This window comes from Ochlerotatus camptorhynchus, unplaced genomic scaffold, assembly GCF_037179485.1.
Source record: "Ochlerotatus camptorhynchus isolate MF236.1 unplaced genomic scaffold, CSIRO-AGI_Acam_v1.1 ptg000222l, whole genome shotgun sequence".
Classification (NCBI taxonomy): domain Eukaryota; kingdom Metazoa; phylum Arthropoda; class Insecta; order Diptera; family Culicidae; genus Ochlerotatus; species Ochlerotatus camptorhynchus.
Window position 1 is genome coordinate 3875475 of NW_027040712.1, and position 288358 is coordinate 4163832.

The 288358-nt window shown below is 39.4% G+C and overlaps 11 protein-coding genes across 26 annotated transcripts; 4 read left to right on the plus strand and 7 right to left on the minus strand.

Annotated features, from left to right (window-relative positions):
* Positions 1-26554: 26554 nt before the first annotated feature.
* LOC135703855 (uncharacterized) lies at positions 26555-54073 on the minus strand. 6 transcript variants are annotated; one of them, XM_065225203.1, is made up of 10 exons: positions 53215-54073; positions 43852-44364; positions 43607-43782; positions 43290-43536; positions 40890-41356; positions 40146-40820; positions 39925-40069; positions 31509-31619; positions 30587-31343; positions 26555-27272 (listed from the first exon to the last, which is right to left on the minus strand). In XM_065225203.1, the coding sequence occupies exons 1-10, from the start codon at positions 53450-53452 to the stop codon at positions 27206-27208; spliced, it is 3396 nt and encodes a 1131-aa protein (XP_065081275.1). In that variant the 5' UTR covers positions 53453-54073; the 3' UTR covers positions 26555-27205. The 6 variants fall into 6 exon arrangements, with proteins under 6 accessions (XP_065081275.1, XP_065081273.1, XP_065081272.1 ...); XM_065225201.1 differs by having other exon boundaries at positions 40890-41434; XM_065225200.1 differs by having other exon boundaries at positions 30587-31619.
* A 3594-nt stretch (positions 54074-57667) lies between these two features.
* LOC135703867 (ATP-sensitive inward rectifier potassium channel 12-like) lies at positions 57668-74566 on the plus strand. Its single transcript, XM_065225219.1, has 6 exons — positions 57668-57764; positions 59418-59627; positions 59920-60119; positions 60722-60966; positions 73342-74316; positions 74391-74566. The coding sequence occupies exons 1-6, from the start codon at positions 57754-57756 to the stop codon at positions 74505-74507; spliced, it is 1758 nt and encodes a 585-aa protein (XP_065081291.1). The 5' UTR covers positions 57668-57753; the 3' UTR covers positions 74508-74566.
* Positions 74567-74568: 2 nt separating this feature from the next.
* Positions 74569-76806, minus strand: Grip71. Its single transcript, XM_065225217.1, has 3 exons — positions 76478-76806; positions 76111-76405; positions 74569-76043 (listed from the first exon to the last, which is right to left on the minus strand). The coding sequence occupies exons 1-3, from the start codon at positions 76668-76670 to the stop codon at positions 74630-74632; spliced, it is 1902 nt and encodes a 633-aa protein (XP_065081289.1). The 5' UTR covers positions 76671-76806; the 3' UTR covers positions 74569-74629.
* Positions 76807-84080: 7274 nt separating this feature from the next.
* Klp31E (kinesin-like protein 31E) lies at positions 84081-208115 on the minus strand. Of its 10 annotated transcripts, none has more exons than XM_065225187.1 (16): positions 207096-208115; positions 178801-179006; positions 130317-130455; positions 112569-112652; positions 112200-112436; positions 111653-112118; positions 111390-111592; positions 104982-106909; positions 104321-104444; positions 104079-104254; positions 102028-102171; positions 100633-100777; positions 100460-100565; positions 95481-95664; positions 94775-95416; positions 93758-94534 (listed from the first exon to the last, which is right to left on the minus strand). In XM_065225187.1, the coding sequence occupies exons 2-16, from the start codon at positions 178842-178844 to the stop codon at positions 94417-94419; spliced, it is 4740 nt and encodes a 1579-aa protein (XP_065081259.1). In that variant the 5' UTR covers positions 178845-179006; positions 207096-208115; the 3' UTR covers positions 93758-94416. The 10 variants fall into 10 exon arrangements, with proteins under 10 accessions (XP_065081257.1, XP_065081259.1, XP_065081254.1 ...); XM_065225182.1 differs by having other exon boundaries at positions 104079-104471; positions 207096-207424; positions 207921-208114; XM_065225181.1 differs by having other exon boundaries at positions 104079-104471; positions 207096-207451; positions 207921-208114.
* Positions 208116-211473: 3358 nt separating this feature from the next.
* On the plus strand, positions 211474-213297 carry grsm (granny smith). Its single transcript, XM_065225144.1, has 2 exons — positions 211474-212166; positions 212229-213297. Exons 1-2 carry the CDS (start codon positions 211534-211536, stop codon positions 213156-213158), a joined length of 1563 nt encoding a protein of 520 aa, XP_065081216.1. The 5' UTR covers positions 211474-211533; the 3' UTR covers positions 213159-213297.
* Positions 213298-213407: 110 nt separating this feature from the next.
* Ankrd49 lies at positions 213408-214226 on the minus strand. Its single transcript, XM_065225145.1, has 2 exons — positions 214002-214226; positions 213408-213945 (listed from the first exon to the last, which is right to left on the minus strand). The coding sequence occupies exons 1-2, from the start codon at positions 214183-214185 to the stop codon at positions 213434-213436; spliced, it is 696 nt and encodes a 231-aa protein (XP_065081217.1). The 5' UTR covers positions 214186-214226; the 3' UTR covers positions 213408-213433.
* A 16177-nt stretch (positions 214227-230403) lies between these two features.
* Positions 230404-237850, minus strand: RpII215 (RNA polymerase II subunit RpII215). Its single transcript, XM_065225175.1, has 6 exons — positions 237674-237850; positions 237292-237591; positions 234844-236993; positions 231437-234783; positions 230710-231364; positions 230404-230526 (listed from the first exon to the last, which is right to left on the minus strand). Exons 2-4 carry the CDS (start codon positions 237458-237460, stop codon positions 231439-231441), a joined length of 5664 nt encoding a protein of 1887 aa, XP_065081247.1. The 5' UTR covers positions 237461-237591; positions 237674-237850; the 3' UTR covers positions 230404-230526; positions 230710-231364; positions 231437-231438.
* A 6835-nt stretch (positions 237851-244685) lies between these two features.
* On the plus strand, positions 244686-246823 carry LOC135703876 (uncharacterized). Its single transcript, XM_065225236.1, has 4 exons — positions 244686-244848; positions 244992-245306; positions 245367-245764; positions 245835-246823. Exons 1-4 carry the CDS (start codon positions 244830-244832, stop codon positions 246492-246494), a joined length of 1392 nt encoding a protein of 463 aa, XP_065081308.1. The 5' UTR covers positions 244686-244829; the 3' UTR covers positions 246495-246823.
* A 7796-nt stretch (positions 246824-254619) lies between these two features.
* LOC135703856 (protein shuttle craft-like) lies at positions 254620-259075 on the minus strand. Its single transcript, XM_065225204.1, has 4 exons — positions 258955-259075; positions 256052-258621; positions 255092-255440; positions 254620-255013 (listed from the first exon to the last, which is right to left on the minus strand). Exons 2-4 carry the CDS (start codon positions 258502-258504, stop codon positions 254903-254905), a joined length of 2913 nt encoding a protein of 970 aa, XP_065081276.1. The 5' UTR covers positions 258505-258621; positions 258955-259075; the 3' UTR covers positions 254620-254902.
* Positions 259076-268200: 9125 nt separating this feature from the next.
* bwa (alkaline ceramidase) lies at positions 268201-274628 on the plus strand. Of its 2 annotated transcripts, none has more exons than XM_065225146.1 (6): positions 268201-268459; positions 268536-268587; positions 268672-268806; positions 273255-273511; positions 273572-273709; positions 273771-274628. In XM_065225146.1, the coding sequence occupies exons 1-6, from the start codon at positions 268419-268421 to the stop codon at positions 274084-274086; spliced, it is 939 nt and encodes a 312-aa protein (XP_065081218.1). In that variant the 5' UTR covers positions 268201-268418; the 3' UTR covers positions 274087-274628. The 2 variants fall into 2 exon arrangements, with proteins under 2 accessions (XP_065081218.1, XP_065081219.1); XM_065225147.1 differs by having other exon boundaries at positions 268427-268459; positions 268663-268806; positions 273771-274626.
* A 2557-nt stretch (positions 274629-277185) lies between these two features.
* purple (6-pyruvoyl tetrahydrobiopterin synthase purple) lies at positions 277186-278086 on the minus strand. The gene is made up of 5 exons (XM_065225148.1): positions 278012-278086; positions 277862-277939; positions 277717-277796; positions 277485-277630; positions 277186-277420 (listed from the first exon to the last, which is right to left on the minus strand). The coding sequence occupies exons 2-5, from the start codon at positions 277924-277926 to the stop codon at positions 277199-277201; spliced, it is 513 nt and encodes a 170-aa protein (XP_065081220.1). The 5' UTR covers positions 277927-277939; positions 278012-278086; the 3' UTR covers positions 277186-277198.
* Between the last annotated feature and the right edge of the window lie 10272 nt (positions 278087-288358).

The following is a 288358-nucleotide window of genomic DNA, read 5'->3' on the forward strand; positions in this document are numbered from 1 at the left end:
GCCCCGCCCCATTCATATAATTCCGAAGGAAATCCTGTGAGGGGTGAATTGACAGGGTGTCTACTACCTGGAAAAACCTGGAAAACCGGGATTTTACAGGGAATTTTATTTTTTCTGGAAAAACCTGGAATATTCAGGGAATTTTGGTTCCACTCAGGGAATTTTCCAATTATCACTTCATTCGTAATTCAAAAGAAGTTTTTCGTTCAGTTTCTCGAAACGTTTCTTAAGGACACTAGCATCTGACAGCTAAGACAACGTGTGCGAACAAGACAAGTTCATTCAGAGAGTCTTGTCACGCTCGCTCTTCGCTGATTTGTATGTGGAGGATCAAAAGCGTCGTAAAAAGGAAACAGCCGAAAAAGAAAGACTGGCAACCGTCAAAAGAAAGCATACGAAGCATGTATTGTATAAGAATAAGCATGCCAGACAGCAGGTCTGAGACCCAACATAGAATTTTTTTTTTTGAGCTTCAGAGAGGGTCGGAGATCTACTGAGAAATTTGTTGAGCTTCAGGGTAGTTCGTAGATCTTGAGAACAGAACTACAAACAAATTAAAAGTTATTAACAGAAATTTATAAAAAACAAAATCACAAGAGAGGTCGTAGATCTTCAGATAAATGTTCAAAGAAATTTTCAAAACTTCAAGCAAGCAAAAATAATTTCAAATCAATTTGTAAAACCATAAGATAAATTTTACAAATCTTCAGGGAAATTCGCATAACTTCAGACAAGTCCAAGAATCTACAGTGAAATATAAAATATTTCACAGAAGTCTGGAGATCCTCGAAACATAATTCAACATCACAAAAGTTCGTAGATCTTCAGAACAAAGCTACAGAACTTTGAAAAAAATCACAGGACTTCTGAACAAATCACAAGAATCTCAGAAATGTTAATGGATCTTCAGTAAAAATTGCAGAACTTCAGGGATTTTACAAAATAAATATTTACACGATTTCAGGAAAATTTGTAGATCTTGAGAGAGACAAATATTTTCTGATAAATTTTGACAACTTAAGGTAATCTTCAAGGAAATTTTCAAATCTTCAGGGTAACCCTAGAGGAATTTACAAAACATCAGAGAAGTTTGCAGATCTACTGAGAAATTTATGGAGCCTCAAGTTTTTTTTTTGTAGATCTTGGGAATAGAGCTACGGAGCTTAAGACAGCTTTACAGAACTTTAAAGATATTTGCAGGAATTTGACGGAAAGTTTCACAGTTTCACACAATTCGTAGATCTTAAGAGCCGAAATACAGTACTTCAGAAAACATTACAGAATTTGAAATAAATTTTAGGAACTTTAGAAAAGTTCAGAGGGTAGGTCGTAAATCTACTCAAAAATTAGCAGATGTTTAAATAAATTTTCAGAATTTTACTGCGGTTCTTGGATTTTGAAAGACATTCACAGAACATCAGGTAAGTTCGCTGATCTTTAGAGATATTTGCACAGCTTCAGAAAAATTAGAAAAACTTCAGAATACTTCCTAAAACTTCCGGAAAGTTTAAAAATTTCTAGATAAACTTTTAATTCTTTAGAAAATTGTATAGATGTTCAGAGATATTTGCAGATATTTTTGATTCATGAAAATCTGCAGAGAAAATTACAGAACTTTCGAGAAGTTTGTAGATTATTAGAAATGTTGTGAACATCAGAGATAATTGTTGATCTTCAAGGATCTTAAATCTTCAGGGATTCAGGAACTTTGTAGGTTTTTAGGAAAATTTGCTGAACTTCTGAAGAACACACAAAACTTCAAAGAAATCTGTAAAACTACTGAGACATTTGCAGATTGTCAGGAAAGATTGTTGATTTTTAAGGAAATTTTACCGGAGAACAGAAACAAAACTTCAGGGACGTTAGAAGGTTTGAAGACCTTGCAGAATTGAGTTGTTAACAGAAATTTTCAGAACTCAAGGAACCATGTATATCTAGTGAGAACTTTTCCCACTAGATTGTCTAAAGTTGGTATCGACATCCTGGCGAAGTTTTGAAATCCATTTTCATCTTCATATCGCAGCTCTTGATGGACAAGATGAGCCAAATCCCTGCCGGTGTTCCTCCTGAGCAACCATTTCCTACTCCACAAAGTTTACCTTCTCTTTCTCATTTTATTTAAAATAATAAAAGCAAATACGTCTGCCGAAACTAGAGCAATTTTCCGGTAATTCATAATGGAAGTATTTACTTTTGATTCGTGATACAGTTTTGTTTTGAAATTTAAATTGACAGTTCTTTCGACATGTGCAAGCAGTGTGAACACCAGCAAACAGGGGGGTTCGATAAAATAATAATGTGTATAATTTGTATGCACCTGGAAAAACCTGGAAAACTCAGAGAATTTGATTCCTTGGATTGAGCAGACACCCTGATTGAATACACTTTGATACCAAAATGCACAAAACTTAAAAATTCATAAATAACAAAAAAAATCAAAATACACCTTTTAAAGTCGGGTAGATGAATCGAAAATACTCGAGTTGACAGTCCCTTGGATTCTCTTCATCAACTTTCTCTTTGAAATAAATACCGTAAAACGGGGTATCTTTGATAATGGGGGTAACTTTGATAGTATAATATAAAGAATAAATTTACTCGCTGTGCTTTTTCCAAATGAGAAACATTGGTTTCATATTGTAGCTTAGGGTATTTCCTTTGATATCGTATATAGTTTTTACATAGCATGTGTTACATATTTTACCAAAATATTAAAAACCCATTTTCGTGTTTTTCGCCTTTTTGAAAAAGTGCTCAAACCATCACTTACGAATGTATTTCCGATACAGCCATCACAAATTCAATGTTGTATTCTTATTACTTATGAAGATTTCTGATTATATACTCATTCAAAGTTTCATATTTAAAGGACTAAATTGTTTGAGTGTCACTCTTTTTTTTTTCTACATTCATCGAGCATTATCAAAGTAACCCCAAATCAAAATACTGAAGTTCGATCTTAAAACTAAAAAAAATAGTGTAAATGCTTAATTTTTCGTTCATCATATTACTAACGAATTAACTCTTGGATCCTCAGTACTTGTTTTAAAACTATAAAATTTGAAAAACATTTATTGCTGTAAAAATATTTAGAATATACTTAAAAAAAACTATCAATGTTACTCCGTTTCACGGTACTACAAATTTGATACGCTTACAAATAAGAAAACGGAAAGAGTTAAGATAATTGATGATTGATCAATTAAAAGAACTAAATATTCACATTTGTTCCGTCCACTAGCGGTCCTACGTCAAGCTTCCGTTCGTGCCCCTAGGCACAGACCCTTATACTTTTTTGACCGGAGGTATGATCCTGTTGTTGGAAGGATATTCTCATTTATCCCGTGGATGCACGTGGGCGATGTTGCCCACGGATTCACCTAAATAATTTTTGGCCCTTCATACAATGGCAGCTTGAGTACCTAGGAAAAAACTGCTCGAATATCAATAGAGGTTTACCCAGTCTATTTGTTTACTCCTAGACTGAGTAAAATTGGATGGATTTTCCTCATATTTGGAAAAGCCAGGAAAATTAGAATCTTTTTAAGGTAATCCATCGACTCAATTTTGAGTCGGTATGAACGTCCTTCACTTGTAACAAAAATAAAAAAAAAAGTCATAACATTATGCTTCCATAATGCAACCCAGATGAATTACAAATTTATGTCACGATTAACTACTTCCCCGACCAGTTCGCTATATCGGGAGCTAGACTTTCAAACTTTTGAAAAGAAAAATTGACGATGAAGAATCCCCACGGAACATCATTAAAAGTCTATGCATGCATGTAGATGAGAAGTGAATAATCCGGTGCTCTGTAACGCAAAATATGGATTTATATCTTTAGTATGGAACATATGGGTATGGATTATGATGTGTGAAACATTATCTTTATTATGATTTAGGTATTGAAAACACACATGTGGTACCGTACATAAGGTAGAACTTTTATCTTGTGAAATATATCCTTGTTCACGTTCATCGTAGTGTAGAGCAGGGGACAAATGCACCCCGGGCAAAATGCCCGGTTTGGTTTTTCATAACTATTCCACTTTTAATTCTGGGATGTGTTGTGACGAAATGCTTGTTTAAGTACTATAATAACATTATGGATTGTCAAATTTATTTATTAAAAACGGGAATGCTATGAAGAATCGAATCGGTGTGCATTTAGGACTGTTTTTCCCTGCATAGTCAGAGATCATACACTGTCGCATCTTTGAATAGAGACAGTCTATTTATATAATGTCTGATCTGTTATCTATGGAAATCGGTACGTTAGTAAAAAAAATCGTATGGATATTATCGTTTGACCTTATTTATTAAGATACAGATATATTCATATTATCAACTAAGTATCATCTCTTTATCGAGAATATGCAACCGATACGTCAAGTATATCGGCATGGTAAAATGTGTATTGTGCTAGGTATTCTTGTGATCCTGATGAATATATAAAGTGAGATGGCTTGTTCCGATTCATCAATTTCGAATTCCGGAGCAACATATGTGTACCATGAACCGCGGAACCATATTAAACCTTGTATTCTGGTTCGGAGCTACTCACGTTTATTACCCTGCCCATGCTTTCAGGTACAGGAGCGTAGTGACGAGCAAGTAAAACAAGTTGAACACTTTTCTTTAGCTTCTTCCAGATGTCTCTAAGAAATTTTTTTTTTTAATTCTTTATTAAAGAGATTTTTAGCCTTAGGCTAGTTCATCTCTAAGAAAAAATATTAATGAAGGTTCTAAAAGAAGCTATAGGTATACTTTAATTGTATCGCATGCCCGTCGCTACGCTTCTCTAAGTAAAAATCGCGGGTAGGGATTCAGCGGCCATTTCCCCCATGCCAATTAATTCAATACAATTTCCATTTACATTTTTTCCATCGTCTTACATCAAGCTCGGATGATTTGATTGCTATGCTTATCAAGTAGTAATATACCAGCTAGAAACACTAGTGCTACACTTTATGATCAGGAAAAAAAACCCCGGTGGGTGGAAATTGGAAACTAATATCCCTCTCGGCGTGCGTCAGATACACAATCATTTAATGTCTCGCCATACGCTTTTCTTGCCCTGCTCCCTCCAGAGTGTCCCTTCCACGTGAAATGACGATGCCTTTCCTTCTGATTCACAGCACAAATAGACTTTCCTGTTCGCAGATGGGATACACTGTAAAACGTTTCTTGAAGAGGCTTCGAGTAGATCTTGGAGCAGACACACTATTGACGGTAAGTGTTTACATACAACTATTTGCTATCTCCCTCTATCGAACTATGTATACACTTGACTTGGAAGTGCTTAGCAGTTATTTTCCAACTGCTTCCGTTGCGATGTTATTGGGAAACTACACTACTCGCCTTCCATTGATGGTCCCGGGAAACGATCGTTTATGTAACATGAAATTTATCTCAATTTTTCCAATTATGAAATCGGAGGAAGGAGTACGACCGATGGTTTGAGTGGGAGTGCATGTTTCACTACATAGGCAAACGTTTGGTTTTTACTTGCTATGTGGCGACCGTTGGAAGAGGCAAATCTAAAGTAGCATGAGGGAAATGTAAGAGCTTCCTAATCTCGTTGGCCTTTGTAATAGCAAGTAATGTAAGCTACGCAATTTGCTAATCACAAGGGATGACGTTAAATTTGTCTCCCTTAACGTAGCTCTCCGACCAAAGGATTATAGCAAATTTATAAAAAGTGTTGATACCTGGTTATCAAGATTTGATAACTGTATCATTGTGATTGAATAAACAGCCAACATCACAAAAATTATAACAAAAGAATACTTCTGGGATATCACAAAAATAAGTGATTTAGTTATCATTGAAAACATCTTGATAAAAAATCGTGTAATATATGCCATTTTTTTCAATAATTTCCAAATTATTTTATAGATTTGGTATTAAATCCTTACGCTGATAACTGAAATAAGATTGGCAGTGTTTTTTGTCATGTTTATAATATTTGAAGTTTTGAACTAACCTTGCATCATTGCATCATTTCATATTCTTTCATGATACCAACTGATAACAAAATTAGTCGAGATTGGTAACAAAATGAGTTATGCGATAACAACTGAAAACAAAATGATATCTGGAATAACAAGACTTGTTTTCAAAATGATATCAGATTGTTAATTTACTTTGCTCGGGTCTCGCTCGAGTTCGTGTTCTCGCAGTAAAACATCAGTAAAGTGTATGGGAATGAACTGTTTAAACTGATTTCACCGTAAATTAACAACTATTTTAAGATAAAAGCTGCAACTCTGTCTAATCTAATCTAATACAAACGCGCCAGTACGAGAAAGCATCCTGGAAAATGATTAGGTTAGATGAGGTCTAATCATTTTTCTTGACTAATTGATGTTTACAGCATATCTGAGATATGATATAAACATCAATACGGCCAGGCCTACTGCGTTGTATTTGCCGCAAAGATGATTCTTGGAAATGAATGGGAAAATTTCTTGATTCTACAGGGGTAGAAGAATGCGTGGACATCCAAGAAACACATCTTAGTCCTTGTTACTTTTTATGCCTTGTTGATAGTGACAAGACTCGGCTTTGTCTACCGAGGATGATCTTGAAACAAGGAAAAAAAATGAGCTAGTTGTCTTCATCTATGTGATTCCTAATCTTCTATTCGTTGTTCCCTAGTTCCAGACTACTTCAAACTAGGGGAACAGGATTTTTCAGTAATCCAAGGAACACATCTTAGTCCTTGTTACTTTGTATGCCTTTTTGATAGTGACAAGACTCGGCTTTGTCTACCGAGGGTGTTTTTTTTTTTTTTCTTTGGTTTGTTTTTTTCGTCGATCTTGTTTTCCGTGCTGAGCACCAATGCTACCGACGTGCCACAGCTCCCACACCTGGACCCTACCTATCGACCCATCAACTCATGAACCGGGGACCAACGGCTTTACTTCCCATCCGAAGGACGGCGTGATCAGAGATGTTATGCCTCAGAACATCCCGGCGGCGCCGACTGGGATTGAACCCAGGCCTGCTGGGGTGAGAGGTAATCACGCTTACCACTACACCACCGGCACCGTTTACCGAGGGTGATCTTGAAACAAGGAAAAAAAATAAGTTTGTTGTCTTCATCTATGTGATTCCTAATCGCCAATTCGTTGTTCCCTAGTTTGAAGTGGTTAAGACTAGGGTTCTGATGCATGGTCATTATTGGTGTCATACCTTAATTTTGTTGCTAAGGAATCCAATTTTGACTGACCAGGGGCGCGCCTTTAGAGGGTGTTTCAACACTCCGAAGGGTATAAATAGCGGGACCTTTCAATTAGAGTCGGATCCTTGCGATAAATGCAAGAATGACAACTGTAAAAAAATCGAATACTTCATCATTTCTCAATAGTGATGGAGTAGTACGACATGCACTAAACTAAGGACAAGGGATATACCGTTCCGATTCAAATTTCGGACGATTCAAATTTCGGACACTTTCATTTTTAATTAAATATTACATCCAGTTAGAAACAAAGTAATAATGTTAGATGATCGTGGAGGGCACTAGTCAAAAAAATTTAAAATTTACAAGACATGTGGATCATATTCGACCGAGATAATCAACTTTTAAAAGTGTCCGAAATTCGAGTTTAAGTGTCCGAAATTTGAATCGGCACGGTACTACAATAGATCAATTTACTGGTCGCAGTAGTGTTTGGTCCCGAACAGAGGAAAAAAAATGCGTGGACATAACGTACCAAACGCTCCGAGTTACTATGTGTAGTTGTGTGATTGTGTGTAATGTGTAAATATTTGTACAATATTGAAGAATCATAAAATAATGCAATGGAAGGATCTTACCGAATTTTTTCCTATGTTGGTAATGATTCTTTTGCGCTCAAAAGTTTCATTGGATGCATCCGCTTCTTGTTTATCATGGGGTTTGGGATACAGTTCCTTGTCATTTCTCGTGGTTATGTTTAGTGATGTGATGGAGATCATTTCTTTCACTAGAAACTACTACTCCTGGCTGATCCGCCAGCCTTGCATCGAGCTGGAACCGCTAGCAAGCAAATCAATTGCCTCCTCGCTGGAATCCTTCGTTGTGAGTGGTTCCGATAGATACGCGCCCATTGCAGGCAGCAGCACTTTGCAGGAGAAAATTTGCACGTTCGATTTTAAGCTACTTCCACTGGATATCACCGTCACCGACTTATTTTGTAACATCCGGCTTCCGGATCGTTATGCACTTGTAACTAAACCCAAACGGAGGAGGAGATTCAACAGCGTACATTAGAAAATTCAGCGGAGATCTGCTTTTTCGCAACGTTTCACGGCGGCGGCGAAGGAAGAAAAAACCCGGTTTGTTCACTCGCGGTAATCTTAAAAACTCTTTCGATCCTATTTTTTTTAAATAACCAAACACAGCACTGATAAACACACGCGAAATTATTGAAAAAGTTTTCAGGTGTCCAAAAGGCACTAAATTTTCAATAAACATCTCGGAAAATAAAGCAGCAGCAAATTCAAAACACGTCAATTTCAATGCACGGCCTACCTCGATCCTAAGATAAAAGCTGCAACTCTGTGTACTTGAACTTAAGATTACTGGTTGTAATTATTGGAAATAATTGAATTTATCTTTTCCCCCAATGCTGAATTCAAACGATGCCTACCAAGGGAACAGCGACATCCTCCGAGGCGTAGTGGTTAACGTTCATAACTCTCACGTCAACGCCACGAGTTCAAATCTTATCGCCAGAGAAGTTACGAATGACCCAAGAGCAGTGCTGATAAATTCATTTCTTCTACATTTAAATTATAGATACCATAGATTCCATAGATAAGCGGAGACACAAAAAATTGTTTTGGCAACCGTGAAAAATAAGTAATCTTACTGGCATCCGTGAAAAATGTTCATGTCATCATAGAGCTGCTCGTTGTGCAGTTTTGTTTTGTTTCGTGCGGAAAAGTTCAAAATGAAGTGCAAAGCAAATCTTTGCAACAATGGTTTGCTTTATCTTTTCTTCTTCCGTTGTCCGCGAAATAAATCGGAATGTGGAGTCTGGAAAGCGTTTTGTGCTCATAATATTACAATACTTCTCCCTCAAACAACACCATGATGACGTCATGCTCGTTTGGCTACACTAACTGACAGTTCGTTTGGCTACATTATACTTTGCCTCCGCTTATCTATGGAATCTATAGTATCTATAATTTAAATAAGCTGAAAAAAAAGGTAACATTGAAAGATAAAACAGCTACCTGTATGAATTTGAATGGTGACATAACATTTTCTTGATCACATGTGCACATGTCAGCAACCGCTGAGTTTCGAAATCAACTTTTGTTTTTGTTCCCTCAAAGATGCGTATTCTTAATCGCCTGTGCTGTTGTCATATCAATGTTCATAATCATCTTGGTGGGGATGATTTTGAGTATCAAATGCAAAATGATTAGTTTCATTTTAATTTTACACAAATGCAGTATTCACTCGGCTGTCGACATAAGCAGCCCACTATCGATGTGTGTCACGTGATCGTCTGTTTACTCAGCAGCAACCATTGTGTGGTCCTCCTCATTGTTCTTCATCAGCAGTTCCTTCGGTCGATGCGTCGTTGACTGGAAACTCAAGCGTTGATGAATATCAACTAACGCGTATTTGTCGATGGATAATGTCATGAACTCATTTGTTCATATCACTCGTACTTTGACGGTGAAAATGTTAAAAAAAAAACGCAATTCACCTACATTGGGAAGAAGCAATAGTCAGTGCGTGTGAGGGTAAATTAGAAAACCAGACACTGCCCAAGAGCAACTGTAATAAAAAATTATGATCCCGATCAAAAGTGTAGGGTCCACTCAAAAACATATGCAAAAGTTTTTTGTTCATATGTTTGCCATTTTACGTCCAATTTGTATTCTAAATAGCTCATTTGAATGGTATTACTTACTTCATATGTAATTGGCTAAATATATATTTTCAAATTTAGTATACTAAAACTTCACCTAAAGTTAAAACATTTTCCGAAATTCATACTGAATAATCATGCCTGATTTTCTCAGAATTGGGTTGGCCAAATTTTGAAATGAAAGTGGTTGGTAGTAGAACCATAGAGGTAACTCTAATACCCCGTTCACATTACAGCCTATATCACGTAATAAAGGCTGTCTTGCAATGAGCACTCATACATAGGATTTCCAGTGAAAACTAGATGTATGAGTGTTCATTGCAAGACATCGTATATCACGTGATATACGCTGTAATGTGAACGTGGTATAAGACTAGAAGGTCCCAAAATAATGTCCTCAACTTTTTGGCTCTCTTCGGTCCCAAGCTAATCGATTCTCCCCTCGAAACATAGGAAAATCCACTAACCCCTCATTTTATCTGTCAAACTTTCATAGCGAATCAAAACAAACATTGTGTAGTACTAGAATTTCGACTAGAATGGGGTACGTTAATCGTTTGCTTGGGACCAATAAGCTAGTCAAGTAGTGAGCCAATTTAAAATCGTTAGTTTCGTATTTATTGTTGGTAGAAGCCTTATTCTAACCCATCGAGCAACTCTGGTGGAAAATTTAGATAATATTTTAAATCAATAAAATAGTTATTCAAGTCATCGATCATAAGCTTGGGGTTACCCCACAGTATGGTGTGTCGCCCTGCGCTTTTGTCAGAGAGCGTATAGGCGAAGACAACATATCAAGAAGACTGGCAATTCTTCAATTTTCTCGTACGACCGCTACGAGACAGGTACAATCGCGTCATCTGCCGCTCAAAGGTAAATACCTCGAACGAATTTGATAGCAAAGATTACATCCTCAGAATAAAGGTTTGTGTATTTTCTAATGTTTCTATGCGTTGCTTCCACCTTCGCTCAAGTGCAGCGCTACTGTATCTGTCGCATGGATTATGGCAAAGTTGCCAGTCTTCTTGATATGATGTCTTGATAAAAAAAATATATCATAGACAAATGGTAAGTTCCAAGTTCGCTGTTGTCGTCGTCGTAGTCGCCGTTGGCAGTACCATTCGTATGTTTGAATTGAACCATAAACCGCAGACACTATATGAATTATCACGTAGCTCTGTTGTTTATTACATACCAAGTGGAAACTTAAACATATTGTGTCGTGGAGTGTTGTGGGTTTGAGAGACCCTAAAGGGATCGTTTTTGCTTACGGAACATAATATAAACAACTAAATTCAATGATTTAGAATGAGAAAGTGGAATTGCCAACTCCCTGCTGTTAACATTTCGTGAATTGAAGGTGGGCTCTTCTCCCCACTCATTGGGACATGCTCTCGTATGATGGCTTGTTCTGTATTGGGTTAAAACATTTTTATCATTCGAAGGAGATTCTTCTAGCTCCCGTGGATCATGCGTAAGTGTATGTACTTACGGGTCCACTCTCCGTTCTTGGCTCTTCATACAATAGAAAATTGAATACAACAAGGTATCATACCTGATCAAGTCACACCAGGTGGACAGTCCACTGACTGTCTAATGGCTGTGCCCTGCAACAATGAGTGGTATCTTTTACATACATACATACATAAGGCACGCTTTTCAGATTGGTACACGAAATGTTCCTATTTTGTTCGTTAAATTTCTTAATTGTTTCTCTATTTTCACTATTTGTAATGTACATCAAAAAATTGCTGGATAAATTTTCTGTCGAATGCCTTATTGTATGACATATTTCCCATAAATGGTTTTGAGAAATATGCGTTTGAAAACTGCCCCATTTTTGTTACATTCCTCATTGTCGAGCTAAAGCTTAAATGATGTTGATGTTTGAATAGCGTCCTATTAGAAAACAAATGTCTGCAATTCGACTAAACTTCCAATGAAAGTTTAGTGTTAAACTTAATGAAGAATTACGGAGTTGAACAAAAAAACAGATGTCCAGATAAAGATTTTCATAATTCATAATCTCTCAGACATAAAAAAAAAATCAAATTCTAGGGAATTGCGATTCTTACTTCATTAAGGAAATGTTCAGCCAGAAGCAGATTTATCTCTCACTATCGGAGCTTTATTTATTTTCAGAATTGTAGGTACAAATCACTGAAAAAAATCAAGATTGTATTTTCCTTTCCTTTATTTAACGTCGGTCTCTGTTCCGCAATCTAGTGCCAATCACCGACGGACATCGATTGCCATCCATTGACGGCAATCGAATGTGCAGGAAGGCAGCTTCCACACCTGCGTAGGATATCGCACCCATTTAACACACATACACATGGGCCGGGACCAACGGCTTTACTTCCCTTCCGAAGGAAGACGTGACCAGAGATTTTTATGCCTCAGAAAAATCCCACCGACCTCGGCTGGGATTTAACCCAGACCCATCGGGGTGTTAGAAAGCAGTCACGCTTACCACTACACCACCGGCGCCGGCAAATCAAGATTGTAGGATTTCGAGATTTTTACAATAGATAAATTCTTAAGAAAACAAACTTTAGTAATTTTTCAAGATTCTTAACTTTAAACAAACTCTTTCTGAACTATGTATGAACCCAATGGAGATTTACATAAATCCTCACTGAGACCATAATCATGAAATTATGCAGATTTTTGTCAGTCAGGTACAGATTAAACATATCTTTTGCGATGAAAATACAGATTGCAATTCGAAAAAAAAAAGATGGCATCACTGCGAACATGTTCAGTCGTGTTCAGCATGCCATCGAAACAGGAAGAACTGTGCGCGGATTGTACAATTCTTTCAAGTGAACGAAGATCGTAGAAAAAAGTACACGCTGGACTATTTTAAGAGGGAAAATGTTCCGGTATCCACCGTACACCGTATCCTGGCATCCATGGAAGTAACCTGAATGAGAGGTAGCGACCGTCCAACGAAGATAACGAAGTTACACATCTGCAAGACTCTAAGGAAGGAGGGAATAGTGTGTAGAAAGAAAACCAGATCCCCAGAGTACACTGACGGGCAAACAAAAATCGAGAAATCCCAATGCCGCTGGATGATCCGGAAGTACGGAGGAAATCCAAAATATAACATAAGTGTCAAAAGACCGGCCATGTTCCAATATCATGACTAAGCTGCGCCGCACGGCGGACCACGGACCGTATGCCAATATTCACTAAGATCAGTTTGAAGACATAAGTTAATCCTTTGTATGAAATAAATCAGTTTGTACTAAACTTCACTAGTGTTTTTTTTTCCTGACCCATTCTATTCATTCCACTAAAAAACACGTTATACTATTTTCATGACAGAGAAGCTTTCGCGGTTTGTGATATGTGATATTGTGCATACGACTGAAAATCAAAACATTTCTCTAGCATCACTGGACTTCCTATATCGCTAATGTTAAATTTGATGGACGTCGCATGCAGCGTTGCCAGATTACCGATTTGAGATTTTATACCGATTTTTTAAAATAATCAAAATTATTATGGCCTGCCCGCGCTAGAATTTTGAAGGAAATGATCGTGAGAGATTTGTATCTTTTTGAATATCTCAAATTTTTTTAGCCTTCAGAATCCTAAAAAAATCATCTTTAAAAACTTGTGCCCTTGTTTAAAAATGTCTTATGCTTGATACTCTTTCGAATAATTTTTCCATTTCCTCACCGTTTTTATCTACCCATGGCTCGAGAAGCAATCGATCAATTAATTTCATGAAAATTGCAGAAATTTTAAAGGAGTTCCGAGATACTCAGACAATTTCCAAAAATTTTAGAAATTTCGTAACCTTCAAAAAAGTCCAGAGACATTCAAAGATGATTTGAGATATTCTGGTAGCCTCATTATAGTTAGGGAAGTTCCGAGTACTTGAAGTAGTTGGATGATCAGAGGACTTCAAAACAGCCCCATTTTCTTCAGGAAAATTACAAGAACTTTTAAGAATGCCGCGAAATTATGGAATATTCCTAAGTGCATTTTAGGAATATTTCGAAAACTTCAGAAAATTTGCTGAATCATTAGAACATCCCCCAGAATTCTATTTCTTCCGTAATTATGTTTGACTGTTCCGTAAGCGCTCTGGCTTCCGACTTGCTCTAGAAGTTTCTTCCAATCTACCTTAGGAAGTTTTTGCCAGCGTCTCCAGAAAGTTTCTTCTGTCTTCTCCAGGAAGTTCAATTAAACTTCTACCAGAAGTTTCTTTCGTCTTCTTCTGGAAGTTTGTCCATAAACCATAGGTTTTTTCGACTACTATTGGAAGGTTTTTCCTAGCTTCTTCTGGCTTCCCCTGGAAATAGCACCTCAGGAATTTACTTCTGATTTCAAAAACTTTGGTGGCTTCCGGTGGCAAACCATTGTTTTTTTCCAATAGTTTCTTTAAATTTTCGCCTCAATTCTTGTCTTGGAAGTTTCCCGGATGATTTTTGACTTATCTAAGAAATTTCCTTAAACTTCGTCAAGAAGAGCTTCTTTCTTCTTTCTCTGTATGTTTTTTCAGCTTCCTTCAGAAGCTAATTCAAACATTTCCCGGAGTTTTCTTCCGAAAATTTCCGGTCAAAGTCGAAAAGTTAAAATTTTCGCTTTCAAAAACGTCAAAAAATAAAATGAATTAGAATAGTAAATACCAATAAATACCGATTTTTTAAAACCTTTGATACCGATAAGTTTTCAAACAATCTGGCAACGTTGGTCGCGTGTCCCACACGTACGTTCCGATTTGGTGGGCACGCAACAATATTGGAGTTATTTCCCCCAAACCGGTCGGCTTATTAACGTACATACGCTAATTACTCGGATCTGAAAGTTTACTTTGATCTTAGCGGAAGCATTCGCATCTTGATTCCGAGCCTAGACATATTTTAATTACTTCTTGATTGATTTCTTTTTGATGGATTATGCAAGAAATTGTCAAAACTCATTTTACGTAAACGACCACTATAACTTCCATTTATTGCTGCATACCGTAGTTAAAAATAGCCTCGAAATCCGAGTAGGTGTTCAACCTGATAGCTGTCTGACATCGCATATCTATGGATTACATTTCCAATTATACCGAAAAATGGACTTACATGCAATGAAGTTATCGATTCAAAAGAAACAAACCGAACACCATCCAGGCCGTCACCGACAGTTGCTGGTCTCCTTCTCTGATCGAACATTGAACCAAAAATATGCTTCTTTTTTATTTCGGAACAATTCGCAAAAAGGGACGAACGAGGAGTGTAACGCGTCATTCATGTGAGGATGTAATATCCAATCGAGGCTCGCTCGATTCAAGGGTGTCGAATTGGATTCAACCGATACCAGCCCACATAAAAATACACTTTCCTCGATATTACTTTCACTTACGAGCATCACGAAAGTAAATAGGGTGATTAACTACTTCGTCTATTTCTTTAACTATTATCGTCAGGGGAAAAGTAAATCCGTGCTCGCACAATTTTAGTAAAACGATACGATGCCGTGAAACATGATGCATTCTTATGCACAAAATGAGCATATAATATGTTATTAGCCACCCTGAAATACGTGAAATACTAGGAAACGGAATTGACGAAGACGTCATTTCCCCTATAGCAGGCACAACACGAGCAAATATATGCAAAAGCTTAGGCTTTTTCAAAGCGCCACCAATGTAGAGTGCACCAGGCAGAATAAGGATTTTTAACAACGCAAATTAAAGCATTTTTCATTGAACATCTTGCCAATTTCCATTGGTAATTGTCTTATTTTACCCCAGACAAACAGACGTAACACTTCATTGTGTATCTTCGTTAACGCATTTAACGGTTGATTTAAATATTAGCAGTTCCGCGAACTACTCGCCGCAGCGCTGGCATCGGATCACTTTGACGTTTCAGTACATTCTATAGAACTTTTATGCAATATTGTTTGCGAGTTAGCGAGCAAGCTTGTTTTCCGCGATAAACCAGAGAGATGTCGTTACTGAGATACTATGTTTTCAAGAAAAACGTTTTCAAAGAGTTACGTCTGTTTGTCTGTGATTTTACTATTTTGCACAGATCTGAACTGATATGAAGTTCAACTAGGGGAAATGCAGGTAATGTCGGCCTAAGTGTCCCTAATTTGGGCCCATACATAAATTCAGCAATCAACTAAATTTTCAATAGCAACCAAAAATATCCATTAGAAACGTCCCAATAACGCGTTCATCTAGATACAATTGATAAATAGCAGACGTTTAGCGATGGGTCCAAATTAGGGACATGTAGGCCGACATTACCTACATTTCCCCTATATGCACAAACAAGAAATTCGAAAGATCATAACCACTACACTGATAAAACAACAAAGATGTTATTCATGTGATTTCACACATAAAATAAATATGTATACACCCGACGGACAAGGTGAAGTGCAAAATGGAGACCCAACTGATGCGTGAAAGTTGTAATCATAGATTTGGGTTTGTCAGAGGAGCTATTGCTCATTTTAATGGTGAATATGAAGAAAATTATAAAAAAAATAATGTAATGTAATGCGATCTGTATTTTTAAGGAAACAGCTGTACGGAGCTGTTACAACAGGAGGCAAGACAGGAGATGAAAGACAGCTTCATCCACGATAGCGATAAGGTCCGCATTTGATTGTTGTTGCTTGGACGAATTGTAATCGATGATCCAGTGCTACATTAATAGAAAGGAGTAAGCTGTGTGATCAGCGCCATTATCAGAACAAGGTACAGCTTCCAAAACAGGGCCAACGAAAACAGTAGCTATTATCCTAATGGTTAACTGTTATTTAAAGAGCATCCAGTACGCTTCCCTAATAAAATTTGTATGGTTATTTTGCTTAACGAACTGTTCAGAATATCATCCAAACCATTTTTGAAAAAGTTCAATCATTTGGGTTATCGTTCGGGTTTGGTATTTTTTATTAGGGTTCTTCCTCGAAGCTCGTGAATAAATTGACATAAATAAAATATTTGGTGTTTTTGATTGGATTGGATTTAGCTCGAGTATAATGTATAGAAAATATCTTGCGGGCATTTGAAAATAATATATGCAAACAATATAAGACATGAATCGACAAATGGAATTCATCTGTCTGATAAATTGATTCAGCTGAGATGCTCAAAAACTTAATCTACAGTTGAAAAATTCGATTCTATTGATTTCTGTTGAGAAAAATGGAAAATTAGAAAAGTTCCTTACACTGAGAAAATTGTTCATATTTCGCTTATGTGTCACACACATACATTTTTGCAATGTGATTCCGCAAATGAAATGTATGTGTAAGACACATACTTGTTTTCATTCGACCTGCAATAACTATTATGTGTGTTCACATAAACATTAGAGAGAGTCTAATATAAGAGAGGAGCGGACTGGCTGGTTTTGGGCAAAACGAACTGTCAAAGCCAGAGCCAATCGAGCAGCGCCTATCTTGATTGCACTGGCAGTGTTGCTAGAAATCAACTAGGCATAGGTTGCCAAGGCAGTTTGTTTTGAACCCGCTCCTCTCTTATACTAGACCCTCTCTAATAAACATTATAGCTAGTGACCAGGGGGTAAGTCACTCTGTCACCTTGTGCCTGTGTTGATTGTGTTTCTTGTGTGTTTTTGGGTGTCGGAAAGTGTTTCTGCGTGTTTCTGCATGTCGACCTAGTTGTCAAAACGTTGAGCGGAAATTAATGATCACTGGCAACCATTACATCCACATTTGTTTTCAAACAGAATTCTTTTTTTTTTGCTCTCGCCGATAATTTACCAATTTAAAAATGCACCGCGTAAGCGAAGAATCCCAGTAAAAAGCACACGTCGACGTAAACAACTTACAAGAATTCAAATTCTTATACCTGATCGTCATCCGCATCACCTATCCAAAAGAGTGTGCTGTATATGTCCGAGTCCGATCTCAAAAAGTACTCTCTCAGCAGTCAATTTCTCATGCTTGAGATCCAGGCTCAAACCAGTAAAGCCTATAGTCGCTATATTCATACAGAAAAGAGCACATCAGCTATTGCGAACAAAACTTCGGAAACTCTTTTCTTCTGACTCAAGGCTCGCCTACGCAAACTAACACCATCTTTGGGTTGAGGAAAGTTTCCTCTATTCGATGGTGCCGGTAATTTGCGTTCGATTGGCGAGGAAATAATAATCAACGTTTTGTTTATAAAAGTTGATAGTACCTTTTCAATTGTTGGTCTACAATATATTGAATTCGTTCCGCTTTTTGATAGATCGAAATTCTATCCACCAGACTATGAATATAGCGACTATAGTAAAGCCCTCTCGAATCCATCCCAAACGAATTCCAGTCGCAATCAAGCCCTGATAACCAAGCCGAGCAAGCAATCTCTCAATCGGCCCGTAACGTGGGTAGATCACCTTTTCGTGGTACGTTAAGATCTACCACCGATTCCTAGTCCTAACTACTTCAAACTAGGGGTCCTTGTTACTTTTTATGCTTTGTTGATAGTGACAAGACTCGGCTTTGTCCACCGAGGATGATCTTGAAATAAGGAAAAAATTAGTTAGTTAGTCTTCATCTATGTGATTCTTATCTTCTATTCGTTGTTCCCTAGTTTGAAGTGGTTAAGACCTGTTAAGACTAGGGTTGTGATGCATGGTCATTATCGATGTCTTTCCTTATTTTTTTGCTAAGGAATCCAATTTTGACTGACAAAGGGCGCGCCTTTGGAGGGTGTTCCAACACTCCGAAGAGAGGGGACACCCCTCACCATCCCTCTCCAAAGGGGGAGTTTGGTAAAGAGAGATGAAAAAACCGATTTGTACCTTCCTTAAAAGTTGTCCTAGCTCGCTATTCTAATATCTATATACAATCTTCACACTGCCGTACTCTAACGGAACTATCAACTCTATGCTTTCATCTACTCCATCTATCGTATAAAAATTACCACTACAGTTTGTTATTTGAAATTAGCATCTTCAACTATACACTAATAAAATTCCACACATTTTTATTGACGAATTTCCATGTGAAATTCCACATGATTTTCATATGACCACACATAAACAGAATCCACCCAGAAGCACACATGAAATTTATGAGTCAAATGAATAGTATGTGTGGTTACACATGGCTTTTATGTGTACACATACTACCCAAGTAACATCTAACGTTTTATGAAGTACTACAAGGCTTCTATAAAACAACATTCATAAAACCCTGGTCAAGATAGCTTTGCCTTTATTACATCCACCAAAACCTCGTTAAGACTAGAATCTGTCTAGTTGGCCCACCCTGAAGAAGGTTCTAAAGAGTGTATTAACGAGACATTTCAAGAATTACTTGCTGCAAAAAGGTTATATGACAAATGCATTGAGAACCATTTGAAATCCTTATTAAAAGTACAATAAAAGCCATTCGGCATCAGTACTTCTGCCATTTGCCTTTGATGCTTGCTAAGCGCACTAAATAGGGATACATAAATATCGTCCGATCTTGCTCAAATTCATTGTTCAAAAATGAATTTGTCAAAAAAAACTCTTAAATTTCCTAATCATTAAAGTGAAAGAATTACTAAAATGATCGAAACTCATATTGTGGTTTATTTTTAGGTGACAGATTAAATCTAATGTGAAATGTGCTTAGGAAGATCGAAAAAAATAAGTCCGCCTTCGGAAAACGTTGATTTCACTAATTATTTTTAATTTAGAAAACAAAATATAGTTATTTGTTAAGTTAATCATTGCTCCCAGCCAAGACAATTTGATGCTTTTCGTGATATCTATTACTGCTCATTGATGAATTGATGAGGATAAAGTTATTTTAAAAGAAAAACATCTTGAAAAACGAAGATTGTAAAAAAGCAAATGGAATAATAACAATATGGTGATACCATTTGTGAAAAAGCTGTTTTGCTTTCATGAAATCGCTAACAAATGCAAAACATTTTAATGCGGCTTTTATGAAGATAATTTGCACACTGAATTGTTTTTACCTGAATCCATTTTGCTTGATCCTATTCCGTTGAGTTTTATGACGGCATTAATGGTGGCAAAGTTGCCTGGAAAAAGTTAAACGTCAAAATTTGTTTATCTTTCGATAGTTTTGTTGTGTGATCATTGCAACGACGTTCTACTCCAGCGTTGGATCAACCAGTTGCGTGACATCCTTGGTAAGGGCGATTCATCTATTGGAAGCAGTTACTCAGGAAGTGAATCTACGTAACTTGGAACAGGTGGAAGCTCAATCGTCCCCGAAAAGTTTTCCTTCTTCTGGATGATGCGATGAAGTTTATGTGCGCTTGCTCGGGATTTTTTGAACAGTTAACCCTTTCGCCGAATGAAATCCTTGTTATGTCAGACAGCTTCTGAGGTTTACGGTCAGTAGTTTTCCGCAGTCCCAGTTTGGCACTGATGCTATTCGGATCATCATCGCAACGTTATTTCTGGAGAAGGCTGCTATCTACAATATGCTGTGTATTCCCATCAAGTTTAAGCGTCATAATTGTCGGCTTCCAATGCTTCGTAAACTGCATTCAATTTGCTCCTCTCAGTCGGCTGCTCTGTTGTTGTTGACCGATTTTGTCGGAGCTGCGGGCCTCCCAGAAAGTTCTGGAATTGGATTCCTTTTCTCTTCCGTCGACAGCATTGCTAGAATTATTACTCGAATACCCTTTGACATTTCCTTGTAATTCTGCGTTCGTTTTGGCTTTTCTCTGTCTCTAGGCGGATCCATCTTTTTAGTTTTATTTGTAAACATTAGCAGGTTTTGTGATACACTTCATTGACACCAAAACGCATCAATATATGCTTTTTGATCCCGTTTGAAACCGAACGGTTTTATGTTTGCTTTTATAATGATAAAACACCTTTAATGAGTATTTGGCCTTGACATCAATAAAACAAATACCAATCAGTTTTATGATTGATTTACTGAACAGTTTTATAAAGGGATAGAGTACTGCATTAAATTCATTTTTAAAACCAGACACTTTCTGATTTTCTTGTCAGGCTTTAAAACGTTTTTAAAACAGCATAAAGTTGAACAACTAATCAAGAATGTTTTGCACTCTAGGATCCTTGAGTCAATTCGTTAGAAATATATTTAACGGAAATTAAAGCATTGGCACTATTTTTTTAGCTTTGTGTCCGAACATCAGTATTTTGATTTGGGGTTACTTTGATAATGCTCGATGAATGTAGAAGTAAATGCATGAAACTCAAATAACTTAGTTCTTGAGTATGAAACTTTGAATGACTATATAATCAGAAAACATCATAAGCAATAAGAATACAACATTGAATTTGTAATGGCTATATAGGAAATATATTTCATAAGTGATGGTTTGAGTGCTTTATTATCGATTAGCTTGAGACCGAAGATAGTAGCAGAGCTGAGCCAAAAAGTTGAGCACGTTTTTTCGGGACCTACTAGCATAGAGGTAACTCTAAGACTAGTAGGTCCCGAAGAAACGTGCTCAACTTTTTGGCTCAGCTCTGGTACTATCTTCGGTCCCAAGCTAATCGATTCACCCCTCGAAACATAGGAAAATCCACTAACCCCTCATTTTAACTGTCAAACTTTCATAGCGAATCAAAACAAACATTGTGTAGTACTAGAATTTTGACTAGAATGGGGTTCGTTAATCGATTTGCTTGGGACCAATAGGCTAGTCAAGTAGTAAGCCAATTTAAAATCGTAAATTTCCACCGTACCACAAAAGTTCGTTGTTTGTCTGCGTCTATACTTTTATCTCCTTATCTATAATATAAAATGTCCACATTAAATCTGATATTTGACGTTAAGCATCTCCAACTATCATTGGCGTAGCTAGACAATTTATCTGAAGGGGGCCTAGCCGAATTCTGAAGGGGGCCTGGCCCCCCTGGCACCCCCATTAGCTACGCCAATGCCAACTATGTAGGTTTATGTGTCATACTGGAGTCGCTTTTTACGCGGTTTTTTTTTCACGGTTCTTGTTACGCGGAATTCGGAATTTACGCGGTTTTTTACGCGGATTTACGCGATTTATCGTTATACACTGTAGTCGGCGTTTTTTTACACGGTTTCGGTGGACTTCGGAATTTAGTGTAGTTTATTGTATTGTAGTCCGATATTTTTTTTATAAAATAGATATTTTAGAGTATTTAGAGTAAATACCTACTTCCACTCACCCTTATTCATGTTTTCGAACAAATCGGACATGCCAAAAAAAGTGTATGACGTATTAGATTCGTTCGAAAGCTGTAATAAGTTTGCTTAGGTATGCTACACAAGATGAAACCAATTCCCTTCAAGTCCTGTAAGGTTGATCCAGTTTCGTCAGTGAGCACAGGAGTTATTGAATGTTAATACATGTTTGCGTTTTATTCACCGCGCATTTCAGAAGACATGGTGATAGCCGCAACACGCAAACTAAAGCTCTCATTCGCCGCGGACCTGACGGCATTCCGTCATCAGTTCTAAAACGTTGTGTAGCCAATCTCTGCCTTCCACTTGCGAGGCTATTCAATCTCTCGGCACAGCAATGTGAGTTCCCCTGCCGCTGGAAACTTTCTTATCTGTTCCCAGTGTACAAAAAAGGAGATAAACGGAATGTCATAAATTATCGTGGAATCACCTCCCTGTGTACCTGCACAAAACTGTTCGAGATTATCATAAATGGTGCTCTGTTCGCACGCTGCAAAAATTATATCGATACAGAACAACACGGTTTCTACCCGAAACGCTCCGTGTCCACGAACCTGGTGCAGTTCACTTCTAACTGTCTGCGATACATGGATTCAGGATGGCAAGTCGATGCTGCGTACTGCTGGGATCTCCAGAGTATGTTAGGTATTTTTGCTGACTGGTGCTCAAGAAATTTGTTGAGTCTAAGCATAGAAAAATGTAACATTATTTCCTATCACCGAAAACTCGGACCAATCATGTTTGACTATGTTCTCTACGGACGCTGTCTTGCTCGTGTAGAGCACATAAAGGATCTCGACGTTACCTTGGACTGCAAACTCACTTTCAGAATCCACTATAATGACATCATCTCCAGAGCTAATCGACAATTGGGCTTTATTTTCAAAATTTCGTCTGCAATTTCCGCTATGCCTCAGGTCACTTTACTGCTCACTTGTGCGATCCTTATTGGAGTCAAGTTCAGTTGTTTGGTGCCCTTTCCATGCTAGCTGGATCACTAGAATTGAATCCGTTCAACGCAAGTTTGTGAGATATGCTCTTCGTTTCCTCAACTGGCCCCACCGTACGAGGAGCGTTGCCGTCTCCTGGGAATCGAGCCATTAGATGTGAGACGGACGGTCGCTGGAAAGCTGCTTACGAGTGACATTGACTGTCCAACACTGCAGTCACAACTAAATATGTATGCCCCTGAGAGGTCTCTTCGTCAACGCGACTTTCTGTTTTTGGAACCACCGAGCCGGAATTATACACAACACGAGCCAATTCGAGCAATCAGCCGACAATTCAACAACTTCTTTATATGTTTGACTTCAATGTATCAGCTGACGTGTTTCGTCATCGGCTACTTAGCCTTTTTCGTACCGTTGACCGCAACTGTTTAATTTAAGTTTTATTCATTTAGACAATAATTGTCAGTTGAATTTTTCAATAAACAATAAACAATAAACCTCCAGTGTCAGTGTGAGCTGGCTGGCTTGAAATCCGGCAGGAAATCGCCGAAGAGGCAGACCCAGGGGCTCATGGCGGCAGAGCATTAACAAGGAGAGCAAAGAAGGTTAAGTAGAAAGAAAGCAAAAAAATTGCTCATGATGAGAATATTTCACTTTGGAACCACTGAGCAGCGATGCTGCATTGCCAGATTTTTTAACACGGAAATAGTTGGGGGTTGTTTACCATAGCCGGTCGAACTCCAGACGAATCTAGAACCGTACTACCGTTCATACTGGCGACATCGCTCTGATGAGACAACGACCCCTCTAACCTCGGGAAAGCCGCGAGCATTCGGCCCAACTCCTACTAGACGTAGAAATACAGGTATAACTCGGTATAACGTAACTATCACTTTTGACTTCTATCGTCAATATCTCCCTAATAACAATTATATCATACAAATGAATATTACCAATAGATGGGGGATTATCTCATCTGTCCGATGGTGTTATTACTTTGCTTGTTTGAATGATCGTTTGCGAGAAATCGGTGATGGAAGTCAAAAGTGACAGTTTGTAGCATGGTCACTTTTATGTAAATATAATTTAACTAATTTAAGGATTGCCACTTATTTATTTGAATTTATATTCTGTTTTTCCATCTATTTTTAAATTCCATTAATAATTATCGTTCACGTTATTTATTAATTATTTATATTCATTACATAATAACTACATGTTCACTTAAATTAAATTGAAATCACCATTACAAATGAAACGAATTGTAAATCCGCATAAAAACGAAACGCTTGCATACAAGCTGCCTTCCAAAATTCATTTGATCCGCCACTGGAAACGTTCACTGGTTTGCGAGACTCGTCGTAAAGTCCGAGGTTCGAATCCGAACATTCTCTCTCGTAAAAAAATCAATCAAACCAGAAATAGAATGAAGCGAGACAGTTTAATCAAACAGTACGAGCGAGAAAGAGATAGAGTGTTCAATCGGCTCGAGATCGTAGTTGATGAGATTTGTCGTTTGAAAAGGTCGTTAATTACTTCGGTAATTGACGTACTTCCGGCCACGAAGACTATGATCACGATTTGATCTGAGGGTTTTCGGAACGTCCACTCGTCCATTTTGACCTGGACCGTGGAAGAGGCGAGAGTGCGTGAAATAGTTTTCTTGTGTCGCGGTGTGTTTTAATTGGTACCTATAAAAAATGTGAGAAGTCTAGTGATCGAATTTAATGTTACTTTTTGTTTCCTTCGTGTAGCCTTAAGTTCAGCAGTTAGGTCAAAGTTGACGTGCGGTCAATTTTTGTGTGTGCATACGTAGAGAAAAGGTAATTCGTGGATAATTGATTTGTATGGAAATTTTATTGTTAACGCGTCGAACAGCCGTTCGACGGCTTTTTATGTAGGATTCGCTTCTAGCGATATACGGCCGAAGCTCGGCACACCGCATCTCGAGATAAAGCGCGACTCTCGACCTCACGATTCTGCGTCAAAAGTCCCGGCTTGAGGGGAAAGCCGGAAGGAAACAAACCGTTTCGGCAGAGCGGCCATTTTGCCATTTCCGCCACGTGTAAAACATCGACGTCCCAACGTCGTCTACAGCGCCAATTCATATTTCGGCGCGATTTCAGTACCAGCTTCGAGACCATCCATCGACTGGGAATTTCCGCAACATCATCGCCAATCGCCGCATTTCGGGTGATAGCCACAATACCGCCGCAAACCAGCCGGTATCTGCTTTGCGGACCAATTCATCAGGCAGCTATTTCGGTACCGTGAGTAAACCCAACAATTAACACACACACCACGAAGAAGAGCTCGATGAGAAAAACTAGCTAGCGATCACTAGATCAAAATTCGCACACAGTAGGGAACAAGAGAGGAAGAAACACGAGTAATGAAAACCTAGGTTATACAATTAAATAAACTTACATAAATGTTTTATAGTAGTTTACCCCAATAAATGTTTTTCCGTTAAATGTTAAAGTTTCCCATGTAACTTATTTTTTGGTTTCGAGAATTCTCACATTTCGCGTCGTTCTACTTTTTGTGTTAATGTTCTTGTTCGCCAGGTTAGACTGCCTGGGAAATCAGTCTCTCCACTCACGTGTCTCGATCGGCGGGGATCTTTGAATAAGTGAGTTCCTCCGGTGATGATACCGGTGAGTGTTGTTTTCGTGAGTAGGTAGAACGACCGGTAGCATCAACTATTCTCTCGTTGCGATTGTGGCGACCTCTTTGTGTAGAGAATCTCGATCCATCGTGTTGTTTGCGTCTTCTGTTCCGTTCTGAAATTAAATTTTTGGTTCTGATTGAACAAACCCGCCCTGAGGTCGGGTTTCTAGCCGGGCAAACAAGACTCGACGGACGGTCCTCCTTGGAGGTGGCGCTTAAGCCGTCCGTTTATCGAGCCAGGGAACGATCCAGAAGACGGAAAACCGTTAGCCGCATTTTGCGCGCTACAAGTTACCTCATATCGAGGTAAACCTTCAATAGAATTTAGTATAAAACAATGAACACTGAATTATCGGCTCCATAAAGCTAACGCGATTGAGAGTTCCAAATAAACGAACTTTGTTAGCTCAAGAAACTAGATAGAGCTGGAATTAGGGCGTAGCAGCTTTTCTAAACGATGACTTCTATCGATGATTTCTAGGAATTCAAGGCACGCCCACGCAAACTAACATAATCATCGGGTAGGGGAAGTCTTCTTCTACCCGATGACGATGTTGATTTGCGTTGGTCAGCCTTGACTTTCTAGAAATCATTGTAAAAAGTTATTGTTTACAAAAGCTATTACGACCTAATTCTATCTAAGTTAATTTTTTGAACTAATTTTTGAGCTAATAACTTGTTACAAAAAAACCTTATGGTATCAAAATAAACGAGGGGGTCCCAACATTGTTCGTGTATAACAATCTAGCAATGCGGCATCGCTACCACTGAGGAGCGCTTAGGATATTTAAGTTCAGTAAGTATATAAAGGATACGCTTGAACAGATATTGTCACAATACAAACACTGAATCGAAACACAATTAATTTATTATTATCATTATTAAACATTTTATGATCAGAGTACCATACTATCTGCTAAATATAGATTTGAAAAGTTATGAAACATTCAGTACAACTGCTGTGTGCAAAATCAGGAAAACAAACGTAGGAGTAAAATATTTCCAAAGCACAGTGCTGAAATCTGGACGATGTTGCTATCTTAATCTAATGATGGACTTTGCTTCTATTCTATTTATGATAAACTGCTAACAGTTGTCTTGTTTTATTATTTCAAATTGTATCTATCTTTATTCCATTTTTTCAATTATATAATGCATCAACTCAATTTACTCAGGACGTTCAAAACCAACTATGCCTCAAAGGTGCGCTCTATTGCTAGATAGTCATGTTGCTAGTTTGAAACACATGCACACTTTCTGTGTAGTACAGAACACTAGTATAAATACTTATATTTACAGTTAAACTTCTTACTTCCGGTCGCCCTTTACGACAATCTTCTAGTAAACTCTGGCTTTGAATGCATCTTACAGATCATATGTTGTCCAATATTAAGTGCTAAAAGTTATTTGTCAACAAATGGCTATTGAATTCAACATTTAAAAAAGAAAAAACTTTTGTTGGTTTGCGTTTCAAACGGGTCCTGTCCGTTCGGCTTCGGTTTATACAGTAGGTAATTAAAAAGTTAAGTATAGGGCAGGTTTCTTAAACTTCCTTCGACAGCCCTAGCGGGGAGCGAACCGGTTAATGAGCTCAAGTATATCTCCACCGTTTTGTATGAACGAGTCTAACCTAGTGAATGGTAGTCAATAATAGTGAGAGAAAAACGTTAGTTGCAATGTTACACCACTAATTTCCTCTGCGGGTCCCTTAAACTCCTATGTTTTCTGATAGTTTGACTATACCCTAAACATGCTTACTGTAAACCTGCTGTTGAGCTCACCACATGCACACATACATATTTACAACTACGATGAAGATTTCAACCGTACCCTCGGGACTCAATTGTTTCATGCTTCTTTTTTTTTGTTTTCGAGGTTTTTGCTCTATTTCTAACCTACACTGACTTTGTTGACTGTGAAATTAGATTTTTCTTTTCGCTCTATTTGGGTGGAATACTACGGATAAAAAAGAAAGAACATAAGAAAACACCACTCTCATACTTGCCCAATCATTCTACTGCCGAAGGTTTTCTTCTTGTTTGCTATTAGCTACGACCCAAACTGGGACTTTACGCCAGTTATCAGCTTTAGCAATTTCACAATTAACTTTTATAAGCCAGGGAAATAAAAAAAAAATTAAAAAAATAATTGATTGCCTTTTGTGGCCATTTTGAAAAACGGCTTAATAATGCGGATTTCAACATTTTGCACGGTGAGATATGCTTCTATTTCTTAATTAAAGTTTTTTTTTTCGACGATTCTACGGGTGATAAAAACTCAAGGGCTACTCAATACACGTATTATATCAAGTATTTAAAAAAAATAAAAATATTTGATGAAAGTGGTTCATACACTCAAATTAATTAAAAATACTTCATTCGAAAAATATACCTAAGTGTTTTAAAACTTAGCAAAATTTTGAAATATGCATCATCATGCCTTTTTTCAAGATGGCCGGTTTTAGAGGCCTATTGCATCAACCGCAATCGAATCCACCCCCTCCAGAATGGTTTTGCTTTATAGTCGCTCAGACTAGGCTAAGGGAGGCTCCATAGAGTTGGTTGGAAATGCTATCTAACATGAAGCTTTAGTGTGATAATGTATTAGCTAGAGAATGGTCTTAGAAGACGGTAGGTAGATAGTTCTTCATACATACTACATACTTCAAATCTCCGCGTACGTCGTACGGGTTAGGCAAAACGTGTGCGTTTGACTTGCACTGTCGCATTAATGGCCTTTCGCTCATTTCCAACTTCTATTCAATTTACATACTACCGTACTCTAACGGAACTATCTACCTACCCTCTTCTAAGACCATTCTCTAGCTAATACATTATAACACTAAAGCTTCATGTTAGATAGCATTTCCAATCAACTCTATGGAATATTTCCAGATAAAAATGGAAAGACATTCCAAACGACGAAATATTCCAGGATTCCGAATATTGAAAAAAAAACCAAGATGCCTAATTTCATTTGTTTTAGATCTCAGACGTCGATACTCCTGAAAAGCAAAATTTCGTAAGTTACAAAAAAAGGAAGACAATGCTGGAGGCAGCTGGTTTCAATTCCCGATCCAGTCAAGGAATTTTTCTGGTCGACAATTTTCTCGACTTCCCTGGGCATGATTGTACTTGCCACACAATAATATTAATGCAAAAATTATACAGGCTATGAAAGCTCTCGATTACCAGCGGTGGAAGTGCTCAAAGAACACTATGTTGAGAGTCGGCGTAAGGTCCCAGTGGGGACGTAATAAAGCCTAGAGAAGAATGAAAAGTTGTAAAAATCTCAAACTTGGAATAGTTTTCGGGATCTCAGCCTTGAAAAAATACTAAAATCCTGGATTTAGAACAGAATCATTATCCAGAAAAAGTTTCTAAACCTAAGAAAGATGAGAAAATATTCACTCCTTTTTTTTAGCTTATACCGAAGGCGGCATATCCACAAGACTGGCAACTCTGCCAGAATCCAAGGACAAGTGTTATAGCGTCGCGCTTTAGCAAAGGTAGAACAAATACTTGAACCTCACTTTGTGATGTTAGCATCTTTGTTTTCGAAATTGTCAGGAGCTTTTACCTATGAGCGATATATGGCGACAATATATCTGACACTTTGACCGTTGATCGTTGATATTTACGTTAGCTTTATATAATGAGTGTTCGAAACATCGATCTGCTATGATACGACGTGTCCATTTCTATCTCAGTGGAAATAAAAAAAATGTCCCAAAAATGCAGCTGTTAGTGCAAAATGTTATGTCCAATATACTGTGGAAACATCACCAGAAGCTTACTGAAAGATTAACAGTTAGTTACCAAAAACGTTTTCACACGCAATTCAAACAACAGTTTTCCACGAAAACATAAGTTTTGCTTTATGGAGCCCAAAAATCGCCTGTTTTTCTTGGAGAATTTTGCAACCATCATCATTGTAATAGTTCTCACTTCGAAATGCAGGTGGCGCAAAAGTTTCACTGCAAGACCAGTTACCGAAAAAAACATATCATACGGGGCGATTCAAATATGATGTCCACACTTGAGGAGGGGAACGGGGTCCTAGAATTTGTGACAGTATGTGACGCAAGGATGGGGGGAGGGGGATGAAAATTCGAAAAACTTATGCATGTCATATTTGAATCGCCCTAAAACACTTACACACGAACGATAAGACCGACTCAAAATTGAGTTCAATTCAATTCAATTTAGCAAAAAGTGAATTTGTTCACAAAGTGAGTAAAATTTGTCTCATTTTTCCCAAAAAAAAATGTGCTTGAATATGCGGAAAATTGACGACAATTTTACTCAGTCTAGGAGTACACTAGTAGACTGATTGAAACCCCTCTCGATTTTCCTCATTATAGAGAAGTTTTTCCCGAGTTTTTACTTAGCAAATCCACGTTTTGAGTCGGTTGCATCGACGGTGCAAACCATAAACCATCTCGCAATTTAACTGCTCAAAGGTAAAACCTGCGACCGAATTTCAAAGCAAAGATACCAACCTCAAAAGAAGAGGCTTGTATGTCTGCTAATTTGTCTTTCCGGTAGTTGAACATTTACACAAGCGAAGCGCTAGTTTAATTTTCCCTTGTATTCCCCGGCAGATTAACTAGTCTTCTAACTGGACTAATAAGCATGTTTTCACTTATTAAAAAGTGCGAATTAAGTGCGAGTTTCCGTCCGATCGTCTTGCTGTCTTCGGTGCACTTATTCCTTATGATGCAAGCAATAAGTGCTCCGAAGAAACCAAATCGATTTGACGGAAAATTGCACTAAAATAACACTATTTTTTTTTGCATTTTTGGGGCAGTGCAGCTTCAGATGCAATCAGTAATATATTGTCATCACTATTTCCTTCAAATTCATCTGCACAGAACTTAACCATACACACATTCGCTACGGCACGCACACAATAAAAACGAAAGGAAAAATAAAAGAAATTTACCAATTTCCACCCCTATTGTTGTTGTTGTTGTTGTTGTTATGATGACCACCGCCGTGAAACTTGTTGATTCCACCGCGGAAATTACCTCGGCCACCACCTCCTCCTCCACCACCACGGAAGTAGGGTGATCCATGCCTAGGTCCACCTCCACCACCCCCTCGGCCACCCCAGTTGTTGTTGTTCCTAAAGTTGTTCATTTTGTTATTGTTGAACGGTGATCCCCCGAACGGTGGCCTATTAGGTGGGTGGAACTGATTTCCAAGCGGACCACCCATCGGTCCCATACCCTGTTGTTGCTGTTGCTGTTGCTGCTGCTGTTGCTGTTGCTGTTGATTGTTCCACATATGAGGTGGCATTCCCGACTGTTGCGGTTGACTAAGATTGTTCAACCCCGCCGCTAAATTGGGAAATTCTCCGAAGGGATCTAAATCGACTAAGCTGGGCAAACCTGTCCCAAAGTTGTTAAATTGTGGCGGAGGAATATCCCACTGCTTTCTCTGTTGTTGCTGGTGCTGTTGTTGTTGTTGCGCTTGAAACGGAAACGACGGAGGATACTCCGGATCAGGCAGTAACGGTGGTCGATGCTGTTGTTGTTGCTGTTGCTGCAGGTGCTGAATCACCAATGGTGGTGGGTTTACATTCTCCTCCTGAATTGGCGGCACTGGAGGAGCCATCGGAATCAACATGTCTTCGTCGTCTTCCCCTTCAAACGGTTCGTACGGTTCCGTCGAGTCTTCCAAGGGATCTTCGTGGGGCGCTGAAAGAGAATTTTCCGTCGTATCTTTTGAACCACCAGTACCAATATCGGTTGGTTGTTTAGCAGAAGAGACTATTTTGTTATTGCCCGCCACCGGAAGCACCGAAGATAGAGTCGTTGACAGAGGGGAAGAAGTAGACTTATCGGCAGAAGCGCTGCTCTTACCTGACGTCGATTCCGTAGGATGCTCTGGGACGTACTCTTCGTCGGATAGGTCCATGTCGATGCTTTCGGTGTTGTCGGTTGGCCGCTCCGGGCCGGATTGATCGGCGGCGTCTGAAAGACGAGGAAGAATGGTGAAATCAATTGAGGGTCTGCGCGGTGCAATAAAAGAAATTCTTATTGTCTTAAGCCTACTACAAGGTATTTGTGGACGACACTGTCTCCATACTCCAAAAGATAGGTTTTCGGGGATTTGTGTACTCCAGGGTTTCCGTCAGGTCCTGGAATTTCGGAAGTTTCTGAAGTCTGGAAAGCTCTCGGAGAATCTGGATTACACAGAGTGCCACAAATTCCTAGTGGGTAATCACAGTTTCCGGAGAAATGAGACTGAGCTTTGGATGAATGTTAAAGTTGTGACCGTTGTGAAGTTTCTAGAGTTTTGAGAGCTCTGGCAATTTCGTGAAAATTCCACACATTGCAAAAGTGCATGAAGCTTGTTCAATATCCAGCAGTTTTTAAAGTTCTGAAACTTGTGAAATTCCTGAAAATGAGTTAATTCTCGCGGTTAGGAAGAAAATTAATTAAAAATTTACTAAAATTGCGATCAAATTTTGTCGAATTTTTGATGAATTTTTCATTTGAAATAAATTCGTTACAAAATCATTCTGTGAAGTTAAGTTTTATTTTAAATTTATGTCGCCTACAAAATATTGAAGGGGCAAAAAATTCTGCTTTATGTTTTTTCTGCCTTTCGACCGCGGCCCAAAAATTTCCCAGAAATCGCAAGAGATTATCAAATTTATTTTAGACAAATTCTGAAACAAACTCTGTGAAAGGAAATGATTTTATAGAAAATTCATGAGAACTATAAAAAATCGTGAAAAAAGTTCTATGTTAATTCCCAACTTAGACAAATTTAGCTGTTTTTGTAATGACTTATTTAACTTAGGCATCAGCTCAATCGCATTCGGTTTTATTCCGAAAAAAAATGAGAAATAGCTATTCCAGGGTGGCCATAGGCTCTTTTCATGCACCATTTACATCATAATGGCGATGTTCAAAACTCGAAACAATGTACATTTATTGCACAACTTGCAAATTTCCATCGGGAGTGGTCTTATTTTTCGATTATCTACAGATCTGAACTGATTTTCAGCTGAAATAACCACACATTAAAAATCCGGAAGATCATATCCGCTGGGAAAATTTTATAAATTTTAATTTTTCTCATCAAAAATATAAGGAAGCACCAGCCGGATCACTACACCGAAAATAGTTTCCATCGGAAACGCACATGATTTTCATCCATAATCAAAATTAATGGAATTCATCTAAATTTCACATAACATTTATGCGATCACATTAATTTTAAATGATTTTTCATATGAATTTCATGGACCTTATGTGATTCATGTGATATTGTGGTGGGATTTGCTGCTATGTGATCACAGGAACGCTATGTGAAAATCACATGGATTTCATCCATTAGATATGTGATAAATTTTTTGAGTGTACAAACCCGATAGGATGTTTCTACACGCTAACCTGAAAGTACCCATTAAATGAGTATCTTGTACTCATTTTTTTAAATTATTCCGAACTGTCAAAAAATGGGTATTTTAAAAAATCCAAAAGCGGGTACTTTTTCCCCATTTTTAAAAATATCCCCTGCAATTAAAATGGTTAAAAATATGCATTTAATTAATGTCAAAACAGCTATGTTGATGTTCACACATTCGTGAATTTTGCGTGCGTCGACCTGCAAATCGGTAAAAATTTGATTCGAATTAACAGATTCGTTCCAGCAGGTGTCGATTGAGGTAAACAAGTTAATTTGAAAATAATTTTGCGGCTGGGAGTTAAATTATTACTTTTTTTACTTTCAGGGAAAGCAGGATTCCTGGTCACGATCTGGTACCGACTGTTACGAGGTAAGGATAAAAAGGGCAACTAAGAAGAACATTAAGCCGTTCTAAAAACATGTACCGTTTCAGGTTAGTGAAGATCTTCGAAAAAGTAAATGAAGTTCACATGCGGAAGGGCCGAACCTGCCCGAAGAGCAGCATCCCTCGCGGACCGATCCCACCAGTGAACTGAACTGAATATTGGCGTTGACGGCACCGTCAAAAAATTCTTTCTTCTAGCAATAGTACGATGGCCGCCATGTTTCAAGCACAGTCTGATGTTTGCTTATAGATTTTACCAGAAGGACACTATGCCTCGATTGGTCAACGATTATGATATGTGCTTACGTGCAATGAAGTGTAATTATTGTTTTGATTTCATTGTTTAAGGATTTCAATTGATTTGATCACAGGCTACCTCGCCAACCCCCCCCCCCCCCCCCCCATGAAGCAAAAACCAAATCAATAAAATGGGTACTTTTTACTCATGTACAGAAAAAGAAAGATAGATAAAAAATAACCCTTTTCTGGCTTATTTCTACTCATAAAATTGCAAATTATTGACTACTAAAAATAAATAGTATAGTTAGAAATGTTAATGAGATTTTTTATATCTGTCAAAATATTAATAACCGTCTGAAATTATAAAACTAGAAAAAGGCTACTTATAATTATAAATAAATTAATGTAAATGAATTAAATTACCGTCCAATATTTGTAGCAAGCTGCTGCGAAATTTTGAATTTTTGAGGTGTTCTTCCACCACGTTTGGTGACGCCATATTGACTTTTTTGCGTACCTGAAAATCACGTAAATCTCGTTTCACGGAAATATCGAATCCCCAAACACACAAACACAAATACAGTAAACTGTACTTTGACTATATGTTTTAGTATTACTTCTACGTGAAGTCAACGATTTACATAGTTGAAGATGCTAATTTCAAATAACAGACTGTAGTGGTAATTTTTATACGATAGATGGAGTAGATGAAAGCATAGAGTTGATAGTTCCGTTAGAGTACGGCAGTGTGAAGATTGCATATAGATATTAGGATAGCGAGCTAGAACAACTTTTAAGGAAGGTACAAATCGGTTTTTTCATCTCTCTTTACCAAACTCCCCCTTTGGAGAGGGATGGTGAGGGGTGTCCCCCCCCCCCCCACCGCCACCACTGGCAAAAAGAGATGAAAACCGACCCGCTCAAGTACCAACTGTGTGTTTGAAACAGTTCTACCGATTTTTACCGCACTTCAGTTGTTATTTGAAGGAAGGCATCCAGTCGTAGGTTTGGAAATTGCAACTATTGTTTACCCCTACCACGATATGTGCTCCTGTCATCGTCGACTTGACGATCTCGAGGGGACACGGGTGGGGTAGGTGCTGCTACTGTACCTTTCGGCCATTGACAGTAATTGATGGTATGCTCCCATCCAGAGTTATGTACTTTGACTATATGTTTTAGTATTACTTCTACGTGAAGTCAACGATTTACATAGTTGAAGATGCTAATTTCAAATAACAGACTGTAGTGGTAATTTTTATACGATAGATCTATCGTATAAAAATTACCACTACAGTCTGTTATTTGAAATTAGCATCTTCAACTACAGTAAACTGATTTACGTGAATATACGGTCGATTTCACCAACATTTTTAGTGGAAATGACGTGTAATGCTTACTAACTTCACGTAACATTTGAAATTTTTTAAATATAGATCAGTTACGTGATATTTCACGTAAATCGGACGTGAGGATTTTTTAGAGTGTAGGTGATTATGAGAGGAAACGTCAATCAAACCGTTTGTTTACATCAAAATTATATTTTTTACATCTCAAATTAATGCATATTTGTATGCATATCGTGCATATTTCCATCGGAAGGGGTCTTATTTTATTATTTTTTACATATTTGAACATATGTACAGCTCAAATAACCACACATTTAAAATCCGGAATATCATAACCGCTGGGGCAGTTGAATCTTCACTTTTCTTAACAAAAAATATGTGGAAGCACCAGCCGGATCACTGCAAAATTGATACAGAAAACAAAATATTCCATGTGGATGATGGTTTCAAGCACCTGCGATGGATAAATTAATCAGAAAAGGTAAAAATATTTTCCTCTTCCTATTGGGAGATTGCCGTAAAAGCTCAACGCAGATGTCGCATGATGATGATAATGTTGACAGACTGCATATGAATTTCGTGAAAATTAGCGTTAAATTTTAATTTTCATCCAGCCTGTGTAAAATCTTTCCAATATAACATTCGAATTGAAGAAGAAAAAGTTTTTACGAACAGACTGATGTGCATCTTTGACTTTTCCAGATGAACTTTCATAAGATATATTCATTTCAGTTCGCGGCTCCATCAATGCTGCATCGTAAATATGATGTAAACAGAAGTAAATTGCTCAATTACTCAAAATAAAGATGATTTGTCATCTTGCTATCACTTTGAAAACCATCTAGCACCATTTTATAGTAAGGTACGTGTTGAGTAAAGCAAGTTCCGTTGCGTTTTACGTCGAAAAATGTTGATTATCAATATGTTTGCTTAGAAAAGGCCAAAATGAACATTTATTGAATATTGGCGTCCTATACAGCCAATTCTCCATTACCACCAGCATGATACAACCTTTCCTAAGTAAATTCACTTAATTTCCACTTTCATCTTATACCCTGGACAGACTATGGCTTATTATCATGTAGTATAGGCTGTCTTGCAATGAGCAATCATACATTGGATTTCCAGTGAAAACAAGATGTATGAGTGTTCATTGCAAGACAGCCTATATTACATGATATAAGTCATAGTCTGTCCGGGGTATTAGTGGAAATCGCACATATTCACCATTTTCTGAAAAATGCAGCTGCGCAGGAGGTAGCCTCTCGCAGTGGGTGCAAACTTGTTATGCATTATTTTCCATGAAAACATCTCCGAATTATACCGAAATAATAACAATTAGTTTTCAAACACGTTTTCTTACACGATTCAAGCAAAAGTTTCTACGGGAAATTATTAGTTTTTCTTTATGCACCGATTTGCCCCAAAAATCGTCTGTTTTACTTGGAAAATTTGGAAACTATCCTCCTTCTAGTAGTTCTCACTTCGAAATGTAGGAGGCGAAAGCTTGAAAAAGTTTCACTGCTAGACGCCAATGCTGCCGTTCTACGCATAACTGTCCCATGTTCTATGCAATCCTTAAGCACCGTGGGATTCCTATGCGTATAACGTAAATCCCTACAGTAAAAGTATGGACGTCTGTCAAAAGTTGTTCCAAACGAACCGTCAAAACGCTCGATTGGAACAGCTTTTTTTTCAGTTTTGTGGTGACAGTCGTCCATACTTTTACTGTAGGGCTTTAGTATAACGGCAGTATACGCCTTTTTAATGCACCACCAACGTAGAGTGCGCCACGCGAGTTCGAGAAGAAACGTCAACCAAACCGTTTGTTTACATCAGAATAACAATTTTTCACAACGCAAATTAAAGCATTTTTCATTCAAGATCTTGCCAATTTCTATCGGTAATTGTCTTATTGTACGATTTTCCACAAATCTGAACTGATTTGCATCTTAACTATTCACACACAAGAAATCCGGAAAATCATAAGCACTAAGGCACTTTTCTAATTTTCCATTTTTCTTAACAAAAATATTCCTGAAAACCAGCAGGATCTTTTCAAAAACGTTAGTGAATTAATTTTTTCAACTGTAGATTAAGTTTTGCAGCATCTCAGATGAATTAATTTATCAGGAAAAGTAAAAAAGTGTTCCGCTTCCTATGTCTCAAGGCAAAAATTTCTGCTCACAACACTCTTTTTGACGTTCTCCTATTCACCACCAGAGGTTGAATCGATCGTTAAGTTCCCATTAAAAAGGCCTATGCTTCATGGCGAAAATTTCAGCCCTCATCACTCTTTTGATGGTTCCCCTATGGAGTTTTTTAAATCGTCATTATGATGTAAACAAATGGATTGAATCACATTTCCTCTCAAAAATCGGCTAGCACACTCTACATTGATGGTGCGTGAAAAGAGCCTATTGCATTGAGGAATACCCTGGTTTTTTCCGGTTTAAAGGAAACACTTGAATATGGTGTAACCACAGACAAACAGAAATAACACTCGCAAGTTGTTCATCGAACAAGCATTTAACGGACAATTTAAAAGAATCGTAGTTGGTAGTACCACCACCTGTTACGCGCCTAGTAAATTCCCTTGCGTTTGACTCAACAGATGGCGGTAATGTTTTAGTAACGATGTTTTACAGTGAGAAATATTCAATTATGTTATGTCTGATTGTCTGTGGTGTAACAGTAACAATCAGCGGCGCCGGTGGTGTAGTGGTAAGCGTGATTGCCTCTCACCCCAGCAGGCCTGGGTTCAATCCCAGTCGGCGCCGTCGGGATGTTCTGAGGCATAACATCTCTGATCACGGGTAAAGCCGTTGGTCCCCGGTTCATGAGTTGATGGGTCGATAGGTAGGGTCCAGGTGTGGGAGCTGCCTTCCTGGCGTCGATAGCATTGGGCAGGATAGTTCTATAAATTTCCCGGAAGGAATTCCTAAAGGGGTATGTAAAAAATTTCTAAGGTTGTTATGGACAAAAATTTCCAGAAGGAATTACAAGGTGATTCTGGGCAATCCTGAAAGACATCTTGCGGTAGTTCTTATTATATTGGTAATGCACTGTTCTGTCCGGCAAAACAATCCCATTATAATAGGAAATCAACGGCATAACAACTCATTTGGGGTTTTCAGTACCGAACACTTTTTGGCGAGTACCGGTATTTCGGTACCAAGAGATTCAGTAATACCGAAAATAGTTTTCATGTAGCTTCCATTGAAAACGCACATGATTTTCATCCATAATCAAAATTAATGGAATTCATCTGAATTTCACATAACATTCATGCGATCGAATTAATTTTATATGATTTTTCATATGAATTTCATCGTCCTCATAATATTCATATGATTTTGTGGTGGGATTTGCAGCTATGTGATCACAGGAAAGCTATGTGAAATTCACATGGATTCCATTTATTAGATATGTGATAAATTTTTTGAGTGAGTTAAATATCGATTCCAAAGGGATTTTATGAAAATAAATGGATATCGAAAATAAACCATTTATTTTAAGCAGTTCGGCCTGGTGTAGTGTTTCACATCTATTCCTCGGTCACTACACAGAAAAAAAAGTTGTTGAATATTACATCAAAACTGCTGCAACCAGGTCAATCCATCGGTTGTGTAATATCACATTGTACGATGTACATTATTTTACCGTACTTAATTGTTTGATCTTTTCAATTCTTCAATTTCAAAGTATTCAAAGCTGGTTGATTCACGATGTTTTATAAAATGTTTCAAGCTTGGTTTTTCACGACGTTTTAAAAAATATTTTAAAATGATTACTTGTTGACAGTACTACAAAAAATGCTTAAAAATATAATGCTTATTATTCAATATTTAAATTTGCTTTATCATTTTTCAAATGATCAGTACCGAAAACACCGGTATTTTCTCATTCCAGTAGCGGTATTTCGGCATTTCGGTACCAGAAAATCACCCGGTTTTAACGGTTATACCGGTACCGATACTACCGGTTCCACAACCCTAGACCCCATTATATGTGAGTCTGATTGGTAAACTACCTCAGGACAGAAAGAGTTGTGAGACGCTGAAATGCCTGAAACTAAGGAATTTTTTTTCTATCATTGACTAAGGAAATTAAGTCGATAAGCGATCCTAGGAAAAGTACAAGTCAGTTTGTATACACAGGTGGAGCAAAGTTCTTTAAAACAGAGGACAAAAGTACAAATAGTTAACAAGTTAACAAAATTCGATTAAAACATATTTTAAAAATGGCAATCAAATTCCCGCTTATTTCCCGCTTGGTTTCGATTTCCGGTTAATTCCCGGTTCTCCCGGTTTTCCCGGTTGAATGGCCATCCTGCTGTTCGGAATTTGCCGGTCACCATGCAAATTGGAAAAAATAAACTTAGGCAGTATGACAGAAACTTCAATTTCGGTTAAATTACGCATGTGACCTAGACACCTTCGGCCTAATGGTGTTCAGCATGTAAACATCTGCTGTCAAAAAAAAAAATGCGCATCCTCTCCCCTATTTCAAATCAGGCCTAGGCCGTTGGGAGCAATCAAGAATTGATAATCAATACTCGATATTTATCACTGTAAAACATCGTCGCTAAAACACTACCGTCCTCTGTTGTGTACATTGTGATGGGTAGTACGCTCAACAGATGGCGGTAGTGCGTAAACGTCAAATGCAGACTATGCACGCCACAGTTGTCGGTACTACCAACTAAGATACATTTCAATTGACCATTAAATGCGTGTTCGATGAACAAATTGTGAGTGATATGTCTGTGTGTCTATGGTAAAGGCGTTAGCGCCATTAGGGTCACTAAAACATCCGAGATTTCTAACATTCGGGGTAATTTAGGACAGCCACTGTTCCAAATCAGGAGTTATAGCCACTTACCATTGCTTGCCTGCGCCGTCCGTTTGGGGGTCGATGCAGTTACATCCATCATCGAGGGCGACGGCGATAGCGATGACTCAGTTTGATTGCTCATCAGCACCGTGGGCGGTTTACTCAGATCGAAGTTTTCCCGCTCAAAGTTTTGCTAGTGGAAGAGAGCGAAAAGAAAATTCAAAATTTACATTCACCGATTTCTGCAAGAACACTCGTGATGATCCTACCAGAAAATCGTCAATTTCCAGCAATGAGGTAGGAGTCTGCAATAGCTGAAGTGCATCCTCGCCAGCCTTGGATTCGTCCGTTGATTCTCCTTCTACTCCTCCGAAGTGCGTTTTCTGCATCGACTGTATCCGCATATCGAGATCTTTCGGTTCGCTAGTGCTGCTAGTGGTAGTAGTAGTAGCTATGCTTGTGTTGCTACTGCTGGTTGTCGCCGGCATAGGTGGCGGTACAATAAGATTTAGATTGGTATGCCTCAGATCGACATCGCCGCTGCCAGTGCCCCACGAGTACGAGTTGTCCGTTGTAACTGGAGAAACAGGTGCCGGAGTTGGCTTTCCTTTCGAATTTGAATTATTCTGCTGGTCGCCCGTCAGTAATATAACATCGTCATCGTCGTCGTCATCAATGTCCTCGAGATCATCTAAGCCCGATTTACTGAGCAATGGCCCAGGCGAACCAGTCAGCGAAATAAGATTACGGTGATCGACGTCCATCAATCGTCCTTTGTCCTTTATAAAGGCAGGAATTGGCATGTTAGGAAGCTGTCGGTGATCTACGTCTTGTAGTGGACCTTCCTCACTGACACCGTCAATGTATTCAATAACGTTCGAGTTACCTTTTCTCTCGTAGTGGGGAGGTGACACTGGCGTGTCGAGACTTTGGAAGGAGGAATCCTGCAAACCATAATTATTAATAAAGTTAAGTAACACGACATTGAATCGAAAAAAAAAACCTAAACTTACATGAGGTCCATCCCAAGTCATCGACATGTCCCACGTCGAGTTATAGTCATCGGAGCGATCCAGATTAACCGGCTGAGGGGGTGGAAGCAGCGGCCTTCGAGGGCCTCCTGGTTGAGATCTTCCCGCGGGGTAATCCGACAACATTGGCTGATTGTACTGTGGTCCTGCACCGTAATTCCGTCCCATGCCCATGTTATGGCGATTGTTCTGGCGTGGACCAAGTCCCGGAAGTCCATAATCGGGACCACCGCTTACCACACCCGACGGAACACCGTAACTGTTGAGACTGGCCGTATAATCGGGACCGTTTCCACCATTTCCGTACTCCTCCAGCGATGAACTACTACTGTGCTGTGATGGAACGTACGGACCAGAACCAGCGGAATTATGTGATGGAGGAGGTTGCTGTCCTCCACCGGGTCCTCCTCCACCACGACCAGCGCCATAATGCTGGTTACTGGGCGTATCTGGGAAAAACGTTTTTAGAAAATCATTTACTCCCTCCGATTCTTCCTTTCTGGAGTTAATCACTTGTATTGGTTGCACTGCGGGCGATAATACACACACAGAACACAACGTCAGTAAACGTACGGATGAAGATAAGAATAGTGTTAGTAAATACAGTTACAGACCTACTCGATTAATGTGCGAACAACTCTTTTCTTTTTTGCGAGCAACTTAATTTTGCGCGTTTACAGTCTTTAGGATTTTTTGGTGGATAAGTGTCTAAAGAGAATGTCTGGGCGGGATCAAAGGGTTTCAAGAAGCTGTTCTTGCAACTCCTATTGAGAACCTAGGACCTGAGGACTTCCCCCATAAATTAGCTAGCTTTTCCCAAAGATCCGAGCTTCCATCAGAGATTGCCTCCACGCCTGAGTAAAAGGATTTCCTGGATTTTTCAGAGTTCTTTGAACAACCTTTTTGACGAACGAAGCGTTTCTGACCTTCCAAGATGATACTCCCTAAGCTTAAATTGAAAGTATCCTAAACACTTAACACTTCTCTCCTTGGAATTTAGTTATGTAGTACCAGCTTCATAAAAATTCTGGTGGCTCCTTAAAAAGCGCAGGATAACCTTTTAAGTACACACTAAGATTCTTCTACCGGGGTCAGTAGTGGGTTTTCAAACAGCTTTTTCAGTCATTAAACCGAAAATAACCGTCACACTTAATTTTATGAACAATATTTACATATTATATATTTTATCATCCAATACACTGGCAAAAGAACACATTCTGTATAAACTTTGAGACAGTTTTCGATTTCTAATTTTTTTACAAAGTTTACTGAATTTTTCAACCGTTCAAAAACTCAGTTAAAAATTATCGACAGGAAGGCCGTGATTTTGTTTGTAACTTGTTTGACGACTCCAAACCTCTACAACGTAAAAAATATGAGAAAAAACGTTTTGGTCTTTTTTTAAAAATGGTTCCACTAAGCAGCGCTGCCGTTGAATAGAAAATTTGCAAAAGAACAGGATCAAATTAAGCTTCGCCGATGGAAGTGCGAAACTCACTTAACAAGGCGTGAAATTTGCCATTTCGTAAAAGCACTGGATATGAATCCCGTTCAGATGAAAGCAACTTACTTATTTCGGAGGGGAAAGCACTTTTCATTAGTTTCAAGTCAGAAGAATCATTTGACGTATAACACGGAAGATTTTTTAGGTAAATCCTATGTGAGGAATTAAGTTCAATATGTGCGAGTGATCTGACCGCGATCTAGCGTTGGTGCTGGAAAAATATGGAAATGTTAAGCGTGTCATTCAGGAGAAATTCCTTGCGGAGTTGCGCTTCGACAAGTGCACAGGTGTACGAAGTGTGTATATGGACGTTTAAAAAGAAGATTCCTCGCTTCATTTTCTCAATCGGAAGGAGTATATTATGTTATGCCGAGATCAAGAATATCTTATGCAAGATGGAATGGCACCGGGTGAATTCCTGTCCCAAGCTGAATGCCTGGAAGCAACTAGAAAAGGAACAAAAGAACGAAGGACAAAACAGACAAAACAAATACCATTCATGAAATCGCATTAGTGTCCGAGATTTATTCCATTGAAAATTTGAAGTGACAGTGAAAGTCAGTTCTGAAGATGCTGTAACGTATAACCCTAACGAAAAAAAAACAGTCATCAACCTGTCTTCGAATTCAGATACCCTTTCCCAGTGGTAGATGTCCTGAGCATTCTGAGGTTTTCTGCACCTATAATTTTGGGTTAGGTTGAACCGGAAGGTTATCTGAATTTATCCCAGCAAGGTCAATGGATTTATTCTAAATATTCCCGGAAGCTCTCTCAAAGAAAAAGGGCCCCCGAACTACCCCAGAAAGATTCTCCGCACAATTACCTACCCGCACAAAAAGAGTTGAGTATATCGCAAAACGCTCGTAACTCAGTCCTACCTGCATTCGTCGTCGGAGAATCCCTTCGGAAGTCGTTGATATCGAACGGCAAATTTCCATCCATATAGCTGTTCATCATTCCGTTTACATTGAAAAAGTTTTGATCTTCGGGCAGCTGGAGGTCCATGTCCGGTTCCGGAGAAGGTGCATTGATGTCTGGCGAAGGCATCGGACTCGGCAATGTAGTTGTCAATTCGTCCAACTTTTTCTTCATGCTTTTCAGTCGATTGCCGAAGTTCCGATACGCCTGTGGGCAAAACAAGAACAACATTGCCAATTTCAATGTTAATAAAACACTATTCCAAAATTCTACTTACATTCACCACCACTTTCACCTCCCCACGTTGATTGTGGTAGAACGTATCAGCTTGTTCCAGTAAGGTCAACAGCAGTTTCCTCGATTTGATCTCCGTTTTCAAACTGTGCACATAGCTTTGGTAATGAACCAGATTCTCCTCAATCTCATGTTCGACGTCCTCCACTCTCTTACGTTCTGCAAGGGAGATTTCAAAGCCATTAATTCTAAACAATCATTCAAATATCAAAACAACCTAATCCTTACCTTTCCCTTTGATGGAATTCTTCACCATCTCAACATCGACCAGCGGTGTTTTGTTCAGACTCTTGAAAGTCGTGTCCGTGTCGGTTTCGTTCTTGACACAATCCTTAATGGTGGAAACCAGCGACGCTGCCTGAAAGTCGTCAACATCCACCGTAACGGTAACGTGTTTGGCCTGTTCCGCCAGTCTGCTGGGACCGCTAGCCAGTGTAACCGGTTGCGAGGCATTGCTAGACGAGGATGTCACACTCGTTGAGGAGTCACTCTTCTTCGCCGATGTTGTGGCGCTCAGCAAACCGTTCAGATCGGCCAAAAACTCATCGTTGTAGATTTCACGCTGTTCCCAGATCTTGAAGATTCGAAGGATTTTGTGCTTTACCTTCTCGTCGCGAACCAATGTCGTCGCCTTCTGGAGATACGTTCCCCAGCTGTCGACATACTCGTAGTTCTTCCGTTTACTGTACTGAATGACATCGTTCGCCAGGTAGAACAGCGTCAGTCGGTTTTCCACTTTCACTGCGAAAGGTGAAGAATTAGGACAACGTTAAAAGTAAAAAGCGAGTGGTTTGAGCAGTATTGGGCAAGTCCTAGGTTTTTCGAATGATTTGAAAAACTTTCATAGACCGACCCACCAATATTTAAAAGGTGTATTGTGAGGGAAAAATTACCTTAAATTAGTAATGAGTGTAATAGAGTCCCGGAGTAAATCTTAAAATTTTCCCGGTCGTTCGTATTCAGCAAGAAACGAAAGTATTCAGAAAATTTGGGATTTAAGAAAACGACCACGATTGGTTTCGACATATGTTTCGAGTCTTAGACTACGACATATTTTCGAGATTTGTGAATTATAAAAACCTTCGTTATCCTAGATTTAGAGAGAAAAAAAGGTAAGAGGTTGTATCCAAGACATGACCGTTGATTTGACGTAAGATTACGAAAGGTAGTTTTGATGTCACAGCAGAAGTATAGTAAATATTAATTTGATTTCTGAACTCGTTATCAGTGAAAAAGTTCGATAGGTAGAAATTCGGAAGCAATTTGAGAGTTTTGTTTTTGAGGTGCTCTGTCGATGTCCATGTAGTACAAGCCAATCCTGGACGATATATCTTGAATACAAGCTCTTGCTCTTTAGTTAACTCTTTTATCAGTCATTTGTGGTCCTGAAAAGGACCGATGGGGTGGAAGCTTGGAAGCCAGTTTAGAACAATGCTGAGGAATTTTTTCTCGATGTTCTTGGACATGGTAGCGGTGCGGAAATGAAATATGTATTAGGGAAAATACATCAATCACAGAATCTGAGCATACCGGACGGTACCTACGTTTATGTTTTTGATGCAAATTTTGAACCCCTTATATTAAGAGAATTCGACAAGATTTTTTTTTTGCATAATTCTCATAATAGGAGGGGCTTTACAATTTGCTTCAAAAGGCATAAAGGTAGGTACCGTCTGGCATGCTCAGTGTTTGGTATCAGTATTCGGCGACTGTGTTAGGGGAAACCATTTTTCCTATCACGGAAACGCCTCGTTTTCTGATAACAAATTACGCATCGCCGTTCACAATGCGCTCGGAATTTTTAGCTTATTCAATAGATATAAAAAATAAAGTAAAATAAATAGATAAAAAAAATTGATAGGAGGAATTTCTTGCTAATTTTTTTGCAATCGAGTCCTGGAGAAAACCTTACGAAGTGTTTCTGGTTAGTGGAGATGGTCATGTGGTATTCGGTCATTGCGAGAATTTTTATGAACAACTTCAATACTTGACGCATTTGACCACAACGTAGCACGTTAAATGAAAATAAGCTCTTAAATAACAATAATTTATGATGATCCTGAAAAGGACTGTTTTGTCGTGATGGTTGAGTAATGCTGAGCTTTTAGGGTGTTCAAAACAGATGAGGCTGGTGAGCTGTATGTTGTTCGAACGAGGGTGACACGCTTGGCATAGATGGACCATAGCAACTCACGAAGATTCAGTAGCGGTGAGGCTTCTTCCTCCTTCTTCGATGAATGGACGCTCATGTGAGCTGCAGCTCGCTGCTTGCGGGCAGCCTTTCGTTATGTACAATGTTTAATGCCACGCGCCGAAAGCACTGCTGCCGCTACTGACGACCGACCGGACACCACCACACACGGTTATCGAACAAGGACCGTTCAGTGAGACCGGATGGAATCCGATATTGAAATCTGTGTTAGGGAAAGCGTTGTTTGCAGGCAATCGGTGATAATTTTGATCACTATTGCAACAGTTGGTCATTTGTGTAATTTTCAATAGTAACCTATTGAAAATTAATAAAGTATTCAATTTAGCAGCTTCGTAACTAAATGTCTAATCGATTGATTTGTTTAGAATTAAAATCAATTCGCTTCGCTTCAGTTATATGTGGTCAAAACCTAACCACTTTTCGTAACGCGGTCAATTTTGGTTTTTCGAAATTACACCCCCAATATGTTGCCGAAAGACGTAATCCAACGTAAAAAAAAAACAATCTGGAATTGAGAAAATACTCAAAATGAAAAAAAAAATCAAGATCTTAGATTTCACCTTGAAAAAATTTCAAGGCTTTGAAGCTATAAATAACTTTTAGTGATTTAATAATTGAAAGATTTTTTATTTCTGCCGAGAATACCTATGGAAATGCAGTGGCGTCCCGTAACCTCACTTTTTACCTGTTCAACAACTGTGAAAACGTTATTTAGGGTCATGTTATCATTCCAATCAGTTTCAAAGGACACAGGGTCTTCTAGTTTGACTGATTTGTATCCATTTGAACCAATATTGTTTTGTTTGTTTACGTTTTGAGAGTTGTTGAACAGGTAGACTTAGGTTAGGGCGACGCCACTGTGGAAATGTAGGGTAAATTTAAAGGGATTGTGGTGATTTATTGTTTAAGAAAACACAGTAACCATTGCTTTATCCGATGGATGAACAGACGTTCTACACAAAGATCCACATGTGAAAAGGGCATACAAGCTTTTTGTAAACAAACCTTTGTAGGCCCTTTTCTCGCCAACCGAGGGTCGCCCACGCAAACCGACAACATCATCGGGAAGGCGGAAAGTTTCCTCTACCCGTTGATGTTGATGGTTTGCGTTGGTAGCATATGGGTGACGACCGGAGGGTATAAGAAGGTTTGTTTACAAAAAGCTTGTATGCCATTTTCTCATGTTGTTCTTAGAAATACTCAGAGGGAGAGATGGGCGGAGAGAATGTTTTAAGCCAAATGAACTGTCAAAATCTGAGCCAATCGAACATTACCATTAGATTTTGTCCGAGGATTTCTTATTCTTATTAGATTAAATTTAAGAGTATATATTGCAATCGAACAGAAATTCAATAACCTTTGTGTTTCATGTGCTTCTCAAATTCAACTAGTTTTTGAAATCAAAAACAATATTCTAACTCTATTGATTAATTGATCTTAGTTGGTTAATTAATGGCACCAAGAAATGTGCAAAATATTCCGATTATTTTTTGCACGTAAATCGAATCAAAAATAAATCATGTGAAATGCTGGCTTCTAGCAAGGGTTGCAAGATAATTTAGGTAGAAATCCCCGCTTCCGAATAGTATTTTGTTTTCTCCGCTTATCTCTCCCACTGAGTATTTCTAGTTGTTCTTATGTTAAGAACGTCCGTTCATACCAAGGGGGAGGACGGCTTTAATGCGAGTGGCTCTTTAGCTGAGAGTTACTCAGAGTAACTCTGATTTGCTCTAATCTGCATCGGAAAAAAATAAAGAACAAGGCATATATCGCGTATCATTTGAAAAGTGCCTATGATACCATTCTATAGCACCGCTTGATAGCTACCAATCGTGTAGGAATGTTCTGCATTACCGGTAAAAATCATTATAAATAACTTGATTTTCAAAACGGCCGATCAAAGAAATTTTTCGAATCATTTACGCTAAAGGGTGATACGGTCAAAATTTGGTCAAGGGAAAACGCGTGTAAATCGGTGAAATCGTTTAGTCTAGTCTAGTCTACACATACACAGCCAGTACTTGAAAGAATCCTGGAAAATGATACATCTATCATTTTTCTTGTCATTATTAATGCCTGCTGCACATCAAGGATGTGAAACAAACAATAAAGCGGCCAGGCCTACTGTGTAGCGTTTAGTTAATTTTTGTGGAAGTGAATGTTTACCATGTCTACTTAATAAGTATAGGCAGTGGTTAACATTTAATCCACAGGTAATCAAAGAGCGGGGACATACCGTACCAACCGCTCCGTATGCAGGATTTGAAAATGGGCTATATAAATCGTTGGGAGTGACAGAGCTAAGAAAGTTAATGTACACTCCTTGGTTGTCCGATCTCCTGGGATGGAACACAGGTATTTACCCCTTGTGTTCGAGCGTACAGTCCTCCCTCCGTACAAGCGTGGACGGCACCGCCAACCCACTGCCATCCCTCAATCGATCCAGCCGACCTCAGTCGAAGGACAACAGAGAGCGGTGTGCGGACGTAACCTATACGGAGGGAATGCTGTATTCGCCTAGGTTATAGCGCCCTTGCTCGCTACCATTTTCTTCTAGCGGTTGGGACCTGAGCACTAACTCTTGTCCTAGCCCTATATGGCATATGGTTATAGCGCCATTACTCGCTTTCTGAAAAGAGAAGAAGGGAAGGGAAGGAGAGGAAAAGGACTTGGGAAAAGGAAATGCGGAATTCCTTTCCGCATTAGTATTTGTCCATCAACTTAGCAATTTTGTTCTGTATATAAAAATTATATTCTCCATCTAAACTTTTGTCGGATGCAAGATACTGTTACAAAATACAGCATAGCATTGCTATGTAGCTGATAAACCATGGTTTCTATTTTCTTCGAAAACACTCTCACTTGAACAAAAGCCAACTGACACATAACACACATCAACAACACCACACATATTTTCTCGACCTCTCATAACAAACTCTTCGGCACAAATCTTCATGTTTTTTGAATGATTTACGGAAAACTTTTGGAGACGTGGTGAAGCATTAAGTGCTTCGTGGAGTACTGTCTGTAATACCTTCACAAACTTGAACTTTCCTTTAGTATGCCCTGTAGTAGCACTTTTTTCACAGCTCAGATCCTCCACATTTCTGGCCTGCCAGATTCTCTCAAAAGCTCCTATCAGTGATCGATGTTAGCATTAGCATTAGCATCGAACAAGTTGCACAATATGGTAGGTGGTACAGCTCCTATCAGTGATCAATGTTGTCCAAAAACACCGCAGGCAAAACACCACACAAGCACCAGTCATAAACTTTATCAATTTATAAACACCACCGCGAAAAATCTTCATTTTCAAAAAAATCACACAACCGAAAAAAAAATTCACACCGGATAACACGCAGAAAATCAAAAGAAATTCGTGACAGCACAAGTAACTCAACTGTTTCGCGTGTAAATCGGTGAAATCGTTTATTTAAAAAGTCAAATTAAATTTCTTTTTCAAGTTCAATTAGTATAAAATTCAGGAAAAATATTCAGTTAGGCTTCCGCTTTTCCAAATCCGAATTGCCGGGCCTTACGCTTGACCCCTGCAATCAGATTTTGTACAGCCACCTTGTCCACCTTTTTCGCCGCAGAAAGCCAGTTTGCCTTGAACTGCTGCTCGCCCTTAGCAGTTTTTTTGGTCTTCTTTAGGTTCCGCTTGACAATAGCCCAGTATTTCTCAATTGGGCGGAGCTCTGGCGTGTTGGGAGGGTTCTTGTCCTTGGGAACCACCTGCACGTTGTTGGCGGCGTACCACTCCATGGCCTTTTTACCGTAATGGCAAGATGCCAAATCCGGCCAAAACAGTACGGAACAACCGTGTTTCTTCAGGAAAGGCAGCAGACGTTTATTCAAACACTCTTTCACGTAAATTTCTTGGTTGACAGTCCCGGAAGCTATGAAAATGCTGCTTTTCAAGCCACAGGTACAGATGGCTTGCCAAACCAGATATTTCTTTGCGAACTTTGACAGTTTCATGTGCTTGAAAACATCTGCTACCTTTCCCCTTCCTTTTGCCGTATAAAACTCCTGTCCCGGAAGCTGCTTGTAGTCGGCTTTGACGTAGGTTTCGTCGTCCATTACCACGCAGTCAAACTTCGTCAGCATCGTCGTGTACAGCCTCCGGGATCGCGCTTTGGCCGTCGTATTTTGTTTATCATCGCGATTTGGAGTCACTACCTTCTTGTAAGTCGATAGTCCGGCTCGTTTTTTGGCTCGATGCACGGTTGTAGACGATACACCCAGCTTATTTGCGGCATCTCGGAGAGAGAGGTTAGGGTTTCGCTTGAAACTACCGGCAACTCTCTTTGTCGTCTCAGCGGCTTCCGGTTTTCGATTTCCCCCCGATCCAGACTTCCTGGATGTCGACAAACGTTCCCCAAACACTTTAATTACATTTGTAACGGTTGATTTGGCAACTTTTAGCGATTTTGCCAACTTTGCGTGCGAGTAGCTCGGATTTTCGCGATGCGCGAGCAAAATTTTGATACGCTGCTCTTCTTGCTTGGACGGCATTTTGACAACTGAAGAGTGAATTCCAAAATCAAAATAGGAGCAACATTCTACACACACACACCTTCAAAATGAGGGGTGTTCAGGTTTTTTAAATGCAAAATTGAAAGAAATACGTCAAGTTGATATTGACAAAATTTTGACCGTATCACTCTTTAAAACGGCAAACCATGTATTATGTGGGTGTTGTGTGCTGAGATACAGATATTATGTAGGAATAAAAATATACACATTATTTACAATCCATTTTCTGGTTTGTTTATGTTTTGGTTGTAGTCACTTTTCAATATTACGCGAGATAGGAATTATTAATCATTTTAGGCCGAGAAAACGGCAGAGATTATTTACAACCCATTTTCTGGTTTGTTTACATTTGACTTGTAGGTCCTTTTCAAATGTGAAATATTCATCGAAACTGCCGTTAAAAATCTGACATTTTCAGGGATCCATCTGAGTTTCGGACCAGCCAGGAATTTGATGTGGAAGCATATATCATCTGCTTTTCAATGCTCTTTATATCTTCGCCGAATAGTTTAAGAGCATTAATTGCAGTCAGCTCTTGAAAGTTAATGATGTTTTGAAGATGCAGAGCTATACCAACAATCAATACGAAACTAACGATTTTAAATTGGCTCACTACTTGACTAGCCTATTGGTCCCAAGCAAATCGATTAACGTACTCCATTATAGTCGAAATTCTAGTACTACACTATGTTTGTTTTGATTCGCTATGAAAGTTTGACAGATAAAATGAGGGGTTCGTGGATTTTCCTATGTTTCGAGGGGTGAATCGATTAGCCTAGGACCGAAGATAGTACCAGAGCTGAGCCAAAAAGTTAAGCTCATTTCTTCGAGACCTTCTGGTCTTAGAGTTACCTTTATGGTTAAAACATAGAGGTAACTCTAAGACTAGGCTCAACTTTTTGGCTCAGCTCTGGTACTATTTTCGGTCCCAAGCTAATCGATGAACCCACCATCAGCACCATCGGGTAGGGCAAGACGTCCCCTACCCGATGGTTATGTTGGTTTGCCTGGGCGTGCCAAGAGTTCCTAGAAATCATCGAGAGAAGTCATTGTTTACAAAGGCTGTTACGCCCTAATTCCAGCTCTGTCTAGAATAGTGAAATAGAAGTCTTCTACTGCTGTTCATCACTTTCAAAACAAACGAGGTTAAATATCTAGCTGAACATTTCAAAAAGTGTTAAACGAACCTTAAACTCGATTTTTTGTCAAGAAATATATAAGACGTTTTGCAAAAATGCACTAGCAATGAGAGAAAGGTTCGCTCAGAGAGCAAGAGAGTTTCTCAGAGTACCTCTAGATGGCTCTACATTTTTCACTGTCCCCTCCCCCCTTGGTTCATCCATCGGATAAAGCAATGGTTACTGTGTTTTCTTAAACAGTACCATATGGAACTTGAACATCAAATGGACAGGTGAGCGTTCATAAGGGCCTAATTGCAATGATCGATTCTCGTCGTCTTTCACTTTTGTTAATTACTCGCTTGGATTAACATTTCTCGGTGCGTATGCTATTGATTTTGATAACCGATACAACCTGTTACAGCACTGTATTGGACCAATTCTTGAAAATTGCTTCCCTTAGTTGCAGCAATTTTAAGAGAGAATCGATGAAGAGTATTGAATATCACAGTCAGGCCCTTATGCATGCTCACTCGGCAATGTTGTTCAGATAAACAAGATTTTTTGAATGGAGACAGTTCAGTTCAAAATTATCTCACCACACGGCGCTTCAAAATTTTAATCTAAACATTGAGTCTGTAGAACTTCAATATCTGAACTCCAGGCACTATAGAAAGTCTGCTAATACAACTTATGCCCCACATGATTTTTTATAAGATCCCATGAAGCTTTACGAACTCGTATACTAAATCAGAACATGAGCTCTACGAAAATTCACCGGTACAACGAACAATACCTGATCAAGTCTACACAATTTCGAAATCTAAACTACAGGAACTTTAAAGAACCTAAGATATTTTGCTAATACAAATTATGTTCCACATGATGTGATGAGGTCCCACGAAACTAATAAATTGTATAAATACTTTAAAGATCAAGATATACCAGGATGATTTGGAGAACCATAAATAGTTTTTCATTTCAACCATGACCATCTCCCATATAATGGGGCTTCCCAAAGCGCAGAAGGTTTAAAAATTCAGTCGGGACATCGAATTAACCTTGCTTAAATAGTCAAGGTATTGTCATTGTTAGTGTAATGTTTACCCTACCTGAAGGTGGTATTAGGCTGCGTGGAAGTGCTGCTAACGAAAAATTTTCAAATAAGCTTCAAAAAGTGTTGTATCTTAGCTAGTGTTTACTAAAAAAAGTAGAAATGAGGACGGGTAAACTGAATTGAAAACCCGAAAGATTAGTGAAGTCAATGCTCTAATGTTGTTTTAAAAGTTCTTTCACGTTGATCAGTTTGTCTATCATTAAGAATTCAAAGGCAAGCAAATTATGTTCCATCGCAAACCTATAACACTGAATCTTTTTCTTAATCTTATATTTAATATATTTCGTTGTAGATAACTGGGCTAGTGGAGTAGCTATCAGAAATACTGAAGCCGCGAGTGAGGTGAGGTGACCCGCTGTCACTAGTGAGGTGACAATAGTCACCGCGAGTGAGGTGACTCTCCATTTGATTTGCACGGAGAGTCACCTCACTCGCGGTGACTTTTGTCACCTCACTAGTGATAGCGAGTTACCTCACGGCGCAGAATAAGGGAGACTGTGTTGCTTTCATATGTTCACCTCTTCAGATGTCCACAACCCTAAAAGAAGATTCGCTCATAACAAACTCTACCTTTTCCCCAGCATTTCCGGCGAAAATAATCTTACCTTGCTTCAGCACATTTAGCCAGCTAATCACGATCTTTTTATGGTGAGCCCTTCTTTGTAGACACCACGCCGAAAGCTGCTGTATGCTATCCTGGGTATCCTTAAGCTCCTTCAGCTTCTGTTCGAATGCGGGTACATCAAATTCTCCCGCTACTGCTGCTATGCCAACCCCTCCTCCTCCTCCGCCTACTCCACCAGCTGCTGTTGCAGTCACTGACAGTGTTGTTGTTTTTGACATTGTTCTTCTCTTTATGTCAATGGCGATCCGTTCCGATACAGGTTCTCAAATTGCACTCATTGTATCTGTCTTCCGCGGAATATTCTCAGCTAGCTGACCATCGATAGGCAACCCACACGGCTTATTCTTCCAAGGGAACACTATTTTTTCAAGGCCAATCAAAGCGGGAAACTTGCACAACACTCTTGGCACTGGAAATGTAAACAAAACGTACTTGGCACTTTTAGCTTCCACTACCACGGTTGATCCACTTTCGGCAGGTCATTTACATCCCGAAATCGGTACTTTTCCACTTTAGGCAGTCAAAATGAGATAAGTAACGCGGCAAATGAGTCCGAAACACACGCACGCACACTTCCCGTAGCAGCCTCCGATCAGAGAAAACGAAAACAAATCACCCCGCTATGCTTCCGCTGCCAAGCACTGTCTTACCAAACACACCGAGAAAAACTGCGTTCTGGCGGTTCCTGGCAAACACCGGCCACGATGTACTGTGTAGCACTGATAAGAACCAGAATTGAACTTCCCGATGCTAACCGGTAAATTTATTTTGATAAAATGCGGAATCTTTTTAACCCGAAACAAATTTTGTCAGAAATTTAGATGCCTCCGTGAAGAGAATACGAGCTGTCAAAATTGTTAGTTACTGCAAAAACTACAATAAAGCGAAGATGGCGCTGTGACTCCAAATTTCTTGCAGTGTGTGCGTCAGACTCATGCCCATGTGGCGTTGCTGTGTAGACGCGAAAATTATGCCGACTGGGTTGGCGTACACGCGTAGCGCGAAGTTGAGACGGTACGACGGTACGAGCACGTGATTTGCGGCTTGCGCCCACTTTTTAAAATAATATCGTAAAGCGTACTTTCCTTGAAAACCAAAAAATAAAGAGTTGGTTGGAAATGCTAACATGAAGCTTTAGTGTGATAATTTATTAGCTAGAGAATGATCTTTAGAAGAGCGTAGGTGGATAGTTCCGTTAGAGTACGGCAGTATGAAAATTGAATAGAAGTTGAAAATGAGCGAAGGGCCATTAATGCGACAGTATAGTTACCTTTGTTGACGCCTAACATATATGAAGTCAAACGCACATCTTTTGCCTAACCCGTACGATGTACGCGGAGACTTGAAGTATGCGTTGATGGTACAGCACGGAACAACCATCCTACAGCTTTCTCTCAGAGATGACCAAGTTGGTCATGGCGAGAGGAGCAACACAATTCTTCGATACAATCGATGTAAATATTTACAATATTTGACAAATCTCAGGTAATCATGACAGCAGTTGGTCTCTTTTCTTCATTCATATTGTTTTCAATAATCAAACGTCATGATTACCTGGGTTGTGTCAAAAAAGGTAAATGTTTACGTTGTTTGTACCAAAGAATAGTTGGGTAAAGAAGAATTGCATTATAACACACCATCGACTGGAAATGCTCTCGCAACGTGGGGCTTTAGCTAGTGATGAAACGTCGCTAGAACTATTCCACAGCCGCAGTCAGGAGGACGCACATCTTTTGCCTGTAGACTTGAAGACATACTTCAAGTCTCCGCGTATATCGTACGGGTTAGGCAAAAGATGTGCGTTTGACTTTATACTATCGCATTTATGGCCCTTCGCTCATTTTCAACTTCTATTTAATTTTCATACTGCCGTACTCTAACGGAACTATCCACTTACCCTCTTCTAAAGATCATTCTCTAGCTAATAAATTATCACACTAAAGCTTCGTGTTAGCATTTCCAACCAACTCTGAAAATCGCTAACTTCGCGTATGAAGTAACATAAAAACACTTTGAATGCAAAAAACAAAGCAAAACTAATAGGATAAGTGCGCCAGTTATGGTCCTAGTGCTCCAGTTTCGACGAATTACTGGTACTCAAAATGACAACCATAAGCCATATGGCCACTAAATAATCTGTTCTGGATATTCCGAATTATGATTTCACATGGTCAAATCTGATATCTTTAATAACAATATCAAGTGACATATTAAATCATATCTGCTCGGAAAAATATTACCAATGACAATCAAAACAATAACCATGAAACCATATGGTTACCGAAGAACCGGTTCCAGATATTCCGGATCATGGTTCAACATGGTCAAATTTGATATCTCTCATAACCATATCAAATCATATCTACTTGACGAAATATGTTAAACGACGTTTTGCATGTCGACATTCATAGAGCCTTATGGTCGCCGTCTACTCGACGAAATACGACAAACACACTTAAATTTTTTCGCCGAAATTCCAACAGCCGAGCAGTTCTGCAAATTATTTTGCTGAGACTCAGTAAAACAATTGGGTTCTTTAAGGGTATTGAGGTAAATGCATATTCGTAATCTGAATTAAAAATGGAACCCAAAATTTCATCAATTTTGGTACACTGGAACTATTTTAAATAAGTACGATTACATTTGCAAAAATCACCTTATTAGCGCTCCTCGGTGTCATTTTGTATGGGAGCGAGCTGTCAGTTTGTTAGTTTTGTGTCAAACAGTGATGTTATTATTTGCTTTATCGTAATCGGCTGTTGGAGATTTTACCAAGCTAGATTAAGTGTGAATGGCTCTCAAAACGACAATCAGAGCCATAAGGACACAGTAGAACCGGTTCTGGATATTCCGGATCATGGTTCCACGCGAGGGCGGCGACTCCATGTATACGATGTTGGAAAAATTGTATTTTGCTGTAGTAAGCTGCGCGCACGCTGAGAAGAAAGAAGATTGATGACGATTCTGAAGATTTCTTGCAAAAAGATGATGCGCGAGTAGATGCGAGAAAATGAAAGAATTTTTTTTTTTCGAAGATTGGTTCGCTAGAGTGAGATATGTTGAGCATCTAGAATTGAGATTTAGATGTGTCGCCCCCTCGGTTCCACGTGATAAAATTTGATATGACCAATTTCACACAAAACGACATCCATAGAGCCATATGACCTCCGTAGTAATAGCAACAATCAATACGAAACTAACGATTTTAAATTGGCTCACTACTTGACTAGCCTATTGGTCCCAAGCAAATCGATTAACGTACCACATTCTAGTATGAATTCCAGTACTATACTATGTTTGTTTTCATTTGCTATGAAAGTTTGACAGATAAAATGAGGGGTGCGTGGATTTTCCCATGTTTCGAGGGGTGCATCGATTAGCTTGGGACCGAAGAGAGTACCAAAAGTTGAGCACGTTTCTTCGGGACCTACTAGTCTTAGAGTTACCTCTATGGTACTACCGTGTGTACTCCATTTTCACTCTTTAACTTCGTCCACTTGAGAGATGGAAAATAGACGACTTGGACAAAGTTCCGTAAAATGACTTCATCTTCAATGTTTCCATAGATAATCATCAATTTCAACAAGACATAAAAAAATATCTTAGTGGATACCAACTGGACACCACTGCAATAAAGTATTTAGAATTGAAAGAAAAAACATTCTAGAAGACATCACAATGCTACAATCAATAGTTTCGTCGCAAATGATCATGTCCTTCTTTTTTTTTTGTCCCACTGTGATGTAGTAAAAAACGTCGACCGTTTCCGCCCCTGGCTTCGTAGGGTTCAAATGGTTCCAAAACGGCTGTTGATCAGTCTTCTTAAATGGGAACTGGTTAAAACGTGACTTTGTACACATCAGTTGAAGCTTGAATTGAAATTTCAATTTTCAAATGTCAGTTAAACAGGATCAAGGTTCGAACTGCGAATTAGCTCGAATTTTCACGGGTTGGAACTGATATGCAACTGAATCAAAAACAATTTCGTCATGTGTTATCTGTGAACCCATTTTTTGATTCGCTGTCACAATGTCTCTATATTTAATTCTCACCCGTGCGATTGCTCTGAAGTTGATATGCCATATGGCAAAAATCGATTGTTTTCAAAAAAATGCAGTGATTGGAGACTTTATGAATAAACTCAAATGAAAGCAAAAATACTACGATTTCCATATAACAAATGCAAATATAGGCAAACTGACCAATGGCCGTGGAATGCCGCGTCAACCTGTCGTCGTCGATAGCAATACCTCTCACATGTGCGAATCCTTAGCAGTGTGTTTCTAATCTTATCGCATGCGGAAGATAGCGGCTATCGACCAAAAAAAAAAAACTGAAGAGTAGGTACTCCGATAAGCCGACCAAGCAACATACAAAAAACCAAAACACCCATATGAACAATTGTCGAAAAATCGAATTTACAAATCAGTAAGTTACAGATATTCGAAACAAGTGGATCGCTAGTGATGTTTAGCCCGGTGCTTTTGCGTTTGGAAAAGTTTAAAAAGCATCGTTAGTCATGAGTTTAGAGTAAGTAGTGATTCGAGTTGTATGCTTAGCATAGAGATTGAATAATACTGGAGTGAAACGCGTGAAGCGAGCAAACACTTAATACTGCTTTAAGTGATTATGGAATAACGGCAAAACATACTGTGTAAATTTTCCGTTACTCATCAACGACGTAAATGTGAGGGATTGTCTGTGATACATGGAACAGTGGAAGCTTGAGCACTGGATAGATAATAACTAAACTACAGATTAATGCATAGATAAACAAACGTGATGCCTAATTGTGTATCGATAATTTGAGTCAATATTTTTGTTAAATTATGAAGAAATAGTGCCAAACAGTGCAGCAGAAAGGATTATTTTTGGAATCATATCGATTCCTTTCCTGGTTCAACGTCCTTCGTTTCGTTTCTCGATCGTCCTACCCTAACTAGAGCTTGATGCATTTGGTGACACCACATAGCTCGCTAGGCCTCTCTCCGTCTTTTACCTGGGGAGATTCGACGCAAATACCGTTTTTAAAGGATTGTTGTCCAGCATTCTCGCTATGTGTTCCGCCCATTATTGTACCGTTCCAGCTTTTGTAAGTTTATGTATACTGGGCTCGCGATAGAGTTGCACTTGTGTTTAGCAATTTGAAATTTTCAATTTTAAAGAGAGAGAGAAGGATTAGTAATTTCCATTTAATTCCACTACCTTATTTGCTTATCCTTGAGAGAAACGCGTATTTCGTCTACAATGTTCAGACTTCTTCAGTGTGTGTCTTGTACTAATAGTTTATTAATATTACTATGTTACCTGATTTATAACGAATATACGTTGTATACAAGTACCCCAAATACAACGTATAGTTCGTCTAATTTTACATTGCAAATGCTGTCAGGTAACACAGTAGTCTTGTACTAATAAGTTGAAAGACTGTTGAGAAATGGCGGTGTGTAGATGGCACCACCCACCGCGCAAATCTGGGATTCCTGTATTATTTTCTTACAGCAAAGGCAAAAAGCAAGTACGGGAAAACACCTTTTCTTTGTCTACAGAATCAATATTAGGATACCGTAAAACGGGGTCAAATTGAGTAGCGAAGTTTAATTGACTCCATTATTTTTGTTAAGATATACCACATATTTTTTTATGTTGAATGATGTAAAAATAGGATTCATACTTCTTACGCTCTGAAACAATACAAATATTACACTTGAAGCTAAACATATGATAAACATCAGTGATCAATTGGACCCCGTTTCACGGTACCTAAAAATTCAAGTGCAAACCACAGATACTTAATTACCATGCGGTACAAGTACCAACAAATTCTTATCAGTTGTTTGCAAATATGACCATCTCGCAGATAACCATTCCCTTATTCTTGATCCAATTTTGGCAGTACACACGCGGAGCAAAACCGATTGTTCATATTTTTGAATGGGAATGAACGATTAGCATGTAAAAAGTATTCGATTCGGAAACTTCGGGAGACCCCATTTTCCACCACTACAGAAGTATACCATAGATTAAGGTGACATACGTCTATGCCTGATAAAAAAAATGCGACAGACAAGTGCGTTTAAGTTTTAACGATCCCGTTTATGGTTGTAAATACCGAAAATTATCTTTAATTGTACATACAACCGAGTAACGACACTAAACACCGTCCACTTCGGTCTGTTTCAGCACTCTCGATACCAATTCCGGCAGCCCATACTCCCATGGAAAGCACTGGCGTCGACTGGAACAGTTCCCTGGTGAGCTGCAGGGTCGCCTGGCTCGACCGTTAAGCATCGTAAACTACAATCGGCAGGAGTCGTTCGACGTATTCAATGCACCCGGCAGTCCCTATCACATCCGCAAGCCCATTCCAGCATTAGAGAAAAGTAGACTGTGGTGAGTAATACCTAATCGCTGATAACGATGCACTTAGCGTAGTTGCCTTAAGTTCTTAGTCATGCTATGCGCGGAAATCACGGTTCGCACCGTCCGCACATGTGATTGATAGATGAAGTAATGAAGCGCGCGTACGCTCTACTTCAACGGTTTATCACTCAGTGCGCTCGTCGGTCGGTGTATATTAATTGATTGCCTGCGGCTATGTCGTTGATTGTTGGTAGACAGCATAAGCTGTTGGTCAATACTGTTTGTAGTTCTGATAGCACATAATATATTCCCCTCTCGACAGGGTAGAACATCAACGAAAACATCAACAACGCCAGCATGACGATGACGAATGGAAGAGCAGCCAAGAGTCTGGATTGAATTTGAACCGAGGCGGACTCAGTGACGACGATGACGATGATAATCGCCATGGAAGAAGTCAAAAACGAGTGCGGCAACATCATGGTTCTAATCAAAGCGTCAACGAGAGCCGCCTTTATGAAGGTATGTGACGTCAGATATCTGACAGACGTTTCCTGCTACATTCACACTCCCACGCATCCAAGCTGGATAAACGGTCACTTTTTCGGTACAGACGTCATGCCACACTAATTGGACATTTATCACATATTATCGTTTTGGTTCTCTCCGTTCCCGTCATGGTCAGTTTATTCCTGCAAAATCATCTCCGAACAAGATCTGATAGCATAGATGTGATAACGCACTCGCACATGAAAATAAAAACCAGAGAACATTAAGACAATAACTAAAGCCCCCTTATTAAGATACCTACCTACAAACGATGAAAGTAGAATCATACAAACGTTAGGGATGTTTATCGGACTTAAAGCAAACAAACGACCCATTGTGCGGTTTATTATTTGAACATCTAGTGATCTAGCTCGATAAATAAGGAACGATGAGAAGAAGGGATGGTATGCGATAAGATATAAGCCACACGATAATCAAATAAGGCAAGACGCAGTCGTTCGTCAAGTGCCGTTCCGTGTGGCTATTATCGCATCAGACTCAGGGAATCTGGTACAAATTGATTGGTGATCTTTGTGACTGCAGTGTGACCTGTTTTTCATTTCCTTTCTTCCCAGACCCGGAAGATCGCATCCACCATCATCAGCTCCAGCAGCAGGAGCAATCGAATTTTCCCATCATTCTACAGAGTGTTCGAAGGATGAAACATTTGCGCCAGAGGCTCCGGCGGTTTCCCGAACATCACGGAACACGTGCCATCCGATCGTCACGCGTTATCAACAAAGCTGGCGAAAGAAATGTGCAGTTCCTAAATCTGCCGCAAAAGTCGGTTCGGTTCGTGAAGGACCTGGTCACAACGTTGGTAAGTTTTGGTAGTGTGAAGGATACAAATAAGTTTTATATATAATTCCACTTCTTCATGCCGGTTTAGTAAGTTCCTGGTGTACTTTTGAGCATCTACATATGTAGGCTGGTCTACAGATTGCAGAATGGATCACGGCATTTTCATGTTGTTACTGTTCAACAACCCTTATATATTATAAAGGGTCACCCACATTAGATGCTTTTGCGTTGCGTTGAAGTAAATTTGACAGTTAGACAATATATTCAGCTTTCACTTTGCCGCAACGCGTCAGATCTGGATCTAATGTGCGTGGGCCTAAATGTGGGTGGCCCTTAAGTGCGACGAAATGTGCGGAAACGCTAAAAAATGTGCACTTTTAAGTTAAATCATGTTGGTGTCTTCGGCGGCACTTATTGCTTGGATCGTAAGGAGTAAGTGCACAGAAGACACCAAGACGATGTAACGTAAAAGCGTAAAAGCACACTTTTATTAGAGGCTGTTCATAAACTACGTAGACAGAGTTTAGGGGGGGTTGGCAATTGTCCACAGCCCATACAAATTTAAAAAAAATGGTATGGCCAATTGTCTACGCAGGGGGGGTCAAGAATTAAAAAAAAAAAGTCTACGTAGTTAATGAACAGCCCCTTAGCGATTCCCAGCGTGGTTACAGACATGATGTAAAAAGAGGATGCATTCTTCTTACGCTCTGAAACAATAAAATGATTGCACTTGAAGAAATATATTTCAGAAATATCAGTGATCAAATACCGTGTGGTACCCGTTCACAGCTCAGTTTAGTGTAAAATCAAGTTCACATCGTTGAAGATGCTAATTTCAAATAACAGACTGTAGTGGTAATTTTTATACGATAGATGGAGTAGATGAAAGCATAGAGTTGATAGTTCCGTTAGAGTACGGCAGTGTGAAGATTGTATATAGATATTAGAAAAGCGAGCTAAGGACAACTTTTAAGGAAGGTACAAATCGGTTTTTTCATCTCTCTTTACCAAACTCCCCCTTTGGAGAGGGATGGTGAGGGGTGCCCCCCCCCCCGCCACCACTGGCAAAAAGAGATGAAAACCGACCCGCTCAAGTACCAACTGTGTGTTTGAAACAGTTCTACCGATTTTTTACCGCACTTCAGTTGTTATTTGAAGGAAGGCATCCAGTCGTAGGTTTTGGAAATTGCAACTATTGTTTACCCCTACCACGATATGTGCTCCTGTCATCGTCGACTTGAGGATCTCGAGGGGACACAAATAACAACTGAAGTGCGGTAAAAAATCGGTAGAACTGTTTCAAACACACAGTTGGTACTTGAGCGGGTCGGTTTTCATCTCTTTTTGCCAGTGGTGGCGGGGGGGGGGGACACCCCTCACCATCCCTCTCCAAAGGGGGAGTTTGGTAAAGAGAGATGAAAAAACCGATTTGTACCTTCCTTAAAAGTTGTCCTTAGCTCGCTTTTCTAATATCTATATACAATCTTCACACTGCCGTACTCTAACGGAACTATCAACTCTATGCTTTCATCTACTCCATCTATCGTATAAAAATTACCACTACAGTCTGTTATTTGAAATTAGCATCTTCAACTACGTAAATCGTTGACTTCACGTAGAAGTAATACTAAAAAAAAACATATAGTCAAAGTTCACATCATTAGTAAAATTACTTTTCATAAATATATTGAACTTATTTGTCCACTATTTAGTTTGAAGTTCATTATCATAAGATTGTGCGTAAAATCGAAGACATCATATCAAGAACTCAAGAAGACTGGCAGCCCCGTAACGTGGGTAGATCATCTTTTCGTGGTACGTTACGGGATGTAAAATCTACCACCGATTCCTAGTCCTGACTACTTAAAACTAGGGTAACATGATTTTTCAGTAATCCAAGGAACACATCTTAGTCCTTGTTAGTTTTTATGCCTTGTTGATAGTGACAAGACTCGGCTTTGTCCACCGAGGATGATCTTGAAACAAGGAAAAAATGAGTTAGTCTTCATCTATGTGATTCCTAATCTTCTATTCGTTGTTCCCTAGGTTTGAAGTGGTTAAGATAAGGGTTCTGATGCATGGTCATTATCGGTGTCATTCCTTAATTTTGTTGCTAAGGAATCCAATTTTGACTGACAAAGGGGCGCGCCTTTGGAGGGTGTTTCAACACTCCGAAGGGTATAAAGAGCTTGACCTTTCAATTAGAGTCGGATCCTTGCGATAAATGCGAGAATGACAACTGTAAACTGTAAAAATCGAACACTTCATCATTTCTCAATAGTGATCAAGGAATCAAAAATATCTCCAAATGACAAAATGACAAGTGATCAACGAACCAAATGATATCGCTATGTCAGAAGTGGAAAGGAATAATGATATAATCTTCTTCATTCTTTTTCATGACAAGCAGCCCGTGCGACACAGCTCACTCAGGGCGGTAGAAAGAAACGAGCAAATTGTTGGCAAGCTTCTTCACGAAGCAAAGTCGAAAATGATAACACACGTGTATAGGTGTTAATGGGATTTTTTTTGTTATATCTTTTCTCGATTCAGATCAAGCCTTGTCCTCATCCGTGTATATTGCAACAAAGCAGGCAAGCAATATATCATTATCCTTCTACCACTGCGATCGAGCTGTGTTGCAGTGAGAGTTTGTCGTGGTAGTCGTAGCAAGCGTTTTGTCTGTATCGTTGGCTGCTTTATGTGTTTGGATTCGCTGATAGTGATGGAGTAATACCAACAATCAATACGAAACTAACGATTTTAAATTAGCTCACTACTTGACTAGCCTATTGGTCCCAAACAAACGATTAATGTATCCCATTCTAGTCAAAATTCTAGTATTACGCAATGTTTGTTTTGATTCGCTATGAAAGTTTGGCAGATAAAATGAGGGGTTATTGATTTTTCCTATGTTTCGAGGGGTGAATCGATTATATTGGGACCGAAGAGAGTACCAGAGCTGAGCCAAAAAGTTGAGCACGTTATTTCGGGACCTTCTAGTCTTAGAGTTACCTCTATGGTAATACCATAGAGGTAACTCTAAGACTAGAAGGTCCCGAAGAAACGTGCTCAACTTTTTGGCTCAGCTCTTGTACTATCTTCGGTCCCAAGCTAATCGATTCACCCCTCGAAACATAGGAAAATCCACTAACCCCTTATTTTATCTGTCAAACTTTCATAGCGAATCAAAACAAACATTGTGTAGTACTAGAATTTTGACTAGAATGGGGTTCGTTAATCGATTTGCTTGGGACCAATAGGCTAGTCAAGTAGTGAGCCAATTTAAAATCGTTAGTTTCGAATTGATTGTTGGTAATACGACATGCACTAAACTAAGGACACGGGATATACTACAATAGATCAAATTACTGGTCGCAGTGGTGTTAGGTCCCGAACAGAGGAAAAAAAAGAAAGAAGACTAGCTACTTTGCCAGAATGAAAGCGACAGATACAGTACCGCTGCGCTTGAGTGAAGGTGGAAGAATGCAAGAAAAATGAGCCAATACACAAACCTTTCTTCTGAGGATGTTATCTTTAGTACGAAGGGTGCGGCACATCTAAATCTCGGTTTTAAATTGTTGAAAAATCTCACACTAGCGAATTAATCTACAAAAAATCTATTTTCATCGCTTGCATCTAAACCCATCTACTCGCTTCGTTCTCCACCTTTTTGCAGGAAATCTTCAAAATCACAATCAATCGTGTTTCTATCTATTAAGCGCGATTGCATCTCACAACAGCAAAGCAAAAAAATCCTGCATCTTAGATAGAGTCGCCCCCTCGCTTTGGTATTAAAATCGTTCGAAGCATTTACCTTTGAGCGGCAGATGACGCAATTGTACCTGTCTCATAACTTTCGTATGAGAAATTGGAAGAGTTAACAGTCTTCTTGATAAGATGAATTCGGCAAAATATAAAGCATAAAAAAAGCTGTTAACATTGATTTTGAGATATATTTGTGCATGAAACCAGGGGTCTCGTAGTGGAAATATTTACTTTTTCAATTGTCTATCTCTTCTGGCCATTTAACACATTATATGGTTAATTTGTTTATTTGTTTATTTGTTATGTTTGCATCAACAGACTAGAAATAGTCCCAATGATGTGTTGTAAAAAAAAGTACAGATTATACAGACTACATATACTACAGTTACTAACGAAAATAACAAGGAAAGCATTGTCAAGTTACGAAAAATGTATAAGTCTAATATTTTACACTTAGCTGTTGGGCGTCAAGCGCCTTCCTTGCTATAACCCCTCTCGTGTATGCTTTACTAACTACAGTTCCCCCATTGACTATGATCTCTCCATGAAACAGGCTATTCAAGGAGTTCCAGATCAACTTCGACCTATCTCAATTCCCCGCATTTTTGCTGAAAAGTACCAACAAGTCAATTGCAATAGAAGATTTTTCACTGATGGATCACGCATTGATGGATCCACTGGCTTCGGCGTCTTCAATGAATACTCAACCGCCTTTCGGAAACTTCAGGAACCTTGTTCCGTTTATGTTGCTGAGCTAGCAGCAATCAACTTCGCATTGGGGATGATTTCCAACATGCCCGCAGACCATTACTTCATCTTCTCGGATAGTCTCAGTTCGATTGAGGCTATTCGGTCGATGAAACAAGGTAGGCACTCATCTTATTTCCTTTCAAAGGTAAGGGAGCAGATGAGTTTGCTGGTCGAAAGATCATATATGATTACCTTTGTATGGGTCCCCTCACATTGCTCAATCCCAGGCAATGAGAAGGCAGACTCTCTCGCAAAGGTGGGCGCACAACAAGGCGAGATTTATGATAGAAGAATTTCACATGATGAATTTTTCCCATTAGTACGTCAGAGTTCTCTTTTAAGTTGGCAAAACGATTGGACAAATAATTCTCTTGGGCGGTGGTTACATTCCATTATTCCAAATGTTTCTTCGAGAGCGTGGTTCAAAGGTCTGGATGTAAGTCGGGGATTCATTCGAGTGATGTCAAGACTTATGTCCAACCACTACTCGCTAGACGCACATCTCTATAGAATAAACCTCGTTAACAGCAATATATGTAGGTGCAGAACCGGTTATGATGACATCGATCACGCAGTTTGGTATTGCCCGGGTAATGACGCCTCCAGAGCACGACTATTGGATACCCTAGTGGCCCGAGGTAGACAACCCTTCCGTGAAGTAAGAGATGTATTGGGAACACGTGATCTTCCCTACATGCAAGCGATCTACGAATTCCTTTGTTTGTCTGATGTTAGAGTTTGATGTGACTATCCCCTCCTTTCCAAACAATTTCCCGCCATTGTGTCCCAGTCTTATTATCCTCCTGTTCCTGTGCTACTTGCCCCTGCCCAGCCAGGATTTGGTCAACCGTCCGAGAGTAGTATCTGAAGGAGGCTTCAGAAACCAGTTTCCTACCTAGATCCTTCCAATTGAAATTGTTACCTATTAACCTCGAGCCCGCCACGAGTAATTGGTACCCAATACTAACTTAGAAATACTGCCAGTTAAAATGTAAATCAAACATTACTGATTTTGGCTCCGCAAAGTGTCACACACGACTGAGCCTAGTAAATAAACGATCTAATTAAAAAAAAGTAGAAGGGTCTGTGCCTAGGGGCACAAACGGAAGCTTGACGTAGGACCGCTAGTCGACGGAATAAATGTGAAGAGCATTAAGTTCTTTTAATTGATCAAAATTTGATTTAATATCTATTATCTCAACTCTTTCCGGTTTTGAATTGTAGGCGATCCAAATTTGTAGTAATCTTTTTCAAAAAGAAAGTTGATTACGAGAATCAACAGGGTGGCCAGTGAATTTTCATTTTGAAAATCCCGGTTTTTTCCCGGTTTTCCCGGTTCAAATCTTAAAAATTCCCGGTTGTTAATATGCAACAAAAAAAAACAAAATTTACTGATAGGATAAAAAAAATGTGATTTAAGAAGATTCCCAAGATTCTGGAGCTTTGAAATTTGTATAGAGTCTGAAACTAGAACTTTTCTTAAAAATTTGTGATTAATAACATGCTTCGTGATGCAAGATTTGGAGAAACAATAATCAAAATGTGAAATTTTGAATTTTTTTCAAGATCACAGATTTATAAAAAAAAAAACATCATACTTATGAGTCGTGGAGTCATAATTGTCACGCTCTGAGACTTGGAAGCATTTTAAGGGTAATAACAAATTACATAGCAATCTGTAGAATCTGGCGGACAAACCCTGGAATTTTTAGTAAAATTTAAAAGAATTCAAAGTGTTGATTAAAAACAAATATTGAGAAGGATTCCCACACAGTTTTCGAAGGAGAAGAGCAGATTTCCAGAATTATTCTTACATGAAATCCATAGAAATTGTTAGATGAATTTGGAAGGATTTCTTTGGAGAAGAATGCAAGTTCTTAATTAAACTGTTAGGTAATTTTAGTAGATTTAAAAAAGAATTGTGAAAATAAAAATAAAACATTGCAGAAAATTCCTACGTGGTTCTGATGAGATTTGTATGGGCATCGTGAGGAACATGACAGATGAATTTTAAGAAGAATTCCAAGAGAATTATGATCGGAATTCAACAAGAAACAGAGTTCTTAAAATGTTCTGGCAATAATTTCAACCCTAGTGCGAATGATTCATCACGTAACCCAAACAAAATTGATTCCAAAAAATTTGCTGATAATTAGAAAGAAATTCTTTAAAATACTCCAAGGCGAGTCTAAAACTCATTTTGGGAACTTTTTCAACAATTTAAAAAAAAAATGAGCGTTGAATGGAGGTCCAGAGGTGAACGGCCACCACACGGCACACCCAACCAGTGGAAACTAACGATTTTAAATTGGCTCACTACTTGACTAGCCTACTGGTCCGAAGCAAAATCGTTTAAAGTACCCCATTCTAGTCGAACTTCTAGTACTACACTATGTTTGTTTTGATTCGCTATGAAAGTATGACAGATAAAATGAGGGGTTCCTGAATTTTCCTATATGTTTCGAGGGGTGCATCGATTAGCCTGGGACCGAAGAGAATACCAGATGTGAGCCAAAAAGTTGAGCACGTTTCTTCGGAACCTTCTGGTCTTAGAGTTACCTCTATTTTACACCCCTGCTCAAATTGACGCCGTTTTACGGTATCTAAAAAAATAAGTGCAAACCACATAGGGGAACTGGGTGTAAGACGAACACCCTAAGATTTTGGTTGTTTTTATCGTTCTTGAGTACAACATTTTGCCAGAAATATCAGTATTCTGTAGGTTAAAGGTATGCTTTAAGAAATTACCCGTTACAAAATTCTCTCGAGCTCTTTCGGCGAATGCCAAGTTCTTGGTATGCGAACTGTAGCCATCTATAATCAAATGAGCGGGATGATCCACAGACGGGTGGACATTTTCCAAGAAGTGCTCAAACCAGTCTATGAAAATGTCAGCGTTCATGTATCCAGATGGATTACAAGAGAATTTGGTTCCATCTGTCGCTTCTTTCTTGAACGATTCGTACATCCGTACATATTTTTTGCTGAATTTCCAGCAAAATAAAATGCCGAGCTGCTCGGTGGTGCCCATCTCGGCAAAAAAATCTAAGTGTGAGCAAATATAACACCAGTCGCAGACATACATAGTTTTTCACTGAGATCCAGCAAAATAAAATGCTGAGCTACTCGGTGGTGCCCATCTCGGCAAAAAAAAACCAAGTGTGTGGAGGCATAGTTCCCCTATCCGATAGAATTAGTGACATACATGGATAGACTTTGAATTAGAAAGAAGACATTGTTTACGTCTGCGACATTAGCCCTTATGAACGTTCAGTGTCGAACTGTGATGTTGAGAAGGATTCCGTCAGAGATCGATGAGGAATGTGGGTGCTTCTCTTGGTTGGATACTTGTACGGAAGAATCATGAAATTGAGCATAATTCGGTTGGGAGGCTGAGGTGGTTGCAAGAGCAAATGAGTTTTGGTTGATGGCTGGATGGCTGGATATCGGGAGTACTGAGATGATGTCCGGATCTTGCGAGGGAGGTTGTTGGGTGGAAGCGGTATAGGAGTCTTTATAAAATGTGTATGGTTATTTTGCTTAATGACGCGCTCAGGGTATCATCCAAACCATTTATGGAATTATTCTGTCATTTGGGTTATCGTTCTGATATGGTATTTTTTCCCTAGGAAGGAGGGCCGAGTTAGGCTTCTCCTTCTACTGCTGATAGGTTGCCAACCGGGGAATGGCATGCTTCTGATATTCAAACAGAGAATGAGAACGGTGGTCATGAACCAGAGACAGAGGAGGGAGGGGACGAGTATGCAAGCCGGATTCCTTTTGGAGTGCAAAGAGGTCGGATTGGCTGACATGACTTGAGGTGGATTCTAGTCCTATCTTTGATGAGTTCTTCCAGATGTTGAAAATCAATTTACGGAACTGAGAAGTGCATCTGCCGGATCCTTTTCCTGTATCTGGTCCACTACCACTGCTTAGGGTGCAATTTTGCATCAACTGATGATTACTTTACTGTACGGGCAGGTGAGGGTGGTTGTTGTTGTTGTTGCTCCAAGGAACGTGGCCTAAAATTTCAGCTCGATTTGCGATTTACTTTGTCCATGAGATTGAACGAATGCGAAAACCGAACGGGAGAGTACCTTGTAGGCGGCGCTCAGCAGTGTGATCGAGCGGTAGTTGCAGCAATCCAACTTAGTGCAGTGCTTCCCTAGCCAGTGCTTCACCACCGTATTTTAATAGCTCACTTAGAAGTTGATCTACACCAGCTGCTTTGTTGTTTTTCAGTCGATCAATCTCCTCCTCAACTTCTTGAAGATCAGGGGCCGGTTGCCTGTCATCTTTTGCGCGTGCTCCCAGGTCTGTTGCCGTGGCACCATCAATATAGCCAGAAACCACCATCAATATAACGCTATAACGTGTTATAACTCTGAAGCCTGAACGTACTATATCAATCCACATTCAATCTCGTGCGGGGTGGCAGCATTTTCGCCCATGCTGCATTCTTCTCTTCTACTGACAGTTTGCATTCGCCGTCAAACCAGTCATTTCATCGGTCCGTGATCTCAGTACTCAGTGCCGCTACAGCAGTACTACCTATGGCAGAACGGATGTCCCTGCAGCCATCTTCAAGAGTAACTGCGCCAAGCTGGTCTTCCGTAGGTACCTAACAAACATTGCATGCTGGCAAAAATATGCTTCTTCAGCTAAACAATTGCTTATTCAGCGATTATTCATCTCAAATTGTTTGTTGGGTAGTGCAGTTTCCAGCTGCTGCACGTTATCTTGGCGAACTCCGGCGTCCTGTAATTGCTCAATGTTTGGTTGCGGCGTTCGACTTCGACGGGAGTTATGCACCGTCGAGAGTTTTGAGCGCATGCATACTGCAACTAAGTAGTGGTCCGCGGACGTTGATAATGTCTGAGAAGAATTTCCCGTCGATTAGAACGTGGTTGATTTGGTATTCTGTGTGTTGGTCAGTCTACAGCCTCTGCGGCAGCATATCAGCAAGTCAAACGCGCACTTTTTTGCCTTTACATTTGAAGAAATACTTCAAGTATCGTCATGCATTAATGTATGAGATAGGTGAAGAAGTGTGCATGTGACTAGTACGGTCGCATTAATTGCCAGCTGAATTATCAATCTATCCTCTTTAGACCTTTCTCTAGCTAATAAATTATCACACTTCAAAACTTCATGTTTATATTAGTATAGCATTTCCAACCAACTCTGAAAATCGTAGACTTCACCTATGAAGTAACAAAAAACACTTTGAATATAACTAGGGGAAATGACGGCTTCGGCATGACAGACTATTTTCGGCAACCCAAATTGAAACACTATTTTCACTGGATTTTCTTACGAAAACACTTCGCTGAATGCATGCAAACGATTCTTTATGCTTTCAGCTTCAATTTGACTATATTTTTACCACTGAGAAAAAGCAATCTAGCAAGGTTTTCTTGAAATGCAACACACGCACTACAAATTGTAGCTGATTTCGAGTTGCCGATAATAGAACAGCAGATTTACATGCAGTTCAAATGGAACGGTTGCCGAAGAAAAACTGGTTGCCGACAATACTCGCTCTCACTAGAGAAGATTGGAGCTTTGTAAAAGCGTTTCAAAACAGTTTTTGACAATTCTTTCGACTGAAATTGTTAGAGCAGCTGGCAGCAAAAGATTGTAAACAAACCAATACTGCATATGTGTGCGTTCCATAGAGAAAAAGGCTATAGAAAGAAGGTCGCTGCTTTGGTTGCCGAGAATACGTAAATTCCCCTATGTGATATAACTTACTCTGTTGATAGGCCACTAAAACCCGCCATCTTGTCATTCGGCATGTTTCTCATGCATGTAGGTACTATGTACAGGTACGCGTGTTGTGTTTATTGAGATGCGTAATTTATCGTTGCATACTTTTAGGCTATTATCTGGAATGCGGAGATAACACCAGCTCAAACGATAAATTACGTACCTGTACCTGCACTCCTGTGCAAGGATATTAAAAATTCATGTGTATTTTTTTCATTGAATCAAATTTGCGCACAAAAAATTCAATTACAGGTATACCTCTACTAGTTCGTGACTTCCATAGCTAGGTATAGCTACACGACTATTTGAGTTCAGTTTACTCATAATCGCAACAAGTGCAGGGACTCAGCGATGAGTAAATTTGACGAAAATTTTACTCAGTCTAGGAGTAGTACTAATAGACTGAGAGAATCCAATATTTACTATTCTCATATTTTCCTGGAAAAACCTGGAAAAACATGAGGTAAATTTAGTCATCGCTGAGTTCCTGCACTTTTTGTGATTTATGAGTAAACTGAACGTTACGTTAAGTTACGTTTTATCGAGGTATGACTGTAGCTATTTTCAACATAACTATTTCAGTGTCAACATTTCATTAGAGTGAAACTGATTTTGTGTACAATAAATTCAACAGACGGTTTAACGCAAATAAAAGCTCACTCCTGAAAATTAATTATGCCAGCTAGTTGAGGAAATATGTCTCTATCTGATGGTGTCGTTACTTTGCATTTGTGAGCTTTTATTCACGAGAAATCGACGGCTAAAGCCATTGTTTACAAAAGCAATTTAGCCCTTTTGAAAAGTTGGCACCGATTTGTTGAGGCCCAAGCGAAATGACAGCGGAAAAGTCCGGTCTGAGTAAGCCTATTTGTCGGATTGGAAACTGGTTAGACGTCATTTGTGACAACTATCAAACTTTCCGATTCCGATCCGCTTCCGCCCACATTGCGGTTGGGCCTTTACTCTATGTGGGATATAAGGCGCCACGCGGAATGTGGAAAGCATAACCATCAGGCGCGAGCCTTCGAATTCAATAGAGGAAGAACATTGATAAAATGTAAATGTATGCTTCCTTGCAACGAAATCAGTTTTCATTATGTCCTTTTTGCCCCGGAGTATGTATTTGTAAAACAGGTCTGTTGGTCTTTTTTAATTCTACCAATTGAAACAATAATTACGTAATTTTCGCTAAGCATTCCATAAAAGTAAAACTTGTTTTGCTTGTTTTCCTATTCTAAAAGGACAGTTATGCGTTTTACCTTACCTTACCTTACCAGTTCTACAATTTATTGATTCTTTAATTTTCAAAAATGTATCGGTTTTTAAACATCATCTGAAAGAGCTTCGTTTTCTGAGCACATACACTTTCATCTCGATTTTTAAATCAATATTTAAAGCAAAATAATAACTTCACTGTTTGACACTAAACTAACAAACTGACAGCTCGCTCCCATGCAAAGTGCCACCGAGGGGCCTAAAGGTGATGATTGTTATCGTACTTATTTAAAATAGTTCCAGAGTACCAAAATTGATGAAATTTTGGATTTGGGTTCTATTTTTAATGCAGATTACGAATATGCATTTACCTCAATACCCAAAGAACCCAATTGCCGAGACTCAGCTAACAAATAACATTTTGCTGAGACATCAGCTAACATACAGATATTTTGCAGAGATATCATCAAAAGTAAATGCCGAGGTAATCGGCTGTTGGAGATTTTACCGAGCTAGATTAAGTGTGTTGCACTTAAATTTTGTCGGTGATTAAATCGTGTCACTTTATGGATTAAATGGGGATCTTCCTTAAGATGGGCATTTTATCCTCTTTTCCCTATCTCATTTCTAGGTGCGCCTGATTTTAACCACGTTGTTCACTAATTTTCAGCTCCAGATCATCATTTACTGGTCAAAGTAGCTCGGCAAATGATTTTTCACCTTTAAAAACGACTATCAGTGTGTCACCCTTCTTTTTTCCCCCCGTTGACTTTGTTTCCCTCAAATGCCTTGCTTTGCGATGCTGGCCGACCTACGTCACTGTATTTCATTCAAACATGTTGTTGAGTTAGCCTTACTGGAAACTAATTGATCTACCATTTTTCATTTCTAGGTGGAGGAACAGTGGCGCTACACGCTGACCGCCTTCACGTTGAGCTTCTTCGGTAGTTGGATTCTGTTCGCCATCCTCTGGTATCTGGTAGCGTACGCGCACGGTGACCTAGACTTTGACCCAGAGACCGGGGAACGGCTTGGTGATGGTGCGCAACCCTGTGTCGACGGGGCAACAACATTCGCTGGATTTTTGCTGTTCAGCATTGAAACCCAGGTATCTACCGGATATGGTGCCAAAGTTCCCACGGAAGAATGCGCCGAAGCATTATTTCTGTTGATAGTACAAATTATAGTTGGCTTGGTGATAGACGCCTCCATGGTGGGTATTGTTTATGCCAAGATGGTCCGGCCACCGAAAAAGATCTCAGATATGAAATTTAGCAAGAAGGCTGTCATATGTCAACGGGATGGCAAGTTATGCTTCGTTTTTCGATTGTGCGACGTACAGCAGCAACATGGCATCGAAACCAAAGTTAAAGCAGTCATGCTGGAGCAACGCCGATCACTGGAAGGAGAGGTGATCGAAAAGAACGAATCCTACATGAACCTGGAAAATGACGGTCGCATACTGCTCATGTGGCCGGTAACGATTTGTCACCTTATAGACCACGAGAGTCCACTGTTCGACGTCTCGGCAAAAGATCTGCTGGAAAAAAAGTTTGAAATTATCATAACACTTACCGGTGGCACAAAGACAACCGGACAGGTTACGGAAGCGAGAACTTCGTACCTGCCCGGAGAGATCTGGTGGGGCCATCGGTTTCAGAATATTATTCTGTACGATAGAGCCCACGAGCATTACGTGGCGCACAATGAGCATGTGGATGCGATCGAACAGGTGGATACTCCGCTGTGCAGTGCTCGAAGGCTGGAGGAGGTGTTCCAAGAGGTGACACAATTTATGGAGCATGATCGTGAGAGAGAATTCGATGGGGTCGAGAGCAAGTCCGAACAGGCCGGACAGCAAGATGAGGTTGGACGTGAAACGCTTTCATGCGATATGAATAGAGTTAATTTATGGTGCATTATTTTTTCTTTTCTTCACAGGACAGCGATTCTGATGGGGGCCTTCAAATGGAACAGCTGAAGGAATCTTGCCAGTTGCCCAAGGATGAAAACAACTCGAATCAACCAAAGCGTGTAGAAATTCCGGTTAAAAATTAAATATAATAATGAAGTTTCTCATATTTGCTATATAATAATAAATAGTATTTAACTTAAAACTCATTCTCGCTTCATGATCAGTATTCAATAGATAGCTCAATTAAACATAAAAACGCTTACCATCACTTTTTGGCTCCCCTCTGTTCCATCTCGGCTAATCGCCGCTTCAGCTCTTCATTCTCTCTCTGTAGTCGCATAAACTGTTGCGTAAAATCATCATTCGACAGCAGCAAACCAAACCCGGTTTGAGTAACTTCGTCGATTTTCTCCAACCTCTTTTGCGATTCTTGCCACAGATTGAACGAGCCCATCCAGATCTGACTGCGCGTAGCCATGGCCGTGTATTTTCGATCTACCTGATTCTGATAGAAGTGTTCTTTTATCTCTTCTCGCAACTCCTGGCGCAGGTTGGATATTTCCAGCTTCAGCTCTCGGAATGCATTCTGTACAGTTTCGGGCATTTCTTCATCGTTGATACTGCTGGTGGTTGTCTTGGTAGTAGTCACAGATTCCACTCCAGTGGCCTGATTTTCTTTGTCTTCAGTATCAACAGAGCGCCGCAGTGATGACCTCGTCGTACCTGCACTACCGGGTCTTTGAGATTCTACATTCGAATCAGTTTGAATTTCCTGCAAGGCACGGCTATTGTCCATGTCCGGTTCCTCTCGGATGTTCTCAAGATTGATTGCAGACTTTTGGGTTCGATCGACAGTCGATTGTTTCTTGATGCCAGCGGTTCGCTTTATTAGGCGATTAACATTGACATAACTTTCATCTGCCTGGCCCTGCGCCTCGTCCATCTGATCTGGGTCGGAATTATGGTCAGATATATCATCCAAATAACCCATCAGATTATTGCCGGCCATGTTGAGACTTCCACGAGATTCGGTACTCAATCGAGAAGAGGTACTCAGTCTCCCCATCTGAACCTCCATCGAGTCTCGTCTCTGTAGAAACATATCAATATCACCCATGAAACTATCCTGATCTGGTTTGTTTGGAACGGGCGAATCACTGGCCAGCGCCGTTGTCGCCGCGGAACTAGCCATTAGCGTCTCCTCTGTAGTTTTTGCAATCTGTGTCGGATCGAAACTCACTCGATTTCTTTCCTCTACATTGGATTTCAGAATAAACGAAACGCTGTTCACTATGCTCTCGTGAATTTTGGCAACCTTCAACGGTTCCGCTAGATTCCTTATGTCGTAACCGTAAATGTGTCCTTTCAGGTTACCCACCGCAAAATACCCACCACATTGGGAAACGTCCAGCGATTCGAATGGGTAGTTAGCAGAGATTTGCGTTGCTGGCAACTTTTTACGTGTGTCGAATATGTTGATAATATTATCGTAACCCACGGAATAAATAAGGTCCCCATTGGTGTCGGTCATTGCAATATCCCGGCAGGGTGCGCTATGAGCTTCCGTTTGATTAAAGACAATTTTCTTGGTCTGAGTATCGTAAAGCATGACGGAACCATTATAGGAGGCAACCGACAGCAGAAACCGTTTCGTCGGATGAAAACGAACCTTGGTTGTGCTGCAAGAACGCAAATTAAGGGATTCATAAAATTATACAGTTCGAACAGGTTAAAAAAGGTACTCACTGCTTATCGAACGTCATCGTTGCCATCCGGTTATTGGTCTTCGTTCCGTAAAGATTCACGGAGCCACTTTCGTAGACGGCCGCCAGGAATTCGTCCGTGGAACTGAAATCCATAAATGTGACCCCATTGGTGAGACGGTCCGCGTCGAACCGCTTTGTGTTTGACAATTTCTTGTAGTTGATCAAGCGGATCGCCCCGGACGTCAAACCCACGGCTATTTCCTCGCAATCCTTTTTTGGACAGGCCACGCAATACAGGTTGTCCATTGTGAATTTCTTTACTTGGGCGATCGTTGCTGTTTCCGAAGGAATAAATCAATCCAAGTTTTATCAGGTATCTATTCTAACAATTCCAGCAAGTTCCTTACATTTTCCATCGACGTCCCTGATACGCAGCATTTCGACGCCCCAGTTTTTATTGGCCCGGAGGAACAGCTTTGAACCGGGGAAAAAATGGCAAACGCTTCCATTGTTGTTGACATGGGCGCTGGCCACCAGTGGTTCCAAAGCCGGGAACGAATTTAGCCGGGTGTCCTTGGCGCAGGATATTATTTCGTACATTTTACGTCGTCTGCTTCACGGCTTTACGGAGATGTAACGCACATAAAATTGTCTTCGTTTGCACTAACAATGGACACTAAATAAGGGATTAATTTTCACAGGATTTTGAGAAGTTTAGCAGCTACCGGTTTTTGAGTTAAGCGGCGGTTTGCCGTTTTGGAGCATTTTGATTTTTGTTTGACATTCCTCTCCCGCGTGAGAGACTTCGAGAACGCCGAGATAACGTGAGAGCGAGAGAGAAATCTCGCGTCACTTTTCAAATAGACCAATGTAACATATCCACCATTTTGAGAAAATCGAAGTTGAAGTTCGACAGATTATTATTTTAACTGTTTAAAAACTATACATTTTGCAATACTATTTTTAATGTAGTCAGTGTCTAATAACGTTGAAAATTCAGAAGAAACGGTAAAATCACAATTTTACTTTGAATTTCATGCTACAACATAGAAAAAACCACATAGGACGTTTTGACAAGTCGAGTTGTACATCGGACATGTTACATTGGACGATTTTTCTCAATGACATAATCAATGAGTGTTACATTGGACGTTTTGTCTACATGATACTAGATTCCCTTTCACAGATTTCAGAGTATAGTACCTAACTTTAGATTGGCCCCGCCTTTGGAAAATGAGCACCAATCATGTTAGGCAGTCCGAATGACCGAAGTAACAATCATGTACCCATCATTTCAAACTGTACATTGGACAATTTTTTATCAATGATTATCTTAAATAAATGAAAGTAAATTTGGATGGATGTTTTTGTATACCATACAATGATAGAAGAGCAATAGTTTGTATCGCTTAACTCAATTTGTTTACATTTGTTACATTGGTCTATTTGAAAAGTGACGCATTTAATGCAGATGTAAACACCGCACCTCGGTGGCGGATTTAATATAGAATCGGATGGCAACAAAATATTAAGGTGAAGCATCAAGAGCAAATTTTCATTACGTCGAATGTAACAAAGGTAAACAAAGTCGAGCTATCAGTGTCAATCGATTCTCCTGCTATTGATCAGTTCACGAAGATTTGCCGCACTCTTCTCTCACCCGTAAGTTTTGACAGTTTTGGGTGGTTTGTTTTGGCTCCCATTCGTTGCTATCTCTTTTACTCAGAAGCAAAATGATAGGGAGCAAAAAGTGAGGTTAGGGACCGTGCACTGATCTATTACACTATATACACGGTGTTTCGAAAAACCCCATTAATGGGTATAAAAATACCCATTTCCGCTAAAAGTGCCCCTCCTCATTTAATGGGTAAACTATGGTTTACTCATAAATGGGTGGTCTGTCAATAAATGGGTGTTTTTTCACCCATTTTCTTATATTGTGTTTACCGTAAAATGGGTGAAAAAATACCCATTTTTACAAATGGAGGATGCAAGCGCTCGTTGATGTAAAAATGTTTTAAAACATTGAAAATAAATGCAGGTGTTCCGCTCAAATTTTTCACGAAACATTATAATACAAATTATCCATTGTATTGACTTATCCGTAAGCCTCTCCAACGTTTTGGATTCTAATATTTTCCGGAGATCGTTGCTGCGGACAGTAACTGTTTGCATCGTGATTGCATTCCCAATGACGGAAATGAGACGATAAAATTTCGAAGTGTTTTTTCACCCATTAATGGGTAAAAAATATAGCCATTATTCAACCGTGAACTGATTCTTTAAATGGGTATTTTTTCACCCATTTTATGATTTCAAAATTCCCCCATTTTTTGACAGCTGCATACATGGTTTGAAAATGGGTATTTTTTTACCCATTAATGGGTTTTCACGAAACACTGTCCGAATATAGGATCAAATCCCATTTTTAAATTTATTTACCAGTCAAATTGCTTTTTGACGTAATCACCTTCCGATCAAAATAGTTTTCGATGTTACTTAAGGCATCCGATTTTTATGGAGAAGCCGTTTGACTAAAGTAACAGCGCTGAGAAACCCGTGAAAAGTGTACGTTCGTCGTTTCGCTTTCTCATTATTAAAGTGAATAAATCGAACTGTTTGTTGCTATAGATGATTATAAGATGATTTCGGTGGTCCTAAAATGATGAATGGGCTGCACGTAAGGAGACGTAATTGATAATTCTCCCGAATATCCTGGTAAATACACTTTGACTTAAGTAACAATAGGGGCCACCAAACGACGTATAATAACTTTTGACTCAAAAAACAGTATTTTTTAGCATGAAAGCTAACGATTTGCATTTGTATGATTAAAACCCTGCTAAATATGTTAAACATTGCTATCACTATGCGATTATATGTGTTTACTTGGAAATAGGAATAACTTTTCGGTCATCAAAACAAAACTTTATTTTTCTCGGATTGGTGCGAATTTTACTTACGGCATAATGAAAATTTGATCTTGATATATTAGTACTCGTCGATAGTTTACAATTTATACCCCGTTCACATTACAGCGTATATCACGTGATATTCGCTGTCTTGCAATGAGCTCTCATACATCTAGTTTTCACTGGAAATCCAATGTATGAGTGCTAATTGCAAGGCATATACACAGCAAAAAAAGTTGTTGAATATTACATCGAAACTGCTGCAACCAGGTCAATCCATCGGTTGTGTAATATCACATTGTACGATGTACATCGATTTTGTGAACAAAATTACATCCATTGATGTAATATTGTATCTGCTTTTCTGCTATTACATCATTATTTCATACGTCAGCTTGAATTACGTTGATCGATATTACATTTTTTTTTGCTGTGTATATTACGTGATATAGGCTGTAATGTGAACGGGGTATTACACCCCGTTCACATTACAGCGTATATCACGTGATATACGCTGTCTTGCAATGAGCACTCATACATCTAGTTTTCACTGGAAATCCTTTGTATGAATGCTCATTGCAAGACAGCCTATATTACGTGATATAGACTGTAATGTGAACGGGATATAAAGCATTCTTCATTGAACATCTTGCCAATTTCCATCAGTAATTGTCTTATTTTACGATTTTCCACACATCTGAACTGATTTGCACCTAAATTATTCACACACAAGCAATCCCGGATGATCATAACCACTAAGGCGCTAAGGAACTATTGGAATTTTGCATTTTTCTCAACAAAAATATTCCTGAACACTAGCAAAATTCTTGCAAAAATGACACAGAATTAAATTTTTCAACTATTGATCAAGTTTTCGAGCATCTCAGATGAATCAATTCAGGCATAACATTTGATAACGGCACAAAAGCATTTGCAAACAAACTTTCTAAGACCCTTTACACGCGAACCAAAGTACGCCCACGCAAACCAATACGACTTTCGGAAAGGTGATAGTTTCCCCTATCCGATGATGTTGTTGGTTTGCTTCACTGTTGTTGGTTCACTTCACTGTTAACTCTTAACTCTTTTGAGGGGTCTCCAATTAACCACCAGATGCTGAAATGATCGCTTATAGTACGTTCAGACTACAGAGTTATAACATGTTATAGCTGTGAACCATTTGCCGAGTTAAATTTAACTCGTGGTTAAAAGTGACATTTCGAAAGTTATTCTTGATGTTCAAAAATCCCTGTGCTGTCGATCGACCGGTTTTCGAGAAGAACTCAGCCACGGTTGTCAACATTTAACTTCTTGTCTGTCAGAAATATCCACGCTCGGATAGCAGGGTTAATCAATAACTTTCCCTCTGTCAAATTTTAACCAAAAGTTAAAATAATCCACCAAATGGTTCAGAGCCTAAGCAATGTCAAAATTAAAATAAATCTCAAAATTTCGTTTTCTATGTTTTTTTATTTTTTCAAAGGGGGGATGTTTCTCAGAGTCTTAGACTATGTTAATCATCGATCGAGTTTCCACTTGCTGCAATTACGGCCTCCACACACTTTCGGAATGCACGGCAGGTTCTAATAATGTAGTCTGGATCCATTTCTCTCCAGGTACGGGTCAATGTTTGTCTGAGGCTTGCTGTACTCGGGAGGCATTTAGAACAGCCATTGGCCTTCATGACGCGCCATATTGAGTAATCCAGCGGATTAAGATCGGGGCTGGATGGCGGCCACATATCCTTCGCCCAGAACCAGCCCGGTGGCAGGCTCGTAGGCAACATTGTATACGGTGACAGCGGGCCCAGGACAGCAAAACAAACGATTTGGGCCCCGGACATGCTGCCTACTGTCAAACATAGCTGTTAGTATAGGCCTTGTCACCGGCCTGCCCAGAACGGAAGATGTTCCTGCAACCACTTCTGAGTGCGGTACGAGGTGTGGCACGAAGCCCCATCTTGTTGAAATACATCATTTGGCTTCGGGCCGTACTGATCTTTGATCCACGGAAGAACATACCGTCCCGATGTAGACCTCCGTGTTGACCTTGTCGCTTTTTGGAATGAACACCGGGTCCATTTTTTTTGCCATCGGAAGCCACCAATCCAAACACCATAACGCTAATAGGATGCTTGGTCAGATACACGTTCTTATGCTCGTCGGCCACGTCTTTTACGACGGTAAACATGCTCTTGTCGGTGAACAGGATCACCGGATTTTTTTTCGCTTAAGGAAGTTCAAGATTTTCTTGCATCGTTCGACTCGTAGCTCCCGGATGCGGTTGGTAATCATGTGATTTTTTTTTTCCGTGCCCTCGACTTCGCCCCGCAATCTTCCTTTACGATCTTCCGTGCCGTAAAGTCACTGATCCCGTGTTCCTTTGCCATTTTCCTTATTGAATGCACTGGATTCACCAGATCCCGAATCTTCCTTTTGATAGCAGCGATAACCCTCGGAACCCGAGCTGACCTCGGGCGACCTGTGGCCATCTTCGCGGATAGTTGTCCTTTCTTTTCTCGGTCTAAGACCCTTTTGACGGTCCACCGGGACACTCCTACGGCGATTGAAATGTCTTTTTGCGACATTTGCGCGTGGGACAAATCACGAATACGCTGCCACTTCGTCATAGTGCAACTGTCAAACTAATAGCGAATTTGTTTATTATCCAGGTTGGAACCAGTTTCAACCTGCGCGAGCCCGAGCTTATTGTCAGTGCGAACCTCAACCCGAGCCAAGTTACAAAAACAAACGTTCACACTAACGTTTGACAGACAACCAGCAGACCCAATCTTGATACCCGATCCAGGTTGGAACTTAATCAAAAACAAATTCGCTATAAGTAAATCATTTTCTTTTATACACAGCCTACTACGGTATGAGCTATAGGTTACGTGCATGCAAAGAAAACCAAGGCATTGTATGCACAGGTGAAACGGGAACCTTATTTGTACGATGGTGCAAACATTATCACGCATACGGTACAGTAGCGCCAAAAGCATGCTGGGTGGGTTCAAAACTTGACTGATAAAAAAACTCAGTCGAACAATCCAACTGACAAAGCTAGATGTCTCTCTCTGAAAGTTGACTTGTTCTTTAAAACATAATATGTTGTTTGTCTGATAAAAGCTATTTAACAGAAAATATTCGAAAAACATTTCACTTCCTTAGAGTTGACTTCTTTTTATATCTGACCAGATAAATTTTATCCAACAGAAATACTCAATAGTTATTTCTCTCTATTGAAGTTGAATTTGTTTTCAGTCGATCTTGTTTTCCGTAATGAGTACCAATACTACCGACGCCAAGGAGGCAGCTCTCAAACCTGGACCCTACATATCGGCCCTTCAACTCATAGACCGAGGACCAACGGGATGAATCGATTATTTCACCCAGTAAGGTTCAAGACACAGTCAATCAATTGGGATTCTTCTTGTTTTTGAAATCTTCTTCAATCATCATCATTAATATACACATACATTCACACACAAGCCATCCGAAAATTTAAAGCAAGTATTTCATGATTTTACATCGTATATTTTCTGGGTAAAACACTATCACTGCATTTACTTACTTGTGTTCTTCGTAGCATTCCACAATTTCACGTAATCGTATACACTAAATTTATTAAAACTGGAAGTCAAATCTCTTGGTGAACAAAACAAAACACCAAGAAAATCACTTCGTTTCCACTTCTTTGCTAGCGAACGTAGAAGAATCATTGAATCGAGCGTTGCCAGATGTATTACCTCTAGCATTGAATATAATTTTTTTTAAACATGCCAAAACGAAGTTTAACCCAATAACTTAGATGAGTGGATGTTTTTAATGGCGAATAAATATCAAAAACTGAATGAATAAAAATAAAAGGTCCTTTTTTGGAACTTAAACGTTCCAATTACAAAGGTAAACAAAGATTGAATTAAACACAAACAGGGGAGATGGCAGCATTGCATGTAGCATGTTATTTGCTTTCCCGCTCAGGGGTGTAAACGAAATGTCATACACCTTAGTTTGGCATTGTGAATGTTTTGTCTACGACATTCTTATACACGTGCATGTGTGACGTCACATTTGCTGTTGTATTGATAAGTAAAAGAATAAAAGAGACGGCAGATTTTGCTCACCATACCAGTTGATATATACGATTCATTGACTGTTTTGGCACGGCGACGCACGCTACCAACGAATTTTACCAATACTTTTAGAAAGTGATGATTTAGGATTACAAGAAGAAGAAGCAAAAGAAAATCGAGTGATGGTTAGTTGCCTCTTAAGAATTAAAGACGACCGAAACATATTACCTACATGCTGGCTGGTTTTGTAGCTCGGTTACAGGCAACGATGCCAGATTTACAGACTTGTGTACACGATAAAGGTGGACACTATCTTTTTTTTTAAATTACAATTTTTTCTAATCTCTTTAGATATGAAGCTACAATTAATGCAATAACTAGTTAATATATGTAACTAATATTAACTAGTTATTGCATTAATTGTAGCTTCACGAAATACTTCATTTGATATTTTTTGGATAAAATTAAAAAAAGGGTGACCACTTTTTCGTGTACAGAAGTCTGTATATATGGCATCGTTGGTTAGGGGTTGTTCATAAACTACGTAGACAGTTTTTTTGAAATTCTTGACCCCCCCCCCTCCCCCTGCGTAGACAATTTTCCATACAAATGTTTTTAAATTTGTATGGGCCGTGGATAATTGTCAACCCCCCCCTCCCCCTAAACTGTCTACGTAGTTTATGAACAGCCCCTTACAGGTTAGGGGCCGTCCAGATGCAGATACCACGTGGATAGAAGGATTGTGCTACAATACCCCGAATGTCAGCTCTCCGAGCACCATCATCATGAATGTGCAAAAAAGAGCGGCAAACAAAAGGAGGCAGAATCTCATTCGGGATGATGAAGTGTGAGGAAGTGATATTCGGGGTAATGTAGCACAACCGTACACGGAAGGGGATGGTGGAGGTGTTTGGTTCTAAAATATCATAAAAACACGTAGTACGTTGTCAGCTCCTCGATGCAGATCTGACTATAGCTACGACTCAGGGATATTTCGGACTAAAATTCAACATACAACCAAACTATATTGAGCGAGCCTTATATTTGTGGCATAGGTATGTCCTAAACTATATTATTCATTCCAACTCTGGCTTATAATTGAAGTTAGCTGTTACAACACACGTTATAGTATTACCCATTCTCACAGATGATTATTTTCTCGATACCGTAAAACCTGTTATAACATCAGATTCATTCATTAACGGAGTCGTTACATTGTAAACTCTTGTTCATTTTTGTTTGTAAAGATATGCCTAGAGGTTAGGAATAGTAGTAATGAAGAAAAAAACTAATTAAACCGCACATTTTTATTTCCTAACGTGAAATATAAACATCAAATTAATACGATCAGAGATTCAGTAGAATACTTTCGGAAAAGTATTAGGATGTTTTTTCTTTATTTTTTTAACAAACACTGTAAGTACATAATCATCATTGGGCAGTAGCTTTTAGCGAGAGAAAAAAGCTCATTAAAATACTGATTAAAACAAAAACAAAATAATGCTAACTAATGATTGCAAAAATTATGAATAAATGATGCGTGATAAAAAACAATATACATATACTTTTGCAATCTCTCTTACACCTACATCACAACCAATCGATTTTGGGCCTGTTATTCGTTTAATTAGATAAGATCCTACTCGTACTGACTGTAGACGGGAGGGGAGCCGTTAGGAAAATTAGTGCATAAAACAAATTATAGAGTGCGTGAGTGTAAAGTAAAATACTGAACGGACTGTCTTTTCTGGTTGGTTGGTGGAAGATTTGATTCTGTTCAATTTGTTCCTATATAGAGAGTTTCTAAACATCGTGAGGCTTTTGTTCATATCTGACTCTTTTACTGTCGGGTTGAAGGCAAGTTTTGTCTCCTTTTAGAGATGCTTCCGACGCGTCACGTCGCAGCAGAGTGGGCAGGAGACAATCGACCGATTAAAGCTATCTGATTGCAATCATATTATTGTTGTAACGCCCGATGGAAGTCGATTGAAACCCTGTTTGCTAAAAAAAACTGTATTCGAACATTATATAATGTCTTTTCAGTCTCCTACACAGCTAATAAGTCTATCTAATTGGCGCACGGATTTTTCTGTTTTTTATTTTATTTGGAGATTCGAGGCTTTCTGCTACGCAGAAGGCATCTTCAAATGTGGAGGAAGATTCAACTACCTCCTACTATTAACCCTGCTTAGTATACCTAGGTAGTTATGATTTAGACTTCGGTAGAGTCTACTGTTACGTATCGACGTGGACGAGGTTGGTGAGTTGAACGAGTGGGAAGAAAGGTTGGACGTTTTCCCACCGTACGTTGACGACGAGGACGGTGCCACCGTCGTTGCGGTTGCCGATGTGGACATCGGTCTCCTCTTATCTATAGCAGGTTCTCCTCCGGTTGGACCAGCCCCACCGGAGACGGAAGTCGACGCTGAATGAATGTTTCGCATGCTGTAGTTGAAGTACATTCGATCCAGCATCGCTTCCGTACTCTGGCGTCATCTGTTCTCGGCGCTCAATCGCCGGATGGTGGACGAGACACGCCACACGCGCACCTTACCGTCACTGTTGGGGCACAATGGAAATATGCGTAGGCAGCAGCAATAATTTGAATTCGAATACGGTCGCAACAGAATACAGAAACAGTGCAGGTAGGAGTGATAATGCGTTGAAAAAAGAAAAAAAGAAAAGAAAAGCAACATATTAAAACTTTGGCCAGGACAAGATGGCTTTGAACGAAAAGGTTCGATGATTTTAATGTCACTAAGCTGCAAATTTACGCACGACTAGTGTTGTGATAAAGCTAATGTGGGTGAGAAATCAGTATTAAGATGACGGAAGTGTAAACGCAGAGGAAAATAATGGCATAATTAAAAAAGATAAAGATGTTTTATAGAAACTGATTGAAACAACACTGGGTTAAAACATGTCCGTACAACTAAACCAGTTTTCAAAAGTCGTTATTTTTGCCAATAACAGACAAATTTCTTTGAAACAAATTAACTGTACGGACGATAGTTTTACAATATTGAATGTGAGAAGTGCAGATAGACATGTTTCAGAAAAAAACGAAGATTTTGAAATGTGTGGCAATGTAGAAACGGTCCTGGTATAGGCACACGAAGAGTTTGCTTTTTACAATTGGAATAAGATGATGATCAATGAGTAACCAGGATACCATAAGATGTTCAGAACATGAAGATGACAACAAACTATCACACATGAAACTTACATCTTCGAACAAGAAAAAAGATATTCCTACCATTACACATTGTATAAGTCAACAGCAGCACGATGTGCTGGCACCATGACTGCCCCTGCTACAATTGGCGTGGCTTAACGGACAGAAAAAGAACACTACAAATTCTAATAACCAAACTACGAACATCATCCATATGGTAAGCTTAGCCCATAACCTTGTAGAAAACAAAACAAAAATAGAAAATAAGTAGGGAAATTCAACAAACAAAGCGAACAACAACAAAATCTCATAATGAAAACAAGCTACTGCCAATGGATGATATGAGAGAAAGAAAAAAAAAACCTACTGCCATCAATTGTGGATCTCTATGTCGCATCTGTTCTAATAACTTCCTCCGTTTGGTTTGCTCGTCGAGAATGGCTCAAACGACGTGGATTTTAATCACGATCGATGAACCCTGCTTTCCCTGCTATGTTTAATTTTAATCTACCCTGTACGCAATTTTCAATAGGCAAAGGTGTTCAGATTCAGTCCTTACATCGAAATGGTCCTGTTCAGTTCAGTTCAGTTCAATTCGGTTCAGTTCATCTAGGCTCTGCGAAGGTGTGGATTTGGAACTACAGTAATGATCCGATTATGTCAGCAAAATCGGGTCATTACTGCATTAAGGTTTAGGGTGTTTAGCGCTTACAAAAAAAATCTAATAATAAAAGTATTTTTTTTCCTTGATTTGTTTTCCGTCGATCTTGTTTTCCGTGCTGAGCAACAATGCTACCGCCAGGGAGGCAGCTCCTACACGTGGACCCTACCTATCGATCCATCAACTCATGAACCGGGGACCAACGCGGCTTTACTTCCCTTCCGAAGGAAGGCTTGATCAGAGATGTATGTTATGCCTCAGAACATCCCGGTGGCGCCGACTGGGATTGAACCCAGGTCTGCTGGAGTGAGAGGTAATCACGCTTACCACTACACCTCTGGCGCCGCTATTGATAAAAGTAGCTTTAGAAAGGTTCTACTTCAATTACTGGATTGTTACGAGAATTCGGGCGAATCAAAACCGCGTAGGTCGATCGAAATTTGACTCAGGTCCAGACGAAAGCAAGCAATAGCCATAGCCCATAGCAATAGCAAAGCAAACCTATCATATAGAATTGTGTACTCGACCGAACGTGTACGGCAAACACAGTAAAGGAGCCTTCTGAAGGGTGGCCGTAGAGGTGGGCAAAACAGCTCATCTGGCTGAGCGGATCAGACCCGTCCAGCTCACTAAGGGGAGCCGATTATTTTGATCAACTCATCAGCTCACATTGACCTTATAGAAATTTTGACACAAATTCAAATTTGGATAAGAAATAAGTTGTTTTGGTGAACCTAAACCAATAGAGCTATACTGCTGCTATAATATCGTAAAAGTAGTCTAAACCAATATATCCGTAGCTTACAACATGGCTCAAATTTTCTATTGAAAACGCCACTTACGCAACAACCACCGCGTAAAGCAAAATGCGCGCAAAATGTGCCAACAACATATCAGTAAAAGCAAAAACATTATATGCGAGAGAGCTACCCTAATAAAAATTGTATGGTTAATTTGCTTAACGACGTGTTCTGGGTATCATCCAAACCATTTGTGGAATAGTTCAATGATTTGGGTTATCGTTCGTTTATGGTTATTTTTTATTAGGGTACACCTATAGCACATGCGATGATATATACGATTGACATCGCTTTTTCACATGCTACGCAATCCAGTCTACATACAGATGTGATTGCGGATGTTAATTTTCCAGCAGAATTACTCTCACTGTTCTTGGCTTCAGCTCCAGGGGGCTTATTACGGATGTCACTTCACGGTGAAAACTTGTCACTTGTCGTCACGGTGAAGTGATTCCCATTTGATTTGTACGGCAATCACGGCTCTTATTATGAGTATCACTTCCTTATCACCGTGTAGATCATCAGCTCAGATCCGAATCAGGAGCTGAATCGTGAAGAATCAAGAGAAATACAGATTCGATTAGCTGGACGGATCCGAGAGCTGTCATCCTAAACAGCTCCCAGTGATTCATTCCGGTCGATGATTCGGATCCGGAGCTGAGTTGTGAGGTTTAATATCAAGCCGATTTGTCGAGAAAAACCATTAAAACTATGTAAACATATGCAAAACTAAATGAACATTGTTTCGATTATTAGAAGTTATTAGATTGGAATTAGAAAGCTTCACGGTATTTGCGTTTGTGCGGATCTTCCGCGCCTCATGAGAATGATGGGAGGAGAGTTGCGAGGACATATGGTGGAGGAATAACATCAGCATTAAGAGCCGGGTAAGTAAATGCATTGAAAAATATTGCTGATTGCATCTGAAACTGGACTGTCCCAAAAATGCAAAAAGTGTGATAAAAGTGCACGTTTCCGTCAAATCGTTTTGATGTCTTCGGAGCACTTATTGCTTGCATTGTAAGGAATAAGTGCACCGAAGACACCAAGACGATTAGACGTAAACTTGCAGTTTTATCACACTTTTTAATAAGTGAAAACGCGCTTATTAGTCCATTTTGGTGTGAAATGCGCAATACCAGTAGAAATTAAACATCGTGTAACACAAGTACATATGTCTCTCTCTCCCATACAGCCACTTGGAAGTTTGCGTTTACCGTTGATGCCATCGATCAGTTGGTTTACGCAGTGACTGTTCAATGCGTAAGTGTAGTAATGATTCCTTTTTTGAAAAGCTCCGCTAGAAGTGACGGATTGAATGGTTTAGACTTGTGACATCAGCGAGCTGATGAGCTGCGGTTCCTAAAAAATGAACCGCGGGTCATCAGCTCACTTTAGTGAATCGGATCTTTAGAACAGCTCGGGAGCGGATCGCCCATCTCTAAGTGGCCAGTGAATTTTCATTTTGAAATTCCCGGATTTCCCGGATCATGTCTTAAAAATTTCCCGGTTTTTAATATTCAACAAAAAACGAAATTGAAAACATTTTTTAAAACGTGACTAACTGGCAATTTTTGGAAGCTATTTGTGGAAAAAAGCAAAACTACATGAAGAATTTTTTTAAAGCTGAATGTATAATTCAACTCTATGAGTAAATTAATTTAGTCAATATGTTTTCAAAATCCAATAATTTATTGTGTAACAGAGTTACGGATTAGGGTGACTAGGCCAAATACTATCTGGTTGAATGGGTCATAAAGAATGAGAGATTGAATAAAACAAATATTTTAGAAAAATGAAGTTAATAAAAATAAGATTTAGAGAAAATTGTGTAGAGTCTTGACATTTTTGAGTCTTGAGAATTTGTGACTAATAACAATCTTCGTGATCCTAGATCTAGAAAAAAAATAACTAATTCGAGAATTTTTTAAAAATTTCTAAGATCACAAATTTAAAAAAAAAAATCATAATTATGGGTCCTGGAGCCATAATAGTCAACACTTTGAGACTTGGAAGAATTGTAAGGGTTATAATAAATTATAGATCAATTTAAAGAACCTGAGGACAAACCCTGTAATTTTAAAGAAATTGGGGTTTTGATCTAATTTCCGTCCTACTAAGCACAACCCGCGCTTTACCTCCTTTTTTTAACGGGTTTGAACAAAAAATTGAAAATTTCTCTAACAGATAACACCTAAATTGATTCACCTTTCCATACGTACGGTTGGATTTGATAAAGAGTCACAAATGGTTGAGATATTGTTTAAAATCTAATACTGCTTCTTGATTCTAAATTCGTTCTACGAGTTTCAATTCCGTCTTAACGCATTGAAACGCCATTAGATTTTCTTTGTACTACGGATAAACGTATAAAAGGAGATTAGCTAGGAGCGCTTCTTTTGTTTTGAAAACAATAAGCGTAAATATTCATACAATGCGCTCTAATAGGATTTATGTTGTAGTAATGAACTAACGCGTCGGAACAAACCTATTATTGATTTGTGCACGGTGAAATCATTGATATTATTGATCGTTTCTGATCGATAGAACGGAAATGGGCGATTACGACGAAGTAGCGCTCTACCCTACCGAGGAAGATTCCTACCTTATGTTGGAAGCAGAAGTTCTAAGCAGAATTCCAAAAAAATTCTGAGATGAAGTCCTAAGAAATTGTTGGATGAATTTGGAGGGATTTGTGTGGAGAAGAAAGGAGGTTCTAACTTAAATTCTTAGGTCATTTCTGAAGGCTTCAAACGGAGTTTTGTAGAAAACTTCAAGTGGAATTCTTACGTCATTATGGGGAGAATTGTATGGGGATCGTGAGGAAACTGACAGATGAATTTTAAGGAGAATTCTAAGAGAATTATGATGAAAATTCAACCAGAAACAGAATTTTAATAGTGTTCTGGAAATTATTTTGAAGGAAGATTCATAAGAGAAGTCCAATGGAACTGATTTAAAAAAAATAACTGTAAATTCAAAAAAATGCTCCAAGGGGTCTCTGAAGAAAATTACGAAAGAGTTTTGACTAGAGTTGAAAGACAATTTCAAAGTAATCAAATTCTCAGAATAGGTTCCACGGATTACAATTAAATTCTTAAGAGGGGTCTTAAGGAAATTCCAAAGAGAATTCAAAGAGTATTACGAGGAGAGTTTTTTTGTTAGTTTAAAGAATAATTCCATGATAATTAAAAGCAGCTAGATAAGTTAATTCTGAAATTCATATAATTTTAATTGTGAATGAAATTGCATGGTTATTTTGCTTTTGAATTGAAAACAAAAATTAAAGCCCCGAAAATGTTTTGTTTAGTTTCGGTTTATTCAAGTACTTTTTCCGAAGTCTAGCTTCTTCAATATTTTCTTTTGAGGCCCATGCACGTTACATCTATATTCGGAATAGGACGACAAATCAATTTGAAATATTGCTGAGTGATTATCCATAAAAAAAAATAAGACGGGAAACTGATGGAAATTATGCAGCAAACAGAACAAGTCATTCTTTTGGTAAATACTCGTTATGTATTATTGGTTTATTCATAAATTCTGGTGTAAACATTTGTTCGTAAACTTCAAATTCTCTCTTGGAAATGTCTGAACTTTAAAATTCTCTGTAGGACACTTAAATCTTAAAATTCATCCTCCGATTCCCTTCGAATTTCAAACTCTTTCTAAGAATTCACTGGATCTTTTGTTTTTTGTTTAAATTTGCTTGAGATTCTCTTGAGAGTTCCCATGCAATTCACTTCAGATTCTCGACCAACAATTGAAAAGGGCCTAATAGTTTTTATGAGCAAAACTTGTAATCCCCCTTCCCACCGAGAATTGTCTTCTAATTTTGCTCAGAAATATCCTGGAGTTCTCCTCTTATTTTTTCTCAATGCCTGCATGGAATTCTCATTAAAATTCTCTAGAAATTCCACTCGAAATGCGCTTGGAATTATCCTAGGAATTTCCTAATAGATCTTCGCAGAATTATTCTGGAATTGTACCCTCAACATTCGCTTCCCTTATTTTTCAAGAATCTTATCTCGTAGAGATTTTCCCTAGAAAATATTCTCTGAAATACATTGGTGTTATCTAAGAATTCATTCCAAAAAAATTAAAAAAAAAAATCTAAAATTTTTTCAATAGTTCTCCAAAGTGACTGCATCCTGAAAATCTAGTCCAGTCCAAGGGTCTTGAAATCTTATTGTTTTCGAAGAGAGGACGAGGTATATTTTTTCAGATTTGTCATCTTTCGGTTTTTCCCGGTGACTTCAAATTCCCGGTTTTTTCAATTCACTGGTAATTTTACATATGAAACACTTGTTTTTAATCCCATTGTTTTTTTTTGCTTTGAGCACATTATGAGACCCAGCTCCGCAAGAAAATTATTCCGAATAATACATTTCATCAAAAGCTAATTCGCGGGCGGATTCTTCCAGTGGGAAATCGTAAAAACAGCACTTTAACCTCCTAAAACTTAACCTAGAAGCTAGTTTCACGAGCTAACCAGGTTTCTAAAGACCTAGAATACTCAATAAAGCTACTCTATGCTTGTCTACGTATATTTGAATCATTATTCAATCATAAAAGTGCTACTTCAAGCAATATCCTAAATTCTCATTTAGTTAGTTCTCTGACCTAATCAAGCTGTTAACAACACAATAAGGAACAATAACTAGAAGTCTTCCAACAAAATCTGCTCTCAAAGCTTGGTTTAGACAAGGCAAGTCAATTGATCAACTCAGTTGAAACCATGCCATTCAACTGACTTGATCAACTCACTCGAATTGAAAAAAGTTAAACCAGGCTCAACTCCTTAACCAATTGAATTCAATTGAGTTGATCAATGACTTGCCTTGTCTAAGCCCAGCTTAACTCTTTATCATTCTTGCATGTACTCAAAGGCACTCCAATACGCTCAAGGGATTGGTTTTTGTTGGACACAGGTGAATCGAGCAGACGCACCAATCTACTCGAAGGGGAAATTTTATCAGACGCAATTAGGTGTTAGCAGCTTGAATTTTGCAATAACTAACAGAGTCTAGCGTCTACGGAAAGGGATTTTATCTCAGTTCAATTCAAGAATGTGACAACACCCAGTGGGAGCTGAATTTATAATAGACTCAAAATCAACGAAATACCCTTTTATTTGAGTAACGTCTACACAACTTACAAAAATGCAACATCAAGCAATGAACAACGACAAGTTCGCAGCTCTATTTTAAAATTTGAAATGAAAAACCATCCTCTACACCGAGTAATTAAGTGGTTTGAAACTAGCGAAGAAATATTTCCCTGAATTTGAATTATTAGATTCCATGTTTTTCCAGGTAGTCGACATCCTGATACATTATTTTTTTTTAAATACCAGTGTAAATTGTATCTTCTTATTCGTGCTCCGGAATGTTGCAACTATGAGAGTTAGATACAAACAAATTGGAACCGATTGCTCTTAAATCGGTTCAGACATCTCAGAGAAAAGTAGTAGCACAGTTCGATAGCAAAATTTATTTTTTTTGTTCATATCACCGGAGCCGGATAAAATTAAAGGAGGAGTCTGATACAAACAAAATAATGGCTACACTCAAATCGATTCAGCCATCTCCAAGATAAGTGAGTACGTTTCACAGTGTGATTCTGATATTTTCCCTCATGTGTTCAGTAAAATTCTATGAATAATAACAGGTGTTTGATATGAACAAAATGAAACAGGTTGCACTTAGCCTGTTCAGCCATCTCGGGGAAAGGTGAGTGTACATACTGTACACTTATACAAACATTTTATGATCTCGTTGAGCTGAGGCCTTAGATCTAAAACGTTTTTTTAAAGTAAAATTATAGCCTTTCGATACACGAACCAAAAAATACGTAAGGCTTACAATATTTGTTTTGTCTCGCCCTTTTCTAATTCTTAAACAAAATATTTTTTTTTAATTTAAAATTTATTCTGCTTCAATCACAGTAGCAATAAATTGTCAAACTGTTAATAATAAATTGTTTAATCAAACTGTTGTAATTTTTACGTCATGAACGAATTCCAATAAATTTACCAATTTTTGGTATCAGCATTATACCAAATTCGTTGGTGGTACGAGCTCCAAACTGATTTTAAGAAGAAAATCCACCAGCATCTGTCAATGTAAATTAGATACACTGACAAAATTCACCATGTTAGCGCTCCGCAGCGGTTTTTAATCGTTTAAGTTCCAGACTACTGGAAGTATATTTCAATTTGGAAAACATTCTTAATCGGATGAAATACCTTTGCTATGACGACACAAGATAAAAGAAAGTGTGCGCAAATCACTGTTTCCAGTTCCGTTCTTCAAACCCACACCTTATACGAGCCCGCTACAAGTCATTTCTCTTTCCTCCTCTTTACCGTACTTCATAAGAATTAAAATCACACAAATTCAACTGACTAGAACAAAAATGGTTAAACATCAAGGAAAAACAACCACACAAATTCTTAAAAGTCGTAAGTTACGTTTGCAAGCTCCTACTCAGACGCTAATCCCTCACAGGGTCGACATTTATTTCGTTATTTCGTATAGTTAATGATTCTTAAAAGTCTACCTCCGCTACAAGAAGAAAGCCACATTGTTAGCTGAAGCTGGCATTTAACTTTGTTAAGATGGTAACAGTTTTGGTGTTTTCAATAGCTTTTGCTCTTCGTTTCATTCCGCCTGATTTAGTTTCATTAGTAAATATGCCTATGCTCATTTGTTAGTGTATTGTTTAGCGTTTTAGTTTGCTGCCACCCGTGTGAATACCAACACCACCACCACCACCAGAACCAGCTCCCAACGATTCCAGCTCATTACTAGCGAAACGCCAAATTCGTACTCCACCGGTACTAGAAGTTTACGTAAAGTGTAGGAAAAAGAAAAAGAAAAAAGACGAACGATAACAAAGGAAATTCCGTTGTCCATATTCGGTAAATGCAACTATAACAGGGGATGAGAATATTAAGCAACCGAAATGGCCAACGAGAATCCGAATGTTTTCTAGTGATCGTGAGTAAACCAGAACCGGCAGTGGAACTAATGCTCCTAGAAACGGTGTGCTAAAGGGTTATAAGCAATCGTATACTCACTTGGATGCCGTGAAGACCCGGTTGTCACTGGTGACGATGTCGTTAATTGACTGGTCAGTCTTCATCTCGGCTAGACTATCACAATTTTTAACATTCCATAGGCGAATAACGCCACCACGACAGCTAGACAGCAGAATGTCCCCATAGATGGCCATTCCGGAGACCCAGCCTTTGTGGGCATTGTTGAGCGACTGTTTGAGTTCTCCGTTGCGCAGGTCCCACCTTTTGATGCCGGAGTCTCTACTCCCGGAAAACAGCTCGGCGTCGACTCCGGTAGCATCTTTTGCCACCGCAAGGGCCTGCACTCCATCGTAGTGTGGTGGTTCCAGATTGAGCAACGGCGGGACATTTCCACCGAGCGCATTGACCTCAAACACCTTGACGTAGTGATCCTTGGAGCCCGTTGCCACGAGATCAGTATTGTTGGGACCCTCCCAGGCGGTAAGACACATGACAGCCGCCTGATGACCACCGGAGAGCCTCCCGAGGCAAGAAAATGTCCGTAGATCCCAGATGCGGACCTTATCCGATGCAGCGGTGTACAGCTTGCCCGAAGCTCCGAGTTTCAACGCAGTAATTGAACACTCGCCCGGGATTAGGTCCGATAGTGATGCATTTGCCGGAAGAACCGATCCCGAGGAACTGGAAAATTGGACACACGTTGTCATTTAACATGTTTAGAATATCAGTAAAAGCAGTCACTTACCATAAGGTTATAATTGGCCTGATGTTGCTATCCCTGAGGTCCCAAACTTTTACGAATGCTCCCGACGCGGAGAAAAGTAAATTGTTGGTCGGATCACACTCGACAGCTGCAACCGGTCCCAAATGGCCTGTTAAGCAGTGAGGCGTCTGGCCACTGCGAAGATCCCACACTTTAACAGTGCGATCTACGGATGGATGGAAACAGGTTGTGTTTTAGTTTATTAGCGCACTCGTTGTAGAATAGTTGGCAAACAACTTTTATATGACTTGGTTCAGTCGCACAATAAAGATGCTATCACTTTCTGCGGTAGAAGTGAGCTACTTTGGATATATGGGTGATCGCGCACGGGCAGGACCTTTTCCTACGTTGTACAGTTGCACAAACAATGGGTGATGGAGGCTCTGGTACTATATAGCTAGGGGTAGACGGGACAAGACGGCCTCCCTAAGATTGACAGTACAAGGTGTCTACTCATTTAGCTAAATACAATTCCCTGAGTTTTCCAGGTTTTGCCAGGACTTCAACGGAAATTTTCCAGTTTATGCGAAACTTTTTTTTTAAATACCTACGTTAATAAATATGCAATTTTGGTTTAAACGTTTAATAAAGTGTCACGAACGTGTTTACTTAACTTAAGTGCCATAAACAGAATTATAATCAAAACTGTTAAAAGTAGATTTTTTTTTATATTCAAAGACACGTTCTTTAAAGTATATTCTTGGCAGAATTAGGAAATTGTGTCATGCATGTAAGAATCAGGGCTCTACATTTTCGAAGCTCCAAAATGAACTCGAGTTCTGCATCTTTCATGCAACGTTTGATGATTAACGCATCATTTCTATAACGCTTACCTAGACTAAAGGCCCACGCACATTAGATCCGGATCGGACGCGTTGCGGCAAAGTGACAGCTAAATGTATTGTCTAACTGTCAAATTTACGCCAACGTAACGCAAACGGATCTAATGTGGGTGGTCCTTAACAGCACGAAACGAAAATGAAAAGGAAACACGCTTAGGCCGTTCGCAACGCTGAGTTTAAAAATTGTTTCAAATTACTCGACAGACAGTTCTAAAATTTGAAACCGTCAAAAATAAAACTTCAACACGATCAACGCAACGTACAGTTTTAAACGGTGTTTGCCATTCATCCCTACATCGAAAATATTTTTCATGCAGCTTCCATTAGAAACGTATTAGTTTTTTGAGTATAGATATGTATGCGTGTCTGTTTAAGTATAAAATATCTAAACTAAGTGAGTACCGAGCAAGCTCCGAACGCTGCGCAAAACAACAGAAGAAAACAGCTAATTAGCAGAGTGCCACCAAAATAAATGCGATAGTCTATGTTGGCAAGTTGATTAATTTTGGTTTCCTCCCTAAATATTCTAAGATTCTAAGATTTCGCGTCCGTATCGACTAAATTCCAAAAACTACTATTTGTTTATTTGTTTATCCACACACTAAGATTTTGTTTCCGTGTTCGGTAAATTTGACCGAAATCAGAACAGCTGAACGTTCGGTAAAACTTATTTGACCTTCATTTTAAAGGGTATTAAATTTGGAAATAATATCAAAACATGTTCAACCTTGTTTAAATGAAAAAAAAAAATCGATTAACGTACCCCATTCTAGTATATATTCCAGTACTACACTATGTTTGTTTTGCTTCACTATGAAAGTTTGACAGATAAAATGAGGGGTTCGTGGATTTTCCTATGTTTAGAGGGGTGCATCGATTAGCTTGGGACCGATGATAGTACCAGAGCTGATCCAAAAAGTTGAACTCGTTTCTTCGGCACCTTCTGGTCTTAGAGTTACCCCTATGATTGAATTGCATAAATTTTACCGAAAAGGTCAGCTGTTCAGATTTCGGTAAAAATTACCGAAGTCGGCGATAATTTCTAAGTGTGCAGCGCTCAGCATAGTCGTCTCGGCCCTGAGTGTAGATGTAGGTCGGGGGTCTTTCAACCAGCTATTACTGGCAAGTATACTGACGATTCAGCCTCTCCTTTGCCTGATACTGTTTGAACTTCTAGCTGTGTTTCCGGTTCTGCGGCCTCCGCACTAGCACCATCATGTCTATGCATCCGTTCTGCCAACTGCCAGCAGGTTTATGCCACCACCTGCTTTTCCTCGGATCCGGGACACCCTAAAACAGGCACTGAGGAATCTTCCGAACCTCCCGACCCAGCGCGCTTGCTGCAAACATCCGCCATCTTCATAGTCGCGGTCCTGTATGTATGATTGCAATTCCGAGATTTCGGTACCTGATGTTCTTTCGATTTCCAGCTCCCGTGATTGCTCTTCGAATGGTCTCCGGATCTATTACCAAAACGTGCGTGGGCAGAGGACTAAAATTGACTCGTTTTTCCTGGCTGTTAGAGAGGCCGAATATGATTTGATTATGCTGACGAAAACGTGGCTGGACATACGAATTTACTCATCGCAACTTTTCGGGTCACTTTATTCCGTCTTCAGAACTGACCGGTCTCCCCTAAACAGTCAAAAATCACGCTGTGGCGGAGTCCTGATTGCAGTATCAACGAGACTAGCCAGCTACGTACACAGATAAAAATTCTGAATTTTAATTGTGATGTAAACATTCATTCACGTTAACTTAAATTTAATTTCACACAACCGAGCAACTTGTAAACAATGTTGTTTACAAAGATGGGCTTTTGTATACAATATTTGCTACATTGCATAAATTGTGCTAGAACTTTACATGATATATAATGTAAACTTATATGATATATGACGCTCCATTTGTGTGCATCATATTGAACAGAAATTTACACTACTTTTCGAACTGTGTAAGTACGTCACCCATTTCCAGTCAACTGGAACAGCTATGGATTGTCGTAGAACTTCCACAAAGCAAGCTTAGTGTAGGCGCAATCTACCTGCCCCCCCTACCACAAAAACGACTGCACGATCATCCGTAAGCATGTGGAATCGTTAGGCTCGATTTCTTCTCAATTAAGTCCCTGCTCTCCCGCTTTCGTATTTGGCGACTACAATCAAGCTGGTTTGCAGTGGCGCTTTACAGACAGTGGCACACCGGTTGCTTGCTTTTTTGGACAGTTTTAACTTTTACGGGTTCACACAAGCGAATACTTTTCCGAACCGAAATGGAAGTTTGCTAGATCTTGTCCTGGCAAATGATTCGGCATTACCGGGCACTTCTGTTTCCTTGCCGGTCGAGCCACTGATCTACCTTCTCCGATTGTTTTTACGCAGTCATCTGAGTGCTACTCTTTGGACTTTCGCAAAAGCCTCCATGGTCTAACCCACACAGATAAAAATTCTGAATTTTAATTGTGATGTAAACATTCATTCACTTAAACTTGAATTTCATTTCACGTAATCGAGCAACTTGTAAACAATGTTGTTTACAAAGATAGGCTTTTGTATACAATATTTGCTACATTGCATGAAATGTGTCAGAACTTTACATGATATATAATGTAAACTTATATGATATGTGACGCTCCATTTATGTGCATCATATTGAACAGAAATTTACATTCCTTTTCGAACTGTGCACGCGTGCTAAAACGTCAACTTTCTGCTGCCCTCCGAAAGCATTGTAACTCTCGCTTGCCGTACTACAAACGACTGTTCAATTTTGCGAGTCGTAGTTATTGAAATTACAATCGTTTTCTCTATAATCGACACTTGAGCGAACCTTCACACGAATCCGAAAAGTTTTTGGTCGTTTGTCAACTCCAAACGGAAGGAATCCGGGTTGCCTTGTTCCATGTTTCTCGGGAATGACTCGGCTAATAGCGAAAGAGAAAAATGCGACTTGTTTGCTCGTCATTTCCAGCAAGTGTTCCTGTTGGGATGCCACGTGATGTGTTTAGTTTCGATATTCCGCGCATTTCAGAAGACATGGTGATAGCCGCAACACGCAAACTGAAGCTCTCGTTCGCTGCCGTTGTCCCATCAAAACGTTGTGTAGCCAATATCTGCCTTCCATTTGCGAGGCTATTCAATCTCTCGGCACATCAATGTGTTCCCCTGACTCTGGAAACTTTCTGTATCCAGTCTACAAAAAAGGAGATAAACGGAATGTCGCAAATTACCGTGGAATCACGTCCCTGTGTGCCTGCTCAAAACTGTTCGAGATTATCATAAATGATGCTCTGTTCGCGTGTTGCAACAATTATTTCCATACAGAACAACACGGCTTTTACCCGAAGCGCTCCGTGTCCACGAGCCTGGTGTAGTTTACTTCTAACTATTTGCGATGCATGGATTCAGGATGGCAAGTCGATGCTGCGTATATGGGTCTAAAAGCCGCATTTGACACGGTGGACCATAATATCTTGCTTGCCAAGCTGCCCATCTCGGCAAAAAATCTAAGTGTGTAGGACCGCTACTGTTTTCGATCTTTTTAAACGACGTCGCCTTTCTGATACCATCTGGATGCCGCGTTTTCTATGCAGTCGATACGAAAATCTACAAAATTATTAAAAGTCTCTCGGACTGTTGGGATCTCCAGAATATGTTAGGTATTTTTGTGGAGCTCAAGAAATTTTTAAGCATCGACAAATGTAACATTATTTCCTATCACCGAAAAATCGAAATCATGTTTGACTATGTACTCTACGGACGCTGTCTTGCTCGTGTAGAGCACATAAAGGATCTCGGCGTTACCTTGGACTGCAGACTCACTTTCAGAATCCACTACAATGACATCATCTCCAGAGCTAATCGACAATATGGGCTATATTTTCTAAATTGCCGACGAGTTCCGTGACCCGCTATGCCTCAGATCACTCTACTGCTCGGTTGTGCGATCCTTATTAGAGTCAACTTTAGTTGTTTGGTGCCCTTTCCATGCTAGCTGGATCACTAGAATTGGATCCGTTCAACGCAAGTTTGTGAGATATGCTCTTCGACAGACAGTATAGTACTTTACTAAGCGACTGATAATATCACTTTTTTTTTCAATTTGAATGTATATACTTACCAGCGGCAGCGGTGAAGAGTGTCTGGTTGGACACCTTGATCGAAAGAACGGAATTGCTATGCCCTTCAACAATGTGAGTGCAGATAAGTGGAGAACCAGCCTTCAACTGCAATTATAGAAATCATTCAAATTTCAATCGATCCACACTCGTTTGAAAACCAAGCAAATCTTACCTTTCCTGCATACTCTTTGATGTGACCACCCGGTGAAGGATCCTGCGTACCAGCGCCAAGACGTGAAAACACATCACCGGTGTCCTCCCGTGATGTTCCCCGGCGGTAAACCGGTGGCGAGGTGGGAATTTCATTGGCATCCTCCCTGGTGTCGTTGGTGTTCGGTTGTGGTAGGTAGGCAAGGGGCATCGCGTGCACGTCACCGCAAGGGAGGGGTTGGTTAGCGATTTATCAAGCGAGCATTCAGCAGCGTGCACATGTGGGTGGTTGTTTTGTTGGGTGTAAGTGTTTGGTCGTGACGGCAGTGGTGTTAGTTGCGGCGGGAGACACACCCATTCACACGCACGCACATATAAAAGTACACAAAGGATTAAGATGATGGATCCGGAATTAGTATTTTTTAAATAGGTACAATAAAACGCTACATATCCGGTTAAGTTGGACTTTTTTTTTTTAAATAAATATAAAATAGACAGCCATCGTGTGTTGGAAAAAGCTGTACTACAGGTTTAATATGTGCTCATGACCAAAGACAACATATCACGAAGACTGGTAACTCTGCCAGAATCGAAGAGACACATACAGTAGCGCTGAACTTGAGCAACGCGGAGCTACATGATAAAACAAGGAGGAATTGCGCAAATCACTATTTTGAGGTTGGCATCGTTGCTATCAAATTCGTAAAGTATGTTAAATTTTGAACGATAGATGGTGAGATTGATCTGATATGTTGTCTTCGATAAGACGGTGGTATATAAGTTCAGTATTCTTGTGGTTCGGTACTCTTCAGCAACATTCAAGTTAGTAAGCTTTGATAGCAGAAAAAACACACAGGTTTAATAATATTAAACACGAAACGAGTTGCTCAAGATGTCAAAAACATAAAGCCTTGAAAAATGAGAAAATGTTGTTATGCATTTAGAAATAATTTTCCATTTAAATTTTAGCTGTTCTTCTTTTTATCAAATGATACATGGTTTTACAATTCATTGTATAAGTTATTAGTAAAGTACGATAACTATTAATCGTATGTGAAAACATTATTATATGTATATGTACATTTCGTCACTTTTAAAATTATTATTGAAATGTATTTTTCACTTTGATTTGCGCTGACGGGTAGATGTTAAAGAGCACTACTACAAAAAAAGTTTAGTCTACGGAAGTCGACGACCAATAAAAACTGCTGAGCTTTTAAACTGATGTTCGCTTATCACACCACTGGAAAAATTCACACAAAGGGTAATTACGAACCTAGAAAATGCTTTGATTCTAAACTACTTAAACCTGCCTCTTTTCGAAATTCATTAACCAATTCGACTTCAAGCTACTCAGAAATCGAGCGCTTGCTGCTACAATCTAACAACCATACCCAGTGAGGGGTACCATACTTACATTCCCGGTGACGCTTTGCTGGGGACCGGCCGCCTGGAGATCCGAGGTGATGGCGGTGCTACATTCGGTTCGAACGACTTTCGGGCCAACAGGGGCGACGCGGTGCTATTTTGACGCGATATGTTTGGCACTGGTTGAAGTCCTCTGATTGGATTGTTGTTGTTATTATTGGCAATGATGGAAAAGGGTGGGTTTGATTAGTATAAAAATGCATGCGAAAATATGGAAAACATTGGATCAGTTTGTTGAAAGTATGTTCATAAATCTTTTATTTACTACATTTTCTAAACATTGGAAACAATTTCAGCAATAACAACCATTAGAGTTAACAAGTAATAATCTATACACGAACTAAAGAAATGCAGTTGAACCTAATCGCACGGAAAGTTTTCTGTAAAATATGAGAAACAGAAAAAAATAAAAGTTTTGAATCTGTAGACAAAAGTGAACCATTGATAGCAAACAAAAGTAATAAAAAAAAAACAAACACACACAAAGTGCACAAATTAGGTACAGAATTCGGTAGTAGATGATGATTTGTATGCGACAGATGACTACAGTGTACAATCACTGGTTATGATCGATGGAAATTTTACTTCAATAGCACTGGTTTCCACCCCTAAAATATATCAAGAAAGCAAATTTGAGATCATCATTGCTTTTCTGTGATGATCCAAAGCATTGTCATGTTTATGTCAACTTTCGAAGTTACTTGAACCATTCCTGGAATCCTACTCTCTTTTTCTAGAAATATGTTGTACCCATTTTTGCGTGTTTTGATTTAAACCCTTTTTTTAGAATGAACTGTGGAATTGACAGCAAAAGCGGCTATCGACAAACGCAGAGGAATGGAAAAACAAGGAACTTCAAAAAAGCTTGAAGGATTGCAAAGGGAAGCCCAAAAGTCTTCTAGAACAGTTCCAGGTGAATAATTATGCGAAGTTCCATGAAATTTTCAAAGGGAAAATTGAAATCGACTCGCCAGTTGGCGTGGAAAACCCCCAAGAAAGTTCTCCAGGATTCAGCGTGTGTGTAAAAGTCTTTTGAACTTCTCCATAGAGTCTTTTCCCTTATTTGCTGTCCTGTATTGTCAGATCCCTAACAATTAATGAAAGAGTTTTCATGAAAATTTAAATAGCAAGTTAAAAGAGTTCTAGCTTAAATTTACGTCCGGAGGATGTTCTCAGAACACAACAAAGAAGTGGAAGTTTAAAGGGCCACCGGAAATGTCTCCTGAAAGTTTTTTTTTTTGTTGTCAATTTCCGCGTTATTCGTGACATGTCCGAGGATGAGATTTGAGCTCGTGACTATTGGCGTGAGAAGTATGGATGTTAACCACTACACCGGGCCATCTCCTTGAAGTTTTCTGAACTTCCTTTTCTGCTCTTACTTAGAAAATTTCCACACCATTCATAAACATCCGCTAGAAGTCTCAAACAAACAAGTAAGTTGATGGCGTGTTGTTTAAACTTCTATTCTAGCTAGCCGTCTATTTTCTTACGGTTAATATCACACACGCTCATTCATTGCAGCCCGAGGTTATCAATCAGTGGCTTAAAAAAACGCAGTCATCAATCACGACGGAAAACACACGAAACACTAATACGACATTTACTCAGCAACGTTTGTCCTCGACCACCAGCATGGAGGATGGTAGCAACTGTTCACCGATGGCGGCCAAGCTTTTTTCCACCATACGTTTGAACTCGAGAAAAGGTTGAATCGGCAAAAGATGACATATGTGGTCGACAGTGTCCAGCAGGCGGAGCAGAATTTTTCTAGAAGATACACGGAGTAGGGTAGGATTTAGGGGATTTGTGAGAAGTTACCGCTTCCGAGAACGTATTTTTGCGAGCAACCAAGTGATTCGCTGAAAGCGTTCCATGCAGTGTTACGCGGATCGACAGCCCTAGTTTCGCAGAAATATTACAAATAGTGAAAGAGAAAAGAAAATCAATTACTCATGAACACACTTTCAACACGCTTCAAAACGGCTTGTACTTTTAGAGAAGGGGTTAGGCAGCTTTAAAGGTGGTTCTGGCAATACTTACTTCAAGGAACCCGGTGCGCTGGGAGCTCGTGATAGCGGAACGAAACTACGGCCTGCTACCGATGTGCTGCTGTTCGTCACAACCGGGATATGTGATGGCGCTTCGCTAGACGAGGCAGCGGTATAGGATCGGGTCATGCCCGTCATACCGCCACCGATGAAGCCCCCATTCTCATCCTGCGGAGAATGTATCATCGTGTCATCGTCATCTGCCGAATCCTCAAGATAAATACAAATACCCACTTTCTCAAGCTTGCTGTTGGCGGTCGGGGAACCGGATACGTCCGGTCCAACACCGGATCCGCCATACGGCAGTGAGTCCTGACCGGCAGTGGTCGTGAGCCTTCGTCTTAGCTTGGAGGAGTTTCTGTAGGTGACAATGCTATCGTTATCGCTGTTTTGTTTTTAATGAAACGAAAAGAAGGAACAGTAGAAATCCAACATTGTCGCGAGGGACAGAGTTTGGTGAGGAATATCGGGAATGGGGAATCATTTGGATGGACCGAGGAAAATTGGAAGAGAAGAAAAGTAAAACTTAACAAAGTAATAAATAGCCAAATTGATTTTGGTAGCAATTTTGATTAACACAATATTGTATGGGAGAGGATGATTTTGGTTAACATAACATGGAAACATCGGTTAGGAATCATTGGAGATGATGGCTTCGTAAAGGTAGTTCTTTCTACGGATTCTCTTACTGACTTGCATGTTTCTTCGGCTAAAGGACGGAAATGGTACTTGATTAGTTAGGTTGGGTTGGTTATTCGATGCAAGCTATACGGTACAAATGAGGATGTAAGTAGGTAGTCGACTTGAGCAAGTCAGGTGTGTGTAGGTAGAATGTTCTGCCACGTTGAGTCAGCACCTGAAAACATGAAACGTACATAAACTCAAAGCTACTCACAATTCCGTGCTGCTACTGGGCGATGGGCTTCTGGTGACAGAATTGATCACGTAAGGATGACTTTCAGTGGTCTCCGCGGTGTCTTCGTAAACAGCAGATGAGACTCCATTCGAAAGGACAGCTGCGTGTAGCATGGTGTTCACCACATTCGAGTGGTGGGACTGGCCAGAACTGAAGCTAGTATCCGACAATGTTGCTGCTGGAGTTCGTGCGAGAATATGCTGCAGCAGTTGCTGTTGGATGCTGCTGTCCTGTTGAACTTCGTTCAACAAAGCTTCGCGTTCCTTCAGTCGTGTTTGTGTTAGAGCTGCTTCACAAACTTGCACAACAGACGTTCCACACAACTTTTCCAGGATAAATTTAGCTTCTTCGACAGAACGTATATTCTCGAGGATAGTCTGCATCTGTTGATGCTCGGAGGCCGACTCTTTGCCCTCTTCTAGTTCCATAATGGAATGCTGAATCTGGGTAATGTTCTCCTGAATGTAGTTCATATTGGCCATTATGGTGTCTTCCTCAGAAATTAATTCTGCCGTATATGAATGAACCTTTTTGGAGCGGATATTGACCAGATCACGGCTCAGTCCATCCCGTTCCTGCAATAATCGTTCCAACTCTCGTTCCAGTTCCAGCACCGCCTGTCTGCTTCTCGCTGCTCTAGCAATAGTCCTTTGAAGCGAGTCCCACTTGGCTTTGAGATTCTTCGTATTCTGAGCGGCGACGGACTTTTTCACAGGGAACCTTCCTGCCGCCTTCATGCTCATCATACCACGCTGAGTCTTTCGCAAGTTTGAAACTTCTTCAGTTTTCCTCTTCAAAACTTGATCCTTCGCCGCTCCCTGAGCTTGGAGTGATTTGATCATGTTCACATGTTTCCTGCTTTCCTTCCTCAGTTGCGCTATTTCCCGAGTCCTTCTACTCTCCATTTCTTTGTGCCTGTTGTTTTCCTCGTGAATCTTCTTCATCAACCGTATCTTAATCTGCTTCAACTCGCTCAACTCTCCGCGCAGCGCCTTCAACTGAGCATCCTGCGCTTGTAGTTCTCTCTGTTGTCTCATGTGCTCTCTTTGTGCCACTTGCAGTTTCTTCAGTTCCTTTTGCATCTCTGATAGCTTTCGTTCGTACTCTTCCTTCACCTTTCTTATTCTATCATTTTGTGCGCTTCCAACTACAACTCCCGACCCACTCATATTAGCTAGCACTTGATCACGCTCCTTCTGCGTGTTGACAATTTTCGCATTCAACACATTCAGCTTGTCCTCATACTGCTGTCGCATAACGTGCATCCGCTGTTGCGACAATTCCAACTGCTCAATCAGTTTTGATTTTATCTCTATATCCGAACTTATGTCATTGATCTCCGCCTGTAACTCTCCTGCCTTATCATCCGATTCCGTATCCGAATCACTATCCGATCCATCCTCCAAACTTTGATTGCTGCTGTCGTTCTCCAATCCAGGCAGTGATCGAGACATCAACAGCTCCCTATCTTTCTCCAACTCACGCTTCGCCATGTTGATAACCGTTTCCGTCGAGTCTTCAATGAAGGAATAGTTACTCTTCAGCCCAAGCTTCGACGGACTGGCCTGCACTTTCTTCATCTGCTGGAACATCTGCTCAGATTCGATCAATTTCGCCTTCAGTTTCTCAATTTCACTAATGTAGCCAGCAACTAACTGTTGTATGGCATTCTCGCTGCCAGCACCATCCTCTCCCTGGTCGCCACTCCCCCCGGTACTGCCCGAGGACCAGCCAAATAGGGCCTGCTGTGCCTGAAGTGTGGCGTTCTTGTCCGTCAAGGTGTTGATGGTTTCCTGCATTGCTTTCAGTCGCTGCTGTAGGCGCTTGTTGTCCTGCAGCAGCATTGCATTTTCCAGGAAGGTGTCCGAGATGGCAGCATTACCCTCGGCGTCCACGCTGCGTTTGCCCTGTGTGAGAGAAATGATAAGCACGTTAGTGTTCCCGTTCTTATGTAACTACACGTTCACGTTCCACCATTAGAACGAACGAAGCCTAAAACTACGGACTTTGATCATGGAAAAGGTGAACACAACATCAAGTCAGTTTGTCCCATCATGCAAAGTAATCGCATAGCAGTCCCATCCTTAAATTAAATCGTCCAGAGGTGAAGTTACAGCTCTGCTTTTCGAGTTGCTATATTGTTCACTGATATAACTGATATAACATGCAAGTTTCAATGCAACTGATTTTAACTTGAAAAAAATATTAATAAATTTACTATGATTTTTCAAATATTTACATGGGGATCGGACTTCGTAACTTTGACTTCCATTTTCTCAATGCCTACTTTTTCCATATGGGACTGATATGGGATAATAGGCAGTAATCTCCATTGGTAAAACCCGTTGAATGCCATTGTCCAATGAATATGAGTATCGCTTTGAAAAGTCCAATGGGTTATCAAGACCTCTTATGTTTGCAAAGCCCCAAAATATACTGAGCAACTTAGTCAAGGAATATTTGCACGGTTACTCACTAGGCCTTATGCAATTGAGTTGAATCATTAAACCTAATTATAAATGTGGGATTTACAAAATTTTCATTATTCTGAGGCTTCGACATTTGTAAGGAGCATTACCCGAGCAAAGTCGGTTAACAAAATGAAAGCAAATCGATATTAAAGTGTGCAGTTCCTATCATAATGAAAACTCATTTTGATTTCAAATGTTGCGACATAAGTCTGATATCATATTGTGCTTTCATTATGCAGTCAAGACGTTTTAAATGAAAGCAACTTAACTTGAAGTTCTGCTGTTTACGTCTTGTTTAAAATTTAATTGAAATTCATCTGTCGTTGAACTAATGATTATCGTTTATCTGATTTGTTTAACACATTTAAGGTCATTCGTGACTAGCCCGCGTTGAGATTGGAGCCTAAGTCTTTCAGCTTGAGAAACATGAATGGTAACCATTTACTCTAGGCCCGTATTCAGTTAAACATTATGAATGCAAAATCAATAATCAAATTGATTTCATTGAAAGCAGGATTAGTTTTCCGTTTGCTTCAACAGTGTAAAATTTTGCTCTCATTTTTGCTGTGTTAACCAAAATGAGATCAACTGGAGTATTCAAAATAAGTTACATCATAACAGCAAATTTTGATTTCAATTTGATCTTCAGCTTTGCTCGGGTAGGCTATGCTTTTTATTTTCATAGATTTGTGATTTGGAAAAATCTTCAAGATCGTAGATTTATAAAAAAAAATCGATGTTTATGTGACTGGGAACTAGGCAAAAAGGTCACCCTAACGATAGTGCGTGGTTATATGCGATTCATATTTATAAGAGTTTGTGCACCGAATCGTAAGTTTATAACATTGTCTTCATGTATCAACATTGAAACTCATTGAAAATCATATAATTTTTTTTAAATGTCATGTCATACCTGCTCTAAAAAATGCTACGGGGTAGAGTGCCACTCTTATGGGGCATAAAGGCCATACGTATAAAATGAAGTGAAACAGATTAATGTTTTTTTTTTATAAACAACAACTTACTATTCTTAAGCATGCATGTAACAGCTTTTATTGTGTGTTCCATTAATATATTTACTTAACGGATATTTTTATAAAAAAACATATATTCCATGTGCCTCAAAGAATAAAAATTGAAACTAATTTCTATACTATTTTATACAGTTTGTTTCGCAAAATTTCAAGAAAACAATTTATATCGGAAACATAAATACCCAGTTGTGCTAATTTCTGTACATGTCATACATACATTTTGAACACTTTTATACATAAATGTAGGGGTGGCAAGAGTGCCCCATATAAAGTTTATTTTTAGGATTATAATTTTAGATAAATTAAAGAAAATATTTAATTATTTATTGTTATTAATAGTTCAATCAACCATCAATATTGACGTCCCAAGTAACATTTAACGTTTTATGAAGTACTACAAGGCTTCTATAAAACAACATTCATAAAACCCTGGTCAAGATAGATTTGCCTTTATTACATCCACCAAAACCTCGTTAAGACTAGAATCTGTCTAGTTGGCCCACCCTGAAGAAGGTTCTAAAGAGTGTATTAACGAGACATTTCAAGAATTACTTGCTGCAAAAAGGTTATATGACAAATGTATTGAGAACCATTTGAAATCCTTATTAAAAGTACAATAAAAGCCATTCGGCATCAGTACTTCTGCCATTTGCCTTTGATGCTTGCTAAACGCACTAAATAGGGATACATAAATATCGTCCGATCTTGCTCAAATTCATTGTTCAAAAATGAATTTGTCAAAAAAAAAACTCATAAATTTCCTAATCATTAAGTGAAAGAATTACTAAAATGATCGAAACTCATATTGTGGTTTATTTTTAGGTGACAGATTAAATCTAATGTGAAATGTGCTTAGGAAGATCGAAAAAAATAAGTCCGCCTTCGGAAAACGTTGATTTCACTAATTATTTTTAATTTAGAAAACAAAATATAGTTATTTGTTAAGTTAATCATTGCTCCCAGCCCAGACAATTTGATGCTTTTCGTGATATCTATTACTGCTCATTGATGAATTGATGAGAATAAAGTTATTTTAAAAGAAAAACATCTTGAAAAACGAAGATTGTAAAAAAGCAAATGGAATAATAACAATATGGCGATACCCTTTGTGAAAAAGCTGTTTTGCTTTCATGAAATCGCTAACAAATGCAAAACATTTTAATGCTGCTTTTATGAAGATAATTTGCACACTGAATTGTTTTTATCTGAATCCATTTTGCTTGATCCTATTCCGTTGAGTTTTATGACGGCATTAATGGTGGCAAAGTTGCCTGGAAAAAGTTAAACGTTAAAATTTGTTTATCTTTCGATAGTTTTGCTGTGTGATCATTGCAACGACGTTCTACTCCAGCGTTGGATCAACCAGTTGCGTTACATTCTTGGTAAGGGCGATTCATCTATTGGAAGCAGTTACTCAGGAAGTGAATCTACGTAACTTGGAACAGCTGGAAGCTCAATCGTCCCCGAAAAGTTTTCCTTCTTCTGGATGATGCGATGAAGTTTATGTGCGCTTGCTCGGAATTTTTGGAACAGTTAACCCTTTCGCCGAATGAAATCGTTGTTATGTCAGACAGCTTCTGAAGTTTACGGTCAGCAGTTTTCCGCAGTCCCAGTTTGGCACTGCTGCTATTCGGATCATCATCGCAACGTTATTTAAAGCAGCATAAAGTTGAACTACTAATCAAGAATGTTTTGCACTTTTAAATGCTGTATTTAAACTGAAAAGATTGCTTATAGCCGTTATAAAACCACAATAAATCAGAGTGAAAGCCAAAAGGCTGTTAAATTGTTATTTGGAGTCTCCATACCTTATTTTATGATACTTTATTCTTATACAAAAATAACTTTTAAATACTTCAACACAAAATCATTGATTGCATTTTTTTAAAGAACTTTCTAGAATGCTTCATAAGAATACCAAGCATAGATTGATGGTGAGATAGCATTAAAATTTCTTCATTTTCAAAATATATTGTGGGAGGCACTCATGCCCAGAGTGACCTTCTTGCCCCTAGTTCTCCTACATAAAATTATAATATTTATTGATTGAGTTTGGCCTTTCCGGAACAGATTTGGACCATGTTGTAGATATAAATATATCAATGAAATAACGATTTAATCAAAACAGTTCCTTCTATTGATCTTCAAAATAGTAATGCGTTGCCAAGATATATGAATCAGTACACATTTGGAGATTTCATTGAAATGTTGATGCCGAAATCTTTAAATAATTCCAAGAGTGCAACAACAACAGCATTGAGACTAAAGTTTCAAAAATTCAAGATTATAAGTTTAGAAAGTTTTCCTTGCTTTGACTGTACAAGTTTACAAAAGTTGTGAACGACAAGTAGTAGTGTTTAATTTTTCCATACATTGCAATCATGTATTAAGAATTAAGATTCTGGAAATTGAAATATACAGCACAGCCGCAGAATTTAGTTTTAAATTTTGGGCTAAAAGTTTGGTTTAAGAAATTTAAGATCTTTGATTTGAACTTTTAAAACCATTCAATTAGTCCTGTTATCAATTATGGACTGATGATTACGACCTTGAAAAATCTTTGGTACTATTGAATGATTCGGCGAAGAAATCGAGTACCACTGCTTCTACTTTCTTCACGAATAAGCAGATTCGTCACGTAACATCCAAACATTTTGCCTTTGATTAAATCGACGCTTACGTCAAGTACATGTCACCCCACCTAAATGCCTATTAAATTAATCATTCTCAAATTCCTGACACTTCATCGGTCAACAGACAGCCGACGTCAATCAAAATCCCTCCGTCTTATTCACACAACACAAACCGAAGGAGACCCGGCAAAAAACGTGAACAAAAAGTAAAACCGCAAAACATTTACCCAGCCAACCAGTCAGACTAACCTGCTTGTACTCGACCAGCTCCAGCTGCAGGGCAGCGATTTCACGCCTCAGCTGTGAGATCGTACGCGAACTCTGGTCTTGATTGATTTGTACTTTGTTTTTGATGTTGCGCGCCCGGTTGGCGTACTTGAGCGTATTGAGCGTCTCCATGAAGTCGCGATCGCTCGGTGACACACAGGCAATCATGATCGTTTGGCTATTTCCTGAAATTGTGGCATTCAATGAGAGAAAATAGATCCGTTTTCAATTGCCATTCCACTTACCACCCAGCGAATCCTGCAGCAGTCGGGTCAGCTTCGAGTCCCGATAGGGGACGTGTGAAACCTTCTTCGATTTATCACCGAGCGCCGATATCACGTTGCCAAGTGCCAGCAGACCGCAGTTGATTGAGATTCCTTCTCGGGCTCGTTCACCTGTTGCGCCGGTTCGTTTGAGCCGCTCCGAACCGGCCAGATCCACAAAGTGGAACTTGGATGTGAGTGTTTCCAAATCCCCTTCCGGGTTGCCACTTTCTTCGGCACTCATCACCCGCTGCCGTCGAATAAGGATTGTGAAGAGAGCATGACTGCGGGACGATTGTTCATTCATCTGGGTGGAAGCCGTCGTGCGTGCCAGGGCACCCTGCTGCAGGCAACGTAAGGCATCTTGCGGTCCGGTGAGGGACTGTATAGTCGCCCCAGCCACCGATATACCACCGCTGGCATCTTCATGAATTTTGAACAGGCGACCCTGAAGAAAGTTGCATGTTACATGGATTAATTTTCAACATAATTTTACCAGGCATCTTATTCTATTCATCACGACACATACCTTACTGTAGGGATCGAGCAGGTCGATAATTTCCTCGTTGTACAGTTCCATAAACTGCGCTGCAACGCTGAACTGCAACGATCCCAGATACACTCCGTCCTCATCGTAGGGGTTCTCTTGCAGCTGGGTGATACCCTCGAAGAGATGCCGAACTGCACGTGGGATTATGCCTTCTTGCATTTCCGGAATGTCACGCTCGAAGCCGGTTCCCATTGTGTAGGTTTTTCCTGAACCAGTCTGTCGAAGAACGAATGATACATTTGTCAATAAATTTTCCTTACCGTGCGCCGATCGATTCGAGCAAAATGTGGGGCGCACCGCCAGTGGAACACACGAATGCAAGTTTAATAATAAATCATTCCGGCTTACCTGTCCGTAGGCTAGCACCGTTGCATTGTAACCTTTCAGCGAGCCTTCGACCAATTTCTCGACACAGTTGGCATACACGGAAACCTGAGTAGTGAAAAAAGATAAGCAAAAAACAACAAATTAATCCGATATGCTAATCGCGTACAGCAGACGGGTTGCACAAGCTTTCCTCCGCTAGTCAGTAGCTAAAACGTTTTAAGACATTCGGGATGTGTTGGGGCGTTCTGAAGGACTGCTTGCTGCAGTTGTTGGGTGTAAAGAATACGAAAAAGCAGCTACCGGTTTGAGAAGAACACGAGAAACAGTTCATTTCAATTAGGCTAGACACAGCAGCTGCGGATTATGCTTTCATGATTAATTAACTCGAATTAGGTGCATGCTGCGACAGATATGGAGCAATAAGTGGAACCTGGAACACGAAAACTGAAGACCCGTTTTCTCGTTGGCTCTGGTGTGTTTATCAATCATGTGGAGTTTACCATGTAACTCATTCACTGTGGTGCATAGGCCAACGTGAAAGATTAGTTCCAAGTAAACGAATTGAAGAATTAAGTATAGCTTATTGTATTTGAGCTTCAGATAGCCTAGTCAGTTAAGCTGGGCAGGCCAGTGCATTTAAAAATTTAAATTCCAGGTTTTCCCCGGTTTAAGGTGCAGCTTCGTGGAGAGCACTGAGATTTTCGAACGATCGTAAACATCAACCATTTCAATTAAAATGTAGGGTAATGCCAACGATTACCGAAAAATCACTTCTAATCATGGTATAACAAAGGAATATATAACAGCTGATTTTAACAATAGATGCCGCTAATAAGAAATAGTTAAAATATTATATAGCTTCCCCTGCCCTAATTCTGAAACAACGTAAATTTTTGGATTTTTGGGAAAATATTCGTCTAATAGCAATTTTAAAAGTTTCATATATACAATAAATTTTTTAAGTCCGAAAGCCACTAGGCTACTGCGCAGAATGTTGGAAAGTTTTAAATTGAGCTTTTAAAATCTTGTAAGTTAAAAATGCTCATGATTTTGGGACAAATAAAATTTTTAAAAATTCTGTGGATTGTTGAAAATGAGATTGGATGAGAGTTCTAAACGCATTCTAGCGATGATTCTAGAAAAAATCTGTGAAGAATTTCACGAGAATTCGCTAAAAAATTCAAGACCATTTTATGAAAGTTGTTGGGATAATTAAAGGTGTATTCTAAGGAAGCTTTGAAGAGAATTAGCAGCATTCTAGGGTATTCAAAGTCAAATTTGAAGAAATTTCAGGGAGCGTTTCTAAGAAGTAGGGGAAATGGCTCTAATGTTGGCCTATGGATCTAAGATTGGGCCCATCGCTAAAAAACTGCTATTTATCAATTTTATCTAGATGAACGCGTCATTGGGACGACAATATTAGATACTTTTGGTCGCTATTGAAAATTTAGTCGATTGCTGGATGTATGTATGGGCCCAAATTAGGGCCATTTAGGCCGACATTACAGGTTGATCACGAAAAAATCCGGACACGAAAATCTTGTCGGGGTTTAAAAATGCGGTTTATTTTTCTTTGTTCTTTAGTAGGTATTATGCTTATTGTAAGACCATTGTTTCAGTTTTCCTTCTTAACACTGATAAACAGACGTAACACTTCATTGTGTATCCTCGTTCACGCATTTAACGGTTGATTTGAATATTATCATTTCCGCGAACTACTCGCAGCAGCGGATCGCTTTGACGTTTCTATACATTATATAGAACTTTTATGCAATATTGTTTGCGAGTTAGCGAGCAAGCTTGTTTTCCGCGAGAAGCCCGAGAGATGTCGTTACTAAGGTCCTATGTTTTGCGATACTATGTTTTCAAGAAAAAACTTTTTCAAAGAGTTTGTCTGTGTTCTTAACATACGTCATTGCTCGAACTTTTCTTCGTACACAGCCCATCATCTTTTGCACGAGCCCTGTAGCCAATGTTTGGCTTCCAAATTCCATTTCCGCTTGAAATCCTTTAGGTCAATTACAGTTCCACCATTTTTTCTTCAGTATGTGCTTCATAATTGACCAGTATTCCTCAATTAAAGGGTGATACGGTCAAAATTTGGTCAATATCAACTTGATGTATTTCTTTCAATTTTGCATTTAAAAAACCTGAACACCCCTCATTTTGAAGGTGTGTGTGTGTAGAATGTTGCTCCTATTTTGATTTTGGAATTCACTCTTCAGTTGTCAAAATGCCGTCCAAGCAAGAAGAGCAGCGTATCAAAATTTTGCTCGCGCATCGCGAAAATTCGAGCTACTCGCACGCAAAGTTGGCAAAATCGCTAAAAGTTGCCAAATCAACCGTTACAAATGTAATTAAAGTGTTTGGGGAACGTTTGTCGACAGCCAGGAAGTCTGGATCGTGGGGAAATCGAAAACCGGAAGCCGCTGAGACGACAAAGAGAGTTGCCGGTAGTTTCAAGCGAAACCCTAACCTCTCTCTCCGAGATGCCGCAAATAAGCTGGGTGTATCGTCTACAACCGTGCATCGAGCCAAAAAACGAGCCGGACTATCGACTTACAAGAAGGTAGTGACTCCAAATCACGATGATAAACAAAATACGACGGCCAAAGCGCGATCCCGAAGGCTGTACACGACGATGCTGACAAAGTTTGACTGCGTGGTAATGGACGACGAAACCTACGTCAAAGCCGACTACAAGCAGCTTCCGGGACAGGAGTTTTATACGGCAAAAGGAAGGGGAAAGGTAGCAGATGTTTTCAAGCACATGAAACTGTCAAAGTTCGCAAAGAAATATCTGGTTTGGAAAGCCATCTGTACCTGTGGCTTGAAAAGCAGCATTTTCATAGCTTCCGGGACTGTCAACCAAGAAATTTACGTGAAAGAGTGTTTGAATAAACGTCTGCTGCCTTTCCTGAAGAAACACGGTTGTTCCGTACTGTTTTTGCCGGATTTGGCATCTTGCCATTACGGTAAAAAGGCCATGGAGTGGTACGCCGCCAACAACGTGCAGGTGGTTCCCAAGGACAAGAACCCTCCCAAGCAGCTCTGCCCAATTGAGAAATACTGGGCTATTGTCAAGCGGAACCTAAAGAAGACCAAAAAAACTGCTAAGGGCGAGCAGCAGTTCAAGGCAAACTGGCTTTCTGCGGCGAAGAAGGTGGACAAGGTGGCTGTACAAAATCTGATGGCAGGGGTCAAGCGTAAGGCCCGGCAATTCGGATTTGGAAAAGCGGAAGCCTAACTGAATATTTTTCCTGAATTTTATACTAATTGAACTTGAAAAAGAAATTTAATTTGATTTTTTAAATAAACGATTTCACCGATTTACACGCGTTTTCCCTTGACCAAATTTTGACCGTATCACCCTTTAGTCTTAGTTCTCGAATATTGGCTAGATTCACCTCCCTCTGGGAACCACTGTGACGCCATTTTGGCTGTACCACTGTTTGGTGGAGTTTGAGTAGTGGCAGCTTGCCAAGTCCAGCCAGAATAGGCAATCATCCTCATGCTGCTCCAAAAAAGGCAGTAGTCTCTTCCGTGGGCACGGTAAATTTGCTGGTTCATGGTCCCAGAAGTATCCAAAGTTTTGCTTTTCAGCCCCGAACTGCAGATTGCTTGCCAGATAAGGAACTTTTTGTGGAATTTCGACTTCTTTTTGATTTTACATTCTTCCGGTCAACCGAGGTATTCCAGGAATTTGATTGAAAAATGCCAGGAGCGGATAGACCGACATTTTCATTTCGAGCGTGCAGGATCGAATCGCGATGTGCTCCGGTGAAGCCATGATGTAAACAAATGAACTTATCATGACAACCAATGCCTACTGTAATTCTATACGCTCTTAGCATGAATCAGTGAAATTAGAAAAAAAAAAATATTCAAAAATACCTTAATGGCAGCGTTTTTAATGTGTCCGGATTTGTTCGTGTGTAATCAGATGTAATTCTCTAAATGTTAATCAATCAATCAGAGTGAATTAGGTATGAGGGCTGAGTTCCTATATAATGCCGATAATAATTCCAAGCGAATCGAATTCTAATGCTCAAGATTCCTGAGAATTATGAGTTGAATGTCTTGGAATTTCTGGGAGCATTCCAAAGAAATTCTCAGGAGAATACAAAGCCAATTCTGAATAGCAATCCAGGAGTATTGTGGAGAGAGTTTCAAGGGATTTCAGATAAGATTTTCAGAATTTCAAGCATTGCAAGGGGCAAGAAAACTTAATTACTGGGTGGCCACTCGATTTGAGACAATAATTTTCCGGTTTTTCCCGGGGCCCAACCATATATTTTCCGGTTTCATATAAATAACTAAATATGGTAATAAACGAATACCGGGGATGATGCCACTGAAGAAAAAAATACAGTACACTCAGGTCTTTTTTTACACGAGGGATACGTACCGTGTAAAAAAACCGTGTAAAAAAAACCTACGAGGTTTTGATTTTTCACATGTTTAAATGTTTTTTTTTTTTTTAAATCGGATTTTGATGCCATTTGTAATTATAGTATGCTATGGTCCATGTAGACATATTTTAAAAATTTCTGTATTTACACCAAAAATTGTGATTTTTTTTAATTGTATGCCATTCGATTACCTATAGCTTGGAACGGACAATGGGATTGGAATCAAGTCGATAGGTTGTATCGTTGTCGAGAAATCGTTAAAAACGTACCGTGTAAATCGCGAAAAACCGTGTAAAAATAACCGTGTAAAAAAAACCGTTTAAAAAAAGACTTCAGTGTATTTTATTTTCAATGCTGTTCCCACCCACCAGAACTCTACTGAGAACTCAACATAAATTTTCCGAATTTTCAATATGTATTAGGTTTCAAGATCGCAACAAATTGTCAAATTATGCTCCATAATTTAGACAAATTTATGGAGTCTAAAAGTCTCAGAATTTTGAAATGTATCTAAGTTAAGGGCAAATTATTGGAAGGACACTACGTCGAATTCATAGATTGAGTTTGGAAATTATTTTAGAAAACAATGAAATCTACAATGAGATCTATAAACATTGAATATTGCGTATATAAAGGGTGTCCACGATGAAATTGCCACACACAAAATTGATTCGCAAAATTCGAGTTTTCATCCGATTGCCATCAAATTTTCAGGGATTGAGAAATAACTATTAAACTTCATTTTACCATTTTACTCGTATTTTATTTACAGTCCATACGCAAATGCCCGCACCTTGGCCTTAACCCCGGCCATAAGATTCTGCACAACCTGTGAATCAACCGTTTTTTGCATGTAAACCCATACTTTCTTCAGTTCCTCTACTGTCTTCACTACCTTAGGTCGTTTAAGAAGGTGCTGCTTCATAATCGCCCAGTACTTCTCGATGGGGCGGAGCTCCGGAGTGTTGGGTTGAACATTTTTGGCACGAAATTGACCTTATTTTCCGCATACCACTTCAGCACGTCCTTGGAGTAGTGGCATGAGGCCAAATCCGGCCAGAAGATTGTTGGGACGTTGTGGGTCTTCAGGAGAGGAAGCAGCCGCTTCTGGAGGCACTCTTTTATGTACACCTGTCCGTTCATCGTGTCCTGGGTCACGAAAGGTGCACTCCGCTTCCCGCACGTGCAGATGGCTTGCCAAACCAGGAATTTCTTCGCAAATTTGGACATCCTCTGAGTGCGGACATGCTCCGGAACGCTGAACTTATCCTTGGCCGTGAAAAACAGGTTGCCGGGGATCTGTTTGAAGTCGGCCTTCACATATGTTTCGTCGTCCATGATGCAGCATTCAACTTTCGTCAGCATGTTGAGGTACAACTTCCTGGCACGGGTTTTGACGGACTTGTTCTGCTTCTCGTCGCGATTAGGGGCCTTTTGTACATTGAACGTTCGAAGCCCAGCCTTAGTTTTGGCCTTCTGGACAAAACTTCGGCTTAGGTGCAGCTTCTTAGCCACATCCCTAACGGAGGCGTTCGGATTTCGGTTGAAGGCCCCAACTACGCGGTTGTGATTTTTGGTGTTGTACGGAATACTTTTTCCTTCACTTCTGGGCTTCCAATCGGTGGTCAACCGTTCCTCGAACCGCTTAATCACTCGCGACACCGTGGAATTCGTGATTCCCAACGTTTTAGCGATGGAACGATGCGAGAGATCCTTGTTCTCGTGATGAATGCGCAAGATTTTATCACGCACGAACTGTTCTTTCGACTCCATTTCCGCGAGTTTTGATCACAGGACTTTAAAACTTGCAGGATGTAAATAATGCACTATGAACTAAATCCACCCAAATTTTCATTAAATTCTACCCAACGGTTAAAAAGTTAGAGCAATTTCATAGTGTGGCAATTTCATCGTGGACACCCTTTATATCAGATTGAAAAGCATAGCTCTGATGAAAATTACAAATGAGGTTTGAGGATAGCCAGGAAATCTAGGGATACTACTAAAGGAACTCTGGGGAGAATTCCTTTGGAATTTAACTAGAAGTTATTTTGAGAAGTATTTCATGCAAATAGTAAGGGGAAGTTAAGTTAAGTTTTAGGGCAGTTCTGAAGTGACTATTTTGGGGGTTATCATTATAAATCCAGGAACCTCTAAAGCAAATTGAAATGAATTTCAAGGAGCATTATAAGTGAATTCGGAGCTTCTTTCCAACCTTACCTTTGACCAATCAATAAATCAATAATATAGAAATGTTGAGGAGAGCTGCGTGGATATATGGAAATAATTCCATAGTAATCTAATTCTTCAAATAGCTCGAAAAATCGCTGCTGGATTTCACGCTAGTTTGAAGATAGTTTCAAGAGAATTCCTAAAAGAGTGTATTAGAATTTTGAGGGAATTTCAAGGGGTTTCCGGGAGAGTTTCCAATGAAACTATGAGTAGTGCTTCAAGAGAAGGAGAGTTTCAACATTTTGGGAGAGTACATCTCCCAATTCCAAATGGTATATCGAGAAATTTCCGAGGAGATCCCAAATGAATTCTAAAGAAAATTATGGAGAGAAATTAAACAATTTCTCGAGAGAATTATTAAGAATATGAAGATAAACTAAGAGTAAATTTCAAGAGTATTCCTAAAAAAGTGTTCTGAACAGAATTCCAAGACTGTTATGGTGAAAAAGTCTAGGGAATACCTGACAGAATCATAAGGCTGTTGATGAAATTCTGAAAGTAAAGTATTTCTGAAGACTTTTTGGAATGATCCTAAGCAAATTCTTTACAAATTTGCAAAGATAACCAGGGAAGAGTTCAGAGAGAAAATCTTTTAAGGTTCCAATCAAATTCCCGATTCGGGGCCTGAAAACATCATTAAATATTTCTAAAGATCGACGAAAATATTTAAGTGATTTCCAAAACTAATACATGTAAAACATAGAGCTTTTTGTGTTGAACAATGTTTGTTCTGCGGATATTTTTGTTTTAATGTCTAAGAAACGAAAATTTGAAATATCAAATCTTATTTTGATATATTCAGCCAAGGTGTCCCACCCCCTGGGCTATTGTGAGGAATCCAGAAAGTAGCTCTTGTTTTCGATTCCCAGTTCAACTTGTTCAGTGGCCACCCTGTATAAAGAACCCGTGAGGTACATACCGTGGACCTCCGGTAATCTGATTGCTTTTTAATTTGAACCCTGCTAATCTGCACGCAAACTAAAAATTGCTCAAAATAATGTCATTTTAGAACGGAGAAAAGCTTAATGGAACAATGCGAAACGGAACGCAGAATCAAAACAAAACGGCAAATCTAGACTAACATTTGAAAGGGGCGTAAGAGCCAAAATGTAAACAAACCATATTTTGCCACATATAGAGAGAATAGTTCACAAACTACTCGATAAACACGAAAATGTAGAAGAAAATATCACTTCAAATCATCAAAAACGTTTCTTCTTACATGGCGTATTTCCAACTTTCAACTCTATGATGCATCTGGTTGTTACGCCTTGCACCAGAACTACGAATTATATCATTTTAATATGCCAAACGTATTGAGTCTGTAGTATCTAGTCACGCCCGATTCATTTGAAATGCATCCGATTGATAGTTCACGTGTAAACAACGAACAAAAAGAAGACCAAAAAATCTCCGGGCGTAATTCCACTCTCACAAAATTTGCGAACGAAGAACCAAGGCGGAACAACAAACAAAATATCCCGAGGGTGTACTTCCACGGCGTATCACCAGTGTTGGCAGTTCAAAGGGTGGATGATCCGGGGGGCAACAACATGTATGAAATTATCAGGGCGTATGATGTTTTCTTCTCGATTTCACGACAAAGAAAACTTTTTTTGAGTTTTTAGTGATGCATGATGATAGATTACACTATTAACTATATGTCAAGCTTATAAAATCATCCAGAAAATTGAAAGTCGTGAAATAGGATTAATTTTTAGGTCATCAAAATTCAGAAGCGATTTTCTCGATATGGTCATTTTGGAATTACGCCCTTTTCAAATGTTAGTCTAGAAATAATGTTACCAGAAACTCCCTTTTCTGATGATAATAGAGCTACTAGAAGTTCATACTAACGGGTCCACGGTATCATCATATGACAATTTTTTTGTTTTTTTTTTTTGTTATTATAGTCATTTTAACGCTCTTGGGTTATTCGTAAATTTTATGGGAAGTTCCTTGTGTTAAGAATGTAAATGGAATGTTCAAATTCTGTAGCTTACATTTGATGCATTTAAAAAGTAGGAGTTTGATTGGATCGGACAGGTCTATTAAATCTATCAACCAGTCAAAGAACCCTCATCATACTTCCGAGTGCACCGAAAAACGCCGGAATGGAGCAAAAACCTCACTGCAGTAGACCAAACAGAAAAGTAGGCAAACATTGCATTTTTTAGTCGTCCAAACCAAAACAAAAAAACAACGTGGACCTCCGACCACATGCAATCATGCAAATAGCACATAATATACCAACCAGCACTAGAAATATGCCACATCTAAATATAGCGATCCAGAGCTCAGGAAACAAAACAAGAAACATAAATACCGGTCGGCTAGAGAAGTAGTTCTTCGACTCATGCGGGATGTGCCTCTTGTATACACTAATCCCTATGAAGCATGGACTGGAAGCATACATATTTATTACGCCATTTCCGTGTTCCTCCCTACCCAACCCCACGCGTTCTCTCAACGATAAGACCGAACAACATTAGCAGCACAACTTCGGAAAGTAGGAGTATTACCGCAAACCCTGTATAGTTGGTGAACGGAGAACTGTTTCGGCCTAGGCCTGGACCTAGCATGAACATCCGTTAGTTTACCTCTTCGTGTTTTTCGCTACACCTCAAGCTCATCACATAATATGACTGGCATAAAGTGGCAGCCGTGTGGCGGCGTGGCCATTTGTATATACGAAAACCTTATGAATGATGAAGGCCTTTGTAGGGGGTCCACGAATTCACCGCATCGCGCCCATTAATGGATTCGATAATTTCTCCCAAACAACAAAGCTACCAACACTTCAAAAAGCTTCATGAGTCATTATGGCAATCTTCACAGGCGCATACAAAACGTGTATGCGGTGATAATGGGCGACGTGACACGCGAAACGTGATGAGGATTGGCAAGAAACTACAGTAAGAGGGATTAAAAAAAACTGAGCGTTTCTTCATTTCGTAACAACAAAAGACACACGGCGCTATGTCCTACTACAACCAGCAGAAAAGGTGAAGTCGTGCTCGTTGTTTAGCATGTGTTTTTGTTGAGTCCAGCAGGTTCGCGATTCTTCTGTCTGTATACAAAACAGTAAAACAAAACCATAAGACGATACCGCATCCTTGCTCGAAACGATATAGATATATGTACATTAGGGTGGGTCAATTTAACAACCACCTGCTCCCCACCGCCCTTTCGATCTGTAATGAGGACGACTGTGTTGAATTTGAACATATTTGCTTACGAACTGGACTGGTTACGAACTGGACCAACTGAATTGTCGTTTCCGATACATTTTCCCATTTTTATATTGTGTGGCAGGCACAAATATACGTTATGCCCAAAGTCAAGAATAATTCCAACCTGAAAGATGTTCTAGACTAGACCGCGAATCTAACCCACCACCTCCGGCTTGATAACACCGTGCCTTTACTGACTAGGCTATCTGAGTCCCGACTCTGGACTCAACAAACACACATTCCCGATACAAACTTCGCAAAGTTCTCCCTCAAATCCAGATCGTAACAAAATTCGTTCAAATTTGGCACCGTTGTTGGGGACCTCACTACAGATCGAAAGAGCAGTGGGAAGCAGAGGTTGTGAGCCGCCATATAAACTTGACCCACCCTAATGTAATGCCTGATACAATTGAAAGCATGAATGGAAAAAGGAACTGCGAAAATTTATGGTTTTACGGTTAATGCATACGGAAGTCAATGTTCTAGCCTCAGACTGTATTCTAGCTGTACATTGACCCTTTCGTTTTATTTGAATCGCTTCATATTATAGGGTGGGTGAATAAGTAGCGGAGGAACCAAGACAATTTATTTCTTGAAAAATAAACAAACGATATGCATAAACTTTTCAATCGTCAATCAATTGTCAATTGGGCTAGAAATTACATTGTAATTTTACATTTTTCGAAAACTCATCCCCCATTAATAGGAACAGCTCCAGTAATTGTGGTAGTTGCTAATGTTGGTTCCTATAATCGTGGAACGCATTGGTTTCTAATTTTTCTACAAAACTGACACGCTCCATAGAGGAAGAAAATAACGAAGATCACGACACTTTGCAGAACGAAACAAATTCGGAACATGGATCAGGGGTAAATAATTTTGATAATAGTTTTATGAATGCCAGGTTACCATCAACTTCTTCACCTAATCTTCAGACCAGTACAGAAATTGTGGTATATTGCCAAAATGTTAACCGCATGAGAAGCGCCGGTAAAATGAATGAAATTAACAAAAATATATTAAGTTCTACTTACTCTGTCATAATGGCTAATGAAACAAGTTTGGGATGATAGTGTGAGAAGTGAAGAAGTTTTTGGTAACAATTATAACGTTTATAGAGACGACCGCAATTTTCAATGGTCTGGAAAAAAAATCGGGAGGTGGAGTATTAATACCTATTTCGACCAAATTGAATTCAGAAATCATTATGGCTACTAAATTTAAAGAATTCGAACATGTATGGGTAAAAACGCAAGTAGCAGATGAAACTCATGTCTTTGCTTCGGTATACTTTCCTCCAAACAATGCTCATAAAGACACGTATGATAAGTTTTTTGGAAAAGCTGAAGAAATTTTGTGTAGTTTACCCCCTGAAGTAAAAGTACATATATATGGGGACCAACGCAATGTTGACTTTATTTCTGATATGGACAATGAAAGCATCTTACTTCCAGTCGTTGGGGAAAATGAAACACTTCATTTCATTTTTGACAAAATTGCAAATTTAGGACTTAATCAAATTAACCATGTGAAAAATCAACAAAATTGTTATTTAGACCTTTTATTAACAAATACTTATGAAGATTTCTGTGTGACTGAATCGTTAAGTCCCATATGAAGAAATGAAATGTTTCACACAGCAATAGAATATTCTTTATTCGTTCACATAAATGAAAGAACCAACGACTGCGAAATTGATGAAATCTTTGATTACAATTCAGCAAATTATGATAACATTAGAAATATATTGAACATTGTCGATTGGCAAGCAATATTAAGAACTGCAGGAAATGTTGAATGTGCAGTTGACGTATTCTACAATGTGTTGCTTGAAATAATACTTGAAGAAGTGCCAACTAAAAGAAGAAGACGTCAGAGTCATGCAAAACAACCAGTTTGGTACAACAGGGAACTGAAAAATTTAAAAAATCGAAAGCAAAAAGCGCACAAATTTTATAAAAAATATAATAGTGAAGAAACTTTGGCATACTATTTAGACATTTGCGATCAATTAAATTTAGCCGTGAATATGGCATTTGAGGAGTACAATTTAAAAACTGAACTTGAAATAAAATCTTGTCCTAGGAAATTCTTCAATTATGTGAAAACCAAATTAAAATCTGATAATTTTCCATCAAAGATGCATTTGGACGATAGGGTAGGTGAGAACTCGGATGATATATGCAATTTGTTTGCAAATTTCTTCCAAGAAATCTATACTACGTTTTCAGAAGAGGACCGTGACCGTGAATATTTTGAATCTTATCCAGAATTTTCAAGTGACATCAGCGTAAGACAAATCAAGGTTCATGATATCTTAAAGGGTTTAAACAATTTAGATGCATCTAAAGGTCCTGGCCCTGACGGTGTTCCGCCAGTTTTTATGAAAGCTTTAGCAACTGAACTTACTGCTCCATTATTTTGGATTTTCAATATGTCACTGGAATCCGGAAACTTCCCTAAAATATGGAAAAGCTCGTTTTTAGTGCCTATCTTTAAATCGGGTAAAAAATCCGACATACGTAATTATCGTGGTATAGCTATAATCTCTTGCATTCCGAAACTTTTCGAGGCGATTGTGAATGAAAAACTCTTTCTTCAAATTAAAAACAGAATAACTACTATGCAACATGGCTTCTTTAAAGGCCGTTCAACAACTAATTGCTCGAATTGAATTTGCTTGAATTTGCTCGAATAAGTTAATTATTCCTTGAATGCATTGTATAACGGAAACCATGTAGAAGTGTTGTATACAGATTTCAGCAAAGCGTTTGATCAAATTGACATACCCATGCTTCTTTTTAAACTTCAAAAAATGGGAATTCATTACGCACTCCTCAAGTGGCTTGAATCATATTTAACTGACCGCCATCAAATAGTAAAATACAAAGCAAAGATATTAAATCCCGTTGATGTCACTTCAGGAGCTCCTCAAGGCTCCCATTTAGGACCATTTTTATTTATTCTCTTCGTCAATGACATATCTTTCATTATTAAGAAATTGAAAGTTTTAATCTATGCTGACGACATTAAACTTTTTTTGGAAATAAAAGATGCCAAAGACATCATCACATTCAATGAGGAAATACAGATATTCCATACTTGGTGCCAAAAAAGCCTGCTACAATTAAATATAAAAAAATGTAACTCAATTACCATTAGTAGAAAACGAACCCTACCCGATATAACAATCACTTTAGGAAACCAGATCGTAGAAAAGTGTGATAGAGTCAGGGATCTAGGTGTTATTTTGGACTCAAAACATACTTTCACCGATCATTATAACACAATTATTAACAGAGCTAACAACATGCTTGGTTTCATAAAACGTTTCTGTTATAACTTTCACGATCCGTATACGATAAAAACATTATACATTGCTTATGTAAGATCGATATTAGAATATTGCAGCATAGTTTGGTCTCCTTTTTCAATCACACACGAAGAAAGAATAGAGTCCATTCAAAAGCAGTTTCTATTGTATGCACTCCGAAAGTTAGGTTGGACTGTATTTCCTCTGCCATCTTACACAGCTCGGTGTATGCTCATAAATATCCAAACATTAAAAGAGCGTCGTGAATTTGCTATGATTTCTTTCGTACACGATATCGTATCGCATCGCATTGATTCTATAGAACTATTGTCATCCTTAAATGTATATACACCATCTAGGCATTTACGAAATAGAAATATATTTGATACAAACCGTCATCGTACGAATTATGCCAAATTTGGACCCTTGAACCAAATGATGGATACATATAATAAGCACTGCGATAACATTGACTTTACAATGACAAAAACCAAATTAAAGCAATATTTTAATTCCTCGCATAACGTCAGCTAGAAGTAATGTTTAAACTTGTTCTCAAGACATATTATAAAAAAATATAAACAAAGTCAAATTGTAAACATAGCTCTTAAGACAACAATTGTAATGGGTTCCACTATTATAGGAACACTTCCGCAACTATAGATGCAAAGGAATCAACATCTTAAGGAAAATCCGTAATTCCATAATATTTGGGCTAATTTCAAGATTCAAGATACATACTACAAGTAGTCGAAATACGTATCTGTCATGGATACCAACATTAATTAAGTGTAATTAAATGTAAGATAACCTTTTCTGTTGTTTTATTTAAATGTTAACCAATCAATCATTAAAAATTAAGTATGAGGGCAGAGCTCCTAGGGAATACCTATAATAATTCCAAGATAATCGAATTCTAACGTAGAAGATTGTTTCAAGGTAGATCCTAGGAGAATTCTCAAGAGTTATAAGGGCACTCCAAGGAAATTCTGGGAGGATCGCAAAGACAGTAGAGAGTCCATAAGGATTTCAGAGAAGAATTTCAAGAGAAAAGTTGGAAGGGAATTCCATAGAGAATTCCAGAGAAATTCTAAGGACAATTAAGGAAACTTTGAGGATAATTTCAATAGAATTTTGAAGAGAACTCTAAAGGAGTTTTGAAAAAAATGTCATGGAATTCGGAGGTGATTTTCAGAAATGTGATGAATTTCTAGATCATTCTAATGAGAATTTCAAGACATTTATGATGTGAATTTCAAGGAAATTCTGAGGTTAATTTCAACGAAATTATGCGAAAAATATAAGCAAATTCTCACAAGAATGATTGAAAATACGAATATAATGGTAGAGAAAATTAAAGAGGAAAATCCTATAGTGAGAATCCCGAAACTGTTGTGGAGAAAATTTCAAAGGAACACAGGAGATAATCATAAGATTATTGACGACACATATATCACAGAAATTGATAAAGTGTCACTAATAAATAATAATATTAAAATATTGAAGATATTTTGAGATGATGTTAATGAAAATCTAGAGAAAATTCCAAATTATATGCTGTGAATAAATTATCTAGTTAATTCAGATATTGAACATGTTTCAAGATCTTACATACAAACTAAGTTTATTTTACCGAAATCTGTAAAGTTTTACCGAAACCTCAACAGCTGAACGTTCGGTAAACAGTTCGGTGATTTTTCACAATTTGCCTGTGATTTTTCACAGATATTCGGTGAAAAATTACAGGAAATCTGCGAAAAATCACCGAACTATTTACCGAACGTTCAGCTGTTGAGATTTCAGATAATCTTAGTGTGTAGAAATTAAATTTAGGTATGAATTCAAGATTAATGTACACTCAATACGGAGCTGGCGCGATTTTTTATTTCGCTTCTATGTTTGATCGTTTGTTCTCAAATTGCAACCAAATTTAATGCAATTGGTTTCTAAAAATCTCAAAATAATTAATGAAAAATATGGTGGTATTAAAAATGAACCACCCATCCTGCATAGGGGGCAAAATCTAAAAAATGAAAATAGTGTTAAATCAGAATTGAGCGAGATTCAAAAAGATTTTGAAATCTCATGATTTTACAATTTTACACGTACAATTTCAAGATCACTCTTATTCTTTTTAGAACGAATTGAATGTATGGCACTTCACAGTATCCAGGGTTAATTTTCTTTTTAATGGACCCTTTTCCCTTAGTGGACCACTTACGGATTATAAGTGTAGCAAAAAAAATATGTAATTTACCGGTAAATGCCATCGGAAGACATCTTTTACAAATCATCTGCAACGGATTCATGGAGAATATTGGTCAAATACCGTTTAAAACATGGAGAAAATAGATGACAATAATGTTAAGTACAACAGGAGCTGTAAAAAAATAATGTAATAAAACATGAGGCACCTGAATAAAAGCTCAAATCTTATGTAGGGGAAATGACGGCTTCGGCATGACAGACTATTTTCGGCAACCCAAATTGAAACACTATTTTCACTGGATTTTCTTACGAAAACACTTCGCTGAATGCATGCAAACGATTCTTTATGCTTTCAGCTTCAATTTGACTATATTTTTACCACTGAGAAAAAGCAATCTAGCAAGGTTTTCTTGAAATGCAACACACGCACTACAAATTGTAGCTGATTTCGAGTTGCCGATAATAGAACAGCAGATTTACATGCAGTTCAAATGGAACGGTTGCCGAAGAAAAACTGGTTGCCGACAATACTTGCTCTCACTAGAGAAGATTGGAGCTTTGTAAAAGCGTTTCAAAACAGTTTTTGACAATTCTTTCGACTGAAATTGTTAGAGCAGCTGGCAGCAAAAGATTGTAAACAAACCAATACTGCATATGTGTGCGTTCCTTAGAGAAAAAGGCTATAGAAAGAAGGTCGCTGCTCAGGTTGCCGAGAATACGTAAATTCCCCTATGTGAATTTATTTTTGACAGTTCATTATAGGATTTAAGCAATCCTATAATGGACCCCGCGTGATTTTCCTTGGTAAAATAAAGTAATTTATTTATTTTACATATCAGTCACACAAAGTAAAGGATAAACTTGCACCTTATTGAAAAGCATATCCGGAACAATAATTAAAAGGTCATGAATATAGTGAAAATGCCTAACACAGCTACTAGGGGATCCATAATAGACCAAGTAACCCTATTCTACAAGCTTTGGAACTGTTTGGTTAGCACCCTAATGACATTTTAGAAGAAACTTTGCCTATGTTCTGAAGAAACCGATTCTACTAATCACAAAGAGTAAAATCAATCAAACCAGCGAATTGCAAAAAATCATTTTATTATGCTCCAAAAATTCACAATTACTACGCATTACCATTTTCCTCGGTTACCGAGATGACTGATTTGTCCGATTTGCTTGATTTACTCTGAGCAGCACCACTTTCTCCACTTTCCTCACTGTCACGCTTCTCCAGCGGCCCGACATTACTGATCCGTATCGATGGTCTCAGCATCGTGCTCAATCTCGTCAGTTGAGATTCAGCTGCCTTTTCGTGCTCGAATGCTAGAAAGTAGTCCTGACCAACAATCTTGGAAATGGGTGTATTCATGTCGATCCGTCCGTCCTGATCTTGCTTCATCAAATATTGAATAAACGGACAGGAACTGGAATCCGTTCCGTAGAAGTACTCCATTCCTTGACCTGTTGTGTAGCGGGTCGTCTTCTGTTCCAACCTTAGATTGCTGATCTTGGTCTTGATTTCCCTTAATGCCTGCTTCACCGGTTGCAGTCGATCCTGGTGGAGCATCAACGCCCGGGCAACCGGATCTTGCGGGTACAGATCACTCAAAGTTTCCTGTTTGACTTCGGTCTGCGTCTCAATTTCCGTTACCACAGGCTTCGGTGCCTTCTTATACCGTAGCGTCGTCTTGACCATTTTCCGCTCGTTTCCAACATTAATTGGAATGTTGAACGTCGACACCATCGCCTGCATGTTGGGATCCTCCTGAAGACTCAATTCCTCTCGAGGAAGCATTTTCGAAATCACCGGTAGACTCATTTGTGCCGTCTGGGGAGCCGGAAGAATGGAAGAGGATACAGCCTGAGGAGTGGATGGAAGTGGCTTGCGCAGCTTCACGATCGCTTGGAGCGGAATCTTGATTTCGTTTACATCGCGATCAATTTGGAAAACGGACCGCTTCAGGTCCACCTGGCAGTTACGATCCGTTCCTATAATTTTGGCGTACGCTTTCAGCTGAATTTCGATGGTGGCCATTTTCGTTAGATGGGAAACAAACGTTATACGTTCAATGCGTGACAGGAAACAATCAAGGCTTGCTATTTTAACGAGCACAGACGCAGCCTTCAGAGCCCACGAACGACAATTTAGCTACTTTATACCCTGGACAGACTATGGCTTATATCATGTAATATAAGCTGTCTTGCAATGAGCACTCATACATCTAGTTTTCACTGGAAATCCTATGTATGAGTGCTCATTGCAAGACAGCCTATATTACATGATATAAGCCATAGTCTGTCCAGGGTATTAGGGTCGATTTGTCCCTCTCTACTAAATACCATCGCATACGAATTTACATACCTGAGTCGCGCTCACATCAAATACATAATCGAAGGTGAAGGCCTTATCGGACCCGAGGTAGAGCTGAGGTTCACCGGGTGTGACTTGGGTGCACACCCGGCACATATCTATCAGCTCGCGTGGTATCTGTGGGCGGATTCTGCAAGATAAAAGTGAAAGAAGAAAATGCATGTGAAATAGATTGCAACATTTACATATGGTGCGCAGTAGTAGCAAACCTAGTTAGGACCAATCGATTATTATGTATAGAAAGGAAAACAAAAAGTAACAGTTAATTATAGTTCGGCATTCATGTTCGCTTCCTGCTTCAGGGCACAACTTTTGCAGTCGTTGGTGGTCGCAACAAATTTGCATCTAGGCATACTTGTCGAGTGTAGACAGAGTGTCGCTAAATATGATGCCGTTCACCGCTCTTTGCTATCTGTCGGTTGATGTGGTAGTTGCTGCATTTATACATACATGCTCGCTCTGGTCGACATTTATTAAGACGACTTAATTACTTCGCAAATCTCAAGCATCTCGGTAAGTTTCTCATTTTTCAGGATATTAATTTCCCCTATGTTCCCGCAATTTGTTTATGAAGCTTCACTTAAATTTTCAGCATTTCCTTTTTATCCTCAGAACTTTTGTAATGTTCCTACAATTGTTGTGAAGTTAATGTAACTTCACTGAAGATCACTAACCTTTCTAAAGCTAATTGCAAACTTACAAAAACAGCATTTAATTATTTTTTTCCCTTAATTTTGGCACTATAAAAATTTTCAATATCTTAGGCTTGTACATGGAATATAGTTCAAGACATTGAATATTTTGAGATCTTAGACTTACTAAAATAAAGTAAGTGTTATGCTTCAACATTTCAGTGCCAACATTTCAAAGGGGCGTAATTGCTTTTGTAAACAAAGGCTTTAGCCGTCGATTTCTCGCAAATAAAAGCTCACTCCTCCAAATTAACAATGCTAGCTGGAAGAGGAAACATTCATCTACCTATTGGTGCAATCAATTTTCATGAGTGAGCTTTTATTTGCGAGAAATCGAGGACTAAAACCATTGTTTACAAATGCAATTACGCCCCTTTGAAATGTTGGCACTGATTTAATTAATTTGATTGAACAGTTGCTTCTTTGGTACTGATTGTCATATTTTACAACGTTTGCGTTAATTTCTGTTGTTCTTGTTTTACCAATAAAAAACATATTTTTAACGCATTTTTTAAAAATAGGTTTCTTATTATAAACCTGCAAATTATCCGTTAAAGTTCTGGAAATACCAGGAAAACTCAAGAAATTTTATTTAGCCAAGTAGACACCCTGTAGATTGAGAAAGACGATTAAACGTCAAAAAGCTCTATATAGACGCACAACACCGTCGAATTGTTCGAAAATTAGAACAAAGTGTACACACAGAGATTATTTTACTGGGGTCAGTAATTTTTTACTGGGTTTTCAAACAGCTGAAAAAGTCAGTAAACTGAAAATAACGGTCACACGTAATGCAACGAACAATTTTAACATATTTTATTTTTATCATCAAATAAATGTAATAAGAATATAGTCTGTATAAATTTCAAGAAAAAATCACTTTTATACAATTTTTTACAATTTTTTTAAGTTTACTGACTTTTTCAGCTGTTCAAAAACCCAGTAAAAAATTACCGAACAGGGAGGCCGTGATTTTGTGTGTAGGCATCGATACGCCTTTTTAATAGAAACTAAATGATCGATTCAGCCTCTGGTGATGAATAGGAAAACGTCAAAAAGAGTGTTGTGAGCAGAAATTTCTACCGTGAGACAGGAAACGGAACACTTTTTTACTTTTCCTGATAAATTGATTTATTAGAGATGCTCGAAAACTTGATTTACAGTTGAAAAATTTAATTCTGTAACGTTTTTGCAAAGATCCTGCTGGTGTTCAGGAATATTTTTGTTGAGAAAAATGGAAAATTAGAAAAGTGCCTTAGTGGTTATGATCTTCCGGATTTCTTGTGTGTGAATAGTTGAGGTACAAATCAGTTCAAATCTGTGAAAAATCGTACAATAAGACAATTACCGATGGAAGTTGGCAAGATATTGAAATAAAAATGCTTTAATTTGCGTTGTGAAAAATAGTTATTCTGATGTCAACAAACGGTTTGGTTGACGTTTCTTTTCGAACTCGCGTGGTGCACTCTACGTTGGTGCTGCATTAAAAAGGCCTATTGGACTATGAGATCACACACTGCAAGAAGAATGATCAATCTTGAAATAAATCCATACAATTTTTGAGCGTTTGGACAACTAGAACCAAAGTTAGAGTGATATTTGAGAACTTCAATATTCTTCCATAACATCCCCCTTTGAAGTTTACATTTGCGCTTTCTCTAAACCTTCATCAATCTTAACCATTTTTTGCACAAGCTTATCTTTTGGGGTTATGAATCAAACTGGAGGGTGTCCTATGAGATTGAAAAAAAAAAACATTTTCAAAATGAAGCAACTCTGAGCTGTCTATTTAGAACAAGCGTTCATTGTAGGGGAGATTTTTCATTGTTATCATTTCATTGTAATCTATGAGGGTCAGGTTGACCATGTATCGACAACCCGATACAACACAGTCCGCAGTTATCGCACCCTTTTGTGTTAACATATTGACGACAAGGATTTCTTATCAGTTGCGTTATCAAACACCTAACAGACCTGATGCGCCGCCATATCTGATGGTCAACATTGATTTCGTAAAGCTTCCGTTATCGGACGGAAATTAGTGGAAACATTCATACAGAAAAAATGTTTTGCGAAACCGCAGTGACTTGCCTACTTGTCTAGGTATGCGTCACCCAAAGCGTCCATCCATTTGAGGAAGTCCGTTCAACCATGAATGCTGCAATGTATTGGCCCCGTGAAATAGAAAAAGTTTTCAATTTTGGTAAGCCATCCGAGGCTCGATCACCTTTCCAATTGCGTTGTTTGAAAGTGGAAAAATAGCGCGAAAAAAAAGCACATGGGAACTAATTTGTATGCATCGTCGGCTCTGCAATCTACAATAATGGGGTGCCTTTTCCTCGGTCTCAAATTGGTCCGGAGTTTGGCCGTAAAAAAAAAACTAATCCAGTGCAACAGCACTGTAGATAGAGCGCAACGCCGATGTATAATAAATTTGATCCATCGTATAAACCATAAACACGTAATTGGATACATTTGCTTCCACGTTCTCCTCGATCAACACCAGCGGCATACCCTGGTTGCCAGCCAGATGGAAGGAGGAAGGGAAAGTGTTTGAACCACTATGGTCACCTGTTACTGTGAGTGCCGACCGCCCCTGTGTAGTTGCTGTTTGCTTCGTCTTCTGGTTTGTTTGATCGGTGGTTGGCTGCCAATTAGCGATTAATTAATTCATGTATAACAATGTAGTGTATGGTCACGTGAGGCAAGCTGTGCAGAGTGAAGAAAGTGAGGCCATCGAATGCAGAAATACTGATGTGAGGAGAGGACTGGTAATCGGTTGTCCCAAATTTACCGGAAAATTGATTCACTGTTGGTCGACAAGCCAAATACAAAAAAAAAGTGGACTGAAGTAGGATTTGATCGAGTTGTTAAAAATATACATTTTTCTATTGTGTTTTCTGGACAACAATTTACTGAAAATCCTTTTAATCTTCCGATTTAATAACATGGTTCACGGAAGCGTTTGAGATCTGGCTAGTTGCTACAAAGCTTCACATTTTTTTCCGACACGCAAACGACGATCTAGTTAATGTATGAAGTAAGTTAAAACCTTCACCAGCCATTATTGTAGTCAGAGAAAGTGGAGGAGATGAAAGGTATCGATCGCCCGTTCCAGGAAACATCCCAGACAACCAGAATGTACGTATATTCAAAGTTGTTTCTGTGATATTCAAACATATATACAAACAAACAAATCGTATAGAATGCAAAAAAGGGCCTATACCTACAAAAGTGGAGGCCATATACGTGCAACTTTTAATTTCTTTTAAAACGAGTTTATTTGAAATTATATACGATTAAATCTGTAATAACAAATTTAATTTGATCGATGTAATCCGATTTAATTTGTGATACAGTACGATGAAAAAAAGATTCGTCGTATATAAGTCGGAAATTTGCATTCTATACGATTTAACTTAAACATAATGCGATGTATGTCATACTTCTATGCGATGTTGACTTAAACTGTAGTTATTTACGATACTTTCTGTACATTGTTATACGACTTCTGGTTGTCTGGGATGTCCCTCATTTTTTAAACATTTTCCCGCCCAACTGATTGAGACATTTCCTGATATTATTATGGGTTCTGAAGGTCCAGAAGTATTCTCACTGTTTCAGGAGAGTTTCAAAAGCTTTAAAAAAATCCCCGGAGTAAATACCCCGTCCGAAAGTTGAACATCTATCCCAAGTAGCAATTTTGGTTTTATGAGGGTTCTGTAGACCACAATTTAGACTTGTAGAATGCTTTAAAACCTTCATCAAACTTACAATGTTACTTAGGAAGCGCATTACATATTATATCATCAGGATTTAGGACCCACATTGTACTAGGAATCTCGATTTATGATGTTCCGGAAATTCTTAAACTTTTAGAATCGATGATACTCCCACAGTTCACGATGTTTTTGATATTTTAAAAGAACTTCCAAGAATTTCTGCAATTCAAAAAAAATCAGTAGATCTAAGAGTGCTCGGCGTATCGAGAGATTTTTTAGATTAGCGTTTGATTTCAGAATATCCGGAACGGCGAGAATCCGATGTCTACTGGAAATTTTCAAATTCTATGAGCTCCAAGAATTCATGGAATATGCAGTACCATTCAGAACTTTAGGAACACCTTCCGTAATTCCGAATATCATCGGAACTGTGAGAACACTCAAAACATTCGTAACTCCAAGAACCATTTGAACTCCAGAAAGAACAGTAAATTTCGGTGCATCTGGAGCATATAGAAATCCTGGACCTTTTCCAAAAATGCAGAAATAGCCGGAGCTTTTGGATGTTGAGGAACCCCTTGTGCTCATATTACGTTATTATATATGTTTGCCTAAACCTTACAATACTTCAAGAACTTGATACACTTAAAGCTTCTAAAACATACACGACTAAAATAATACCCACTGTTGAGTCGTTAGATTTCCACTCCAGCCGATAGAGCTTATCTTAAAAGAAAATTTCCCTAAGTCTAGTGATTGATGTGTAATTTCCGTTATCTAATGTTTAGCGTTATGCCTGTGCAACCACTGTGCGGTGTCAATTGTCTTTTTATAGAACCCTTAAAAAACCTTAAAACTTGTACGACAACAAGCTCCTGGGACATTACGAACTGCAAGCGCTCCAATAAATATTGGTACAATACGATTCCAAGTACTGTAGAACTCTCTTTAACCTTAATAACAGCAAGATATCTCAGAACTATTGGATCTTTTGAAACTACTGCTACTCTTAGAACTTATGAAAACTTCGATCTACGAGAACAATCAAAACATCGCAAAACTCTGAAAACTCCAAAAGCATCTCGATCTCTTGCAGCCTCTGGAAATTCTTAAAATTTGTGTTACTGTACGAGTAAAACTGTAGAACTCCCGGTACATCGAAAACTGCATCTAGAAACTTATGAAACTCCAGTCACCCTTTGAACTACTGAGAACGCTAAGAAATTCCACTACTCAATTTCCAAAACTTTTACAAAACCGAAGGACGTCTACAAAAACTGTTAAACTTTCTCAATATTATCCATTCCAAGAACTCACAGAAATTGAAAACTTTTTGGAACTTTTGCAAATCTTGTGGTCACCAAGAAATACTGATACCTTACGACTACAAAAAAAATAGACGACTGTTTGAAAAAGATAGCTAATTTGCGGGTTGTGCTTAGTATGACGGAAATTAGCTCTTAACTCTATTCTGAAAACTTTTAAAGCTTCCTGTAGAACTTCTGGAAATTTAAAAACTTCCAGAAAACTCATAAATTTTGAACATTACTATCTCCAGAAACCCGTGGAACTCCTGGTAGCTCCAAGAAATTCTGATACTCTGAGAACATTCAAAACACCCAACAACCTTAGGAACTTTAAACTTGTCAGGAACTCAAACAACTTTTTGAAACTCCAAAGAATTCCGTTGCTCTGAAAATTTTCAAAACTTGCGCAACTAGTAGAACTGTTAATCTGCTCTTGGAAACTCCGGCGTTCCTGAAAACTTTCCAAAGTCCCAAATGCCGTAAGAACTCTAATAACTTCAAGAGCACCTCAAATTCCAGTAGCCAAAAAAAAAAAACTCCTGTAAACTTCACGAAATTCTGGTACTCTGAGAACTTTAAGAACATCTAGAAACCTTTGGAACAATATGACCGCAAGCTGAACCGGAAGGTGTTGAGAACCTTCAGAGCAAACCCTGGACTATCAGATAATGAAATAGCACAAAAATACGCTGCTGCTCCCAGTACCGTTCGAACAATTCGTTTGCGAGCAGGATATCGTTCTTATCGAGCCAGCAAGCAACCAAACAGAACTGCCGAAAATAAGTTCGTTTTTCAGAAAGATGTTGTAAGGCGATTAAAAAAAAGGCACGTTTTACAAATATTTCTGAACAAGCTGGTTTTAAAATCATTGATAACTCTACATTAATCGACTCTTGCAATTGTAACGTATTTCGGAGCTTTCTTCTTATTTGGCTTTAATACGTCCCTACTGGGTCCTCCCTTAGCTCAGTCGGTAAAGGCGCAGCAAAGCAAAACCATACTGGAGGTGGCTGGATTCGATTCCCGGTCCGCTCTAGGAATTTTTCGGGTTGGAAAATGTCTCGACTTCTCTGGGCATAGAGTATGATTGTACTTGCCACACAAATAATACTAATGCAAAAATGGTAAGGCATCGAAAGCTCTCAATTAATAAATGTGGAAGTGCATCTAGAGACTAAGTTGAGAGCATAAGACTAAGTTGAGAGCACACAATAAGCTAATATGCGATAAGCAATAAGCTTGAAATGCGAAGAAGAAGAATAAGAACAACGTCCCTACTGAGACTTTACGCCGGCACTCAACTTGGTGTTCTTTGATCGATAAAGTCGATAAATTTGTCAACCCGAAAAATTCCTAGACCGGACCGGGAATCGAACCTAACCGAATCTTGCTTAATATATTTAATGTCTCGCAAATAGGCGTCATAAATTGACACTCCCTAGGTCATTCATAACCTATCCGGGATCAGATTTGAACTCGTTACTTTCATATTGTGAGAGGCGGATTACTGGAATCTCCACATTAGTCTTCTTCCGCTTGAACCACTCCGTAACGAAGTGCTCGTATTAATTGTATCAGTCTCAGCGTTAAGTGTAAACTGCTATTGCAAGTAATCAAACCAATGCGCGACGGAAAAGCAAACATATTAAATGCTTCTCCTAAACCGGGCGTCCTTGACCAATTACCAACGCATAGCGACGCGGTGATCGGTGGTGACGACAACCGACCACATTTCGACCAAACCAGACAAACTTCACCACTGCCCCAGTGATCCAATGCGATTGAGTAGGTGCCAGCCACAACGTACCGCAGCACCACTGGCTCGTAACCACTATTAAAAAGTCAGTCGAGATGAACTCGGTGGTCGTGATGCCATGTCACCTCCCGCGAACCCGTCTCAAGCCGTGCACAGAAAGGTTTGTTTTCGTAAAGCAAATCGTCAAATTTATTAGTTTTTTATAGAACTACTCTGGGGTGAGCTGAATTTCGGATGAAACAACTCTAACGCTAGGTAGGTACGCGCGGCCTATTATTAAACGAAGCGTACCATACAACTTTATGAATGACGGAGACCAATTGTCGAATCGAAAACCGTGGGTAGCATTCAACGTCACTCTCATGAATCGGCTTTCGATTGCTGCTGCTGCTGCTGGTGCTGTTGATGCTGATCTTGGAGTTTACATTTTATGGAATAATAAACTTGCCAACACGGGCAAAAAGCTCCATGTAGCGTGGGAAGGTAAATGGAACGCTTTCGGTTCATGTGGCCGTAAAAGCGTAAAAGCGATATCCCCAAGGTGAATGGGATGCACTTTTTGGGCCTGTCTCTCCCACTTCCGATGGATTTCTGATTATCGCTCTATGCTGGCGCAAGCTACGGTCGTTATATAATCCGCATGAAATGCTAATCAGTGTCAAGTGCTATAGCACTTGCTTGCCAAAATTGAATCTTCGGCGTGATGCAGCCAAATTTAAACCCATGACACTTGCAGTTTTATACAAGGCGTTGAACTGTGTCTTCTTTTGATCGTAACCGCCTTCGCCTGAAGTTTCAATTGATCAGTCAACCAAAACGAGTGCTGCATCGACTTTAAGTGTACCATCATCATCATCATCATCATCATTATCATCGAGCAATGCTCTGATAATTTCGCAAATGATCGATAAATTTGAACCAACCATATTCACGTACAACAGCATCGTACCTAAACCCACAACATCGACGGCATGTGGCCAACGATGGTATTGCAATTATCTTCGCCGAAGAGGAAATCGAGTCCATAAAACAAAATTGAAAGAGGAAACCACCACCCGGTTTGGGTAGTTACCGGCCACCAAAACAGTCGCTTTATACTGGAGCAAACGGAAAACACGTATTGATTCACTTAGATCAACGCCTTCTTAGCAATTAAGCACTACAGATGATTATTATTTAGGAAATCATTCAAGTTTGAAGTGCTTTTTTACGTTAGAAAAATGTCATTTGTTAAAGTTAATGGATACTATTTAGATGGTGATCAAGACACAGGCTTTTCAATATATTAAAGCAGCGATTTTTCAATGAACTAATGGTTATTTGACGCACGACTCCCTAAAGCTAATGGAACCAACCATAGAGCTACAAATCCACTCGAAAACCGCAGCTCCAAGTAGATGTAAGACAGTTTTTATTAATGTTCAACACATTTGTTTTAACCAATTCCGTCAGGATTTCCATGCATCCAATCCAATTAGTACTCTTAAATTATCTTCCGGTATTATGGGAAACTTTTAGAATCTCCACCGGCTTTTTATGAGTAAATAAAAATTTGATTATAAGTCCAAGAATTCATAACTTTAAAAATCAAAGTTTGAAAATGGTGGAAGTTTGCAATCGGAAATACCAATGCAAAGAAGATTGGGCAAATCCGGTCCTGTGATGTACACGAATGACATATATCTCATTTGAAAGGTCTCATTAAGACAAGAAAAAGTTGGTATGGGTTCAAAATTGTTTATCGCGGGAGAAAAAAGTTATCCCGTATATTCTAAATGAATTTGAGCAGTTTTAGTTTTTTTTCCATGAATATTGAAAAAAAAAACAGATGTCTCACATGTCAGTCTAACAATCTAGAAACGCTTTTAAAACTAAAGTAATATGAATAAATCAACGTTTTAAAATAATGTGAAAAAATAAAGACAACCTGTTTTATCTACTGGAGTCAGTAAACTGATTAAAAACATTATTTTTTAACATTTTTTTAAAGCTTTATTAGTGATAATTTTAGAACTCAGGTAGTTCATCTCGTGACATTATGTTAACATACGTTAAAAGAGCATACTTATGAAATGTTATTTTGTTGGATGTTGTTTGAATTAATTATGAATCTCGTAGGCTGGTCAAATCATTTGTGGATATTGGTTGATTTAAAGCAATCATATATAGCATTTATTAGAATCAGTAGGACGTCAAATATCGAGGAAGTTTAGTGTTTATTAAAAAACATCAATGGTAGTTCTTCACAAGATTTTTCAGCTGCAAAAGAAGAAAAAGCATAACGACAAATGGTTTATTTTATTTTGATGTAAGAAGGTGAAGCATAGTATTGTAATTCACAGATATTTGAAAAATGATAATAAATATTTTAGTTTGCAATTACATTATCTAAAAATTGAGCTGGAATCTTGCGGATCTGGGCAACATCCTAGGGTTCTTTTTCCAGAAATGCATGAGCAATAATAATTACCTATTGCCTCTCTACCCACCTAGTCTCGACCAACAAGGATGTAACTATAGTATTTTCGTGATCCAGCATATTGAGAATAAATCCTGGATCGTGGAATTCTGGTAGATCCCCAGACATTCGCAAAAAAGTTACTCGCTGCCTGTTCAAATTGTTGTTTATGACGTATTCAGACAATCGATTGGGCAGGTTGATTCTGTCATTAATGATACCTAGAAAGTCCGAACAGTTACAAAGTAGGCAAACATGATTTCTGTGTTACGCGGGAAATCTATTGAATTTATTCTTAGCGAATGCGCAACAAAGTATCTGCAGAACAAAAGATAGTTGACATTTCTCTTATGAATTTGATTACATGGAAAAAATGTAACACAATAAACCGAGATGTTAACAAATTCCTGCAATCAAAATGGAGCTGGCAATAAATCTGAGTGAATTTGGTTTAGATAGGATACACTACTCGAGCTCCGTCGAATCGTTACCTGAACTGATAGCAAATCAGAAAAAAAAAGAGCGAGATCAACAAATGAGAGAATAATTATATAATAGAGACCATAGAGTGAAAATTATTTTCATATAGGTCGTTGTTCCTTTATTCAAAGCATCGAACAATGGTGTATGATAATGGTAAGCATATACGGGAATATAAGGTCTATTTTCCGGTGCTATTGGATCCTTGTTATTAAATTGTTTATAGAATTCTCTAACAATCATCAATTCCGATACTTTTATTCAACACTCATTATTTAGCTACTCATACTTATGTACTTGTTACATTCCGTTGATAAGTAGCGTTAATTTGACTTAGTAGGCGCTAAAGCCAGATATCTTTATTGAGTACCCCGAGAGACCCAATTAAAGAAATTACTGGTGTAAGGCTGCTCGTGTTTACCTACAAGCGTGTGTGAGATCAGCGAGCTTGTAACTCGGAGCCACGGAGCATTTGAAAACCACCGCTCTAAGGGAGTGCCGGGATGAAAAAGGCTACAGGTGACAATTTGACATTTGTTTAGAGGTTAGACTGTTATATATTTTTTTAAGATTCATGCCTCTTAAAAATTTTCATGGTTTACAAAAACACAGGATTGGTATTTTTCATCCATCTGAGACTGAATAAAATGCTTAATCCATACGATTTTTTTAAAAAACTTAAAGATTCCAGATTTAGCCCTGAACTGGGAAGAACGTTCAGGGCTCTATCAATTTAAGGAATATGTTAGAGAATTCTGCCAAGAGCTCAGATCGAATATTGGGTAAATTTAGAAACAGTTCAAGTATTTATTCTAAAGAAATTTTGTGAAAAAATTGGAAAGATTCTAAGGGAGTTCTGGTCAGTATTCCAAGATAATTTTGAGATAAAGGCCTGACAAATTCTGAAATGAATTCCAAGGAATTGCTGGGGAGGCAAGAGGAAATTTTTTAATTGAATTCCTAGGTGATTTTAAGAAGAATCGTATGGAAATCATGGGGTGAATAGAAGATGAATTTTATGGATAATTCCAAGACAATTCTCATGATAATTCAAAGAGATTTTTTTTAATGAGCGAGTTGCACAAATTCGTAGGTGGTTCAAGTCCTAGACCATTGTTTGAGAGTATTTCCACCTCGTTACCGTATTGACCGAGATATGGGATTGATCTCGGCCTCTTACATAGAAGAAGTACTATCTCCAACAATCGAGAACTGTCCTGGCCACGTCCTTGCACAACTGCTGGGGATGGGAAGGATTTTTAGTTGGACTCTTACTTAAGAGACATACAGTGAACTCTACAACCTCTCATAATTGTCACAGGAGTTTATTAGTGGGGAGGTTGAAGCCATAGGATACGTTCGATAAACGTTGCTGGCAGATTTATGATAGCAATGGGCGGAAGCGAACCAGCCTCAGGCTGAAAGCCTCCCTAATAAAGAAAACTTAACTTAACAATGGGGATAGAATAAGGCATAGTCAAAAATTATAAGGAAGGGGACGGACCTGTTATTCAACTTCCGACCTTTTGTTCAGTAAACATAAACGAAAACCACTAAGCTACCGAGCCCGCCTATAATTCAAAGAGGATTATACGTAATTTAAATGGTGTTCTGAGGATAATTTCAAGGGAAGCTGATGAAGATTTTGAAAAGAACTTCAAGGAAATTCCATTAAAATAAATTATCAAACAAATCATAATCTGAGGATAGTAAAAAAAATGGAAGAGAAAAAAAATATTGGGAAATTTTTATGAAAATTCAGAAGAAAGTTCCAAGGGATTTCTAAGGAAATTTCGGAATGATTTATTAAAAGCGAAGAGTTTATAATAAAAAAATGCGAAGTTGTCTAATTCTCAAAATAGTTACAAAGAAATTTCAAGGATTCTAAGGAAATTATTAGGAAGATTTCAACGGTATTTCAATACCAATGGGTTTTTCTGATAACTTTAAGGAGAATAATTCTATTATAATTCTGAATAGTTCATAGAGCAGTTCCAGGCAAAGTAGCGAAGAAAAAATTGAGTTTTTATTTCGATTTGTATAAAACTTAGTGTAATTGTTTGCTATGGGCAATGATTCACATTTTTGTCTAAATTCGGCCATTTTGGATCTTGTAAAAAATTTGACATCTGAGACAAATTTTGCAGATAAAAATAATGCCTTCTGCGAAAAATAAATAAAGAATGTTTTCAATTTATTTTAAGTGAACATCTAAAAAATAAGTCATGAACCCAAACATCTCAAAAAGTCCAATTTTTTAAACTGTTTTAATTAAAAAAAAAATGCAAAAATTTGGAATGCTTAAAATTATAGACAGTTTTTTATCCTTGAATTGTTTTCCTTCCTATTTACGTCACAATGTAGACTTTTTATAAATAACAGGGTGTCGACTCAAAGTCGAAAAAAAAAATTCCCTGACTTTCCAGTCGGTTTTCAGAAAAATTCCAGCCCACAAAACTTCGTTATTTTAACCTAAGAAGCTACTACGTGATGTGCTTTATAAAACCGTAGTGCAAATTAAGGTAAGTTTAAAATGAGCAGCAGGGTAAGCTTTCGAAAATATCAAGAATAGCATACTCATGGCACGTACAACAGAACTTGATACTAATACAATTTTTACAGAACATATGACCGACTACCTACGAAGGATGTGAATAGGCCTAGGGCTATAAATACATATTATAATATAATAATGAATAACTACTGCTCACAACTAGGCTCACTATTCATTACTAAAGGGTGTCCACGATGAAATTGCCACACTATGAAATTGCTCTAACTTTTTAACCGTTGGGTAGAATTTAATGAAAATTGGGGTGGATTTAGTTCATAGTGCATTATTTACATCCTGCAAGTTTTAAAGTCCTGTGATCAAAACTCGCGGAAATGGAGTCGAAAGAACAGCTCGTGCGTGATAAAATCTTGCGCATTCATCACGAGAACAAGGATCTCTCGCATCGTTCCATCCCTAAAACGTTGGGAATCGCGAATTCCACGGTGTCGCGAGTGATTAAGCGGTTCGAGGAACGGTTGACCACCGATCGGAAGCCCAGAAGTGAAGGAAAAAGTATTCCGTACAACACCAAAAATCACAACCGCGTAGTTGGGGCCTTCAACCGAAATCCGAACGCCTCCGTTAGGGATGTGGCTAAGAAGCTGCACCTAAGCCGAAGTTTTGTCCAGAAGGCCAAAACTAAGGCTGGGCTTCGAACGTTCAAGGTACAAAAGGCCCCTAATCGCGACGAGAAGCAGAACAAGTCCGCCAAAACCCGTGCCAGGAAGTTGTACCTCAACATGCTGACGAAAGTTGAATGCTGCATCATGGACGACGAAACATATGTGAAGGCCGACTTCAAACAGATCCCCGGCAACCTGTTTTTCACGGCCAAGGATAAGTTCAGCGTTCCAGAGCATGTCCGCACTCAGAAGATGTCCAAATTTGCGAAGAAATTCCTGGTTTGGCAAGCCATCTGCACGTGCGGGAAGCGGAGTGCACCTTTCGTGACTCAGGACACGATGAACGGACAGGTGTACATAAAAGAGTGCCTCCAGAAGCGGCTGCTTCCTCTCCTGAAGGCCCACAACGTCCCAACAATCTTCTGGCCGGATTTGGCCTCAATGCGGACAATAAGGTCAATTTCGTGCCGAAAATGTTCAACCCTCCCAACACTCTGGAGCTCCGCCCCATCGAGAAGTACTGGGCGATTATGAAGCAGCACCTTCTTAAACGACCTAAGGTAGTGAAGACAGTCGAGGAACTGAAGAAAGTATGGGTTTACATGCAAAAAACGGTTGATTCACAGGTTGTGCAGAATCTTATGGCCGGGGTTAAGGCCAAGGTGCGGGCATTTGCGTATGGACTGTAAATAAAATACGAGTAAAATGGTAAAATGAAGTTTCATAGTTATTTCTCAATCCCTGAAAATTTGATGGCAATCGGATGAAAACTCGAATTTTGCGAATCAATTTTGTGTGTGGCAATTTCATCGTGGACACCCTTTAAGTAATAAAAGGAATATTTAATCAATGTCACCAAGCTCTCAATTTGTGTTCATAATTTTACAGCCAAAGAAAAATCAACCCGTAGACGATCCTTTCTCTTAACATATAAATTATTGTAAAATAACAGAGCAGTGATTATTCTTGCTTTGGCAACCGAACCTGAGGATGCACTGCTCATGCATTAGTCAGTTTCGTACTCTCTGGAACTCCATATGACAACCGTAGACATGGCAAAATAATTTATGTTTAATTATCATTAACATTTTATTCTCTCAGTGAGTTCACATTACAACGAGAAATTGCAAGTTGAATATGTGTTTATTTTCGGATAACTTTTAAAAATGTTTATCATTTGAGCAGAACAATTTTCTCCTGCAAACTCTCGGCTTCTTTTTGAGCATCTTGAGCTCTCGGAATCGAGAGCTTTTTTCATACGACGATCCTTGTCTACATGGAAAGCGAATGCGATTTTTCGAACTCGCTGAATAAGTTCATTCAAAATTTGTAAGTTTTCCAACCCGCCTGCATGACTAACACCATCTGACGTCGCGCTACGACTGAAGGCCCAAACGCAATGTGGGCGGAAGCGGAATGGAAACGGCAAGTTTGACAATTGTCACAAATGACATCAAGATGCCTAACCGCAGTCGATTTGATTCTAACTTGTTTTCAATCCGACAAATAGGCTTACTCAGATCGGGCTTTTCCGCTACCACTGCCGTTCCGCTGTCATTGCGCTTGGGCCTTGACTCTTCCCTCATGTTTCCAAAAAGATATTCTGCATTTACCGAAAAACCTCTCTCTGCATTGGCGTTGCCATGCGATAAGCACCAAATCATTTTCATAACCAACAATAGTTCTGAATACGCCGACCAATAACCGGTGCCAAAAAACGTCCAGTCGTTCCTTTTTGCGATCATATTGATCAAATGTGCATTTACCTGTGCAATATTGTTCAAATGATCAATATTAATGAACCTTTCCATAATGCCTCTAACCATTTGAGACATAGCGTTGCACAAAAAGGCACCATAGGGTTGTCCGTCAACTGATTTGAAGAAAGCTAGCTTAATACCACGTTCAGACTACAGAGTTATAACATGTTATAACGGTTGTCAAATAATTGCAACACAGAAACCACCATCAAGATAGTACTATTAGTCATCAGCAGCCAGTCATTCAAACAGTTTTTAACATCTTGGTAGGAAGCTGACGTTGGTTCGATTTTGTCTTTCAGGACGCCTTGAATAAATTTTCGTATTTGCGGAGTAATTTTGATTGCCCTCTGAACAGCAGTACTATTTTCCAACCATCGGTGACCGCAAAACTTTAGCGGGAATATGGTAGATCCAGAATACATCGTGATAAACGCTCGTTTTGCTGGTACATCTTTGAAGATATTGTTGATACCACGCAAACATTTGACAACATCCAAACTGATACTGCGAGCACTATCCTTGAATGCATTATGCAAAATATACAGCCCACAGCTTCCCAGATCTATCAGCTTCTCGCCACCTTTTTGTACCTCTAGCTTCAATTCATATTGGGCCCATCCATGGACACTTGCAGCAACTTGTTCGAAGAGATACCGGCAAGGGCGTCCATAAACGCAGCGAGTAAATCTGATGCCCGGGATCTTCCCAAAAACTTTGACGTCATGGACTGATAAAATTTTAAAGATTGTTTTTATGTGTCCCACACATGATTTTTTGCAATGTGATCAACATTATTTTTTTTCCTGACCTACACTAAAATTCCCTGACTTTCCAGATCATAAATAGAATTCCCTGACATTCCCTGACTTTCCAGGTTTTTACAGGTAGTCGACACGCTGGATAAGTAAAAAAAGACTGCATTATCTCTATTTTGACAAATTAAAGTTGAAACTTTATTGATTTTTTTCATTAATTTTCCATTAAGATTACAACTATTTCAAAAAAGTAGGAAACCTACATGAAAATGAACAAACTCTAAAGAAGAAGTAACTTCATTGAAAGGCATTAACTTCAGCATCAGAAATTCATGCTCATTTCAGTAAAAACATTATCTTTGAAACATCAAGCAATTTCAGTAATTAAACCTTTCATCAAAGATTATACAAAACAACATAGAACAAATTAATCCAAAATTTCAGACTCAAATAATGCTCTTCCTGAACAGCGAACATCGAGTATGTTTGAACACACCATTGCCACTTCCGATTCCATCTGTGATTGTTCATTCGTGATTCAATTGAGCTGCTCTACAATCCGCATTTTTATGTTTGTTTTTCTTCGTGCGCCTCGTTGTTGACTCTAATGGATGGAAATTGAATTCGTGCGCATCGATTCATTCAAACTAAGAATCGTGCAGTTCAATTGATCTGTACGGATGGATGTTGAACGAGAATATCATGCTCTCGATTCGATTAAGTGACTGAACAGTGGTCATGACCTTCATAGGTAGGAATAAAAGAGATGTTATCATTTCAATTTTGTCGATAATATGATCTACTCGAATTGAAAGAGCTTTTGTGGTTCGTTGACAATGAAACAGATTTGAGATGCATCGTACCTGGAATTAAAGGGTGTCCACGATGAAATTGCCACACTATGAAATTGCTCTAACTTTTTAACCGTTGGGGAGAATTTAATGAAAATTTGGGTGGATTTAGTTCATAGTGCATTATTCACATCCTGCAAGTTTTAAAGTCCTGTGATCAAAACTCGCGGAAATGGAGTCGAAAGAACAGCTCGTGCGTGATAAAATCTTGCGCATTCATCACGAGAACAAGGATCTCTCGCATCGTTCCATCGCTAAAACGTTGGGAATCGCGAATTCCACGGTGTCGCGAGTGAATCAGCGGTTCGAGGAACGGTTGACCACCGATCGGAAGCCCAGAAGTGAAGGAAAAAGTATTCCGTACAACACCAAAAATCACAACCGCGTAGTTGGGGCCTTCAACCGAAATCCGAACGCCTCCGTTAGGGATGTGGCTAAGAAGCTGCACCTAAGCCGAAGTTTTGTCCAGAAGGCCAAAACTAAGGCTGGGTTTCGAACGTTCAAGGTACAAAAGGCCCCTAATCGCGACGAGAAGCAGAACAAGTCTGCCAAAACCCGTGCCAGGAAGTTGTACCTCAACATGCTGACGAAAGTTGAATGCTGCATCATGGACGACGAAACATATGTGAAGGCCGACTTCAAACAGATCCCCGGCAACCTGTTTTTCACGGCCAAGGATAAGTTCAGCGTTCCGGAGCATGTCCGCATTCAGAAGATGTCCAAATTTGCGAAGAAATTCCTGGTTTGGCAAGCCATCTGCACGTGCGGGAAGCGGAGTGCACCTTTCGTGACCCAGGACACGATGAACGGACAGGTGTACATAAAAGAGTGCCTCCAGAAGCGGCTGCTTCCTCTCCTGAAGGCCCACAACGTCCCAACAATCTTCTGGCCGGAATTGGCCTCATGCCACTACTCCAAGGACGTGCTGAAGTGGTATGCGGACAATAAGGTCAATTTCGTGCCGAAAATGTTCAACCCTCCCAACACTCCGGAGCTCCGCCCCATCGAGAAGTACTGGGTACAGCACCTTCTTAAACGACCTAAGGTAGTGAAGACAGTCGAGGAACTGAAGAAAGTATGGGTTTACATGCAAAAAACGGTTGATTCACAGGTTGTGCAGAATCTTATGGCCGGGGTTAAGGCCAAGGTGCGGGCATTTGCGTATGGACTGTAAATAAAATACGAGTAAAATGGTAAAATGAAGTTTAATAGTTATTTCTCAATCCCTGAAAATTTGATGGCAATCGGATGAAAACTCGAATTTTGCGAATCAATTTTGTGTGTGGCAATTTCATCGTGGACACCCTTTAGAGAACAGAAAAGGTGTACCATTAGTCGTCATCAATTAATTTGCAAACTCGAAATAATTTTAATAAATTTTAAAGCACAACCTTCAAACAAGTAAGCCTTACTAAGGCTATTTATACGTAGAGATTAATTCAATTTCATTATAATGGCTATAAAACTTCCCTCTTAACGCAGCGCTGCAGCGGTTGATATCAATAGCTCGTCATTTTATCGGAATATGTTAATTCAATGGTGTCATTACCAAAGCCTCATTCAAGCAAACTTTCGCATCCCCTGAGAAACGTGATAACCATACCAATTTCCAAAAGAATTCCAAATCGAAGCTTTTACGCTATCTTCCACCGGTCATCGGCTTATATGGTCGACGCACAATTTCCATCCAAAACCGAACATCTCGCCGAAAAAGAAGGTTTGATTCGGGCCCGACCGCGCGTGCCTCACACCACAGTCAGCCGATTGAAACTAAAAGTAACTTGATCTACCCGTTAGACGATTAAATTCTGCGGTTAAACCGAACCGAAACGGACGACGGATTGAACTACGTAACGTTGCTTTGTTTAAACGCACGTCTTTCGCATCGCTCGAAATGACGCGACGGCAGTGAAAGGAAGGAAGTTCGTGTTTCCAAATAAAGAACGGCGACGTTTCGGTGGCTCAGGAGACCATCACGTCGTCGGACGTAGATGGTCATGCATGACGCGTCGGTTGTTGTTCCTTTCCTAAATGATTCCGCTGATTTTTTTCATGATGTCGATTATAAAAACAATCATCTGAACGATTTGAGAAGCGCTTTCGGAACAGAACTTGAAGAACATAATTTTCCACCTAATAAATCGCTCGCCTGTTGCGTAACGGAAAGATCGTAACGTATCTCCGGTTCGGGTTATCCATCAACTGGCGCGCGGTGGCTGATAGAAAGCAACAAGCATAATCGTGGCGAAGCAGAGGAAAATGCTGGAGAACTGATGAACTATTCAATTTTGAGTAGACAGACAGATGCTTACGACTTTAAGTTGATTTTTTTTTGTTCGACTTTCACTGTTTCACTTTTTGCTCTTTTTGCTTTCGTTGAAAAATGTGTTTTGATTGCAAGTGAGATTTGCGCAACTGATGTAATGTTATATACGATAAAAGTACAGGGCCTCCCATTAGCCTAGTCAGGAAAAGGCACAGCACTTGGAGGCAGCAGGTTCGATTCCCGCTCCGGTTGAGGACATTTTCGGATTGAATGGTCCGCTCTACTCAGGGCTGCCGAGTTTACAGACATGTTCTCAATAAATTATCGAGACAAATCTAGAAAATTCAGAGGATCAACAGCTGTGTCGGATACTACACATTAATTGAACTCCAAATTACATGCTTATAAAGTTCCTTGAATGTCTTGATTATCTATGATAAAATTTGATTAGAACATGACAAGTTACCCAAAGATAAGGTCAAAGAAACCTCATCTGCTACGTCAAGTTGCGTTTTCAAGGACACATACCTCATCATTCAAAACCAGTGCAATTAAATTATTGCCTCTTACCTCTCTTATTGTAAAGACCCTGAAGCTTCTTGTGGTAATTATAGTCAATTTAGGCGATCTTGAGGCATCTATGTTAACAGAGGTTGTTATGGCTCTAATGTTGACCTATGGATCTGATTGGGCACATCGGTAAAAAATCTGCTATTTTTAAATTTTTCGTAGTAATGAGTCATCTGGTTAATACAAATGGATATTTTTGGATGCTAGTGAAACATTGTCAAACAATACTTTCCATAGAGATGTAGCCCAACATTAGGGACACTTAGGCCGACGTTAGGGACATTAACGCTATATATACCTGTTAACTTAAAACATTTTTTACCTATTCCGTTAGCGTTATCGTTACGGAGCCGGTAATTCATTGTTCATGGTTTGTAACAAAATTCACCTAATTCTGTGTCTAGTAGGAGTTGGGCCGAACACTCACGGCTTACCTGAGGTTAGAGGGGTACATTGTCAAAAGATCAGGAAAGGAGCTTGAGGGTGGGGTTTCGTTATCTCATCAGAGCGTGGTCGCCAGTATGAGCGGTTTTGCAGTTTTAAGTTCCTCTGGAATTTGACCTACTATGATGACCAGTGGGCCACGATCAGACTCATAGAGAGGGGAGGACAAGAAAAACAAACAAAAACTAATAAAGAAAAACTAAAAACAAAGGAATTTAATTCTTATATTTGACATTTGCTGAAACACATAAATCGACTGCATACAGCAGATATCGCATAGGGTTGTCTTCCTTGGGACACGAGGGTATTAAAAAGTCGCTCTCTGGCGAGGTTTCTTAAAATTTTTATAACTGTCAACAAGCTATGGGCGAGAGTTCGATGTGGTAGATCTTACATCCCGTAACGTACCACGGAAAGGTGATCTACCTACGCTAAGGAGCTAATTTTTTTTTATTTAGTTCGTTTATTTGAAAGGCTCAATCTCGTTAGTTTTATTGAGCCAATAATGTATTGTTCATTGTTTGAAACAAAATTCACTTAATTGTATGCATAATAGGAGTTGAGCCGAATATTAGCGGCTTACCCGAGGTTAGAGGGGTACATTATAGAAGGATAGGATCAGGGAACTTGGGGGTGAAGTTTCGTTGTCTCATCAGAGCGTTGTCACCAGTATGAACGGTAGTGCGGTTCTAGATTCGTCTGGAGTTCGACCGGGTATGGTGGTATGGTCCTTTTCATTTCGTTATAATTGCTTATCTTTTGACAGATTACGCGTATTTCGTGCACTACTTGTAGACTTCCTCAGTGTCAGATAATTGACATTCAGAGAATCGGAGTCTCGCACCTATAAAACACAACCATTTGTGAGTAACACTAAACGCAGACCAAACTATAATATGATTTGAGTGCAATCAGTACATTCAGACATGTTCTATGAAGGCGCTAATTAGTGAAATTCCTCTTATCGCTTACCTTGGATTTGTGTATCAACTGTGCTTCAATCAATAGATTCTAGATGTAATTAAACCTTTTCGGGTTTAATCTAACCGCCAGCTATTGTGTAAATGCAATAAATGTTCGTTGTGTGTTCGTATCAACCTTGTAGTAATGATGCTACATCCATTTTCAGCGCCAAATACCGACTCAGCTTCCCTGTGTCATTTTTGCGTGACTCATTGCTTTAGGAAGCCTTTTTTTTGCTATTTAATGAGATCTTAGTCGACCACTCTTTATGATACATGTTTTGTAAACACGTGCCGTAAAATGCTATTCCTTGCGCACAACCTGTATCGATGACGCTGGAATACATACATTTCGATTCATTATGTATTCATCGACTGCTAGTCGGACAGATGGTTTGCCCGCGCCCTACTTGCACTTGATTATCCGGAGTCCAGTGTTTTGAATGTCAAGGTTGTCTTTTCACGGGCAGCCAGCCAACGAAAAGAACGTGGAACAATATTTACATCAGCCCGTTCGGTTCAACGGTGTTGTCACGTATCGATCGATAAATACCTGTATGTTACGATTATCGATTGTAATATATTGCATAGAAGGCGAATAAAACAAGATAAGCAGATTCTTGGACAGCTGTTTGAGTTAAACTTCGCCATGCACTTTCCGCTAAAAAATCTGTTAACACGACCTGAGCTGGAATGTTGCTACTACCTTATATGCGTCGAGGAGTGCAGCCCATACCGATACACATACAAATAAACGAACGCGAGAACAAGTTTTATGCATTTTGCATTCAAGCAACAAAAACACCGTTGGTTGAGATGTAAGCTGCCAAACTGAACGGGATCTTTATGTGTTTTCCTCTTCTTGTACAGCTTTGTGAGATACGTGAGGAATCATCAACAATAAGGTAATTATAATCACGTCATAAGACTGTAAACTTGCACGGATTACAGTCCGTCCGTCCATATAAGTAAGCTACCTGTTTTGCATTTGCATCAAGTCACGCGAACAGTTGCAAAGCGAGAGAACACTGATAGTGGATCATACCTTAGTCAGTCATGTTAAGAAACATCCAATGGAAAATTCCACATCAAATTACGATAATTATTATTCAGCCACTTTCTGATGGAAAATAAATTGTGGCTAGTTGGAATTTCAAATCTAACGACTCCGCCCAAATTAATGGAACTGAACCGAATCATGAAGCAAGCTGTCGATTCTCGCACATTCTACTTTCTTCGTCCGTCGAGTTTCGATGAGCGTATACTAACCACCGTACTGGAACCTCTCCCACGCTGTGAGTGTGTAATAATTTCATGGATTAATTATAGCCACATTATAATGTTTCACAGTGGCGCCCCGAATGATGCAGGCACAGTTTCGGTGGATAATTTCCCACATTTATTACCGTCCAACCTCACAACCTGCGATGACGACGACGACGACGACTGTTGGAGAAAACAGTTAGGTCGCCGACGGGGATGACACGAATTATTCAATTTAAGGTTTGATGTAGTAACCCACTGAACTCGATGTTGCTCAAATTGAAATGCTCGATCATTGTGGCATTTTTTTTTTATAGACAACTGAGACCAGCAATGCGAAGTGACCATTAACACTTGTTTCTTTGGAACTTTATGGGTAGCTTTCCCAAAATTTAGATCAAGAAGCAGATAAGTTAGTTATCTTTATTTCGATCTTGCTCAACAGGTGGGGAAACAATTATATATAATAATTACGTTGTTGAAACGCTCGCCATTCGTTGTCAGACAAAAGGCACTTACTTTGGTCAAACAGCTGATGCTTCACGTCATCAAATTTATGAGGACAAATATTGATCTTGTATTATATTAGATTCCAGACACCATATTTCAAATTTCAAATAAAAATACTTTCATGATGCTGCCTTCTAAGTTCTAGGTGTGTGTGCTGGTAAGGATTAGGTGCAGCCAGGGGTTGAAACTGTTGACGTTTTTTACTACACTCGCTTCGTTGTCGTGCGCGGCAGTCTGTTTGTATTTGTACACACATGCTCTACCGTCATCTCTCCTGCACAACACAAACGGTAGAACAACATTCGAGCAAAAAGAAAATTATCAAATAACTATCATATCAAGACCAACAATTGAAATGACCTCAACTCCATTTTGTAAACAAACCAAGGCCATTTTCTCGCGAATCGAAACCTACATTCGCAAACCTAAACCACAATCGGGTAGAGGAGAATTTTCCCTACCTGTTCATTATGTTGGTTTCCCTTGGCGGACTTCGGTTATTTACAAAGTTTTGAAAGGATGGAGGTTCCAGAATGCAGCCCTCCTAGTTTCGGAGTTGGGGATTCCAGAAGAGTAACCTATCTAATTACAGAGTTTTTGTTTTACAGAGTTAAGTATGGAGTTATATGTAGGACGTAGTCTTGGTTCATTGCAGTGGTTCGGTAAACGGGTCTCTATTTTGATAACTCCAAACCCTATTTAATATTTTTCTTACACTTTGCGGATGATTGTGAAGCTTTGGACGTGATCAGGTCTGCAACCTTTCAGGTAAAAAAATGTGCAGCTTAAATCGGATCCTTACTGTATAAGAAGTAAGTTCAACAAGAAACTCAATGCATCTTGCAAGGGCTTTATGCCGCAAGCCAAAATGTGTCGGGATAAGGATGGAGATATGTTTACGGATAAACGTGAGCTGATCGAAAGATGGCAGCAGCACTACGATGGGAAGGATAGTATCAGAGCGGAACTTATTAAAATGATCCCGGATACTTGTCTTCACACCGAATGAACGCGTGATATCAATGTTTGCACCCATTATTCTCAAAAACAAAAGAAGTGCTCCGATCGAATCAATTTTTATCTTAATCCGATAGGCCGAAGTGAATTTAATGGCATTTCAATGCGTAGGACGAGTTTGGGGTCAAGAAGTAGTGTTCTATTTTTAACAATATCTCAACAATTTATTACTCTTTATACGGAAAGGTAAATAAATTTAGAAGGCATCTGCTGTAAAAACATTCATATTATTAAAAAAAAATCCGATCGAAAAATAGTGGCAAAGGGCGGGTTGTGCTTAGTAGGCCAGAAATAAGTTCTATGCCCGATATACAAAAAGAGGAACAAGTTAGAATGTGAGAACTACCGAGTGATCATTATTCCAAACGCAATCTACAAAGTGCTTTCTCTGTAGCCGCTGGCAAGCCGGTTTTGTGGACGTATGATCGACAACAGAATAAATCTTATCCTTCCTAATGCATTACGAAAAAGTTACACATTGTGCATTAGCGGGTCAAAAAAGACCCAAACTGCAACTCGCTCCCAAAAATCCGATTCTTGATCTAAATGAAAGATGAAGATTCCTCGAATGGCACCCTGCTTAGGATTTCTCCAATTTGGCCATTTAGACTTCCTGGTACCGGTTTCTATAGAGCACAAAAGGACACTTCCAAAACCTCATATACTGACTGGTACCATCCGACGGCTCGAAATTTATGATTTCTCACCCAGAAGTAAATAGACATCATGCCATGGACCGTAAGATGAATCAGGCAATATCCGGATACCCAGCAATGGTTCCAGTAGGGCTCAAAACGGACATTTCCTAAACCTCATGTACTGGTATGGCCTGTTTTTTACCGGTTCTATGATGCTGTTGTTGGAAGGAGATTCTAATTTACAGGGCTGTTACAAGATTTTCTGAATTTGATCCGCGAAATCCGCGATTTTTAAAAAGATATCCGCGGCTTCAAATACTAATCCACGACACAGAAAAAAACTGTTTTCATTACCTAAAAATACCATTTGTATACTACTACATGGCATTTCAACCTTATTGCTTATAGCATATTAGATTTTCGCCTGCTCTAAAGTTAGTGTTCTTTGAAGAACTTTCACATTTTAATTGAGAGCTTTCTATGCCTGTACCATCCTATGCCCAAGGAAGTAGAGAAATTTTCCAACCCGAAAAATTAATAGACCGGACGGGAAACGAACTCAGTCGTCTCCAGCATGGACTTGCTTTGTAGCTGAGCCTTTACCGACTCAGCTAAAGGAGAATCGTTTATACCCTTTGAAAAAAAATTAAAAATTTCAATGTATCATCTTCAGTTATTTATGTATAGTATAAATTCTAATTTAACATAATAAAACACCCTTACACTATGAGATTCTATTGAATAATACCGGCATAGATTTGATGAAAAATTAATGCATTTTCATATTGAATGCAAATTTTCTTGAAAATTAACCTTTGCGTCTCTGACGTATTTTGCTGTCCTAAATGTTGTAGTTAATTTGACTCTAGTTTTCTCAATTTTTTACCGATTTAAACCAAACACCCTGCACATAATCATGAAATTACCAGAGTTTCATAAGTCACACTTGTTGGTCACATCACGGTTCTGTATTTACACGGATATTCCTTGGGGTCTGTCCAATGGTGAGTCATTTTCATGATTTTTTTTTTCTTATATGAACCTAGCACTTTTTCGTTGTCAAATCATAACCGAATCGTATATATGTGACTTTGTGTATCATGCACGATTACTATTACTATGTATACCGGAAATTATAGGTTTTCCAAATCGTCCAGGACATCAGTTGTTTTGGACTGTAATAATGTCTGTAGTATCGAAAAATGTCCAATCAGATTCAAATTTTCTAAGTGGAACTTGCATGATCTATTATGAACCTATTCAAGGTTCTTCAAATCGTTGTGGAGTTCAGATAATTTGATCTACTAGATCAACCGAGATTGGGACAATGTCTTTAATATCGAAATATTTCCAGACAGATGCACAGTGTCTGTGTGGATGCATGAACTATTGCCATGTATACCAGATGTTTTAAGTTCTGCAAATCGTTCTGGAGTTCAGATGATTTATTCTATTAGATCAACCATGACTGGGATAAAGTCTGTAGTATCGAAATATATCCAAACAGATTCATAGTGCATATATGGATAATGTTTAATTATTTCCACGTATACCAGACGATCTAGATTCTCTAAATCGTCCTGCAGTTCAGATGATTTGTTTTACTAGATCAAAAAAGACTGGGATAATATTGATAGTATTGAAATATCGATTTGGAAATCTTAGCACATTTGGCATACACGGAAATAGGTTGGCATGATCCACATAGACACTGCAAATTTGTGTGGGAATATTTCGATACTACAGACCAGAGGTGGCAACAGTACATTTTTGGAAAAACCATCGTCCAGAGCGAAACAAAACAGCCAGAACACGGGCGGCCGTTTATAACTACATTCCAAGCGAACAGCGAAGATAGAGAATAAATAAAATCTCGCAGCCTGATTTTTCCAAACATTTTATTGTAATGAAATTTTAGCTGCAGGCTTGCGTGGGACAGTAAATTACCAACTCCCTTATTTACGCATAATTTTAACATCAATGCTTATGACTGGTTAGTCTTCATTCTTATCTTTTAATTCCATACAATAAACATCAAATAAATGCAGTAATTAGCCAGAAATCAGCAAAATTCTACACGACATAAATTTATGTCGCGCGTGCCGCCGGTCTTGTCTGCTTCTTTGTGCGAAAATGTTCTGTCGCTGGCAGAAAACAGTTTAGAAATGTCATGACATTTTTGCCGCTTGCCAGTTTGTTTTTGTGTGTCGTCAAAATGGTTATCGCAAAAAGTATCAAATGTTAAGGAAAAAATGTTAAACTCCAGGACTCGTGCCACCACTGCTACAGACATTGAATTAGCCTTGGGTGATCTAGTAGAAAATAATCTGATCTCCAGAATGATTTCAGAACCTATAACATCTTGTATACGTAGCAATAGGTCGGGCACGATCCGCATAGATACTTTGAATCTATTTGGACATATTTCGATACTACATACATTATTGCAGTCTTGGTTTATATAGTAGAACAAATCAACTGAACTCCAGGACGATTTGGAGAACCTAGAATATCCGGTATACATGGCGATTACTCGCATATATACGATTAGTTTATGATTTGATAACGAAAAATGTTATGTTTATATTGGAAATAAAAAACCATTAAAATGTCTCACATTGGACAGACCCCAGGGAATTTCCGTGTAAATACGGTGTGACTTATGGACTTGAGATCATTTCTCGATTATTTGCAGGGTGTTTGGTTGGAACCGATAAAAAATTGAGAGCCAAATGAACAACAAAATTGATGACAGCAAAATAATCCGGGACGGAAAGGTTAAAACGAATTCCACAATTGTTGTGGCAGCACATTAGTCCCTTCGCGATTTTCGCGACATTATTTAATATTTCCGCGATTTTTGCGACTGAAATTTCAAATCAACGACAAATCCGCGAAAATCGCGAAATACACGAAATTTGCGAAATCCGCGCCTGTTGTAACAGCCCTGCATTTATACCGTTGATGCACGAGGGCGATGTTGCTCACGGAGTCACCCAAACCGTTTTTGGCCCTTCATACAATGGCAGGTGGAGTTCAATTAGAGGCTATCAAACTTGATCAAGCCAAACAGCGAGGATAGTCCACAGTCTACCGACAGTTGTCTTGCTACAGCAGTGAGAGGTAGTTCGATATCATCATCATCATATCATCAATCAAGTATCTGTTGACTGGAGAAACCTGTGATAATCGATGGAGATGAAGTCGTGCTTACTACGAACTCCACAAGACCTTGGATATTATTGATACCATGTGCAAGGAGCTGATAAGATCGCTAGTTCTTTACGTGACGTGGACAATGCTCGAGAAGGATCTGCAAGCACTGGTAGTTTTCGAACGATGCGTGCATAGGACGAGTGTCTACGCCAAACGTCCAAAAAATTGTATGGATGATTGTCTACACAGAGAAGAACGGTGGAGTCTAAAACCTCTCATAAAGTATCTACGTAGTTAATGAACAGCCAAGCAAAGCAAGTAGGCAAACCAAACGTAGACGCAATTCATCCCTCTTAATGTTAACTTCCTCTCTTTATATTTAATATGAGCAGTTCATTGGACTTGGAAGATAAAAGCTATCGAAAAATCCAACTGCAAATCCTCCTTTAAAGAAGAAGTGATAAGACATGTAACGTGAAACGTCTTGCCCCTAAAACCCGTAATGGTCTGATTCTATCTTCAATCTATCTTTCGTTCAGTTGATGTTTTGTTGTCTTACAGGGTGTCTACTCATAATCTAGTAATGTCATTAAATTAAGAGCATATGATGAGATATGATACCAATATGTGATATTAATTTGCTATGATTTTTGCTAACAACTAATTTTGTTATTACTCAGTTATGGTCCCAAAGATTGTTTGATATTATTTATGAAATTTTATTTCTTATATCAATTAAAACTAATAGAAACTGTTGATGTTCTATTCTCCAATTTTAATAGTAAAACTTGCTATTGATTTGATATTCTCGTCCCACTTTTCTAAGCATCTTTCCTTAAAAAAATATAGAAGTCACAGTATTTTTTTTTTACCCGAATCCTGGATCGTGTGATTAGAATGGAAGTAAAGCCGTTGAACCCCGGTTCATGGGTCGATAGGTAGGATCCAGGTGTGGGAACTGCTTTCCTGGTGTCGCGACATTGGCATCGGTAGCATTGGCGCTCAGCACGGAAAACAAGATCGACGGAAAACAAATCAAGGAAAAAAATCAAATGTGTAACATTTAATGTTTTCTCGATTCTCGATTTGAAAACTATTTTCATTACGGAACCTTAAATGCTTCCATGATATTACACAGAACAAAATATTATCCGACTAACTTTTCTTTAAGATACCCCGGTTTTAAACACTTTGGCAGAACGTGAGGTTAGTAAATTTAGAAAGAGCACCCAATTCCTGGATAAAATTTAACATGTTCAGTACTCGGAGTATAAAATTCCAGAATTGTGGATTTATAAAAGTTTATCGGAAATATCGACATGATCGCAGAAAATATTGCATATTTCAAGTGAGCAGAAAACGCATTAAAATTCCGAAGCAATAAAATTTATTTATTCAAAACCACAGATAATATTTCCGATTTTTCAATATGACACACGCCGACGACAAAAGATTTTTTTTTTATAAAGAAGCAAAAGTTACTTTTATTTATCAATTATTCAATTCGTCATTGACCGTCCGATGAATAAGTCAACTCTATTATTTCACAAAGCATCCCTGATCCCATTCACAGTTGCTGGTCAATAAACCGCAGCAAGTGCACTTTCAAGTACCCAGTAGTACATATATGCTCACGTCGTGAAGCTATCCAATTGAAATTATTGCAAAATAAGTAGATTATATTTGTATTTCAACGATGCCATCAGTTATTCACCTCCACAAACATCAGCACCACCAGTTGTGATGCATTGCTAGCATTACCTCGTTTAAGATACGCTAAAGCCCCTATCTTATTGAATAATGCATTGCACACGGTACCTTAGCCTTATCTGACAGTTACAAATAAAGCTAATGCATGTCTGCCTGCGAATAACACAGCCTCGCTTCAACTACGTTCAAGCTAATATGCAGTTTATTGAATTTGCATGTTTTAAAATTCTTTACTTTTTCACCGTCTGTAATTATTTCACAGTAATCTCTGCTATTAGATCAATATGCTCGAGTACGAGGAGCTCTCGACGGCAATTCGTACTTTTTACGGGATGGTGGCAATCTGAACGTGGTGCACCTTAACGGGTGGATCCGACGATCAATTGTTCGGATGAAGTCAGAGGCACGATGAGATAATCCTGCTGACGTTTCCTCTCGCGCCGAAAGCAACACTTTTTTTAGTCAAATCGAATATGTATTTCTCCTAGAGCTGCGGATATTTTTCCTATTTGAAGATGTTTCAATATATAAACAAGATTTATCTGGGTCCCGTCGTCTACTTTCATAACGATTTCAGCATGTTATACAAGTAGATAAGTTTAATTAGACTTTTTCCTCAATCGATCTACATATAATAGATGAATGTATTTTGTTCCTCCTATTGCATAGAAATTATTCACCTGCCCAAAATCGTTGAAAATGGGTGAATGAATGTAAAACACGAATCGTTTATGACATGCCTTTCTACCGAGGGTATGGTACTCTCTATCTCTTGTAGGAGTTCGTTCACTTTTTTTTTATTTCGGGGGTAATTGGCTTTTTGTGGTGCACTATTTCGCTACACTCACCGACGGTGTACTTTCACACGCGATGCTTTTCTGGAATGGAATTTGAATAGGAATTACTGAATGGCTTATGAAATGGGGTTGCATGTGTTTCGGTGTGAATTATTCACAGATCATTTGGACATTTCCCAACGACTTACTTCATTTTAGTCATGTGTCTGTGTGTCGATAAAGACGATTATGAAACTATTGTTTTTGCTGCACGTAGAGAAAGGCTCCGCAGTTTCTCCGATAGGTGGATTTGACCACAAATATTTCAGGTATGGTTGCTCCCTAACTTTTATTACGATTTGGGTACACGTGTGTTTCTTTTTGTTCAAATGCCTTCCAGTTTTTTAGTTCCTCTTTCCAACGAAACACTTTGGCATCAGTTTTACATAAGTATGTTTTAACATACCTTTAAAACTTCTAAATATGCTGCACTGAACATAGTTTTTTTTAGTTTGTTAATGATGAGTTTTAAATTAGCGCGATTAAAGAGTCAAACAATCCAGTGCCAACATTTCATTAGGGCGAAACTGCTTTTGTGAATGACTTCAACTGCCGATTTATCGCAAATAAAAGCTCACTCCTGCAAATAAACGATGCCAGCTGGTAGATGACACATTTCTCTACTTGATGGTGTTGTTGGTTTGCATATGCTAGATTTGATTAACGAGACATCGACGGTCAAAAATTCCAATGAAACTTTGTGGGTGTAAAAACTTCGTCTACTTAAGCATCGTGTTTGCAACTTGTTTTTCTCAATAAAAGCTGGACTACCATTTAAAAAGCTGAACCTATTTCTCAATAATGTTACAACAAGTTATATCACAATCATGATATGGCCTACACACAATTGACGAAAGACTGTATTTTATTAAACTCCAGAAGCTTGCATAAAAAATATTTGAAAAACAAAATATTTTCCCAAACTGAAAAAAATAAATAAATTTAAAACAAAAAGTGAGTTTTCTGTAGAAGCTATTTCTTTAAAATTCTGAATTTTATTTTCAAGAAAGTACAATCAAATCTCCATAACTCGATATCCACTAAGTAATAGAACCATACTAAAACGAATTTCACAGCTACTGCGATGGTGATTTCCAAAAGGACTGCTGTTCTATAACTCGATAATTCTAAACTCGCTGGTCCGATGGTTCTATATAATAAAACACTGTTTTTGCAATTATGTCTACTTGAGCCTTTTTTTCCTACAAGAGCGGCCATTAGGGTGGTTCAAAATATCGATCTAGCTCAACCCCACTTAATCCATTCCAAATCAGGTCCTGATTAATGTTTCAAAATTTAAGCTCACTTGGTCACGGCCTTATTCTGTGTTAAAGGACCTGGCTTGCGATTCAAGGTTGGCTTCTGTGATGATTCGTATCATATAAAAGGTAAAATAGGTAGCACCATCTTCATCGAAACGCAAGTATTATTGACAATAATCATAACTAGATGAAATGCACATTTGTATGATAGCTAACTCAACGATATTTAAACATGCGCATTCAATCTCGCCGACTTCTAATTCTGCATGTCAACACCTTTGACTCTACTTTCTCTTATCCTTCACCTATGCATCTACGCTTCTATGTCAAGAATCAACTTCGTCCTCATTTCTTTTCGGCAGATTTCAATCGACTCGCATATTTTTGTAGACATGCTTCTGATTATCTGATTATTATATTACAGATTACAATATATAAAAAATCGGGATGATGAGGGACCCAGGGCCCCAATTGAAGCGATTTGGATGGGGAGTGTGAAGGTGTCAACTCCCTGTTGCTAACATTTCGTGGATAAAGGGCGGGCTCTTTTCCCTTCTTGATTGGGGCATTTTCCTGTTGGAAGGAGATTCTTAACTGTCCCAGGGAATTGAATAGGCGAATTACCTATCAATCCATCCATTCGTTTTTGGCCCTTCATACGGCGGCGATTTGCTGATGACAATCAGAGGTTATTAAGCTTGATCAAGTTCAACAGTGAGGAGAGCCCACAGCTATCGGAATAGTTTCCGTGCTACAATGAGTGGTAGACCACCATCATCATCATCATCATCCCTTGGTTACGACCTTATTCTACACTGACCGTTAGAAGTTTATATTGGAATGACTACAGTGAACTTTTTATTCCAATTCACCCTAATGATGAGCGGGTTAGCTTGCCATCTATACTTATGTGAAATTTTCTCAGTTACAACCAGTGCTACGTGCCTGAATTTCACTTTCGACACTGATTTTCGTAGCATAAGAATAGGATGGTACGGTTTTAGCATAAAAATTCATATGAATATCACATTCATATCAATATCACTAGGAGACAGTCAAACGATTATCTCAATAAATGAACTATTTTGTATGCATTGTTTATAGGACTGTGGAGTGGGAACAAAATCGATGGACTCCGAGTCCGACTTCGACTCCTTTGATTTGAAATTAACCAAATCCGACTCTTCGACACCGACGACAATTCAACAAAATACAATTAGCGGAAATGGATGTAATGTCAACCTAAATGCCCCTTATTTGAACCCATACAAAAATTCAGCAATCGACTAAATTTTCAATAGCGACCAAAAATATCCTTTAGTATCGTTCATCTAGATAACATTGATACATAGCAGATTTTTAGCGCTGGGCCCAATCTTAGATCCATAGGCCAACATTAGAGCCAATTCCCCTATTGCAAACATTCTAGGAAAAAGTCAAAATTCCATAAAAATTTTAAGCAGATTTAAGGTGATACGATCCAGAAGCCCGGGCTCTGGTGCCACTTCGCACTTTCCTGGGGTCAATTATCTGCTACCGGAAAACATACCAGGGCTGGTAGTGAGTATGTGATTTAATAGTAGTGACTTTAGTGACTAAAATAACGAAAATAGTGACCAAATAGTGACTTTTAAACAATAAAAAAGTGACCAATAGTGACATTTATTAATCGGAAAGATATGGCTTCAATCTTCCGTTGATTGCGATTGCCACTTCGAGAAATTTTATAAACTCACAAACCCATCATGCGCATTTTTTATGGTTCTAAAAAATAAAACAAACGGTTTAAGGATCCCATTGTCCTCAAAAAATAAGTATGAATTGAATAAGCTATTTTTTCGAACAAACTATCTACTAAGTTGATATTAGATCCAAATCACACTTTGATGATTAGATCGCAAAATTGAGGCACAGACAAAAATGTCCAAATTCAAAGATTTAGACAGATTTTGACAATTTTAGGACAGACAATTTTAAATATCTAGCATTTAGAAAAAGCGGTGCGATTAGCGATAAGTATTTTAATTAAAAAAAATGTTCTCCTCTTTGTAGCCGCTATAGTGCACTGGTCGTCTCTATTCCTTCCAAGAAGAGAATCTTCTGTAACACATAGAAACAAATTCATAACTGTGGGACCTAGACTTGGACCTAGACAACATTTCTAGATCGCAGTTTAAAAAACATCTCATTAGTATGGAACGAAGAAAATTATCCAAGATGGAAAGATCACGGACATAAAACAACATTTGAATGCGTCTAGGACTAAAAATCTCGATCGAGAAAAATTAGGGATTTAGGGATGCATTTTAGAGTTTTGGACATTGTGCCGAAATTAAATTCGGCACAACTTGGGCACATTCATCGGCACATCTTCGGCACAATTTCGTAGGTATTGGTATATTTTAAATAAAATGGAAGCACTGCTGGACAACTGTCATTACGTGCTGTTTGACTGTATATTCAGTAGCATGCTCTAATTTAATATACCAGAGGAACTCAGACCAGCAGTTAACTTATAGATCTAAATACGAAATGTAGGTTCTAGAGTGGGCTCAAAATACAGAGGCAGTTAATCAGACCTCATTAATACCCTTAATTCGAATAATGCTGCAACTCACACCAAACAAACTACAGAAGTCTATTCATCATCATCTATAGTCGATCTTGAATTATGTTCCCAACCGATTCCAAATCTTTCCGGCCGCTAATATACCGTTGCTTTTCACATCACGAAAGGCTAGGTTTTTAATCTGCCTTTAAGGGCATTATAAAACCCTAAAACGCAGGACTTTTATTATCCTATGAACACAAAACACCATAATTTCGCACACCCGCGCCACTTCCCGCGTCATCCTCAATCCGATTTATCCCTGCGATTTCAAACCAAAACATTCAAGGTGTCAGAAATACCGGGTTGCCGGGATGGGTATTTTACAAACAATCCCAGCTTGCTCTATGACCGGCACAATCGGCACACTGACAAATAAGATGACCCAAGATTGGTGTGCTGAGTGCCCTTGGTTTTGGACAATTTTTTGGCTTCAAAATTCGAGATCACTAAGACAACCGAATTGAGAAAATTGCAATGCCTGACATAATTTTCTATATATTTTACATATAGAATGTAAGTTAACAGTCCTTGAACAATTTAAATGCTTCTGAAACATATAAAATAATATGTTATTATCATGGACATATTTTGTTTGTTTAAAACCTGGACCTGGAAATTTATTTTCGTAGTTCCGGAATAATACAATTTAAAGGACTTAAAAAGGAACTCCTGATTCTGTGACATGATTTTTTCTCGGTGTTTGGACAAATGCTAAAGCTACCGGGTGTCAGAGATTATTCAAATTCTGACCTTTGAGATTTCGAGAGCTTGAACACTTTCCTAGACTACTTTTTGAAATTTTAGGCTTGGAAAACATGCAAGATCTCGAAGGAAAATAGCCAGGCTACTGGGTCTAGAGATTTTTCGGAACCTCTGACAATTTGTGATAGGTCTAAAACCAATTCGAGATCAAACAAATAATCTTTCTAACACACATTTGTTACCAAATAAATCTGTGATTTGATGTATGTTTTTGAAGTTTGTTTTTACTCTCAACATGGTAGTAAAAAAGTAACTTTAGTGACTAAATTTTAAGGAATAGTGACTTTAGTGACCTTTTGATGAAAAAAGTGACTTTTTAGTGACTGGCTTGAAAATAGTGACCAAGTCACTAAAAAGTGACCTGCTACCAGCCCTGACATACATACATGATTTGAAGACGCTGGATTGTCCCTTCCAAAGGAAGGCGTGATCAGAGATTGTATGCCTCAGAAAATCCCGACGGTGCCGACTGGTATTGAACCCAGGCCCTTTGGAGATATTCATTCTTGAATTTTATGGGCTTTTTGTTCGTATATTATAACAAAATATAGGAAGCCACTAAAAAATAAGAGTTCATATTTTCTGCAGGCCATCATCCAGACTCATGTATTTAGGTGAGACGACCACTCTCTGAATGTTTCAGCTGTTTTTGACATAACACGGGCTGGCACTTTTGGTTTAATGATCATACATGGGATTTGGTGAAAATGTTCCTATACAAAATGCTCAGATACATTCATAGGCGAATATATCAATAAAACTAACTGGATTAGCAAAGTTGTTACTCATTGTTTGAACTACAATCTATTTGCACAAAATTTTAATCAAATCGATAATAAGGAAACTATTTTATGATCGAAAGAGTGTAGGGGTATCATTTTTTCATGTATTTTATTCACATTCTCCATACAAAATTCAAACTAAAATGAGCTGGAACTTTCAGAGAATGATTTTTTCACCTAAAGGAACAAATCTAGGGGTTGGCCCGTGAAAAATTAGAATTTTTATGTTTGTGGGTCAGTGTAATGGGCGAGCTATCAATATTCACTTTGAAGGCATTGATTACAAAAGTACTTACGTCGATTTGACAATTTGCTCGAGCTTTGTTCGAATGAATATGACAATTCGATTGGATCTTTGTGATACCAGCCGTCCATACTTTTACTAAAAGGCTTTGCTATCACATAACATAGTATAATTCTTATTCCGCAAACCCGTAATCTCAATGTCACAAAAGAACGACATCACTCTGCCTTAAGTAGGTACCCTAGAACGAACTTATCCACGTCCAATATAAGCACGCGCCAGTCGTAAATTAATAATCTCCTTTAATATGATATATTTCCTTTCTGAAGTAGGTAGATGATTTAAAACCACGATACACAACATTAATTTGTCTAGTCTGAACGAGACATGCCAACCAACCGGCTAGCAAACGCGCGTTATGGTCTAAATTCCACCTCTTGAACCGTCCATTGTATTCAGATTAGAAGCCAAATTCAACGACAGACAGACAGACAGGGCATGCAGCGTTATGATTCGTTCATTGCTCTCAATTGTTGCGCCGACGCATTCCGGTGAATACGGCAGAACGCAGTTGAGTTGCAAATGCATTTGTTATGGTTATGCACCACCAAAACAAAACGGGGTGCTCTTACTGCCATCGTCGCGCCGGTTATACACCGAGTGTGTTAATGACCTTCAGCTACACGAATCAGAAACGTAAGTTGTAAACTCAAAACCCCATTATTTGTCGAAAAACAAGCTAAAAGTAATTTTATCATCAAATTACGAAAGGAAACAACATTCCCTCAAACGAAATGTGCGGTTGTGTGTGTGTATGTGTGTGTTGGTACGAGATACAATTTGTTGGCAGCACTCTTATGTCATTCTTATAGGATAAGAGCGCGACCTCGTACAGCGTCAGGCAAATCCGGTGACCGGGACCAAAATACCCATATTTATCTGGTGTGAAACACGCGTAATGTTTTCGTCTCACTTCACACTCTTTGTGTGCACATAGCGCGCGTTCGTCTTATGTATGTATTGTCGCTACAGTAGAAAATTTGGAAAAAACCCACTACCGAAAATCGATTTAACACTCGTTCTATACGTTATACATACTGTCGAAAGTAGTGCGCATCATTGTACGATTACAGCGCACTACTTCCGATAATATGTATAACGTATAGAACGAGAGTAAAATCGATTTTTGCTAGTCGTTTTTTTCAGTTTTCAGCTGTAACGACAATACAACATTTCGGCGCGCAGCGAAGGCTTGTCGGTTAACTTCAAGAACATGTGATCTATTTTTACTATGGTCGGGGAGTTTACACTTAATCTCAGCAGAGCGACCGGTTTGTTGCGATATTTCGGTACTGAATCATGTGCTCGCATTGCTCTTGAAACATAAAGATTATTTCCAGAACAACATGTGAAAAGGGCATACAAGCTTTTTGTAAACAAACCTTCTTATGCCCTTTTCTCGCCACCCATATGACACCAACGCAAACCTTTAACATCACCGGGTAGGGGGCACTTTACCCTTCCCGATGATATTGCTGGTTTGCGTGGGCGACCCTCGGTTGGTGAGAAAAGGGCTTACAAAGGTTTGTTTGCAAAAAGCTTGTATGCCCTTTTCACATGTTGTTCTGGATTTGTGACTCTCGGAAATGTATCATCAACGTAGACCAAGCGTCTTTCATCTTAGGTGGATACAAAATCAGAATCGTTTCACGTGATGGTCCAAAGTAAATAGATACACTCAAATCAAACAATCTAACGTTGTTGATTTCCATAATCCACCGTCATCAAGCAACCAGTCATTGATGGGTAAATAGAAGATGCTAAAGCATAAGTCTAACGACTCGACCCGATAAAACACCCCAGCTCGTTCCCGTAAATAAACGCTCTTCTGTTCGAGTGGAGAAGATTTAGAGATTGCCGATAAAAGCTCTAACAAGTCGACTGAAGGTGTGATGATGCGATCCATCTCCTCTGGGTTGTATACAAATTGAAACAGCGCTCGTTTGGTTAGGTTGCTGCAAATGATGACATCTGTGTCTATAGTTTAACTCATGTCTGGATGTTTAGACTGCTGAATCAATCGAATTCTGTGTATTGGAGTTGGTCGCCGCGCAAGCAACAGGTGTGGTATTGGCTTGACTTCAATCATTTTCTGCACCACAGCTGTAACTAAATATTGAATTTCCTGTATTTGTTATGCCGTGAAGTGCTAATATTAAAAACTACGACGACAAACGGAGGTAAATGTTTGATCACACTGAAAAATTGCCGTTTGTGACGAATGATGTGACCAACATTGGCAACATCACTGGGAAGATAGACCTGTCTGCGAATAAAATTGAAATTCAAAAGTGCAATAATAGAATATCAAAGCAAATAAATCGCGAAACGGTTGGCTTCTGAACTATGAGTATTCGACGGACTTAAAAGAAGAAAACCGAAATAGAGAGATGAAAATGTCGAATGAAGGGATCATATATCAAATGAGGATAAATCTATGTTTAAAAATTATTTCATAGTCCCAGAACCGTAATACAAATTCAAAGTCCAATATTTCGAACGTGTCGTATGAGAATATATTAATGCAATTAGTTTAACTTACTTTGGGATCAAGCATGGAACATAATTTATATTCATGGGGGCGATCCCGGCGTAGTGGTTAGCATCCATACCTCTCACGCCAAAGCCACGAGTTCAAATCTCACCCGAACAGGTAACGAATGATCCAAGAGCGTTAAAGTGACTATAATAATAATAATAATACTTTACATTGATTTGCTTCTAACTTTTTTCATTCTTAAAATGATGTATGATGCATTTGTAGGTCTTGATATTAGCTAAAACTTGTGTAAATAGCTCAAAGCTGTATCTCTTATGCATGACGAACTAGAGCACACAGAACTTATTATTGTTTTTCAGTGAATGCAAATTACATTCACTGAAAACACAATAACAAGTTTTATTCGATCTTCATGCATAAGATATACAGATTTAAATTATTAAACAAACGTTGTAGCTAATAACAAGACCTACAAATGCATCATTTTATTGACTTCTGTTGATGAAAAAGTTAGAGGCAACTGAAGGTAAAGTAATGCACGAAATGAATGTAAGTGATTTAACATGCTTGTTTGGGATATTGAAGATTCATCGAAATCAAAGATCTTAAAAAGGACAATGTCCTAGAGTTTCAGTAGTTTTGTTTGAGTTCAAGATCTTAAGCATGTTCAAAGAACCAGAATCTTAAAAATTATAAAATTCTCTAATGTTTAATTTATGTGAAAAATTCGTAATTTTGAAATATTTCTCTGATATCCGGTATCTCGAGTAGTTTTAATTTCGAATCTTGAAAACTTGTCACGATCCAGAATCTTGAAAATTTCTCCAGGAATATCGATCGAAGATCTGGCTTAGGCTTTAAAATTCAATATCATGATTTCTTTTCCCAATTCCTGGTTCTTAATGATTTTCTATGTTTAGGATTTTAAAGGATTTTTTCAAGAATTTTCATAAAACAATAACAGAATCCTGTTCTCTTGGAATTCTCTTCAAAATTTAATTGAAACTGGTCTCAGGACTCAACTCTACCCAGATTTTCCTTAAAATTCTACTTAGAGCTCACTTAACATTCAGTTCACAGTCTTATAGGAGTTGTTCCCAGGACTCCCATGGAATTCTACTAAGAATTCCTTTAATATTCTCCTTACAGTATACCAGGAATTTCCAACAACGCTTGGATTGGAATTATCCTTAGTATCGTATGTATTCTACCAAACTTATCATGGAATTTCGTTTGTAATTTAATCAAGATTCCCATAGAATGCTCTCAGCAAATCCTTGAAATTCAGCTTGAACTCCGGTGAAACTGGGTGGAGGCGAACAAGCCTCAGGCTGAAAGCCTCCTTAATAAAGATAAATCAATCAATCAATCCGGTGAAACTGATCTCAGAATTATATTGGAATTTTCCTCAGAAATTCCTTTGAAATTCTACTTAAAGCTACCTTAGGATTCTTCTTAGTTGACATAAAATTATCCTCAAAACTCCATAGGAATCATCTCAGAAATACCTTAAAACTTTAAGTAGACTTCTATTAAATTTAACATTCACCTCAGATTTTTCATTGGAATTCTGAAGGAATTCATTCTAAATCTACTCAGAATTACATAAAAACTCAGAAGATCATAAATTTAGCATGTACCATAGATCTCCCATTAAAAGTAATTTGAAATTCTTCCCAGGATTTCAAAATCTACCCAGAATTTCCTAAAAAAAAAACCTTAAGGATTATTTCTAGGATTTTTTCAACGATTATGTGATCGACAGGATAGCCAGGTATCAGCTCCCATTTAAATAAGACGCTGTGAAAAAAGCGGAAAAATCGTCGAACACATACATAGGGGTTAAATTACTTAGAAATTCTCATCAAAATTATCTTCAACATTCTGGAAAGCGCTTGAATTCTGAATTGTTTTCCAATTCAAATGGCCTAGAAAATTTTCGAAGGCTCATAATCTTTATCTTGCATTAAAATAGATACTAAATCTCCCCACCCTTAAACTACCTAAGTTGATTTATGGACCACCCCTAAATGTTAAACAATCAATAAACCTAAAGGTATTCTGAGGAGAGCAGCTTCTTGCAGGGTAATTCTGGACAGGTCCTTTGGCTGTCAAATCGTGCCCTGAAGAAAGTCCCAAACATGGGCCGAAACGTCGATGATGATTAAATAGATGTCTACGCAAATGCCTTGCAACTAAATACTGAAAACACCAAACTTCCGTAATTAATTTCTGAATCAATTGTAAATAAAACTATTTAAAATTGCATACAATTTCTCCAGTTGTTTTCGATACCCGGTTCACTCGATTTTCCAGGCTTTCGGCATTTTGCCATGCGAACTTTTATCAATTCGATCTTTTGGTACTATTTCATTCAAACTCCATTGGCCGTATCTGGTAGACTTTTTAGTAGTAGTATTATAACTGTACAATTCCCTTTTATTTAAATATTTACAATCATACCCCATTTTAAAACATAAATCTGAAATAACGCAATTAGCTTCTGTAGAGAAAAGTTCAAATGTTAATATCGCATCAAAAAGGTTCAGTCCGATATCAATTATTAGAAAAATAGCACCACAGTGGGCATCACAGCGAATCACCCTAATGTACATTCTTTTCAAACATGCGTTTAATATGTTGCTCAACCCGTCACAATGTGTACATTAACCACAAATCAGGAAAAACGTTCAACCGATTAGTAATTGAAAACAACCGCGGCCAGACTACTGTAACTAATCACGGTGGGAAAACCGCTAATCTTGCGAAGTGGATCTCAATTACACGCTACCTTGGCGGTCGGCTCGGCAATGCAACAGTACCATGCAATACAACAACAGCAGCTGCACGCTCGATGTCATTCGTAAGATGAATGGGACTTGAAAGTTGCATTAACGATCATACTTTCACTGAACTAAGCTAACGAACGAGACCTGCTGACTTTCACTAACTGGAAAACATTTTGCTTTGATGGAACCCGAAAGAGAGGTATCTTAATTGGTAAATTTGTCAAAATCGTGAACCGCATGGCTTCCTGCTTATAGTCGGTTCACACCCATTTCTGGACACAGCTAATATATCAAACATCAAATAAGCTACCTTTTGAACCACTCGTTAGGATACCATTCGAGCAAATTTTGAAGTGCAGAACAAATTGACATTGTTTCAAGCGAATGCTCACCGCATGACACGCACCCGACTCGGTGGAGTAGTCATGGTCGTTCAAAAGATCTACTAAGCATTGTTTTTCCGCTGATCGCGGATGTCACCAACAGGTAGCTGGTTTTCTTACCCAGCTCATGAACCGTATGACGAGTTTTAACCAATTTGTATTGTACTTGAAATCACTTATCGGCTACGTGTATCTCCTCCGGTTTAGGGGGCAGCTATTGTAGTCGTACAGCTGCCATTGACATTCAAATCATTTCAAGTGTAAATAATTTATCTAAATACTCCACACCGGCCAGCGTTGCCGAGGCGGACTCCTGCCCTTGTGTATATAAACTGCATACCTGCGGTTGGCGGTTGACATTCACGTTCCGTTTGTTTGATTACTAACCTAGCTTTTATCAATTGAACACGTTCGGCTTCCCGCACTGCGCAGTATCAATGCTATGCTATGTTTGCCAGCCATGATACCGAAAGTATTTGTTTTTTCAAGTGGAAAATTATCGAATGCACATCTGATTGATTCAAGCAATTCAGCAAGCGTCAAGGTTGTTGGTCAGCGACCTTCCATTTGTAGGAAAGTATTGTGAAAACAAATAAACAATTTGGCGGTTGGTTTACGCTTGCGCACGTACGTAACTGCGATGGATGATTTCGCGGGTTCCCGCTGTTTTGTCATAATTGCCAACGTTCGCTGTTGGAAACACAAACACAAAGCAGAAAGTACCAACTGAGCAAACGGCATATGTGTACTTTAAATTTGAAGGAAGAACTTGCCAGTGAAAACATTACCACAAACAGCGTCCGGCAAATGCAAATAAATGTGGCCATCTTACGGGCGAGTATAAAGCTTTTATTTATAGACATTCGGTAATGGCAGATCGGGTCTAAAAGATCGAACTGACCACAAAGCGAACAAATCAGTTCGTCAAATCTACAATCTTTGTTCTTTGCACGTCATCGTTGGTCGACAAACTTATCTATTGCGGCGTCGGTGAGTCGCTGGCCTCCCGTTAAGTAGATGTTGCAGAATCAATATCCTTCCTTTCCCTGTAACGGAGAAGATGGGCTGGCCAGCAATGGTAATTGTCATGCTGTTCTGTTCTGAACTTTGATTGGAGATTCACTCCCAAATAGTTTTCAATAAGCAATAAGAATAAGAACGTTAAAATAGTTACATGACAGTTGCCTGTATGACATTTACGAATTCCTCCGTTACAAACGCAACATTTTCGACAAAGTTGTGCTGCATCCCAAACTAAGTCCGAGATTTGGTGAAAAAAAAATTTAAAAAAAAATAAAATTAAGTTAAAATTCTCCTGCAAATCCAGACAGGGTTGCTTCCACTCACTAGCTATAAAAAAATGATTTTCTAAATTGTGAAATCATTAGATGTTACAATGATATTTTATACTTGTTAGATCCAAGCAGAGATTGAAAGACAAGTGTTTGACACATAAAACCTGTCAGTTTCGCATCCAAAGTGTCACAATTAGCGATTTTATGATTCGTGAGCGTTTACTCAGAGTGAGCGCTCGCGAGTCGTAAAATCGATGATTGTGACTATCTGAAAGCGAATTTGACAGGTTTTATGTGTCAAACACTTGGCTTTCCACCTATTCTTGTGTCTAACAAGTACAAAATTTAATTATAACATCTAATGATTTAAAACTTCAGAAAATATTTTTTTTTATAGCAAGTGAGTGGAAGCAGATAATAACCAAATTTGTTCAAATTTGACATCGTTGTTGGGGACCTCAATACACATCGGAAGAGCAGTGAGTAATAGGGAGTTGTGATCCACCATACAAACTTGACCCACCCTAGTGATCACACATGCTTTTCATGCTACTCATGAATTTCAAGCGATATCAGTGTGCCTTTTGTTTATGTGAGCCCAATGAGCGTTACGAGTCTACATGGAAATTTGCCATAAAATATGTGTACTTTTATCTGAGTGTAGGATTCTCGATGATTCCGAATTTCTGAAAATTGTGCGAGTCCTGAGAATTCTTGGACTTGTTGGATAGAAAGTTTCTGAAGCTGAAAAAGTTTAAAAAGATCTCAGATTACCAGGTCTCAACTCCTCGGAACTCTAGCAATCTGAGAACTAAGGGTTGTTGATGTTCCAGACACTTTATTTTGAGAGTTTCTAATGAGCGGCACCGATGGTGTAGCGGTAAGCGTTCAATCCCAGTCGGCGCCGCCGGGATGTTCTGAGGCATAACATCTCTGATCACGCTTTCCTTCGGAAGGGATGGACGGCTTTACCGTTGGTCTCCGGTTCATGAGTTGATGGGTCGATAGGTAGGGTCCAGGTGTGGGAACTGCTTCCCTGGCGTCGTTAGCATTGATGCTCAGCATGGAAAACAAGATCGACGGAAAACAAATCAAAGGAAAAAAAAGTATTTAAGATAACGGACATGAATGTCTAGATCACGGAGTTGAAAAAAATCAAAATGTTAGTGATTCCATCAACATTAATTAACCACTTCATTCGAGCAGTTTTGAATGACGTTTCCAACTACTCGAATTTCGAAATAAAACAATATTTTAAGAGGTTATCTTCTACGAGAAAAGTAGCCAACATTTGTGCATTTCATAAAAAATAGTAATTTGTTAGTCCAGTTTTGGGAAATCGCTGGTAGAAAGTCACGTCAAAACTACTTGACAAAATTTTCAATTGAACAGTTAAAGTTCCCGTCTATTCACAACTCTTCTTATCAGACTTAACACGTTTAACGAATCTTTAACCCATTTGTTACCAAATCAAGCTGAGATTTTATGTCATGTTTTAAATGCAATATCTCTACTCTCAACATTGGTCGTGAAAAGTGACTTTAGTGACTAAATTTTAAGAAACAGTGACTTTTGGTGCAAAAAGTGACTGCCTTGAAAATAGTGACCTACACACTTAGATTTTTTCGCCGAGATGGCCACCACCGAGCAGCTCGGCATTTTATTTTGCTGGATCGCAGTGAAAAACTTGCCGAGATTCAGCTAACAAACGGGAATTTCGCCGAGATCTCAGCTAACAAACATATTTTTTGCTGAATTTCCGAGCTGCTCGGTGGTGCCCATCTCGGCAAAAAAATCTAAGTGTGTAGCCACTGAAAAGTGACCTGCTCCCAGTCCTGGAATTTCTCAGTTTTCATAAAGCAGCTGATTTCATCATGGAAGTTCTATTAACAACCAATAATTAAACGTTTGAGGCATACTGAAGCAATATGAAAGTGATTTTTTTCCTTGTCGGGTATTTTCATCACTGCGACCATTTTTCTGATCTATTGTGATATATTCCCCATTTTTTTTTCTTTAGCTTTATCAAGATGCCGTATCACTATTGTTAGAAGTGATCGCCATCGTTTGACTAATATCATAATCCCAGCACGGCATTATACTTCGAATAAAGTGCACTGCCGTACTGGGAGTTGTTCTCCAAATGTCAAAGGGTTCTATCAGCCCCTTGTCGAAGAATTTCCGGACAGTGGTATAGCAAATGTTCCGAGTCTTCCTGTTCTATGCCACAGAAGCGACATACATCATCTTGAAGTTTTCCAATCAGCTTCAAGTGATAACGGCTCGGACAATGAACTGTTATAAGACCTGCATATATACTAAGATCTTTCTTAGAAAGTTCCAGGATTTTGTGGGTCACAGAAATGTTTGGATTAATGAATCGCTTCGACTGCCTAGCAATAGAAGTGTTCTTCAAGTTTTCCTCCACTTTTGAAGATTCCCACGCTTTTAGCTCCATTCTAAGAGATGCAGCCGATAAGCCACAAAAGGGCTCTGGCCCGATGAACTTATAAGAAGATCCGAGTCTTGCTAGTGCATCAGCTCTTTCATTTCCCTCAATCCCGCAATGACCAGGAACCCAATATAAGTTGACTTGATTATGACAAGACAATTTTTGAAGTGATTGCACACACTCCCAGACAAGTTTTGATGTACGCCGACTTTAAAGCATTTAGAGCAGCTTGACTGTCGGACATGACGCATATATTTGAACTCTTATAGTTTCTACGCAAACATATAATGGAACACTCTAAAATTGCATGGATTTCAGCTTGGAACACAGTTGGCCATCTGCCCATAGGAACCGATATTTCTATCCCTTGGCCAGTTACTCCTGCTCCCACTTGATTGTTCAATCTTGAACCATCTGTATAAAAAACAATCGATCCTTGAAAAAGTCGATTGAAATTGGATCTTTTCTCCATCCAGTTTTCGTTGTTCCTTACTAGAGAGTTGATACTAACAGTTTTTAGAATCCTAAGATGTCTTCTAAGGTCTCCCTTCAAAGAGTTTCACTGACCTTGTAATCCTTAGAGCACACTTTTCGGCTTCTAATTGTACAAATTGATGTAATGGTAGCATATAAAGCAAAGCATCCAATGCCTTCGATGGTGTACTTCTCATTGCACCTGTTATTGAGAAAGTTGCTAACCTTTTGAGTTTTTCTAACTTTCTCTGAGCAACACTCTCTTTTGTTTTTGGCCACCAGACCAATGCACCATAAGTAATCCTGGGTTTCACAATTGCCGAGTAAATCCAATGGATCATTTTCGGTTTCAGTCCCCACTGTTTTCCGAATGTTCTTATGCATACCCATAGAGCATTAGTAGCTTTGTTTATTGCCTGCTCTAGATGCATATTCCAATTAAGTTTACTATCGTTTACTATAAGTTTACTATAAGTTTACTATCGAGGATTACTCCAAGATATTTGACAGCATTAGAAAGATCCAAAAGTGTGCCTTTCAATCTTATGTTGTCTAATGAAAATTTCTTCCTTCGGGTAAATGGCACGATAGTAGTTTTAGAAGGATTTATATTTAATTTATGAAAGTGATATGTTGCACTATGGGAAATCATCATAGTTGCAAAAATAAAGAGATTAAACATAACCCTTTGCTTCAGTATCGTCAACATCCATGTCCATGGGACCATGGGGCCCTCCCCATATACAATTTGAACAGTATTATAAACCTTTTCATCAATGTTCCATATCCCGGATCACGCTCATGGTATTTTTTCAAGGCAATAAACATTTTGTATTTGGGCCTCAAAAAGCCCAGTCAGTAAGGAACTGAATTATTCAGCCGGAGGCGGCGGCTTCAATGCCCGGTCCAGAAATCTTTCGGCTTGAAGTTTGTTTCGACTTCCCTGGGATTCATGGCATAGAATTTTATCAATTAATAACTGCTGAAGCACATCTATAACAATAAGTTGAAGCGTAAAAAAGCCTTAAAAAAGAAGAAGATATAGTCCATTTCTGAAATACAAGATGGCCGTTTTCATTGGCACCTTACTATACATTCTGCAGTGTATAGAAATTAATGAGCAAATTTCACTATTTTGATCATATCTCCAGAACTAAATGTCTGATTGGAATATATTGAATAGAATTCTATAGCAATAAACATCACAAAATGGGTGTGTGGTTGAACTAAACCCGATCCAGTAATCGCGGAGAAAAGTGTGTGACTCACTCACTTTTCTCCGCAATTACTGGATCGGGTTTAGTTCAACCAGACACCCATTTTGTGATGTTTAGTGCTATAGAATTCTATTCAGTATATTCCAATCCGACATTTGGTTCTGGAGATATGATCAAAATAGTGAAATTTGCTCATTAATTTCTATACACTGCAGAATGTATAGTAAGGTGCCAATGAAAACGGCCATCTTGTATTTCAAAAATGGACTATATCTTCTTCTTTTTTAAGGCTTTTTTACGCTTCAACTCACTTAAAGTGAGCCTCAAAAGTGACCCTCAAAGTCTTGCATCGAGCCACAGATATTCGAGAAAGACAACGTGACAAAGATCGTGCTGAACTTGATGACCAATGCCAGAACAACTAAAAATATTCGAAGAAATGGTGTTGACAACTTCTCAAACAATTTATGTGACATTTGATGGTCAGTGGGCAAGTAGACTATCACAGTTTTTGTTTCGATATACGTTATATACCACAAAAATGACCGGTCACAGCTTTACAATCTTGCACACGCAATTATACCCGCTGCCTAACACCAGTCTTTTTCATACCGCGTTTTATGCATGTATTATATAGAGATAATACCACAATATGAATCACCGTTCGCGAGGCCACAAGTTCATCCCCAATTATTTAGAGATAAAAAAACCGTCCGACATTCATTGCGAGTTGAGTGTCGTGATCACCCGGTGACTGAACATAACAAAAAACAAAATCCCTTCACCAAAACCACAGACGCTCGTCTCGCGTGCGTTGTTGTTCGTCGTTGGTATGATATGCGAGGTACACAAACAACCAACCAACCAACATCCCATTACGTTATCTAATAGGTGGGGTGGGAGAATGTGAAAATATTAAGTGTCATCATCTCGAATCTCGGCGGAAAGTAGCTTTGCTTAAATAAATGTGTATGCCTTGATGTGTTCACAATGCAAGACTTGCAGCTAGTTGGCGGCGCGTGAATGTCAATAAACACGTTTATGTGAAAGCATGGTCAGAATATGAAATGTATTCTAGCCTGCATGCGCTTCCTTCTGCCTGTGAACGGGCATCCGGAAGAGGCAATGATTTAAAGGAAATGTTCTAAGCCTTGCACACGGATGGATTAAGAAGCAAATAAAATAATAAACACATTAAATCATTAAATCGTAAACCATACACGGTGCATAGTAATATCCGTCTGGCGAGCAGTCGCAACTACCTGCCAGACAAGCAATGGTAAGTAAACATGGATTTGTGGAGATTCTTACCTGACGGCAACCCGAACAGATGATTCCTTATCGTCGTCTGACATCTTGCCACCTTTGAAGGTACGCCCTTCGTGTTCGTTCTATACTATTTCTTTAGGTGGTTAAGCAAATATTTATTCATCCGACGTAATTTCCAGGAAAAGAAAGAGAATAGAACTGAGCAAACGGTGACAATTTAGATATCCTTTCTCATGGAGAAGAAAATCCTGCAATAAAAAAAAGACATAATACACATTAGCATACGTTGAGTTGAGCAAGTAAAGTTTCACAGATTAAACAATCGGTTTTCCCAAACAGACCACCTCGGTTAACAAGTAGAGGCCCAACAACAACATCAGCAACAGCAACCACTCTCTATTTGGTTACAACAGAAACCGTTTTGTTGCAACGAACAGTTTTTTTTTGCTTCGCCGAACTCGAACTCAAATTGCAAGGTTTGCCATGTTCGTCAAAATGATATTTGTTTCGTTTGCCATTTGCGTTTCCCCGTTGAGTGTTGCATCAAAAATAATAATAGTGGGTACGCGAACAAGCAAGTGTGCAGCCCACATGGCAAAACTGCCAATGCGAAAGTTTAACATTCATGATTTTGTTGTTGACAAAGTAAAGATTCGTTGAACTATGATGCTACCTGGTACTGTTGTATTATATTCAGGAAAGTATTTATTATCTAATAGTGTTGGTATACACAGTAACACCCAGTAGAGAATTGTGAGATTCAATGACAGATTTGTATAAAACAAATACAAAACCACCGGAAAATTTACAGAAGATGCCATTGTTTACGTTCGCGACTTATGCCCTTATGAAAGGTCACTATCGAATTGCTCGTTAAAGAAACGACTCAACTTGCTGGTGACAGCTTTCGACGGGTTAATCAAGGCAATTTTTGCGTTTTTTTTAATATTTTCGGCGTTTTAAGGGTAATATTTGTGGTGTTAGGTAATTTTGTCGTTTTAATGCCATTTTGCCATTTGTCGATGCTAGATAATTTTTACATTTTAGGGACCATGTTATCGATTATAGAACTCTGTGTTTTCGCACATCAAAGATATTATTTTTTTAAGCTTTCAAGGAAAATTTTACGGTTTTGAAGCGATTTTAGATAAGTTCAAGACCAACAATTGAAAAGGTCGAAACTCCATTTTGTAAACAAACCTTGTAAGGCCATTTTGTCGCGAACCGAAGTCCACCAACGCAAACCAACAAAATAAACAGGTAGGGGATTCTCTTCTACCCGATTGTGTTTTAGGTTTGCCAATGTAGGTTTCGGATCGCGAGAAAATGACCTTACAAGGTTTTTTAACTAAATTGAGTTGAGGCCTTTTCAATTGTTGGGAGTTTTTTGTTGTGTTTTGGGACTATTTTAGTATTGTTGGGTCGCGAGTTTATGGAATTTCTCAAAGTGGGTCGCAGTCAACGAAAACCAACCTTTTCCGACTGATATGTGAACCTATGTGAATAACAAAACGAATTCCAATTGACCAGAGCACTTAAATCTGCCCATAAGTTGTCTACCCTACTTCAACTTCAAGTAGATACCAACCCGTTTGACCTCAACTGTTTAAACGCGGGAGCTGAAATGACGACTTTGAAGGAGCAGCCGCCCACTACACGTGTGCGTTTTCGTGGTGCTGTTGACTGATGGCAAGCCAACCTGCTGCAGCACTGCCGGTGGTGACAATTCCCAGTAACAACAAACAAAGGAGCTTCATTTGGGTATCTATTTGTTTGTTTTTCTTTATCTGTGAACTCTCGTAGCTGCGTATATGCGGGAAGATATTATAGAAAGAAGTATGTAGGTACGTGCGCTGAAGTGTTTAGTTTCAAACTCGTAAAATAACCGAATGTGACAACCGTGAAGCTTCGGTATGGTTTTGAGGAGGTGGAAAGCATGTTGAAATCTTGCTTTTCTGAATGGTTCGCTAGGCAGAGGAGTGAAGGAGTTGAGTGTAGATTTTCTGCGCCCATAGAGGTAGAGTAGGTCACCCCGGTAAGGAGGTCTAACGACGACGACGAAGCCGCGCTGACGATGAACTGCTGCACTGCACTGATCTTGGAATGGAGTTGATTGCTGCTTGTGTGGGAGGACTTGGTATACTTGGCTGATTCGGCGTATAATTGACACATTACTAATTTCGAATGGAGAAAACTTACGGTCGTTAGCGGCTGTATTAATCCGTGCATCATTATGAACTGTATGGTAATGCCAACGAATTTCAGACGTGATGGAAGATGAAATGGAATAATTAGTTTCACACTGGCGGACAGAGTTTAACTGTTCAACTGTTCCAAGAGCAGCATAGGTAATTCACTAGAAGTGACCACCTGTAAGGCTACGCCTAAAACAAAGCAAAAGTAAGAAGTGTTAATTGAATTTTAATTGCACAACAAATTCCTACTGACAGGCAAGACGAAGCATCATCAAGGAGGTGCAAATTTATCTTACTCTCACATCCACCGTTTTACTCAATTATACCCTCCAGATAGGACTAGTTTGTGTGACTTCCAGCGAAGTACGTAGTAAACCGATGATAATTAACAATCTTTTCACCTAGACTACCAAATCGCACCCGTCCATGACGAAGCGATGGAGACCACCCGGACATTGGACACCACGCGACCTTGAACCACAAATGGCAAAACAGCCGATAGAAACCAACACCACGGGATGTTTATGGTCTGGTTAGAATGACACTCACTTCACCATACCTGGCCGAGCCACCAAAACCCGGTGCTGCATCACGATTTCCTCCTATAGAGCATCTTTTTAATCTTACTGACACTAATCACGGATTTATTGTGGCCATTTTACAAGTTGTAGGTGTGAAAGCGTGATTAGCGTCCCAAACGCACGAATGACCACAACGCCGACGACGATGTCCAGCGTATATCAATGGAACAAAGATTAAAGCCTTACTCGGCTAGTGTTCATCGTATCATCGTCTGGCGTATACGCTACAAACGTGCTGCTCGGATTAACACAATTCTGCTCACGATTAAATGGTAATCAATTTACACCGCCAGTCAATGTTGCAGTTAATCAGGATTTTAGTATCTTAACTGCGCGGCTAATAGGAACAATCATTTTGCATGGCTTGTATGTGCTCAGCGGATATGTATGTTCGTAGGTATCAACGACACGGTTTGACCTAACAGATGTTTTACCACCCACGCAATGTCAGCAGGAAGATTCGAAGACTGAATATTTACAGCCCTCCAGTATGTTTGCCTCATAATGGATACACGGCATTAATGCGTTGACTAAATCAAATTTATGCATGTCAGGAGATAACCTCCTCTAACGGCCTACGATGGAAAATTAATAGCTTCGCGCGCTTGGTCAGTTAACAGAAATGTATGACGATAAATAAGGGTTTCACCGCCATTTGATTTACTTCAGCAGTTCACAAACTTCCGTTGATTGCGACTCGCTTGGAGGCGTTTTATAAATTCGCAACCCACCTATATTATAAACAGATATTTAACGGTCAAAATGACCTTAAAAATGCTAAAAACTTTTGGTAGGGATATTTGATCCATCATAGGGTGTGTGTGCCGGTAGTGGAGGAAATAAGACAATTTATTTAGTAAAAAATTAATAGACGATCTGCATACAAAAATTGTACGTCAATTCTGTAGCCTTCAACCTCTATTTTTTTCCTTGATTTGTTTTCCGTTGATCTTGTTTTCGTACTCAGTACCAATGCTACCGACGCCAGGGAGGCATCTCTTACACCTGGACCCTACCTATCGACCCATCAACTCTTGGACCGGGGACTAACAAGCTGAAGGAAGGCGTGATCAAAGATTTTATGTCTCAGACAATCCCGGCGGTGCCGACTGGGCTTGAACCCAGGCCCTTTGGGGTGAGAGGCAATCACGCTTACCACTACACCACGGGCGCTGCAAATCTCTATTTTAATAGGAAAAGTTCCCGTGCAGCTGTCCAATGAACAAGGCTTCAAAGAATCGTCAGTAAGTTTGTCAATGCGCACTCTGTTTTTTCAGTATGTATTTAGCTCATTTTCATTATAGCGATAGATCTTTGATAACTACTGTAGACCTCTACGGTAAAAACTGCAATATTTCAGGTAACCAAAAACAAATTAATCATTCCATTCCAAAACGTTCAGGATTTAGATGAGAGGATTAATTATTTAAAAAAAAAAAGGTGGGGTTGTGTACAAAACACGACCACATGCTTGACGTAGACTACGTTAAGCTGTTTAGTGAACTACTCATGTATTTTTTCTGGATATGGATTTAAAAGGGGAATTCAGTTATTCAATTTCAAAGTCAGAGCGAAGGTTGTATACCAGTTCTCCAACTGTTAAATGTATTGATAGTAACGAAGGCAATTCAAAGCAGAAATACATGGGCATTATGAGGATACTGTGAAGAAGTTTCTAGAAGAAAATAATCCAGAGTAGGTATTTTCGGAGAATACTTAGAATACACTATAAATCGAATTACATTTAAATGACAAAAATAGGAGATCTTCAAAGGAATTCCAAGACAGTTATGACCAGGCATGGAAAATCATTTGCATTCATTTCGAACATTCATTTACATTCGTTTGGCACTAACTTTTTTCATCAACAGAATTCCGTAAAATGAAGTATTAAGCTGTTGTAAGTTTTGATATTAGCTGCAACTTTTGTCAACAACTCAAATCTGTATTTCTTATGCATGACGACCTAGAGCGGGTAGAACTTGTAGTTGTTTTTCAGTGAATATAATTTACTTTCATTAAAAAGCAATGGTGGGTTCTGTTCGCTCTGTTCCATCATGCGTAAGAGATACAGATTTGAGTTACAGACAAAAGTTGTAGTTAATTTTAATACAGAAAAAAGTAAGTGGCAAATGAATGTAAATGAATGTAAACGATTTTCCATGCCTGGTTCTGACTAGCATGCCCAACAAATTTTGAGGAGAAATTAAAAAAAAAATGCGAGGAGAACTGCAAGTGATATCTTGGGTAAAATTCAAATAGAATTGTTGATTTAATTCAACAATAATAATTCCTGGATTGCTTAGGAGTATTTCAAATTCTAAAAATAGGAAAAGATTCTCATTTTTGCTCAATTTAGATTAATGAAATTGATTTTTAATTCAAATCAATACTCTAAATCCACAAAAACGTATGACCAAGTTGTCTAAATTCTGCGACTCTTTTAAGGTTAGCCCTCGAACTACCGACTGGGTCACGACCCACAGATTGTTAAACAATGAGTTGCTATATTTAAGTTTGAAGTAAGAAATTCGATCGGAAGGGAATCGAATTCCGAGAATAATTTCAACAAAAATTTCAAGGGAATTTCGAGGAGTATTCTAAGGATATTCCAGTGATATTTTTTAGAAAAATCAAAAGAGAGGTGCAAATAGTTTATGAGGAGCGTTTCAAAGAATTAATTAGAATTCTAGGCAGAACTACATAGGAGTTCCTATGGTAATTCCATAGCAATTTCAGGATAATACTTAGTAAATGCTGAGGAGAACTCCAAGTTCAGGAGTTCTTTTCAAGGAATTGCTAGAATTGTTAATAATATAAAGAGCATTACAGAAGAGTGAATTCAGAGAGTGTGATGCCAAAAATTTTTATGGTATTATGGAGCAAACTATAAGGGAATTAAATTTTCCAGAATTCCAATTTTCTTCAGAAAATACTAAAAAAAATTCTGTAAATAGCTCTTAGAGCTTCAAGATGATTAAAACATATGAACGATTTCAAGAAGATTCAGAGATTTTAAATTAAAATTAAATATTCCGAACATGGCTGCATTTCCAAGATTAGGGAACATGAGAAGTTTTCAAGTGTTTAAGCTTGAACTTAATCAAAAGAAATGTTTAAGACTTCCTTATTTTAATTCTAGGATTCTGGCACTTTGAAAATTGTCTAGATCTTGGGCGGTCAGAACTTTAAGATTTTGATTTTGTATGATATCTTAGACATAGTAAACATAAGTAAATGATAAAATTCAACTTTTAATGATAATGATTATAAAACTGTTCTCTTAAAACTGATTGTCATGTCTTAAAATCATTTGTGGACATTTTTTTAAATTAAAAATAAAATATTTACTAACGCAATTAGAAAACAGCTTTCTAATGAATATGGAAATTTTCCGTATAAGTTCTGGAAGAATCTGTAAACCTTATGAAATTTTATTAGGCAAAATGCGTTGAGTTGAGTGAATCACCGACGCCCCCATAGATGCTACGGAGTTGGATAGTTTGGTAGGAGATGGGTTAGGATTCGCTTAAGCAGGCGATGCGACCATAGTAATTGTTTTGTTCTCGAGGAGCTTGGGAGTAAACCAACGATCTTCTACTCAGTAAGCAAAAGCGGCAGCCGCAAAGCTAGCCGAACTCTTAAATTTAAATTCCAATCCTGTTTAAAATAAAATTAAACAAACAATAAGGAACCGTCTCACCCGAATGATCCAATTTACTCCAGCCATGTGTGATAAAAACACTCATGCACTTTGGGGGGCCACTTCTGAGGAAGGTCGATAGTCGTGGAGATTAATTCGCACTCGCCGACACAAAACTAAAAAAAAAACTCGATATTGAGATAAGGGAAATGACGGCTTCGGCATGACAGACTATTTTCGGCAACCCAAATTGAAACACTATTTTCACTGGATTTTCTTACGAAAACACTTCGCTGAATGCGTGCAAACGATTCTTTATGCTTTCAGCTTCAATTTGACTATATTTTTACCACTGAGAAAAAGCAATCTAGCAGGGTTTTCTTGAAATGAAACACACGCACTACAAATTGTAGCTGATTTCGAGTTGCCGATAATAGAACAACAGATGTACATGCAGTTCAAATGGAACGGTTGCCGAAGAAAAACAGGTTGCCGACAATACTCGCTCTCACTAGAGAAGATTGGAGCTTTGTTAAAGCGTTTCAAAACAGTTTTTGACAATTCTTTCGACTGAAATTGTTAGAGCAGCTGGCAGCAAAAGATTGTAAACAAACCAATACTGCATATGTGTGCGTTCCATAGAGAAAAAAGGCTATAGAAAGAAGGTCGCTGCTTAGGTTGCCGAGAAAACGTAAATTCCCCTATATATTCCTGGACCAGTTACCCCTGCTCCTACACGATTGTTCAATCTTGAACCGTCTGTATAAAAAACAGTTGAACCTGGACTGATGTTTGGTCCCCCACTTTCCCAAACATTACGATCAAATATGGCTGCTTCCAATCAGTCTTCATTTTTAATTACAAGAGAATCAATATCAAACATCTTAGCATCTTAATTCATATTTCAAAATATGTTGCCATTAATAATAAAAAAAAACTGAACTGTTGGCATCACGGCCCGATAGTCATAGCAAGCAAGCACGTAATTGGTTCATTTCGATCAAAAGCTTGATCAATTTTCAATTAGTAAAATATTCATAAATTACTATACAATTACAAACAATTCTTACATCAAATCTGAATCAAATGGTGTGAATTTAAATCCAACCATAAATGACCAAGTTATAAACGTTTAAAACCTGCAACTATTTCGTCATACAATTGTTCATATTTGCTCCCCCGTTTAGTCCACAAAGACGTAGTCTTACGCCAAAAATCCCCCTACGTCAAAAATCCCGGTGGCCACAATCGACTTTTTCATAGTATTGATCATATATCTTGAAAGGAATTTTTATATTTTATCATTAAAATTCTAGGATTTTCCGGTTTCTTTCCAGATTGAAGACTTCAAATGTTTTATAATGTTTTCAGAAAATTGGGAAAAAAATATAAGTCTTGAAAATTTACTTTGGATCCTGAAAACCTAGTCTGTTGAACTAGATAAAAATAACTAAGCAAACATTTTTTAAATCTTTTACTTATAAAAGTCTATTGAAATTTACTTTATTCCCTAGGCTGAAAAAATGTTCAAGAATCTGCGACTAAGATAAATACCAAGAGGTACCACAAAGCAGGGCTAAGTTGATCAGTGGGGTGTAATTAATCACAGAAGTTTCTCATTATTTTCGATCAGATATGATTTTTTATGTTGAACGCTGTAGAAATAAGATACTTTCCTACGCCCTGAAACCAGGGTTGTTATTTTCTCACACATTGAGCGCAAAGGGCAAACTTTATAACTTAGCACATTGAGGAGAACGATTGCACAGCTATATGAAAACGCATTTCCATTGAAGCAAACATAAAACGAAATGGAGGAAGAGTGATGGGCTTAGATAAAAGTTACTTTCCTCAATATGCTCTTCAAATAAGAAGCTTTGAGTTTGCTCCCAGTGGGCGTATGAAGTGGAAAAGTAGCAAAAGACAAATAAAAGAAAATTACAACCAGGATTCGGACCAAGGACTCTAGGATCCAAAGGCACGTTCCCAACCACGCTGGAAAACCGTGATAAACACCAAATATGAAATATGCATTCATTGACTTATCGCATCAACGCATCAAGAGGAACGAAATGCGGTTTCCTCAGTGTTTTGCACATCGAAGAGGCCATCCGAAAAGCCGTTCTCAGTTTTAAAGAGGAAAGTCGAAACCAAGCGAGAAGAGCGCATGGTATCGAAAATTTAGTCAAGTTAGAATCTGGAATAAACAATTAAAAAAAAATCTGCTTTGAGGCGGATCTATTCCTGTCTGAAACACTAAAACTATTGCACTTGAAGAAGGATGATGAACGATATTAGTGACAAAGTACACCTTCCTGATCAACTCTACTCTTTTATATGGAACTCAAGATCGAAGAAAAAGTCGGATATACGTAAACATTCAAAGTTCTGGAAAACTGGAACATTTAAAAAAGAAATCCCTCGAGAATGCTTATGAGTATTCCGAAGGATTTTTGAGAACAATTCCAAGTAAATTATTCACTAGGCGAATCGCTAGGGACTTCTGGGGGACGGCCTTGGATTCCCAGGGAGTTCTGACTAGAATTCCAAGCTTAATTTGAGAAGAATTCTAATAGAAAAGAAAGGATGACCATTGAAACGCAATATTAAGGACAAGCATATCCTTAACAGGAATACAGAAGAATTTCAGAAGTGAGTTACAAGGGAATTCAGAGTTCGAGATCTGAGCATAATTCCAAAGGTGAATAGAGGAGAGTTTCATGGACATTCTTAGGAGAGTTTCAAGCACATCCAATGAAATTGTGGGGAGAGTTTCAAAATAATTCTGAAAGGAATCCAAAGGAAATCCCATGGAGAAGTTTAAGCATAATTCTAAGCAAATTCTTAAGAAAATTAAAAAAAATCTCGAGCAAAATTGCAAGAAAATTATCACACATCAAATTATCGGATACGTAGAAAACAGTGCAAAATTTGGAAAAGAAATTCAAGATGCACTGACATCGAAAAAACATAATTGCACACTCTATTTCAAAACTAATTTTTGAACTAATTTTACACTTAGCCAATAACAATCCACACTGATCCACATTTATCGTTCTACATGTTCTATAATATTGGGTTTCATTTTGATCTAGAAAATAATAAAATCTACTTGTAGTAGTTTCTTTCACCTATGTACCTTCAAGATTCCATTTATTGATATAACGTACGTAGATCGAAAACGGAAATCTACTATGATAAAATTACACAATTTCACCGTATGGCTTTGCTTATCATCTTCTCAATAAATCAACGAATTAATCAAGTGACAGCTATGAACAACTTTGCAGAAGTTGACTTTGTGCAAACTAATTGAGCACATTTTTAAGCACTTATCTTTTGTGTTGCCCAACACGTTCTTCGAATTTGTAAACAACTCAAGCGAACAGAATGGATAAGCATCGCTCCCACCAGGTACGTTACGTTCCATAAACCATTCAGAAAAAATATTTCCTAACAACCATTTAGACCCGTCCGATTCATTACGTCAGTACGTATTTCATTTCCATATCTTTTGAAACAGTGATTTATTACTGACAAACCCATTTTTAGCACGTGCGGTCGGTTTCAAAAGCAAGCGAAACCTTTTAAAGGGGTGACGGAATAAGAACAAACAGATGGCTTAACCTTCGTTCTTTTTCCTGTAATTATACTTTTGCACTGAAAATACCCAAATAATGGCAATCGAATCGATACCGGCTTCCAATCATCTCCGGAGAGTTATTACAGTGGCAGTACTTGGAGCATCATAATTCACCATAGAATCAGATTCAATGGCTACATCCTCCACATGGCAACTGCACTTCGAGCATACACCGCGCAGTTACGAAACAGCCGAGCTCTTTTGCACAATAAAGTGCCCAAAACCGAACCGACACACGCTTCAACACACGCCTGCGGCTATCGAAAATTGACTTGCAGAGCATTTTGTGAAATTAGCTCCTCACATGCCATTTATTGGTAATTGTCTGCTGCGCCTCCGAAACAGAAAGAAGCTACATCGTACGAGCTAGACTACATTGTATAAAGGTATAGCTGTGCATAAATAGTCCAATATGCCAAATAGGTGTGCAACTGTACGATGTTGGACTGATGATGGAGGCATTTTCGAAATCGAACCCGAGCCTAATTGGCTTTCTGTAACGGTGTACGGATTTGATCGGGAAATTACATTAACTGGGATATTTAGTCACATGGATACGCAGGTTAATTGAATTCTAACTAAAAGCCACAGTACAGAGGATCATAGTACCCAAAATTGGCTCCCAAAATAAGACGCTTGCAACTGATTCAGCGCAGTTTTTGAGGACGAACCAAATCTACGTACCTACCGAACTTCAAAGTACTCGCAAACAGTTACACAGAAAAAGTTGAAACAATTTTGACCTTCACAAAGCGATTCATTCATGTACGCCGACCCGCACCATAAAAGCCCGCTAGCTAGCAATGATGTTTGTATGGTGCATACCTAATACTAAATAGGTACACCGAGAACATCAAAACCAGAACACTGAAACTGAACACTACAAAAGAGACAGAGTATCTAATGGTATGGTGGGTGAATGGGACTGGGTGTGTATGTGCAAGTAATGTCCGTCTGTATTTATCAACATTGAAAAAGGGGGAAAACTCGGTTCCGTTCTGTAAACAGCAAAAACCACGAACCATAAGCGAGGGTGCATTTGGATTCGGGATGTTTATCTCGGTAATTGTATTTGGCAACCGGAATGGCAAATCGAAGACTGTTGGCTTGACGACTTCTTTTGCGAAATTCACATTCCAATTTTCCAAGCATTTTCAGCACTTTAAGAGATATAAATCATTGGTGGGGCATGGACTGTATTTAGACGACAAAATGGCCGAAAGTTATTATCTTTAGTATGGCTCCCTAAGAAGAATAAGGGAAAATGAAAGAGTGAGTTTATATTGATCTTGAACTTAAAAAATAGAAAAATCGAACTTAGATATACATTAGGGTGGGTCATCATGAGATTTGTTTCAGAAAGAAATATTTTTAATTCCATTTGGAGTTCCAAACAACTATGCAAATTTGGGGACGATTGGGTGTTACACGGCGTCTCCAAATATTGCAAAGTTGTTTGGGACCCCATATGGAACTAAAAAAGGGTTGTACTAGCTTGACGAGATTTAGTTTGCGTTCTTTCTTATAACCTTAATATATATGTATACAAAATAACTGTCAAGGATTTGTGATTAGATTTTTATGTTTTGGATTACGGATATTAAAACCAATCAAGATTCTTGGACATAGAAAAAACATAGAATTTAGACCCTGCATTTAAAAAAAAAATAAGATCCTTGAGCCGTATTTGTAAAATCCCGAACTTGGGAATATTTTCAAGATTCCAAGAGTTAGCAAAGCTAAGAAAAATATCAAGGAACATTGATGAAGAAGATGGGCCTCTGATAGCCTAGTCAGTAAAGGTACGATAATACGAAGCAGGAGGCGACGGGTTCAATTCCTGGCCCGGTCGAGGAAATCTTTAGGGAATATTATTTAGCTTGCCATAAAATCATGCATTGGTGAGCATAGAAAGCTCTCAAATAATAACTGTGGAAGTACATCAAGAACACTAACTACACTAACTAACTACAGCTCTTAAGCTCTCAACGCTCGCAAAAGAAGTGTAACAATTCTAGAATAAAAATAAAAAGATAGTTATGAACAAGATTCACAATCTCTGTTTCAAAAGAAAAAAAGGAAAATCTTAGCATAAATCCACATCATGAGCCTTAAAAATATATCAAGATCTCAGCCTTATTTTGTTTGTAAAAAAAATCTGTAAGTAATTCCTCCATTTATGCGATTAATCTCAGGCAAAGATTCCAGAATATCTATGATAAGGTCTTAAATAAAAAACAACATCAACAAACCTAAGATAAAGGAAATTTCAGCAATCAGATCATAGACAAATTTTCATGATCTCACACTTGGAAAATTCCGGACGATAATTTTTCGTATCTATTTCGGATGTTGTCAAAAATCCTACACAAATTTCATGAAAATCATTAGAATAAGTAATCCCTCGATTTATGTGATCCACGAATAACCAACAAATAAGTAAACCTGTTAACCATCCAATGCCCCATAACGTGGGTTGATTACCTTTTCGTGGTACGTTACGGGATGTAAGATCTACCACCGATGCCTAGTCTTGACTACTTCAAACTAGGGGAACAGGATTTTTCAGTAATCAAAGGAACACATCTTAGTCCTTGTTACTTTTTATGTCTTGTTTATAGTGATAAGTCCTCGGGTTGCCTGGACTGAGGATGATCTTGAAACAGGAAAAAATGAGCTAGTGAGTCTTATCCTATGTGATTCCTAATCTTCTATTCGTTGTTCCCTTGTTTGAAGTGGTTAAGACTAGAGTTCTGATCCATGGTCATTATCGGTGTCATTGCTTGTTTTTGTTGCTAAGGAATCCAATTTTGATTGACAAAGGGGTGCGCTTTTGGAGGGTGTTTCAACACTTCGAAGGGTATAAATAGCGGGACCTTTCAATTAAAATCGATTCCTTGCGATGAAGGCAAGAATGACAACTGTATCAAATCCGAATACTTCATCATTTCTCAATAGTGATGGAGTAACACAACATGCACTAAACTAAGGACACGGGATATACTACAATAGATCAAATTACTGGTCGCAGTGGCTTTGTGTCCGGAACAGAGAAAAAAACCATCCACTCAATAAACCATTTGATTATTGACCAATGCATGATGAACAGCAAATCCCGATTAGCAATTTCCCGGGTTTTTTTTTATGTTGAAAAAACTCACTTAAAACCCTGCACGGGAATTTAACAGGAACCATCTAAAATAAATTTGATATTATCTTTTGGAATCCCTTGAAATTTTTTTTTTTTAAGTCCAGAAATTCTATTCCGATCCTTAAATTCTCTTCGATGTTAAAAACTATTTTTATTTTCAATTTATTCGCTCTAATTCTCCTTAGAATTCTCATGCAATTCTCCTCAGAATTGTCTTAAAATTTGACTCAGAATTATCTTGAAGTTCTCCTCTAAATAGTTCTGAAAATTCACATTGGATTTTCCTTAAAATTCCCTAAAAACCCTTTTCGAGCTGCCTTTGGAATTATCCTCGGAATTCACTTAAAACTCTTCGTAGAATTCCTTTGGCATTGTACCCTCAGATTGTCGATTGCAAATCGATTGCCTTGGAATTTTTCACGGATCCTGGAATCCTTTTCACATTCGTCATGGAATTTTCCACAGAGCTACTTAAACGTGAGGGGCTTTTTGAGTTAAAGTTCATCCCAACTCAATTGGAAATTTTCTCTGAAATACTTTGCTGTTATCCCTACAATTAATTCTTGAATCTATCCTGAATATCCAGTCCATATCCATACCAAATAAAGTCTAAAGATCTTGATTTTTGTTTTCAATGTCAAAAATCTTTTATCTCTTTTTTCTTCGCCCTCTAAGTATTTTTTTTTTTTGTTTTTTGATTTGCTATAGAAATTCACGGGTTTTTTTTTCCGGGGACTTCGAATCCTCGGCTTTTTTATGGTTTTCCAAATTTCCCGGTTTGCTGGTCACCCGATCAATTTCGAGCAAGTGCGAGCAGCGTCATTAAACAAAGCGAATATTTCTGTCAATATCACGTGAAGCCTTTCAATGCACTAATTTTTCTAAATCAATAGCACAAAGATATTTCGGGAAATCGCTATAAATAACGAGTACTATAGGAGGAAGAAGCATAGGGCACCCGATTGAAGTGATATGGACGGCAAGAGTGAGACTGCTGATATTTCGTGGAAAAACGGGTGGATTCTTTTCCCTACCTATTGGGCAGGGTGTCTACTATCTGAAAAAAACACTGGGCAAACCTGGAAAACCTGGAATCTTTAGGACATTTTATTTTACCTGTAATTGCAGTAATTCTAAAGGAATTTTTAAAATTATTCAGGGCATTTTATGTTACCTGGGAATGTAGGAATTTTCAAATTCTTTTGAAGAACAGAATGTATTAAAGTACGCCGGAGAACCTTCGCAAAATTTTTTAAATATTTTATAATACAAACACCTTTATCTTCCTCGTGAGTTACTGTTACACTTTGAACGAAATAATTCTGGAGTTGATTTATCTTCAGTAACAACATAAATTCTTTGGTTTGAATTGTTGTTTTTAAGGCTCTGGGACATGATATTATTTACAGATTTTAAACTAAGACTATTTTTTTGAAATCTTGAACTCAATTAAATCAAACTTGGAGAAATTTAATGCTAGAATCTGGAACTGAAATAAACATTCAAGGCTACGAACATAGAATAAATTCCAAGAACTAAGTTTTCAAATAAATTAGCGCTTGAAGAAGGTTCAAAACTTATGAACTTTAATTAATTATTTTAAAGGGAATTTCCAAGAATCTCTAGGAATAATTTCAAGGGAATACAGAGAAAAACTATCAGGGGATGAATTTTGGCGAAAGTGGAATCTGAGGATTCATTTCAAATTAGTTCTGAAGAACTCCAAATTCGAGGTGAAACGTAAGGAGAATTCCAAGGTTGTTCTGAGAAGAATTCTAAGGGAATCCTGAGTAGGATTTAAAGTAAATTTACAAGAGAACTCCGTAGAGTATTCCAAGGCAATTTCAAACAGTATTCAAGATAGTTCGGGCTAAAACTGCAAATTAATTTTGAGCTGATTTAATGAGAATTGAAAGTGAATTCTAAGGTGAACTCCAAGAAGAATACAATGGAAATTTTTAAAATAATTCAATGAAAATTCTGAAGATAATTCGAAAGGTACCCTTAGGAGTATGGCAAAGAAGATTTAAGGAAAGTTTCAATGAACCTTTCAACGAAGTTTTGAGGTAAATTTCCAAGGAATATTATGGAGAATTTCAAGTTTGTTCCTGTAATCACAGGAACTTTAGAGAACTCAAAGAAGAGATCCTAGAGAATTCTGCAGACCATTTTAAGAAATTCTCATTTAAATTTTCCATTGAATTACTGGAAAACTCAGGAAATTTTATTTAGCAATATGAGTAAAAACCCTGTTGGGGTGCTCTTCACTGTGAAGTTCTTTGTCCAATACATCCACGACGCAAGTCTTCAAGTGATCATCGCAACAGTGTGCTGTGCACCCATTTCGTGCTTCAAAGGTGTTCATTACATAAAAAGCATCGTTTCATTAATAAATGTGCAGTCAATAAATAAGAGCACGCGAAAATCGCACGGCCCAAGCACGAACGCTATATGCGTGGTGAACCACCACACGGCGACAGCTAATCTCGTTCTCGTCCCAATTCAACAGCCTCTCGTCCACCGCGCAATCTATGAATGGAATCGGATGGGTTTGGCAAGTTGAAATCGAGGTCGGTCAAATTTGCAAGTTCCTATCTACTGCTCGGCAAAACCATCACCACCAAAACCAGCACCAACACGCCATTTGCTACTTACAGTGTATCGCAAAATTGAGCGTACACCTGAATGGATAGTTTTTTGAAACATTTTTGGTATGAAGTTTGAGTAATTTTAGTAAAACACCCGATATTCACATTTTTTCTGTGTTGAGCGATCTAGGCAAAAAGAAAAAAAAATGAATTTTTGAATCGACCTTCCCCGATTTGTATGAAACTTTGCGTAATTGTTTGTTATGGGATGTTTTGAATCTTGTATTTTTTTTTTTCAAAATGGCGTCATTGATTTTTTTTTTCTAAAAATTGTAGCACGGAAATGGCGTTTCTGATTGAATAATTGCTCATAACAAACAATTATACAAGGTTTCATGCAAATCGGAGTGAGTCAAGTGTTTCCTATTCGTGATTTGGCGTGGAACTGCTCAAGACCTTTATTATGACTACAAATGAGTAAAATTTCAAAAAGTTTGGTTCATTGTAGGTATATGGAACCTTTTAGGAAAAGGTGTTTCTCTAAAAAAGCTCTTACTTCTTATACACTCAACCAAATAAAGCTCAATACTATACCGATAACCGACAAATGTTTGATGAGTCAGCAATTCAGAAGTCGATCACTTTAAATTGTGGTCGTAGAGCTGTTTTTTTTCTAAAATTTAAGGATAGCTGTGTGCTCAATTATGAGATTCACTGTATGTTAAGGGGGTTTCAATTCAACCCTAATAGCAGCGCAGAAAAAGTAAAATCTGCACCGAGTTCTACGAGCTTGGAACGATGCACGATGGGGTGGAACCAAATAACGGGTGCCGTGCTCGATGCTCTTGTGTATGTCACGTCCATTCAACCGAATTTGGTGCTTTTTAGTCTCGTACAACAACGTAAGTAGGTATGTGCTCCCGCTTATTGCTACACTGCAGTCGTACATACTCGAATCATCTGGCCACGACAGATGAGTATTTATTTGTCTGCTGCTGATTTCAATGGGAAGGGGTACCGTTGCACAATGGTTCCCCATAGGCCATTAATAACGTGTTAAAATGCAATAGAGGTTTACCTCGATCGATATAACGTAACTGTCATTTTTGACTTCCACATGCCACATGATGAGCAGGACACGTGTGTATGAGAAAAGTTAGCGAAAAAATTGACGGACATCCCGACCACATTGAAGTTTGCTGTCTTGGGCAAAATTGTCCAGTGAACAAAAATGAATTGCTAGCTTTAACTTGGCAGCTCTACTAGACTAAAATTGGAAAAATTGTGCAGATGAACTATTGGATGGTGGACTTCTGAATTCCTTCACCTATTCCTTCATATCCCTGAGAAAGTTCATCAGCGCTCGCAGCGTTGGTTCTTCTTTATTTCTCTTATACCAAACTCATTCGCGCTTTTAACGGTCAGGAACCTTGGCAGCCAGAATTTTGATCAGCAGAGGGTTGCCGAGTAGTTGACGAAGTTCAGCGGCCTCCAGATGCCCGCAGAGGTGCTCTACTGCATTCTCGAAATGAACGAATATTTTAAATTTGTCCGGCCTGCAATATCTGCAATTCTGGATCAGCAGTTCTGGACGCCCGTAATACCAACGCAGCTTCTCAGTGATATGCGGAATCGATTCGGGAAGCAAAAGTTTACCGGACGCCAACTCGTAAGCATCGCCTTCGAGGCATTCCTCCTGCAGTCGCATCTAGTTTTCGTTGGACGTTTTGTAGGCCGCTTAGATCAATGACCATTGTGCTGGTATACCCGAGAGCTTGGGGATTTCGAATTCACAGCTGTGAATTTTTCGGTTCGGCCTGCTTCTGCCCGTTCTGGCTCATTTTTTCGGATGGCTCGGAATGCTAACTTGTTTGATCCGAATCTTCCGAACAATCGTCGTCCTCCTCGTTCTATCCTATTTTCCTCACTCAGCTTCTGAAATTACTTGCTACCTTTGCCAGACAAAGCTATTTTCCACAGCGTCATCGTCAGCGCTGTTCGAACGATTTTTGGTTTGTGTCCATCCGCTCAATCTGCACCCTCTTCTTCCACGAGTTCTTTGATTTCATCTCCAGCTTCTCTCCCTCAATTAATGCACGCTGCTCTCTTTCTCTGTCTTCCCAAACAGCATTTTCGCAGAGTAAAAGGAATAAGTCCGCTCGGCTCGAGTGACTAAAGACTATTGAAAATTTATTTCGATTCAACAACTACTGTTTCTACGAAGGTTGCTAAGGTACAGTAGAATATAAGGCAATATGTACATAGCATAGGACACCGTAGGTTACTTGGATCTCTTGTAACACTCCTTCCTAAGCTACGAATCCTAATAATATCTTGAATTCTTCCAGCTTCTGAGTCATCAGTGGTTTGGTGAAACCGTCTGCTGGCTGCTGCTTTGTGCTAATATATCCCAGCTCGACGACTCCTTTTTCTAGCACATGTTTGACGAAATGATACCTGATGTCTAAATGTTTGGTTCTGAGATTGTAGCACACCGGATCAAAATCCCTTGCATACCAAAAATCTGTGACTGGAAATGGTGCCACCATAATGCTTCCTGGGTAGTGCGGGAAAGCGCGATGTATTCCGCTTCGCATGTGGATAGCGCCACTGTTGGTTGTCGCTTAACATTCCAAGTTCTGCTACCATTCTTCGGTCCGCTCTGCACCTTTAGGTCTTGCAAAATATTTGCCTTAACTGCGTCAGACGTCAACGCAGTACCCGATGCCTCAAGTCCCATAATCATGGGTTCGTAATGCTCCGGGAGTCCCATCAGCAACAACGCAGCAAGCCATGAATCATCGACCTTGAACCCGATTCCCACAAGTTTGTGTGCCGTGGACATCAGTTCGTCGACGTACGATTCCACGCTACCGCAATTGTCCAACCGGATCGACGTTAGCTTCCTCAGCAACCCGATTTTTCGCGTCAGACCGTTATCCTGAAAAGCATTCCGCAGCTTCTCCCACGCTTCCTTGGCATCATTCGCGTCCTGGACCAGACTGTAATTTGTCGTCTCCAGGCTCAAACATATGGTGGCCAACGCCCACAAACTAACCTCTCCGTCGACTTACTGGCCGTCCCGTGGCGACACAGCGCACCAGGATCCCTCGCGAATGAGTGTCATTTTTATGGCGAAAGCCTACGTCGTGTAATTTTCGCGACCCTTCAGCTTTTCTATAAACGGCATGCCGACTCCACTGATTTGTCCGTTCCCAGCGGTCCGCACTCCAGCTCCATTTCTTGCCTCCGGCTCTCCGGCTCCGTTTTTGGAGGAGTTTCCAGCACCGCTTCCGGCTTCATTTGATTGCATCTTAAGTTAATTTTTTACTACTTTAAGAAACTTCTTTCTTCCGGCTATGACCAGTTCTGGGCCCATAACCTTTTCGCAGAGTAAAAGAAATAAGTCTGCTCGGCTCGAGTGACTAAAGACTATTGAAAATTTATTTCGATACAACAAACTACTGTTGCTACGTTGGTTGCTAAGGTACAGTAGTATATAAGGCAATATGTACATAGCATAGGACATCGTAGGTTACTTCGATCTTTTCTAACACAGCATCTTCGCCTTCAGCTTCTTATTATGTCACTTGTGTCGAGACTTCTGCTTTATATTCAATGTCTTGACATGAAAGTTGACACTGGATTTGTCAAAGGCTTCCAGATATGAGCCTACTTCTTGGCTTCTTTGATTTGCTGCTGACAGGATGGAAGTACCATTTATTTGACTTTAGTCCCTCCGTTAGGCCTACGCATTTCTCAGGATGACCAATGAATTTTCATGTTTAAATTCCCGAATTTTTCCCGGTTTTCCCGGATCAAATTTCAAGTTTTCCCGGTTTATAATATTCAGAGAAAAACAAACGTATTCAGAGATTAGATTATTTTCCAAAACGTGACCAAGTGCAAATTTTTGAAGTTGTGTGTGGGAAAAACATATCTTTATTAGTAAAACTACAAGATAAATTTTAAACATTATAATCAGTCTAATAACCCATTCAGCCCAATAGCATTTGTTTATTTGGTTCTACATCAACAGACTGGGTTTAGTCCTAATGATGGATTAAGCAATACTAGGAAATACAATATAGTCAAGAAGTAACAAGCTGCAAAGTCGTGAAGTCCAACTTAATTCCTAATTCTTACAAATATATCACGGAATCTCTGACGCAGCTTCCCGCGTGCCAAGTGAAAAACAAATAAGGAAGCAACACGACTGAAAACCCTTTGTAGCCCATTGATAGCACCATACGAACTATAGTTTGTACGACGAAAAGGTATCCTCAGCATTGCGTTGTTACGGAATGCTCGTGGTTGAACGGTAACGTCGATTCTGCCCTGTAGAATGTTTGCCAAAAACAGGCCCCTTGTCGTATCTCTTCGACCCCACAAATGATCCAGGTGAATCAACTGGCACCGACTTTCGTAGCTTGGAAGGCGATGAGGATCCCTCCAAGGCAATCGTCGAAGGTCAAACCAGATGAATCGTCGTTGAATAGACTCTACTCTTTGTAAAGGGCGAACACGAAATTATTGCGACACATTCAACAGGGCATAACTTTTTTACCAAATTTTGCACACTTTCTCATTGATGTGTATTGTGTACATGCTGTCAAACTCGAAGTCGTGTTTTTCGATTCAACGAAAATGGACGTGAACCAACGCGAGTTGAGAGAACAAATTCTTTCCAAACACCTGGAATTTCCTGACCTGTCGCTCCGGCAGTTGGGAAAAATGTTGAACATTCACCATTCAACCGTCTCCAGAGTGTTGAAGCGGTTTCAGGAGCGGTTGACGTTGGACCACGGCAAAGGAGCTGGAAGAAAACCGGGACCGGAGAACAAAAAGACGGAGGGAAAGGTGAAGCGGATGATTAAAGCAAATCCCAACGTCTCAAGCCGTGATTTGGCTAAAAAGATCGGCATGTCGCAGAGCTACGTCCAGAATGCAAAGAAGAGAGCTGGACTACATACATACAAGGTACAGAACTTCCCAAACCGCGATGAGCGGCAACAATCGACGGCTAAAACTCGGGCACGGAAGCTCTACGAGAAGATGCTGACAAAATATGGCTGCTGTGTGATGGACGACGAAACGTATATAAAAGCCGATTTTAAGCAAATTCCGGGGTTGGAGTTTTTCACCGGCAAGAGCAAGTTAGATGTGGACGACACATTTAAGAAGAAGAAAATGTCGAAGTTCGCCTCCAAATATCTCATTTGGCAGGCCATCTGCTCTTGCGGACTGAGGAGTGAGCCTTTCGTGACAAAGGGCACAGTAAATGGCGAGATCTACAAATCTGAGTGCCTCGAGAAGCGCCTTTTGCCGTTCTTGCAGCAGCACGACGAAGCTCCGCTTGTCCATTTTGTTACAAAGGACATGAATCCGCCAAACTGTCCGGAGCTGCGCCCGGTGGAGCAGTACTGGGCAATAATGAAGCGGGAACTTCGGAAGAGCAAGAAGACAGTCAAAGACGAGAAGGACATGTTAAGAAAATGGAAAAAAAAACTGAGAAACTGGTACCGGATGACACTGTAAAGACTTTGATGGAGGGCATCAAGCGAAAATGCGTTCAATTTTACACTCAAGGCTCCATCGATTAACTTTTCTTTTGATTTTTGAAGTAAATATATGTATAAAACTACCCTAAAATTTTGGTTTGATTCTAAACATTATAAGAAAATTGGCATGACATTTTCGGTGTCGCAATAATTTCATGTTCGCCCTTTACACTGTTTTGGTAATTGGGATTCCATACAGGGCAGCAGTATTCTAACACCGACCGGACGAGGGAGCAGTAAAGCGACTTCAAACTATCCTGAAAATGAAGCCGAGCGTTCTGGATGCCTTGTCGATCACGTACGAGATATGCTGGCTGTATGTGAGTTGACAATCTAAGATGACTCCCAGATCCTTAATGTGATTCACACGATGTACGTCAACTCCCTCTAGGATATAACTGAATGTAATTGGATGTTTCTTCCGTGGGAACGTGATTACTGAAAATTTTGTTGGATTTACAACCATGCGGTTCAGTTGGCACCAATTAGCAAAAGCGATGAGTTGGAGTTGGAGAAGGTGGCAGTCAGCGATGGCTCGGATTTGGAGATAGATTTTCATGTCGTCTGGGAACGACAGTCGTGGACCGTCGAGGACGAAATTGACGTCGTTGAAATACACAAGAAATATAAACGCCAGAACAACATGTGAAAAGGGCATACAAGCTTTTTGTAAACAAACCTTCTTATGCCCTGTTCTCGCCACCCATATGACACCAACGCAAACCTTTAACATCACCGGGTAGGGGACCGTTTCCCCTTCCCGATGATATTGCTGGTTTGCGAGGGCGACCCTCGGTTGGTGAGAAAAGGGCCTACAAAGGTTTGTTTACAAAACGCTTGTATGCCCTTTTCACATGTTGTTCTGGAACGGGCCGAGGTGGCTACCTTGCAGAATACCCGAAGTGGCAGGGAACGAAGGAGATCGGCAGCCGTCGATTGCAACTTCCAACTGACGATCAGATAGATAGGATGCGAACCATCGTAGGAGACTTCCGTTTATACCGAGCCTATCCAGTTTGGCGATCGCTATAGGATGGTTCAACTTGTCGAAGGCGGCTGATAGGTCAGTGTAGATGACATCTGTTTGCATATGGTCTGTCTTACTCTCCGTAATGTACGAGGTGAGACACAGAAGGTTGGAAGTCGTCGACCGCCCTGTCATGAAACTAGCCTGGTCTTCGCTCAAGTGCTGCTTGAAGTGAGAGGCTAATGGTTCCATAACGACCAACTCGAACAGTTTAGATATGGCACACAACGATGCGATGCCACGACAGTTGTCGGTGTTTCTTTTGTATCCTTTATGCACTGGAAACATCTCAACTGATTTCCAGCAGGAAGGAAACACCCCACTGGAGAGGGACATTTCGAACAGAAGGCAGAGGGGAGCCACCAGGCTATCGATGTGTTACTTGAGAAAGACGGAAGGAACTCCGTCAGGTCCAGGCTTAAATGAAGACTTCAGTTGCGAAGCCACCCTAGTTATCATAGCGAGGTCGATGTTGATGGCTGCCAAAGATTGACCACACCCAACCGAGGGATGTAAGATTCGCTTACAATTATGTGGGATTCATCATCAGAGGATGTTAGTGGAGACCGCATGAACCGATGATGCGATATACCTAGCTGTGGTCCAATGCAAGAAAATTGGAGACCGAAAAATGTAGAGTGTATTAGTGAGGTAAATTAGTTGTGTGTGTGTGTGTGTGTGTGTGTGTGTGTGTGTGTGTGTGTGTGTGTGTGTGTGTATGTGTGTGAGTGTGTGTGTGTGTGTGTGTGTGTGTGTGTGTGTGTGTGTGTGTGTGTGTGTGTGTGTGTGTGTGTGTGTGTGTGTGTGTGTGTGTGTGTGTGTGTGTGTGTGTGTGTGTGTGTGTGTGTGTGTGTGTGTGTGTGTGTGTGTGTGTGTGTGTCTGTGTGTGTGTGTGTGTGTGTGTGTGTGTGTGTGTGTGTGTGTGTGTGTGTGTGTGTGTTTGTGTGTGTGTGTGTGTGTGTGTGTGTGTGTGTGTGTGTGTGTGTGTGTGTGTGTGTGTGTGTGTTTGTGTGTGTGTGTGTGTGTGTATTCAATCTAACCCCCACTGACCGGCAGTGGTATTATGGAAGAAATTTGCTTACAACAATCCTTGATGTAACAATTTAAAGCAAGTTTAGTCCGGGAGTTAGAAAGCGATAGCTCTACTGCAGATTCAGCAACCCATTTAAGAATGCCTGGTAATTCACGTCCATTCAGAGGTTACTTTCACATACAATAAGCCCCGCATGTAAACACTACCGTTATCATATGAATAATGGTACTGCAAACACACTTCCAGATTTCGAAATGTGATGTTTCGAAATCTGGCGCGTATTTAGTAATATATGGAAATATGCATTTATGATTTATTATAAATCAGATAGATCTCACCAAATTCTGCCTCCGAAAAAGGACCGGTTTGTTCACTCGCGGTAATCGAAAAAATCTTCCGCGTTGTTTTTACAACCCAACACGACATTTTGAATCACATTCGAAGTTTTTCATTTGCACTGAATTTTTGCTTGACACCTCATTCCGGAAGGCAGAACGCCAGCACCAAAAAAAGAAAAAAAATGCCCGGTAAAACTCTTCTTGTGAGGGAGGCAAAGCACCAAAAACAAGCGAAATGAAAAACCGACCGATGCGACACCACAACAACACAGCTACTTGAAACAAATTTTTGTCCCAGATTTTTCACGTTAATTACAATATCACTAAAAAAACTTCTTAAGACGTGATGGATCCTAATTTACAATTAACCACACGCGAAAACTGATATTTGTTTGCTTTGGTACAATTAAAAAATATGCGAAAAACAAATGAAATCAGCGTTAGCGAAAACAAAACCAACCGTTCGCTGGCAGAGCCTACTGCGTTTCTCGTGTATTAGTGAGGTAAATAAGTTATGTCGAAAAAAATAGGAATCCGATTGCCGACTGGACTCGAACCAAGAACGCTTCGATCATCAGACCTGTGCTTTCTCCACTGCTCTCTCCATGCTCCTGAATATGGATAGCCTAAAAGCAAACATGAAGCGCTCATTTTCTCGCATACTCGACTTCGTATGCTTTTTCTGCTGGAGAGATTCGAGGCAAGTGTGTGCGTCGTTCTACAATGTGCGTCGTTCTACAAGCTTACTGGTATAGTCGAAAGCGTAGATAGAATACGAAATGAAAAAGACAAAAAACCATTACATCGCCTGTAAGGTCAACTTCTAACATTCGCTGCGATGTTCATGAACAGAGGATGATAGGAAACGGAACCAACGTTCATTGTAATAGATTTTTGGTTTGCGTGCAGACATTGGACATTGACCTCAGGAATTTGGTTGCCTTCAAGTGCAATAACTAAAGGAGGATGGTGTGGAACAGTCTTTATCAACGGAGAAACAGCCATAGACAAATGCGGAGCAGTATCCTGAGCGGTGACGAAGCAAAGGTCTGAGATACGATTGTTCTCATTAACCACGTGGTTGATTTGCTTCAGAATGGCTATACTGTAATGATCCAAAAGGCTTACAGCTCAAGAGTGAAATGCATTCAGCATAGTGTCTTAAAAATATTCCACACAGAAATTCAAAACAACCCAAAATTAAGTTCTTTTCACTCATCTCCCATGTTCCGTACGATAAGCCAAATTTGGGTAAACCGGCTCAAAGTAGTTTGCATTTAAGCCCGGCAAAAAAAATTACCCATCGCTAAGTTATTTTCAATTTTTTCTACCCAAAATTAAGTTCAATTAACTCAAATTTGGGTATATCGCATATTACTCAATTTTGGCTTCTCGTACGGAACTAGACGGTTGAGTCGAATCTTTCGTTCTATTTTTGATAACAATAGCGAGAGGAAATGAAACGGGCAGAGGTCAAATAACTCAAATTTGAGTTTAAAAAACCCAAGCGGTAGGTAGTTTTGTTTTTCTGTGCATGGCTCAGTTGCTCAGTAAGTTCAAGAGATTTGCCAAAATAAGAGGTCTCGAACAAGGTTGCAAATACTCATTTCAGCTGAAACAATGTTTTTTTTTTTAATTATGAAATAGTTAGATGCTATGATTATATTTTAAATAGGTAAGATACAAGAAGAGGTTGCAAAGAGTGTGTTTGACATATTAAACTTGTTTATTTCACTTCATGAGAGTCACAATCAGCGATTTTTCACACACTCACTCACTCACTCAGTGATCAGAAAATCGCTGATTGTGACTCATAGAAAGCAAAATTTACAGGTTTTATGTTTCAAACGCATGCTTTGTAACCTCTTCTTGTAAGTTACAAGTAAAACATGCCATCATACCATCTTTTGGTTTTATTATTCCGAAAACATTATTTTAGCTGAAATGAGTATTTGCAACCCTGGTCTCGAACTTAGAGCTTGTCTAAGTATCTCGATAATATCATTCGCTTTTTCTATATTTTATACAAGTAGTGGTGCTTGAGTCTTGGCACTGTAGCAGTTATTCAAAGTCTGTGAGGAATCGTAAAGTAATAGAATAACAAAAATTCAGAATCATGAAATGTCGCAGATCGTGAACATATTCAAAAGTCTGGGATGTTTGAATGTATTGTTAGAACGGGACATAATTTTGACATGTTGATCTATAAATTTTAAGCGTGAGATTAAAAAAATCTCTATTTAACATTCGTAATAGGTAGCTGCAGAATATCAAACAATATTATAAATCTGAGATTCACAAAAAAAATCTAAGAAACCAGGTAATAGGTACGGATATTCCAGGATTTCTATAGAACTCAGTGATTTCCAGAGTCTATATACAGGTCATAACTCCACACAATTCACAACTACAAGTGTTGACATTAGGGACCATGACCACATTTAATGTTGATCTTGAACATCTATTTATTCTATATTCATATCACAACGAAAAGTGTTTTGGAAATAACCTCGAAGCTCTAGAGTCACCTTCATAACTGATAATGTTTACGGATATTCCAGAAGCTTGGAGGCTGGAATTAAAAAAAAAATGCTTCAATTTCGGGAACCCCATAAAACCCCAGTAACTCGGGGAACTGAAGATAATTCACGATCTCTCTGATAATTGAAAATAAAACCGGAAATTTTTAAGTTACTATATTTTTTAATAAGAATCATAATAATTGAAAATTTCTTAAACTTCCGGCACCTACGGAGCCTTCGAAGCTAACAAAACTTTGAGATCAGAGATCAGGGTACTTTTGGAACACTCTGAAGGATTTCGGTAGATATTGTATTTTTTAATGTTTCAAGTTCTTGGCAGTCCCGGCAGTTTCAGAAGTACGCTGTAGTATAACCAACTAATTATTATTTCAAACTCAACTCTGTATGCCACCAGTGATGGGTCGCTTTGTTGGGACTTTTTCATTACCTTTTATTTTAGAATGCTGACGTAAAATCCAGTTGAATTCAACCCATCGTAAAATAGATAGTTTAATACTATTAATCTCCCTATCAAAATGCAAAATTTCTACACGTAGAACCACACTCAGTGTTTTCATTGAAGGTGCACTCGAGAGCGTAGCTAATTGATCCTTTGCATATTGCATTTTGATAGGGAAATTATTAGCATTACCTAATCTATTTTATGATGAGTTAACTGAAAATTAAATTGGATTTAACGTAAAAATTCTATAAATGAAAAAGCCGGGATGTTCTGAGACATAACATCTCTGATCATGCCTTCCTTCGGAAGGGAAGTAAAGCCGTTGGTCCTCGATTCATGAGTTGATGGGTCGATAGGTAGGGTACAGGTGTAGGAGCTGCCTCCCTGGCGTCGGTAGCATTGGTGCTCAGCACGGAAAACAAGATCGGCGGAAAACAAATCAAGGAAAAAAAAAAGATTAGATCGACTGATAGTTATAAGAATCTAGAAATAGAAATCTACTAAAATCTTGTTCAAACACTTGTTAAAACTTACTTCTAAATGTTATTATTATTCACAATATTAATCAGAAACTTGCTGAACGACAAATTCTTGACGGTTGATATGACCACTTGAATAAAAAGTGAATTGGTTGCAGAAAAATACTATCATAATAATGGTTTCATTTTATGTGATAAACTTTCCGCATAAACCGAACCACACATAGCTATAAAAACGCTCAAAACTCTCGCGAAACGCAAAATCTGCGCCAGCCCGTTGATTGAATTGCATAGACGGAAGGTGTCTCAAGATTATTCATATAGAATCTTTTTGGGGAATAATTATTAAAAAAATACACGATACATTTCTCCAATAGTTATTCCAAGATTTCACGAGAGCATACATAACAGTAACAACAAAGTTAGATGATTGCATTTTTGTGTTTAGGCATTGAGTGCCATAGATAGGTAATTTGAAAAAGTAGACTTTTTCTGATCAGATAATTTTGACGCCAGTTAGTTGACAATAAATTAGTATTGGTTCGTCGTGCCAATCCTGAAAATGTCCCATCCCACGGAAGGTTCCAAATCCTATCAGAAAATCCAATTAAAACAAGTATGCCTCCTCAAACCGATATTATCTGAACAGCGCTGAAACTGAATAGTTTCCAGCACATAATTCTTAAAAAATGATTGACATTTCCATGATTCTGCGGCGCCATTCGAAGACTTCTGACTTGTAAATCAACTTTTCAAGATTTCGTTAAAGCTACCCGTTACGGGAAGGGGTAGCCAACAATGTTTGCGTAGGAAGCATACGTACATACCTACAAAATCAGGCTTGCTTCCACACATAAGGTTCGATCCAAGATCGACCCCACCACTTAATACGTAGGTATGGACGTGTGCTGTGTTGTGTAAGAAGCGGTACAGAAGGAAGCAGAACAAAACTGATTGAACCTGTATGGGGCTTGATGATCGAACAACAACACAAAACTTATGAATGAAATTGAAGTTGAAGATCCGAGGAACCGAATCGAGACCGATTTGAATTTATATCGAGGCGTAGGTACGCTTAAGATTTATGCAAATCAAGAATATACAAACACTTACCTGTATTTCTCTTTCAGTTACAAAGCTGGTTGTAGTTTACGTTCCACTTTTTTATGATAATCCGGGGTTATTATTAATGATTCCAATCACACTACTAAAAACGCATGAATGATGGGCGTTGATTTCCAGACCATTCACGAATTCACACTCACTGCTTCCGATAAAAGATTTTACTGCTCCATTACACAGGAAACAAGAATTACGACACACCGATTTTCAATTTTCGCTCTTTGTCTTGAGAATATCGATCAACTTCTGCTGCACTATTTATGCACCACTATAATTTCAGGGTAATTTATTCCTTCCTGATATTTCACAATTTAGTCACTCTACAATGGAAGTTGAAATTTGTTAAACTAGGGGAGAAAATGAAGGAAAAATCGATCAGCTGAGGAAAAGGCACACACACACGGAAGGAGGGTTTTCTCCACCCCTCGACACGAATTCAACTTCACAACAGCGGCTATACTTTTCAGCGTCTAATGATCGAACAACTCCGTTCCAGGAAAATGCCTCAAGAAAAATCAAAACACGCAAGATGCCACTTTAATATGTACTGTCACTGTTACGAATGGAAAATAATGATTTTTATTTACAACGCTTTGGCGTTATGTACTGAGGCCAAACGATCACAGCAATCGATTTTCGCATGTTTCCATTTTTCTTTTCCACTGCTGTGTATGATTTATTCACCAATCGACCCCGAAAAAATTGCTTCTGGTTTCTTTCGATGATTTCACTCACAAGGGAAAAGCACAATAATCCCAGCAATGAAAAACAGTACCGAATAATTTGCGCTCCGCACACGGTCCGAGCAATTTTTACCAATTTACTCGTCTGGTTGAAACACACAATCAATTTTTATTTCTCACAACACAAGAGTGGGGAAACTGTCGCCGAGGAGGGCCAAGAAAAAGAATCGGATACAACAACGCGTCAATGGAACTACGAACCGCCACCGTCCATCAAACGCGAATGATTTCTGTTGACTGAATGAGCGCTCGCTTGCTCGCTCGCTGCTGAACACGAAGCTGAAAATCCACCTGCAGCAAGCAACGCGAAAGGAAAACCGAAAACAGAAAGCATAAACAAGATTGTGTGAGTGAAATGCAATCTGCGGTTTTCATTTTGTTGCTCTTGTTCGTTCGCAACATAATAAGCTGTCAATCATGCTCTGGCTGAGTACTGTTGCGTTCGAGGGGAGTCTAAAATGGGACATTCAGATAATTGGGTTGTTCAGCACTCAAAAAATGTATAACATCTAATGAATATTATGAGGTCCATGAAATTCATATGAAAAATCATATAAAATTAATGTGATCGCATAAATATCGATGAACATTTCAAATGGTCCTATCCAGGCATGGAATCATTGACATTGATTTCATGCATTCATTAACATTTATTTACCTCTAACTTTTTTCATCAACAGCATTCTGCAAAATAATGTATAGAGCTTTAGTAGGTTTTGTTATTAGCTACAACTTTTGTTCATAACTAAAATCTGTATCTCTTATGCATCACGAATTAGAGTGAGCATAACTTGTAACTGTTTTTTTTTAGTGAATGTAAAATACATTCACTAAAAAACAGTAGTGGCTTCGGTTTGCTCTGGTTTGTAGCTACAAAAGCTCCATACATCATTTTGCGGAATTCTGTTGACGAAAAAAGTTAGGGGCAAATGAATGTTAATGAATGCACGAAATTAATGCAAATGTTTTTCCATGCCTGGTCCTATCTGCTTTGATCGATTCTCTTCATCGACTTTCTCTTTTGATAACCACTGCTATGCAAACAGATTTCACGCTAATTTTACTACATAGTTTGATAAAGGAGCTTCTTATCTAGCGTCCAAAACGTCAAATAAACCAGAGAATGGTTTTGCAGCTGAGTTATTAACGAAAAAGAAAGTCGATGAAGAGAATCGATCAATACAGGTAGGACCTTGTGAAATATTTATCTAGAAATTATATGTGAAATTCAGATGAATTCCATTAAATTTGATCAAGGATGAAAATCATGAGCGTTTCCAATGGAAGCTACGTGAAAACTACACAACAAAAAAAGTTGTTGAATATTACATCGAAACTGCTGCAACCAGGTCAATCCATCGTTTATGTTATATCACATTGTACGATGTACATCGATTTTGCGATGCTTTTTGATATTATATCATTATTTCATACATCAGCTCGAATTACGTTGATCTATATTACTTTTTTTTTGCTGTGTAGATTTGTGCAGCAAACAATTTCATTTAATTTTACTATTATTTCTATCAAAATTACTATGCTTAACATTCATATAGTCAATTATACTGAACTCATAGTAGATTTAACTGTAATAAGCATAGTTATATTAAAAATAAGTGTTTTCTGCAAAATAGTTTTCCTAATGGAACCGAAATCAAAAATTTCATCAATTTTGGTACACTTGAACTATTTTGAATAAGTACGATTACATTAGCAAAAATCACTATCTTAGCGCCCCTTAGTGGGACTTTGTATGCGAGCGAGCTGTCAATGAATAGATTTAGTGTCAGAGATCAAAAATTTAAATCTCGATTCAAAATTCGAAATGAATGTCCACGCGATCGATAGCAATATTGTTGTGCTCAGAAAATGAAGCTCCATCAGATGATGTATAAAAATCGGTATATTTTTTTATATCTTTATTAAGGAGACTTTCAGCCGTTGGCTGGCTCGTCTCCGACTGGGGTATATTTTTGGAGTTGAACAACCCAATTGGATATTCTTAATCTTCTTCGTTTGTGGTTTTAGGATGCTTGCATTAATCATGCAAATTTACGAATTCTACTAGAAGTTGTTGTCCAATCCCCAGCTATTTCTCGGATTTCCCGATCAGTGGCCACCCTTTACTTATGAAAGAAAGATGGGAAGAACCTAGGGAAGAACATACCTTTTGGCGAGACGCGAGATGAGACATTAAACTCAGACTTCTTCCGGTTATGACAGCCGTGGCCGTCGAAACCCAAAACGTTCTTCCTCCGCCTTCGGGCCGGTGAACCAACCCCGGGTACACACTCGGTCCCGACATGAAACCTATTTCGTTCGTTGTTACCTATGTTCCATCTATTATCCGACTACACTCACACACACTCGTGAATCCATTTCATTCCACAGCTTCGTTTCGAAACCGACTACGTTCTTTAGCTTTCCGGCCAGAATGTTCGAAGCGAAGAATTGCAGCTACACATTGTAGCGATTGTAGCGTACAATTTTGTTGCGCTGCGAATACAAAATGGCGAGGCCAAAACGTAATGGGAGACTGAAACGATATGAAAATGAATCGCATGCCAGTTGTTGTATGATTTGAACGATTTTGCTTCAATTCTGTTCTTGAATTCATTTATTGTTAATACCTTTCAAAATTTGAACGGTGTTGTTGATATTTTTATGATATGTATGATGAATCATCCCATTTAATGTCAATCATCAGCCAATCGGATATCTCATATTATTTTCAATGTTAAAGAAATCGGATAGCTCCCCGTAAAAAAAATTCAATAAAAATACAATGATTTTCATTGTCATTCTAACAATGTCAAAATATTGGACATTTTTTTCCATTTAAATAAAATCACAACGAAATTCATGGTTCACAACAATGAAAAACATGGTATGTGAGAAATTTACAGTAAACAAGGGGGTTGTTAAGCATCTTAACAATAAAAAAAAGTGATTTTTCTGGAACAAATTTGATCTCATCACACTAATTTTTATTGTTTGAGCATTGTATCATAGACAAACAGACATAACACATTGAATATTTCTCACTGTAAAACATCGTCGCTAAAACATTACCACCATCTGTAGAGTACACTGTGGTGGGCACTACGCTGAACAGATGGCGGTAGTGTGTAAACGTCAAACGCAAGGGAATTGAGTACAGGTGGCGGTACTACCAACTACAATACTTTTAAATTGTTCGTTAAATGCTTGTTCGATCAACAACTTGCGAGTGTTATGTCTGTTTGTCTGTGATTGTATCTTTAAAAATCGAAATTTATTTTTTCTCTTGTACAATAATTCAACAATAAATTTTAATGTACATGAAATTCAACAGTGAAAATCATTGAAATTTCGTTGTTTTATTATAATTATTTTTTTTTTGGGTCTAAATGATTAATCATGCAATGACAGCATGGTGAATTCGCTCAGTGCAAATTAAAAAAAAAGGCACGCAGCCAATGATTTTTTTTGTTGTCGATATTCCGCACGCAGCTGCGTTTTTATTGAAACGTCAAGCACCGGCGTTGCATTTTTGCAACGGGTGCATCAAAAATCTGCATTTTCATTGGCCGCTCGCTGCTTCCTCGGAGATAAAAGCTTTTCTAGGTAATCCCATCATCAATCAATCGTTCAATAGGTACAGTGATAGTGATAAACATTAATTGAAGGAATTCGCACACCTCGTGATGAGCAAACTACGCTTCCACCGGAAGCTTCAGCCGTCTGATCCGCACCAGTCACCTGTGCTGATCATCGGCCAGCAGCGTCATCTGGGTGACCTTTCGTTCGACCGAGTCCGCTGTAAGTTGGAGCCCCGCGTTTCGCTGGAAACCTTCACAAAGGCCATTACCTATCTGCATCCGGCACCGACGGATACCTGTTCGCTGTATTTGGATTTGGCCAAAGTTGCCGCCCTGCCTACCAAGGCTTCCCGGCATAACTCCGAATCGAGGGCGCACGCTCTGACCAAGTTGGTCCAAACGAACACGTCCGGAGTGAACGAATCAATTGTGGTGGTTTGCGAGAAGGATAGTCTATTTGCTTCCGGATGTGCCGTGGCCCGGGCTTTTCCTTTGTACAACAGGAAGACGAGCAAGGTTGGCGGTTCGGGTGCAGCGGAATTAGTAACAATTAATGTGGAGTTTGTCCTGGTGGATAATGAGGAACTCTCAGAGCAAGATGTCAAAGTCATCGAGTATGCTGCGCGAGGAATACGTCTGACGGCGAAGATTGTCGATGCTCCGTGCAATGAGATGAATGTGTCCGGATTCTTACAGGAGATCGAAACCGTAGCCAAGGAGTTGAAGTTGGTACCAAAGGTGAGAATTTTGATGAATAAAAATAAAAATTAGACGATGAAACAATTATTAATTCGTTGTAGGTTATCCGTGGCGAAGAGCTGCGAGAGAAAGGCTTCGGAGGAATTTATGGCGTAGGAAAGGCAGCTTCTGATCCCCCAGCTCTGGCAGTGCTATCCTATGAGCCAGAAGGTGCTACCGAAACCGTAGCATGGGTTGGTAAGGGCATTGTTTATGACACTGGTGGTCTTAGCATCAAGGGCAAAACTGCGATGCCTGGCATGAAGCGAGACTGTGGTGGAGCCGCTGCCATTCTGGGAGGATTTTATGCCACCATCAAGAGTGGCTTCAAGCAAAACTTGCATGCCATTTTCTGTCTGGCCGAGAACTCCGTTGGACCTAATTCGACACGCCCGGATGATATCCATCGCTTGTACTCTGGATGCACGGTTGAGATTAACAACACCGATGCCGAAGGTCGTCTAGTGCTGGCAGATGGAGTCTGCTACGCGGACAAAGACTTGAAGGCAAAGGTCATTCTGGATATGGCTACCTTGACAGGAGCTCAAGGAATTGCTACGGGAAAATATCACGGTGCTATTCTAACCAATAGCGGTTGCTGGGAAGACAAAGCGTTGATTGTCGGTCGTAAGACGGCCGATTTGGTCTCGCCCGTTCCTTACTGCCCTGAGTTGCACTTCACCGAATTCACCTCTGCGGTGGCTGATATGAAGAATTCGGTCATGGATCGTGGCAACGCTCAAGTCAGCTGTGCCGGATTGTTCGTTGCTGCTCATCTTGGATTTGAGTATTCTGGAGTCTGGATGCACGTCGACATGGCATCTCCGGTTCATTGCGGCGAACGGGCCACCGGATATGGAGTTGCTTTGCTCCTGGGACTGTTTGGAAAACACAGCAAGGCCGATCTATTGCAGCAAGTAGCTGCAGCTGCCGAAAATGGTACTCATTATGATCCTAACGAGCCATCACTAAAGAAAGCTCGTGTTGACTGAATGTAGCTGGTCCAAGGTCGGTTACGGTTACAGTAAACTGTTCATACATGTGCAAGCATTTAAATGCAGTTAGAAATTTTGTAATCGCTTTTCTGAGAAAAATACATCTAGGATTTGTCATAAGACTGCCCCTAACAAACCCGTTTTTCTTAGGGCCGTGACAACCACTACTTCCGCCAAATCATTCTAAATTGAGTCTCCTTGAGGTTGAATCATTACAAATGTATTGCTTCCCAACATCTTAAAAGTTAATTCTACTTACCCTTTACCTTAATCTAATCTAACAATCCCGTTTCCACCGTCAAGGCCGATTGTGCCATTGCAAACATTGGATATGACATTCCACCCCTCTTAGCAATGTCGGCAGCCGTTTCCTCGGAATTATTAAGCAAACCGGGCTTGACTCGATCGTCCATTAGCAGCGTAACCAGCGTGCTTCGACAGTTGGAAACTGTGGCGGTAATGTGCAACGGTGTTTGATCTCCCTGCGAATGGGCATTAATGTCCGCACCATGTTGGAGCAACAGGGCAACGCATTCGGCATTGTTCCACTTGCAAGCCGAATGCAACGGTGTCCAACCCAGTTCGGTCCGTGCTTCCAGATTGGCTCCATGTCTCAGCAGCAGCTTGGCCATTTCTACGTTGTTGTTGTAGCACGCCTTATGCAGCGGAGTGTAACCGTCGCTATCAATGACATTGACAATCGATGGCTTCTTGCCAATGACTTCTTCGAGCACTTCCAGCTTGTTCTCACCTGCAGCCCACAAAGCCAATCGCTCCAAAGATGCTAGAATCGTTGTGAATGATTTACTTATACATAAGACGAAAACAAAAGAATCTTACCCTTCGGATCGTTGTCCTCCTCGATCAGCTCGTCCGGATCGTCCCATCCGCTGACGAACATCCCCTTTGGAGTGTTGCGCATTTTCTCTTCCAAATCTTCTAGCGTTTCGATTTCGTCCCTTTTGTCATCCTCGATTTCGTGGGCTATTTTCTCCCATTCGGCGCCGGTTTTGTGTCCCGCCATTGTGGGATTTCGACCGATTTGCGTACGGTTTGTTTCTGTGGCAGATGTGTTTCAGGAATCTGATTTAGGAAATAGTTTCCAAATATTAACTGCATCGACCCACAGTGTCTGATGTAAACATAACACCATGACACTTTTCTATAGGGTGACCATCAGAGTAAGTGTTTTGGCTGCGTCTGCTCGAAGGTCAATGAATTCTGGATCAACAATAGAAAAGGGCCCATCATCATTTGTACACAAACCGTTCCAAAGCCCATTCCTCGCGTCACTTTTCAAATAGACCAATCAGGCATAACATTTGATAACGGCACAAAAGCATTTGTAAACAAACTTTCTAAGGCCCTTTACACGCGAACCAAAGTACACCCACGCAAACCAACAACATCATCAGAAAGGGGTAACTACACACAAAGAACAAATATTGTTGCTATAAAAATAATGTAATTTTAAATTAAAAGTTTTCCAAATTGTGTAGTTTTAACATTGAAAATATTCAAAACGAAAGTTATTTTTTTGGTTTAAAAGTGTTTCTTTTACTTTTCGACTCGTAATTTTAAAAGTGATTTTTTGAAATAAAAGTTGTTGAACTGTCAAAAATACCTCTTCATTGCGATGTTTTTGGCAGTACTGGACTTCGGTTTGGCGCTAAATATGACGAGCGACACAAAACAAGGCGAAGCAGCTTCCAATTGAATGGAAATGGAGTTTACACTTTACTCACTTTGCTTCCACCCCAGCTTCCACCGGATTTACCAGGCAGAAAATAATTAAGGTGAGAATTTTTGGGAATGATCGCATATATAATTTTCATTATTTTAATTTTGCAGAACCGGAACCGGAAAGCTAACCGGGATGCAGATTATCGCTTTCAGCTTCCGACATTCTTGAAGATGTTTCGCAGGGCCAATGTTGGACTTCATCATAGTTCAGAGCACCAGATTTGGACCAACTTTACTCAACGGATTGAATTCATCTAGTATCCAGGTAATTATGCATTACATTATCCAGGACATTACCTCAAGAGTTGTTCAAACTTGATTGTAATTTTCAGTGGAACGGAACTCATTCTTACAAATAACCCAGTCTAACGCTCTGGTTCGATCTCCCGATATGGAAAATCAACCCATGACCGATACGGCATCATCGGCTGAATATTTTCGATTTACGGGTGTTCCGCCGATTCGAATGTTTCCACCACAGATGCCTGTTTTGTTCCCCTTGTGTGTGATGGAGGATTTATCATGTACGTGATCAACGTAGTGCAGCAACGACATCAGCATGTGTTGTTCAACCGAGTCTTCAACTCGGTGCTGGGAATTCCGCAGTAATCACATATTTGCCTCAGTTTTTCAACAACAAATAGCGCATCAAATAAAATAGTTCCCCATTTGCCAAATCAGTGACTGATGTCCAGAAGGAAGCCACCCACCGCCACGACGTTTTTGAAAATCGGGTAGTCATAATGATTTATTGTTATTGTTATTGATGTCAAGTGATAAAAATATGTCTGGATCTATGTATTAACCAAATAAAAACTGTTACCGCGAGACAATTAATCTACAGATCAAAGCCATAAGCAAATCCACATAGTTGCACAAGGTCCGTTGATGTCGATACCAGTTTCAAGAAAATGAAATGAAAAGTAGGGTAAAACAAAAACGATCGCTCGTTTACATAATATGCCTGCACTATTTATCTAGGAACGCTCATGCTTTCGAGTGAAGAATAACACGCCCACGTGCGTATACCAAGGCATAATTTTCCCTCTCGGTTTATCCTTAAGGAAGGATATGATTTACTGTTTAAGCGCTACAAATGTTTCAAATTCTTATTTGTTAACCTTTTCAGACCTGAGTAAAATAAACCAATAAGCTTAGAAAAATGATGACCAAATCCCGGTTCTGAAAAGGACATAGTACATAAGGACTCAATATATAAGTTAGCCCTTTGAAGGACAAGTGGCATTTTTTCAGCTTAAAGTTAGGAAACTAGTGAAAGGCCCGGTATTAAAAGGGACATGGAAAATTCCGTAAGAACAGGAAAGATTTTTACATAATTATAAATCACTTATGCAATACGTAGACCTAAGATCACTTTGAACAGAAATTGAAAATAAAGTTAAGTTCGAAGCTTACTCCAGGTTCTTCATTGAATCCGAAAAACTCTCGATCCATAGAAGTGAAAACTTCTCTCCTAACGGAGAAAAAAGTAACTTCAAGAAGCAGTTTTTTGGCATAGGTGTCACAAAAGCGAAAGACTCTCTAATCAGAGAAGAAAGTAGCTTTTGGCAGTGACAAAAACACATATTAGAATTTAAAATGTAAAGCGACGTGAATAAATTGAAAATAATGGTTTTTTTAACTGAAAATATTTAATTTTACGATTGAAAATACCACATGTCATTTTAAAAGTTTGATTTGAATTAGAAAAAAATATACTTTTCTTTCAACACTGTCTGGCTTTTCATTTGACAGTAATACAATTCGTTTTGAAAGTTTAAGCTTTTAAAATGTATGGCCGAATTTTTTTTGAATTGACAGTTGATTGACTTTCGTTTTGAAAGCTAACTGCTTTCTACCAAAAAGAACCAATGCAAACTTTTAATTATAACAATGGTTTTTTTTAATTTTAGCAACGATTTTTCTTTGTGTGTAGGAAATCATCATCGTTGCAAACTCGGTTGCAAATATAAAGAAATTAAACATAACCCTTTGCGTCATACCGTCAACCTCCATGTCCATGGGGAGGGATTAGTAGCTTATTGAATCGATAGTCATGAGAAAGTCGAATCTCTCGTTCCGTTTTTGACAACAGCAAAAAGTGAGAGTGGGATGCAAAACTCAAAATTACCCAAAATTAAGCAAAAGAACTTAAATTTAGGGTAATTTTTTTTCTCTGTGTATGAGAAAATGGAAGAGTTGCCAGTCTTCTTGATTTGTTGTCTTCGCTAAAATTCAATACACGGTAACCGCAAAATACCCAATAATGACTAAAAAGTAAGCATTTTCGAGGGAGACTGGGACTACCCATTAAATGAGTAAAAATATTACCCATTTATGAGTTTATTTATATTTATTTTGTTACTCAAAAATGAATGCTCACTACTTGTTTTTGTAGTTGTAATTATTCATAAATGGGTAAAATTTTACTCATTTAATGGGTAGTTCCAGTTTCCCTAGAAAATGCTTACTTTGTAGTCATTATTGGGTATTTTGCGGTTACCGTGTATTTGGTAAAACTGGCAACACAGACAAACAGACATAACACATTGATGGTGGTAAGCTCCAACCGGTATTATCTACACAGCAAAAAAAGTTGTTGAATATTACATCGAAACTGCTGCAACCAGGTCAATCCATCGGTTGTGTAATATCACATTGTACGATGTACATCGATTTTGCGAACAAAATTACATCTATGATGTAATATTGTATCTGCTTTTTGCTATTACATCATTATTTAATACATCAGCTTGAATTACGTTAATCGATATTACATTTTTTTTTGCTGTGTAGAGTCGGTTTATAATGAGTCACGCCAAGAGTGAAGCCAAGTCTACCTATTGAACTGTCAAACCGGCTACCTATCGTGCAAAGTAAACAAGCATTACGATGCAATGAAAGGTCCACGAAAGGTATTGCAATTAAATATAAAATATAATCGAAGAAATGATCATATACACGCAGTGAGCATTACATTGTCATGCGATACGTTTTGTTATGATCAGTAATGACGATTTCTACTATTTTTCTTTAAGATAATTCGACAAAATCCCTGATAATATAATGATTTACTACAGCCGTTAATGTTTTTCCTCGCTAGAAGTCATTTGAAGTTGATGCAGAAGTCCTCTGTTGCCAAGTTAAAAGAAAGGGAATCGTTCAAAAACCGTGATGCGAGTTCAACTGTTTTTCTCTTGGCGTGACTCATTATACACCGACTCTAGTATTATCCTCGGATTAAATCCCGATCAAGAATGTCCGGCTGGTTTGATGTCGACATCAGAGTTAATCAACATAATTCTGAGCAAACATTTTTCAGATCATACAAACAGGGACGGTATTAAAAGTTAATCCGAGTTGGAGCTTACCGCCATGAATATCTTTCAACTGTGATGGGTACACTGAAACAAATCGACATATACCTTTTACTGGATCCATCTTATAACATAGCAATGTCAGCAGATTTATTCATTCTACGTGATGATTGATAGATTCCATTGTATTATCACTTAAAAACTATGACTGCGATATGGAATGATTTCTATCGTAATTTCACATACTTTGTACTTGATAATACTTTGCTTCGAACGTGGTTAGCGATAGGTAAAAAGTATATGAATATTGTCTGATATATTTCATGGTGAAAAATTGTTGATATGTCATGTTGATATATGTGGGAACAGACATCTAGAAACTAATGGAAAATCATATAAGTTTGCATTATGAGAAAATTCAGTACAATATACCTGTTTTCATGATGAATATTGCTCACTAAAAGATATATCTTATAAGATAATCATGTATATTTTATTGAATTGCTTTTAACGATTTTTGAAGTTTGTTGATATGTCGCGTGTAAACAGATATGTAGAAACTATTGGACTGTCATTTAACTTTGCAGTATAGGAAAACATGTAAATCTCATATCTCATTGGAATAGCTTCCTTTGATTTTTGAGGTTTAAAGATTGTAAACAGATTTATCCCAATCATTATTCAAGAGCAAATTTTCATTATGTCGTAAGTAACATTCGCACCGATCCGAGAAAAATAAAGTTTTGTTTTGAAGACCGAAAAGTTATTCCTATTTCCAATTAAACACATATAATCTCATAGTGATAGCAATGTTTAACATATTTAGCCGGGTTTTAATCATACAAAAGCAAATCGCTAGCTTTCATGCTAAGAAATACTGGTTTTTGAGTCAAAAGTTATTATACGTCGTTTGGTGGCCCCTATTGTTACTTAAGTCAAAGTGTATTTACCAGGATATTCGAGAGAATTATCAATTACGTCTCCTTACGTGCAGCCCATTCATCATTTTAGGACCACCGAAATCATCTTAGCAACAAACAGTTCGATTTATTCACTTTAATAATGAGAAAGCGAAACGACGAAAGTACACTTTTCACGGGTTTCTCAGTGCTGTTACTTAAGGCAAACGGCATCTCCATAGAAATCGGGTGACTTAAGTAACATCGAAAACTATTTTGATCGGAAGGTGATTACGTCAAAAAGCAATTCGACTGGTAAATAAATTTAAAAATGGGATGTGATCCTATATTCGGACAGTATATAGTGTAATAGCAGGAGCATCGATTGACACTGATAGCTCGACTTTGTTTACCTTCGTTACATTCGTCGTAATGAAAATTTGCTCTTGATATAGTCATATAGATTTGCCTTTTAAGAAATCCAACAGCAAACATTTGTTTTGGCATGTTTTTCTGGGATGAATATCGCTCAAAATAAAATACATCTTACATGATTGCTCTTCATAAATTATTGAAACAATTTTCAACGATGTTATCGTACACTCATTAAAATGATTAGTTGATATTGTAAATATTGCTAACAACAATGATACTGTATTGAATAATCTTTGTTTGTTATTGTTTCATAAGATAAGGGGTTCCGGAAAAGAATGTATTGAGATTGAAAAAAAAAATTATTCTACTGCAATATTTACTTTGCTGTGATTCTAATTGTAAGCCTTCTACACGGCTAATTCAGATTCCAGCCCTAGTACTCGAACTTCATGAACCAGTTCCATCAACTCAAATAATTTAGTCGTTGTTTTATTGCACACAGGCGCATTAAGAAAGATTTGAACAAACGACACCACCGAAACGGAACATAAATTTGACAGTGCTATTTGACTTCACTCTAGCAAAACGAGCATAAAGTTGCACTACATTCCATGTCGGGAGAGCTGTTCTTATTTCATGCTAATTGAACGAGCTCAATCTTGAAGTCAGCCGTGTCCCAGTGGAATCGAGCGCAGAAACCGAAAGCATCACACCTCAACAGTTCTTGATCGAATCCCAAATCAGCTACAATAAAAAAAAAAGACACAACTGTCAAAGCTCCCACTGCCTGATGTTTATTTTTCGATTTATTTTTAGAAATCGATTAAATATATGTGTCAAAAGAAGAAGTAAATTTCATGTGATTTTCACATAAACTTTACTTCGATTGATTTATGACACATATATTATATTGTGGTGAAACGTAAAGCTTATGCTTATGGGTTTCAAATCCATTTCAGTTAATTATTATAATTTGACTGATTTTCATTTATCATATGGCGATCATATAAAAGTTACCAAATTATCAGCATTGTAAATGTATCAGATATTCATATAGAATTTACCTGACACATTTTCAATCATATCATTTTCAATGGATTATCTTATAGCGCAAATTTATTAGATTCCCACATAACAGGAATATGTCAAATTGGTTCAGTGTAGTACCATAGAGGTAACTCTAAGACCACTGGGTCCCGAAGAAAATCATTATTATTTTTGGCTCACTCAGTACCAGAACAACGGTCCCAAGCAGTCCCAAGCTATTTCACTCACCCCTGCATGTTCTGCATGAATCCACACACCCCTGATGTTATCTGTCAAACTTTCATAGCGAATCAAAACAAACATAGTGTAGTAATAGAATTTCAACTAGAATAGGGTACGTTAATCGTTTGCTTGGGACCAATAGGCTACTAAAGTGGTGAGCCAATTTAAAATCGTTAGTTTGGTATTGATTGGTGGTAGTACGCTGAACAGATGGCGGAAGTGTGTAAACCTCAAACGCAAGTGTTGGCGAACCCACTGGGCAGACTCCGCCGGCTGTCAAGTGAGTCCCGGTTACACCCTTTGCGATTTGTGCGGTCGAGTATAAGTGGCAGTGGATTAACTGTCAAGAATAATGATTGGAACGGAAGGAAAGAGAGGCTGAAGAAGAAAAAACAAAGTAAATTTATTGTGAAAAGAAATAAGATTTTGTTAATTGGAAAATTGTGAAATTTAACGAAAAGTAAGGTTTATTCCTGGTTAAATTTATAAAACTATTGTATCGAAAAGGTAACTGCTGAAATTTAAAATGAAGTGCATCTATTTAATTTAATCATTGTTAGAAACAGATTCGTACGTGGGAAGTAGTGGAAGAAAGCTAACCTATAGGATTCGTGAAAATACCAAAATGTGAGTTTTTCTATACCTACCAAGCTAAAGCTAACACAAATAATAAAATTCCAGCTTTGAAGCTGCGCCAACCGGGCTGCTAGCAAAGAGGTGTTTTTGACCACGATACCGAAATACTTCCCCCTAACAAATCTTCAAAGATTTTGTGGTAGTCGGGATTTGCGAACAGGATCACCGCATGGAAAGTTCCGGAAAGATGAATCCGGAAAGCCATTGCCTAATGTGCGATCGACTGGACAACGTCGACAACCTGGTCCAGTGCGACAAGTGCGACGGATATGTACACTTTTCGTGTGGGGGAGTAGGTGATTCGATTGCCGATGCAGATCGGAGTTTTACCTGCAGGAGGTGCGTTGATAGGGAAGAAGTCGTCACGATATCTTCACACCGCACTAGCAGACGCTCCCACACGACGTCCGACAGTAGTTTCAGTGCAACACGATTAAGGTTGCGGCTACAGCAGCTGGATACGGACCGGCAGATTAAGCTGAAAGAGCTGGAAGATGCTGAAAAGTTTCAGCGACTACGACGTCAGGTGGAAGCTGATTTCGAAAAGCAGCGGTTCGAGGCACTCGAAGCCCAACTGCTTGAAGAGGACCAGAATCGAAGCGTGAGGAGCAGAGTCAGCTCCAGGATCATCCGTGAGAACACCGGTAGGTGGATTGGGACAGCAAGTCAGGCAGAGGGTCAAGTAGTTACCTTGCTTAAAAATGCTGTTAACACTACTACTACACTCACGGATACAGCAACTCGAAACCAATCGAGATCCGGAAGAAATACACCTGTACACAGAAAAACAAAACTACCCACCGCTTGGGTTTTTTAAACTCAAATTTGAGTTATTTGACCTCTGCCCGTTTCATTTCCTCTCGCTATTGTTGTCAAAAATAGAACGAAAGATTCGACTCAACCGTCTAGTTCCGTACGAGAAGCCAAAATTGAGTAATATGCGATATACCCAAATTTGAGTTAATTGAACTTAATTTTGGGTAGAAAAAATTGAAAATAACTTAGCGATGGGTAATTTTTTTTGCCGTCCTTAAATGCAAACTACTTTGAGCCGGTTTACCCAAATTTGGCTTATCGTGCGGAACATGGGAGATGAGTGAAAAGAACTTAATTTTGGGTTGTTTTGAATTTCTGTGTAGGCAGCGTTGTAGCCGAAGTCGTAAGTACGATTCAACCGAGTGAAGCAGTTTTCACGTCGACAAGCGAGATAACGCTGCAGAAAGGGGAATTGAACACCGATACGACTGGATCTCAAGTGTCGGCAAACAACGTCGTTGGTCGGCAGGAAGAAGTGATTCCAGCCATCGCAGCAACAAGTAAGGAGGATCAGATCGGTCCAGGAAAGTCTACGACCATCAACAATAACTTCGGGACGCCAGTGCAGAAACAAAGTGAGTCACAGCCCACTGATGGCCAGTATTCTGAACGAGTGGCTTCTTCAGCGACGAGCATTATTTACAGGGTGTCGTACGGAGGTGGCACTTCAGTACATTATGGTATACCCACCAGTACAGGACAGTCTGAAATGGACCAGGTGAGGATTAGTCGTAGCAATTCGAATGTAGGATTACAACCAATAGTCGAGGTTGTTCAAACCAGTACTCCAAAACAATCACTCGTAGTTCCAATAGCAAATCAATCCAATCAGTTAGGGACTATGGGTAGGGCTGAAAATCAGTCAAAATCAACATGCTTGCAAGTCATTAGTCAGGGTCAGTCTTCCCAACCTCCTCACCCAAAAACAACGCCACATAAAGGTGAACCTCCCCCCGGGCCCAACACGCTGGCCCCTGTGCTACTGCCAGGGAACATCCAGCAGATCATTTCGAATTCGTCGGTGCTTTTACCACCGCCGGGGTACGAGCAGTGTGACGTCCGGAATCCGTCCGTTCTTCTGCCACCGCCGGGGCACGAACAGTTTACCGATCTGAATCCGTCGGTGCTTCTGCCACCGCCGGGGTACGAGCAGGGTAACGTTGTGAATCCGTCTATGCTTCTGCCACCGCCGGGGCACGAGAAGGGTACCAAATCGAAATCGTCGGAGCTTCTGCCACCGCCGGAGCACAAGCAGAAAACCATGCCGAAGTTACCGTCTTCTATGCACCAGGTACGCCTTGATGAACGTACCCAGTGGAATCAGTCAGTACTCCAACCACCTGGATACGAGAGTTTTTTGGAGAAACCAACAATGCCTCCGTCAAAGTCAACCAATCTGAATTGCACGATTCCGAACGTGCAGCCGCCCCTAGGGGGACAAGAGCAGCATTTCGTGCCAAATACATGGTCATCGGTCCCACATCATGAGACTATACCGAGTTCCCAACAGCAGCTGGGAACTAAACTGAATCGCCAATCACAACAAACAGAATTTCCGAGGAATTTCGGGCGAGAGCAGTCGTCAGTTTTAAATCAAGGGCAAACCACAGCACCCATGATGTCACACGGTTACCAGTCGGTGCAACAACAATTCGTTGCCGCGAACTCGTCGGTGCTTTTGCCTCCGTCGGGGCATCAGCAGTTCCAGGTACCAACGTCGTCGGTGTTTGTGCCGTCGTCGGGGCATCAACAGTATCAGGTACCAACGTCGTCGGTGCTTGTGCCACCGTCGGGGCATCAGCAGTATGGCATGCCGAATTCGATGGCACCAGAGCCATCGCCGAGGCTTGAGCAGCCGTTTGCGTCGGGGAACCGGAACTTTCAATCAGTGCCAGTGCAGCAGAATTTCATTGATCCTGTGCGCCCACGATGCGTAGCAGGCCCTACAGCCGAACAATTAGCCGCTCGTCAAGTGATACCACGAGAGCTACCCGTATTCTCTGGAGATCCTCTGGATTGGCCGCTGTTCTTCAGTTCCTTCCGGAATTCTACTCAAGCGTGTGGGTACAATGATGCTGAGAACTTAGCAAGACTTCAACGATGTCTTCGAGGACATGCTCTGGATAGCGTTCGCAGCCGTTTGCTGATTCCAGAGTCAGTCCCTCACGTTATGGCTACGCTGCTACGACTTTATGGCAGACCAGAGGTGGTCATCCATTTGTTGGAAGTAAGTAGTGAAAGCCCCTGGATACGCGCATCTATCATGTGAGTCTCTATAGTGGCTCCCAAGATCGAGAATGACAGCTGCCGTATGAGTGTGTATGAGTGCGTGAGAGTGAGAGACTGACGAAGCATAAATTGCTGATGTGTGTACAATTTATGTTTGTTGACTAGTCCATTGTAACTTGTAAATAAAGACGCACGTAGAACGTAGTCCGCGGTTATTTTTCTTTGGTATCACGCGACTCCCGAGACGGGTGTTTATTGTCCGGTAGTTCGGTTTGGATAAACCTGTGTACATCTGCTTGCGCTGGGATTCCCACAGGTTATGGGCCCAGATCCGTGAAGAAAGTAATAGTGGAAAAGTGTTCTCCGGTGGAGGAGACATTTTGTGTGGATTGCGTTGCGTTTGTGCTTTGTTTACGAGAAGATTTCCCCCGGCGGGTGTATGTGCTGTTGTCCGCAGCTGAACGTTTTTGTCGGGTGAAATTGTGCTGTTGGCAGTGGAGTATCGGCCAAGTGTGTAGCACGGAACGGAATACGAAACGGAAAAAGTTTTGTTCGAGGAGGAGAAATTTTGTTTTTCTCTCCTGTACGGGCTGAAGTGCAAACTTATTGTTTGCTGGTCCGGTCTCTAAAAGTGCGATTGTTTGAACTGAAGAAGTACGCTTCGTTCGGAAAAAGCTTATAGTGGAATAAGAAAGAACACTTTGTGGAAAGTATCGAATTGTGAACATTGTTCGCTCGATTGTGAAGCTGTTTTCTTTGCCCGACCGTGCGCGTAGTGTTTTTGTTTCGTGGAAAATGGCCGAGACGAAGATAACATTAGACCGGTTGAACGATTTTAATTGGGCAACTTGGAAGTTCCGGATGGAGTTGTTGCTGCTCAAAGAAAATCTGTGGACAACGGTGATTGACGCGAAGCCGGAGGTGGTTACAGCAGCTTGGACGAGGAACAACGAAAAGGCTCGAGCGACGATCGGTTTGGCGCTAGAAGATGGTCAGCTGTGCCATGTTATGGGAGCTGCTAGTGCAAATGAGATGTGGGACAAGCTCAAAGGCTACCACGAGCGAGGGTCTCTGTCGAACAAGATCCATATACTGCGGAGATTGTGCTCGATGCGGCTGAAAGAAGATGGCAGTATGTCGGAGCATCTAGTCCAAGCGTCAGAGTTGGTTCACCGACTAGCCAGCATGGGAGAGCCGTTGAAGGAACATCTTGTTGTGGCGATTTTGTTGTCAAGTTTGCCGGAGACGTACAACCCGCTCGTTACTGCTCTTGAAGGCCGTCCAGAAGAAGACCTGAAGCTGGAGTACGTGAAAGGTAAGCTTCTAGATGAGTGGCGGAGAAGATGCGAGAACAAAGTGCATGAAAAGGCCAGTGAAATGGCGATGAAAACCACAATGCGATCGGAAGAACGGAGAAGTTTTGTACGGGTTTGTTACCATTGCAAGCAAGAAGGGCACTTGCGGCGAAATTGTCCTGTGTTGATGGCGGAGAGGCAGCAGAACCAAGCGAAGTCGATGGTGGTTAAGCAATCGGATGCCGGTAGCATTGGCAGTAGTCGAGGAGTGTGCTTCACGACGACGACTGCAAGTGATGTGTCGATTGACGGTCGTTGGATCATCGACACTGGCTGTACGAAGCACATGGCTGGTTCGACGGCGAGCTTCGACAGCATGACGCGAAGAGAAGGTGTCGTTGGCGGACGGGAGAAATGTAACTTCCAGAGGAACCGGACATGGAAGGATCGTTGGAGTCGGCTTGGAAGGCGAGTCCGTTGACATGCAACTGAAGGGATTGCTGTATGTGCCTGGATTGTCCGGAAGTGTGCTGTCAGTGAGCCAAATCACAAGCAATGGCTATGATGTGCTGTTTGGTGTGAAGGATTGCAGAATCCAGAAAGGCAAAAAGGTTGTTGCTATAGGTGACCGGATCGGAGGGCTGTACTACCTAAGGCAGCCGGTAGTGACGTAAAGCAGGAGGAGTGCTACGGAACAGGAGGAGTGTTGTAAGTAGATGCAGTAGTGGGCTTCACTAAGGAGGAGTGTTGGAAGTAAGTAGTGAAAGCCCCTGGATACGCGCATCTATCATGTGAGTCTCTATAGTGGCTCCCAAGATCGAGAATGACAGCTGCCGTATGAGTGTGTATGAGTGCGTGAGAGTGAGAGACTGACGAAGCATAAATTGCTGATGTGTGTACAATTTATGTTTGTTGACTAGTCCATTGCAACTTGTAAATAAAGACGCACGTAGAACGTAGTCCGCGGTTATTTTTCTTTGGTATCACGCGACTCCCGAGACGGGTGTTTATTGTCCGGTAGTTCGGTTTGGATAAACCTGTGTACATCTGCTTGCGCTGGGATTCCCACACCATTCACTCCTGAAACGGATGCGTGAAACTCCCTCTCCCAGAGGCGATGATCTTAAAACTTTGATCAAGTTCGGTATGGGAGTGGAGAACTTAGTTGAACACATGATTCTGGCGGACCAACAGCAACATGTTAGTAACCCTATGCTACTACAAGAGTTGGTAGATAGGCTTCCACCGAATCTGAAGCTGCAATGGGCTTCCTACAAACGAAACTACTATACTGTCAACTTGGCAACATTGAACGATTTCATGAAGGACCTCGTAACGATGGCAAGTGACGTAACTTTACACGTAGATCCGGTAATGCAGAGTTCGGGAAAGTTTGATAAAAATAAGCGGGAAAAACCTGTGAAGGAGAAGCTGTTCGTCCATCAACAAGCGTCCGCAGCACCGGGAGTGGCAGAAAGCAGCATGGGTCAAACTAGGGGTCAAAAGGATGTCATCAATCCAGTTAGCAAGCCCTGTTTACACTGCGGAAAATCGGATCATCGCATAGCTGAGTGTACAGAGTTCAAGAAGCTGAATATGGATGAACGGTGGAAGGTAATGCGGCAGAAGGGATTGTGTCGGCTATGCTTAGTCCCTCATCGAACATGGCCATGTCGCTCGAAGCAAGACTGTGGGGTCGGAGACTGTCACATGCGTCACCATCCTCTGCTGCACTCGAATAAACCAGAGTCAACTACACCGTCACCATCAACATCTACCAACAGAAGCGTCGCGCACCAGCATCATCATTCCCTAACTTCATCTGCGTTGCTGCGCTATCTTCCCGTCACACTGTACGGAAATGGGAAGAGCGTAGATGTATACGCGTTCCTCGACGACGGATCCTCGTCAACCATGTTGGAAGCGGAAGTGGCGAACCTGCTAGGAGTAAAAGGGCCCTGTGAACCGTTGTGTTTAAGCTGGACGGGTGATGTGAAAAGAATGGAGAGTTTCAATGTTGTAAACAGATGTGGCAAAAAGTAGTGGTGTATGTGAGAATTGATTGTATGTTTGATCTTTCAAGGCGCAATTTGGATTTTCCCGCATCTTTTCAGAACAATTCCAAATTTCCATTATTTTCCAATTTTATGGATAGAGGCCCAGGCATTCTGTTGACTGCTGCTCTAAAACCGAGTCTAAGGCCGTTCGCAATGCTAAGTTTCAAAATTGTTTCAAACTACTCGTCAATTCTATAATTTGAAACTGTCAAAAATAAAACTGCAACACGATCAGCGCAACGCACAGTTCTAAAACATGTTTGTAATCATCAACTTCCATAAACTTTACTGTTCTCTATGAAGTTCTCCGTTTTTTTTTGTGGAGCTCTTCGAAACATCTTCAACACATCCAAAGAAATTTGAAACAGAGTTCCATTCGTGTTTCAAACTCGCTCAGAAATAAAACAGAATAGTCGAGCAGTTGCAAATCTGGTGCAAAATAGTGCTCGAATAATGAAACTGCAACTCAGCATTGCGAGAGGTGCGTTTCTGTTCTAGTTTCAAATTGAAACAGTCCTTATAAAATACAACAGCATTGCGAACGGCCTAAAGCGCTGGCCAGACTGGATAGTTATTACATGTTATAACGGTTGTCAAATAATTGCAACACATAAACCATCATCAAGATAGCGCTATAACACGTTATAACTCTGTAGTCTGAAACGCTGTCCAGACTGGAGAGTTATAACATGTTATTACGGTTGTCAAATAATTGCAACACAGAAACCACCATCAAGATAGCGCTATAACATGTTATAACACTGTAGTCTGAACGTACTATGAACGTACTATACACAGAAAAAAAAAGTTGTTGAATATTACATCCAAACAACTGCACAGAGGTCATTCCGCCGGTTGTGTAATATTACGTTGTACGATGTAAATCGATTTTGCGAACAAAATTACATCTATTGATGTAATATTGTATCTGATTTTTGCTATTACATCATTATTTCATACATCAGCTTGAATTACGTTGATCGATATTAATTTTTTTTTTGCTGTGTAAAACAATGATTTTATCACAGACAAACAGACATAACACATTGGATATTTTTCAATGTAAAACATCGTCGCTAAAACATTACCGCCATCTGTTGAGTACACTGTGGTAGGTAGTACGCTGAACAGATGGCGGTAGTGTGTAAACGTCAAACGCAAGGAAATTGACTATGCGCGCCACAGGTGGCGGTGCTACCAACTACGATACTTTTAAATTTACCGTTAAATGCTTGTTCGAAGAACAACTTGCGAGTGTTATGTCTGTTTGTCTGTGATTTTATTGTTGCTCAAATCGAAGACATCGTATCAAGAAGACTGGCAACATTGCCAGAATCCAAGCGACAGATACAGTTGCGCTGCGCTTGAGTGAAGGTGGAAGCAACGCATAGAAATAATGAGCAAATACACAAACCTGTCTTCTGAGGATGTAATCTTTGCTATCAAATCCTGAGATTTGGGCGTAATTGATTTTTTAAACAAACACGTCAATCGCCGATTTCTCGCGAATTAAAGGTCAATCTCGAAAATTAACAACATAAACAGGTAGACGAATGATTCTTCTGCCATTTTGTATAGGTTGTTTGCGAGATTGAGCGTTTATTCGAGAGAAATCGGCGATTGACTTGTTTGTTCTCAAATCTCAAAGTTCCCTGGAAATTCGTTCGAAGCATTTACCTTTGAGCAGCAGATGACGCGATTGTATCTGTCTCAAGGGTCACCCACATTAGATCCGTTTGCGTTGCGTTGACGTAAATTTGACAGTTAGACAATAGATTTAGCTGTCACTTTGCCGCAACGCGTCCGATCCGGATCTAATGTGCGTGGGCCTTCATAGCGTTCGTATGAGAAAATGGAAGAGTTGCCAGTCTTCTTGATTTGTTGTCTTCGCTAAAATGCAATACACGGTAACCGCAAAATACCCAATAATGACTACAAAGTAAGCATTTTCGAGGGAGACTGGGACTACCCATTAAATGAGTGAAAATATTACCCATTTATGAGTTTATTTATATTTGTTACTCAAAAATTAATACTTACTACTTGTTTTTGTAGTTGTAATTACTCATAAATGGGTAATATTTTACTCATTTAATGGGTAGTTCCAGTTTCCCTAGAAAATGCTTACTTTGTAGTCATTATTGGGTATTTTGCGGTTACCGTGTATTTGGTAAAACTGGCAACACAGACAAACAGACATAACACATTGAATATCTTTCAACTGTGATGGGTAGTACGCTGAACAGATGGCGGAAGTGTGTAAACCTCAAACGCAAGGATTATTGATTATACGCGCCACAGGTGGCGGTACTGCTAACTAAAAATATTTTAATTTACTGTTAAACGCGTGTTCAATGAAAAAATTGCCAGTGTTATGCCTGTTTGTGTTGCCAATAAAATGTAACACTGTTACAAACAAAACTGAATCAGATAAGATAGCGTAACCAAATATCTTCTTAAACTTGAATGCATAAACTGGTACATAAACTTATGCAATGGGTCTTCTTATGATTTCGGATGAATCATAACAGTTGATATCAATATACATTTAAAGATAATATTTATTTTCTTAATAGACTGTCTTCAACAGGTTTAAACTACTATTTGCTGTACCTACACACTAATCCAGTCAGTAAGTTAGGGTTTTTGAATTGCAGAACTGTTCGGTAAAAGTTTAAAAATCTGTGTAAAATTCAATAATGAGACAATTTATTCCGAACTTGTACATACTTATGTCGTTTTCATTTTTACTACACTACACCGGTGTAGTGTAAGCAGCAATAAGTGCGAGTCATTGACAGTTCATCATCATTTGTTTGTAAACAAAGGTGCAACCGATAGCTACACCCTAATTTTTTTCGGTGTTCGGCAGTGTAGCACCGGTGTAGCTACACCGCAAAAACGAAAACGACATTAGTTCCGTTAACACCAGTTAATGATAGAAAATAAAGTTTGTCGATTTCATTGATTCCTTACGGATAACGGTCATTTGAACTTTTACCGACTTTTTCAGCAATTTAAATACCAAGTTAAAATATTCTGACTCCTGCAAAATAATCTTAGTGCGTATAATGGTAGATAGGTATTTTTGAGAGGAAAATTTTGCTGTTTTCTTTTAGATTGAAGATGTAAATGCAACCTAGAGCAATAACTTTATCAAGAGACAAACACATTAAACAGAAAAAATTGTCGTCCATCAAATGCTTACCCCTAAATGACTATATACAAGTTTTTAATACGTTATAAATATTGATTTGAATCATGTTTTATCTTCTTTATTTGCGCTCAACAACCAGAACCTCTAGTTTTCAAAGAGCTATACTACCGCTATTAGCATAACAGTCCCATGGAGTTCCTCTTCCCTTGGGATTGCTATGCCAATAGCGACAGTATACAATGGAATACACACACTCTCTCTAGTTTAGTTACTTAACCTAAATGAAAATAAAAAAAAAACTACAACTTGGAGAACCTGCTTCATCCAAACATCAGCTTTCCTACGCGGTAAAAAATCACTGCCCGTGATCTAGATCGTCGCTCTCAGTAGTGGAAGTTGTGCAACGATTTCTGAAGAATTAAAAAACAAATCCATTTACGAATTGTCATAGGTGAAGGAGAAAAGTTTGTCAAAGGGCTTACCTCTAATCGTCGGGGCTATCCTCGTACGACGGACTGGTCGGCGAGTAGGTTGGACTGGCTGGACTCGAGGGGCTGTATCCCTGTGCTGTCGGGGAATATGCAGGACTCGAGGGTGAATAATGCGGCGAGGTCGGTGTGTACACCGGGCTTGTGGGAGAGTACTTCTGGCTTCCAGGGGAGTAGGATGACATGTTGGGCGAGTAGATCGCCGAGGGCGAATATGTTGGTGAGCTGCCCATGAAATTGTTGCTGCCACCCGGCGAGTGCTGTGGCGAACTTGGCGAGTAGCTCGGGGATGTAGGCGAGTATTTCGGGCTGGTTGGGGAGTATTGTGGGCTGGCCGGAGTGTACTGGGGACTGCCACCGTAGGATGGGGAAGTTGGAGAGTAGCTGGGAGAGGTTGGTGAATATTTCGGGGACGATGGAGAGTAGGACGGTGAAGTTGGGGAGTAGTGAGGCGAGCTGGGTGAATAGTTGGGACTGGTTGGGGAGTAGGATGGTGTGGCGGGGGTATAGTTGGGGGATGTTGGTGAATAACTGGGAGAGGTTGGCGAGTAGGATGGAGAAGTTGGAGAATAGGATGGGCTGGATGGGGAGTAGGATGGACTGGTTGGGGAATATGCAGGGGAAGTGGGTGAATAGCTGGGAGATGTTGGAGAGTACGGGCTTGTGGGAGAATATGAAGGAGAAGTCGGGGAATACGCTGGGCTCGATGCTCCGTAGGTTTGCGACGGAGAATAGTGTGGCGAAGTTGGTGAGTAGCTTGGAGAGGTTGGCGAGTAGTTCGGTGACGACGGGCTGTAGTTCGGGCTTGTTGGTGAATACCGTGGACTTGTGGGTGAGTAATTTGGACTGGTCGGCGAATAGCTGGGGCTCGTTGGAGAGTACGCAGGAGAGGCGCCACCTGGCGATGCAGCAGCATAGTTTGGACTGCTTGGTGAGTAAGACGGAGATGCACTTGGAGATGACGGGAAGTATGGAGACATAGATGGGCCAGGAGAGCTTGGAGATCCTGGCATGGGCGACCAGGATGGTGACAAACCTGATACGTCAGATTGTGCTGACGGTGAGAAGCTTGGTCCACCGGGAGTCATGCCACTGGGTGGCCCAGAAGGAGACCAATCGCAATAACCAGGAGTTTGAGATTGTTGCCAGGGAGTCATAGCTGGACTCATGCTTGGGGTTGCTCCAGGACCGAAGAACATTCCCGAACCACCCATGATGGATGTGTGTGGAATTTCCATACCCAGCTTACACTTCTCCGCGTCCAGAAGCAGATCGAAACAACCGGTTCCCATTCTCGGAAGCTGTCCCATAATGATATTCTCTGATACGCCTCTCATAGGATCGACTTCAGCGTGAGCAGCGGCGTCGTTCAACACGTCCACCGTTTCTTCGAAGGAACATCTCATCAGAGCGCCCGTGTCCTGTCTGTTGATACCGTGACGTGTGATGGCCATCAAGTGACCTTTCGCAGTCATAACGTCGCAAAGTAACGCAAGATGACGATAGTTTACGTAAAGACCGTAGAACTGCAGGACGTTGTTCATTTCCTTCTCGACGGATTTTCGCACAGCCTCGATTCCCAACACTTGGAAGATCTCGCAAATATCGTTACTAGCCGTACGGACGGGATCCACGTCTCTCTCGCTCAGTACCTTCATCATAGAAGTTCCGTCAGTTTCCAGCAACCACTCTCCGATGGCCTTGAACTCTCCTTCTGGTGTGATGACAATCCTTCTCTTGGCATCCGTCTGCGGCAAATGCATGTACACTTTTCCGATGGCTTCAATACCCTGCAGCGTCATGTCCGACAACATGTTCGCTTCGATGCACCTCAAGAACATATCGTCCTCCATTTTGTCCATGTTCTCCTCCTCGTTTTCCTGGAATTTGCTGTCGTCTCCATTCATGATACGGATTCGCAACACCAGTTTGTCGGCGTTGTCGTCGTTAAAGATACAGTTCAGATCGTCACCGAATCCAGCGTTGATCTTCTCAGCGATCTGCTCCATGGTCAACTTCTTATCGGTCATACGCTTGCGATCTAGTTCGATACGCAGCAGCCAGGGTGAAATGCGGGTCGGATCGAAGTCGGGCATTTCGTAGTAAACGTTCACGAACTCCTGATCCTCGGCAATGACGGTTCTCTGAGGATCTGGATCGTAGTATATGGCCGTATTGGCTGTGACCTTCCTCAAGGTGGTATGTTCCAGACGGCAGAGTACGTTCTTTGCCTTTTCGGCATCACGAGCAGCACCACCGGTAAGGAAGACCGTTAGGGAGGGAGCCTTTGGTCGTTTGGAGATATTGATAATTTCCTTCAATCTGGGTACACCCAGTGTTACGTTCTTCGAGGACACACCAGCAAAATGGAAAGTGTTCAGTGTCATCTGAGTAGCGGGTTCTCCGAGTGATTGGGCAGCCAAGGCACCCACCATCTCACCTGGATTACACTGGGCCTGCTGGAAACGGGTTTCGATTTCTCCTATCAACCACTCGAACGCTTCGTTGTTCAGGCGGAACTCTTCGGCTACGTATTTGGTGCAGAGAGTTGATCGAACTAAACACTGGAACAGCAGTGTGGCGTTCTCGTTGGCTTGCTTCGACAGACGATCCGTGCCGGCTACGATGACGCACTTGGTCAATAATTCTCGGACACCTTGGATAACCTTCAACGGAGACAGATCGGTACTGCCTCGTTTGTTGATATGGAAAATCTTCTGCACGTTCCAAATCATCCGCTGCAGATTGCAAGGCAATACAACTTTCGATTCACCGTTCGGGAAAATCTGCCGCAGCGCTTCACGATCCCTCAACAACTGCTCGTACTCGGCTTCGATCTCTTGGATAACATCCGGAGACTCCGTCAGCTCTTTGATAACTTCCTCGTTAAAGACCCGTCTTAGGTTCCGTTCGTTGGTCGGATCGAAACGGTACCGCTTCTCGAACACCTTGTTCGACAGCTTGATGGTCGGTAGATTCTGGAACTCTACCGTCTCTCCGCACAACCCGTCCTCACCATAACGCAGCTGAATCAGCTGTCCGACTGAGTTACGTACTGTTCCGTCATAGTTTACCATTACCGACTCCATAGCCTTGATCAGACGACGCTGGATGTAACCGGTTTCGGCTGTCTTTACAGCAGTATCAATCAAACCTTCACGACCTCCCATGGCGTGGAAGTAGAACTCGGTCGGTGTAAGCCCGGCAAGGTAGGAATTTTCCACGAAACCTCTCGATTCGGGACCGTAATCGTCCTTGATGAAGTGCGGTAGGGTGCGCTTACGGAAACCGAAAGGAATACGCTTACCTTCAACGTTTTGTTGACCCACGCAAGCAATAACCTAGGGTGGAAAGAGCAACAGGTTAGTTGAGCGAAACGTACATATGAGCGTTATTGTTACCTGAGAGATGTTAATGTTGGACCCCTTGGCACCGGAAACGACCATAGCCTTTAGATTGTTGTATTCAGTCAGCGACTTCTTGGCGGAACCACCAGTCTTGTCACGAGCGTCGTTCAGGATACGATTTACCTGATTTTCGAAAGTCTGTCGAAGCGTGTTACCCGGAGTCGGTTCCAGTTCCATGTTGTGAGCCTTCTGGATAACACCAATGACATCCTCTTTGGCCTTACGGATAGCCCTCTGAATTTCGGAGTACGTCTGAGGATCGGCAATGGTGTCACCGATACCGATGCTATGACCTTCCAGCAGCAACCAGTTGTTGATCACAGTCTGAATGTTACCGTAGAATCGACCGGCAATTTCGTGTCCCAGTTCCAGGAATACGATATGGAGCAGCGAACCAGCCGATGTACCCAGTGTCTTTTTGCAGAGAATGCCCATGATCAGTTCGCCGTGTTCTACCATGACCTTGGTATCTCCCGGCGAGATCCACTTGTACGGGCCATCGTCTTCCTCGTCCGGATGTGTCGAATGGGTACGAATCATGTTGACGTTTCCGGGAATGATCAGGGTGAAAATTTGCTTTCCAGTCCAGAGGGGTTTCGGCTTCAGAATGCAAGGCTGTGGCATTTTGCCATCCCAAGTCGGCAAGAACATGAGTAGATTCATCATCTGTTCCTTCTCCAAGAAGACGTCACGTTTGGTCATTTTTCGAACGGCCGTTAGTGTATCCTGCACAATACCCATGACGGGTTTGTTTGCCTGCGGAGTGATAATCTGTCGGGGCGTAATGTGGATGTTCTCGATTTCAGCACGCGTTTCCATCGACTGCGGAACGTGAAGGTTCATTTCGTCTCCGTCAAAATCGGCATTGTACGGTGAGGTACAACTAAGGTTCATTCGGAATGTCGACCACGGGAGCACTTTGACACGATGACCCATCATACTCATCTTGTGGAGCGTGGGCTGACGGTTGAAAATGACCAGATCGTCGTCGCGAAGATGCCGTTCCACTTTGTAACCACACTGCAGATGTAAGTCACTGGATTTGGGATGGAAACGAAGATCGATTCGTTCACCGTTGTCACGGACGATGTACTTTGCGCCTGGATACTGGGAATTTCCTCTGCGTACCAATTCCTGCATTCTATCAATGTTGAATGGAGTGACCAACTCCGGGAAAGTCATGTTCTGTGCAATCGAGCGGGGAACACCTACCTGATCGATACGTAGATTAGGATCAGGAGTAATTACAGTACGAGCCGAAAAGTCCACACGTTTTCCCATCAAATTACCACGGATACGACCTTCCTTACCCTTCAAACGGGACTTGACACTCTTCAGTGGCTTTCCGCTCTTTTGCATAGCTTTCGGCATACCGGGCATATCGTTGTCGACCAGCGTGGCCACGTGGAATTGCAACATTTTGATGTTCTCCGCAATTACGTGAGCCGCTGCACCGGTAGCTTCGTTCTTCTTCAGCTCGTTGTTGGCTTTGATGATATCCGATAGCTTGTGCGTCAAATCGTCCTGATTCTTGGTAGCTCCAAACATAACGACAGCCGGTCTTACAGCTAGCGGTGGAACCGGCAGAACCGTAATAATCATCCAATCGGGACGCGCAAACTTTGGATCCATACCCAGCACGTAGCATTCTTCATCCGTAATGTGCTTCAAAATTTCCCAGACTCGTTCTGCGGTTACGTTGATCTTCTTTTCCTGCGAATCTTCGTTAACGTGCTTCCACTCGGCAATCACATCCAATCCGGTTCTCCTCAGCGACGGTTGATAGTGACCGCAACCACCGTGCCCTTGCTTCTTGCTCGGATCTGCTTGTGCCCCATCCTTCGTGATGTCCATGTCTTCACCACCCTCGCAAATCTTCTTTCCTTTGCACAAATCGTAAACATACGCCAAACGCTTTCTCGGTTGCCCCTTGGACTTTATGACGATTTCCTTGATCTTCGGATTACTCGGAGAGACCAGCATCTTCGAACAGTAGAAACAAACGCAGCGTAAGATCTTGATTGTTTTCGTCACGAAACCGATGTGGAACACCGGCTTCGCCAGATCGATATGACCGAAGTGACCCGGACATTCGGTCATATTTCCGGCACAGGTCTGACACCGAGAGGTTCGATCGATGACACCTGGAAAAATAAAAAAAAAAATCCAAATCAAATTCCCAACCTATTATGGGCCTGTTCATAAACTACGTAGACAGTTTTTTTGGGATTCTTGACCCCCCCCTCCCCCTGCGTAGACAATTGTCCATACAAAATTTTGAAAATTTGTATGGGCCGTGGATAATTGTCAACCCCCCCCCCCCCCCTAAACTGTCTACGTAGTTTATGGACAGCCCCTATCGCACATTTCCCGTTACTACGCATTAGGTCTAACAAAAAACAACCCAACTCTCCAACCCCCGAAAATAAAAAAACAACTCACCCTGTCGGGGATCCATCAGACCGCAAAGCTTCGGCCGACCGCCTTCCATGGTTTCGGCATATTGAATGCCACCCTCCGTCACCGACATCCGACGGATTTCGTCCGGTGAAAGGATTCCGAACTGGACCTTTTTCACCGTCCGAAGCGGCGCCTTCGAATCGCCATTCATTTTGGCAGCCGCTTCTTTTTCCTCTTTTCGCTACGCTTATTCAGCCCCTGCTCACTTGCTTCCGTTCAGACGAACTTTTTTTTTTTGCCTTCCTCTGTCTGGCGCACAGGGAAATTACTGGTGTTAGTCAGCTGCGGAGAAAAGAAAAATTCCAAACTTTCAATTCCACTTTTTCGCTCCTAAACTGGACCATAACTGGTCGAAAACACTCACAATCGGTTCCCCGGACTTAGGGGAACAAATTTTCAATATTTTTTCCCAGAATCACACGCACTAGAATCACTTTAGAGTCGAAAAAAATCAGCCACAAATTTTCCGTGACAATGCACACGCGTCCATTTGCTGAAGTGACTGCCTGAGCGCTTATGGCCGCCAATGAATTGGTGAAATCTAGAGCCATGAGCAAACTGTTGGTTTTTGGTTGAGAAGAAGAGGAAAGCCGAAGCAACGAGATAATCGACACGAAGCCGACCGTCGAAGACGACGCGCGCCGAAGTTTGACATCCTAAACTGAGCAACTCATTGACGTTTACTTGTTTACCTGTTTGTTTCAATTGCGGAGCTCATTTTGCTAAAGCCCTATACACGGTGTTTCGCGAAAACCCATTAATGGGTATAAAAATACCCATTTCCGCTAAAAGTGCCCCTCCCAGGGGGAACGACACTTCAGGATTATCCCATTTTTACCCAAACCTCTCATATAATTTTCAACGTTCACAAAAATTTCAATCCATCCTATCTATTCTTTCTATTCCCAATTTATCCCTTCTGCATGCACACAAATTGTCAAGCAAGCCGTGCAGTTTTTCGAAGTTTTCAGGTCGACCGCGAAGCACTCTGCCAGACTCACTGTCAGTTTACAACACTCTCCACAACAAAAAAAAAGAAAACTAAAAAAAGATGACGGACCACTCGTCTATAATCGGTCTCGGGGGCAAAAAACATCAAGTGCATCACGGAAGAGACGGCAACGCACATCCCGGACTCAAACCGATCGAATTCGACGGATAAGAGCCCGGGTCTCTGTGTGTTGTAGCATGGAAGTTGCCGAACAGGCGCGAAGCAACTGTTGATTTCGTTCAGCTGATTCTAGCCCCCGGAAAAGCCTTACCAATGAAACCCCCTACGACAAGCAGGTGGAAAAGGAATTCAGGTCATTTTTTCCACTCGGCCCAAGTTTTACTCGTCTCTGATGCTGGTCAAGGGTTAATGGTGAAGTAAGACACCCACCGGCTGATGTATTTCTGTGCGAGAATATTGCGAATCAAATTCCCGTCCAAATGCAGCTGGGAATATTAACCGGAACCTTGTAATCCATCGCCATCACCCGTTCCTCCTAGTTTGCAGTTTCGACCTATTCGGTGCGGAACCATTTTCTGCACTTGAGCTGTGAGCTTTGGTTATTATAGTTGGGCGGTGTCCATTAATTCCGTTTAGCTAAAAATGAATATTTCCCCCCCCCCCCGTTTGGAACAAAACTTTACACTGAAAATGACCCCTCTCTATTTATTACGTAACGCTCTATAAACCCCCCCCCGCCTTTTCATTTAATTAATTTTTGATTTTGTTTTGTAGCAAAAATCACAATTTATAAAATTAAAACAGATCCATTTTGCAAAGCAAGATTTAGTGATGACAGCTTTCGTTGTTGTACCAAAAACGTCAAAAAGACCTGTATTTTCAAACTGTACATCAAGAAACGAAAAAAAAACAAAATGTTCTTTTTGTTACGTAACGCAAAGCTTTACTACTCCTCCCCTATGCATAATTCGTAACGATATAGGTGACACCCTCTCCCCCTATAAGCGTTACGTAATTCATGGACGCTTCATTGCAGCAAATTTTTCTTCTTTTTACACCTATCCTCTTCGCGTTCAGACTCGCATCCCTCTGAAATTTTTTAACACCCCTCACATCACATCAATTGCTTGATCTATTCCCATCTATTTTTTCTATCCCTGCTCTATTTTCGTCATCACGACACACTAAAAAAATCCCATCAATTATGTTTTTCCCCGAAAATCCCAAGTAATTACTAGACTGAAAATATACATCCAAATGAGTGTCGTTCCCCCTGGCCCCTCCTCATTTAATGGGTAAACTATGGTTTACTCATAAATGGGTAAATGGGTGGTCTGTCAATAAATGGGTGTTTTTTCACCCATTTTCTTATATTGTGTTTACCGTAAAATGGGTGAAAAAATACCCATTTTTACAAATGGAGGATGCAAGCGCTCGTTGATGTAAAAATGTTTCTAAAACATTGAAAACAAATGCAGGTGTTCCGCTCAAATTTTTCACGAAACATTATAATACAAATTATCCATTGTATTGACTTATCCGTAAGCCTCTCCAACGTTTTGGATTCTAACATTTTCCGGAGATCGTCTATTTTCGCCAAATATGCTGCAGACAGTAACTGTTTGCATCGAGGTTTGCATTCCCAATGAGCCGGTGATGGAAATGAGACGATAAAATTTCGAAGTGTTTTTTCACTCATTAATGGGTAAAAAATATACCCATTATTCAACCGTGAACTGATTCTTTAAATGGGTATTTTTTCACCCATTTTATGATTTCAAAATTCCCCCATTTTTTGACAGCTGCATAAATGGTTTGAAAATGGGTATTTTTTTACCCATTAATGGGTTTTCACGAAACACAGTGTACAGTAAAAGTATGGACGTCTGTCAAAAGTTGTTCCAATCGAACCGTCAAAATGCACCGCTTTGCTCGATTGGAACCAATGAGCTGGATTACCGAGGTGAAGCAATCGGTTAAGTTGTGTGAGTAAAACCCCTGTACGATACAAGCAAGTAGTGACGTCACTACTTGCGTTTAGGTTGATTTTTTGGTTTACTAATCAACCATATTTCACGATCTGCTTCACCTCTCTCTGTACCTCATTGGATTGGAACAGCTTTTTTCAGTTTTGTGGTGACAGTCGTCCATACTTTTACTGTAGGGCTTTACATTTTGCAGGGTTGGGTTTCGACTAAAAACACTTTATACAAAGACTTGCGGATGTAAAAACAGTAGAACCATAGAGGTAACTCTAAGACCACTGGGTCCCGAAGAAAATCATTATTATTTTTGGCTCACTCAGTACCAGAACAACGGTCCCAAGCAGTCCCAAGCTATTTCACTCACCCCTGCATGTTCTGCATGAATCCACACACCCCTGATGTTATCTGTCAAACTTTCATAGCGAATCAAAACAAACATAGTGTAGTAATAGAATTTCAACTAGAATAGGGTACGTTAATAGTTTGCTTGGGACCAATAGGCTACTAAAGTGGTGAGCCAATTTAAAATCGTTAGTTTCGTATTGATTGTTGGTTATATTACACAGCCGATGGATTGACCTGGTTGCATCAGTTTGGATGTAATATTCAACAACTTTTTTTTCTGTGTATGCCACTGGTCCTCATACCGGTTTCTTCCTACGTTCGGTGTCGGAAGAGGATCCAGAATCAATTTCTTATTTTCGTTGTTCTTTCGAAGTTACGTGTGGAACAGGATGATATAGGGATCGGTATCAGAAAAGACGGAATGAAGTTGGGGTTTCGTGTGGGGTTTCTCCGGGCTTGTAGAGCTGGTTTCCGGATCCATCTTCGGTTTTGCCTCTCTCGGGCAAAATCGAAGATGGATCCGGAAACCAGCTAGACAAAACCGGCGGAGCCCCACAGTATCAACAAACTGAGTTTACGTTCGAATTTACCTCAAATATTTTTGTTTCGACGATAGTTTTTTCTGCGTGTACATCAATGGATGTAATTTTTGTTCTCGACATCGATTTAAATCGTACAACCAACAATCAATACGAAACTAACGATTTTAAATTGGTTCCCCTTATAAAAATAACCATAAAAGAGAGCTTAACCATAGAGGTAACTCTAAGACAAGAAGGTCCCGAAATAACGTGCTCAACTTTTTGGCTCAGCTCTGGTACTCTCTTCGGTCCCAAGCTAATCGATTCACCCCTCGAAACATAGAAAAAACCAATAACCCCTCATTTTATCTGTCAAACTTTCATAGCGAATCAAAACAAACATTGCGTAGTACTAGAATTTCGACTAGAATGGGATACGTTAATCGTTTGCTTGGGACCAATAGGCTAGTCAAGTAGTGAGTCAATTTAAAATCGTTAGTTTCGTATTGATTGTTGGCTTAACGACGTGTTCGTACGATGTTCCAAACCATTTGTGGAAAAGTTTACCCATCCGGGATACAGTTCATTTATGGTATTTATTTGCTACTTGACTAGCCTATTGGTCCCAATCCAACGAATAACGAACCCCATTCTAGTCGAAATTCTAGTACTACACAATGTTTGTTTTGATTCGCTATGAAAGTTGGGCTAGTGGATTTTCCTATGTTTCGAGGGGTGAACAAATTAGCTTGGGATCGAAAAGAGTACCAGAGCTGAGCCAAAAAGTTGAGCACGTTTCTTCGGGACCTACTAGCATAGAGGTAACTCTAAGACTAGTAGGTCCCAAAGAAACGTGCTCAACTTTTTGGCTCAGCTCTAGTACTATCTTCGGTCCCAAGCTAATCGATTCACCCCTCGAGACATAGGAATATCCACTAACCCCTCATTTTTTCTGTCAAACTTTCATAGCAAATCAAAACAAACATTGTGTAGTTCTAGAATTTCGACTAGAATGGGATACGTTAATCAATTTGCTTGGGACCAATAGGCTAGTCAAGTAGTGAGCCAATTTAAAATCGATAGTTTCTTATTGATTGTTGCTACTAGTCTTAGTAACTCTATGGTACAACGTAACATCAACCGGTGGCAAATAACGATTTTAAATTGGCTCACTGCTTGACTAGCCTATTGGCATAGAGGTAACTCTAAGACCACTGGGTCCCGAACAAAATCATTATTATTTTTGGCTCACTCAGTACCAGAACAACGGTCCCAAGCAGTCCCAAGCTATTTCACTCACCCCTGCATGTTCTGCATGAATCCACACACCCCTGATGTTATCTGTCAAACTTTCATAGCGAATCAAAACAAACATAGTGTAGTAATAGAATTTCAACTAGAATAGGGTACGTTAATCGTTTGCTTGGGACCAATAGGCTACTAAAGTGGTGAGCCAATTTAAAATCGTTAGTTTCGTATTGATTGTTGCTATTGGTCCCAAGCAAATCGATTAACGTACCCCATTCTAGTCGAAATTCTAGTACTACACAATGTTTGTTTTGATTCGCTATGAAAGTTTGAAAGATAAAATGAGGGGTTCGTGGATTTTTCTATGTTTCGAGGGGTGCATCGATTAGCTTGGGACCGAAGAGAGTACCAGCAACAATCAATACGAAACTAACGATTTTAAATTGGCTCACCACTTTAGTAGCCTATTGGTCCCAAGCAAACGATTAACGTACCCTATTCTAGTCGAAATTCTATTACTACACTATGTTTGTTTTGTCGCTATGAAAGTTTGACAGATAACATCAGGGGTGTGTGGACTCATGCAGAACATGCAGGGGTGAGTGAAATAGCTTGGGACTGCTTGGGACCTTTGTTCTGGTACTGAGTGAGCCAAAAATAATAATGATTTTCTTCGGGACCCAGTGGTCTTAGAGTTACCTCTATGGTACCAGAGCTGAATCAAAAAGTTGAGCACGTTTCTTCGGGACCTTCTGGTCTTAGAGTTACCTCTATGGTAATATTGCACAACCAGTGGAATAACCTCTGTGCAGCAGTTTGGATGTAATATTAAAAAAAAATCTGTGTAGCTTTTAATACGACAAACATGGCAATAAACAATTCTGTATCCAAGTTATTAACGAATGAGAAAGTCGATGAAGAGAATCGATCGATGTTACTTAGGACCTAATGCATTGTTCACCTTGAAATGTTGGCACCGAATTAGTTTTCGTTGCGTATACAGAGACACCCTGTTCCCCTAACTCAAACTAGAGAGCAACCCTGCGCTCATGTGTGTGCGTAACGACCAGCGCTGCCATTTATACAGATTTATCTGTAATATACAGATTTTTTAATCTTAATACAGACCCGATACAGAATACAGATTTATCACAGATTTTTAAATTACAATACAGATTTATACAGATTTTTTATAAAATGAATGTTATGGTGTTTTTGACAGCATTCACAACCAGAGGACCAACCGCTTTCGGATGCGAGCTGGTAGTATACGATTTGAGATTGTATGGGGATTTACACTATTAATTGAATATTTCCAATATAACCATGTATGTTAAATACAAGAAAAGTGCCCGAGCACATTAAAATGGTACAAATACAAGTACTCGTAAACATTTTATTTGCATTGAAAATGTATTTCGTAAGAAATTGCGGATTTTCTGATATTCTCCATACTGCAAAAATGATTTTACCAGCACTGGCGGGGCGACATCTCTCGACTTTTCGGTGTAACTACCACACAAATGATGTAATTAATTGGCAAATCAAAGTTGGCACTCGTGGAGAATAGAAGAACTATGAGAGTGATGATGGTTTCAAAATTTTACACGGTGAGGTATACGAATGCAATCTTAAAATGCTTTTATTTTGCAAATGGAGCATTTTATTTAAATCTGGTTAATGCTACGCTAGTAGAAAACTTAAGGACTACTTAATAGACATATAATATAGAAAAAATAATTTCTTTTCAGATTTTTATGTGTAGACATAGATTTCAGCTTTTCTACAACTGTAGCAGCAACCAGATTTGAATAAAATGCTCCATTTGCAAAATAAAAGCATTTTAAGATTGCACTCGTATACCTCACAGTGGAAAATTTTGAAACCATCATCACTCTCATAGTTCTTCTATTCTCCACAAGTGCCAACTTTGATTTGCCAATTGTATTCATCTATATTAAAAATATCAAATAGTAATGAACTCGTGCACTTTTTTGCATTTAAAACTGCTTATCAGGAAGATAATGAATAGAAACTAAAATCTCCATACATTTTCAAACGGCTTCATATCACTCTTATAAATAAGTACGGACGATATCACAAATGGCGCAATTATATCCCGTATGGTTAGTACGATAGGCCGAATAGGTGGTTAAGCACTTTTTATGGTTATTTTGTATGCACTGTATTTGTAAAACAACAAAACATGATTAATTAAGAAAAAAATCGTCAATACAGAAAATACAGATTTTTTAATAGAGTGGATACAGATTTTTTATAAAACCACCTGGCAGCTCTGGAACGACTGACGTTTGTTTGGTGGATGTGGGAAGTGCTTGAGAATATCCAGGATATTACTTTGGCTTTTTCGTGAAAAAATCCTGATTTTCCAACGTATTTCATCACAACTGTTGTAAAATATCCCACTCCAATAAGTTCACGCATCAGAAAAGGCATTTCGATCCGAAAATGCCCACCGCGAGCGCCGGTAAGAAAATGTTTGGTTCAATTTCTTGTCTGTACTCACGCAAGCCGCTCAATCTTGAATGATGGTGGTTCGCTGTTTCCTTTCATGGGTGTAATTATTTTTTCTTTAATGTTTTTTCAACACCAATAATACTGATTCAACAGCATCATGGGTGAAATTCTTCACCAATGCCGGCATTCCGTCGCAAGCGGCCGCCGGATATGCTCATGTATTTGTCGAAAATCGAATACAGATGGATATGCTGATGGATCTTAACAAGGAGTACCTCCGGGAGATGGGGATCACTACGATGGGTGACATCATAGCAATACTGCGCCACTCAAAGGTGGTAAGCGATCAGAGCGCTCGTGACCGGGTGCTATCCACACCGGTGGAAGAAGGTAGCAATGGTAGTTCCTCCGTGCCGGTTGCGGCTGTTTCGGCGACTCAGAGTTCCGGTCCGAAATCGGTGGTTTCCAGTAGGTGTGAGCATAGGGTAATCGAAAGGGTGAGAAGATTGATTTTATGATCCGTTTTAGGGCCCAGTTCAACAGTATCCCTTCCTAGTAAACCGCGTCGGATTTTCCCAGAGCACAAAGTCACACTGCCCACAAGTGGCAACAGTGTTCGGTCTGTCAATGAAGTTCCAGATAGGAAAACTTTTTCGGCATCGTCGTTGATTAGTGGTAGCGCAAGTAAGAAAGCAGATGTCTTCAAGAGACTTTCACACAACTCGGACGATAATGTTGACGAGGACGGGGACTTTGGCCGTCGTGAAACACCTTCGAAACTTGCATCGAAGGTAACCCTCAAGGGCATAGAACAGTTTAGACCCAGTAAGAGTTCTACGTCGATTTTCTCTCGCCTTGGAGGAAAGAGCAAACGGGACATAACGGATGGTCCCACTGGAATTTTGAAAAAATCACCCAATAAACCTGTAAGTGATGTTAGTTGCAGCAGGTAAATATTTGGGAAATTTACTTTTATGTTATCATTTTCTCTTTTAGCTCATATCGGATCGCAAAATTACCACAACTTCACAGAAGGTAATTCTGGTCAAAAAGATACCCGCCAAGGCGGTCACCGTTTCGGACGAAGAAGACTTTCGTATGCGCAAGGGTAACAGTCGTCAGCGGTCTTACAGCGACCGTATGGATACAGGAGAACCTCTGAAGATGGTGTCATTCTCCGAGGAGGATGAAGTGCTCGAAATAGATCCTCGCCCTGTGGGCCAAGCCTCTCCGAAAGGTGGTGCTCGAATGCGGTTCAATGAACGGGAAATACCCGTACGATCAAGACTTGGCCATTCGCCGAAGCAGCAAGTTTCTCCTCTGCGTGGACCGAAGAAAACGGTCTATATGAAAGGCCAAAAATCGCCAGCTGGTAACATCACAACCCTGTCGCCTTCGTCGCTATCGCGATCGAAGATGAAGGCCGACGCGATGCTGCTTCGCAGCGAATTACCCATCAAGAATCGACTGAATATGGCCGCACGAAGTGGTTCTCCTGGCAAAAAGGTGACCGCCAACAACAGGAATGATCGGCTGAGCCTGGATTCAAAGTTGGCTAATTTGAAACTGAAGGGACCGGGAAAACCGACGTCGGGTGGCAGAAAAAGCGTACCTAGTGGAAGCGTGTTCGACCGGTTGGGATACAATAGAAAATGAACGGGATGGGGTAACTTGTGCGTTTGCCCTGTGTCTATAGAGTTTAGTTTGTCTATGCCAACAATATACATACATTTGAAGGATTATCTACTCCGAATGGAAGGATGATCGCCAACAATATTGAAAGATTTGTTTGTTTGACGGAATATGAATCGAATGAATTGACCATTATTAGCCGTATTCTGTATTTTCCGTGGATTTCATTTTCAGTGTTCTATTTACATTGATAATTTCAGTCGACAGCAGAGTAAATCTTATCTTTTGAATCGATTTGTTCACCTAGCGTTAGTGTTAGTATTCTGGCTCCAAATATGATGAGAGTACCTCATATGGCATAATGCCTGTATGGGACATTGATCAGTTCACGAAGATTTGCCGCACTCTTCTCTCACCCGTAAGTTTTGACAGTTTTGGGTGGTTTGTTTTGGCTCCCATTCGTTGCTATCTCTTTTACTCAGAAGCAAAATGATAGGGAGCAAAAAGTGAGGTTAGGGACCGTGCACTGATCTATAACTGTTTTTTTTTCAATCATTATCGGTTCTTCAAAAAATTTCCCTTCTTTTGTTCATGAACTGTTCTTTTTCGTATTTATGCTAAACGGCAGTTATGGGGTACTCTCAAATGCGATATTTGGATAGTGTTAAAAATTTATTGAATGAAAATTCGAGGCAGAAATAAAGCTCTCATAAGTACCTACTATCTATTTAAAAAAAAATCACTACTGTACTAGTATATATAGATATTGAAATGATGACTCCCTTCTTCTTTAACTTTTTTAGTTCAAAGGTAGCAGGCTAAGCGGAAGAGCAGACAACTGTCTTCTTTTGTCTGTGACGTGTTCTTCTTCTCTCGCGGAAACGACCGTGCAAAAACTATTTCATCATGGGCGACGCAGTCGATTGTCAAAATACAAGAAAATAGATTCCCTGTTGTATAAATTCTCGCGTTTCTATACGTTCGCCCGACCAATCAATCAGGCGCTGGTTTGCGTTTGACAGAAAATTGGTTCATAAAAGTCCCCATATTGTCTCCTCTTCCTCTTAGGTAGCAGGTAACTTTGTAGTGGCTTTTTTTTGTTGCGTTTATTTATAAGGCCCCCTCGCCTATTGGGCATTGCTTGGGCCGATGACCATTATTTATAATTAGATCCCTTCCCGCTTTTATTTTTTAAATAAAACGGATTATCCCCTATTTGATAAGTTGCATTATTTTCATCTAAATGATCTGTTTGCTGACCACTCTTCTGGGTGCACTGATCAGCACGAGCTTCCTTTTTGACGTAGGACTACGTCTGTGATTTCTATATGGGGGTACACTTTGTGAAAACCAGTGATGGAAAAGTTCATCAAAGTTCCCTATGACTCGCGAACTTTTCCCTCGGTGAACTTCGTGAAATATCGCGAACTTTTCGAACACTGGTGAAAACCAAGAATGGAAAATGTAACAAAATTATGAAAGATTTTGAACGTTAATAACTCAGCTACCCCTGAACCAATTTCAATAATTTCATCTCCAATCGATTAGCAATATTTCTACGCAACTGTTAAATTTAAGACTTTATCACATTTCAAAATTTCACTATTGAAAGTTGTACAAATGTGTAACTGTTGCTATGATAGTTAAAATTATCACCGTTTGCCTGCGAAAAGCGATTTCCCTAACACAGATTTCAAAGTTGAATTCCATCCGGTCTCACCAAACGGTGTTTATTCAATCACCGTTTGGTGAGTGGTGGTGTTCTCCAGTAGACAACGAAAAGCTCTCCGCAAGCAGCTAGCTACCAAGGCTGGCCTCAACCGCTGATCGGATTCAGTTCCTATCCCCGTGTGTGCTGGTGTCCGGTCGTCGGCATCAGCTGCAGCAGCAGCAGTGTTTTCGGCGCGTAGCGTTGAACATTGTTCTCGAGTACACAACGAAAGGCTGCCTACAAGCACTAAACTGCAGCCCACATGAGCATCCATAGAAGGAGGAAGAAGCCGCACCGCTATTGATCGGAATCAGTAGTGAGTTGCTGTGGGCCATCTATGTCAAGCGCGTCATACTAAAGAGTATAAACAAAGAGAACCCCGCTCAAATTCCTATTCCTACACAAAATACAAGCTTCTGCTGCAGTTAACAAATAAGATTTATTATATAAGACCACGTAGTCCTACCCTCGGTCCTACCATAGAGGTAACTCTAAGACTAGTAGCATAGAGGTAACTCCATAGAGGTAACTCTAAGACCACTGGGTCCCGAAGAAAATCATTATTATTTTTGGCTCACTCAGTACCAGAACAACGGTCCCAAGCAGTCCCAAGCTATTTCACTCACCCCTGCATGTTCTGCATGAATCCACACACCCCTGATGTTATCTGTCAAACTTTCATAGCGAATCAAAACAAACATAGTGTAGTAATAGAATTTCAACTAGAATAGGGCACGTTAATCGTTTGCTTGGGACCAATAGGCTACTAAGGTGGTGAGCCAATTTAAAATCGTTAGTTTTGTATTGATTGTTGTTATAACTCTGTAGTCTGAACGTACTATAAATTTATAAAGAGACGACATGTCAAAATTGGAACAATCGATTATATGTCAAAGTCATAGGGAAAGTTATTCCAATCGAGCAGAAGACCTGTCAAATGGATAAGGTGTCGCCTCTTTATCCAATTCAGTCTCTTTAGTTTCCATTTATTAAATAGTTCGGATAGTCTGGAAATGACAGGTTCATAGTGAGAAAATGTACCATAAGGGGCCCGTTCACTGATCAAAATCAGATTCACATCGTCAGACCCTGCCCAAGAATAAGGGGATTGACGATGTCTTGTCAAGTTTTATTTTGAATTTGCGTTTTGCATTTAGGCTGTGAACCATTTGCCGAGTTAAATTTAACTCGTGGTTAAAAGTGACATTTCGAAAGTTATTTTCTATGTTCGAAAATCCCCGTGCTGTCGATCGACCGGTTTTCGAGCCACAGTTGTCAAAATTTAACTTCTTGTCTGTCAGAAGTAACCACGCTCGGATAGCAGGGTTAATCGATAACTTTCCATCTGTCAAATTTTAACCAAAAGTTAAAATAATTCGCCAAATGGTTCAGAGTCTTAATACTCTAGTAAGGCTGTGAACCATTTGCCGAGTTAAATTTAACTCGTAGTTAAAAGTGACATTTCGAAAGTTATTTCTTATGTTCGAAAATCCCCGTGCTGTCGATCGACCGGTTTTCGAGCCACGGTCGTCAAAATTTAACTTCTTGTTTGTCAGAAGTAACCACGCTCGGATAGCAGGGTTAATCGATAACTTTTCATCTGTCAAATTTTAACCAAAAGTTAAAATAATCCACCAAATGGTTCAGAGCCTAAATCTCGCGTCCGTGCTCATTCACAACAGTGTGATGTGTCAATACTCACTGGGTTATATGTCTTAGGCTGTGGTCCATTTGGTGAATTTTCACTTAAATTTGACACTTCGAAACTAAATTATAATGTTCGAAAATCCCTCTGTTGTTGATCGGCCAATTTTCGAGAAGGTGTGTGTCAAAATTGATTCCTTGTCTGTCAGATATAAGTCTGCTGGAATAGCAGGTTAATTTGGAAATTTTCCATCTGTCAAGTTTAAGTGAAAATTCGCCAAATGGAACACAGCCTTAGACCAGTTCCAGATTAGTTTGCTATTAATATCTTCTGCATCGCAGTTCGCGATATATTACTAAATATGGGTTCTCTTTTCCGACCATAATAGCATAGAGGTAACTCTAAGACCACTGGGTCCCGAAGGAAATCATTATTATTTTTGGCTCACTCAGTACCAGAACAACGGTCCCAAGCAGTCCCAAGCTATTTCACTCACCCCTGCATGTTCTGCATGAATCCACACACCCCTGATGTTATCTGTCAAACTTTCATAGCGAATCAAAACAAACATAGTGTAGTAATAGAATTTCAACTAGAATAGGGTAAAGCCCTACAGTAAAAGTATGGACGACTGTCACCACAAAACTGAAAAAAGCTGTTCCAATCGAGCAAAGCGGTGCATTTTGACGGTTCGATTGGAACAACTTTTGACAGACGTCCATACTTTTACTGTAGGGCTTTAGAATAGGGTACGTTAATCGTTTGCTTGGGACCAATAGGCTACTAAAGTGGTGAGCCAATTTAAAATCGTTAGTTTCGTATTGATTGTTGATAATAGTGTGAGGGAAGGGGGTGAGTTAAACGTTGCGATATGAGAGCGAATAGAGGCAAATAAATAGGGAAGACAACACCATGACCCAAATAAGTAACCAATGCATGCGGCTCACACTTAACTTGTTCTATTTCTTTATTTCTTCCTATCATGTACTAATACTAACTGCCTGAGGACAAATGGGAACACGACCAGAAGATCAATAGGAGAAAAGTAGCGAGAAAATTCGAACAAGAAAAGAAAAATTAAACTTGCACCAGCAAGAGGAAACAGACAGAAAGGATCATGCCGGTTGGAGACAGCCAATGTATACTGGACAAAGCTTGTATCTAGGAAAAGTCGTATGTGCAGAAAACCGTAAGTAGGATAAGAATCGTAAAAGGTGTGTGCTTGCTTGATAAGATCCTAACTTTACTTCAAATACACGGTAGGAATCGAATATCCATTTATGATTAAGGTTTTGCCCATTTTTCAGTGGGAATGGCAATACTCATCGATGAGTGATTTATCGTACCCATTTATTAGTAACTGTTAGCAGCTTATGGTTAATTGATTTAGGGGAATTTACGTATTCTCGGCAACCTAAGCAGCAACCTTCTTTCTATAGCCTTTTTCTCTAAGGAACGCACACATATGCAGTATTGGTTTGTTTACAATCTTTTGCTGCCAGCTGCTCTAACAATTTCAGTCGAAAGAATTGTCAAAAACTGTTTTGAAACGCTTTTACAAAGCTCCAATCTTCTCTAGTGAGAGCGAGTATTGTCGGCAACCAGTTTTTCTTCGGCAACCGTTCCATTTGAACTGCATGTAAATCTGCTGTTCTATTATCGGCAACTCGAAATTAGCTACAATTTGTAGTGCGTAGAAAACCTTGCTAGATTGCTTTTTCTCAGTTGTAAAAATATAGTCAAATTGAAGCTGAAAGCATAAAGAATCGTTTGCATGTATTCAGCGAAGTGTTTTCGTAAGAAAATCCAGTGAAAATAGTGTTTCAATTTGGGTTGCCGAAAATAGTCTGGCATGCCGAAGCCGTCATTTCCCCTACCTATTTTAGAATTACCTATACTTCACATCAGAACCTCATTTCCTTCAATTACTACTCCGTCGCAGCACACACCTTATATGGATCGCTAATCTTTATTTAGTTTCAGCATTTTCGAGATTATAATCAAAAGGTGAGTTTTAAAAGTATAATTACCATGCATATATAGATAAGTTAATGTACCAGAACCTGGACGGACACGAGCCTACCCAGGGGAGGACCCGGATACGACCACCCATGTGTGTCTAGAGTATCGCACGAGCTGACGAGTGCAACGGGAAGGACAGTAGGTGTATAGACTAGGGGGTTGGTCCCTAGATAAGCCTTCTTAGTGGAAGGCACAGCCTATGCACTGAACAATTACAATTACAATTAATCTTTTTGCAGATGATAGTGTGTTAATCATTGCAGCTAAGGATTTAGATGATGCCGTTTTACACTTGAATGAAGATTTGCGTTCTCTAAGTAGATGGTATAAGCAGTTGAAATTGAATACAAAACTAAATTTATGGTAATTTCGCGGAATAGAGTAAATGAGAACGTCGCTGTTTTAATTGATGATGAGACTATTGATCGCGTTCGGGAGATTAAATATCTTGGCATGATTATTGATGACACACTTAAGTTCAACTCTCACATTGACAATGTCATCAAGAAAATTGCCAAGAAGTATGGAATTCTATGTCGACTGAAAAACGATTTAACTATTGCCAATAAAATACAGCTATACAAATCAATCATCTCTCCTCATCTAGACTTTTGCCCTTCCATTTTATTTCTGGCCAATGCAACACAAATATCGAGATTACAGATTACTAATACCATTCCTATTCCGAAATTGTATGGAAAGATCAACTATCCACTTCCAAAAAATCATAATACAAAAAGTTAAAACTTTATCACACAAACGTTCATGTAAAGTTCCATAACCATTTCAGTTAAAGTTTAGTAGGGATTATATACAATTTTTAACCATTTTCGGTAAGGTCAAGTTATGGTTCGCGTTTAGGCGGGAGTCATATCCATTCTACTCGATCCATGGTCACACTTGGCCAGCCTCGTAGTCTGCGAAGGTTCCGCAGGTCACCTTCTACTTGGTCGATCCACCTTGTTCCTCTTGGGTCGCTTTCGAGAACCATTTACACTGGGTCGTGCCCAGCCCACCGTAGTCGCCCAATTTTTGTGATGTATGGTTCTCCCAGCAGCTGGTGCAATCGAGGTGCAACTCGTGGTTCATTCGCCTCCTCCACGTTCCGTCATCCATCTGCACTGCTCTGTAGATGGTACGCAACACCTGCCGTTCGAAAACACCACGAGTATAGTCCAGGTCTCGTGGCCGTAGAGTACCACCGGTCTAATCAGCGTCTTGTAGACAGTCAACTTCGTGCGGCGACGAATTTTTTTTTTCGACCGGAGCGTCCTCCGGAGTTCAATGTAGCCACGATTCTCTGCCATAATGCATCTTTGAATTTCTCTGCTGGAATCATTTTCGGTGGTCACCAGTGAGCCCAAATACACGACCACCTCGATTTCGTCACAGTCAATCTGAACTCGGGGTGGGAGGCTATCATTGTCTTCCCAAGAACCTCTTCCTTTCATGTATTTCGTCTTCGATGCTCCTTGCTCCAAAGTTCCTTGCCATGATGTCAATGTCATCGGCGAAACCAAGAAGCTTCCTGAAGATCGTGCCCCTCGTTTCGATCCCAGCTCTTCTGATCACACCTTCTAACGCGCTGAAAAACATACACTCAAAATAATTGTCACGTCAAAGTTACGTGAAAAATCACGTAGATCTAAAAAAGTATTGTTTGTTGTAAGGCTACCTGACACAAGTAGAATTTAGTTGTTAGCATATGACTTTTATCTTAAACACATTTCACATCCACCTTATTAACCGATAACATTTACGTGAAAATCACGTACGTTGGGAACATCATCCTGCCGATACTGACAGTTCTATTTTCACGTACTTTCTACGTGTTTCACACGTATGAAAAAATAATCAACATGGTCACGGTACAAAACGCACTGCAAGAGCTGTTAAGTGGTTTAGAGATCTCCGGTCATTTGTTGCAGATTTTGGACGGTACATTACTTCTTCCGTGTCAAAAATAGGTTTAATACAGATAATTCTAACACACTGTGAAATAGTCAATTAGTATTCATTGTCATTATAATAATAAACATTGGACAAATTAACGGCTTTTTTAATCCTGGTTCTGTTCAGTTCAATAATTGCGTAAAATTCATATATCATTTAATGCTTGAATTAATTGCTATGTAAAAATCAATACAATTACAACAACATTTACTTTACTTTAAATCACTGCAATTCTTATAAAGAAAACAAAATTCATCAAAAATGTTATTACTTTTGATTAGATTTTAACATAAATTGTATCACAATTACATTGAAAATTTACTGAAAGATTTCATAGATAATACTAAAGAATAACGTAATATTTACGTGAAACTCCACTGGAAAGGGTGGGAATGGATACGTTCTTCGCTACATGAAAATCGCGTAAGTGTTACGTGAAAAGTGCGATGGAAAAAATCCACATATGTTTTCACGTAGCTTTGACGTGACAATTATTTTGAGTGTACTCCATTTGATGATAGATGATTTGATGACGACAACCGCAGCGATAGCAGCGCCACGGTGGCCGGTTCAAACTTGGATTTTTCAATAGAACTTGAGCATGTTTTGTTTAATTGTTACACTCATTGGCCAGTATTCAGTGTCTATACGTATTACAAGCCACCGACTGATTCAACAATTGAACTGCAGATTTAGCATTTGTTTCTTAAGAGCATTGCTTGTTCCGCTTCTGTGACCTGGGAAGTAGACGCCGGGTGTCGACGAGGTATCAAACTGGTGGACTTTCTCAGAAATAAATGTCGTCCCAAGGTGGCATGTTTACCCGGAATGGACTGTATATTGACTTAAAATTTTAGAATTTCTTCACAAGCGAAAGCAAATGTTACAATGGCAAACTGACTTCTGTCATTTGAGGTTGCTTCTTCCAATCAGAAGAGAGCAAAAATTAGGCCCAAATTATGTTGGAGAAGCAAAAAAAAATCGAAAATATTAATAGTTTGTAAATTGTTTGCAGATGATAGGTAAAAGTAAATTGAATGAAAAAAAAAAAAAAACTCGAAGTTGGGGGTAAAATTCGGTTCTGATGTCCATATTGTGGTGTCACTTGTTGGTCGCTGTTCGACCCCACGCATTCAAATTGGGCAACACCACACGCCGCTGACCGCTTTCGCGTTGTAGGACCTCCAGAAGACTCATGCTCGGTAGCCAGGCCTGTGGAAGAGAAAATCAACGGTTTGGAAAATTAGCAATCAACAGCAAGACCGGAAGAAGATCTTTTAGTTGTTATACCTTGAATCGATCGGCCGTAGCCACCACGTTCCGGTTCGGTTCGGCATCGTATGCAACTGATTCGACACCGAACATTCCGCACATGTCGTGGACGACGTGACGCTTTTCGCGGTTCATCACCGGAAAGGAGTGACTGCGCGAGTGTTTGCTTTCTTTGGCTAGCTTCACCAGCTCGGTGAGTTTCTCGTGGATCATCTTGATCAGGGCGGGATCCTTTTTGGCGTAGGTTTTCAAAAAATCGGAATAGTTGGGCTGCAGCTTGGACGACAGGTCCGGGTTACGAATCTGAAGGCCTATTGCGAGGCGGCGGTTGCGCTCAAGCGTGCGACATTCGTCGCTGCATTCCAAACTGAAAATGTTGGTAAGCGACCGATATGAGGGATTATTGCGATTATTGGCTTTTAGCGCATCGACAGTGATGCACAGGGCATCAAATCAGAATCCAGTTAAGAAATTATTTTTCGAGGAAAAATGTTAGTTTAATAAATGGGAATGTTTGTAGAACGTGTTTAAGCATTTGATGAAGAATTTCTAGTTAATTTATGGTATACTTTGAAACAGCATGAGTATTTTACGGCTGCAAAACATAATCTCTAGGGCAACAATTGAAATAAGTCGAACAACCAACCGTAAACAACAATAGCTTTAAACGCAAATTTCACAAGAATAAAAACATATTCCACGCAATATCTAATACCAGCATCTGACTTCATTTATCGAATGGCATTGTTATTTTGCGTGGGTGTGTTTTGATTATCGAGAAATTTGCTTTTCAAGCCATTGTTTACGATTGGTTGTTCCGCCTATTTTAATTGTTGGTCTAGATCTTTTCTGCATCCTGCATGCTAGATATAATGAGATTTTTTTAAAGTTCCATGGGTCAACTTTTTCGTCATGTTTGATGTGCATCGCTTTCAACAGTTGATATTACAAAACAACATTTTTGGTATCGGTACTTACGTCTTATTACTTTTCGGCTTGCCAGAGCCCAGGATGTCACTCAGTTCGACCGATCCGCCGCGTTGCATCTCCTGCATGGAAGACGCCAACTGTGCGGAAGCAAACCTGCGGTAGTCCTTGCTGAAGTCGTGACAAGTTCTCATCTGCTTCCGGTGGCCACATTCGCAGGTAACCTCTACCATTTCCTTGCACGGTAAATCCGGTGGACATTCACCATCGTGACAAGGTGCCTTGCACTGATGGGAACAGTTCGTCCGTGCGGTGGTGCAGTTTTGCTTGCAGATTTCGCCTTCGCCGAAGCATTCGTTTTCGTGACATGGTTTAATGCACTTGTGACGTCCGCATGGTAGTGGTTTAGCGCATGCCAGTCCGCAGCTGAATGAGACCTGGAAGCACGGGATAGTTTTTCGCTGTTCGTGCTTGCCGTAGCAGTACTGGGTGGTCAGAACGACACACGGCGCACATTTGGTGTCTGAGTGACAGTTGTGTAGGACCGGATGGGAACAGTGGTGCCGTCGTGAGCAGGGTTTATCGCAGGGCGGTTTCTTCGTTCCGCAAGGCACTGGAGGATAGATGACACTTGCCCCACATTCGCAGGTCAGTTCGTCGAACGAAACGCGGTGACAAGTCTGACAGGAACCTTTGTGACAGGGCTTGTCGCAGCGATGACGACCGCAAGATAGCATCTGCGAGCAAGTCTTCAAGCAGATGTGATCATAATCGATGCAACACTCCTGGTTGCACTTGTGCTTGGCACAGCTACGCATCCGAGTGCAACGTTTCTTGCAGCGGGCATCGTCAGCACGTGTTTTAAGTTGCTTGCACTTGATCTGCTGATCCATATGACCGCAACGACACTTGACGAGAGTGGTTTTGTTGCACGGAAGACACTCACCCAAGTGGCATCGGGCGTTGCAAACATGATGGGCACCTGGGGTACCACAAGGAAGCTGCTTGCCACAGACAGCCTTACAAACCGGGATAGGATCCAGGCACGATTCGCGTTCTCCTTTTACGATGGCTTGTTTTCCACAGGGACACGATGTAATGACCTCCGGGGAAAGCGAGCATTCACCACAAGTTTCCGAGTGACAAGCTTTGGTACAGTTGTGATTCTTGCAACCGAGTTGTGCGTTGCAAATCTCTCCACAACCGAAGCGAGTATTGTCCAAATTGTCAACCGTGCAAGAAACCTGCTTCGTTTCCTTTTCGCAATGACATTTGTGCTCCAGGGTTTCCTCACATTCGCCACATGTGCCACAGTGGCATCTCTGCTGACAAGTGTGGATTCCGCAGTTCAAAGGTTTTTCACATGTGGCATCGCAAAAGATCTCATCCTTTTGGCTGCACTGCATCGGTTTAGTTGACCTTCCGCAGCCGCAACTTCTCTGCACCATCGCCTGACACGGTGGACATGGTCCGGGATGACAAAGCAATGTGCATGCATGCTCGCAAAGCTCTTCCCGACTACAAAGTTCCCCACAAGAATGGGCCACGTCGCTTCGATTATACTGAGGGTTCTTTTGCTTTCCACAGAAGCAGTAGTATTCCCGTGGAATCTTCTTCGACACGTTCTGGCACGCAGGACAACGCCACCCGTCATCGGATTTCGAACTACTAGCCCACTTAGTCGTGCAGGTCAGATGCAAAATGTGGTAGCAATTTGGACAGGACCAAATAGATTGTGTTGGTCGCACCAGATCGCAACAAACGAGACACTCCAACTTGGATGAATCCAGCTCCCGAATGAGTTTCTCGCGCTGCGAGCACTTGGAGGTAATCGTCGCTTCAAGCTTCTCCTGGCGGGCTCGATTCCTTTGATATCCATTTGGTCTACGGTCTTTCACTTCCGCATCCTTAGGTCCATTGTTGTGATTGTAATTGCTGCCATCAATCTGGGGTTCGTTTCGATCCTGATCGGGCCTCTGATTACGCCCATTGCGAAAACGTCCACCTCCAGCGTTTCCCTTCCATCTTCCATTCTGCTGCGGCTGTTGCTGCGGTGCTCTACGGGGCCTGTCATATTCCCTTGAATAGTCACCATTCAATCCTTCATGGGACGATCTTCCATTATCCCCACCATTCTCCCTCGGTTCCCTTTGATGGTCATTAAAACCGCGTCCTCGTCCACTCCCAAACCCATTGCGATTATTCCTGCGGCCGTTATTCCACTTAGATCCATCGTACTGCTTCCTCACAGCACCGGTCGCTCTTTCACCATTGTTCTCGTTGACACAATTATGCTCCCGCGGGGCTAGTCCCTGTCTCTGCTGCCAGCGTGGAACAAACTCTGCAGCGGTTGGTTTCAAATTCGAGCTTGCGTCAAAACCGCTGTTCCCGGCTGAATCAGACGGTGCTTGAAGGGACGTTCCAGCCGAGAATTGCGATATGAACTGCTCGAAGCTTTGATGTCCACCGGAAGATGATGGACCTTCGCCTCCGCCGCTCGCCATCTCCGACGATGGATGTATCCTTATTGTTTGCTATCTGTCGTAGCACACAACCGAGATCTTCGGCCCCGCAAGGGGGTTGAGTTTGAACGCAGCTCCCAGTGGCGATGTTTAGTTGCCCTACGGGATGTACAAACACTATTAGATTGGTGATCAATTATTGTGAAATAAAGGAAATCTATGAAACACCTCAAGATAAGATAGTCAAAACAACCATCAACTGAAGCAGTTTAATTTTAGGTAGCTGCACTGTTGCCACCCTTCTCCCCTCCTTCAATACTTGTGAGCCTCCGCCACCCGACACAAAAGAGCAACAGCACCACCATTAAACTTTAATGGGGTTGGAAAAGGAGAAAGTTTCCACCGCAATGTTGTGCAATTTCCATTGCAAAATTATCCGCCGTGCTGGCTTTTCCCCCGGTAATATTAGCTGAAAACACAAATCGCACTTACCTGAGCTGGAAAATCGAAGGAAAAACGCTGGGGAAATGAGGAAAATAACTAAAAATTGGAAAACTACTATCGACGAAAAGTTGGGTGCTGCGCGAGCTGACGGTGGTCAAAGACCATCAGCATCAGCATCACCATTGACGTTGAGGACAGGCTTTGCTAGTTTTTGTTTCACTTGCGCTAATGGATAACCTCGGTTTGCTTTGTCGAAGAGTTTGAGTGGAATCTATTCGGCTCTCGTTTTGCCGAACCTTATTCATCAACAACAACAATAATATCGCAATAAAGGATTATGCAGGGGTGTGAAACTTTATAGAACATGAAACGGCTGCTATAAAATCTAGTAAGACACATTAAACGTCACGCTCGTTTGAGGCTACTCAAAATATGGTAATAGCACACTCAAAAGATTTTCAAATCTAAATAGATTAAAAGTTACAGTACGTTCAGACTACAGAGTTATAACAACAATGTTATAGCAACAATCAATACGAAACTAACGATTTTAAATTGGCTCACCACTTTAGTAGCCAATTGATCCCAAGCAAACGATTAACGTACCCTATTCTAGTTGAAATTATATTACTACACTATGTTTGTTTTGATTCGCTAGGAAAGTTTGACAGATAACATCAGGGGTGTGTGGATTCATGCAGAACATGCAGGGGTGAGTGAAATAGCTTGGGACTGCTTGGGACCGTTGTTCTGGTACTGAGTGAGCCAAAAATTATAATGATTTTCTTCGGGACCCAGTGGTCTTAGAGTTACCTCTATGGTTATAGCGCTATCTTGATGGTGGTTTCTGTGTTGCAATTATTTGGCAACCTTATAACATGTTATAACTCTCCAGTCTGGACAGCGTTTTACACTAAATCACAACTCTCCTGCCGACGCATAGCTTGGAATAAAGACTTAGAATACACACTTAGTGTTGCTCACGGGGTCGTATTGGGATTGTGTTTTTGTTTTGGTCAGGAGTTGGGGATACTAGATTGGTGTTCGCACCCGTGAGGGTCTTTTGGTTCCCGTTGCGAGAATCGTTTAGGGTTACGATTCAATCGGTTGCCAAACCGATGCGAAGGTAATCGGCTCACGTGTGCTAGGATGGGGAGGTTTTGTGAGCAGAGTTTTCCTTCTTGAAGGATACGTGAAGTTCCAAGTTAACCAGATCTCTTCAATCCAGACTGCTGGCCAGTTGCCACAATCTGTAATTGATTCCAATTGGTTGGGTTCCACCTAAAGAGAGTCCGGTATCACTTGCCAAATTTAGTTGGTGGCGAGTAAGGGGCTTCCGGATACAATCTTTCGGCTGGATTGCTAACCAATTCAGGCTCAAGATCTGATATAACTTACCGATTGGGTTTCGGATGAGTGAGCCGCATGAACGAATAGTCAAAAAACACACTGATTTTATTTCTCTGAAATTTCCCTTATATAAGGAGTCGGGGCCCTAGAATTTGGGCGTCAGTACATCGTGCGCATGTGCGCTTTGCATCTATGCAAAGGTCTTATTCACCTAACGCTCAAGTCCCTACGCACAAGTCCTATGGCCTTTGCTGTATCGCCTAAGTGACGATACGGTTTTATTTGGGTTCCGAATTTAATTACTTTCCTTCTAATTTCGGGAGTAGGGCGACGCGTGAGATCACCCCGTTCTAAAATTCTTAAACAGTGCACTTCCCAGAGTACGCGCGGCCTTACCTCTAGTGGGTAATTTATTGAACCTTCCTTAACATCTTCTACCTAGCTCTATAAATGTGGCCTTGCTTTTGCGGTACCGTTCTTCTGTGGTACTCGGTCGTACCACCAACAATCAATACGAAACTAACGATTTTAAATTGGCTCACCACTTTAGTAGCCTATTGGTCCCAAGCAAACGATTAACGTACCCTATTCTAGTTAAAATTCTATTACTACACTATGTTTGTTTTGATTCGCTATGAAAGTTTGACAGATAACATCAGGGGTGTGTGGATTCATGCAGAACATGCAGGGGTGAGTGAAATAGCTTGGGACTGCTTGGGACCGTTGTTCTGGTACTGAGTGAGCCAAAAATAATAATGATTTTCTTCGGGACCCAGTGGTCTTAGAGTTACCTCTATGGTACCACCAACAATCAATACGAAACTAACGATTTTAAATTGGCTCACCACTTTAGTAGCCTATTGGTCCCAAGCAAACGATTAACGTACCCTATTCTAGTTGAAATTCTATTACTACACTATGTTTGTTTTGATTCGCTATGAAAGTTTGACAGATAACATCAGGGGTGTGTGGATTCATGCAGAACATGCAGGGGTGAGTGAAATAGCTTGGGACTGCTTGGGACCGTTGTTCTGGTACTGAGTGAGCCAAAAATAATAATGATTTTCTTCGGGACCCAGTGGTCTTAGAGTTACCTCTATGGTACCACCGCGTATCGAATCTTTTACGACCTTTTTACGTGGCTATTTTGCTGACCAGTAGGACCAGTCGGTAAAAAATAAAGACTACTTTGTGCACAGTAATTATTTTTACCAGGGGGAACGACACTCATTTGGATGTATTTTTTCAGTCTAGTAATTACTTGGGATTTTCGGGGAAAAACATAATTGATGGGATTTTTTTTAGTGTGTCGTGATGACGAAAATAGAGCAGGGATAGAAAAAATAGATGCTCTGAAACAAAATCCATTGGCAAAAATACTATATTGCTGGTTTAAATTAAATACCCTCACCAATAGATTTTTGCAGAAAACAATTTCATTTAATTTTACTATTATTTCTATCAAAATTACTACGCATTTTGAGCAAGCATAGTAGTTTTGCTAGAATCATAGTAAATTTGTTAACATTCATGGTAAACTAAACTGAATTCATAGTAGATTTAACAGTAATAAGCGTGGTTATATTGATAATAAGTGTTTTCTGCAAAATAGTATTCCTAACTATGGACCTTGTTTCAGTGTGGGAATAGATCAAGCAATTGATGTGATGTGAGGGGTGTTAAAAAATTTCAGAGGGATGCGAGTCTGAACGCGAAGAGGATAGGTGTAAAAAGAAGAAAAATTTGCTGCAATGAAGCGTCCATGAATTACGTAACGCTTATAGGGGGAGAGGGTGTCACCTATATCGTTACGAATTATGCATAGGGGAGGAGTAGTAATGCTTTGCGTTACGTAACAAAAAGAACATTTTGTTTTTTTTTCGTTTCTTGATGTACAGTTTGAAAATACAGGTCTTTTTGACGTTTTTGGTACAACAACGAAAGCTGTCATCACTAAATCTTGCTTTGCAAAAGGGATCTGTTTTAATTTTATAAATTGTGATTTTTGCTACAAAACAAAATCAAAAATTAATTAAATGAAAAGGCGGGGGGGGGGTTTATAGAGCGTTACGTAATAAATAGAGAGGGGTCATTTTCAGTGTAAAGTTTTGTTCCAAACGGGGGGGGGGAATATTAATTTTTAGCTAAACGGAATTAATGGACACCGCCCAACTATAATAACCAAAGCTCACAGCTCAAGTGCAGAAAATGGTTCCGCACCTAGGGGCAAGTCAGCTGTACTCTGAGCTAATATATTAACATTGAGTAACTGTGAGTTACTCGTAGCTACTCAAAAAATAACAAAGTAGCCTTAATTTAACTTTTTTCAATCTGTCGTATTTACAAACAAAATAACGTCAGCCATCATTAACAGTTTTGTTTAGGATTTAGATTAAGATTTCCTTATTAAAGAGACTTTCAGCTGTAGTTTTGCTTAGTAAGTTATTTTTCTCTTTAAAAAAAACTTTCTTTTTTAAGATACTTTATAGTAACGACAAGAATGGTGTTTTAACTAATACTCTGCGCTTGTTAAGTTTTACCCTGATTAAAACCCGTTTAATTATTCCCAGATCATCAAGAGCTATTCCTGGTTTGTTTTCATTACGTGTTTGGTAGAATATTCGTAGTATGCTTTCAATTTACAAAGAGTTATTGGCAATGATTTTTCACTTCCACTGCGATATCTGGAATAATTATATGGTAGAAGCGACTTGTTCCTTAGTAATGGCTGACCAAAGTAATTAAAGTCATGCAAAATGCAGGGAATGCAACTGATACGCTAGAATATAAGAAAAGAAGTTTACAAAATTGTTTTACACCGGTGTAACATATGTGACACATAGCTCGATCAAAAATTTTCTCTCGTTGACTGAGTTGCTGCGATATGTATTGACATGTTGACAACGATATTCATCATTGAGCAGCGCGAGTAACTCAGAGCTACTCAAAATTTGCTTAAAAATTACTCATGATTTAAAGCTGTCTGGCCCCTAGTTCCGCACCGAATAGGTCGAAACTGCAAACTAGGAGGAACGGGTGATGGCGATGGATTACAAGGTTCCGGTTAATATTCCCAGCTGCATTTGGACGGGAATTTGATTCGCAATATTCTCGCACAGAAATACATCAGCCGGTGGGTGTCTTACTTCACCATTAACCCTTGACCAGCATCAGAGACGAGTAAAACTTGGGCCGAGTGGAAAAAATGACCTGAATTCCTTTTCCACCTGCTTGTCGTAGGGGGTTTCATTGGTAAGGCTTTTCCCGGGGCTAGAATCAGCTGAACGAAATCAACAGTTGCTTCGCGCCTGTTCGGCAACTTCCATGCTACAACACACAGAGACCCGGGCTCTTATCCGTCGAATTCGATCGGTTTGAGTCCGGGATGTGCGTTGCCGAATCTTCCGTGATGCACTTGATGTTTTTTGCCCCCGAGACCGATTATAGACGAGTGGTCCGTCATCTTTTTTTAGTTTTCGCACCGATTTTTTACCGGTATGGCCAGCTGACATACGTGGTGTTTGTTGTGGAGAGTGTTGTAAACTGACAGTGAGTCTGGCAGAGTGCTTCGCGGTCGACCTGAAAACTTCGAAAAACTGCACGGCTTGCTTGACAATTTGTGTGCATGCAGAAGGGATAAATTGGGAATAGAAAGAATAGATAGGATGGATTGAAATTTTGTGAACGTTGAAAATTATATGAGAGGTTTGGGTAAAAATGGGATAATCCTGAAGTGTCGTTCCCCCTGATTTTTACTGACTTTTCGTGATATCACGAAAATTTGGAAATTAACGACTTTCTCAGTAAATAAATAATCTGTGTACAGTATTTTGCATCAAACGATACCGAAGTTCAGTTTGTGTTTTACAGAACGTCAGTTATTCACCTGATTTAAACTGAATTTTCAGTAAATCTTTCGTTTTACGGTGTAAACCCACACGGAACCAAATTTTCTTCATTTAAGTTAAAAATATATATGTTTATTAAATAAAAATATGAATAGTTCAAAGTAAATTAAAAACATGTTTTCAACAAAAATATGTATGTTTAAATTAAATTCAAAAGCATGTTTATTTCAACAATACATAATCTGGGTAATCAATTTTTAGCGTGTCCTTTTTTCCTTCTTGTTTACATTCGGCAAACTTAACCGAAAACGGCCTGCAAGCGGCGACACCAAAGTAGAGGGTCCGGAAACCAACGCAAGCAAGTGCTCCAAGCTCGACAAAACCGGTGGAACATCACAATATTAACGTCAATCCGTCGTTTCTGATACTGATCCCCATATCATCCTCACCCCCCACCCGACGTCGAAAGAAAAGCAGATCATCCCCGAACACTAAACTTAGAAAGAGGCCGGTATGAGGACCAGCGTCAGAAACGAAAAATGACGCTAATATCACAAAGTTTCACCGGTTTTACTGAACTGGATCTGATCGGACACCCACCCCGACGGCCCCCCGGATCCAAACATCCACAGACTTTCCATAATAGCAGAAATTTCTATTTATTTGCTATCAATTTTATTTTGATTTATTCAGCATTCAAATGCCAAATAATTTCAAAATATGTTTGTTTATTTTAAACATGAAAAGCATGTTTAAAATAAACATATTAATTTTTGATCGCATATAGTTTTCAAATAAATCAAAAATATTCACGTTTATTTTCAACACGAATATTTTTAAAATAAACGTAACATTATTTTTGTTTTAAACATTATTATCAATTAATTCAAACATAGAATACGTTTGAAATCAACCTAGTTTATGTTTGTGGCCAGAACAAACTGAGTTTACGTTTAAATTTACCTCAAATATTTTTGTTTCGACGGTAAATTTTTCTGCGTGCAGTACAAAAAAATACTGAACAAATAAATGCTGGATTAGTGTATAGACTTATAATTAACCACTTCATTCGAGCAGTTTGAGACAGGCGAGGACAGGTACAATCGCGTCATCTGCCGCTAAGGTAAAGGCTTCGAACGAATGTGATAGCAAAGATTACATACTCAGAAGAAGGGTTTGTGTATTTGCTCATTTTTTCTATGCGTTGCTTCCATCTTCACTCAAGCGCAGAGCCCAATGTATCTGTCGCTTGGATTCTGGCAAAGTTGCCAGTCTTCTTGATTTGTTGTCTTCGATATTGTTTAGGCTGTGTTCCATATGGTGAATTTTCACTTAAATTTGACAGATGGAAAATTTTCAAATAAACCTGCTATAGAGATTTTCACGTCCAGTTGTATTGGTACGATATATGAGAGCGTGTTAGTGAATATCCGAGGAAAATACATAACAAATCGCCGTCAAACTCATTTTGACAGATCTAATTTCATACATTTTTTAGGTTAGCCAGAGGAAAATAATAAACAACTTTACACAGCGATCCACCCGCTAGTGTGCGTGCGTTAAACGTCACTAATCTCTATTGTACCAGACTTATTTCTGACAGACAGGAATCAATTTTGACAAACACCTTCTCGAAAATAGGAAGATCAAACACCTTATCTTCCTATTTTCGAGAAGGTGTTTGAAAAAATTGATTCCTGCACGGAGAACAAATTATAGCAGACCGAGTAGCAGACGCAATTATTTTTCCGGTCAAAATAACTATATTGTTCAATTGTTTTAGAGATAACCCGAAACTATAGTTGATTTGACTATATATAGAGGGCAACAACTATAGTCCATAGTTGGCTCCTCGGTTGGTTCAACTATATTTTTCAGTAGATGAACAAACGTTAAACTTCAAGATACAACTCAAGACCAACAATTGAAATGGCCTTAACTCCATTTTGTAAGCAAAATTTTAATTCTAGTTCAGTAAAACCGGTAAAACTTTGTGATATTAGCGTCGTTTTGTCGTTTCTGACGCTGGTCCTCATTTGGTGTTGTTTTTTTTTCGACGTCGGGTGGGGGTGAGGATGATATGGGGATCGGTATCAGAAACGACGGAGTGACGTTGATATTGTGGGGTTTCACCTGGGGGGACGTGCTGTCAAATCAGCCTACTGATCATCTTGTATGAAACTGGTTCCAAACGTAAACAAACGCTGTAGGTTTCTTATGGCTTGTTTACGTTTGGAACCAGTTATGCGAGGTAGGCGACGATTATTCGTATTTGACAGCCACCTCCCCCCCTTGGGTTTCACCGGTTTTGTCGAGCTTGGAACACATGCTTGCGTGGGTTTTCGGACCAACGGTCTTTGGTTTCGCCGCTTGCAGGCCGTTTTCGGTTGAGTTTGCCGAATGTAAACAAGAAGGAAAAAATCACACGCTAAAAACTGTTTACCCAGATTATGTATTGTTGAAATAAACATGCTTTTGAATTTAATTCAAACGTACATATTTTTGTTGAAAACATGTTTTTAATTTACTTTGAACTGTTCATATTTTTATATAATAAACATATATATATTTGATTTAAATGGACAAAATTTGGTTCCGTGACTAAGGCTCTGAACCATTTAGCAATTTAACTCGGCAAATGGTTCACCTGGTTCGCAGCCTAAATGGTTCAGAGCCTTAAACGCTGGCCAGACTGAGCAGTTATAACATGTTATAACGGTTGTCAAATAATTGCAACACAGAAACCACCATCAAGATAGCGCTATAACATGTTATAACTCTGTAGTCTGATAGTACGTTCAGACTACAGAGTTATAACATGTTATAGCGCTATCTTGATGGTGGTTTCTGTACTATTAAACGCTGGCCAGACTGAGTAGTTATAACATGTTATAACGGTTGTCAAATAATTGCAACACAGAAACCACCATCAAGATAGCGCTATAACATGTTATAACTCTGTAGTCTGAACGTACTATTAAACGCTGGCCAGACTGAGTAGTTATAACATGTTATAACGGTTGTCAAATAATTGCAACACAGAAACCACCATCAAGATAGCGCTATAACATGTTATAACTCTGTAGTCTGAACGTACTATAATTTGAGTAGGATCTACTGATATCGATCAAAAGGCTACTCAAAATGAGTAAACTACGTTGATATGAACAACATCGACCTGAATTCAATCGATGTTGTTAATTTTATAATTCGTCAATTAACCACTTTGTCAAGCAGTTTTGGCGTAACTTTCTACCAGTGATTTCACAAAACTGGACCAACTAATTTATATTTTTTTATGAAACGCACAAATGTTGGCTACTTTTCTCGAGGTTCTAGAAGAAAAAATCTCAAAATAATGTTTCATATCAAAGTTCGAGTGGTACACAGCAAAAAAAAAAATGTAATATCGATCAACGTAATTCAAGCTGATGTATGAAATAATGATGTAATAGCAAAAAGCAGATACAATATTACACTCGATATTACATGATATTACATCAATAGATGTAATTTTGTTCGCAAAATCGATGTATATCGTAACGTTATCTTACACAACCTATGGATTGACCTGGTTGCAGCAGTTTGGATGTAATATTCAACAATTTTTTTTCTGTGTAGTAAACGTCATTTTATCTGCTTGAATTAAGTGGTTAATTGACCACTTTGTCAAGCAGTTTTGGCGTGACTTTCTACCAGCGATTTCACAAAACTGGACCAACTAATTTCTATTTTTTTATGAAACGCACAAATTTTGGCTACTTTTCTCGAGGTTCTAGAAGAAAAAATCTCAAAATATTGTTTTATTTCAAAGTTTGAGTGGTAGTAAACGTTATTTTAAGTGCTCGAATGAAGTGGTTAATTCTTACTTAGTTTACTCATTTTTTAGTAGCTTCACTGTTAATCGATATGGGTGGATACTACTTAAATTTGGTTAGTTTTAAAATAGCGTATCTGCTCGTCGTGTGGCGGCGAGAGGTGAGAGTCGCACCGGACATCGGCTTCGAGGGCGAGAGCGACGAGAGCGACGAGAGCGAACAGCAAACTTCAAAACAAAGTAAAGTTCGTCTGCTGTTGAACACTGTGTGTGGAGCAGTGGAGCCCGTGCCCCGTGGAGTCCGTAAAATTTTCTTTTCGTTCTTAGTCGTGGAAAGAATGCTTCTTTTCGGTTAATTGGAATTTTTCACTGCACTAGTTACAAGAAACTACTGTTTTCTTGTGATTTAGTTGACACATGTAGTCAGAATTTAAATCAGCTTTGAACTAAAAAAAAAAAATCGCCCGTGAAAAGCCATCAGTGAGAGCATATTCTGCATGATTTTGAAATCATCTACAGAGCCAGGTTTCCCAGACAGGTAATGAACAATACTAATTAATGGAGAATAAAAGTCTAAGCATGGTTTTTTGATTTGATTGTTTTCTATTTTGAAGATTTTCAACCACAATCCATCTAGTTAAGGAAAGGAAGAAGGTCACACAAAACGTAATGTATCTTTGTTCTTATTCATATGTATGAGTAGATGACCGTGGGAATTGTTTGTTATAATTTCCATTTTAGATATTGTAGACCCAGAAAGGTAGGAAACCACATCCAGCGATAGCCCCGATGACCTGGGAACATTTGGAGCGTGGCAGTTCGCCTGTAGATTGGTGCGAAGGCAATTACCTCATATCACCGGATATTGCCGAATTCGTTAACACGGTAAGAGGAAAAAACCTGTTCATTGCTACGAAACGGTTGTGATTTACATAGCACCTGCTTTGGCTCGAAAAGTAATTACCTATCCACAATCAAGGTCAGAATGCAGAACGGTGGCAGAAGGGTTTAGACATCATAATATCTTATGTAACTCGTTTCGAATTGCTATAATGGCGCATAATAACCCTGCCAGATTGAATTGCATGTCGCAGCTAAACGAATGAAACAGATGTGTGGAGAATTGATGCGAATAACACAGGCCTATACACATCGTTTAGCGTGCAGGCCAGCAGTGAAAATAACGAACTAACAGGCAGGAAATCCCCCCGCTTATATTTGTATATTTTCTGTTTTTTTTGGTAATTTGACACGTCCACGGGTTTGTAAATAGACACTCCTGATGCCGACCATCGTCAATGTGTACATTTAACTGTTTGTGCTGAAAGGAACGACACTTGCTCTATTTGCGCTACTGTTTAGATGTAACTTGCAAATAATCTTCCTGGTTGTTATCATCGCTGCGCTTATCAACATGTCAATTGGTAGCAGCTTTAAATCGCAGCTTATTTGCATATCGGGTGAGGTGAACGGTTGTACACCAATTCAATTTTTTTTCGTATGTATTAACATATTCTTCGTATCTAAAATGGGTTTGTTTAGTTTATTGGCAAGTGCAGAAATCGATGTCAAGAAATAACTAAGAGGTAGGTACGTGCAATATGTACATGCGCAGGCCATTAGGCTAGTTCATTTCGGATAAAGGCGTGCCATTTCGGTAAACATATCTACCGTTTTTATTGTCGCCAATGAATCGCAGGACGAGGTAGCCCATAACGCGTTGGATCCTACGGAAGCTACTGTATTTGGAGAAAAATGGGAAATGTTTAATACTTACAGCTGCGGCGACGATGGCTGTTACCGCATAATTAGAAATTTGATCGATGTACACAGTAAAGTCACACTGTTTTGTATCTGTAACACACAGTGTTGGCAAAATCAGAAATCAATTGATATTTTTCTGCTCTCATGCGCTCGCAATATCACGCGTTATATTGGAACAAAATATCATGTTTGATATTGATTTTACAAGCTCCTTTGATATTGCGAGACTATTCGAAAATCAAGTTGAGAGTGAACTCGACACAAAAATGATTCCATTGCATATCGTTTTCTTAGAAAGAGAAAGCATAGTTTACGATCTCTTTTTAATATTCACCGATGGCAGATGCGAAGGGACTGCTGCAAGCCGTTATGGAAGTTTCGGTTGCATTCGGGTGTAAAGCAAAAATCATTAAACTCAATCTCTCCACAGTTTGGTGAGATTTGCAGTTGGTGAGTTTTGTTAGCTTGATATTCTGAGCTGCGATATCACAGCTTGCAAAATCAACCGCAGTTGTTGGCTTGTTGGTTTTTGTCTACGAAAATCAAGCGTGATCTTGGGCGTTGGTGAGATTTGATTTTTTGATATTTTCCCAACACTGGAACACAGTTCATTTTCATAACGAGATTTTCATGCACTTTTCATTCAATTGTACGTCCAAAATTATACTGACCAAGTCACTACTATTGTCCATTATATTTACTGAAGAGCCGGTTCCGGTGGTGTAGTGGTAAGCGTGACTGTTTTCTCACCCCAATGGGTCTTTGTTCAATCCCAGCCGAGGTCGGTGGGATTTTTCTGAGGCATAAAAATCTCTGGTCACGTCTTCCTTAAGGAAAGTAAAGGCGTCCCGGCCTCCATGTGTGTTGAATGGGTGCGATATCCTACGCAGGTGTGGAAGCTGCCTTACTGCACATTCGATTGACGTCAATGGATGGCAATCGATGTCCGTCGGTGATTGGCACTAGATAGCGGAACAGAGACCGACGTTAAATAAAGGAATGAAGAATGAAGATATTTACTGTAGAACAAATAAGTCTTTTGTACATGAAGAGTATTTATGAGCCAACAATAGAGTTTACGCACAGATAAACATGTTGCATGTTGCTCACACACTATTCGTTACTCCAACGGATCAGTTGCCCATGAAGAGCTTAGCATCGGCATCACGGACCCCCATTAGAGTGATGCAAAATTTGAAATTTTCGCTCCTCAATACTTAAACGATTCCAAATCGGATCCTGACTAACCTCTCAAAATTTGAACCCTTTTGGTGAGAAACTGAGATGGCACAAACCATTTGAAGTTTGTATGGGAATTACTATGGTAAAACCAAGATTTTTGTTCATGTCTGTCTAATAATTCACCATATCTGTCTGCTTCAAAAGCTTTCAACTGTACTTGTAGGAAATTTTCCCAGCTACAAGTTTGCTGAAGACCACTTTTTGATTAAATGCAAGGATCGAAAGTTATCAATAGTTCAATGCGCTGATGTCTTATGATCATGCTCAATCAACTGCTCAGCAGGCAACATTGGTGTTTCTCAACGCCCCAGAAACAGGACACAAAAATCATGGCTACTATGTCACACTGCAAAATACAGTGTTGCCTACAGAGCAGCTGCTTGATCATGTCATAAGTTTACTAATCAATTAAATAATTAATAACTTTTTCCTGTCTCGTTTTACATAGAAACGATCTTGAGCAAAGCTGTAGCTGAGAAAATTTTCTATAAGAATGGCTATCGAACTGTTTTGCAGCTCAATATGGAAAAAGATTAGAAGGCAATGAACAAAAAGTTGAGATTTCCCATAGTAATTTACAAGTAAACTTCAAATGGCTTGTGCGAAGTCTGTTTCTAACCAAATGAGTTGTAACTTTGGGAGGCTAATCAGGACCCGATTTGAAACCATTTAAGCTCTGTGGAGCGAAAAAGTCAAATTTTGCATCAGTCTAACCCCCATATGTCCGTATTCCATCGACTTCCAGACCAGTACAATATATTGCTGCTACCACTCCCTCAAACAAACCGATTGCAGTATTTACGGACTCCGCAAGTGTAGTTCTATCCTTCAACTCAGACTGTACGAAGCACCCATGGATCCAATCCATTCAGCGGTTTGCCACCAGAAACACTACATTTGTATGAATTCCTAGTTACTGTGGCATTCGTGGCAATACGGAGGCATATCATCAGCGACGTTTGGAAGACAAGCCAAACTTTTTATCAAGGAGGTTCCAGCGGGGGACCTAAAAAATGGGTAGCCAACTAAATCTGGGACTTATGGTCACATACGTGGTCCCAATCAACAAGCATATTTCTTAGAAAGGTGAAGGCTGACACACGAAGATGAGAAAACTCCCCTAACTGCCAAACTCACCCAACATCTCAAACAAAAGCAAAATCCTCAGAAACTTAATAATCAAAAGTCCACAGAAAGAAATCACATTGACAGCTTCAGTACTTAACTAGAGGAGGCCTCTTGTAGACCTCCTAACACGATAAATAAACTTTAACTAGATGAGGTCCCTTCTAGACCCACACTCTATTTTCAGAGGCGAACCAGCCAATGGGTGAAAATCTCTATAATAAAGAAATCAACCTTAGCTGCTTATCCTTGACTGATACGGGTATTCTGTCCACCATGCGTTATGTCTGTTTGTATGCGGTTTACGCTTTCCAGTAGAAAATACAAGTTGGCCTGTTCAGTCCAAGTTACGGCAAAACGGAATATATGTTAAGTGTTGGAACGAAGAATAATTAATTTATCATATTGAAATGTCCATAACCAATAAACTCCGTCCGTATTTGGTACCAATTTTATCAGTCAGTTGAAGTCCTGTTTCAACGGTTCCGAATTGCAATCATAAGTGTGAACAATCACTGCTATATGTACTGATAGTATCGCATCTGGAACTTCTTCGGGTGGGTCGATGTCGTAATTTAACCTTTGGAGGAACTCAGAACCATTCTACCAAAGGCTGTTGTTTTCCAAGGCGTCAGCTTGTTGACCACGATAAACGATGTCGGCCGGGTTTTGCTGTGATACGCATATTGGGATAGCGATGTTGTGTAAATTATGACAACAAACCTTGAATTTGGGTCGTTGGTGACTTGTTCGGGATGAGATTTGAACTCGTGACTTTGGCGTGAGAGGTAATGGATGTTAACCATTATCCCGAGGTCGTCCCCGTTCTTACCACTCTTGCGCTGGGCGTTCATCGACAGGATAGTTTTGGTGGGCAGAATGAATGTTTCGCATATGGATCTCGGGATCGGCCAGAATCCCTCCATAAGGGAGTTCTCAGTTGGTTGGTACCCGTTACTTTCTGGGCTATTAGCCCCTGAGATGAGACTTACTTGGAAGCTGGATACGTCGCTTTGTCTCGGGGAAGGTGCGCAAAGCGTTGATACCAGTTCCGAATTGAAACGTTGGCTGACTTCTTCGGCAGGTTCAGGCGATTGCCTTCTATCACAGTAGTCTAGTTGACCTTTACAGATATGTTGGTGTTTGCCAAGTCTTATATAGAACTCATCTCATTATACTATGCCCGTCTATCCGTTTTCCAGATAAGCAACATCCTTTTCCTCGTCGGTCCTCCGTTCCTGATCTACCTGTTCAAAGACTATGGGAAGTTTATCCAACCGGCCATCCATATGATATGGGTCCTGTTGATTATTGTTGGCTTGAGCTCCGCCTACTTCCATGCCACCCTTAGCTTACTGGGTCAGCTGCTGGACGAGCTGACTATCCTGTGGGTTTTTATGGCAACGTTGAGCCTGTTCTGTCCTCGGCGGCACTTTCCACGTATATTCAAACAGTCCAGGTAAAGTTAGGATTAGATCCAACTTAGTCATAGTTGAACTGAGATTATTGTTGTTCGCAGGAAACGCTTCTGCATCTCGATGTCGGTATTCTCCCTCTCGGCAACGGCCTTGTCCGTGTGCTATCCAGCCGTTAATGCGTTCGCTCTGATGCTATTGGCTATACCGGCTACCTATCTTATGTACAAGGAACTACAAATGTAAGTTTTCATGTTCATGAGGAATCCACAAGTTTTTATTTAACCTTGCATCCATCCGTAGCGTTCATGACAAACGGGTCTACCGATTGGGTGTCCGCAATACCACCATTCTGATGATGGCCATCGTGTGCTGGATCAACGATCGAATGTTCTGCGACGCGTGGTCGCGGTTGAGCTTCCCCTATCTGCACGGTTTCTGGCACATTCTGATCTTCATTTCGGCGTACACGGCGTGTGTACTGTTTGCGTACTTTTTCGTCAGCGACGAAAGACCGGAAAGTCGACCGCAGCTCAAGTATTGGCCTTCCAATAATTTCGAGCTGGGTGTACCATACGTTTCGGTTAGTTGCTACAAGAAATTGAACGATCACATTTAGACTAAGGACTAAGTTGAACGGTGTATGGTTTAACTGAATGATCTGTGTTAATAGCAGCAAGCAAGATAAGGCAAGATAGTACATATTTGAAAGAGAGTAACCATCATAGGTAAGAAGAAAGTACAAAGCAGCAATGAGAATTGAAATGGAAATGGAAATTCTCATTACCCACTAGAACATTGTGTCATAACGCCAAAAATATAGTCTTTAAATGTGTAGATAGCCGGGTACAGTAAATGCGGTTCTACATTTGTTTATGAAATCGCGTTTACAATTATTATTTGAGTAGCAGTAGCAGGTTAGTTTACTAGAAAATTTTTGTTGTTGTTGAAGCTGCAACAAAGTTTTCGTACTTGTTCCAAACAGTTTGTCTCATTAACTTAAAAGGTGATCGAAATTTTGAATCTGCTAGTTTTGTTTGCTATAAGCTTTAAGTATTGGTTGATCGTCAATTTATATTATTTGTTATTACTAGTGTTAGAAAGAGATTTTAATAAAATATTGCGTTTATGATTAGATAAATTAAATTAATTGAGTAACTTTGGGATTTTGTATTGGTAGTCATTTTGTCCGAAAGCCTAATATTTTCAAACTTAGAATACATATTGAACCTATCGTAAGTTGATAGGATTAAGCAACAGTCATCAGGTCCCTGTGTTGGAACTTGAATTAGTCTTAATAATAAGGTTCATAATTTTCCATACATCGTCGTGGCTAAACAAGGACAGGTTTAATTCAGTAACAAAATAAGATAAGACAAAATTTAATAAACACCAAACGATCAAACGGTCCTGCATTAGGCACTGTTCAACGCGATGCGGACTTGAAATGCACCGATATCCTCTGCAGTCGAGTATGGATCATGCAGCGGTCGTTGGGAAAACATTAAACCTTTTCCAAAAGACATCCCTTCAAACTAGATGTGGGAGGCTTGGAATTTTTATATTGAGAATTTCGAGATTGCCCTCTCCCTCAGCAATGCTCGGGACCCAGTGCGCAAAACGCAGTTACTTTTCTTCTCCATGAGGGAGCAGCTGCAAACATCGTTCGAGAGGCAAAGTTTCGTTCCAGCTTATCCCGGCCGGATTGTTACGAAGAGTTAGTCAGAAACGTTGACGAATACTTCAGGTCGATGGCCGACACGGCCGCAGAACACGAGGCATTCTCATTTTTATTAACATTATGCCAATTCTTCGATAAAATCGATGTAAATATTTACATTATTTGACAAATCTAAGGTAATCATGACAGCAGTTGGTCTCGTTTCTTCATTCATATTGTTTTCAATAATCAAACGTCATGACTACCTGGGTTTTATCAAAAAAGGTAAATATTTACGTTGTTTGTACCAAAGAATAGAAAGGTGGGTGGCGGCATGATGTTGGTAAAATTAAAACTGACAGCATTCAGTAATTCATTATCATTAATTATCGTTAAAAAAAACTTGTATAACTTTTATACCGAAGGTGAGGGAAGATATGAGATGGATGGCCCTTTACACGCTAACCAAAGTACGCCCACGCAAACCAATACCACTTTCGGAAAGGTGATAGTTGCCCCTATCCGATTATGCTGTTGGTTTGCGTGAGCGTACTTTGGTTCGCGTGTAAAGGGCCTTAGAAAGTTTGTTTACAAATGCTTTTGTGCCGTTATCAAATGTTATGCCTGATTTATTAGCTGCGTCGTAGGTGATTTGCCCATAATTAATATCGGCGGATTTTCACACATCTGACTTGTTATTGATTTGTAATGTTTTATGCGTTGTCATGCGGACAAGATCTTCAAGGAAAGCTTTTGGTTCAGTGCTCGAAATTCCCAAAGCAGCTGTCAGTGCCGGTTGTTAAATCTGATGCCAAATGCTAATTTTTATCTGAATTGGCAATATTGCTTCCTGTGTACAAATTGCATTAAAAAGCGTGCTAACAAAAAGTTCAAACATTTGACCAAAACTTCTTGTTTAACGATTTTTGTCAATTTTTAAGTGTCCATATACCAAAAGTTTAAATTTGTCATGAGTTTTTTTTTAAATATAAAAACTAAAGATAGGGGAAATGGCTCTAATGTTGGCCTATGGATCTAAGATTGGGCCCATCGCTAAAAATCAGATATTTATCAATTTTATCAAGATGAACGCGTCATTGGGACGGTACTAATAGATATATTTGGTCGCCATTGAAAATTTGGTCGATTGCTGAATTTATGTATGAGCCCAAATTAGGGGCGTTTAGGCCGAAATAACATCCATTTCTCCTTTTTGCGATATTTGAGTTTTTAACACTTTTTTGGGATTTTTACTCAACATTATTAAAAAATGCCATTTTCCCCGAAAGACGTAATTTTCCTCTATAATTATATTTCAGACGTGATTTCGATCAGAAGTGACGTTTTTGTGCTTTTTGTTACCAGGTGAATGTTTTCCATTGATAAAAAAATGAATGAGATTTTGACGAAGGCTTTTTTGAGGATCAAGTCTGTCTGAAATACAATTTTGTCAATATCGCGCGAAATTCTGTCAATGACAATGACAAATCTCAGCACTGACTAAAACAAACAAATTTTTGACAAGTTTTTAAGAGAGAAGACTGAAAAGTGTCGCAAGTTACCCCGTTTGACGTTACCGCACAAATAATACGAAAGTCAGTTCACATTTATTTCGACATTCTAATAAAATACATGCCTTTATAGTATATAACGCAAAAATCGATGTCATGTAATCCGCGGTTCTTTATGCATCAATATCCTCTACGTTGCATCCAACGATGCCAGATTTACAGTCATTTGTACACGAAAAAAGTTGACACCATCTTTTTGAACCCTTGTAACTTTAATTTAAATAACGATTTTTTTTAATCTGTTTCGTTAGAAAAATAGTTCGAAACATTAACTAATTATTGCATGAATCGTAGTTTCACGAAATATTTGATTTGATATTTTATGGATAAAATTAAAACAGGTTGACCACTTTTTTCGTGTACAGAAGCCTGTAAATATGGCATCGTTGGTTGTATCCAACGACATCGGCCAAACAACGTTCAAGTGTCGAAGTCGAAACAGCACAGTTGCAAAATACTAGATTTCGTGTGTCAGCTGGGATATTCACCATCCTTCTAGCCTAGCTATCCGAATCCGACGATAGATTCGACGAGCATACGTTTTCGGTGGATGCCAGGTCATTTTTGCGATAATGAAAGTGTGCATCGAATTTCTGACCACGATAGACGACCGAATTTTTGTCCGTTTCGTAAATCTTGACTTCGTACAGCAGTTCCGGCTTGGGCATGATCAGCCTTAGGCTATCCCAGATGAAGATGGCCACATTTTCCGTTGTGCTGGCCTGTAACGACATTTATTTTGTAGATGAGTTTTGAAGTTTTGCTGAAGTTCGTGCAAAAGCTTACCAGGTTCTTGAAATACGGAACGTCCTTGTCCAAGTTGAGATGGTCCAATTTCTTCATAATCGTCTGGTCCATGTACTGCTTCAAATCCGTAATGTTCAGCACCATACCCGTCTTCGGATCTACTGGACCCCGCACGGTGACTTCGACTGTAAGTTGCATTAAATTACGATCAGGCTTGGCAATTGACAGCAATCATCCAATTAACTTTCGATTGTTTTGCCGAATAACCTACCCGTGTAATTGTGGCCGTGTCCATTCGGGTTGTTGCACTTTCCGTACACCTGTCGGTTGGCTTCCTCGCTCAGGAATGGGCTGCGAAATTTAGATTTTTAGAAACTAGAATGCAACTAGTGGTTTTATTACCGTTGCGAACGTACCTATGCAAACGATGACAAGCACTGAAGCACTCCTTTCTCGTAAGATACACTAGTGGCGAAGACATGGTATGGTGATGCCTAAAGCTCATTAAATCATATCAATATAACAATTACAATGAGTAATTTAATTGAAACCCCATTCTTACTTACCGCTTTCTATAATGAGTGATAAACTAAACCTGACTATCGATTCTGCAGCCTTAGATCTCGTTTGATATCTATATGTCAATTCATCCACACATACACAAAGTTGAGGTATACTCCAGAGAAAAAAACGTCATCTTGAGCTTTATCATAATAAAATGATTCCATAACAAACATTGCTGCAGAAAGCAAACCGTTTGTAGGTATAGGTTTAACGTTTGTTGATAGCGAAAGGCACATGGTTTGTTGATTACCAATACAGTGTAACTGCAGCTAACCATGCCGGTTTGTTTTTGGGATCTACTTTAAGGCGCCTGCGTTCTTCGAGCGGTCGGGACGATCTATTTTATCGTCGGATATATTGTCAAACAAAACACACTAAAATTTAGGATTTCGTTCCTTTGGGGGAGTCCAGTTTCAACTGTAAAATACAATAATCAGGGTGAAATCTAAAAATGCCAGAAATTTGATGTCACCGAAAAAATTGAACCCAAGAACTTCGGAGCCAAATTGGAAAAATATGTAGGGTAAACGCTCCTATAGTTGCGGTACGTTAGAAGCGTTATGTTCCTATAGTTGTGTATTGAGTCTACGAACCTAACGCTTCTAACGAACCGCAACTATAGGAGCGTTTCCCCTACCGTGAAGGTGGGTTATTCTCCGTACGTACGGATTGAAAATAATAAAATTTCCGAATAGATTACCGAATGTTCAACTGTTCCATATTCGTCAAAAAACTTACAGTATAATATACAAAACTTCAAGAGACAGCTCTATGGGGTTGTACGCAATGGTCTTCTTCTTCCTCGCATGTCAAGCTTATTGCTTATCGCAAATTAGCTTATTGAGAGCTCTCGATGCCTGCACCATTTTTGCATTAGTATAATTGTTTGGCAAGTACAATCATACTCTATGCCCAGGGAAGTCGAGAAATTTTCCAACCCGAACAATTTCTAGACCGAACCGGGAATCGAACCCAGCCACCCCCAGCATGGTCTTGCTTTGTAGCTGCGCCTTTTCCGACTGAGCTAAGGGAGGCCCCACGTAGGACTACGTGGTCTTATATAATAAATGTTATTTGTTAACTGCAGCAGGAGCTTGTGTTTTGTGTAGGAATAGGAATTTGAGCGGGGTTCTCTCTGTTTATACTCTTTAGTATGACGCGCTTGGCATAGATGGCCTACAGCGACTCACGAAGAGCTACTGATTCTGATCAATAGCGGTGCGTCTTCTTCCTCCTTATGTGGATGCTCATGTGAGCTGCAGCTCGCTGCTTGCAGGCAGCCTTACGTTGTGTACTCGAGAACAATGTTGATGTCGCTGCTGTTGATGTCGACGATCGGACAACACCACTCACGGTGATTGGAACTGAATCCGATCAGCGGTTGAGGGCAGCCTTGATAGCTAGCTGCTTGCGGGGAGCCTTTCGTTGTGTACTGGGGAACACTACCACTCACCACGCGGTGATGGAATAAACACCGTTTAGTGAGACCGGATGGAATTCAAATTTGAAATCTGTGTTAAGGAAATCGCTTTTCGCAGGCAATCGGTGATAATTTTAATTATCATAGCTAGAGCTAAAGTTGCACATTCGTGCAATTTTCAGCAGTGACATTTTGAATAAAATGAATTTTAGCAGAAGCGTAGAAATATTTCTGATCGGTTGGTGATAAAGTTATTGAAATTGGTTAAGGGGCAGCTGAGTTATCAACGTTTGAAATCTTTCATAATTTCGCTACATGTTCCATTTTCGGTTTTCACAAAGTGTACCCCTATATAGGAATCACAGACGTAGTCCTACGTCAAAAATCTTAGTGTGTGATTGGATGCGAGACTAAAGGGTTAAGGGGTATGTTCTCCGTCTATGCCCTTATCCGAACACAAAGTTCGATTTAAAAAAAAAAATGCTATTTTCATGATAAAATTATATTGAAATAATATTTTTATGGTTCATTCCTTCCGCTATAGGGCGCAGCACTACATCGGTATATGTGACCCATTTCCGTCAAAAACAATTACAAAACAGCTTACATTCAATATTATTGCATCAAATGCTTTGCTAAGCTACATTACGAATTACTGTAAAATAAGTTGGACAGTAATAAACAGCTGTGTAATATAACAAGTAATTCTAAAAACATCGATCCTAAACGACTTGCGAATCTGTGTGGAACTACTCAAAAGTTAAATATATGACATGGTCTGTGGTCACCTTCGCGGATAGTTGTCCTTTCTTTTTTCGGTCTAAAACCCTTTTGATGGTCCACCGCCCGGAAAAAAATAACCATACAATTACCATAAAATAAAATACAGTTACACGTAAATCTATTGCCAACAATCGATCTTATTGTGTGTATATAGTACACGAAGTTTTAACATATTGTTATTACAATAGATGTACAATAGGTCCCATATAGTAAGAGTTTTCAACAATAGAACAACAATACAATTAATGGTAAATGGTTCAAGTTTGTTCGAGAAAAAGTGATTTTTCGTATGGTTAAGATACATAACGACCCCCTTAATCTATTGTATATTCCCCCGTTTACCATAGATTCTATTGTAGAAACAATACATTCTATTGTTATTTTATCGTTGTCGAGAATACGATTTATTGTAAATACCATAAACTCTATTATGGTTACAATACATTCCATTGTACCTCTACGGTTCTTTTTTTTACGGGCGGTTGAAATGTCAAGATTGATTTTGCTTCACTTTCCAAAGCATGTACAGCTTTTGGCTATTTTCCATGCAATTATAATAAATTGCATTATATTATCCAAAACAACAAGCAGGTAAATTCAAAGCCCCCATTCTGATTCTTTTAACATTTCATTCATTAAGTCGTTGATAAACTACACGATGTTTACTAATTATAAAAAAATGGGTTAATTATTACTAAATCCTTCGGTAAGCAGGGTTGCTTCCACTCACTTCATATAAAAAAACGATTTTCTGAATTTAGAAATCATTATATGTTATATGTTATAATGATATTTTGTAGGTACTTGTTAGATACAAGAAAAGCAATGTTGCAAATTTTCGCATCAATGAAAACTCAGTACCAGTATTTGAGAGATACAACTCACAATGTTCATTTTCCAACCAGGCTCTCAATACGAATAGGACAGAGGCAATAACAAAAATATTCCGACTCAACTCAGCGGGAGAACAGACAAATGCTGAGAATGTGTTCATCTAACCAGACATTCTCTCTCTCAGTAATTGAGCTTAGTCGTTCTGATTCACCATGCATCTAACTCGAGGTCTGAGTCAGACTGTGCTGATTGTTGATAGAGACAAATTGAGTCAGAGTGAGTCTACCTGTTCGTTGAAGTAGTTATTGGCGTTGATGAGAGCTCTGTAACTCTTTACTCCTATGGAGAAATCTCATATGTATCTGTCAGTCTATGTGTGAAACATGGCGGACTTTTTCTTATTCTCTCACTCCAACGCAAAACCCCATAAGGAACTGTCAAAATGTGTGTGAAGAAACGTCACTTCGGGACTGGTGTCAAGGCGAATACCTGGGTTCGTTGATAAAGGGGTAATGGAAATAAAACAACTTATTAGTAAGCGTGCAAAGGGGCGACAGTTGAACCTGAAAATAGATTCAGTGTCACGTCGGGGTTGCCACATTTTTGAAATAAACGCACAATGCATGGATGAGAATGAAAATGTTGAAATTATTCATTTGGGTAAGTACAGAAACAATTATTTTCAAAACTGAAAAAGAAATATAAAATAATCTATTGTTATTTGCATTACAAATTATGTAACGTATGTGGGGAAAGGGTGATTTTTCGTTACTTATTATTACATAGGGCCGTGGAATATAGGGCCAGATGGAACAAGGGTGCCACCGAAATGAAAACTATTTATAAACAAACTTTCGGAGATTGAAATTCCAAAATTATGCCGGATGCACGATTTTTTTTAAACTTATTTATTAATGTAGGAGTGGCATTCTTGCTCTATGTAGGGTTGAATTTCAAGAAGTTAAATGAAGTATGCAAGTATTGTTTGATCTTGATGTTCGAATTAATCAACTATGACGGTGCCTTAGTACAAAAATTGGAGAAAAACATATTTGGGAATTTCAACATTCATATTCTATGATGTCCAATTATCATAAAAAAATTCTATTTTCGGAAAACCAACACAGCAATACATAAAAAAGCAGACAGTTTTTTTTTTCGTACGAAATGCAAAATCCAGCCGTTTTTATTGACTGTTCACCACAAAATAACCATAACGAAATAAAATATAAATAGGGGAAATGACGGCTTCGGCATGACAGACTATTTTCGGCAACACAAATTGAAACACTATTTTCAATGGATTTTCTTACGAAAACACTTCGCTGAATGCATGCAAACGATTCTTTATGCTTTCAGCTTCAATTTGACTATATTTTTACCACTGAGAAAAAGCAATCTAGCAGGGTTTTCTTGAAATGAAACACACGCTCTAAAAATTGTAGCTGATTTCGAGTTGCCGATAATAGAACAGCAGATTTACATGCAGTTCAAATGGAACGGTTGCCGAAGAAAAACTGGTTGCCAACAATACTCGCTCTCACTAGAGAAGATTGGAGCTTTGTAAAAGCGTTTCAAAACAGTTTTTGACAATTCTTTCGACTGAAATTGTTAGAGCAGCTGGCAGCAAAAGATTTTAAACAAACCAATACTGCATATGTGTGCGTTCCTTAGAGAAAAAGGCTATAGAAAGAACGTCGCTGCTTAGGTTGCCGAGAATACGTAAATTCCCCTATATGATAGTTCGTTGATTTCTCAATATTTTTAATACTTTGTCATCCCTTTTTTCATAACTCTGATTCATAGACATTTTCTTTAACAAACAATACCGCATTCAAGTTAATGGCATCAATCTCTATTGTACTGGGACTACTTGTTTGAGTGATGAAATTTGATGATTTTTACACCTTTTCAATAAATCTGAAATTTATGCAGTAAAAAAATGTTTGTTTTGAAAAACTCATCAAAGCAGTTATTGAAGTCTCACGATGAAATGCTATCAGGATTGTTTTTATATCTACCACCAAAAATATGCTCTAACCCTGATTTGCATCTTGACATATAAGGATTTCCGGTAAATATAAACTCTACGTGTGGGCAACATTTCATAAATTAAAAACAAAGCACTTCGTGAGCTAAAGCACTAAATTTAGTACATTTAATTTTATGCGACATTACTTTTTGGATTAAAACAGAAAGTGTCTAACTTTACCTCACTGTCCTCAAGATGCCTCGTTAGCGCAAAACCGTCCATTTGTTGCAAAATATTTCGCCTCCCCGCAGCAAAATTTAGGTGAACATTACTAAGTGGGTGAAGACAGCAAAATCTGCATCAGTAAGAATAAAAACAATAAGCTTCACCAATGAAACAGAACGCGGACTGCGGCAGGCAGGAGAAAAAAAAAACTCTCTTTCTCTCTCTTTGCCGTGTCTCCGTATCCGAACATAATAACCAGTAAAATCTTGCTCAACCATTGACTCAGTCAATCAGTGATACAAGCCACCTGAAACTCGAGCGGCACTCACTCAGTGCCCGAATTTCCTCGGTATCGGGTTGGATTTGTGCATTTCATAGAATGAACGGATGAAGGCGTAAACGTAAAGGGCACTCTTTCGCTCTTCTCTTGAAGCGGTAGGTGACTGATGAACAGAGACAGTTTTGGTTTGTAGTTCTCTCCCGTGGAGATTATTGTCGGTTTCAAATCGCGGCTTGGTTCATCAATCAGCAACATTGACAAGAAGATGTTGAAATGCAAGTATCTGACACATAAAACCTGTCCATTTAGCTTCAAGAGTGTTACAATCAGCAATTTTATGATTAGTGAGCGTTCACTCAGAGTAAGCGTTCGCGAGTCGTAAAATCGCTGATTGTGACTATTTGAAAGCGAATTTGACAGGTTTTATGTGTCAAACACTTGACTTTCAACTTCTTTTTGTATCTAACAAGCAGGGTTACTTCCACTCACTTGCTATAAAAAAAATGTTTTTCAGAATTATGAAATCATGAGATGGTATAATGATAATTAGAACTTGTAAGTTACGAGATGAGGACGTGAAGTATGTGTTTGACACATAAAATCTGTCAATATTGCTTTCAGTGCGTCACAATCAGCGATTTTACGACTCGTGAGTGCTCACTCTGAGTGCACGCTCACGAAACATAAGATCGCTTATTGTGACGCTCTGAAAGCAAAATTGACAGGTTTTATGAGTCAAACACATTCTTTAAACCCTCTTCTTGTTACTTACAAGTACAACATATCATTTTATCATCTAATGATTGCATAATTCCGAAAAATATGTTTTTATAGCAAGTGAGTTGAAGCAACCCTGCTAACAAGTACAAAATATCATTATAACCAGGGTTGCTTCCACTCACTTGCTATAAAAAAAATGATTTTCTGAATTTTGAAATCATTCGACGTTATAATGATATTTTGTACTTGCTAGATACAAGAATATGTTGAAAGGCAAATATCTGACACATAAAATCTGTCATTTTCGCTTCGCATTTTCGTGTTACAATCAGCGATTTTATGATTCGTGAGCGTTCACTCAGAGTGAGCGCTCGCGAGTCGTAAAATCGCTGATTGTGACTATCTCAAAGCGAATTTGACAGGTTTTATGTGTCAAACACTTGCCTTTCAAGTTCTTCTTGTATCTAACAAGTACAAAATATCATGATAACATCTAATGTTCAAATTCTGAAAATTATTTTTTATAGCAAGTGAGTGGAAGCAAGCCTGATTATAACATCTAATGATTGAAAAAATCAGAAAATCATTTTTTATAGCAAGTGAGTGGAAGCAAGCCTGTCGGTAAGTATAAAAGTTATGTTTTACACGTTTTAAAAATATAAGCAAACATTTATCTCGATTTCTGCAAACGATATCCAAAAAGATTGGAAAAAGTGATAAACGTCACCCCGTTACCGAACAGTGGACTCTTTTTTTAATCGAATATTGCAGTAAAAAAAGATGCTAAGGTGATATTTAGGTCTACAGGTCCCGTTTCGACTAGATTTGGGTGTAACCTGGAAGGCAACCTCCTCACCACGATGATTTGGACTGAATTTTAACAGGTTGAGAATAGTGCATCATTTGTTCACGATCTGTTTGAATAACTGTCACCGATTTCACAAATATGCAATTCTCAATGGGTAAAATGGGTATATGTTCAAGTATTTTTGTGCGGTTACAAATATCAGCTTGTATTGATAGTAAGATTCGAAATTTCATTCGTTTTCAATTTCAATTTTTTATCTTTTAGAAACTGAAACCGCTTCGAAAGAATGAAACGTTTATTTTTCGCATCATCATAGAGATAAAAACGAACAATGCGTGAAAAATCCGTTCAATATCATAGCTTAGACGCATCGCCAGGACTCCAATAATTAAAGGTAAAGGGAGATAGATATGAATTAAAGTATGCTAAGTTGAAGGTTATATGTGTAGTATATCTGGAATATACTGATATCAAAAAAGTCATGCAAGCGTTCAATCGTTATGACCATTTATTCCGAATCACCATGTATTTTCATAATCAGTCATAACATTCTATCAAACTAACAAACTGACGTTTGTCAGAAAACAGGTAGATTCAATCTTGATACCTGATGTAAGAGCATCCAATGAAGCCATTAAAGCTTGACGATCCACAGGTGGTCGCTTGAATTAATGTACAATGTGATGCCTTGGCCAGGGCCAGTTTAATAATGCAATTGATCCCCAACAGCATAATAATAGACGGCAAACCTTGCTGATACTCAATCAGATTAGAGAGTGATGATGGTCAACAGCAAGCAACAATGCTCCAATAATCCGATTACCACCTAGTTACAAGATTTTATGTGCATACTCACGTACCAAAGCATGGCTAGGTTAAGCAGCATACCAAGAAATTGTCCGGCATGCCTGAGGCATCGTTTTATCGGGATCAAGAATCATAACACTATCTCCATCCCGATTCTGTGCTTCCTTCCCACCCGAAAAGGCATTAGAATCTACATAATACGATAATCGTTATGGTTAATTTTCGTATTTTCACAATCAACAGTCGGCCAGTAAAGTCTTCCAGAGGAAATAAAGTTCAGTCTCATGGTGATGTTGACTCTTTGCGACCAAAAGTGCTCTCACAGCCAGTGTTGTCATTGCCGAATGAGAAGGCCCCGGTAATTGAGATAACTGCGTGATAGTGATGCTTAATTAAAAGGATTATCCGTTTCATTCGGTACTATCGTTTATTTTCCCCTTTTATCAACAGATTGCTGGGCAAAATAGCAAAAGGGAATGGAATTGTACCGAAGCTCCACAAACCGTGCGCTTCATCCAGCATCGTCGCTTCATGGGCGGGCAGCTGTTGGGTGATTTGATTTGGATGAAAATGGCATGATAACAAAGTTTCAACGATGTTATGTTCGCTGACTGCTCTGAGTGATCTGGAAGGAAAATTTTAACTTTTGTAGAAATGTAAGCTGCTTTTGTTTCAAATTTACCGATGGAATTAGTAACTCGCTCCGAAAATAGATTTGTTGCTTATTTAAACAAATTCTTGGGCAAAAACAATCTACCGGATTTAAAAAATATGTGTACCTATATTGCAAAGTACACAAGAAAACTGATTTGCAAAACTTAATTTGTAGGCATTTTAGCGTATGAATGTAACAACCTTCGTGGGTCAGTTTTTATACGTTTTGTTTACGTGGTATACATCAGAGAACATCAAGAAACTTGCATTCATTTTAGGAAAATTACAGGAACTTTTTAAAAGTTCAGGAACTCCAGAAAAAAGGGATGTTCAGAGCTTTTTAGATCAATTTTGAGAACTTCAGTGATGTTCCAAGAATTTTAGGAAAATTCGAAACATTCAGAGATCTTTCAAGTTCACAGCAAAACATTAATTTTGATATCACATCAAAGTGGATGCACTTCAATCGTGTCAAACATATGGTGTAATATTACTTGCCAAAAAGGATAAAATTATCATTAATACAGTACATGAACTGACATTAAGCTGCTTTTACTGCATTTGTTTATTTTTTTTGCCATAAAAATTACATGAGATTTTCGACATGATTGAAGTGTATCCTCTTGAATGTAATATTAAAATTTATTTTTTGCTGTGTTTATAGATCCTTAAGGATAAATTCTGAGAACACCAATGCAGATCCATGAAAATTCCATGAACTTGGATGAAGTTCAGAGAACTTCACGACAGTTCCATTAACATCCAGAAAATTTCAAGAGCTTCAAAAGAACTTCAAGAAACTTCAGATCAGAGATGCAAAATATCATGACACTCACTCGACACTCGTCAACGCATCAACCGACTATCGCTGGCAGAACGTTTTGTCAAGCAGTGAGAGGTAGAGCCATGGCAAACAACAATCACCAGTAATGGTCGCTGCTCACAGGCAAAACGTAACACTCTCTGCTGATGATGTGATTCATAACAAAAATAGTGAAGACTTCTGCTGGACGATGATGAGAAAAAGGGAAACGACAGAAGACAATGAAAACAATACCTACGCATTCCTAATTCGACTCGGCACGCGTGACTGTGAGTTACAATCAAAGCTGGCAAAATTAAACGGAAGCTGTTGGGCTCACTCACCAACACACTCACATAAGCAAGCAAAGCAGCAACTGCTTCAAAACGAGCACAAATGAGTGTCGTGATTGTCGGAAATGACCAGATCGATAATGGATCAACACCGAAGACAACATTCACCAGTTGCTTTTTACTTCTTTCGTCAACTTGATGGATGGTCATTAGGGTGCTTCATTCTGAAAAAAGTGATGAATTTCTGATGGGCCACCCTCCAGTTCGATTCATAGCCCCAAAATATGAACCTGTGCAAAAATTGGTAAAGATTGATGAAGGTTTAGAGGTCGCGCCAATGATTTGAAATTTGTATGGGAATTACTATGGAAGAATTTAAAAAATCGCTTATATCGCTATAACTTTGCTTCTACTTGTCCAAATGTCGAAAAAATTTAGTATGTTATTGCTATGGCAATAAACAAAAAGCCTACAGTTGCTACGCTCAGTTTTGCAGCGTATCAAGAATTATAAAAATGTGAAAAAATGGCAAAATAGGGTAAATTGACAGATGAATATGTACAAGGCAACAACGCCAATTTCATCGCAACAACAACAGGCTTGTTGATCATTGTCATGACAACCACATATTTTTTTTTTCAACGTTTGGACAACTACAACCAAAGTTAGAGCAATGTAAACGAAAATCAATAATTTCCCATACTAATTCACCAAAATCTCCATACAAAATCCAAATCATTGGCGCGACCTC

Excerpts from the sequence above, each read along its gene's own strand:
- LOC135703855 (XM_065225198.1), bottom strand. The coding sequence starts at position 53,452 with ATGTCAAAAACAACAACACTGTCAGTGACTGCAACAGCAGCTGGTGGA. Across the intron at positions 43,783-43,851 it reads GAATTCCATCAAAGGGAAAG|AACGTAAGAGAGTGGAGGAC; the intron begins GTAAGGATTAGG and ends TCTCCCTTGCAG. Across the intron at positions 40,821-40,889 it reads TGACTTGGGATGGACCTCAT|GATTCCTCCTTCCAAAGTCT; the intron begins GTAAGTTTAGGT and ends TATGGTTTGCAG.
- LOC135703867 (XM_065225219.1), top strand. Across the intron at positions 59,628-59,919 it reads TTAGAGAAAAGTAGACTGTG|GGTAGAACATCAACGAAAAC; the intron begins GTGAGTAATACC and ends CCCTCTCGACAG. Across the intron at positions 60,120-60,721 it reads CGAGAGCCGCCTTTATGAAG|ACCCGGAAGATCGCATCCAC; the intron begins GTATGTGACGTC and ends CTTTCTTCCCAG.
- Grip71 (XM_065225217.1), bottom strand. The coding sequence starts at position 76,670 with ATGTACGAAATAATATCCTGCGCCAAGGACACCCGGCTAAATTCGTTC. Across the intron at positions 76,406-76,477 it reads CAGGGACGTCGATGGAAAAT|CAACGATCGCCCAAGTAAAG; the intron begins GTAAGGAACTTG and ends CTTCGGAAACAG. Across the intron at positions 76,044-76,110 it reads ACGATGACGTTCGATAAGCA|CACAACCAAGGTTCGTTTTC; the intron begins GTGAGTACCTTT and ends GCGTTCTTGCAG.
- Klp31E (XM_065225182.1), bottom strand. The coding sequence starts at position 178,844 with ATGTCAGACGACGATAAGGAATCATCTGTTCGGGTTGCCGTCAG. Across the intron at positions 112,653-130,316 it reads TTGATGTGAGCGCGACTCAG|GTTTCCGTGTATGCCAACTG; the intron begins GTATGTAAATTC and ends TTCACTACTCAG. Across the intron at positions 104,472-104,981 it reads CCCAGTAGCAGCACGGAATT|CGATAACGATAGCATTGTCA; the intron begins GTGAGTAGCTTT and ends AAAACAAAACAG.
- grsm (XM_065225144.1), top strand. The coding sequence starts at position 211,534 with ATGAGCAAACTACGCTTCCACCGGAAGCTTCAGCCGTCTGATCCGCAC. Across the intron at positions 212,167-212,228 it reads AGTTGAAGTTGGTACCAAAG|GTTATCCGTGGCGAAGAGCT; the intron begins GTGAGAATTTTG and ends AATTCGTTGTAG.
- Ankrd49 (XM_065225145.1), bottom strand. The coding sequence starts at position 214,185 with ATGGCGGGACACAAAACCGGCGCCGAATGGGAGAAAATAGCCCACGAA. Across the intron at positions 213,946-214,001 it reads GGAGGACAACGATCCGAAGG|CATCTTTGGAGCGATTGGCT; the intron begins GTAAGATTCTTT and ends CAACGATTCTAG.
- RpII215 (XM_065225175.1), bottom strand. The coding sequence starts at position 237,460 with ATGAATGGCGATTCGAAGGCGCCGCTTCGGACGGTGAAAAAGGTCCAG. Across the intron at positions 236,994-237,291 it reads TCTGATGGATCCCCGACAGG|GTGTCATCGATCGAACCTCT; the intron begins GTGAGTTGTTTT and ends TTATTTTTCCAG. Across the intron at positions 234,784-234,843 it reads CCAACATTAACATCTCTCAG|GTTATTGCTTGCGTGGGTCA; the intron begins GTAACAATAACG and ends TTTCCACCCTAG.
- LOC135703876 (XM_065225236.1), top strand. Across the intron at positions 245,307-245,366 it reads TCCGAAATCGGTGGTTTCCA|GGCCCAGTTCAACAGTATCC; the intron begins GTAGGTGTGAGC and ends GATCCGTTTTAG. Across the intron at positions 245,765-245,834 it reads AAAAATCACCCAATAAACCT|CTCATATCGGATCGCAAAAT; the intron begins GTAAGTGATGTT and ends TTTCTCTTTTAG.
- LOC135703856 (XM_065225204.1), bottom strand. The coding sequence starts at position 258,504 with ATGGCGAGCGGCGGAGGCGAAGGTCCATCATCTTCCGGTGGACATCAA. Across the intron at positions 255,441-256,051 it reads AAGCCGAAAAGTAATAAGAC|TTTGGAATGCAGCGACGAAT; the intron begins GTAAGTACCGAT and ends CAACATTTTCAG. Across the intron at positions 255,014-255,091 it reads CTACGGCCGATCGATTCAAG|GCCTGGCTACCGAGCATGAG; the intron begins GTATAACAACTA and ends TCTCTTCCACAG.
- bwa (XM_065225146.1), top strand. The coding sequence starts at position 268,419 with ATGATTTTGAAATCATCTACAGAGCCAGGTTTCCCAGACAG. Across the intron at positions 268,460-268,535 it reads GAGCCAGGTTTCCCAGACAG|ATTTTCAACCACAATCCATC; the intron begins GTAATGAACAAT and ends TCTATTTTGAAG. Across the intron at positions 273,710-273,770 it reads ATGTACAAGGAACTACAAAT|CGTTCATGACAAACGGGTCT; the intron begins GTAAGTTTTCAT and ends ATCCATCCGTAG.
- purple (XM_065225148.1), bottom strand. The coding sequence starts at position 277,926 with ATGTCTTCGCCACTAGTGTATCTTACGAGAAAGGAGTGCTTCAGTGCT. Across the intron at positions 277,797-277,861 it reads GCTTGTCATCGTTTGCATAG|CCCATTCCTGAGCGAGGAAG; the intron begins GTACGTTCGCAA and ends TAAATTTCGCAG. Across the intron at positions 277,631-277,716 it reads ACACGGCCACAATTACACGG|TCGAAGTCACCGTGCGGGGT; the intron begins GTAGGTTATTCG and ends TGCAACTTACAG.